Below are 236,085 nucleotides of genomic sequence, written 5' to 3'. Positions count from 1 at the left end.
TCCATAACCCCGCTAACAAACCGACAAATTGCATCGAAAATACAGTATAACCCTCTTTGCGAAGTCAATGATGGGCCCAACTAGGGAGTCCATCCAAACTTTTTTGACACTGTAAGGTGCTGATTATCAAGGACTACATGATTTTACTACAGAAAAATAAGTTCTCACTGAAACACAATGAGATCTGACTTGTGGTGAAGGACAAAAAAACATCCAATCAGAATGCAAAACGGCCTGTCAGTGAGCTCTCTGTGGGCAAAGTAAATAATTTCAGATTCAATTCATTCCTCATGGCCACAGGGACAAAAACAGTTCCTATCAGCCTTTGGTCAATACACCCAGAGAAAAACACTGTTCTTTATGGATCCATATATACTCAACAAAAACATACAAAGATGCTAACTATACTCTGATTATGCCGTGTGCTGTATGTAATAATGTGTGTGTGTGGCAACAGCCTGACAGCGTACACATCAGACTGAGCCCGTCCACACCTTCTCTCACACAGATACAGATGCGATCGGCTCTCTTCCTCTTGTCAAATGCTTCAACCCTCAGTGGCATTGTTTGAATCCAACTCCTTGCTGCCATGGTAACCAGAACAGAGAGAGGATGGGATAAAAATGAGAGGTAGCGAGGGGGCATGACCTGTACTACGTCTGACGGTCTCTCATGATATCCTGTTTAGTATTCTGGCTGAATGGACAATGGTCGATGAGCGGTGATATTGAATGAACAAGTTGGGGTTAATAAGCACTTTTCTACTTATATATCATTGCCTCCATAAAGATTCATTACAATATCAATGGAAGCATGGTGCAGGTATCTTACATCACCTCAAAGACACGGATTTCTACATAGGAAATTAATCTTTTAGAGCTATTTTAATGCAAAGATTGATGACATGACAGACATTTGTTTCTCATATAGATGTAATAAAATCACATGGCACAAGTTTTCCTGTTGCACAGCACTCATAGCAAGCAGTTGAAACATTTGACACTGTAAGAGCTTGGAAAAACTGCTAATACATCCCAGCTCTGTGCGAGATGACCGAACCTGATCCAACCTAACATCTGACTGTAAAGTGAAACTATTTGACTTGTGGCTTTTAGTGGAGAAGGGAAGCCAGTTGTCCCCCAGCTTAATGCCTGACCTGCCGGAGGAGGCTATTAACTGCTGTAAAGGTGCCAAGTTGGCTCATCGAGAAAAGCCAAAATATTGTTGTTCCATGAATTAATGTAACAGATGCATTGTCAAATTTTTAGTTGAAATTAGGCATTTGAATGCTTGTCATGTACATAGCAATGGGTGTAACAGGGGTGGCATTTAAATAGCACTGTTAGGAGTGCCATGGTTTGAAAAAGCTCGGCCCCGTTAAACTTCCTTGTGATTTGTATTCTGATCAAGCACCAACCTCAGGGTTATATTGCTAGGCCAGGTGAATGTTGAAACATGAACCAAAATTAAACCAATGTGGAATTGTCAAAAAATTGCAGTTCCTGGAGGGAACATTCAAACACTGTTGGCTATGCCACTGGGAGCTATTTGGGGTTTGGTGTCTTGCCAAGGACACTTCGACATGCAGAGCGCTGGGGATGTTTATGTTTACAGCCTGGCATAAAAATTGTTTAGTTTTATATAGCTTATTCTGTACCAGGGCTGTTTTCATTATATTAAGCCTTGAATTTAAGGGGTGGGGTCACTTGAGTGGCAGGTAGCTGTCTGCTAGACATCAACACAGCCATACAGTCATTGAACAGTCATTGAATGTCTCCGATATGTTTATGTTGTTTGTGCCTTTTGGATATTTTGCTGCAAAACATCACAAAACATCTTGCTCTGTGATTTATGGAACTATGTGGCAGTCCAAGAAGTCTGTCAAGTTGCAACTACACTGTGCTCGCCATACCTACCTTGTTAGCGTAGTCAGTATTTATCATACATTTTTTTTATTCGTCGGCCAGTGCACAGGAGTGAGGATTGTTGGCTTTTCCCCGCAGAGATTACAGTGGACTGCAGTGATGAGAACACTAGTAATTTTACGTTGCCTGGTATGTGTCTTCACCTGCCACAGCACCACCCTCTTGTCCAAATATGGTAACTAAACCAACATAGTGGCAGCCAAATCCCTAACTCAAGGCTCGATTTACGCAGCCAAGAAACCAATGGGCAATATCACAGTGGCTTCGTCCAATTATTAAACAGTTTATGATTCTGATCTACAGAGTCCACAGGAACACTGACAATTAAATCAACCCAAAAATGGAAGGCAGAATATTATATAAGCTGCTGTATATGAGGAAATCAACTGATAGTTATGGGCTCTATGTCTATTAACCCTCACATTTAACTGTGTGAACAAAGCCCTCATGGCAACGCCATTAAAGCAGTGTGCCCTTTTGTTGTCACAGATTCACGTTCCAACACGCACCTGGCCTATCTTGCTTTCGTGGAGCAGAAAGGAGTTTCTCACTCTTTCAAAACCGTCTATTTGTGTGTTGATGTGTTTGAGATTTAATGTCTCCACACAGCCCAAATCCACAGTGATTTACGATTGAATTGATTATCTACAGACTCAATGTTTTCTCTTTCTGCGCGCTTTGATGTCTAAACTCTGAAGCGTATCTAAAGGACTGGATTTGGAATAAAGCAGTATTTCATCCGTCTGATATGGGAAAATGAACGCTGTGATTGCAGAGTGCCTTTTTATTCAGTGAAGTACCACGGGGGGCATCAGAGTACGGATGTGAGATTAAAGACTAATGTTGCTCGGTAGCTGATGATTTATTAAAGATTCACTTTGAGTCAAATAAGCGCCGGATGTGATGCTCAAACAGCCGACGACACATAAAGGGAAAATTAAACGTAAAGGGGCCAGACAATAATCCGTCTTTGTTCAGTGATAAATACACAAATTGCGGTACAGCTGAACTGTTTTTCCTCATTCTCGGCCTTGGCTTCCTCCGCTGTTTCCACATGAGAGGACTGAAAGCCTCGCTTCTTTGACAAAGCCGTTACCAAAGCAGCCGCACAGAAAAAGAAGAGGACAGTGTTCTGAAGAGGAGTATTGATTTGCAATCAGACCTATAAGCCTGTCAGGCTCTATGGAGCCTGTCATTCTCAGCTGGAGGCTCTTATCTACATGACCCGACATAAAGTACACACATTGCTAACAAATTACTTTCCTATAAAACGTTGCATATAATATTTAAACAGATATATTATTATGAAATGTTTTCTGGAGCATGACATGTGTTTCTTTTGCCAGATGGAGGCCTGGATAGGATCATACCTCGATCGAATTCGCCTGGGGCATTGCAAACTGCCTCAAAGACTCGTCTATTTGAGCTGAAAATTTGTGTACAGAGACAAAAAGGTGAGAGAACGTTGGGAAATATTATGTTCAGACAGTTTTTAGAGATGCTGAACTGAGCACAAACACTCAGCCTCACTGGTGCATACATTGCCAGCTAGCTAATAGCCAACGCACAGTTGGTATATTGGCTGTTGACGTTTGTTTGAAGTTCACGCAAATGACATTAGACAAATATTTATCTCTGCTTTTGTGTGAACTTTAAGGGCGTTTTGACATAAGGTACAACTGCTTCGTACCGTGCCCGAGTATGATTGCCCCCCATCTCCTCTGCCCCGCCTGTCAGCTTTCACATTAATAATTTCGCTCCATACCCGAGTACACTTGCGGTAGGACTCCGAAGCACAAAAAAGTAAGAGTATCATCAACTATGCATATATTTATGTTGTCGTTCCAGTTTAGAAAAGTGTGCGAATTGCACGATCCCAAGTCCATACAAGGGAGTCAACCTTCTCACTACGCCTGCTATTATTCATATTTTGGAGAAAATCTCAAGAACGACCCTCTCACCTACCTTCCTACGGCATCATCCATGGCCGTGCAGTTCAGAGGATTTTGGGGTCAAGTGATCTCGGGATCCGGGCCCGGGTCCCTAATGTGAAAGCCCCCTAAAGGAATAGTTCAACCCTTGGGGAAATTTGCTTATCTGATGGTCTGGGTCTTATCGTCCAATATCAAGCTAGCCATAAATTGGCTTATCTAGGCATCCAGACTGAAGGCAAGTGAAACAACTTGCCTAAAACTGTCTGAAAGTTACAAAATCCACCTACCAGCACCTTTACAGCTCCGAAATGAACATGTTTTCACCTTCATTTTTAAGCTTTGGCCAGAGCTAGTGCTATTCCATTTGTTTCAAGTCTTAATGCTAAGCTAAGCTATCCGACTCTTGACTAGAGCTGAAAGGATGCAGTGTAAAACTTTAAATTCAAAAGTAAAACAGGTAACAGGGGCATTATTTCTGAAAGCAAAGCTTTGAAAATTAAGTCCTGTTGAACTTTCATCAAATTCAATATTTATGCAGCTGCATTCTTTTCTGGGACAGATATCTCAAAATCTGGGCAAATAAAACCAAACCCATCTACATGAATAAATAACAAAGGGATTAGGAAATGTTTCTCTGTAATTTGGCAGAACCCTTTAACAAATGGGGAAATAAAAGTCAATATTTCGACAACCTAATTCAAAACATACATTACTTTATGAGTCATGTCTCCTTATCCAGATGTTGTGTCTTACAGTAAGTCTGATGTCCTGTTTCTCTCCTCTGTCATCCTGCTGTGAAAGAGCTTTGTTCCTTTTGCTCACACAGACACAAACATATTTCTATGAGTGTTTATGTGTCACAAATTTCTCATCTCTGGTCAGAGCAGACAGTTTGTAGTGGAAGAGATGTGTATTTTTTTTTTTGGTTTTCTTACAAGGTCAACAGCTGCTTGTCGTAGAGAATCATCGTCAGACACTTTGACAGCAGCTCAAAGCAGAGCCACTGATAAATGACACTTCCCATGGGAAGTGAGGTAGGGAGGAATACTGAGTGTGGCTCTGCTTTAACTTCTTCATCTTCCTCCTCGTCCTTCTCTTATTACAAACAGGATCTAATTGGGCAAAGACACACAACAACGTACTAGTCAACAAAAAATTAAGTAGGTTAAATAAGGCGTAAATGCCCAGGCCTACGTATTCTGTTACTGCACTGCATCATTAGCTACAAAGCAAGATAACTAGAGAGCTAAGTAATAATGTTATTAGTTCTTTCCCACATGAATAACGGCAGGTTTTGTAGCAGATGTGGCAAAAATACAGTCACATATATGAAAGCTTGGTGCACAGCTGCACAGTTAGACCTCTGTGCAAATCACTGTTAGCTTCCTAGAATGCTCCGGCTAACGTAACATTGTTAGCTCTGAAATTGCTTTCGGAAGCAGTTTGGTGTTATTATAAATACATCAAAAAAAACATTTCAGAGATACAATGTCAACGTGACTTACTGCTTGCAGGCAGTTCTGACTCTTCAACACAACGTTGTTAGCACAAGCTCAACCATAAATGCAGCTTCATACTATAAATCACCGTTAGCTTCCTAGAATGCTCCGGCTAATGTCACATTGTTAGCACTGAAACTGACTTTGGAAGCAGTTTGGTCTTATTATAAATACAAAACAAAACATTTCAGAGATCTAATGTATAAGTTACTTACTGCTTGGGGGTGGTACTGACACTTCAGCACAACATTGTTAGCGCAAGCCTAGCCACAAATGTAGCTTCATGCTTTAAATCATCATTAGCTTCCTAGAATGCTATGGCTAACGTAACATTGTTAGCTCTGAAACTGCTTTTGGAAGCAGTTTGGTCTTATTATAAATACAAGACTAAACATTTCAGAGATATAATGTTAAAATTACTTACTGCTTGCAGACAGTTCTGACCCTTCAACACAATGTTGTTAGCACAAGCCTAACCATAAATGCAGCTTCATACTATAAATCACCGTTAGCTTCCTAAAATGCTCCGGCTAATGTAACATTGTTAGCACTGAAACTGACTTTGGAAGCAGTTTGGTCTTATTATAAATACAAAACAAAACATTTCGGAGATATAATGTTTAAGTTACTTACTGCTTGGGGGTGGTACTGACACTTCAGCACGACGTTGTTAGCGTAAGCCTAGCAACAAATGCAGCTTTGTATCTTTGTAATGTAAATCACCGTTAGCTTCCTAGAATGCTTTCGGAAGCAGTTTGATCTTATCATAAATACAAGCTCAAACATCTTAGAGTTAACGTGACTTACTGCTGGCGGGCAATTTTGATTCTTCAGCACGATGTCATAGCGCAAGCCTAGCTGCAAATGCAGCTTCGTACTGGGCTCTGCTGAGGAAGAGTCCTCCACGAATTGGCGTGAACCAACAGATATCTGAACTCAGTGTTGTCTGGTGCTTTATTTTACAACTAAAAGAGCCCTTTTATGCAAACTCACAGAACAAACTCTTTCTTTACAGGGACAGACTGCGCTGCCAAGTGGGCGTGTCCTTTGAACTCTGTGTTCCATTGTGCCTGCAGTTGATAAACATACAAAGAAATACATGACTTTTTGACGCCATAAAATCTCAAGAGTAGAATAAGCCTTCTGAAACCTAACATTACATTACTTTTACATACATTTACATCATTTTTTTTTAAACTTTGGCCACGTTTACAATGTACAGCCAACATTTGTAACATCAGAAATGGATTTGGGGTACGGAATAAGTCCCTCTTGCCTCTTGTCCCTTGTCTCTTTACATGGCTACATTGTGGTTTGTGAGAGCTTCATGTAAACTTGTAATGATGGTTACATAATTTCAACAGTTTTACAAGAAGTCGCCTGATGTTTTGTTAAACCTAAGCAACTTGGTCTCTGTCGGAACGACACTGAAATATATAGCTAGGTCTGCCCAATAAATTGGCCGAGAAGATTGTCCACTCCTGGACTCAAGTTCATTTTGGATTGGCTGCCAAGTAAAGCAATGTTAGCTGTTCTTGGGTAATTTTTCACTCTTCCCCTCCTTTGTTTCCTGACTAAACATCCCCTCCATCAATTCACATGGTTAGCTTGTAGCCGTCTGGCCAGTGGTCTCGCTGAACCTCAACAAGGAGATATCTCAGAGAAAAGAGGGAGTGGAGGATTGCGAGCCTGAAAATGAATAACCATCTTTCATTCTCACCACTTAAACTGTGACTCACTGGGAAATTGTCAGAGACTTTACAAATGGTTTCACAATCTTTCACAAAGTTACTGATACGCTAGAGGACAGGAAAGTTCTATATGGGCTTGGCTTGGACAGGAAATGAAACTCATCTAATTTCCACAATTTTCACAGCGGTACTTGTGTCCAATCTCAGCGGGGAAACAGTTCCTCTGTGACCCAGAGCCTGAGGCTCGAAGGCTGGATTCTGGTTTCTCCCACTCCCTCTCACTGTTTCCATCCTGTAATACACCTTGAGACAGGGTGTCTATTCATGTATAACCGGCTCCATCAGGAGATTCATTCTTTATGGTGTGCTGTGTTTTACAGGCCGTATAAGCTACCACAGAGGTACATTAACCCTCCTCAACATGCTGTCCAGACAATGTAAAACCCATTGTACAACTTAAAGAGAAAATGAATGAAGTCTTTTTTTCAGTTTTTATTCAGTAGTTTCCCTTAAAATAGACGTATCATGACTTTTATCCACAACTGACAGTGGGGATTTCATCTCTTTGCCAGCGCTCATTCAACAAAAGTCTGCGAGCTGAGAGATGGATTGACTGTGTTGATAGCTGCTGTATATTCCTCTGAGAAGACTACTGAGGAGTAATTACTGTAATTCTAAAAGGCTTACTGAAGTGTTTGGAACTGTATAAACAGCTTCTGTATGTACACATTTTTGAAAGCACAAGGAAAAGAGACAAATCGCTGCGTAATCCGGCATTTCTTCAAGACATTACAAGAACCAAACCACCAATTTTTCATGTGTTATGTCGGGAGGTTTGACAACGCAAGTTTCCCCACTCTCTTATTTACTCATACTCAAGCGCACACACTCTTTGGCTGGAGCTACAGTGCAGGCATAAGTGGAAAATGTCCTTTCTGCTCCTCTTTGGGTAGGGGGAGCTTTTTAAAGGGGAGGCCCCTCTACATGTCTGACATGTTTCTGCAGGACCGCAGGCCACTGGCTGGCGCAGAGAGCAGGCTTGTGGTGGGCTGTTTGTCTGCGTGAAGCTGGCATGGCCTCCCGTTCCCCTGCATCTGGTCCCCATTAGCAGAGCCGAGAGTATAAAGCAGAGAGCTGACAGGGGCTGGGAACACTCGAGTTCCTGCCTGGATCATGGGGTTTACTATCTGGCTGTGCGTGCTGTGCCTGCAGGCGAGCCTGCTGTCACACGCCCTCGACTGCTCAGGATCAACACAGGGAGAGCTGTGTGTCAGCGGACAGACCGCAGACGGACAGGTAAGAGACGCGCTTCTAATGGATGTGATAGTTAGGGATTGACAGGGCTGACCAAGGTGTTCATTATGTATCAGTCATCGTCAGTGTTGATGGGACACTACAGGGGTGTGTGACGCTTGTTTGAGTCTTTTTAAATGTTGTTTTCTGGACTAAACTGCATAACACGTCTGTTGAATGAAAGCGGGAAAAAAATGAATTATCAGCATGTTCTCCATTAAGGGCGCTTCAGTTCAACACTTTATGTAATACAATTAGACTGCTGAAAGCTGGGCTACATCTCCAAGTTATGTCAAGTCTATATGATTCTAATTTCAGTAGAATAGTATGTTACATTTTTGAAAATAACAGTACATTTTTATCAAAATGTTTCTTTACAAACCACATCTCAGATTGCTCAAGCTTGAAGTCTTAGATTTTAGAACGTTTTTTGCCTTAGGGTGAATGATGTGGATTAAGATCCATGCTAATATCAGTATTTTTTAAAAGATTCATAACAATATTTAAGAGTTTGTTTCTTCAGTTTAGGTATAAATGACTAAAAGCACACAGTGTTTTATTTCAGACTCAGCGTTGGTCAGTGTTTCTACATTAGCTCCGGTCAGAGGACGCCAGTGACTCTGCTGGAATGTGACTTCACTCTGACTCCTCGGAAAACAGCCTGCTGTGACGATAATAGTGGTCAAGTGTGCTTCGGGCTGGCTGGAGACGTGTACAGTCTAACTCTGACCTGTGGAGACGTATCATTTATTTTTCTAACAGAAACAAAGTCTCATTGTGATGGTTTTTACAGCCACTCTGAAAATACACCCCTCTGTGGAACAAAAATCTTTCAGCTCCCTTCTTTTGGCTTTTCATGTGGCAGCCGGCTGTTATACTTTAAACTTGCGGTTTAGCATTTTTTTCTGCGGACAGTCCTCGTGTTGTGTCCAAAGCAATCGCCCTCATCTGGACAACGGATTGGACAGCTGCAGGAGCAGAGAGGAGGATTTTCACCCACACATGAAAGAGTTTCATTGAGAATCCTGTTTGTGCCACATATTCTGCAGCAGCTATTTCTATTGTAATTACAGCATGCGCAATTAGAGGCTTCTAATGTGGTGGCGGCTAACTAATACCCGATGCAGCATCTTTTCCGAGGCTGCATTTGCTTTAGTTTACTTGCGTTTTGCCTTTTTCCCACCGAGGTCACTCGTGTTTATAATGGAGTGGAATGCATTCGATGAGTAATTTACGGGACGCAGAGACACATTACGTGCACAACAGCAGAAAGCCAAATGGATTGTGGCAGATTTAGCTTAATAACCCCCCCCCCCACACACACACACACACACACACAACATACAGCTTGGTCTAATTAAGCTTGCAAAACAGCTGTAGCTTCCACACTGAAATGGTGCCATATTTGGTGACTTGAGTGAGGAAGAATTATTTGTTTTGACTAGTTTTTATGTAAATTGGGACATTTTGTTCCACATGGTTTGTCTGGGTCAGTCGACTGTTTTCCCACAGTAAAATTAAACTTACTGCAGTGTGGCAACATCTGTGTTATTATGAATGCGTCCACTTCTATGCTGGATAAAAAAGACTACCTCTTGACTCTGTTCTCTTCCTCTTCACAGTATGATGATGACAAGCAGCAGAGGGCGCTACCCTTACCTGAAGGACTGGTAGGTGCTCTTACTTACTCCCTGCTCAATCCTTTCAGTGCTCTGTGAGAGCGATCTGGATTATAGCAGGTTTAACTCTGAGGGAGTCGGTCCTAGAAATCCGACAGCAGGCCGAGGGCAAGAGTAAAGAGGAGGCAGAAACAAGCATAAACACGGTTATAGTAATCAATGCAGGCTAAATGTCACTGATAAAAATGTAATGCAAGCCTCTAACGCAAATTAGCAATATGTGCATCCCTGCAGTAACATATGCACAGTACAATTATCCTCCGACTCCATCTGTACAGCTGTTGCTGCAATGAATTCTCAAATATACTAAGCTCCAAATGTAGGTCAAAGGCAATCACTGTAAGCCCTTTAAATGGCATAGCAAATTATTGCGAGGCAAATATTTTGTGGCTAATGTAGTCAGGGTTTGTTTTCAACAGAGCGGAAAAAGAGAAGGAGCAGGAAGTTATTATCCAATAATGGAAGCGGTCTTTTTTTATTTCCACTCTTATATAACTCGGGGGTAAAAAAAAATGCAGCATTGATTGGAGTCGAGGCCCGGGGGGTAGAGTTATAAATTCACCACAAAGTCCTAATTGGCAAACGGAAACCTGTTGTTTCTGCGAGTGACAGTCCATTTATTAGGAAAACGAGTGGATCGATGGCAGTGCTTCGTTTATGAGCAGATCAATGAGGAATGCAGGACATGGCGGGGACGCTGGCGATAATAATTTTGCAGTATCCTTCCCCCTATGATGGATTTGAGTGCTATTAAAAGCAGAAAGGAAAACTAGAACATTCCTCTCACATAAGACTCTATGCAAGAGCTGTTGTTTCCCTCTGTGGGTGTGGATGTGGTTGTGACTGTCTCATCCTTGCAGAATTTGTTCAGACGTAAGAGACAGCTGGAGCGGAGGGGTCCCACCCACCTGAGCCACTCCGGCCTGCCTGGGGCCGTCTCTGTCAAAGGCTTCCCTAACACTCTCATCCAGGTAAGCCAATCGCGTTAGTCACACGGGAGTCGGAGTGAGCAGAAGCCACATGTGGGGGAGGTGGTGACTGGTTTACTGCCACAGGTCCAGTGAAGTTTTAGTCACTCTGAATCATCTGAAATACAGAAATCATCCACTTTGTTTGTTCACTGAGTTGATAAAAAGTACCATATAAGAGCATCTTTGTTAGAAGGAGACTAGCCTGGATTCAAATGGCACAAATGTGTGCACATTATTCATCAGTATGTGTGCTAATCCCTGCGTTTTGTCTCTAAGGCTGATAGGTCCAGGCGACACTTGCCTCAAGCTGCCACTAAGAAAAAGAACAAGCGTAAATCCCGTGTCGGCTCCTTCTCCCTCCTGAGCAACGACAAGAAATCCAACCCCCTACAGGTGAGTCTTTATCGACCTCCGTGCTGAAGGAGGCAGAGTTGTCGGGGAACCTTACTTGGTTTTATTGGATCACATTGATCAACTTACCGGTGCGATCCGTCCGTTGAAATGGCTTTTTAACGTCAGGTCCCAAACACAACTTCTTATCTGTTGATTTCACTTCTAGGTGACTCGAGCAAAGAGACAGGTAAAGCTCGACCCACCCAAGAGAGGGAACTCAGGTCGCTCCGGGGCTTTCTCCGTCCTGGTGAGTCTTGACGTCGTGTTTATCCTCCCTAAAACAAGTGTACTAACTTTGATGGATACTTACATGATGTGTTCTTTGCTCTCCAGGGAGATCCGCAGACTGAAAGTCAGACGATCGAAAGACCCAAAAGAAGCATATAGAGTGTACACGGTACAATTGTGTCCACATTTTTGCTCAAAACATTTAAGAAACTGAAGATTGGTTTAAAAATCTGACAAGAACTTCTATGTTTATTTAGTTTAATGTTTGAGTCCATCAATGCTGTTTCAACTGTAAGCAGGCCGGCTTTTATGAGCTCGTCTGCACTTAGGGATACTTTATATATACTATTTTAAGTTTCTAATATATTCCTGCATGTTATAAGAATCAAAAGATCCCATATTAATATTCTAGTTTGCCATTTTGATGTAACCTATTTAATCACAGATTCCTTATGAAGATTGGGGGTATATTTTTGCAGAAATATTTCTTGTGTTGTATCAGATTCAATAAAAGTTCAGTGGAGACACAGTGTAAAAGTCTTTGTTCCGTAAGATCTTTATGCTCCATTGAGACCATCCATCTATTAGCTATACCGCTTATCCTGTTCAGGGTCATGGGACGCCTATCCGAGCTGTCAATGGGCGAGAGGCAGGGTACATCGTAGACTGAACGCCACATATTCACACCTTTTTAAGGTCACCAATGAACCTAACGAGCATGTCTTTGGACTGTGGGAGGAAGCCGGAGTACCTGGAGGGATGCACGGGGAGAACTCAATGCAAAAAGGCCCACATCATCAGAACCTGGACTCGAACTAGAAACCTTCTCGCTGTGAGGCAGCAGCGCTAACCACTGCACCAACGTGCAGCCCCTCCATTGGGACCTTCTCTGAAAAAAAAAAAGCAGTTTTGTGCACTGGGCTCCATTAACAAATTGTGTAACTGTTTTTGCAGCAGCTCAGTCTTTCCCTCTCTCTTTCCCAGAAAAACACAACATAAGTGCCTCAGACTTCAAATTAAGTATCATGGGGTTGAAACGCCACTAAGTCTCCAATTACGGATGGCGAGTGTTACAGGTATTGTGCCTGGTTGGCAGGATAAAGCAGCAGGAAGCTCTCTCCTGTGAAAGACCGTAATCCATTTATATTACAGCAGCCAAGGGCAAATAGGCTGCGGAGGGGGAAAAAAATCTAAATGTAGTCCAGACCATCTGTTTCAGGAGTCAAACTTTGTCTATTTAAATATCTTGTGTCATTTTTAATTCATTTGGCCGGGGATGGAGACACAGCATGGTCTGGGCGAGAGTATTTTTGCAGGACGCTGACGTAAATGTGCGCATCTGCATCTGGGTCTCTACCTATTTTCAGTTTATCCATCTGCACAAATCACCTGCACTGTACTGTGGCGAGAGTTTATTGGGTTCAAAATAAAAGCATGGAAAATAATGGTTCCTAAAATTGTACCAAGGCCCACCCAAAATGATGCCACCAGGAAGTCCAGCGTATGAGGCAATCTGATGAGGCCTGTGAGCCTGTGTAAATGTGTAAGGCAATCTAAGTGAACAGGATGACTCATCCTGCGCTCATTTACTGATCAAAGCCCTCAGCTCATGACGTAAGCATGCAGTGCTCACAGTCTCATTATTATGGTTTTTATAGTCACAAACAGACGGAAAAATAAGATAGGTTATTTTTAATCTTGGCATTTTCCCTGAAGAACATAATTGATGCTGAATATCCTTCAGCTTCTCGTTGCGGGAGAAAACAGACAAGTGGAAGGTCCCGAGCAGCTGACACAGTCATCAGATAACCTGGAAAAGCTGGTTGTGATCTGTCGCGGTGTCGTCGCGATGACGAACAACCCCAGGATGCCATTCTGATTTCTCAGAAAAACATCAATGATAAAGGCCGGGATCAGCCTCACACGAAAACACGCACACACACTGCTGTGACGGCTTCCAGCAGGGTATCACTCATTGACTGTACCCTTGGGCTAATGTATCCTGGGAAACCTCTGGTTGCTGATCTGATGGACCGAGGCGGAAGTGTCCAAGTGTGTGAAAATGCTGCAGACAAATACACACCAACACGTCACAGAAATCAACCATATCAACCCGTTTCCTCTGCTGACGTAAATGTGAAATTAAAGTTCAGACTTCATTCTGAGTATGTGTCACCGTGTGTGGTCAATACAAAGAGAATCCTCACAGTTTTAGCAGTCATTGCGGTTGTGTTGTGGCATGCCGCATTGTTTCCGCTCCACTTTGGGTTCAGTCATCCCCTCAAGAACAAAGCTGGTGATAATAACTTCTAACAGAATAATTAGATAGCCTTCAATCTATAGGATTGCGGTTGGAAATGGCCGAGCATAGCGATATTTCCCATAAAAGCTCAGTCAGGTTCGTATGTAGTTAGTGGCTTTAAACATCCTTTTCAAGTAGTGGGAACCACAAAGTAAGTATTAGTTTCTGTTGACTGGAGGATCTTCGTCCCAAACAACATGCGATGTGGGAAAAGGCAGTCACAAACAAGCTCTACTTTAGCAGGAGGGAGCGAGTTCGTCTATAAGGAGGACAGGATCAACACTCATAGCCCATTTTTCAGGACTTCTAAATCACCAGACACTTCTCCGATTTCGTCAACAATTGAGGATTTATTTTTGTGCCCATCTAGAGAAATCACAGCTAATAAGCCTGTGACACAGATCCCTAACTAAAAGCAGCATGAGAGCAAGATATCAGCCTTTTCAGGTAGTTTCAGTGCTTCCCAATAAAGATGTCCTTGCCTGCTCCATGCGTCAGCAAAAAGGCTAAATGACATGTTGTCAGCTTGTAAATCTATTTTTGTCAAGCTTCACATACTAGCATTTTATTGTAAATGGGTAATCACTAAAACACTTTAAATCCCCTTCTGCAACGTAGCAACACGTGAGGTTTTTGCTCGCTTTAGTTTGCTAGCTTGCAATTTGAAAGAGGTGCCACAACGTGGACACCATCTTCCTAAATAGCTAGCTAGCTAGTTAGCAGGCTACCAAAGGCCCTATTCAGCTTCCTAGCTACGTTCATTGACAATAGCAGAAAATGACAACACCTATGAAAGTGACTGATAGAGCTGTACAGGTAATTGTAAAGCCACTTACAAATAACTTCAATATCTTAAACAAAAAGTTTGACATTTGGCGAGAATAGCTTATCTGCTAATTCTAGCTTATCGAGAAGACTGGAAACAGGGGAAAACAACTAGTTATTAAAAGGTAATACAATTTACCTGTTGTATCTTATTTGTTTAATTCGTTAAGAAATTAAACATTAAAAATCACCATTTCGGGTGGTTGTTGCTCACGAGGCACTATAGCTGCCAAGCTCTGTGTTAGCTGAATGCTGGTGTTAGCTTCCCATTAACATTAAGTGTACAGTAGAAAACCTATAAACCTACTGTATATACAAATAATATCATATCTTCTGACCTAACTCTTGTTTAGAGCTTAGCGTCAGCCGCTAAATTAGCTTATGTGTCGACAGGAAATGATATTAGCAGAACTGATATATCACTCATACTGGAAGGTTTGTGTAGGGAAAAAGGCCCTTCACCACAAATTGGCAAACATGATCCCCATGGCAGGCTCAACAGGCTTAGTTTAACCTATTTTTAAGAGAAAATAAATGGTAAAATGTACATGCACTCAGTTTTCCGGTGTGGACGTGCTAACTTTTCCGTTTACCTCAAAATAAGCTAGCTTGGCCCAGCAAACTAGACTGGGGTCACATGTTCCTTGATCACTGCAATTACTCTGGTCACTAAAATTTTATCACAGCTGATTGAAATGACTGCTAAAACTTCGAAAAGTCAACACAAGGTGTTATCTTTTCACTTACTTGCATCAGGCTGTAAAAGGAAAAAGTGTTGTAGCAACTGCAGACTTTGAGTTAAGCGTGATTTCTTTGTGATTGACAGTCTTGACAAGGTATTCCCTGTTCAGTATTCCTCCAGTGGCTCTCCTCGCCTCCTCTCTGTTCCCACTGACCTGAGACTGTGACCATGCTTTCAGGCTGAATTTGGCTCCTTCTCTTCATCTGCTGCCACCTCCCATCAGATCAGAAACGGGGCGTTGGCTGTCTTCACTCACCTCATGTCAATCGTCTTTGGCCTGACATCACCTCCTCCAAACAGCCTCCCTAACTCCACCTGTCAGAACTTCCTCTGATGGCTGTCCGGCGTCCTGTCACATCACTCCGGCCCTAATGAAGGAAAGGCAGAGAGAGACACAAACAGAGATATATTTATGACGTGTACATCCTCTGTAACAGCTTTGTGATGTCAGCTCAATATATCAGCCTGCTGACCTTTCAGCATGTATGGCAGCAGGAGGGTTATTTATGGGCCAATGCAAATTCATTGGCTTATCTGGCCTCTGTCAAATTCTTATTATTGAAAAAGCCATCGTCTGCGTATCGGGAGGCTGTCGGCCATTTGCAATCCCTGAACAAGTCTCTTGAGATCTTCGGAAGAGATGAAACACCTTTTTTTTCAAATGATATTCCCTGATTTGGTGTTCATAATGCTGTTGGACAGTGCTGTTGAACATGTCAGTCCAAACTATCCTATCGGTGTTCAGCAGGGTCTATATTTGATAACTGCAAAGTTCATAGTGAATGATTCTAAATGTTTTCATACTTATCAAACCACTCAGGGGCAGCTTTTGCTCTTGGAGGCATCCAAAAGAGACTACTCCCATATGGCAAGAATTTTTTCATCCTAGCATAAAGACGATATGGATTTGCAGTGAAGCCATACCATGCTAGCAAAACGTCCCTAACATCATAACAGGTCGCCACATCGTCAGGGTCAACCTTTCAGGTTTGCAAAAGGTTTCTAATGATTATGTCAATCATGAACATAAGCCAGGAGACAATTAGTTTGGTTAAGCTTAGCTTAGCTTAGCATAAAGACTGGATCTAGGGGGAAACTATAGTCTCTGCTGGCCAGGCCAAGTCAAATCCTCCCCCTGCCCCCTTGTGCTATTGGACAGATCCAGGCTTGCTGTTTCCAGTCTTGATGCTAAGCTAAGCTAACAGTCTCCTGATTTTAGCTTCATATTTAACGCACAGTCATGGAGTGGTACCAGTTTTCTATTGTTACTGGTGTTTATCCCAAAATGTCAAACTATTCCTCAAGTGAAATCACATCCAATCAACTGATATGGATTGACCACTGGCTTCAATTGGACATCATTTGAGCTTATAGAAAAAACAGCTTTGACCGCCATGCAGATTTGACATTATCTCATGTATTTGGAAATGTTCTCTAACTCTTTTTAAATGTTTCCTTAATCCAATAAAAGCAAAGACATTACCATGTTAACCGGAATTGGTTTTTTTACGAGGTGTTCACATGCCAACATCAACATGCTGGATACCGATCTCAACAGCCGAGGCACTAGCAGTCCGCACATCCTTCACTTCTTGTAACTCAAAAGCAATAAATGTCTCTTGGTTTGGAGCGAATATTCCCACAAAAAATCTTAAAAAACTGACATAAAAGCCCGTCACTGAGATGAGCAGAGCTGAAAGAAAAATGCAGGATTTTGTCAGTTCCATCTCTGGGTAATTCATGCGCGCAGCTCTCCTTGAAGATGATGGATGCCTGCTGAGTCACTGCCACGGGCCAATCTCTGCGCAGCTCGGTGCATTAAAGCAGAAAATATTGCTGAGTTTGACCCACCGGCCACTATATAGGTTCACAGAAAGCTGATTTATTAAGAAGGGAATTCTGTCAGACAGGGTGAATCAATTTCATATATATAGATTAGAAAGGGATGGCAGGGAGAATTGATGATGAATTGCGAAAGGAGCATTTCTTTAAGATATATATTTTGAGGCTTAAGGAGCCAACGCATTATAAATAAGCTGCTAACAAGGCTTAAGCTACCTCGCTAAATCAGATTCAAATGAAAGACTGGTGTATTTCAATTGCATATACAAGGCAGAGGATTCAGAGTGATTCAGCATGAGCCAAGTGAGCTGAGACGTGAATATTCTCCCTCTCATTCCTCTTTCTCTTTGGTATGACACGAAGGTCGTCGCGGGCTGTGAAGTGGACAGGCCTGTCAGCGGAGAGGGCAGCCCAGGGAGTCGCGCAGGCGGGGGAGGAATTCAAATCAGCTTTGGGTATTTAAGACGCGGCCACATAGCTGAAAACTTCTTCTAAAGACTGAGAGAGATGTCCCCTCTGATTTGAGGAGGGAGGAAAGGATGGGCTGCCTCCTCCAGCCTCCAGCCACCTCATTGACTCTGCAGCCATTTGTGAAAATCACAAAGTCTTTAAATGGCACAATTATGCACTATAGATGAAAACAAGAGTGGAGAGGGAACATTAAATTCCTCACTTACATTCCTCGAGGGCAGCAGAGTAATGGCATCTCTGCGCCAGGAAATATTATGAAGAAGCACCAAAGAGCAGCATAACACATTATGTCATTGTGTCTGAGTTTAACAAACCACTTCAGGGAGCAGAAGAAAGAGAGAAGTACTTTTAGCTTGTGGTCGGAAAAGAAACCTCCTTCCTCTTTCCAAACCAGACTCGCATGTAGAAGTCATTTAAAAAGACCAAAAACGGCACAAAATGACTTGTGATTACTGCGAGTGATTAAGACTTGCAACGTAGCACAGACCGCTGATAGAAATCCTTTTCATTCCTTATCTACATCTCAGTCTGTAACCGCTTCCTTCCCTGTATCGCATTCTTATCTCTCATTATCTGTCATAAAGGTTGCACGGTGAGTGCATCCAAAAGCGTCAGTCAGCGTCCCTGATGTACGATTAAAAAACTAAATATTAAATGTTGTGTGGAGAAGTTGAAATAAAGAGGTCTGAGAGGCGACAGCGAAGGACGCAGGCTGCATGGAAAGAAAAAAGGGAGAAAAATAGACTTTTTGTGGCATTTGTAAAACTTGCCAAAGTTCAAATCCAAGTCCACGAGGCCTGCCCCGGTGCCTGCCGGGGCAAAAACATATTAATATTTCATTTGAGGCTAAGTCTCACTCTGAACATTATGGAGAGAGAGCAGGGAGGCTTGTTGGCCCTGGAGTGTGGTCTCACACTGAATTTTGAAGTCATAAATGGATGTTTCGGAACGGCAGAGCGGGTGGCGCTTTAAAGGGTCCTGTGAGGACCATAAATCATTTGGTCACACGTACGCCTGGGCCTCTGCGGATCAAAGAGCTCTCTCAGCATCTCTGTAAAGCATTCTCTTCATCTCAAGTATGAAGTGCAAGACGGGAGAGAAAAGACATATGATCTCTGTATGTATCAAGCATTTGCAATGCCACTGAGATATCTGTGAACAAGACATCTACACTCTACAAACATGAAATATGATCTGCAATAATGTAGGAAAGTGATATTGCCTTCCTCGGGTGTTATGAACTTATAAAGCAGCAAAGATTCACATTAGCCCTGTAATGCTACTGCCTGTTATTTCTAGTAGCTTATTTTAATCCAAACCCCACGCTGACACTTGGTACCATAGCTGTGGCTGTCAAAGGGAAACATGAGCACTCTTATGAGCAGGAATAACACTGGTGTTTCACTGGTTTATCTTTGAGTGCAGCTCAGCAGATTCCTCTTCCCCGCTGTTCTCTGGACTTACTTGCAGTCAGTTGATGTTGACTGTTAGTGTAACCAAAACTTAGCTAAAGATTGCCCTCTTGTGGTTATGATCTACTATGCAACATGTCTCAACTTCAACAACAGAGCAATGATTCATATATAGGTTAAAAAACAAAAACTCAAACACTGCAGCAAGTTCTTAGAATTTGGGTGCATAATACCCACTTTTATAGATTATTATAGTCATGTTCATGATGACAAAACTTACATCTGACAGGCAAAGTTCATGCAGGGGGTAAATCATAATAGTCTACCATACCTATTTTAGGTTTATTTTCCTATTTGACATGTAGGGCTTTGGTTATTTGATCTAGTAGCTACAGATTAGGTCAACATTTAAATACTTCAGGAAAGTTTGGACATCTCAAAACTGCGCTGTACAATGAAAATATTGTCAGAAAGGTTTATTTCAGCAAACATTTGCCTTCCTGGGACTGGCTCTTTGCGATTTTGCAGATGAAGGAGGTCTTGGTTGCATCACCTGGCCAGTCGTCCCTTTGACCCTTGGCTCTCCTACTGTATTCACTGCTCCTTCTTCACATGAATCCTCACAGTTTGGGATGTTGTGCTGAGCTGATTTTGCCTTGTCCCTCTCCAAGCTCACCAGCATGGTCTGCTTTAAAACTGCTTTGTATTTTTCATTCATGCGCTTTACTTCGGGTTCATAACTGCTGCACTGCACTTTAAGCTTTCTCATGTCCTCTATGATCCTGTTTTTCTCCTGGACGACACGCTTATGCTGCAGCCGGTGAAAGTCTCTGGCTTTCTGGACCCTCCGCAGTGTGTCAGCTGCTGCAGAACCAGCCTGTCTGTACTCCTCGCGCTCCCTCTGTACGTTCTTCAACGCGCTCTCTAGACGCTTGTTTTCAACGTACACTTCCGGTACCACACCGACCCGCTCTGTGTCCACCAGGCCTTTATGTACCAGCTCGGTCCACTCAGTCTGAAAACAGTCTAGAGTTTCTGTCATGCCCATTTGGAAGAGAAAGTTACGTAAAAAGGTATCCACGGCCTCAGGTGGGTGTGATGTGGAGGTTGTGTTGGGTTTAGCAGCAGCACTGGCCTCAGTTCGGTCTCTGATAGCTTTAACTGTTGCCTCCAAATCTTCCTCTCCTTCTGTCAAAGTCCAGTCTTCTTCGAGAGAGACTTCCTCATACTGAAAGTCATCATCAATTTCGTCCTTTTCTTGTTTTTTGTTAACGGCACTCATTTTTACGCTGCTGGAGGAAGCTTGATGTTGCTATGGTGATGAATCGGATGTCAACGCGATATTTCACGAGTTCACGTTTGCCCCATCCATCCCGTCATCAAACAATCATGGCGGACTACCAAGAGGCGCCCTTGGCCACTCGGCCAAAAACACTGGACGCCAATGAGTATTTCAACCTTTCTACGGAGAAGAGACGTGCCGAAGAAGACAGAGCAGCACTACGAGCGAATCTAAAGAGACAATATCAGACGCAGCTCAATAACCCGCACAGGAAAGAGCTCATTGTAAGTGGCTACCTGCTAGCTAGCAATGTCACCCTTGGAAATGGTTCAGACTAGATGCTAACAGTAGCATGTCAGGGCATAAAAGTCGTATGAACCCTTACATTCAAATACATTAGCAAGGCATAAGAGAATGGTGTCGCATATTTTTGTGCATTTTCGGTTTGAGACATTTGAGACTGCATGACATTAATGTTTGCAGGCATTTGCTTTTGACAAACAGTGTGTAACATTAACGTTAGCTAGCTCCAGAAGAAGATGGGTCAACGGTGTTGATGTCCGAGCAAACTATTACGCAGCTAGGTTAAAACTTTACAGACCAGTAGAATGGTCACCCTGAAAATATGTACATTTCGAGAGAATCTTTATTCTATTATCCATGTAAATACGTTTTAGTTGGACTACAGTGTAACAGAAGTGCACATGTTGATTTTGTTTTCGTGGAAGTCCCTCACTTTATAAAGTAGGAGAACAGTATCCTCTTAAATTATTCAATAGCAATAGTCTTGCTACTTTACAGAGAGAGCGAATGCACACCAAATGACATTGTTACTTTAAGCAATCTTAAATGTGAAGTATGAGATGTATATATACCTGTATCTCTTCCGATCTCAGCAAAACTGATATAAAACTGACTGCGTTTCTTCAGTTCGTCTACTGCAATTTATCAGATTTTAACAGTTTACAGTAGGCCACAAAACTCATACAAGATTATGTTTTTCTTTTCCCAGGTATACTTTTTGTGTCATAGGAAATTAAGGACAGAGTGCATTGTTTGTTGTATGGATGAACACCTCTTCCTAACATGGAGCGAGCATGTAACTCTTTAGAATGAAGCTTGAAAAATGTCCAAACATGCTACAAGCCATGTTGCAGCACAAGGAGGTTATTTTATTCAGCTTGTGATTTAAACTCATGAAAGTGCTCAAAGCATTTTTAAATAAATGATTCATTGTTTAGCCACAGAATGGCTTCAATCTGCAGAGGGAAAACTATAACAATCTTCTGATATCAGCTTATTTGCCTGTCGCATAGTTTCCAGTTCAGAATTGATGTAAAGGTGTGAACAGATTTTTGTTTGTGAGCTACATAAATAAAGTAGTCTTGACTTAATTTGATTTGACACTAAAGAACCAGTTTACAGAGCGATCATTAAAATTAAATCGCATCATTCTGTCTTTACAGGAAGACCCCGCCCTGACACGCTGGGTGTATGCACGCACCAACCCCTACCCACACTTCAGACCCACATTCAAGACATCTCTGCTGGGTGCCATGTTTGGAGTCGTTCCTCTCTTCGTCCTCTACTTTGTCTTCAAGACAGACAGGGTAAGAGATGATCTCTTCGCTTGATTATTACTAAGTCTTTTAAGAATAACATGACTCGCATTTGGCTCCATAATTAGTAGCTTCAATTAGTACATCTTTCTTTGCATAACTTAGTCTATATTATACAGATTTAGTGGCACAAGTAAATATCTGTACACCTAAATACAAGCATGAGCACAAATAGACCATTTAGAGAATGTATTTTTCTATGTTTTGACCCACGTAGCTTCTTTAGGCTATATAAAGAGCAGGACTATCGGACTAGAATATATGCCATATTATTTTTGCAGGATGAAATCCTTTTGTTTAAACTAGTGCAAGCTCTACTTCCACCTGTTTTTTTATTTTTATTGAATGCACCTGTACTTATTCAACAACTCTAAGTCAAAATGTCAATGACTTTACTTAATATGAAGCTGTTAACGTCGCTGTATTGGCAGGAAAACACATAGGAGAATCATAATGCCATTTTAAGGAATCATTTTGCCTTAAATAATCCCACACTTCGATGTCCTAAATGGCATCATACACGGCTAAAGAGCTATTTAGTTGAAGATTGTGACTCATTTTTCATTTGCAGGAGCACATTTGATCTAGTTCTCTTTTTTTGTCACAGTTCCATTCACATTAGAAATGGATGCTTCACTTTGAAATGCTGCCTGTATTCAATTCAAGTTTTCAAGCCTTTCATTTTCCTCCCCATTGTCATGGAGATTCCCCCCAGTGAGAATCGGGTTCAATTGTCACACTGCTGGGCTCTCATGTTTGTCTCCCTTTCTTCACCTGGGAGGAAAAAAACTGATCGTGAAACTGTCCTGAAGGTGGAGAGGGTTAGGGTGATGTGATTCTGCTGCTATGGTTACCGTATTAACCCGTCATGTGTTTGTTGTCTGCGTTACAGGACAGAAAGGAGGCCATGATCAAGGCTGGAACCCTGGATCGCAAGTACAGCTTGTCATCATGAGCACCAATGTATAAAGACCTCCTTTATGTTCTAGTGATGCCAGTGCGTGTAATTATTATAAATCAAATAAAATGCTATTGTCAAAAACAGTTATGTGTTTTTTAATGTGTGAGGCAAAAGTGTGAATGACAACATAAACATCCACAGACCAGGATTATGATCCAGACTGGACACGTGTATGCAGAAGTATTGTACATACACAACATAAAGAAGTTTAGTATAATAGTAGTTTGAATACAAAAGAATATTCAGGTCAGACTTTTTGACATCTGTTCTACAGGAACATCTAGACCAGTGGTTCCCAACCTGTGGTCCGGGCCCCCCTTTTTTGCCAATAAAGATTTGGAATTAATCACTTTATTGTTTTGGTGTACTTGTGTGCGGGCTAGGGGGGCTCAGCCTTTCTTAAATACAAGCAGGGGGGGCTCCAAGGGAAAAAGGTTGGGAACCACTGATACAGACAACAGGTATGCTAACATTAGCCACCAGAAGGTATCAGCAAAATCTCTGAATGCACTGGTAAAGGCAGCCTTTCATTGCTCATGGATTAACCATTGTATATGTAAGATGTAGACAATGTTTAATCGTATTAGAAATGTCAAAGTTCCACCTCAGGAATAAGTTTTGTTAGACATCACTGAGCGGGAATAAAAAGTTGCAAGCTAAATTATTCAAACAGTTGATGAAGCCAGTCTTTGTCACACATCTTATATCACTGCATAAAGTCAATGACTTGAACATGTCTGCAAGTGAACAACAAAAAACACATCTTCCGCCAACATTTGATTAAAGGTAGTTACATTTAATAAAGTGAAATTACAATTTTCATCATCTATATTTGGATCTTCAGATGCACCTTTTTACTGTTTGCTGGGCTTCCAGTTGGGATTAAAGTGGCTGCGAAGAGGTTCCCAGCACTGGTAGTAGCTCTTGTCCAGTCTCTGGCATGTTTGCAGACCCCACTTGGTCACTGCCATACTGAAGGAGGACTCGAACATGAAAGACTGAGGGAAGGAAATCAGATGTTACATATAATCACTCAGCTCTTAATAAATTCCACTTCTGTAGTCAATCTTGAAATTTTGTATTTGTATTTTGTTACCATGGTTCCCTCTGCCACCCTCTCAGGTTTGAGCTCTGCCTTGCTGCACTTCTCAAAGCAGTCGGCGTCCGGGCCGTGTGGGGTCATCAAGCTGTGGAGGCTGGCCCCTCCTGGCTGGAAGCCCTCCTCTTTGGCTTCATAGTGGCCTTTGATCAGACCCATGAACTCGCTCATGCAGTTGCCTAAAGTGACAAGCAGGTGGAGCTGTAACACCGCACTGTAGTGGGTACAGTTCGCTGTATGAAAAGCAAGCTGTAACCACTAGATGGCGTTACAGATCTGTCGTGGAAACGGACAAAAGGTGCTGTGGAGGAAAAGGAGTCATACAGCAGGTGGATTGTTTTCACCTCACTGTCATTTACCCAACCGAGTGACAGGTTAGCTTCTGGCTTGCTTGTTTCAGTCCATGTCAGACAAAAATTAGGTTAATTTGACAATCCCATTAAGACATTGATTCTTAAAATTAATTGCTCCTGCTTTTTAAGTCCTCTCCTCTCCTAGAATATGCACACTAGCTACTTTACAGGCATTGTGGTCTTACGGTGATAGTACGGAGGACGGAAGGTGTGGTCAGCTACGCCCCACCGAGGAGGGAAGATGACAAAGTCGGCAATAGCCACACCAGGTCGCGTGGATTTGGCAGTCAGGACGGTAAAGATGGAAGGATCCTGAAGAAAAGTAAAACAATTTGTGACTTCTAAGGGTGTCCATGTAAATGAGGGTAGATGTTAGCTCACTTGAAGGGAAGAAAAAGAAGATAGAGGAATTCATTTGTGCGTCCGTGCCCTCAAACTCTCACCGCATGGTCGAAGGCCACGCAGTTGATCACCATGAAGTTCTCCAGGTTGTATTTGTACGGTGTGTAGTTCCCGTGCCAAGCCACCACATTGAACGGAGAGAAATCCTACATGCAGAGCACAGAAGGAAACAAATAAGACGAGTCTACCCCAGCAACAAACACAAAAGACTTTAAATTGAGCTTTTCACGGGGAAAAAGGAATAATGAATAATGTCTTTGTAATCTTAAATTCCCAGAGAGAGTACTTCTTGACATAAAGAGATAAAAAAAACTGGTAATAATAAAAAGGGTTGATTGTGAAAGGGTGTGCTTCTTTCATTCTTTCTTCTCTTTCATTCCCCCTGTTCTTTGTGAAGCGAGGCTCCAGGTATTATGGGGTAATTGGCTTCACAATCAAACTTTCCCAAACTTTGAGCATTTTGACGCTCGCAGCGGCGCAGTTATGGAGGGGGGGGGGGAGCAGCTGTAACAGTGGGTGCAGAGATATTTCTTTATCTTGATTGTTAAAACCACAGCAATTTTATATAGTTTCTCTGTTCTGATAATGTCACTGCGAAAAAAGACATTCAACAGCAGCTCTAAAATCAATATAGTTCATTACAACTCAAGCTGCCTTCTGAGTGACCTGCGTGCTCCTTACACACATGCTCGGGAACACTTCCACACATGAACAGCTGATACACACAAAGAACAAACCCCTCGCATACATACACATGCTTAACTATATTTAAGAATATAAACACAAAGAATCTTAACCACACGCACAATTGACAGTCGTTACCACACAAAAGGGCCTTCGGGAAACCCAGTGCAGGTAATCTCTTGGACATTCATCCGTGGTAACTCCGCTACATTCGATTAAAATGAAGGAAAAATGGAGGCGAGCGAGCACTTGCACACACATGCACACAAAACACAAACATATTGGCCCAGTCAAGCAAATAATAAGTTAATTTGAGCAATTTCAGCGCTCTGCGGGGGAACAAAACAGCAGGACCAGACGGGAGCAGCAGCATCTTCCCTGAGATGAGGCCCCCGAGTCCCCCCCACCTTATTTTTTTTACCCCTGTTGCCTCACCCTTAAGGCTCTGGGAAGACTGGGCACAAGGGAATAGGGATGTCAGGTGTGTTCAGGAAGCTTTTACCTCTGACCCCCAGCACAAAACAGGGGGCGTGGAGATGGAGATATGTTTGTTTAGCTACAAAAAAGTACGCCCTTGTGTACCTTTGCGATGAATAATAACAGTGTGGTTTGACATGGTTTCCACAGTTACAACCCCCCCAACCCCCTCCCCTGACAAATCTCTCCTCCCACCTCCTCCTGTCTCAGTAAAAAACCTCCTGTCAGACATTATGTGTCGATCCAATTATGCGCCCAACAGGACATTTCGGGAGGGGCAGGATCATTTCCTGAGTGAAATATGGTGAAATTAATGCTTAACTTGTGAAAGGTTTTTATACAAAGCAAAGCTTCACAGGTAGACCGTCTGTACCTCCATTACATGCCTTAACTAATTACGAGTGATTAAGACTCATAAAGGAGTCGAGGCGGAAACCTGCTGCATGGATAACAGCCAACGCGTCCATATTAAATCATCAGGGACGCCAATTCAATCGGCAGGAGCTGCTAATGGATCATATGCTTCACTTGGACATTTTCCTGTTTCCTGTCATTGTTGCGGTTGGATGGGGTTCACTAGAGCGAACACGAACATAAATAGGGTAATAGGGCACATATGGCACATATGTGGGCCTCCGTCATTGATTGTGTGTGTGCACATGTGAAACTGGAATGCCCCCCAAAAAACACCTGTTGGCAGGCGAAGAGCTTTCCTTGGTACTTGTTGATGACCGTGTATCCTGTGGCCACTGTGCGGTCTTCGTACCAGGCAACTGGACACAGGAAATCTCTGGGGTTGGCCAGACCGTTGGCTCCTGCAAAACAAACATACACATATTCATGTATAGGCCTATATGTCGCCTAACAGCTAGAAGGATCCTACTTTCTAGTTCAAGTCCCGGTTCAGACGAAGTGGACCTTTCAGAGTTTGCATGTTCTCTCCGTGCATGAGTGGGTTCCCTGCGGGTACGCCAGCTTCCTCCGTGAGTCTAAAGACATGCTCGTTAGGGTTAATTGGTGACTCTAAATTGCCCGTAGGTGTGCTTGTGAGCGTGATGTGTCAGCCCTGTGATTGACTGCCGATCAGTTCAGGGTGTAACCCTAATCTTGCCAAATGACAGCTGGGATTGGCTCCAGCCCTCCGCGCACTCTAGACATCCACACTAGCAGCTATGTGAGGATGTATTATAATACGGTGGTGCATCAGTACACTGTCTCTTAACTACATACTCAGTGACAATGCTAACAAGCTGATCTTTAGCAGTTATATTTACCTTGTTTACCATTGTAGCTTTTCTCTTTTATGTCCTGACATTTGCTTATTATTACCTATGGACATAAACCCACGTCTTTGACACTCATAATTTTGACCTAATGATGGTGCTAAAGGGTTAAAAGAGCCCAAAAGTTACTACAGTTCTTTCAGAGGAAACATTAAAGGAGGAATTCTCCCCTAGTAAAAGCCACTGTCAGTCAAAGCTGGTGTTCTCTGTAATCGATAGAAGCAATAATATTTGAAATTGGCGCCATAGCTGTGGAGAAAGTTGTACGAACAGCTTTGGATGGACAGGTTTTGTCCATTCTACATTCCTACAACACCCAGCGTGAATTACGCCCCTCCCTCTGAGAGGAACGGCCCAGCGGGAGACGCTGGAGTGAAATACGACCATTTCGCTGCAGGCAATGGCTCAGAGCGGTACAGAATCTGAAATACGACGAGAATATAACGCGGGATCGTCTAATAAATCTTCAGGTCTGCATTCTACATTTCCAACCTGACGATTTTGAACGAGACGTGTCATCGGAGGCGGGTGTACTAGATTGAGGAAGTGTAGTTTAGCGAGCTCCCTGGCCTCCGCCAGATGACCCATTTTACATAGTCTGTTGGAGGTTTTAAAGGGCCCATTGGAGAAGCGGATAACGTGGCATTAGCTCCCCATAATAGCATGATAGGATTGAGGTTGAAAATCGGCGAACTGGCCCTTTAATTTAAAAGTTTCTTTCAGTCAAAGACACAGACGTGAAGCTCATGGTGGCACTAGACAGAAAGTCGGGATATCAGTACAGTCATTAGGATTCAGCCTCTGGGGAGCATGAATTGCAATTGTTGAAATATTTCCGTCTGGACCAGAGTAATTGATCAAACTAAAATGTACATCTCGAGAGGTGCGCAGCTAGCATTGGTAAAATGATCACAGCTTTGGGAGAAGGAGAGAACAAGATCAGTCAATTAAAGGCCATTGCAGAAATTGGTTGCAGAGGTCAAGCTTGGATGAACATAAACGTCATAAATCCACACACACTAACATCATATAAACACACACCTATGGGTCCCAGGTCCGGGAGTTCAAAATGGGCTCCGTACACCTCCAGGATGTATCCTCTGGTTTCTCCAAACACATCCACACTGAAGCGCATCCCTTGCTGGACAAACACATGGAAAGTGGTGGTTAAGGGAAATTCACTGTTGTTATGAGTAAATACAGGGATGCACTGATCCTGAGGGGACTCATGGGTTCATGGACTGATGTGTTCAAAAACACACAAGCTCTGCAATTTGAAATCGTGGTCAGGCTTTCTGTAGCACAAACCTCTTTCTGCTGTCTTTTGTATTGTATGGTCACTTTTGAAAAGTAGCAAACTCTGTTGTCTATATAAGGTAAGTGGGGTGAGTGCGAGGACACAATGAAAGAACAAACATAGAGCTCACCTGGATCACACAGATCTCATTCGGCTCGACCATCATCTTCCCAAACTCTGTGGTGACCAAGATCTCACCCTGCTGCGGGACTACAGAGACAAAGAAGGCAGAAAGAAGTAAGTATGAGGGAGAATAAGGAGCGAGGATGGAGCTATCATTGTTCTTGTGATAGATGACAGTGAAAAACATCAACAGCACTTTTCCTCACCAATCAGGAAGTCTCCGTCTGAGTTGTTGAAGCACCTGGAACAAAAAAAAAAGAAATGTCGTCAAAGCGAGACCAGAGATGTTATAGCTGTTTGATATGTGAAAATGCTTCTATTTGTCACATGATGGGACATATTTGCACACACACGCACCTGTCAACCATGGAGGTGTTGCAGGTGTACATGTGGATGCCGATGCCGTTGCGGGATTTGGCGTCTCCGGCACCGCAGACAGTATGCAGACCCTGAAACGTAAAGATGTACGAAATAGCTCCCATTGAACTGAGCATCTGTTATTACAAACATAATGTGCAAAGAAGGAGAAAAGAACTCACAGCCACAAAGTCCACTTTCTTCTCTGTACGTTTGGGGATGGTGAATGGCAGCCATCGCAGCTGTGAGAGAAACAATCAGAGCCGAATCAATAAACTTACTTTATACAGAGAATTTAAAAGGATTCATTGGTAAAGAGAAGTGTTAAGGCCCTTAAAACATATTCTCTATAAGCAACGTAACCCTACATGAAAGCACATATTTCTGCCAAAGTTAGAGAAGTTTTGGTTGCGTTGGATCCCTCTGGGTACTCCGGCTTCCTCCCACAGTCCAAAGACATGCTCGTTAGGTTCACAGGTGACTCTAAACTGCCCGTAGGTGTAAGTGTGAAAGGTTGTCTGTCTCTATGTGTCAGCCCTGTGATTGAATGGCGATCAGTCCAGGGTGGCTCTTTGCATATGTTGCCAGAGCTGTCAATCAAATCTGATCAAACCACAAACACCAAGTCCTAATTAAGTAGATTAGCAGAGTTTGTTAAAGAATAGTTTTCTTGCTGAGAAGAATTAAAGATCATCCTCAATGTCTCCAGACAGTTAGCGTAGCTTTGCATAAAGACAGGAGACAGTGTGTTAGTCAAAGCTTAATTTATGCTAGGCTAGTTTTTTGTGTCAATCATCCAAACATGGTACAACATTTTAATTTGTGAGCTGGTAGGCAGATTTTGTTGGCTGTTTGGCGGAGCTAGGCTAGCTGTTCCCCCTGTTCCCAGCTAAGCTAAGCTACTCGGCTACTGGCTGTAAAGTATATTTGCTGTGGTTGGTTGCAGCTTTTATATGCTACGCATAAGAAAACGAGCAGGGATTTTTGCATTTGAGCCATTTTCTACCTGGTTGGGATCAGGCTCCACTTCGTTCCAGTTCTCTGTCAGGTTTCCACACGGCTCTGCGGTAAAAGGCTTATGTTTGACGGACGGCAAGATGCGGTAAAACCAGCTGGCAAAGAAAAAGGACCAATGTTAATCAACTCTAGTTCTATTTGGAAGAAGAAGGGAGCTGCTTTAAAAGTCAGAAACAGATGAATACCTCCTCTTATTGGCTGGCCGCGGGCAGGTGAAGGCAGAGCCGGAGATCTGCTCAGCATAGAGGCCATAAGGACAGACCTGAGGGTTGTTCTGTGGAGACAGAGAACGGTGTGTTCAGACAGTGTGTTCATTTCATTTCACCTCCTAACTCTGCAAAATGAGTGAATTATCCACTGGCAAAATGAGCCTAAATCAAAGCATATCTTCTGGTGCATGTGTTACCTGTCCCTCAGGTAAAGACCCCGGACAGCGAGGGTCTTCAGAGGAGAACTCGTTCCCAAACCCGCTCATGTACTGCAAGAAAAGAACAGACACTCCAGTTGAGCCAAGTTGAAGTAAAAAATAACAAATACACATGTAACACCATGCGGCTTCATTGTAATGCAGGATAAATGTGTTCACGCTGGTTATAATTAAATCTGAAGGCTTGTCATTAAGCCTTGTCTTTTTGTTAATTGTTGTCACATTGATTCACATTAGATCTATGATAAAACAAACTGCAGTTATGCCAAATTTCCCCCCTCGCAGTCAGCTATTATTTTTGTGTTACAGAGACGGACTAATTACACCAAACTCCTCTTTGATCGATATTACAACAGAAATTTTACTCTATTAACAGAGTAGAGGGGAGGTAGAAACCATGTCTCTCCTTCCTTAATATACTTGGCAGAATGTAAAGACATTTTGCTGACTCATTGTTAGTCTGCAAAAAGTGCACGCACAGGCTCTGATGGGTTCCATATGTGCGCGTTCGCGAGTGCGCAAAGTTCGTGCGTAAAAACGTTTTTCGAGGCTCCAGAATGATCTATAAAGAATAATTTGCCTGAACTGAGATAATTGTTCTTGTTAGAGCAGCAAAGCGGGAAAAACACATGAGTAAAACACTTTGCACAACTTTAAAATCGCATCAACTGTCACTCATAGAGTCACGTTATTCTTAAAATCCTTGGGTGTTTAAACTTTTGCCAACAAGTTGACACAATTCCACGTGCCCTTACGTCTAATCCTGCAGACATTATTCTCAACTAGTAGCAAGGACACGTGGTTTATTTGGAAATAAAAGGTTTAATGAAAAAACAGTTCAATAATGAACACAGTGAAACCAATAACGGACTAAAAGATTTGGAATTTGGAGAGGCTGGAACCAAGATTTGATGATCCTCGCAAGAAATCATGCCAAATAATGTTTTTCTCTAATGAAATGAGCCTTTTCCACTGAAATATTATTGTTATATGAAACTGTGGACGAGTCTCAGACCACATCTGGGCAGCTGCTGAATGCAGCGCTCTGATTGGTCGGACGCAACACCACCCTTCAGTCAGTCAGCCGGGCTGTTGCAGCTGAAAGTTAATGATGAATCGATGCACAGTTTAACTTTGCATGATTAATGTTCAGTACAGAACCTACTCCTGCTTTCAGTCTCTAAATAATCTCTCAATAAAACAGTATTAGCATTTTTATTCGAACTTTTACTCTGAAACTTTTGCGGAAGCAGAAGCGCAGTTCCTAAGCAGTAGGGAATAAACAATATTGTTGACAATAGTAAACGCAGCCTTACCTTGAGTCCAGCCATCGTTCTGTCTGTTAAAATTTCGCTGTTGAAAGTGTTTCAGTTGTTACAAATTAACTTCCTTGCTTGACTTCTAATGCATCCCCCTTCAGCCAAAATCCCCTACAGGGCGCGAGCATGCAGTTATATGAAGAGTGAGGGAAGGGGGTTGGATTTGTGCTGTTTCTCAATATGGGTTTAATTAGGCCTTGACAGACTCCGTGACGTAACAGCGGCTGGGTTTCATGCTGAGGGGAAGGACGGGACAGGTGGCCGAAATGTGCGCAAACAAGGAGCAGTGTCACTGCCAAGACAAACAAGACTGAAGACAACATTTAAGTTCAACAAACAGGTAACTAATAAAAACCTTAGTTCACAAGGGAAGGAAAGGCTACATGTGATGCTAAGATCACAGACAACTCTAATCCTGACGTTAGCTTTTAGCCAAATATCAATAAGGTGAGAAAAACGATGGATGCCATATGATTAGAAACTAACTATAGCTAGTAACATAAATGATATAAGTATCCTTTTAGACAATAACAAACTAAGACAGAATAAGCAGCCTATAAATGGTGTTGCAACAGACACAAGAAGTCTGAAAAAGGTACTGTCATCATGCTTGGTGACCTCATGTGGAACTGCTTGTGCAAACAATTGTGATCATGCCCATCCTCACGTCCTGCAAAACAAACATGTCCGACAGGACAACTATTAAGTAGAGTTTATAAGCTGCCAAAAGATGCTGGTTCAATCCATAATTTTTTATTTATAGAGCGACAAATCACACAACAAAAGTTATCTCATTGCACTGTACATAGAGCAGATCTCGCCCGTACTTTCTGTAATGTATTATTTACAGACACCCAAGATGAACCCACCACGATTAAGCACTTTGCAACAGAGTCAACAGGCAGAAACCTCGAGCAGAGCCAGACTCATTGGTAGACAGTCATCTGTCGATGGGTCGAGAAAGAGTTCATTGGTTGTCTGTAATTTTGTCATGCTTAACAAAAGCCGAGTAATCTTTATTTAAGGTGAGTTATCATTCCTGTACAGTTGATCATTAATTGACTTTTCTAAAGAGCAGAATAATAAAAGGGCTAGCCTTTGCAGGCTGCAGCAAGCAATTCAATCATCCGTGAACAACAGCAAAAGGCCTCCAAAGGCCTATACATTACTTTACGCCAAATTTATTCAGTTCATTTCTGGAAATAGATGCTCAAACGAGGGGTACCTAATGTCCCCCGTGCAGCATGTATCAAAAAGAATCAATTTCCCCTCTCTCATGCTTGCCTCGCTTCCCCTCTTGTCTATTTCTTTTCTTTTTGGGAGGTGTTGGGGAAGGGTAAATGATGGCAATTCTCATAGCGAGGCGCAAATAAACTCGCCGCGGCAGAAGTAACTGTTCTCCGGCGAGGCGTGCAGTCAGGCCCGGGCCCCCCGCTGGCAGCCAGTCAGGGTGCTGTGCCGAAGACGAGAAAGCCCAATGGCAGGAAAATACCACGTCCCAGTCTCCGGAAATTGATCTGCTCCTTGCATGGAGAAAGAAAATGAGCGATTTTAATTTCATCCCCGAGTCTGATGATAGAATTCTAGAGTATTTGGGTCCAATCCGGATGGTGCCTGTGTGTGTGTTTTAAGAGAAGCAGGAATAGCTGGAGACGGCAGAGAGGAGACTGTTGTTGCCTACTGACGGTTATATCTATGCATGCGTAAGTGGGCCATAAATGCTTTGTTATTAGATGCCTGCTGAACTCAATGGCTTGATGGTAAATGGCACACTCACCTGGCACAGTCTATCCCCGTATGCATAAACAACCAATCTCTCTCCCTACCCCACTCTCTCACACACACACACGCAGGTACGAGCTGATCCTGTGATGGGATCACTCTGGCCTTTCCTTGAACATGCAAGTGCATCAACTTTCATACCTATTTACAATATATTTGCTATACTTTGACCTGCTTTAAAGGGTCAGTTCAACTAAAAAAAACACAAAAAGATAGTATCCCATCTACTTCAGGCACCACGCCGAACAATAGACATGAGTTCATTTTAGTTAGTACTGTCTTGTCACAAACTTTCTGCATTGCTAATCTAAGAAAACATGTTTGTTTTATTTGGTTAAATTGACTATTTTAAAGGTCACCAACACTCGCACAAGTGTTGTCACATATTCTGGGTGATTAAACCTCTGTTCAGGTTAAAGTTGTGTAAATCTAAGAAGGAAAAATTCTCCAAACTCAGTCCATTAATAAGATTCAAAAGCTATAATTTGTGGATCAAGCCCAACCTTTACACCCCCATGCAGTCCTAATGGAGTAAACTGATTTAAATCACCTGTGTAGGTTTAACATGTGTGTGTGTAAGTCCTTTTACAAGACCAAAACAATAGAAGAGCCACATGGATGTGGGATTCTTAATTTAGAGCAGAAAAATTCATACCATTTGTCGCATTGGTGCAAAATTGGTGCACATTCCACGGAAAAAGTTTATTTGCACAACTGAAGAATATGTTATATTATTGGGGAGTCAACCATTTTCAGAGTCGACCATCATCTGCTCAGCTGTGATGCTCTGCTACATGTGCTGCAGACCGTGCTGAGAGTATTGTAACCTACAGAGAGACGGCGCACCCTCTCCTCTCCAAACTACATGATGACACCACTGATTGATTGTTATCACTGGATTGAATAGCAGTGGTCATCAGTCCCACAGATATATGCCAGTTGGGGCCTATACTGCACCTACTTGAAGGATCAGAAGGCCAGTATTAGGCCTTCACATGGTTGATAACCGATACGAATACAACAAGACTCCAGACCCAGTCGAAGAGGAATCCAGCCCACCGCCTTATAGGAGCAAATCACTGTCAGTCAAAGCCGGTGTTCTCTGTAATTGATTGATGCAATTATATTTGAAATTGGTGCCATAGCTGTGGAGAAAGTTGTACAAACAGCTTGTGGTTTGGCCTTTTCTACATTCCTACAACACCCAGCGTGCATTGCGCCCCTCCCTCTGAAAGGATGGAGTGAAATACCACCGTTTCGTTGCAGGCAATGGCTCAGAGTGATACAGAATCTGAAATACAACGAGAATGTACCGGTGGATCGCCTAAAAAAATCTTCAGGTCTGCAGTCTACATTTCAAACCTGACGATTTTGAACGAGACATGACATCAGAGGCGGGCGTCCTAGATTGAGGAAGTGTAGTTTAGCGAGCTCCCTGGCGTACTACTACGTAAAACGTGTCATCTGGCGGAGGTTTTCCAGGGCCTATTAGATTGCATCCATCAAAGGCACAGCGTGAAATAGCATTTTTTCCGACCATAATGGCATTAGCTCTCCATAATAGCATGATAGGACTGAGGTTGAAAATCTGCGAACTGGCCCTCTAACCGGAAAGTCATGCAGATAGCGCATTATTTTCAGGTAAGACCGTTTAAAAGGATAGTATTAAAGGTGATAATTTAGTCAATAAGTAAAAACTCAACAGAAAAGTAGTGTTTACGGTAATGCGACATGAGTGTTGACATGGGCTTATTATAGATATTATTATGTGCTTTATTGGAGAGGCTAGCGTAAAGTTACTGCAGAAGCTAAATCACCCCAAGCATTGTTTTCTAAATTAATTTCTCCATATCAGTTTATCTAAAAAACACACACCACATACAGATAGATTTGTGATTAGCCTCTATTGACTAGATCACCTGCAAACAGATATATCGGTAAGACTTTATACTATAATATTAAATCTTATCAAGTCAGTATTGGAGCTTCTATATTTCACTGTAGCTTTTGCATAATGCTATGCAATGTGTATCACTTAAGAGGTAAAAATGTAATCAGGGATTCTCAAACGAAGTAAACACATGCACAGTTACAGCCATCTTTGAGCAGTGCATTATACTGTATCTGCAAATATGTCATATTTACTGCATCCACGCAGGTAGTTACATAAAGATCAAGTGTACTTTTGATTAAATTAATCAGGCAGTAGCAAGTAGCAACAACTAATTAGTGTGTGCTTACACACATTCCTGCTCTTCTTTCTCTGCAGTAATGAGATTCACTCGTCTTCTCTTTATTCTTCTGTGAGCAGGAAGAAAGCAGCTGTCAGATATCCTTGTTTGCAGTATAGATAGGTCCGTAGGAATCTCCACAACACATGAAATTGAGTCTTTTGTTAGCCTGCTGATGTGACACAAATTCACCTGCTCAATCATTGCAAAACACATCAGCAGTTTAAAGAAGGCAGCGATGCGATTTCTTCTAATGGCTACTTCTTTGTGTTCTTTAAAGCTGTTTCAACAACTGCGGAATAAGTGCTCAAAAACATTTAAAGTTTACTTTGTGAAGGACATAAGGTGCACATGACATCCTCACCGCCTCATCTTGTGTATCACTGCTCGCTAACTGCTGTATTTGGATGTCACTTCTAACGAGAGATAGCTTGGATTCCTTGTATTTTGTAATTACAGAGCTGTTTCACACTATTGCAGCTTAATGTTAAATGACTCCTGACATGAGCCATCCAGCAACACACACACTCACACACGTTTGACAGCTCCATTTAACGCTGATTAGATTTGCAAGGACATGTAGTATACCCTCTCTGTGTGTCCCTGAGTAGGTTGAGTATCTCCTGAATCCTATCCATCGCGCTAATGTTATGCAAATGGTTTAATATGAAGATAAAAGAGTGTTGCAGCGTGCGGCGCTCTCCTGGTTCACAGCCTCGCGTTTCCAGGACGATAGCTCTAACGAGGAGGGCACTATTTGGGAGTCATTAAATGATGGCCTTCCTGACATGCACCCGCTCACCACCGCCGCCACCCGCCCCGCGTTGGCCATTAAAGCTGCTCACACCCACACCGAGACACACACCACAGACGCCTTTTAGCGCCGGCTCCCAGTTTCTTACACATCACAGTGTCACAGAATAGAAAATTACACTCTCCTCCCACAGAGAAAATTGCTTTGGAATTGCTTGGTTATAAAGATGTGCTTTAAAGAGAGGGGGGTGCATGCAATAAAAAAAGGACACACACAAACACAATTACTTAAGCACTCTGAGGACAATTCTTACAAGTTAATCAGAGGATTTACCAATTATTGATGTCAAAAGATTTCGTTGTGTATGTGTTTGTGGCCTGCGTTTGTGTACTTTGTGTTCCAGGTATTTAATATGCATCTTCCTCTCTTGTTGCGTACATGTCCTGCCTACACTGACATTAGCTATCTCTAAATGAGTTGTTGGTTTAACTACACAGCCACACATGAGTTATTAAACTAAACAACGCATGAAAATAGCCACAAACAGCTGGGCAGATGTAAGAAAACTATAATGTAATGCACCGTGGCAGAGATACAATCAGAGAATTGATGACAACAAGGTGAAAGGTGTATCAGCATCAAGAGACAAGAGAGGCGTGACGGAGATCAAAGAGAGAAGTGGAAAACAGTAGAGAAGACAAGAAGGAGAGAGAAGATACAAGATGGTTTATCCAGACGATGCAGGACGGAGCAGATATGTAGATGTATCTAAATCAAGGTGAAATTCGTCTTTTATAATGGACGCTGTATTTTGTCTAAAACCGATAACAAAAGCGACGCAGTTGTGGGTCAGAAAGTCTCTGTGGGAGAAAAAGGTTCATTACAGTACTGTCTGTGATCCCTGTGCTCTACGGCCCGGGCTCCAAGGATTACAGATACAAAACAAAAATGAAACGCTGCTTGGCTCAATATTGCATAAAACTGAGGGAGAAAGTGCAGGTTGCTTATTTGCAAAATGTTTGCTAATCAGCAAGCTACTCACTAGCTTGCAAGTGTTGACATGTCCACTGCGATAAGCAAGAAGTGGCAAAGTTGATGTTGTGTTGTGTATTGGTGAATATCTAGTTTCCGTTCACTTTGGGAAAACAATTGTTCACTTCCTGTTGCAAAGCGAATTAGCATATTTGCTCCACGTTGGTTAGCCTTTTTGTCAAAGACGCAGCATCATTAGCAAAGTCTTTGATTGACCCCCAGATACCAATTTTAGTTCAGAAGGCAGTGATCATACACCCACTAAAGCGCATGGAAGACAAGACCATACCATTAGTAGGTTTAAAGAGAGCAAAATGACACCCACAGCAAAACAATAAAAAACATGTTAAGAGCTCTGTACAGCCAAACCAAGCGTCATAGCAGTAACCAAAGCTATGCTAACAGTCAAGTTAACACCTGAATTAGATTAAAATCATCATAGAAATGTGTAATTCTTATGACAATAGCCTTTTCTTTGCCTTAATAACAAAACACAGCCCAGTTTACTGTTGCAACTGTTCTCTGGTTTATTAATCTGTGGGCTGTAACACCCACTGCTCACAACAACACAGCTAAAGTCTAATGTAGTGAAGTCAAATGGAGCAGAGATAGTGAGAGTTAGCTTGAACTAGCACACATTTTAATAGCTGATATTTCCCCTTGACTTATCTGTAGTTGAAAACATATTCATTTGATTAACCATCATCATGCTAATGTTTGTCATTACACATAAATACATGAGGCACTAGCTAAATCAAGCCATGATGGAGAGCAAAACGTCATGTTAGCTAAACTCCTTCTGAAGCTTAGCTTATTAGCGGAGTGGCAGTGACACCATCTCACCTTTTGAATTTTACATTAGCGGCTTAATTCATGCAATCTAAGTGATTAACTAGCTTCTTATTCAAAGTATTGAACTGCAGATTGATTTAAAAATATTGATCTCAGAGTGTGTTGTAAAGGTTCATGGACAGACAGACACCTAGCAAAACAGAGATAAGCTACATAGCCTACAGGCTAATTCCTGTAGGCTGTGAGGAATCAAATTACAGTTTATTTTCTGAAACAAATGAGCATTAGTGTTCTAATACGTAAGATTTTCAGAACACATGGTGAAGTTTCTGCACTTTAAAGCAGTAGGTTTATGGCAGAAAATGTTGCATGCTGCAGTTAGCATAAAGCGCCCTGTGAGCAGGTAATAAGGCATAGTGAGCCACAAATGTCCAGCTGTAGGAAATTCTGTCACACCGTCTCTGAGCCTAACCCAGCAACACATCAGACACCTCATCACAAATAGAATTAGCTCCCTGCGCAGACCTGAAATGACAGAGGCTGGATGTTTGGCAGGAAGTGTAATGGCATTTGGGTGCTGGTGGTGTTTTCCTTGTAGGGGAACCAAAGGGCAGGAGTGTGTATCAGTCCAGACGCTTAGTGTGGTGCCAGTTATACCATTCACCCCTCCCTCCCCTCTGGAGTGTGTGGACAGGTAGTGAGGATGCCTCTTCTAAATCTGCAGTTTAGCTCGGTAGTTTTGAGGAGGGGGTTTTAGAAGTGAAGAGGCAAACTTGAGGTGAATGGTCTTTGGACAACGAATGAGTGTGTTCAACATCAGAGAACGAGGAGGGTGTGTTTATATCTGTGTGGTTTTCTCGTCCAAGTGTGTGCAAGTGTGTGTCTGATGTTATATCAATCTGGGAATGATTGTGTGTGAGTTTTTGGTGTGTATGATGTGTATGTGTGTCTGTCCCCAGCACCGTCATTAGGTCGTAGGCAGTCCCAGCGTTGGGGGTGTAGCTCGGCTGCCTCTGCGGCCTCTCAGGCCAATTTAGGGGGAGAAAAGCACTTCGATCCTGGCCTGCAAGTCTGAGGGTCCCCAGCGGGAGGCAGCGCAGCCCTGCAATCTATATTGGATTTATTCCTTTCCCATCTACAGGCCCCACACACCCCACCGAGAGGAAGTCTCAACGGCACTCTCTCTGTCCCCTAAGACAATATGTTATGGTACACACATGAGCACACATAATCGTGTAAACACACACATGTAGACACACACTCAGAGTCACACAAACCTAGTCTATCTTCGAGGCACACTCCCACACAGCAAGGAAGTTAGAGCGGCACACTTTGTGTCCCTGTGGGAGCTGCACCGGGGTCAAGATACTCTGAGGTTTGAGAGAGACAGACAGAAAACAGAGAGACTGTCCAAGCTATTGACACAGTGAGTTATCTGAGGCTGACCATTGTTTCTCTCATGGAAAACATTGTTCTGCTTTATAAAGGCCAGGGTGTAAAGTAAAATGCACTTTTATCGCATTAAAGCAAGAAAAAAAGAATTTACATAAAACTCAGACAAGGTCAGGGAGGAACGAGCTTCTTAATTTAGTCTAATCAACTGTCATTTGCATCGCGCCATTTGCGCAAGGTATTGCCACTAACTGAATAAATGGACTTCTTCAGACTCAAGGGGGGGCACTCCGCGTTTGATAAGCTGGCAACATAACTGATTTGCATATATTACTTTGATTATCTCATTACTAGGATGATTCTTGCGGAATTTTTGACACTCGCGCAATCGAATTAAAATTAAGGCACGCAATCAATAAAAGGGCAACGCGGCTGTGAAAACACACGGCACCCCAGGCTTGTATGGTCAACTAGCGGCGATGATGACGCTTATGATGATGATGATGTGGCAGATGATGATGATGACCTCTTCAGCTCACGAGCTCCCGGACTCCGTAGTAGGTTTACGAGAGTCTCTGGCTCTTGATTCCTGTGATCAAAGCAGTAATCAGTGGAGACAATGGGGGCCGTGAAATTGCCGCGCTCGTGTGGGTGACCTATCCACCTGCCATGAATCCAAGAGTGGCCCGCAGGCGGCTCATGCGCTCGCAATCGATAATAGCGCTCACATCTTTCCTCCGACTCTACCCATCTGTGGAATGACGAAATCATGCGTAAAGACGCGCGCGCCAAGGATAATTTTGCAATGCAGTGGCCACAATAACCTGGCGCATTGTGGGGAACAGGTACAGGCGTCAATTCAACTGTGCTTCAAGGTGTGATCATCTGACACCAAAACCCCAAACTTTGTCTGATGGGGGATCTTAAATATCAAATTTGACTCAAATATGGTTTTGAAAAGCTGCATTTCTTTCAAATTCTGCTGCGTTTTATTGTGAAAATCTGCAATAATACATTAGAAGTGGCTCGTTTGCTGCAGGGAAAAGGATTTGGAGACTCCTTCTCTCCTCTCCTAATAGATCCCCACTCATGTGCACACTATCCGCGAGCAAAATCACACGTCCACGTTTTAAATTCATGATGTAAATAATTACAGGCCTCGAAATTGATTTCCTTACGACCTTCTCCAGCGAACGAGGCATCCGAAAGCCCCCCCCCCTCCCCCTCCCCCCAAAAAAGCTACTTCTGTTGAAGCATTAAGTCATTAATTATTTTCCTTACATAAGGACAAATTATCGAGTCAGTTGAACGAAATTAGAACCCTTTGTTTCTGATCAGACCGCATTACCGCTGGAAATTACGGATGATGGCTGCGTGCGCGCTCGCCTTTGTTGTTTCGATCATCGCCTGTCGCTCTGAACCCGCGCTAACAAAGTCATTAAATTGACTCCCTCTCGCTCTCATTATGCGGGCTGTTAATAACCGCTAATTAACTTTGCTTACGCGCGCCTTAAAAGCCTCCCGCCCCTCCCAACACACACACTCTCTCTCTCTCCTTCCTCGCTCGTTTCCTTCTTTTCCTGCTCGGCCTCTTAAGGAGAGGAGCAAGTGTCCAATTATGTCAGAGCGCGAGGATGGATGACGGATGAGGATTGTCACCAAGGCCACGAGACAGTTGGGGCATGATGGGGACCAGTGTTTACGCATGTTGCACCGGTGCCCACTTGTGGGATAACAGAACATTTAAAGCAAAACAGGCCTATCCGCGCATGCGCAGATGTTGAGTATCTGTCCTCTATACATTTGGATGGAGGTTAAGCTTTAAAATAAGTGCATGTATTCCTAAGGATCATGCATACAAATGCTCTTACCTGTGAGTGCAGTTTCCTATTCCGTCCAGCAGATGGCGCCAGTTGAATGACCTGCATGGGCAAAGTACAGTCTGCTGGTCCCAAATGAGGCTTCATTATCACTTCTTGGCCTTCACTGGAGAGGCCGGAAGATGGGCTGCAAAGGAAGCAAAGGCAGTTATGAGAATGTCACTATTTAAGTCGATTTAAATACAAAGGAATCCTCCTTCTGCCTGTAATGTGTTTAAAACAAATGACACCAAAGGCAGAGAAGCCTGTGGACTTTGTGGCACAGCAGCTGTGTGAGCTACAAGCGAAGAGAAAGCATGTAACCCGGTGTTTCCCTGGATATCATCAACCCAGGATGTTATGCAAATACAGAGGAGGCGGTGCAGAAACAGGAAGGCGGCCTCTCTCCGCCATCTCTTCACCTGCACGTCAAACAGACGGAAAATTGAAAATGTGAAAATTACGCTCTGACTACTCCGTCCCCCTCTAATGTATGCGCGTAATTAGTGCATTTAAACAAAGCGCGGATGTCCTGCTGGCTGAAATGGCGGCTGACATCTCTTTTTCCGCAGGGTTAATAACAGTGTGCGGATAAATGAATCAAATTGTGGCCCCCAAATTACAGAGCGACTCTAAATACCCGTCTGTATTACGCACGTCTGTTTGTGACCGCGCAGGAAAAGGCAGAACATTTTATATTGTTATTACACTCATTACATTGATTTGCGTGCAAATAAACAAGCTCGGAAGTTTGTGACACCGAGAAAAGTTGCGGATGGATTGAATCTGACACCAGGGGTGGATGTGCATCTGCTCATAATAATGTGAGGGCATGTTTTATAAATGCACAAGACAACAAAATGATACTAATTATTGCCTCTGACTTAATATAACTTAATTCATCACAGAGAAAATGGGCTTAACAGAAAGGTTAATATGGTCAGAACTGCATTTTTATTCTACTTTAGTGCAACTCCTACAGATACTCCATAGAGCCTGCGTTGGTTACGTTTTTGTGAGGCTGTTCGATTGAAAGAATAGTTGAAAACAGAAGTAAATCTATAAGCGGCCTGCACCTTAACTAAACAGATCAATGCGCTCTTATTCCAGCTCCAATCACAAAAAGGTCACGCAGCTATATCTTTTAAAAAAAGATAAAGAAGAAAAAATAACTTGTGCAATTTTCTGGACATATATTTCATTGTTATTTTACGTTTGCTGCGGGGCTCCAGCCCGGGCCAGATACATAACGGAGGGGGGGGGGAGGAGAGAGAGAGAAAGAGAGGGAGAGATGGAGGGGAAGGAGAGAGTAAATTGCAGCTTGCTGAAGTTTTTGGATTGAATTCTGAAAATGATCCTTTTAACAGTGATGGGCTCTGAGGCGAGGATAAGGGTCATGCCATTCACAGCGGGTTAAATAGACTTTCATTTAAAATTACATTCTCGATCCATCTCTCCATCTCTCCCCCTCTCCACGGAGGAGTCCCCGCGTGCCACCCCGGCTCCCCGCGCGCCGTCTCATCACCGGCGCGCCACCCGCACTTTTTTAAGTCAATCCACAACTCCAGCAGAGAGCAGGCAATAAGAGAGAGAGGATAGATAGATAGATAGATAGATAGATAGATAGATAGATAGATAGATAGATAGATAGATAGATAGATGGATAGATAGATAGATAGATAGATCTTTTTTTCCTTTGTAAAATAAAAAAGACTTTAAATGTTTTAACTTAAAACAGGTTTATCAAAAAATCAGATCCAAATGTTGATGTTTGCATGTGACTCAGTCTGACATGGCTCGCGCAGGTGCCGTCTGAGGTTGAACACAAACTCCGCGACAGATCTTTCAAACTTGGCACTGGGATTCAAGAGAAGGTGTTTTAATGGACCTAAAGAAATTAATAATCAAATAGCTGTATGATGTAGTTATGGTTAGTTGATTAAGACCATCACAAAAATACAAGCCGGTTCTCTTATAACATTATATTTATATTGTTTTCGTTTATTTATGTTTTATTTGTTTTTATTTGTTGGGGGTTTAGCTTTTATTTGTTTTATTATTATTATTATTATTACTATTATTATTATTATTAAGTAAGTATTAATATTAGTAGTTGCAGTATTATTGGTAGCTTTATTTGTATTATTTTGTAGTATTATATTATTATTGTTAGGTTTATGATTATGATAAATAATTCTTGTAATATTAACAGTTATAACAGTTAAAACTGTACTGTAAGAATAATTAAATACTGTATTGTTCTGTTATAAATACCTACATATAGGAGGATTGGTGTAAATGAAAAGAAAAAGCAGATTTTCCTATATTAGGAAAAGCCCATGTTACTTATGTTATTAAATAAAATAACATATGGCTCCACTCTGTTAAAATACCCCAATAAGTCAGGACAGTGTGCAAGCAAGAACAATACCATGACCCTGCTGAAGCAGCTAAATGGAATTCATCCATTATTTACTGCATTATTTACACCTGTAATTTCCCTACTGTCACCTGTCAAAATGTCTCTAAATAAAAGCTTGTTGATATGTACTACCTCCGGGCTCTGTGCTGGTTGTTGGCTGCACTGTTGCACAATTAATGTTACAAAACCAGCTGCCAAAAACATTCGTCATTATCAAATAATTTCAGTGCAGGCTTGATCATATTTGCTCGCAACTCTCGCAGCAAACACGGGCCATAAAGGTCAGTGAGAGTCTAACCCACAAGCGAGAAAACATGATTTAAGGTGCTTTGCTTTACTTTCTCAGCTGAGTTCGTTCCTCAGAGAAAACCCCACTCCATGTCCGGTTTTGTACCTTCCCCTCAAATTAACTTTAATCGTAAAAATATATAAAGCAGCTCCGCGCTGTCTCTCTCCCCACATACACACTTACGAGCCAATCAGGCGGCGCAATAACAGCCTACATGTATGCTGAGCGAGCGCGTGGAGCAGAGAAGCGCCTGGCAGACCGGAGCGCAGCGCGAGGCAGTCAAACCGCTGCCTGTCATTAGCTGAGAGTGTGACAGAGGAGTGAAAGAGGAGAGGGAGAGAGAGAGAGAGAGAGGGAGGAGGAGAGTGGTCACAGCGGCCTGAAGGAAAAGAAGAAGAAGAAGAAAAAGAAGAAGAGAGTACCGGACCCTGCGCGCGAGAGAGAGTGAGAGAGAGAGAGAGAGAGCGCGAGGGAGAGAGTGGGAGACTGACAGGCGTTAACGAAACTAGACGAACCGAAGCGTCGACATGAGCGGTCAGTTTGAGGAAGATATCCACGACCGGGGAGAGAGGAAGAGCAGTAAATCCCCCACGCTGCTCTCTTCTTACTGCATAGACAGCATACTGGGCCGCCGGAGTCCCTGTAAGGTCCGGCTGATAGGGGCGCAAAGTTTGACGGGTCTGCCCGGCAGAGGGGAGCTCGACAAGACGGCTGAGAGTAAGTTTGCTTTGAACTGGAATTAAACAGAGTCTGCGTTTATCTATGCGAGGCATTGTAGGGGATACAAATGTAACAAATTAGCTAGTTTTATGCTAAAAGTCGTGTAGCTAACAACAGGTCTTACGTCGAATAATGTTGTTGTTTTTAGTTGGCTAATAAAGGTTTTTCAAAATAAACAGCTGGCCTAAAGTCTGGCAATTGTTTGTAGTCATTTTAAGAGCCTTGAGCTTTATTTTGAAATAATAAACGTGTTGCTCACTCACCCCATTTTGTTATCCTTTATTTTGACATTTTCGCCACTCTTTCTCCTCAGGGCCAACCAAAGACCCCCTTTCCCTCAGCGCCGACATGCACCTGCCACCTAAGCTCCGCCGGTTGTACGGACCCGGCGGGAAGTACCTCCACGAGCACGCGGAGACGCTGGACAGGGAGCGGCTCCTTATGGAGCAAGCCAGCGAAAGCCTCAAAATCAGCCAGGCGCCGCAGGTGAGCATCAGCCGCAGCAAGTCCTACCGGGAGAATGCGTCTCTGAGCCGGGGAGAGGGCGACCAGAGCCCCGGGGAGGGCTCGGAGGACGGCAGCCTGGGACTGGTGGAGCTCGGCCCGCTGAAGTTCGAGGATGACGCGGGGAAGGAGGAGAGCTGCGGGGACGCGGCGGCTCTGTCCCCGAAGGACGAGGAGAGGGAGAGCTTGAACGCCGGGGATGGGGACGTGAGGGACGGGGAGGACAGCGTGTGTCTGTCGGCGGGCAGTGACTCGGAGGAGGGGATGCTGAAACGGAAGCAGAGAAGATACAGGACTACATTCACCAGTTACCAGCTGGAGGAGCTGGAGAGAGCTTTCCAGAAGACGCACTACCCCGACGTCTTCACCAGGTAAAAACTATTTTAACTGCTAAAATATCTATTATTTAAAGCCTGGAAAAAAACTTTTAAAATTATATTAATTTTGCCTTCTCTAAAATTATTTTAATTGATACAATTGCCTATTTTATTATCATAATTATCATAGACATTTCCTATAACATGCATTTAAAAATTAAAACGACATAAACTAGGCCCAAAATATTTAATTTACATGCATTTAAAACGTTTATAATTACACTGGACTTCATTAATTGTGTCCTACAGTCAAACAATTCTATTATTAATATTATCATTATTTTGAATAATACAGAGGGCTTGTTTACAGTAGCTAAAATCTAAGAAAACAAATAAAGACACAAAACAAAATACATGTTTTCTAATAACTTAACATGATAATTTATTGTACTTATTTCTAAATTAACATATACCGACTGCATGACATTTTTCCAAACACAGTTCCGGTTTATTCCACACATTTTTAACTGGACACGTTGCGGATCACACCTCATAAAAAAAGACACCAGAGCCGATCCCTGCATTACTGAACACAAAAGGCCTGTTAGTGCCAACAATGGGGACGTTTTGTTACCTGTAGCCGCTTGCAGCTGATACAGAAGGCTGCGGTGTTATTCTCAGGAGGAACAATTAACCGCTGCAGCTCAGGTTACGTGTTGGACATGATACTGAAAACAACAAGAAACAACCAATGAGGGCCTGACCTCGAGCCCAAGGGCAGGTGTGCATGCACTAAGAAAATTATGCATGGCTTTATGGTGAAATAAAAATTACACAGGCGTTTTATGTTTGTAGAAATATTTCAAAATAAAAGCCTACATTATAAGGACTTAAAATAACCTCTATGAATAACATGTCCGCCCTATTTTCTTACGCAGTTTAGAGTAAATCCGCATGTTTTGCTGGAAATAAAAGCTTTTTTGACTCTTCCTGACACAAGAACCTACATTTTCAATTTCTTCTCACCATTGACATTATTCATATTTTCCAATCGATTGGCTTTAAAGCGACTTGTAGGTCTAATTTCCACTGCAGACCCATCTTGCAGCCGAAGGCAGCGTCAATTGCTTTGTGGCAGGCTAGTTTAGATGTCATTATTTCCCCCATTATGTTGTTACAGTGACAGGCCTGTGTAAGGAAAAAAATCTAACAATCACTAGGGCCTATTTCTACCCATCCGTGACAGGGACAAATAGAATATGGCTATATGGCGTCTTCCTGCAGCCACTGAAAAAAAAAATCAGCCTATTTTTTTTTTGCTTCTATTGTTGACAGTGAACAACAGGAGGGGACAAAACAGCAATTCTGCTTTGCTGTAACTGTGGCCTGTAACCCTGAATCTTTTCTGTCTCCCTCTCTCTCTTCCTCTTTCTTTTATTATTTGTTCTTTGAAGGGAAGAGCTCGCGATGCGTCTGGATCTCACCGAGGCCCGCGTGCAAGTAAGTGGCTCTCTGTTTATCTACAAGTGGAGAAAAAAAGAAGGAAGGTTGTAAATCAAATTTGGGAGGGGGGAATAAAAGCAAGCACCTTTTAATGTCCTCTATAAAAAACGCCCTGCTGGATAATAACCGGTGATATGCGTCACTGATTGAGGATCAACGATTACGGGCCAATTTGAGGCGGTAATTTATTACAGTAAAAAATGTGTTAAATGGCCTCGCGCGCCGCGCGGGGAAGGTCTTTCCTGTTATTGAATGTTATTACGCGCGGACGGGGGACGTTTTAGTGGCAATTAAGGCGATGCTGGCGATTCATAAAAAGCTCACTTAGTGCAGGAGCAAACACTGTGTATGTTCCCGGTGATGGGGTGGTGTTTGAATTCCCATCAGACACAGAGCGTGTGCGTAAAAAAAAAGCTGTGTGAGAGAGAGAGAGAGAGAGGGAGGGAGCGAGAGAGAACGAGGGGAGGGATAATGCTATTTGATTTCCCATTATGTGATTGCAATAGACCTGCATTGATCCGATGCTTTGCACTTGGGAGCGAATGAGAGACCATTAAAGGTGTTTGCTCCCCCCCTCTCCCTCCCTCCTTCCTTTTGCTCTGAAAGCGTGGCTTGCATGTCGAAAGCCCGGCCTCATAACCAGAGAGACAGTTCAAACACGGTGGAAAGCTCCGGGAGGGTTATGGCCGACGGTAAAACAACAGATGTCTCTTTAAGGGGGCCGTAGGTGAACAAATCACTTAACGGGCGCCATCAGGGAGGTGATAAAAACTCATAAATTCCCGAGGGGCTGTGTAATGCTAAACAGCCCTCTGGGAATAATGTGTGTGTCGCTCAAGCTCGCCCCGTTCAATCACTTTCCTCATGTTGACATTTTGCTCATTGTGCGTCTGCAGAGCAAACTGAGCAACAGAGGATGCGTGGGAAAGTTAAATACTCTCCGGGATGGAAGTCACTTGTTCTACATCTCTTAAGAATTTAATTTAAAGCGCATTAATTGTTATTGGAGCCAGTTCAGCGGTAATTTTCGGGATCTTTTGTTAACACCGCTCTTAATTATCCCCCCCCCCCGCCACACACACACACACACCCTGAAGCCGGAGTACAGGGACATGGATGGTGGAGGAGGTGGAGGGGGGGGGGTGTTAATTAGACAGAAAGTAGATTTAAAGGACCGTGAGCGGCAGGGTTTACCTCGCATGTAATTACCGTTGACTTTCCGCCTGTTGGCCACCACCTGAACCAGACATCTATTAGAGTACACTGACACAACATTCAATAGAGGCTAGTCATGTTAATTACAATGAAACATTCCTGCTCTGTCAGCAGGACAGGGAGTTATACTTTTAATTATTTTAAGTTGTCTCACACTGAGCGTCTTGTCACTTAGAGAGGAAGAAAGGTGGATTATTTATTTATTGATTTAGCTGATTTTAAGCCCTTTATATCAGCAGAACATGTCCTCCTATAACCCAGTTTTCATTTTCCTTCTAACTAAAATCAGAATGAAATTTTCTCCATACTCACCTGTGTCATCCCCTGTTTGCCCTCAGGTGTGGTTCCAGAACCGCAGAGCCAAGTGGAGGAAGCGAGAGAAGGCCGGGGTGCAGGCCCACCCGTCAGGCCTGCCCTTCCCGGGCCCCCTGGCTGCAGGCCACCCTCTCAGCCACTACCTGGACGGAGGGCCCTTCCCTCACCACCCCCACCCCGCCTTAGAGTCGGCATGGACGGCCGCTGCAGCTGCGGCCGCAGCCTTCCCGGGCCTGGCACCACCACCCCACAACGGCTCCGCTCCACCTCTGGCCACCCCTCTCGGCCTGGGCACTTTCCTTGGCACGGCGGCCATGTTTCGCCACCCTGCCTTCATTGGACCCACCTTTGGAAGGTAAGCTGAACTTACGCACAGACCTCCTTTAATCTCTTTACCTGCAGGCCTCCACATCCATCCCTATATTTTACACTAAATTACTACAATTTTACATTCAAGCACATGTACAGAAAAATGTGCAGCAGCAGCCAAGCTTATAATAAACTCCCAACACATGCTGCATCTCTAATGACTGCATTGCATTACACAGTGTGTCGTTACACATATGTGACACTGCTAAGCATTCACAGTGGTGTTATCACTTTGGTTAATGTATTAAAAACGTGTGATCCTGCAAGACAAGCTGTGGGGAGAGGTGACACTCCATATGCCACAATTAGCTCTCATTTGCTTCCACCCTCTCCGCTTTGCAGCAGTATGAACTCCCATCTTGTCCTTTGTATCTCCAAAGTCAGCATGCAATAGATGCCCTCCATCTATTTAAGACAACTGCAGCCAAACTGAGGGGACAGAATACATCAGAGAGACAGTGAGGATATTAACAGGAAGTGGTCAGTTCTACAAAAAGGAGCAACTTAAATAAAAGGAATAATCTAAACTTGGCAAACATGTTTCACATTCATAAATGTGTGTCTTCTTTCAGGCTCTTCTCCAGTATGGGTCCCCTGACCAGTGCTTCCACCGCCGCAGCCCTCCTCCGTCAGCCCGCCCCTCCCGTAGAGAACCCCTCCCACGCGGGCCCGGTCCTCCCCGACCCTTCCTCTTCTTCCTCCTCCTCCACCTCTTCCTCAGCGGACCGCAGGGCCTCCAGCATCGCCGCGCTGCGCCTCAAGGCCAAGGAACACTCGGCTCAGCTCACCCAGCTGAACATCCTGCCCGCCGGAGCCGCAGGGAAGGAGGTGTGCTGAACACTCGACAGCAGCTGTAGGCCTCCCTGTCCCGGGCCCACGTCCCATTCCATGACGCCCCCTTCCCCTCCTCCAAAAACCCACTCATACCTCTGGAGGCTGATGTCCCGATGCCCCCCCTCTGTCCATCCGTCCCTGTTACCTCATGTTTCCCCAACAAGATAGCACGACCAAATTCAAAAGAGCACTGGCTTAAAAAGTGTGTTTGTGTGTGTGTGTCTGGTAATTAGAGCTACTGCCACATTGTTTTACACTACACACACCATCCTGAATGACAGTCCAACAATTTATACATATATATATTTTAAAATTCCTCATATTTCTTTATACTTTGACAGTAAGTTCAACTTATAATCAGGCTCTGTGTCATTTAAATCAAAGTATATTTACTTAAGTGCAAATATGAGGTGCTTTTATTTTGGTATTGCCATTTAATGCCACTACACTTCTACTTTTACTACAATTGAAATGGAAAATATTGTACTTCTCCCTCCACCACATTTATATTCAGTTGTTGTTCACTTTTAATTTTTTCAAAGAGGACTTTTACTTTTAAAGGAATGTTTTGGCTGCTTTTATTTTGGTAACAGATTTACCGCCGCAAACACACCCACACAAAAGCTGAAGAAACCGCAGGGGAACCCCAGACTTTTAGAAAGGATTCTCGTGCTACTTCAAAAATGTGGACAACTCGAGTGCTCGACATTAACTCTGCTTAATCTGTATGCATTGATGTGGGCTGAGCCGGTCTGCGTCTGCCCCCTCCAACCCAACCCCCCCAGAACCAAAGGAAAACTGTCCATAGACCTTCCATAGCCTTCTCTACAAGCCGGAATCCACTGCTCGCCTTGTCCAGCAGTCACACTCAGCAGCACCACTGTTTATATTTTCTATTAAATCTCCGAATCAAACCGGAGTTTGTTCACGTTTCTGTACAGTTGCTGCAATTTGATTCTCCCCTCTTTTATTTTGACAGCGGTGGCATTTCCGCCGAGTGCGACTCCAGGACACGCGAGCAAAGTTGTGATCTGAGCTGCGTCTCTAATGACCTGACTGTGTGAAAGAAAACTGTACATATGTGTAAAAGTAAAAAAAAACAAAAACAAAAAAAAGTACCACAGAAGGATGATTTTCAAAATAAGGTCGTGTATATTTCCGGTGATCATTTGCACTCGGTGTAGTGTTTAATGAATGTCGCCCTGTGTAGAATTTCACCTGTGTTTATGAATTATTAGCTTTTTAGATGATTATTTATGTCAAAACTCCCCCCCCCCTCCCGAGGAACTGAGTGAAGGAACGTTTCTTTTCTTATTAAGTGATTGTAAGTTTCCTGGTTTAATAATGCTAATTTGAATAAATTACACTGTTAAAATGAGTTATCTTTTATTATCATTTCAGATTCCTTTAGGACTGACATAGGCCTAAACCAGGAAAATAAAACAATGTGAAATAGAATATTATAGAACTATTAATAAAAGGTGTTATGAAGAAAGTGTGTTTTCTGTCTTACATTTAAATTGCTATAAGTGTTATTTTATTAAATATAAATATTCATCTAGAATGTAAAATAAATACAACTTCAGTGACAGGTTGTCTGCTGTGGAAAAAGAGGAATTGGAGGCGGACTGCACCTGAATAAGAGAAAGCATTAGGTGCGTAATCCCGCGCGCTGCGTGCGTCTATCCTCTTCAGCGCAGTTGACAAAATACTGACCATATATTCATGAGCTTAATCCCCAACATGTGAAGCGCGCGACAAAGGCGAGGGGTTTTCAATTAGATCGCCCACTTTATCTGGGGGGGTCCGTCACAAAACTTCCTTTAAGACCCTTTAAAGGCGCTAAATTGGTCTTAACATCTGTAATGCCGTGTCGATGGAAGCGAGTCCCCTTTGTCATTAATGAAGTAACAAACCACTTCATCAAACGGCTTTCACAAACACGCGCGCGCGCACACACGCACAATTCGCAGAGTTAAATCCCCTCTGCATTGGATCTCACGACTAATGCAGGACTATTACAGCAATCAATGCTTATTCTCCTCCGTTTGACCCAGCTATGGTGCCAGACCAAATCGCGTGAAATTACCCCGCGGATTAATCTAGTTCCTCTTCTTTTTTGTATTATTGTCTGCATCTGTGAAACCCCCCCCCTCCTCTTGTTTCCTCTTGTTTTACAGGTCTCGCGAGGTCCTACACCTGTTAATCACTCAATTTAGTCCAAACAAGCAGGAATTAGATCCAGATAAGGGACTGATGGAGGGATTTTTCTGCGCATTAATTTATCCAAACACGCTCACAGCCTCGCACAAAGTCACCCAGCTGCTCCTTGGAGCATAATGCAAAAAAAAAAAGCAGAGGGGAAAAAAAGAAGATAAAAAGCAATTTTCTCCTGTGCGCCCATCATCCACAATGTGTGATGTATTTTAAAATTCCTCTTCTTTTGCTCAGGCGCAGTGGAGCGTGTGTGTTTTTTTCCTGCATGGCCCTATAGGGGTTTGATGATATTGTCCGGGGAGTTTTTAATCTTATTGTGAATATAACTAATGAATGGCAAACCAATTTGTCCCTAATATCTGGGGAATGCCGGGAGGCGGGTGACCTGCTGGGCTCGAGGCTTAAACTTTTCTTTGCAGCGCAAAAAGGCGAGAAAATTGAAATGCTGTCGCAGGGCAGCTGTGGATTTATAAAGTCACACTTGTTGGATGTGTGCTCTTTCATTCAAAACAGGCCTGTGCATGGGATTAGGCTTCTTGTTGCATGAATGATCAACATAATGGATGTTGATATAAAGGGAAAAAAAGATTAATTCAGTCCAATCAGGCGGTGCTTTCTTGCAAATTGCAAAATGAAGAATGAGATCTACATGATTTGGCGGATTGTATCAATGCGCCGGGCCTTTAAACCCCCGCCTCCCTACAGGTTAACCCAGGTGTCCAGAAAATGTCCTCCCACTGACTTGTGCCCATTTTCATCACCACCACTCCCCATCCCCCTCCTCCTCCCCCTAAAGCTGCTGGACTTGATTTGGCTCCGTGATTTGGATTCTCCCGGACCTCGTTTCTCCCACCGCGTCCGCGCACTGAGAGAGAATAGACCCAATCACTCCACCGCCTCGGCCGGATCAGTCCCTCACTCAGTCCCCGGGAGAGGCGCTGTAAAAGACGCTTTGATGAACAGTCTCACCCCTCCCTCACCCTCTCTCTCTCTTTCCTCCCCCCTCAGGCGCAGAACCAGCCCCGATGAAAGAGCTGAATAGCCGGGCCATGGCACTCCGCTCCCCTCTCGGATCGCCCCTTAATTCCCCGTCTCTCTCGCTCTCATCCAATTAGCTCAGTGTATTAAGCGGTTTATCGTCTCATAACCGCCCTTTCAGCTCCAACAAGGGAGACACTTTGCAATAGGACCAGCTCTCCTTTTGACACCCTCTCTGCTGCTTGTATGTTCCTCCGCGCCATGAATAACAGGGACAGAATAGGGGACTAATTCCCTCATCAAAGCCTACCTTGTCCATCGCTGGTCAAAACGACAAGCAATAAAGCTTAACACGACAATACAAAGAGACGTGTTCGACCTTATTAGCTTAGCAGGGTCGAATTAATGCAGGGGACTCAATTTGACTGGGTTTAGTCCAAACTGGGAGGACAAAACGGGGCCCTCACTTGAAAACCCTGCAGCCTGGTTTAGTGGGAAAAGCAGGGCCTGCATGTGCTGATTAAACCCCGAGCAAAAACAGGCTGATGTGGGAGAAGAAGTGGAGCTGATATGATTTAATAAATATGTAAAGTTATGAGCAATAGGCTGTAAATGCAGCCAGACACTTTCTCACACACACAGCAGGTTCTATCCATTGCATAGTGAATCATGGTTTAAGTGTTCAGCCCACTTAAGGTTGCCTTCACAAGTCACAGTGGTTTGAAGTGATTTGTGAGGCGTGCAGTGTTTATGGAAATGCACGCGGCAGGATGGAGTAAAAAAAAAAAAAAAAAAAGATCTCACTGTATTAACACAAAAGGAGAATTCTCAGAGGAAAATGGTGAAACACTTCATGGAGCGAGTTACAGACTGAACTTTAACTACAGCAGGAAACATATACAGTGTTTACCGAGGGGGACTATATACACTACGAGAGCGTGTAAAACAGAACATTTCCACTTTGATTTCACAGATTTGTATGTTTATGTTTGTATTAGGTCGATCAGTCATACTACTTCAAGTCAATGATGGTTATTTATACAACTTTATGATGCGTTTAAAGAACCACCTTGAGGCCAGCAGCTAACATCCCTGTGTGAGGTCAGCTCAGGAATCAACAGTTCTGAATGTATTCCCCAAAATGCAATACATTATAAGAGAGGATTTAATCTACATCATTCACTCCTATTTAGAAATGACTAAAACCGACCAATAACAAACAAAATAAGTTATAATTATTTATTAATTAACACCACAAAAAGGCCCAAACCAGAGAGGTCTGTCCACCTCTAAAAATATATCATATGTATACTGCTATACTAAAATGAACGCAAGGCGTTGATTTCAATAGCACAACCAGACAAGTTGGATTTTGTGATGTTAAATGAGGTTTTCTCTTCTCTTAAAATGAACAAATAGATCCTCTGATACTTTTTGGACCTACTTTTTAGGTGAGAAAAATAAACTTGCAAATTATATCTGGACCTTCAGTCGTGTATCTACAGCTTTTTTTTATTTTAATTAGTGAAGCTATGTCCTAAAAAGCTTTAGTAAATTAAGCATTTATGAGGGACTACTTTCAGCTGCGGAATAATAATAAAGAATTTGCGTTTTGAACTATAACGGAACTCTAAAAAATACTTCATTAGGCTTTGGCTACCCAGGCTCCACTTGTTAGCATCTCCAGCATCAGGGGCTAGAGTTGCTAGCTGGTTTAGCTCAGCGGTTAAATCGGCGGCCCATGTACAGAGACTACGGCCCCTGATTCGCCTCCCACTCCCGGGCCTTTGCCGCATTTCATCCCCCATTCTCTCTTCCCCTTCTTCCAACAATATCCACTGTCCTCTCTGTAAATAAAAACATGCAAAACCCTAATAATATATTTTTTTAAAAACCTCTAGCATCACATCATTACTGGTTTTGGTCTTTTCACAGGATTCTTGATATTAATGTGGAAAAACGATCATTTGCAGCATTTTGAGTATTTGAAGCAGGACACTGCATGTGGGAGCAACCCAGGTTCAGTGTCGTACCTTCCAGTGTAGTGCAGTAACTTTCAGTCAGGTAGCGAAGTGTAGCTTTATGTCTTTTTTTTTTTTTTTTTAATTTTTTTAATATTTTCTTTTTCCTTTTTATGCCTTTATTGTGAAAGAGAAGACAGTGCATAGTGAAGGCAGGTAGGAGAAGGTGGGGCAGCAAAGGGCTGAGGCTGGGAGTCGAACCCGTGGCTGCCGTGTAGCCTCTGTATAAAGGTCGCAAGATTTAACTGCTTAGCTAAACCAGCTTTTTGTGTTTTTGAACAATAACGAAATATAGAATAAAATAAACTGTATGTGGTTTTGGCTCGTCAGTGGGATCAATTCATCGTTGTTTTCTGCCTTTTCAAAGGATTTGTTGAGATTAAAAGAAATATATCACACAGCATCCTTTTAATATGATGTCTAATAAAGTTAAGGGAGGCTTGGTGAATATTTACAGGAGGGTGGGATCATGGGAATGTAGGAACAACAAGCAGCAAGTGCAAACTTGTGGCTTATTGGAAGTGTATGGAACATGACTAAAATATACTCTATTATACAGTGTTTAAGGGGAGTGAAGGGATGCTTGGGATGCCCTCACAGTGTGGAAAATGCAGATACTTTTTTTTTTAATTAAAAGGAAAATACACTTAATTTTATGCCATTTTTGTTGTGTTAACAAACATGTCATAAAATTGTAGTGCATCATTAAAAACACAGCACATCCACTCACACACACTTAAAACAACACAGACTAACATTTGATCCATTTATCTTTTTATTAAGGTTTCAGTATCAAACAGCTTCTTATCAATACAAAATATTCTGGTCATTACAAAAAAAAATCATTACATAAACCGACCTGAAGCCGGACACACAGAAAATGACAGGCATTAAAACTGCACAGAGGAGGGAGGGCGGAGGAGAGGAGAGTGAAAGGGATGAAATGACATCAGTTAAACAGAGGCGCTGGAGGAGGAGAAGATCAGCTGTTCGATACGGAGACAAAGGAGTGAGGGAGCTGAACGTGTGGCCTCGCTCGCCCTGCATCCTCTTTTTCCTCCTTTCTTTCACGCTCTGATCTCACACACGCACACAAAACGCGGGCGCACACACTCGGGATGAATGGTGGTAATCAGAACAAGTGTCCGATCGCTGCGGGCATCCAGCGGTCTTAGCGGCCCGGGTCACTATCATTGGCTAATTAGCGGCTTTTGGAGTATACTGGCTGCTCTGAGGAGAAGTCATTTTAGCACACACACATCTGGGCGCAGCTAGCCTCCAGACACACACATACGCACACAATAGGCTGTCATTTAGGTATGATTGCTACTCCCCCTTTTACCATACAGAGTCAGGGTGACGGGGTCAAGTCATGAGTGTGTGTGCGCATGGCGCAAATGGACAGGGGTGAGAAGGTGTGATTGGGTTTTAGGTCGTGTAACGAGCCTATTAGGTTCAGGGGAGATGATGCGATGGCTTAGGAGGTCAAAGCCTGAAAACAGATGTAGTTGAATGTGCAAATCTCCCGATGTTGGAGCATCTCTGCCGTGTCGTCTTTACAGAAGTGTGTGTGTTGTTTTTTTACTTGAGGGAGGAGAAGGCCTGGAAGAGTTTGGCCAGGTTAATCTCCGAGTAGCCGCTGGTGGCCAAAGCTTTGTCGGGCACTTCCTTCAGCTTGCGGTACACTTCTCTTTCTCTGCTCCACACCTTTGCTGTTGCTCGAGCTGGAGGTAAAAGAGGAAAGAGAAGAAGAGTTATCTTTGCCAGAGCTGCACCAGAGTTGATATGTTACTACCACTGCTTAAGACATTGCACATGCTACCTGTTCCTTTGATTCACTTGTGTATAAAGCTTTAAATAATCTTGCTACTCCTCTTGCTCCACCTTCATCCATATGCTTAAGTTCTGCTGAGTCCTACTGTAGGAGGAGCAGAGCGTTCAACTGGAGAGCTAACAGATGCAATGCTATCACTGCGAGGGCAGGGAGAGGGAATCGCAGAATCCGAGGGGTCGATGGCAGCGTGCACACACACACACAACACACACATGATCATAAGATCGATAGGAAAGCCCAATGAGAGCATGAAGTCAATATCTGGTCCCTTTTATCTCTTCAGGTGGGCCGTAATAAGGCCACAGAGACGACTGAGAGCTGCTCTCCTGGGCAGGCCGGGCACCAAAACCAAATCTTCACAATATTATTCGGAGCGTCAAGTGTAGATGAAGTATCATGAAACCAAGTAATAATAACACACTACCGCAGCAACGAGCGCAGAAAGCTAAATGAGGAATAATAATGGGACGACTGGAGCGGTGACTGGGCGAGACGCAGGGACATGGAAGTGAAAGTTTGCAAATGATCTCATTTGACAGCTTTAATCAGAAGGTCTGAGGGCAAACGTAGGATCATCTTTATTCATTCTTATCGGTAATTAGAACTAAACTAGATATGTAAACAGCACAGATACAAAATATATGTAAACACAGCTGAGGGAAAACCCACCAATCAGAGGCTGCCAGCAGCAAACTCAGGTCATTAAGAACATCTACAAAGGTCAAAAGATGAACTACACACATAAAACATCTCAGAGATATTTTCATATGTAGGGCTGAAGATTTTGAAGATTTTGATGTAAATAAACGTCTGTTAAGTCACCGGATGAGGTAACACAATGGTGACTGAGCCTATGGCCCACTGATGAAAGCATTTACAGTAATAAGGACTGGCTGTCTGTGGTGACTTTCACAGACTCATCACAAGCGGCACCCAGTTAGTGACACGTTTTCCATCACCCAGCAGTGGTTGGTCTGCCAGAGAGGGTAGGCGGAGCTAAGTGGCTGCTTTTCCGGTCTCTGCAAGTGTTGCAAGTAAACAGTAATCTACTATGGCTGAACAAACAAAGAAAAGACGGATGACTACAGATACAACTTAAAATAAAAATAAGTGAAAATCCAAAGAAAAAGAAACCAACTCGACGCTCAGATGAAGGCAAACAGTCTGAAAAGGAAAGCGTTACAATCAAGAGGGCCAACCGGAGCCAACCGTGGACGTCACACATGCGACACTGCCTGGATATCTGGGAAGTGTGCTCCCGCAATTACTGTTTATCGCCACAGGTGCCGCCAAAGAGAGCGAAAGTTCACCAATCCACAAAATAACTACAAAAACGATGTTACCACCCAGCTTGGGCTGACACAGTGGATTGATGGGCAGAGCACTTCTGCAACAGCAACTACTTTAATAATCAGTTAATCATTCAGATCATTTTCAAAGCTGAAATGTGAACACTGGCTTCTATGAAGTCAACACATCTCCTTGATTATCGCTAAATTGTAAAGGGGCGTGTCTAAATAATTCAGGACACCTAATATTGAACAACTGAACGATCCATTAATACAGAGAATAATCTACAAATGAATCAAGGGGTTTGCAGCTAGATCACTACTATCAAAGGTGACGTCTTCTAATTGTTAATTTTTCTGACAAACCGCACAAAAGCAAAGATTTTAATTTTGTTTTTGTCAAATAAAATTGTTGCCGATTACTTGTCGTCTCTTTAATCAACCAACTGATCACAACAAAAAGTCATTGAACTAAACAGACAGGAATAGTGACCTGCTTGTTATCTATCAGGATGTGATACTGTATATCTCTCTCTCTCACACACACACACACACACACACACAGTCCATATGGCTGGTTGTCGTGTCTGCATCTCCTGTCTCGTCCTTCCTGCCCGCTGCATTAGTGGCTGCTGGATAAATACCAGCCCACCGACTGCCCAAGGGAACAAAGGTTAGATACACAGAGATCTACAGTGAGACACACACACACTAAAAGAACATACACACTCAGGATTGATGGTAGTTAAACACTTAAAAAGCACACTAACTCAGAGTCATGGCGACTGAAAAACATCCATGTGTCAGTAATCACACGCAGATAGAGGACGGTGTGGTTGACTTGAACGCCAGCAGCAACTATTACCAGATAATCCTCATGTTAGCAAGGACAGGGACGGAGGGAGGAAAGGGGAGAGGAGAGGCAGCGAGAGACAAACTAGTCTATTTATCCGGGGAATAGAAGGGAGGGTGATGATGCATGATCAAGCGAAAGCAATCATGTCATCATTTCTGAAAGGTAGGAGAAAATAATTCTCCCCCCCTTCCTCCTCCTCCTCCTCCTCCTCCTCTCCTCTCCTCTTTCCCCCCTCCTTCCTCACTCCCTTTCTCTTTTCCACCTCAATCACTGTGTGGCGAACAGATAAAAGAATGATTTAAGAGTCACGGAGATGGGAAAGAAAGAGGGAGAGACCTTCGCCGCGAGCCGGAGCGCAGTGGGGAGTGTAGTTCAAATAAATAGCCTCCCTTAAAGAGCGAGTGTGAGGCGGAAGGAGAGGAGAGAGAGAGGGCTGCTGGGAAGGCCCGAGGAAGAGGGAGCGGAAATAACAAGAGGACGGCTGAAAAACTGCAGCTTTAGATCCTTAAAACTTTACCTGATTGACATCTTCTCTGTCCTCACACACACACAAACACACACACATACCAAGGGGAGTGTATCAGGGGTTATCTCTGCTCTAACTAGGTGTTGTCACACACTCGCGCACACTCTGGCGGTGCCGGGCACGAGTAGATCGGGGCTCTGCACGCTCTAACTAGGTGTAAATACAATAACAAGCCTGTAATTAAGTGAGCATGATGAAGTTAATGGAGATCGGCCATTCCGTCGGCCGCCTCCATGAATATTCTATTAGGCTGGTGGCGACGGGCAGCTGGAATAGCAGTTAATTTAATCACCACTCGGAGCACGGGGAAACTTCTTTGTGTGAGTGTAATTGCACAGAATGAATAATTGATTTGACAATCGCACCCGCGGATTTTTGCCACCCCGCTTTGTATCGCCGGAGAAAGGGAGGGGAGAGTGGAGGATGAAGAGAGAAAGGAGGAGAAGAGAGAAGAGAGAAGACGGAGCGAGAGGAAGAGGAGTGGGAGGGTAAGAAGAGGAGCGATGCAGAGTGCTGAGAGGTGGCGGGGAAGCTGTCGGTAAATGGATCATTAGAAAAGCGCAGCTCAAGGACAATTTATATTTTATCAATGCGGCAAAATTACATTATTGCTCACACACGCAATCATACTGCCCACACTCCAGATTGAGACCTGGAGGGGAGGGGGGGACGGAGGGAAGAGGAAGGCAACAGATAGAGAGACGGAGAGGGAGGGAGGAGGGAGAGGAAAAGTGACATGAAATGATTTGAAAGTCATTGATACGGGATGTTCCCAGCTCAGGAACGGACAGCATGTTTTTTTCATCGTGTGTGTCTCTCTCTCTCTCTCTCTCTCTCTTCGTGTGTGTGTGAATAATCTATTAGAGATCTCCTGCAGCGGATGAAATTACCTCCATGTTTTACTCAGTCGCAGCAATCAAGCACAAAAATGCAATGTACATGTAGATAAGACAGGCGCACGCCTGCTAATGTGCACACACGCACAAACGCGCCGCGGCGCACACGCACGTTCAAGCTGATCAAATTACATTCAGCCTCGACTCGGAGCTCTTTTATGTTGGGCTATTTTACATTAATGGGCTTTATTGTGCATTTTGAGCACACATGTAAACACATTCAGACTGCTGAATGGCTGCGGCAGGTATCATCTGAAAAACATGGCTGTAAAAGTGCTGTTCCAGTCTTATATTCTTGATTGTTATCCTCATGTTCCCACTGAATTTAGCACGTTGACGCAGGATTTCTGTCCCGGGAAGACGCGCTAATAAATGTCTCTTTTCTGCTGCATCACCGCCTGACCTCACGAACGCCCCATAAATAGGGCTAGTAAACAATAGTACGCACAAATAACTCATTATACTCTTTGGTAAGCAGCATGGAGGCCAGTGAAGATGTTACAGTGATTAGGTCTTTTTTGTATCTATTACTCGGCGCTGACAAATTTGGAACAGTGTTCGAGCGCTGCTCGGACGGAGACGGACAGAATTTGTAGCTCCGCAGAGCAATGCGCGTCAGGGCGGAGATTAGCGTGTCGACCCGGGTTTTGTGTTCACATTGTTGCCCATCGGAGCCGAGGCGATAATAACCCAGCTCTACTGAAGAGTCATTTGACCCGGGTCTGAATGCCGATTGTAAGCCAAAAAAGCCGGGTGTCAGCGGGTTTTTTGAAGTTGTCATCACATGAAGTTAACAAGCATCTTGTTTTCTAAAAACACCAGGGACCTAAATCATCCATTTCTATCAGTCGCTGTCAGCTCTTCTTTCAGGTTAGCAAACCTCTGATGCAAGGAGTGCAAAGTGGTGTTGGAGGTCAGAGGTCAGAGCAGAATCATGAGATGGGTACGGATGCCAGCGCGTTGCACGGATCACATTTACACTTGCATCAAAACACAAAGCGAGCTAGATGTGTTCAGAGGCAGACCTTGCATTAACATGTGTTCTTCATTATTAGGATACTGTGTTCAGATTGCATTTAACACCAGGTGTAAATACACTTGTTGGGGACTATTTTCCGACGTGGATGAACACACATTTGGGCAAGTATTAACAGTTTGTTACCACGTTGCAACAGAGTGGGGCAGCAGCTTTCGATCGGAAGGTTGGTGGTTCGATCCCCAGTGTCCTTGGGCAACACACTGAATGTGATGTGATTGACAATGGTCGCAAGACTTACAATCACAAACAGTGCTCATAAATCTCAACAGGTATACATGCACACACTCCCACAGGGGCAACACTCACCCCACAGACACACACAACAGAGTGCAGTATGGTGTATAGGACTGTACGTCTCCTCCCTGTAATCGGAGCTGTGTGGCCCCTGGGTGTGTAATGCAGTAATATGGGGTATTACTGCCCCAGGACAGAGCGATAACACCTTCAACCTATACTTTATCGCAGCATGACAGTGTGTATACATGCATCCTCCTGCATTTCAGGAAACTAGTGATATGAATTATATGAAGGTGTCAGACCACACACGTGCTGACACACACAGAGCTGGAGCTGGGTTAAAACATCAGTGGCATCTTCTGGGCACTTTGGGTTATTCGTGCGCTCTCCTGATGTGCAACTCGCTTCAGTCCGATATTACAATGCATTATAGTGGCCGTCACCGTAACAGAGGAAACTTGTTGTGACTGTTAACTGGGCGTCTCGTCGGGATGCGGTCTTTCAAACAGATTCGGGGGATGATGTAGGGATAAGTAAGAAGTGGAGAGGTCTAGTGCAAAGGAAACCAAACCTTTAAATGATGATTTGATGGACTGGCAGCGCACAGGACAAATCGTTTGCTTCTGGACCGATAGATCCAGAAACAAGTAACCATTAAAACCCACAGCAGTGTTCCCCTAATCTAGGGTTGTCATAATCCCAGAAATATAAACTTTTAATAGGCTACTAGTAAAAAAACAATAGTCGATACCTGTTTCGATACCACGGCAACAAAAAGAAAGAACTCTTAGGTTCCAAAAATGTATTATCTTCTTGTTTTAAATGTTTTCTTACACACAGCGCTGGTACAGAAACACTCACAGAACACATACCAGCTCATTTGACACACTGTTAACGGCAATGAAAGGCTTAATGAGCAGGATTTTCCTAAAAAATAATGTTGATTATTTTTCGATATTGTCCCAAGTTGTGTCTGTATCTGCAGAGAACCCGCCCTTTATCTGTATTTTCTCATTTTCGTCTAATTCTGCTTTGTTTGGGACAATTCAGGGTGTCAATAATTGTGCAGTGGTGTTCGGCTCAGAGCCAACAATCCGCAGGTCAGGACTAAAAGAAGACGTAGAGACCAGGTGACATCGCCGTCTCTCTGCTCTGCTCTCTGTCTGTCTGCAACAGACGCTGACGTAACCTGTTCGTCTTTTACAAGACGCTAATCTCTATTTTCAGATTCTGCATAGAAATGTAGAATCTGTAGGCAGGGACGTGGATTTTAGGGACGGGAAGTGTTCTGGTTTTCAGTTTGTAGTACGCTTGTAGTCCGAGTAATGCAGACCAATCACGTATCAGCAGGCTGCGGCGAATGCAGGAAAAACAATCAGCGTGGAGAGCAAAAGCAGGCAGAGCGTAATGCGACGTGATGACATCCCGGCGATTTACCTTCTTATTAATCTCTATAAACAGACATCGGCATGCTAACAGCTAACAACGAACACATCAGAAATGATCGACCTCTGACCTCTGTTCAACAAACGAGCATTTTAAAAATAGCTTTGTTCTCCTCTTGAGGACAAAGCTTCATTTTCACTTTTTTCTAATCTGCATCGTGAGGTCAGACCCGTTAAGGCTGTATTTTTGTTTAAATTATGCTTCTGTATGTTTATTTGTTTATTAATAGACAGTTTGACCTCCTAAGGCCTGAGGAAGGTTGATTGGCTATCTAAACCATATTACCAAGGTTTGTTTTACTCTAAAAATTACTCAACCAACCAAGTTTGGGAAGGTAATACGTTGGAATATCACTCACTGGTCGCATAGTGATAATTGACACTTTATTTTGAAGGGTCTCAAGCCCAAAATGTTGGGAACCTCAGCTCTACGCCGCAAGGTTAACACTTAACATTCAAAGTGTTTGAACATGAAACAGTAAGAGGACACAGAGCACATATGAAACATCCGATCTGGTGTCGGAGGACAACAAAATGCTTTTAGTCGTTAAACAAAATGTTTATACGCTTCACAACCATGCAGCAAGCGTTACACACTGTACTCTCTGCTTTCTATACGTACAGTAAACTGAGCGACACTTTCCCGCACGGTAAAGAATGCATTGTAGAGAGAAGAGATGAAAAAAGAAACACCGCACAGGAACATAAAGAAAGGCGGAGAGTCAGGAATTGATTGGCGATGATTTCTTGCATCTGGGCAAGGACAGAAATAAAAGAAAGCAAAAATGGAGGCTATAATCATGTTAGTACTCCTTCCCTTCCTCCCCCCTCCTCTACATCGGTCCAATCCCTCTATTTCAGCTCCCTCCGTCCTCTGAGTGGTCATCTGTTGATTACACGTTATATTTACCTCTGCTGTCTCACTCCTCGGCTGCCTCGCTCAGGTCCGGGCTGGCACACACACTTTCAGGCATACATACATAAATAACATACATACATAAATATTTAATCAAATAAATAAATCACTCGGCCCGGCAGCCCTTTCTAATCAAGTGACATCAATCAGGGAGAACTATGGGTAAAGAGGCCTCGTGGCTGATGCCTACTGAGCGCGCCCAGAGCGCTGGAGTAGCGTCTATTTGAGTCCAAGGGGGGAAATATACGCTCCATGTCCCATTATAGGAGAAGGGCTATCCTTTCGTCAGCGCGCCCATTACTCCCCCTATCATTTCCCCAAATCTAAAACCTGTTTTCAATCAACACAGCCAAACGAGTGCCTGTCCAAGAGAGGGAGAGGGAGAGAGAGGAAGGAGCGAGAGAGCAAAGGAGAGAAAGCGGCAGAGATGGACAGTGAGGGTAGGGGTAGAGGGAAAGCGATCGAGGGCTCTTTCCTTCTTTCTTCCAGTGATTGGAGCGTTTTGCATTCTGTATGTGTGTGTGATTGAATCCGTCTCCTAAATTAGGGCTGTCGACTCGAGGAGCTGAATGTCCTTAACCCCCCCTCCCCGCATCCAACGCTCCATACTCCCCTGCTTGTGTGTGTATGTGTGTCACATCATTGGTGAATATTGTAAGTGCAGCCCGGGGTAAAAGGTTTACGTTGAGCCATTGATTGCTAATGCTATGTTGTGTATGTGTGTTTGTGAGGACGCATTGTCAGGACATCAAAATTCAAACTTGAAAAGCCGTCGCGGTAACTTGATTTCTGCTGAAAAGGCGGAGCGGCAGAATAATAAAGTCAGAAATGAATAAAATATGATCTCATTTAAAAAAGGACGCCTGTTTTCTGTTTGTGCTAAACTTCAAGAACACTTTTAAAAGTTAGAGCTAACAGCACAGCGACATGTATGCGTGTGTGGTTCTTACGTCTCTCCTCAGGCGGCAGCACTTTGGCACACGCATGTTCCCAGTCGAAGATGAACCTGTAGAAGCAGAGCTGGTTGTAGAGGGCCTTCTCGGAGTACTGCAAAGGAAACACAAGAGTAACAGATTAAAACATTGGCCTGATGAATATTAGATAAAAACTTTAGTGTGCTGTGGCGGAAAGGGAGCTTTAATTATGTCACATTTCGCGTGGCAAACCGCTCATTTGATCTGAAACAGCCGACCTGTCTCCTCTCAGCCTCCGTCCTTTCCATCTATTACTTTGTTCTTTTTCTCCAGTACTAACGCCACATTCACATTGTTCAATACTTTACATAGGGTGCGGGCAACCCCGAGTGAATTAATGAATGAATGTCAATATGACATTAATGGATAATCTGTATCATGTCATGGACGATAGCAAATGTCAGTGTTACAGATTTGTGCATGCCCCAATCAGTGACAACATCCTGGTTGCCAAATGGCTACAAATGCCACCACAAGGAGTCATGAAGTAGTGGCGTGTCGAGTCAAAATCGCAGGGAAATCTGATAAGAGCGCCGTAAATTGTAAGTTAAAATATCGATATTTGGCACCAGCATGTCAATAATTGTACTGCACGCATCAGGATGACGATATATTGCTGTATGGATATTTTGTCCCACCCCGAGTGCACGGTATAAGGAAAATCAAAAAAGATTGACGAGGTGAGAAAGAATAAAAAATAAAGGGTGCATTTCAATTTGTTTTCTCAAGATAAACTCATATAATCTGTTACATCAACAACAACACAAGTGTGCCTATAAGCTTCAAGGTTGTCCGGTCATGTTTTGACAAGCTAACTGTGTTTGTAATGTTTTCACTCCTGATCCAAAATAACACCAACGAGCAGAAGTTTCCAAAAGATCTTTGTCGACTAATATTTCCTCGCTCTTCTCTACTTTCTCAGACATCATGCTAGCTAACCTCACACTCGCCATTAAATCGTGGGAACTATTCGAGTATCTATTTCTGCACGGTATGTCCACGAATACAATGCGAGGCAAACTTACGTTCAAAGATTAATTTAATTAAACATAATCTAACATCAACATCTCTCTACACCTCGCAAAATAAACAAATAAAATAAGACTAAAATAAACTATTAACATATAATAGTATGACAGTGTGACATGTACATTTAAAGACGCTCCGTAACCAAGAGTGTGTGTGAGGACATGCGAGAGCCGCGGTAGCGCTGATTTCTTTCACATAGAATATTAATTTTAATAACCAAATATCTGTTTTTTTATTACAATTCAGTTATAAAGTCAATTTTGTTGTCAGCCCGAGTGGCAGTGACCATGTAAATATAATTTATCCTGCAGCGCTAGATTCAAATTGATCCATATCCGATCCCCTGTTTCTCTGACATCCAGTGTTTGTTCCGTATCAGCCCGACAGAGTTGCAGTGCAGGAATCCAGCCTCCACACTGTCTTTGCATTACACTGCATATACACTAGGTCAGAACCTAGCACGTGGCTGACCGCATCAGGTCAGTGTGCGCTTTTGTGGGCAATGTGTTACACGGACTGTCCTTATGAAGCAGATGGCAACGTGTTGGAAAGCAGGTGCGCGCTGCGGACGTAGGTGAGGACAGCGGACGAGAAGCGGAGGAGCAGCCCCGCCTATAAAGTATCCAGAGCCGTATGGACAGAGAGTCGCGTCAGCGGAGGTGTAATATGCTCCGCCATTGAGATGTTGCAACTCTCTCTCTCTAGGGCTCTAAAAGTACCGTCACTCACTCAGTCAAATACAGACCCGTGTGTATTGCTGACCCCGGCGGTCAGCCAAAAATAAGTGTACCTGAGAGTGTAGAGTGTAAAGAAATTGGTTGCACTGGTGATCGTCACTTTTCTCACAACAGGGTTGGCAACGTGTGCTAAGCTCAGGTGATTTTTGTAGTCAAAACACCTCAAACAGAGTGATACATCGTCTCTCTCGCTGATCGCTTCGGTTAAAGGAGTCAAATTCTCCCACTTTACTCAGATTAATAGTTTTCGCTTATCTGCTCCGTAGTTTTACATGACGCCCTCCAGTATTTGGATGAAGGAAGGTTTGGTAAATTAATCAGTTTATAAAGAGAAATACCCCTCTCTCTTTTCTCTCTTAAGTCACCAACAGAACTACTAATGCATTTTCTTTCTTGTTTGCATGAGTGAGTTATTAATTGTTTTTAGTCTAATAAAAGTGGAGATCATGACAGGGTAAAAAAAACATCCCAAACAGATGAACAAACCTGTTTACCAGTTTGAGAAACAGGCAGACTGAACGTGACTCACTCGACTGTACCTCCCTGAAAACATCTCCCTTCCTCTGTGTGACACACTAAAGCAAGAAAACAAATTTGCTTGCTTTGTTAATCTCCACTGCAATTAACCAGAGCCGCACGACAGCCTGCCAGAGCAGGAGAGAGAGAGAGAGAGAGAGAGACGGGGGAGAGAGACGGAGAGGATGAGCGATGCGGGGAGGCGGGAGGGAAGGAGAGAAGGGAAGAGAAGAGCGAAAGAGAAAGGGTAAAGATACAGAAAGAAGTGAGAGAAAGAGAGAAGCAGAGACAGGGAGGCAGGGAGAGAGAAAGAAAAGAGGGGATCGGGCCTGAAATACCCTCCCTCATAATAGTTTGTTGTGATAAGCCATTGTGAGAGAGGCATGCGAACAGCCGAGGCTGTCAATTTGATTAGCCATTATACTGCATGTTTAATTGCAGTTATTGGCTCGTCATTTCCCCGCTACGCTGGAGAGGGCACGCTAAGCCCCGACCCCACACTGCCATCAGGTGTGCGCCGAGTGCTTTATTATTACCACCAGGAAGAATCCCCCGACAATTCCTGTGTGTCACTGTGTGTGTGTGTGCGTGAGGGGAGTTTGTGTGTGCCCATTATACCTGCCAATCGACGATGTGCGTAATTGTAATTTCAGTTTTTACTGCTGTGGCATAATCAAGTGGCAAGAGTATCTAATGCAACTAAATGCAAACTATGCAAGGTGTGTGTGTGTGTGTGTGTGTGTGTGTGTGTGTGTGTGTGTACATGTGTTTAATGGCTTTCTACGGCTGCCCACATGGCACCCACAGCTGTTGACCGTTGATGCACTGCCTAGTCAACAACCAAACCATGCGCATCCCATAATGGAGCCTCGGTTACCGTTGCCAAGGTTGAACAAGCTCGGTCGGCGCAAACACTGCACGCTACTTCTTCCTCTAGAAAGTAAAACGCACACACACACACACACTGGACGCACAACACACACGTTCAAACAATGCAACGCTGATTGTGGGCGGGCCGGTCGCTGCGTACTGATTGACTGACAGGTGTCAGAAAGGCGTGGCTTAAATGTTACAGGGTTGTTATTGAATTTAGAGCCCCTCAACCCCACCTCACTCTCTCCTCTCTCACACCTCACACACACACACACACGCACGCCTACCTCGTCATTCAGCTCGGCGCTTTGTTCCTGCACTGACACCATTTCAATTTGCTCCACAAATCTGCAGCATTTTCAGCCTGACTGCCTAAGGAGCAAACCAGCTGTGAAATTGCCTCTCTCCCGGGAGCGTAGGACCCCCCAGCCCCCGCCTCGTACCCCTTGCTCCTTTGCCTCCCTCTTCCCCGGCTGACTCCCCCCCTCCACCCCGCACCCGAACCGGCACACGTACACACATCCCAGCCGCATGCACACAAACACGGTTAAGGCAACAGGACGAGGCACATGTGCGCGTGAGGAGAAAAGGAATGATGTAAAGAATAAAGGAAAAAGAAAGAGGCAGAATCATACAAATTGATCCAAATCACAGAGCAACAGTCTGAAATGGCTCGCACAATAAAGCGAGCACTCAAGACTTCCTTTAGGAGTCTTAAAAACACATCTTTTAGGGCGCGCGCACACACATCCGACCTCCAAAGAACTTTAGCGCACCGTGCTGTCGCTCAAGCACACCTGTGAGGCAGTTAATGAAAAGGTAGCCCGGTCAGACGATAGATCTCTGTGTGCATGTGAGGAAAGACAAAAACAGCTTACACCGAAAGGAAAGTGTGCAGCAACAGAGACACAAACAAGGCCTCGGCGTCACACACTTTTCCCTCCTCAGCCCCTGCAAACACGCGCCGTAAATACCGAAGCCACAACATCCCCGGCTCTCGCACAGCTGCAGAAGGAGAGAGGGAGTGAGAAAGGGAGGAGAGACGGGAGAGAAACAAACATACATTTTTCCCTCAGCTGCGAGGCCACGAGGCTTTAAAACTCTTGAGCTTTTTAGATGCGATGAGCGTTATTGCCGGTTGTGGTAGTCACGCCGATCAGCTTCACAAGACACCATAATGAGTCAATATATGTAAATCTTTACTAGGCAAACACGGCGGGAAACAAAGGCATTTAACTGGTGCTCTCGCCCGCAAGCCTCCAACGATTCAGCACCGGTAATTTCTCCCCATTGAAAGGCATAATTGCCTGCTATTTGAAGATATTCATGCTCAATTTTTGAAATTAATTTCAATTGGAGGGAAATGTAGAAATGTCAGCTCCAGTGAAAGGGATTTGATTTCAATTATCCTCGCTCAAAGGACTGTGATTTCCAAATACACTTAAGCAAAATTATGACAAGAATTTTTGTTCGGCAAAATTCAGTGTTTAAAGAGCGATTAGGCGATAATGGGGCAGCTTTGAGCCGGCAGTGAATGCAGCCGTCTCCCTCTGAAAGGCACTCAATTATCTCTGATTGCTCCCGCTATAATGTATCAAATAGAGATACCTGCTATTGCCGTAATTTGTGTGAAAATTAACATGCTGCAATTTCCACTAGAGGGAAAAAGGGAGCTCTAATGGGCGCCTGAGCGTACATCAATAAAATGAGGGGAGAGAAAGAGAGAGGCAGGGAGGGAGGGCGAGGAGGAGGAGAGAAAGAGCAAGCGGGGAGAGGAGAGAATGAGTGCGAGAGCTAAAGAGGGAGGGGAGGGAAAGAAAATGAAAAGAACGGAGAAAGGGGAAGAAAGCGTCGGATAAAAAGGGGGAAGAAAAGGAAAGTCAGGACAGAGATTTGAGACACTGTGAGAAAAAATAGACCATTTGAGTTAAGCGCTTTGGAGGGAGGGAGAGAGAGGGTGAGATGAAGAGAGGAAGAGAAAGAAATTTAATTTACTGAAAATATTACAAATTGCACCTGTGCATAACTCCCCCAAATTACCAACCAATCAAGGCAGAGTGCCTATTACTCTCCCATTACATGGAGATCAGATCACGCTCTGAATCTGTGTCCAGAGAGGGAGGGAGAGGGAGGGAGGAAGAGGCAGAGCGAGAGAGGAGAGAGGAGGGAGGAGAGGAGAGGAGAGGAGAGGCAGCGCCCACAGAGACGGTAAACGTAGCATGATGCAAGAGAGGGAAGGGAGCGCAGAGTCGCAAAACGAGACGCTGCTTCATGCATTTTGTTTGCTACAGAAAGAGGAATATGAACCTTATAATCTGATATCATCTTAATGATGTTGGATAATTGAGGGAGGCAAAGCGCAATAAATAGGAAGGTAACTCAAGTGATCCAGCAGGACAGCCGCGCAGATCTGATGGAGCTTCACACAAGACAAAAATGCTCGTCTTCTTCCCCCGGTTGTCTGAGGAGAGTCCGTCCACCAGCAGCTCAAACAGCCATGAATGGCCTCGAGTGCTTTGCATAATTGGCAGCAATTTAAGCAGTAAGCTGCGGGGCTATTAATCTCAATGCACCGGCCTGATTCAGATAACCGTGTTACCTAATAGTGAGCAGTCAGTGAAAGCCGGCCATGAATCGTGTTGGACACGTTTCCTGTGAGAAAAAAAGCCCCGAAACATGCATCAGCTTTGAGTAGTAGTTGCTTAACGGCACTACGGCAGGGTATTTAAACAGGCTACAGTGTGCTATGTAAATATTACATTATCTTTTCAACAGCTGAGTCAGTGTGATATATTCAACACTTAAAATTTTACTTTGTTTCTTTCCTGCAACATACAGTCTTTTATTTTGAAAATCCATAGATGTAGCGAAGGTACACAAATTCTATCTTCAACTATAAGTTCAAATACTCGTGTAAAAACACTCTGGTAGAAGTACAAGTGTTGATTGAACTTGTTAACACAAGTAAAAGTGTTAAAGTCCATGCTGTGGAAGTCGCCCCTCTGAAGGACATTTCTACCTGCTGTTTCTGTGGGAAGCAAACTGACCTTCATGTCAGATCTGTCAGCCTGTAAAACTTCCATCATTCTTACACTGGGAGATGTTGGTTGGTTCACTTTTATTTAAGTTCTCTCAGGTGGGATTTTCCTCATGATACATCTGTTGTGCGCGATATGCACTGATGGATGATTCTCTATGTGTTACAGTCTGATCCGTTTAGGTTTTAATGGGTGTTGATGTTGGAAAAGGCAGCACGGAACATTTCCCTCAAATGTAATGAAGTTTAAGAAAGCAGCCGGGTTCGATGTCAGGAGAAGTAAGTAGAGGATATTTGTGCTGAAAGGGGGTTGAAGTAAACACCTTATATCTTAAAACTCTAATAAAGTGCAGTAATGAGTGATTTGTATTTGTATCATCTGTCCACGCATTTTGTGAAAAGATGCTTATTTTGGGGGGATATTCACTCTCGAGTCTCAGGACCTAGAGCATCCCACGTTGTACAGATGTAAAGCCAGCAAATGGAAATGTGTAGTTTTTGAATACATGAATAAAATTGTCCGAAGTTTAACCTGCAGCTGGTATTCAACACAGGAAATATGAAGTAAATCCTTTTTACACTTAGAAGCCTCAACATGAAGTGTTGAGAATCGTGGTTTTCCGTTGTTCTCACGTCTTATTGATTCAGGTTTGTTATTTATTTGTTTAGCCTTTTATGCCTCTATTGACGGAGCGAGGACCGAGGATAGTGTTGGAAACAGGGAAAGAGAGAGGTGGGGACAACAGGCGGCAAAGAACCGAGGATGGCAGTTGAATCCAGGGGCCGCCGCATCGAGGACTACAGCCTCTGTTTTAGCCGCTGAGCTAAACCGGCGGACAGGTCTCTTCCCTTTCGACATGAACAGATGTGATAAAGATTTAGTCAGGCCTTCGTGTACTGGAGGGGAACGGCCTCAACCAGGGAAGTCAGGACACCACAGAAGAATCTTTACTCCCTTGAGTGGCCACATCTAATTCAAAGCTTTTTGATTAATGCCACAGAATCTCAAGTCATGATGTCCCATGTTGATGAAGACTTTGTTTTCTAATTTTCAAAGGTTTTCACTTTTTTGGGGGCATTTTCCCTTTATTAGATACGGCAGCTGAAGACAGAAATATGGGGAGAGGAGAGTGGGGAATGACCTGCAGGAAAAGGGCAGAGGGCGGGAGTCCAACTGGCAGACGCTGCGTCGAGGACTGTGGCCTCGGTACATGGGGGAACACACAGTCCTTACAAAACGTTTTGAATCGAATTCATAGGTCATTTTAATGTTGTAAAAGGTAAATAGGAGGTTTAAAATGATTCAATTAATAACATTGTGATGCATGTTATCAATCAGATCAGCCAGAAGAGGCTTATATATGTGTGTTAGCAAAGCAGAATTCACTAAAGCTTCCTCTCCATGCTTAGCTCGCTCCTTTAACCTTTAAGGGTCCTGCTGGAAGACTAAACTTTGCCTCTTTATATTACAGATTTGTCAGTGTTTGATTTTTCTGTACTCGTCTTTTTCTTTGTGTTTTTATATCCAGAAAAAATTTCCGGCAACTTCATGTAAAGCACCTTCTGATCTAAGTTGTTTTAGATTGTCCTCATCATCAGTCGTCATTAAAAGAATATATAATGAAGCATAGGGAACAGACATTGCGCTTTAGGAGGAGCAGGTAAAGCAGAAAGGGTGCGCGAGTGACCACCGAGAGTTAAATGTTTTATTCAGCCTGCAGTTTAAAGTGCCACGGCCCTCAGGCACAGCAATGGCCGCCCTAAGTGGCTACAGTGACAGCAGAAATTGGCCTTCTGGTTTACAACCTGTCGCCACAGAGTCAGACAGAGCAAAGCAGCCGCAGAGGGGACAGATGGGAGCAGATAAAAAAGTGACAAGAGAGTTAAGGTTGAGACGGGAACGTTGAGAACGGGACGGAGAAAGAGAGGACAAAAAAAAAAATAGATTGAACCGTCACGCTCAAATTGAAAGGAAGAGTGTTTCTTTTAAATCCAGTGGTCAAGCTAACAAAGCGTTCAGCAGAGCCGGACAGACTGACGCTCCTAATGGTTTAACTAGCAGCCGGCTCTTAGTGCCTACACACGTACAGGACGGTATGTGAGTGCACGGACACACTGTCACACTAACACTCAGACACAAGGGAGGATTACTTTTATCATAGTGTGTGTATATAAGGTGAAATGTGATACTAATGAGTTAAGATGTACAGCACATATGTGGGGAGAGAATTCAGCTCCATAGCACCATCACCTGGACAAAATGTACAGAATCCAACAGGGTGCTTTGGTGTGTGAATCTCAAGCTCAGGCCACAGTGTGTGCGTACATGTTTGTTACTCCCTCTGTATGTTAAAATTCAGAGTCATGCGTGCGTTTAGGTGTGAATTCAGATGTTTGCGGTCGTGTTACCTCGGGTCTGAGGGTCGCTCTGGTGCAGGCGGGGCAGATGGGTCCGTGACGGGAGAAGGCGATGGGCAGACGTCTGATCCTGTTCTGGCAGGCCTGGTCCTCGCACACCAGCCAGCCCTACGAGAGACACATCAGGAGAAATGAGTTCAAAAACTGTGAAACTTTAGCAGACGTGCAACAGTAAGACTTATAAATTATAAAACTGTTTGAGAATTGATTTAGTCGTTGTATTTTCAGCAAACAGTCTCTGGTAGCAGCTTCTCAAAAGTAAGAATTTGCTGCTTTTATATCTATCATTTCACTGTACTGAATATTTTGGGAATAGTATTTTCTCTTCTTCTCTTCACTTTTTTTGGCCTTTTATTCCTTTATTTACAGAGAGGACAGTGGATAGCGTTGGAGACAGGGTAGGAGAGAGAGTGGGGATGACACGCAGCAAAGGGCTGAGGACAGGAGCCAAACCCGGGGCCGTCACATCGATGACTGTAGCTTCTGTACGTGGTACGCCGATTTAAACGCTGAGCAAAACTGACGCTCATTTATTTTTCTTAAAGATTATTTATTTAAAGGAAAGCTGAAGAGAGACAGGAAATGTGGGGAGCAGAGAGCGGGGAATGACATGCACCAAATGAATGAACATGCGGTCAGTGCGACGAGGACTGTAACCTCTGTACACGCGCCGCCGATTTAACTGCTGAGCTAAACCGACGCCGCAAAACTAAACATTTTAAAGACATTCATTTGACACTAAATGATAAATTCATGAAAAGATAATAAACAGATAAATAGCCAATGAGACAAATTTTAGTTTTGTAAAGGTGATATTTTTGCCCTTTTTGTCGTCTATGATAGGACAGTGGATAGAGTCAGGAAGTATATAAAAGAGTGGGGCTGACATGCACCAAAGTAGTGCTAATCAAGGTGACAGGTTGTCCCAAGTGTTTGAATCTGCATCATTTCCCTCTCTTTACATTTTTACTTGTGTAATGTCCGGATTCTCTACCTTGGATAATCTAGCCTGGACTCTCCCACCAATTCTCCCCACCTTTGTAGCCACAGCGACTCTTTGTCTCCGGTAAAAGTGTGTTCATACATCTGTCCTAACCCGCTTTGCGATAATGCAGTCGTGTTGTTGTCAAGCTGCCGCTTCAGGACATCGTCACCTGTACGGCTGGGTCAGATTCAGGGGGATCTGCACACGTCTCTCAACCAGAACCAGGAATGCACTGCTTGTATTTGACGGAGAGATTAAACGCACATTTAGGGAACATATCATGGATTTTGATTGTCAGACAGCATACTCTCCAGTCTTGTCGCATTAACGACAGCAAAACATACGCGTCAGCAGAGTTTTTATGATCAAAGATCTGTTTTTAGCTCATCAACGTCCCGTCGTCATCATGTAAACGAAATTAACACTGCTCCAACAGACCTGTACCTGGGACTTTGCGCTTTAACCACCGAGCGTAACCTGCTCCCTAAAGTTGAATTTCTATACTTGAGGTGACCACAGAGGACTGTGACGGGCAAAAACAGACCTCGACCAGTCTGGTTTTTGCTGCTCAGAAGAAGAAACTAAACAATATCACACAATAAAGTAAAAAAACAACACTTTTAAGCAAAATCCCTGTATTTAAATTACTGCAAAATCTGTCTATTTGACTCAAAATTATCCTTTCAAGTCCATACATATATGTATAGGGTACATTTCCATCAGACGAGAGCTTGCCTCTAGTTTCCAATGTGATAACTTTTTAAGATGTGCTCGTGTCGACATTTTCTTTGTTGATAAAGCTGTTCTTAAAAATTGCCTGAAAAAAAAAAAACAACCCGTTTCAGGTAATGAGGAAATTTCGCTGAAAATTGTAGCTCCGATTAAGGTGCTCTAATTCTGCTCGACAGAGGTGACAAGAAAAGTAGTGCGAGCAGGAAAATAGAGGGGTTGTAAAACAGAAAAAAACAAGCGACACGAGACAGGTGAAGAAAAGGAGCAGAGGTTTACATCTGACTTACTTCCACCCCGCTGTCTCTCTCTCTCTTTACATTTGAGTATCTTCAGCTGCCGTGTGTCGGGGTCCTGCTCTGTGAGTACTTGTCAGACAGGCAGAGCAGTGGACAGCCAAAACGGCAGTAGTTAGGACCCCCTGCGGTGAGGTAGTGACCCTGGGCAGGTGCGGTGGTCTAACCCTCTCAATCTCGCTGTATTCTTCCAGACCCCTCCTCCCCCTCCGCTTCTTATGCCCCGTCATTACTAAGGGAGGCTTAAAGGGGAGGGGGTTAATGCCCAACTAATGACAGAGCATAAGACCCACCACCATCAACGCCTTTTGCTGCTTTCCTCCGTCTTTCTATCTACGCTTCCTTTCATTCACTCAAAATAAACCCCCTCCAAACCGCCGCACCTGTCCGTCTCTCCACATCCCCCTCACGCAAACACTTTGTGTCTGATTGATTTTTATGTTCGTCTTTGTCTCCGCTCCTGATCACTTTTTAGCAGCAGCAGCTACAAAAGAAATGGTAAAGATTTTTTTTCCCTTTATAGCCGACTGTACAGCATATATATATATATATATATATATATATAAACCCTTCCCCACTGTTCAGCTACGTTCAATAACCTTTCAAGGTAAGAACCGGCTAGAACAAAGTGAGGCTGGTTACTTGCATCTCCGCGTGACTCTTTGAAGTGACTCTTAAACATCGCACAGATGAAGCTCTATAAAGTTTGTTGTAAGAAAAAATATATTCTACAAGTCAATATTTAGTGAAAGGTCGCTTTAGGAGCACAAGCCTGGGCTGTAACACCTGGAATATGCAACTTTCCCTATAACGTGCAGAGCTGCTCAAACTTTGTGAACTCACCTGAGGACACAGGGAGAGCGAGCTGCAGCTTTAGTTCATTCAGTCAGAGCTCAGGTCTGAAGTGTTTGCCACTGAGGGACATGAACACACCTTTTTAGGCCTTCACATGTAACGTTCGCTTTAAGTTTGCATTCATTGTCTGAAAAGGAACATTTGGTCATGTATAATTTGCTAGCCCTATTAGCACAAGTCGTTGTGATGATACCAGAGCGGAGATTAGCCTGCTAATCCTTTAGTTGAACGCATTATTCACGGCTCATCACTGTGTGATGTTATTTCTTTTAGTTATCAAGGGAAACTGCAGCTAAAACTGCTGTAAAATAAGTTGATTTAATATTTACTTTAACTTGGAATGTATGACGGGGCTGTTGTCCATACAGTCCGCTACCGCTGTGGCGTTTGACAACGTTAATTGAAGGTTGTTCAATAAATGCATTTGAAATTGCACTTGCTTTCCATTGTTGGTTATTTGTTTACAATAATGTAAAAGTGTTAGATAGTAATGTTCTCTTACAGACTATTTCTGGGCTTACTGCTGGCGATTACTTGTTCATAAGGTTATTCCATGACTCAAATATTGAGATTACTAGAAATGCCCATCCCTAATAGATACATAGAGATAGACAGATATAAAGTTATAGAGATAGATACATAGAGATATAGTAAGAGAGAGATAGAGAGAGAACTTTAGAGATAGATATACATGCATAGAGATATAGATACTTATATATAGATAGAGAGAGAGATATAGAGACATATAGAGAGAGATAGATGGATAAAGATAATACTTTATTGTCACACCAAGTCTAAAATATTTCTTGCATTGCAGCAGCTCCATTTGCAGCATTAAAGTTAATGACAGGATACAAAATACAAACATTTGCTATCACTGGAGACTATTCACCGTCCTTTAATGTACTTTTGATCTGGGATTTAGCTCCATATTGAATTTTAGGATGGATTAGTGAACAAAGAGTGCTTCAGTCTAACCTTATTAGAACACTGTATCTCCAGTGTGATGTAATCAGAGCGCGGTTTGGGTCAGACACAATGCTGTGTGTCAGTCTTAACATGTTCTTATTGTTGGCTGATTCATGATGTAATTATGTTACCTTATATGAAACAGGCTGCTATCATTTAGTATTTTATACTGTGAAGACTTTTATTTTGAAATTTAAGTCTAGAGTTAAACAGTAACACTAACTTTTCTTTTATTATTACAACCATGCAACTATACAGAAAATGTAAGACGAGGCGGTGGGAGGAGAGCTTAAGGCAGCCACACCCACACGCATACCCACACGCATATTCTCTCCGAAAGACCAATCTCCTCTAAATTGCAACCAAAAACACACGCTTACACACACACACACACACACACACACACACACACACACACACACACACACACACACACACACACACACACACACACACACACACACACACACACACACACACACACACATATGTCCCAAATCAATTAGAAAGTCCCAGAGTTCACAGCTTTACCCACAAACCCCAGCGCCAGGACTAATTATCCAAACACCTCTGCCAGTCTTGAACAAAAAGCCGAGCATCATGGGAAAAGAGATCGCTTCGGCCTCTCTGGTAAAGACATACACAGTATAATGGTTCCAAATAAAAATAAGACACACGAGAGCGACACAGAGAGGACTAAACACAAGGAGCACACAAGGGAAGAGGAAGGAGAGGGAAAAAAAGTCTAATTGAGGCATTTCGCCGGAGCGAGGGTGGGTGAGGGGGGGGGGGGGGGTGTACAGTCGGACGTGAGAGAATAAAGGCTCATAATTGCATAATTATAGCAGTGGATACCTGACACACTGAATGCAGACGTCAAATGAGTTCCACATAATTTAACCAAACAGAGGCGAGACCAGGCCGCGACAGGGCCCACCGCGAAATCTACCCTCTCTCTGCTGCCTCTTCTTTGTCTGCTCGCTCAGTTTAAACACCCTCATCTCTTCATAAACCTCTCACACTTACTGTACGAGGCTGGACACTCTGTGGACACTAATTTACAAGTAGTTTAAAATATTCTGTAGTCTGTGTGGCTGTTTTTTGACACTTAAACTCCTCACTACGACAGTTTGTTTAAAGGTTGGTCGATATTTATTATAATCAACCGATAAATTAGATTAAGTATGCGTTATTTAAGTCATTTTTCAAGCAAAATAATCCAGAAATGTTGATCAAATACAATTTTTTTAACCAATTTCTCCACATTTTCTTCAGTTGTCGTGGCCTTTTTTTCCATATTAAATACCTATTTTTGTACTAATTGTTTTTCCATTAAGTGTCAGGAAATACTGATAAATTCTCCTCCCAATATCCACGAGCACATGGTGACATCACTAAATGTCTTCTTTCAACCAACAATCGTCTAACCCGTATAAATATTAATTTCAATATCATACAGGTCGAAAAAAGCCTGCAACTTTTTACATGAGACAACCTGGAATCCTTTACTGGAAACATGACTTCAATAGTTAATCAACAGCAAAAAAAACAGCCGATTCCTTTTGATTGACCGATGAATAATCGACTTATCTCTGCAGCTTTGCTTTAGACATAACATTTAACTCTGGAGAAATGGAGATTATAATTTTTCTTACTATCTAAATAATAATAATAAACTGAACTGGGCAAAAAGATATTTTAGTTTGCTGCCCCCTTTACTTGGAACCAATTAAAAAAACACCTGGAACTTAAAGAATGTGTCTCATGATGCTTTTAAGGGGATCTTGAATAATTTAGAGGCGTTGACGCAGGTTTTTCAGACCTGGGAAGACCCACTTACAAATGCCGATTGTCTTTTTTCCCATTGCCAGTGGAATATACTCCTGTTGGTCTCTTTTCTGCTGCGTCACCGTCTGACGTCACAAACGTGCACATTACAGGGTTAGTAAACGGAAGATGTTACGGTGGTTAGGTCTCATTCAGTCTGTTTAACAAACTCTGCGCCGACAAATGTGGAACGATGTTCGAGCGCTGCTCGGACGGAGATGGATGGAATTTGTAGCCGAGATGACGAGGAGTTGCAGAAGTTACCGAAAGAGCATAGCATCGCGCCTGAAAGGGTGTGAGATTAGCATGTCGACACGGGTTTTGTGTTCCCATCAATCCCGGGTCTACTGCAGAGTCATGTGACCCGGGTCTGAATGCTGATTGTAGCCTTTCCCAGTAAGCAAAAAAGCCGGGTGTTAGCGGGTCTCTGCCCAGTGGGAAAGCGGTAAATTTGTAGCTGAGATGACGAGGAGTCGCAGAAGTTACCGACGGAGCATAACATTGCGCCAGAAACGGTGTGAGATTAGCGTGTTGACACAGGTTTTGTGTTCCCATCAATGCCGATTGGAGACGAGGCGATTAATTACCCGGGTCTACTGCAGAGTCATGTGACCCGGGTCTGAATGCCGATTGTAGCCTTTCCCAGTAAGCAAAAAAAGCCGGGTGTTAGCGGGTCTCTGCCCAGTGGGAAAGCGGTTAAAGTTTGACTGGTTGCACTTGTTATTTTGCTCCTTTCTTGTATTACAGTCATGTATCCTGTGTTATGTTTGTATGTATGGCTGCTCATTGCTTGTTAGAAACGTTGTTAAATGTGCTGCTGCCTGTCTTTGCCAGGACACTCTTAGCTTTTTTCCTGGTTAAATAAAGGTTTAATAAAAACGATGATTGATTAAATGAAATTGATTGTATAAACGATCAATAGTGGCCACCTTGGTGTGAACTTTTCCCATCTTGTCCGAGTCAGGCTATGTAAAAAATGCAACAACCAACATTCATTTAAAGAGCATCAACACTGAAAACAACTTGAAATGAAATTGATAGTTTTAAAGTTCAGAAATCTTCACTTCACTTTCAGGACCTTAAAAAATAACATAAAAAAACAAGCAAATTACTAAATTATCAAAACAGTTTCTGATTAATGTTCTCTTAACCAACTTATCTGTTCATTGACTCAGCTCTATTGTTACTGTTAACAATGTGGAGAAGCCTCTTTGACATGACTCCTGTAGCAGAGGAATCCACCTGCCACACACACACACACAAACACACACAGAAGCACCAGAGAGAGCTCTAACTGGTTTTTGTGTTTCGACACTTCCAGCTCTAAAGTGAAAAGACCTAAAATCGGTCTACGCACGCACACTCGCACACACACGCACACACACACACAATGAATAGAGCTCAAACGGTTCCACTTTGTACCTCCTCCGCTTAATCAAAGCTTCTCTATTCAACAATTTGACCTTTTGTTCAAAACAGGATTATCACCTTCTCCGGTCTTCATTCACCCTTTTCTCTCCCTCCATCCCCCTTTCTTCTCTTGCCCCTCAGCCCGTTTCCAGGGGCGACCCACATGACGAGGGTAATTGCAATAATTTGTTAAATGCCATGGCAACGGTGGTTAGACGGGAGGGGTTAAAAAAAAAAGAAAAAAAGAAAAGGAAGAATTGGGTGGTTCAGGAAACAAGCGAATCTCTCATTTTGCCAGAGACAGCAGCGGGACGAGAGGAAAGGATGACAGCAGAGTGTGTGTGTGTGTTTATGTGTGTGCGTGTGTGTGTGTGTGTGAGAGAGAGTGAGGAGTGAACAAGTGTTTGCCCATTCTCAGGGTGCTTTATTGATAATGGTCGGGATGAGAGGGGGGGGGGCAGGAGGTAATTTCACTAATGATTAATGTCTCTGTGGTCCTGGCTTAAGACAGCGACACACATACACATATATTGGTGTACACACACACACACACACACACACACACAGAGGTGCAGAGCTTTCAGTCTATCTGGCCGGACAAACAGCTCTGTTTGAACTCTCCCTCGGCCTGAAAGGAATCCTTAATTACACAATATTACCCCTCTTCATTGCCTCGCTGTGTGTGCTGTGTCCACCGCTGTTCACTGTGTGTGTGTGTGTGTGTGTTGCTGTGTGAGGTGTAAGTATTCAGTGGTAGCAGCTGTTTCACACATCGTGACAAAGGGGTTGAGGGGGACTCGCTCCGCACACATTCACCAAACTAATTGATTTCTGTTCAGCACTGTGGGAGAGTAACTCACACACACACACACACACACACTCACACACTTTTACAGACAGTGCATTCCACTCACTGAAGCTCAAGGTGTTTGAAGCGACCAGGAGAGAGAGAGAGAGACCCTTACAAAAACAACACCATCCAGTTTTCTTCACTCTCAGGATACCGCACTGTAACAACTTGCTCTGTAAACTGATTCTAATCGCTCTAAAAGGAATTTAAAAGTTTGCAAATAATAAATCAAACATAAATAAGATTTGAGCCTGATTTAAACTTGGGTTAAATCTATGCCGAACCTGCTGGTGCTTCTGTGTCGTGCTGCATTTACAACGCATGAATCCTACTTGCCTTGGGGTTTCTATGCTGCTGTGTTGAGATTTTTTCGGGCTTGTTGGTGAGTATTTAAGAACTGTAATTAAGAGCCTCTTTAAGGTGATAATCTCGAAGATTGTTATTTAAATAAATGTCTGTTAAGTCACTATCTATCGCCGAATGAGGTAACACAATGGTGATTGAGCCTTTGCATTTACAGTAATACAGACTGGGTGTCTGGCAGAGGCCAGTTAGTAACGCATTTTCCATCACCTTCCATAGGCGGAGCTATGTGGCTGCTTCTGGTCTCTGCGAGTAAACAGTAATCTACTATGGCTGAACAAACAAAGAAAAGATGGATGACTACAGATACAACTTCAAAAATAAGTGAAAATCCAAAGAAAAAGAAAGAAATTCGACGCTCAGATGAAGGCAAACAGTCTAAGAAGGAAAGCGACCATCAAAGAGAACATCACTCTTGAGATCTTGAAGATTAAAACTTTAAGTAGGAGTTTATAATGTGCACACTTTTTTTCTGAAATGAGTGCATGGGCAATATAGCTGTAAACATTAGAGCATCAAGCACAGAGTCCTCCGCAATTTAGTTGAGATGCGACTGTAGTTGCATTTTCTGGGGAGGGTATCGTCGGGCTCGGGTCTGCAGCTTCAACGCAGATGTATAAATGAGTTTTTACACTGGATGGGAAACTTTTCAACATATCAGATGAAGGCCATTTTTTCTGAGATTTTAGCTAAAAAAATTAGGCAGGATTAGATTAAAACATGCATCAATCTTCTGGGACAAAGAGCAAACGTTCATGACGTGTGACTAGTGATAAGATCAATGTGTTAGTTTAACTGATTACAAGATAAGATGGGACAGGATCCAGGATCAAGGATCTCAAGTCCTGCTAGCAGCTTTATCAGGGCTGAATGCTAATGTTAGCATGCTAACATGTTGATGTGCCGTCGATCATGAATAATACTTTCAGCAGAGTTCTAAATGACTACAAACATTTATTGATGACACTGATTAGCTTTTCTGGGATCTGGTCAAAAGACAATGTTTTGAATAAGGCTTTTAAGAGTTACAGAATCACCTGTACCTGTGGTTGGACCAAAACTAACTACAAACGTGAAACTGATGTGACGATAGAGGAAACATTGTGATATTTGACTGAATAAATGAAGCTGTTGTTGCTCCTAGAGTCACTGACTGCCCAGTCATTAGGATCATCCTCTAGGAAGAATAAACTAATTTTGATGGCTGAATTTGTCTGGCAAGGTAGTAGCAGTTTGCAATGCATTGTTGGGGGTGGGCAGGTGCATTATGGGTAATGGTATCGGTTTGATGGCAGCCTGTGATACTCCACCCAACTTATTATTCTAATCAATAAGTGTTGATGTGACGTCTGAATGATGTGTTCAAATGTGTCGTAGTGTTTTTGCTAATTTAGCTAAAGATTTAATCAATTGCTCGACAAAAACAACAAAGATTTAGTTGTAGCATCTCTGGATTTATGTGTATTAAACATGAACTTGTCATATAGCAGTGTGCTTTTGCCTTTCTTGATATATATGTGGTCTTCAGCTCTGTAGATCTATAGATTTGAAAATGTAGCAATGAAGATAGCTAATGATACATATCTTCACATTTTAGATCAGAAGTAACTGACCCTGTAAGGCTAATAAGTGTTCTTTAAAGCCCTAAAGAGAAGCCCTGTATTAATGAGACAAATCTGCTCCATCTTTGAGCGGAAACACGTCTGACTGGATTTATTTTTAGCTTCTCAAATGAGCCATTTTTCCACTTAAATTCCTCCCTACCATCTAAAAAAAAAGTGCACGTTAAACTTGGTATTCAAACTAAAAATGGCCTATAAGTGTTTTTTCATGGATCATGCTCCCTCAAATCTCTCTGCTGCTTTTTCCATGTTGCGCTCTTTGGTTGTAAATGTCAGCACAGTGTCCTGCTGAGGTTTCCTTCATCTCTTGTTCCACATCTTTTCCACGGCTTCTCCCACCACAGCTGCATCTGTTGCATCCCATGTTGTGTTAAATACAGTCAAACCCAATTACAGCTGCTTTGCGGGACTATTTCATGCTATACGCCTCAGTTTCTCTCGAGCTTGTAATAAGATCGACACTGTGTGTGTATTTTCAATCAAATAAACACGTTAAACTTTGTGCAAGTTTAACTGAACTGTACACGCGGAGAAAGGGTTAAAAAACAAGTGGAGAGGGTAAAATATGAGAGACTCGAAAGCTGTCCAGCTGTGCTACTCTCACAAGTTGCTGCATTAGACACTGAATGAAAACTAAATTAAGTCCATTTGTGGCCCTGCAGGTGGTGAAGAAGTAAAGACATGAATGTTAGCGTGCTTGTGTTTTTAAGTGTGTGTGCAGCAGAGTTTTATGGAAGAATCAGCAGTTTGATTCTCACACACACACGAGTGTGCACACTGGGAATCTGGAAGTACTTACAGAGTAGTATTTTTTGATATGGCGACGGATGTCAAGAAGCAGTTTGTTGCTGATGTTGACAGGGTAGTCGATGGGGCGGCTCCCACAGGGGACGTGACAGCATTGCAGCAGGCTGGGCTCCATCTTTAATCCCTGAGGAGGAGAACATGTGCAATGACAATGGATTAATTTATATTTTATTTATATTCACACATAATCATTCGCCGTAGGGATGGGCATTTCAAGCTAAAGTACTATCAAATTTCACTGGGACAATTCTTAGAAGATCACCCCTGAAGAGCGGCTTAAAGTTAATTCAGGATCTAATAAACACTTTTCTTGTCTAGAAACGATACAAGTGAAAAGCTTAAAGTGTTTTATATTTACGGGGACAGTTGCAAAAACATCAGATGGACTGATTTTAATGACTCTGCCTCACTGGTATTTACGTCGCTTGTATTATTTGTGTGACATGAAACCACGCTTACACACATTTCCTGTCTCTGCTGGAGTGAGGGGAGTTCGTCTCAAAGCTCGGCGCTGTATTCAATCCATTCGCCTTAACGAAGGGCGCACCTTTCAGCTGTGAGTGTGACATCAGACCGAGTTCACTCCGCCACGGAGTGTGAGAAAGGCCCTCTGCATATACCTCTGTTTCCGAATCTCACAGCACCACGCCCGCTTTACCGTCACCTCGTATTAATGCTTTCTTCTTCTTTTGTTATTTGATGGCGGTTAGCAAACAGCTTTCAGATGCGCTACAGCCACTGTCTGGTGGTAGCACAAACTCACAACCAGGCGCTGGTAAAAACAATGGTATATGACTGTATATCTTCAAGATGAGACGATAGTCGCTTTTATTTTTTATAAATTGACTATTCAAATTTTCTAAATTCATGACCCACCCCTTGTAGCCGTCGATTAAAAAACTCTTTTCAAAAAATGTACATATATACATAAAAACATTTGTCTATCGTAAGGGTTTCAAACATCTTCACTTGAATGCAGTTTAAGTGCTGTTTGATAAGAAAGTCTTAAAAAACGGCAGGCATGTGAGGCTGACTCATTGGTATTAGAGAAATGACCCTCTCCTTGGAGGAAGGACTTCTGGTTGCAACGAGTTAAGAGATAAATAAGCTGTCTTCCTAGCTTGTAATGCATTTTCGCAAATCTGAAACTGCAGATTTTCTTAAGAGCACAATCTATGGGACCAGTATACGCACATTTACGATGTCAGATTGGGATGGAGGATGCTCTGACCATCTCCGTGGATCAGATTAAACCCCACCTCACCATCAGTCAGCTGAGTGTAGGTTAGGGAGGAGCAACTGGTTTGAACCGTGAGAGACTGTGTACAAGATCAATCAATATTGTGTCTCCACCCTCTGCGACAGTCTGCTCTCGTGTGATACACCCTAACCTTAACCATTGTTTAGAAGCACAGGTAACATGTTCTGTGATTAGCTGTTTCTAAGAGAAATGCACCTTGGGAGTTGTAGTTACAGGTTATTGCAGTTTATATATAATAAATCTAATTTAAGGACATAAAAAGGGTTTAAAATGGGAGAGTATGTGGGTCTTATGGATGTAAAGTGGAGCATTTATTCTACTCAGTGAGACCAGATTGCACAAACGGGTGGATTTTTAACCCTGTAATTACAAAAGCAGCTCCATAAATTAGCACCTAGACCAGTACATTTAAACCTGCACAGAGCACATGTCACAAGCGTAAAAGGGTTAGTGGTACGGGCTTAAAGCTCCCCTGGGTCCAGTCAATTTGAACAATATTGTAGCCTGAAGAAAACAGGTCAACGTGACCCCAGTAGCCCTGAATTGTCCACCTGACAGCAAGGCTTATAGTTAATGCAATAAAAAAGTAGCCGCAGTACATAACAATTACACTAAATATAACAGCTTTAAACACTCACTCCTTTAAACCTGAACTCCATTTAAGTGTCACATTGACAGCAGAAAAAAAAAAGGTTTCTGCAGAGAAGTCAGCGACACACAAGTAAGCTTGTGACACCCCCCCACCCAGCCACACAGGCTCTTTTTGTTTGCCTACATTGTTCCCGTTTCTGGAAAAAAAGAAAGCACCATTTTCTGCAAGTTCAAGTCATTTAACTTCTCTTATATGCAGCTAAACATATTAACCCTCTCTGTCCCAGTCCATCCTGCTCGGCCCTTCAGAGTTCCAGTACCTCTACCAGTGTCACAAATGCCTCTGATAGCGCCTGTAATGTAATACTGCCATCAGAGAGTTCAACCAGCGTAACTTATTAGCCCCCCAACATATTGAGTTGTTTCTTTTTCTCCAAACAGTAGCCTGGCTACACAGCAATAATGTAATAAAGCACTATAAAGACACAGTTTTAAACAATTTTCAAGTTGATATTAACAAAATAAAGTCAGGGTTTCTCCTGCACTCAAATCTAAACTTATCTAAAAAATAAAGCAAATTTGTTTACAGTGGTATTGGAAGGTTAACAGGTATCAGCCAATACTCCCATCTAGAGCTCCTTTTACACTGCTAGCATAAACGGCCAGTTCGCTGATTTCCAACCTCAGTCCTATCATGCTATTATGGGGAGCTAATGCAAGTATGGTAGGAAAAAAAAGTCGCCTCCGATGTCATGTCTCGTTCAAAATCGTCAGGTTTGAAATGTAGACTTCACTGAAGATTTTTTAGATGATCCACCCGTATGTTCGTCGTATTTCAGATTCTGTCCCGCTCTGAGCCATTGCCTGCAGTGAAATGGTAGTATTTAACTCCAGCGTCTGGGCCGCTCCTTTCAGAGGGAGGGGCGCAATGCACGCTGGGTGTTGTAGGAATGTAGAATGGGCGAAACCATGAGCTGTTTGTACAACTTTCTCCACAGCTTTGGCGCCAATTTCAAATATTATTGCTTCTATCGATTACAGAGAACACCAGCTTTGACTGACAGTGGCTTTTTCCAGGAGAGAACTGCTCCTTTAAGACACCTTGTCTTTATTGCAAAACTCCCAAAGGCGGTATGGTGGGGCGAAGTTGTCCCGCCTTTGAGCCGACATCGGAGGTAGTAACAGAGGTGAAAAAACAGAGGCAAAATGGTGCAAGTATAAACGGCGGAGCCCCGTCCCATATTTTGCTTCAGCAAGCTGGAACGGAATGTAAAAACACACACTGGGGCAGCTTCACGCCGGCATTGCTTGGTTTGCGTAGGAGCCACGTTATAGCGCTGTTGAGGAATCGCAATGTAAAAGGGGCTTAGGTTGCATTTGCAGGTTTTACTTTGTGTTTCTTTTATCTATGCATGAGACACTTTGTAACCAAGATTGTTTCGTATTAGAATGAAACTCAGACACCGGACACTGGACGGATCCTTGGTTAATTGTGCATAAAGCTAAGACTCCAGGCGATTGTAGCCGGGTGTGGGAATGGAAGCAAAGAGTTTTTTACCATGTGACAAAGTGGACAACATGTTTGTGAATTTAAGTTAAGTTGATCTGTTTTATGTTTATCTTATGGTCTGAATAATGGGTTGTTTATTACAAAGACAATGCTGGATAAATGGACCACAGCATCCGACATGGAAATACTCATGAGGACACTGGTTTTGTTGCTTCGGCCGGAAACACTGTCTTCCTTGGATACAAATTTGTCTTGTTTAAATTTAGGCACTACAATCGTTAAGAAAAATGTCATTGGAACATCTCTACTTCCTTTCCTCTTCTTATTGCTCGTCTGTTCTGGATGAAAGCATCCTCCCTTCTTCGCTCTACGAGATCTCTCCTCCCCTCCTGCTCTTTTATCACATGTGTTTCATTCCAAACTTCATTTGATAACAGACCTCTCCCTCCCAAACAAGTTCTAACTGGATTATAATTAAACAACACTAAGTTATTTTATTGCTAAACTATTTCATGAAACTACAAAAAGAGACAAAGTGTTTTTTGTGTTTGTTTTGAGTTGTGAGGAAAAAGATATCTCGCAGCTTCATCACTCCTCGACCGACTGTCGTCTGTTACCACCTCATGTCTGCACTTTTGAGCCTTTCAACAAAACAGCTTTATAAACATTTGAAATGTCAAGTGTCCACCTGAGCAGCTTAACAGCGCTTTGATTGAACTGCCTGATGTGGGATATTAAACGCTCTGTTACAACTCAGGAAAACCCCTGCAGCTCCGTCCAGCTTTTTTATCCCTCCACATTTAATCTTTTCATTCCCTTCTGCTGCTGCCCCCGTCAAACAACTTTCCTCCTCTGTCTGTCCTCCATCATCCATCACCGCCTCCTCCTACCATCTCTGGCTCGGTGTCAGTGGCGGAGTCAAGGCCCATCTGTCCTCCCCTCTCACTGAGCTGTTAGACCATGTTCACCACCCTAATTAACTTCCTGTCTTATCTGTGTGTGTGTGCGTGCAAGGCTCTGACGCATGGTGGGAAATTAACACCAGTTAACACCAATAATCAGCCGAAAGTTTTGAATCACTCTGATAGATCCAACATTTCCTGTTTGAACATCAAAGTAAGGGTTTTCTTTCCTGTGCGAGTGCGTCTACCTCCTTATAAAGCATGTCAGCGTATCTGCTGAAGTATGTAATGTTATCAACCGTTCGAAGGATGTGTGTAAAACACTCCTTTTTTAATTTAATGTAAGTTCTCTCCGCCAGCAGAGGACAGACGGTTGTCAGTTTTATTGGCGTCTTTCAGACAAGAAAAGGCTGCGTGCCCTGCTCCTCATTAGAAGCCGATAACACACACACACACACACACACAAGCACACTCGACCTTGGCCTGACAAATGGCAGGAGCTCAGTGTGTGTGTGTGTGTGGGTCCACAGAGCAGCAGGGGTTAAGGGAAGGCTTTTCAAGTTGTGGAGTCCAAACTATGCCAATGAAAACAGAGTCCGTATTGGAGCCAGGCAGCTGTCTAAAAATACAGGCAGAGACACAATATGGAGGATGACTAAAGCATGAATCCTTCACAGGAAGTTTGACTCTCAGGGTCTTTATCCACGTCTCCACTGATTAATCCAATGAAAGACTAGTTTTCTTTTTCATTTTAGTCTTTCTTGGCACATCTGCGATTTTAACACATCAATTTGTTCTTTTGCTTCAGCCTAAGATACATAGGTTTGATATAAACCGACTTTATTATGTACACTCTGCTAACAGTAACACAGCTTCTTATGCAGATGATCAGCTGGTGCCGTTTTAAAAGCGTTTCCCTTTAGATGGTGTAGATGATTATTCCTCTTGGACAAAAAAGCTCTTTGCAGAGATCAAAATAAAAAAAACCTTTCAAACTTCTAAAAGGCCCAAGAATAAGTCTTTTAGATCAATGACTGTATATAAAGACAGCGCCTCTCCTTTTACTCTAATTTTACTTATTTGAAGCCGAAATACCCCCGAGACAGGCGCTGCCATCTTGTGCGCCACTCTGCTAATCTGGAACAGATCGGCTGCAGGAGCCGTATTAGAGCTGTCAATCATCCTTTTTACAGCATCAAATAACTAATTAAAAATAACACTTGGATGTAAATCAGCATGATAATAACTAGCTATACTGACAGAAACCATGTTTGAGAAAAATGTATTTAGTGTGTATTTTGATTTTATAGTTTGACTGATGTCCCATCTGTTAACATGGAGGAGGCGGGCTTTATGACCTATAGCCAGTCAGCAGGGGGCGATAGAGAGGGTTTGTCTTCACTTTTAGGGAGCTGTCATGTCGTCTATCTTTTTATGCAGTCTGTGTTTTAGACTATCTATGAGAATGAGAATCATATATAAACACAGCAGAATATTGATAAAGGACTTTTGTGTTCATCTACTCACAGCTCCTTCAAAGACGCTGTCGTAGATGTTGTCGGTGCCACACTGAGGGCAGGGGAAGGTGAACCTCTCACAGTCTTTGTAGCGTTCCTCGTCGGTCAGCTGGACTGGAGCTCCCAGCGTGCTGTCGGCTTCTTCCTCCCTCTGGTACTGCTGGTGAGCCCGGAACTGACCCGGGTCCAGACCTGACGAGGGCAAAAGATTGCTTTATTGTGTTTCATTTCTCTTTTCAGCATTAATCTAGAATAATAAGAACAAATATTTAAACTAGACTTGGCAAAGCAGGCTAAACACTTAATTTTACGACTATTAGCCAACAATGAAACGTCTATTTTGTGCTTTTATACGTCTGTTGTGATATTAGGTGTGACAGCTTTTCTATGTTTGGCTGCCTCAGCTGTCAACAGACCATAAAACAGGACTAACATGACTGATGCTAACACATACATAAAGAGGGATTAGTGCCATCACTCAAAGTAAGCTGTGTCCCACAAATACCTCAAGGCCGGTGTGTATTTATAAAACCGTTCGTCCTTAAACTGCAATTGAGAATTCTTATACGTCACTTAATGCAGACGATTAATCAAGTTAATGTCGACAACACCAATTAAATTAATTAAAGCTACTTTCAGTTTGTGTTGATCTTGAGTCGAGTCTTCTACAGTCTTTCATTAACTTACCCAGCCACGTGGCTATGAGCACGCTGTCGATGCCCTCGATGGGGTCACAGATTCGGGACACCACAGGGTGGACCTGCTGGGCGAGGTAGTATTGAGTGTCCAGGCTGAGGTTCTCCTGCTTCTGGAGCTGCTCGAGAGCGTAGGCTCTCTGACTGGCTGCCAGCGTGGAGCCGTCCTGCGGTAGTCAGAAAAGAGGTTCAGTCGTTTGAGTACTTTAGATGATGTAGCCAAAAATATAGAAAAGCATAAGATGTTTTTGTTTCCATCATATGCACACCTTGCAGATGATGTAAGAGACTGTATCACCAGCTTTGACCCGGTGACCGCCCTGGGTGTTGATCCACAGAGCCACGTGGACGTGAGGGAGGCTCTTCTTGTCTGGATAGTCCTGAGGGTCTTTAGTCAGAGCCTGGAGGAAAGAGGGTAACCATGAACACACAGGTAATAGCAAATACAAACTGTGAACCGCAGGTGCAAGTGAAGGCAACTGAGGATGAACACAACCCAGCCAACTACAATTCAGGGCTTTTCTTTTGAGGAGTAAAAACACAGGCTTGTCCTCACCTTGTGTATCTCATACTGGTTGAGCGGTATGTCTCCAGCTGCTACTTTCTCTCCCACCTCCACCAGGTGTTTCTGGATGTTCTCCACAATGACGTCACGATTCTGGTCCGACAAGATTTGACCGATCACGTAGCTGCAAGATCAGAGGAGAGGAATTGTAAGACATTGATGTGGTAACACTAGCAAGGGAAAATAAATCTCACTGAAGCTTTCAGTCAAAAGTGCGCTTGGTTAAACTAACATACTTTCCGCACTCCTTGGCCAGGCCACACCAATCTCTGCGGACGATGTCCAAGCCTTTAAGCTCCTGCTTGACGCTGTATCGTCCTTCGCCGTGGTTCTCCACCACCAAGGCAGCGTACTTCTTCTTTTTTAGCAGCAACAGTGACTTAAACACTCCGTCGATGTCGATCTCCAGCAGTTTGTAGAGCTTGTTTACTTCTGCCTTCACCTGGGAATCATGAACACATGTGCATTAAGTTAAACATGTATGAATTAACTAAAGAGAAGGATGACATTAATTCTCTTCACCAACCTTGTTGCCCAGTTTGAAGACTTCCTCCAGAGCCCTGCTGTTGGTGTTGATCATGATGGAGTCGGTGTCTCCGTAGATGACTTCCAGGTTCATCTGAATCACACAAGAGGAAAATAAAACAACAAATATTGTTATGGAAGTCAGCAAAGACAATTGTTATCTTCAATTAGGCCCGAAAAAGGAATCAATTGCACAGGAATTTTTTTTGTTTTTTTGTCAATTTCTAATAAAAAATAATGGTCTCAATACAGTTTGCTTTAACTGAAATCATCAACCACCTAAGCAGAAGTTCAACAAATCAAATAACCCACAGTTCAGGACGATGATATTTTGTCCCACCCCTATTACAAGCTGCCATGCGTTTTACCCTTTTTTTTTTCTTTTTTTTTATCACTATGGAATCACATTTCTATTTGTCGTCTTTCAATAGCAGTATTTTTATCATTCTCTTCCTATTGTTCTAATTATTTCATGGCATTGCAATACTACTTTACATTACTGTATAATGTGTGCATATTATCTGATTGACAGTTGGGCACTTTACGTAGCAGCCTCTGCCATCAGTGTATGAATGGGTGAATGTGATATGTAGTGTAAAAGCAGCTTTGAGTGGTTGCAAAGACTAGAAAAGCGCTATATAAGTACAGTCCATTTACCATTACACATACATTACATACAAACACAAAATTATGAACCCTAATATTATCTGTATATAAATCATTTTATTTTCCTTAAAACAGGATCTCTCTCTATGAATAGTAAAACCAGAGAAAAACATATTATTACAGTGGTCTCTGAATGTTTTCCAGAGCTGTAAACAGTTCATATAACATTATGGCTGCTAGAGTGTCACTACTGGAGTCTTTGTTATACACCAAACTTTACGGTAAATGAAATTAACCACATTTTTATAAGACGAACTTTTAACACATTTTGTTTTTCATCTAAAAAGTGGGCTGCGTCTTATATACCATCGCGACCAATATACAGTATAAAGAGAAGCGTAAGAGAGGTATGTTATTGTGTTACGGTATTTTACCCAGGTGATGGCGCTATTCGGCTGTTAAGTGGCGAGGTCACGTCTCCGCTTTAAACGCTTTCTGGGTGCGAGCCGCTACAACGTCTAATATATACAACATGCCGCAGTGCTGTTTTTTTGCTGTTTTAAGCGTTGGCTGCCAGCGAACGCTAGCTACAACACTGGTAGCTAGCAGGATTGCAAACTTGACATGGCGAAAACAGATGGTTGGCTGTAATTTGTTTGTTTTGTCGTAAGTCTTATATTCTGGATTTTACAGTAAAGTTGTCTCTTGTGTTGTATGCAGCTCTCTTTTTCTTATTCTATTCTTTGTTTATTTCGTCTAAATAGCTTTTGTCTTGCCTGTTAGTAACCGTGCTACCTGAAATTGTTCATGTCCCCCAAATCATTAATAACATCTCATCTGAAATAATTTATGGATAATGAGTGGTTATTGTCATATTTACCTACATAGAGATACCTGACAAATTATCCTGATATAATAATTTATTCTTATTTTTTCTTGACTATATCTAGATAACATTGAATGGTCAGTACAAACAGAGACTTTTTAGTTACCCACCTTCTGCACCATGTCTTTGGTGTGCATCAGAATCTGAAGGAGAAGCAGACACAACAGTATGAATGAGACGGACACAAACAACTGAAAGCTTTACAACACGCAGCATTTCAGCACAGTAAACAAACATATCAGTCAGGAACAAACAACCATTTAACATTAAGTTTCTCTGTTATTTATTCGGTGCAAGTCTGTGTGTGTGTGCATTTGTGTGGACATGGAGCAGAGCAGGTGACTTGCTTTTAAATGGGGGATAATTGGCTAAGAGGGCAATTATGAGAGCGTGCTGTGACAGGCGTCTTTTCAACCCACACACATCCCAGCCGGGCAACACACACGCACCTTAATGACTCGTAATGGCCTTCATCGCCCGCAGAGTGAGTGACGGACAAATAAGAGAATTCTGTTAACGCAGGTTGTCCACTGTGTGTGCGTGTGTGCGTGTGTGTGTGTGTGTGTGAGGGAGAGAGCTGAGCAGCAGAGGGATCCCAACAGGTGGGGGCCCAGAGGAGGGGAGGGCAGGGTGAGGGAGGGGAGGGCTCCGGGTGGCTAATCTGGGGGGTCGGAGGGACGGAACGCAGTGTGACCTGTCACCAGCAATCTGCTCCTCAATCAACCACGGCTGCATATATACACACCCCCGACTCACACCGCGCTCCGTGTGGGGACAAGGACGTGGCTATTTCAGAGTGTGAGGAAGGGGCGGGGTCGGGCTGCGGCACGGCGAGTGGGAGGGGGCTGTTCCACTCCCTGAAACCAGAGCGGGACTTAAGCATGCTTTATGGGCTGCTACATACCGGTGTACCGCGGGGGGAGTTTGAGTCTTTCACAGAACAGCCTCCTCCATTAGGGACTGCAGTCAAGGTCAAGGTCTTACCACAAACACACACATAAACACACATCTCGGACGAAGCACACACACGCACGCTAAATGTTGCTGCTGAGCTTTAATGCAGACGAAATGACTAAAATGAAGAGAAGATGAAATACGCCTTTAGATTGAGCGTACAGGTAGATACATCCTCAGAGCACCTCTGCTTCTAGAGCGTCTTCAATTCAAGTTTTTCTTCTAGGTTAAAATGTTCATCAGAGAAGCCTTCAGTGAGTGAAGAGTTATTATGTAACAAAGGAAAAGAAGTTCAAGAATTGCCCAAAAGTAGACATGTACTTGGTCAGTACGCACCGAGTCAAATATTGAAAACACATCGGAAAACATTTTGTCCATGAGACGTATTAGGGCTGAACAACTGATTCAAATTTGATTGAAATCGCAATATGGCCTACTACCATTTTCAAATCACAGGAGGTGCTGAATTTCTTAAAGGTACAGTGTGCGTCAAAATACAGTTTTAATTTAAGTAGTGTGCTGCAGAGATGTCCTGGCCTACACATCACATACACAGATCTAAGTATCAAATACAGATGGTACCGATCCCCGCAAAAATCACGTTTTTTTTATGAAAATGAGAATAATGATTCTTCAATCATTCCCTTCAGTATGGCATCATATTGAAATTGAAGTACAAGTCAAAACAATCGCAATTAGATATTTTTTCCTAAACCGTATTAAATGCTACAAGTACTTAAACTTATACCCCTTTCCCACCAAAATGAGCGCGTTGACGCAGGTTTTTCAGACTCGGGAAGACCCGCTCATAGATGCAGATTGTCTGTTTTCCCATTGCCAGTGAAGCATACTCCTTTCGGTTTCTTTTCTGCTGTGTCACCGTCTGACGTCGCAAACGCGCCCGAAACAAGGTTAGTAAACAGATGTTACAGTGGTTAGGTCTTTACTGTATCGATTACTCATTCAATCTGTTTATCAAATGTGCTGCCAACAAATTTGCAACGATGTTCGAGCGCTGCTCGGACGGAGACGGGCGGATTTTGTAGTTGAGTTGACAAAAAGTCGCAGAAGTAACAGACGGAGCATAGCATCGTGCTGGAAAGGGGGCGGAGATTAGCGTGTCGACCTGGGTTTTGTGTTCCCATCACTGCCGATCGGAGCCGAGGTGACAATCACCCGGGTCTACTGCAGAGTCATTTGACCCCCGTCTGAATGCCTTTCACACTTAGCAAAAAAGCCGTGTGTTAGTGGGTTTTTTGACAAGTGGGAAAGCGGCTTAAGAGTTGCTGCTGTCTAAAGTAGAGCAGGATGTACCACACAAAGGTTGCAGAAATGTCAGGGTTGGGAATCTGGGCATAGATACAGAGGTCAGGATGATTGGGTAAGGGGACGTCTTCTTTGTGGCGGGTAAAGAGATATACTTTCAGCTACTGAGATTTCAGCTACATGTTATCACAGTCAAGTACAACAACCAGGATACAACTAATTGCCAATATCAAGGTTGTTTTTGAGCTGTTAGCCTTAAAATAATAGGCGCCGGTTTAGCTCAGCGGTTGAATCGCGCGTCACACGTAGAGGCTTCCATTGACTTTGATAGCTCTGAATAAATAATGCAGCAGAGTGCGGCTAAAAAGCTCTCAACATTTGCCACATTGTAATGTCAAACAGGAAGTAGTGATTGCCTCTTGATCACCACAATAAAAGACAATTTTCCCGTGGGAATTTTCCAGATTTAGAAAATAAAACCAGACTTTCTACATTTTATTGTCTGATCATCAACAACAGGTTTCCACCAACACAGCCACTTGTGTTGTTTAGACGCAAGACTGCTTCCATCTTATACATGTAATAAAAGGAGAGCTACCTTAGTAGACAGTTGACAAACTCATATCATTAATAGCCTGTATTAGAAGCTCTTCAGTAACACTTTGCAACAGGTTAAAACAGCAGAAGAGAAGCCCTGGACGTGGAGAGAGCCAGAAGCGGACTCTTGATTGATCGCAGAACAGACAGAAGGAAAGGGCAGAGAAGTGATGAAGAGAGAGATGTGGGAACGACAGACACGGAGCTAAAGCAAAGTGAGGCGAGAGTAGGGGGGGGAGAGAGGGGGGGAGACGGGCGAGGTGAGAATGTGTTGATGTAATTGATGTGCGGACTCATTTAGACGGGTTTTCCATATGCTGTCACTTCCAGCAGGACAGGCTGCTTTAAGGAATGAACCGTGTGAAAGACAAGTCGTTTGACCATGATGCAATGTGTGCAACTGACGGCTGTGTGTGTGTGAGCACATATCTGCACACACATACTATAGGGGCCAATGCAAACACACGGCGGCAGGGGGTAAAAAAGAGTGTGTATGTCTTCCCTCTGATGAGTGCACTCGTCAGCACCGTGCATGCCGCTCATACTGGGGCAAACAACTGAAAAAGCTCGTCGGAGGACTCGGATTACTTTCACATCAAGCAGATTCTGTGAAGGGATTCATGTAGAGCTGCAGCTACAGTGACTAGTTTAGTGACCTCAAATTAATCCTGAACCTTTCTGATAATTGTTTTCTCAGGCTATTAATGATATTTTAGCCAAAACAGCCTCTATGATACCAAACTGAACACCTATAAACATCACCATAACAGACCAAACGATCCACTGATTTCCAATCATCTTAAAGTTTTGAAGCTTCTTCATTACGGGGAGGCAAGAGTCAGAGTAATCTCGTCTTCTCTTCTTCTTTTGCTCATCCAGTTTCGACGTCTACATAATCTGATGAAATCTTACAATAACCTCTTTTTTCACATCGTTAAACGTCAGTCAACTTTCCAGGGTCCTCGCCTCGTTTTCCTCTCAGCTCCATGTTGTTAATAAAGTGTAATTAGACTGGACAGTAATTGAGCAGCTTACTGGCAAGAGCATAATGAAGGAGCAGAAATTAGAAAGGACATTTTTTTTTTTTTTTTTTTTTTTTTTTACAGTGGTGATCTCAAAGAGGCACCTATGGCGATAAACGGTAACTGTGGGAGCACGCTTCCCAGATATCTAAACAGTGTCGCATGTGTGACGACCACGGTTGGCTCCGGTTGATTTTCCTCACTGACGGTCGGGTTCCTTTTTAGGCTGTTTGCCTTCATCTGAGCGTCGAATTTGTTTCATGAGGGCCCGAGCACCAACAGGTGCGACCAATATACCAGTATAAAATGCTGAGAGAGGTATGTTAGGCTGCCAGATACGGCTAGCTACAGCACTGGTAGCTAGCAGGATTGCAAGCTCGACACGGTGAAAACAGATGGAATAGATTTTAAATAATTAAATAAATTGAAAGAGTGTTGAAATAACTTGAATACACACCTTTAATAATATATAGCTATAGAAAACCTTTTCCCCTCTGAGAAATAGACAGACTGCGACTTATATTTCGGATTTTATGGTTTGTACGCACATAGCTGAATTAAATCTTTTGTAGAAGGGAGGGATGAAGTTTGCACCTTCTCTACAAGTTTAATTTGCTAACTAATCTTTGAAAACAAGTTGCAACAACTAAGGTCAAGACAGGGGCAAACATTCTCCAAGGCTGCCTTACAGTTCAGTTACGAACACACTAAAAGCTGTGAGCGCAAAGTCGAACTGTCCGACATTCAGCATCATTATTTTCAGGATGATCCCACGTGAAGAAGCTTCTTAGACAGTTTGAATTCATGCTGAAATAACAGATCTACAAATGTAAAACCGGACTGTTTTGCCGAGCTTGTTTCACACCAGCTTAAACATAAAACCTGAAACAAGTTGTAGTTTGTGAAGTTTGTCAAAATGGGCGTTAAGTAGGTCGACTAAATTATAAAGACTTTTTAGATTTTAAATAAACTTGCACCTTTTTCAGACCGACAGTGTGAATCTGGCAGCGGCACATTCGAGCGCCGAAAATGTGTTGCTGTAACTTTCCCATCTTTCACAGGTGACATTCTTCCCTTTGTGCTCCCCGTTTTTTAAAGACATAATGTACCCAACAATCCGCCTCGGGACTGGAGGAAGCAGACTCGGGGGCACCTGACCCTGCCAATGTTGCTAAAAGATGTAGTTGGGTTAAGTGGTGCAACAGAAGTCTGTAACACTCAGAGCTGCCACAAAGCGACCGAGGGAGACAACTACAGCGGCAAGATAAATAACAAGTCTGGTCCAGCTGACAAGTGCAGTTAAATCAATCAAGATTCAGCTTTTTAATACCCAGTCCTGCAAAATGCACCCTCGCCCACTCATATGTCAAACTAATACCTTTTAATTTACTAACTCTGCCTCGTGTCTTTGCATGTGCACCGGCGTCCCTGCAGATCAGTTGTACCCATTAGCTTGCAGCCTGTCATGCTAATGGATGAGTGGCTCAGCCTTGTTGTGATACCTGCCTTTTCCCAGCTGTTGCTCTGCCACTTGTTGGCCTGATCTATTAGGGATTTATGACTCTTGTTGTCATGTTGCTCTCATTAATACCTTTAATCCACCTCCCCCTCCTATTCCACCCCTAAAGATAAAGAGTCTTAACTGGTCTGCATTGGTTGAGTGACAAATAAGTGAAAGGAAGCAATGAAAATAAAACAGACAGATAATTAGACAAAAGAGCAAGACGTTTAGAGGAATATAAAGAGCACACACACATGTGTCACACAGCCCTGCACTGATACGAAGATCAGAGGCATCATGTTAAAGCTCAGAGCGGCAGAGGGCCCTTGTAAAAAGAGCCTGGGGCACCAGTGACGATTGTTTTGAAAAGCACTCAGCTGAAAAGCATTTTGGGATGACAGTCGACCGACTGAAATAGCACCTGTGGAGGAACACACCACTGTCAGAGCTTGGGGGGTGGTGGTGGTGGTGGCAGGAGTAACACGTGCACACACACACAAACACGTAGACCCTCACACACAAAGATGCATTAAAGATTTATAGCCTCTCTTCTGCTGGTGTGAGCGCTCATGTGCACACACCTCCACACACACACCCACAGAGACTGAAAATCTGTCTTTCACCAAAATGATTTCACTTGCATGCAAGAATGCATGAGTAAAGGCACACACACACACACACACACACACACACACACACACACACACACACACACACACACACACACACACACACACACACACACACACACACACACACACACACACACACACACACACACACACACACACACACACACACACACACACACACCTGTCCTGGCAGATGCCATAGTTGTGTTCTCATGTCTGCTGCTGGGAGGGTCAATCTGCTGTAAAGCTGCGTCTGATTTAATACAACCGGCTGAGATCACAAACGCCGGCGTTCACCGAAAATAACTCGACAATGACAACAATCCTCCCACCGTCCGGTCAATTAAAAATATGTACTTTAATAGCTGGAAAGGACTCATCCTGATGTGTCACTTCACCCCTGGCACAGTCGACTGGAATCAGCCATGAATATCTCAAATGTTGTGGGCAGATAAGTGACGTACGACGTGTAAATAGTCAAAGTGGCTTATTAAAATGTGATATAGCAGGCTATATGTAGTTCAGGAAGAGATAATAATAGTTTGTTACTACACATGGGCTTTAATCTGATAAACAGACACAGGTGTAGATTTTATTAATATGTTTTAACTGAACTATAAAGTGTCTTCAATTAATAACTTATAATAACAGGCATCCATCGGGTGCACGATTAAACTGTAAGACTTTGGGCTCAAACAGGATCTTTAAGGCTTTTCCTTTTTATGTTTTATCTATTTATTCATATATAAAGTTGATTTATTAAACTCCATTCATTAATTCATTTTTTGGGTTTGTTTCTCTGTGAGTATTGTTTGTTCCGTTTACACTATTGGTTTTCAATTTACATTTATTTCAGAGCATTTATATATTATACACTTTTATATTTACTACAGTAACTTAGAGCGACTCTACACTGTATGTGTATGTATGGTTTTGTGGCCCCGTCTCATTTATGTTACACATTACTGGCCAGACCTTGATTGTATATCTACCGTATTATCCGTAATATGAGACGCAGTCTGTTTTTATCACAGAGGGAAAAAGGCTTTCTGTAGCTATTTATTAATACAAATGTGTATACAAGTTATTTCAACAATATTTCAATATATTTTTGTTTAAAACAAACACAAATTACAGCCTACCATCTGTTTTCACCGTGTCGAGTTTGCTATCCTGTTAGCTAATGGGGCGGGAGCTAGCGTCCTACGTTAACGCCGATTGTTGTGAGGGTAGCGGCTGCACCGGCGGTCATGACGGTGCATGTCCGTGACGAAGCGTTAGCTAGATTATAAAGCGCCATCGTCTGGGTAACACAATGAAATACCTCTCTCTGCATTTTATACTGAGATATTAGTCACACTGGTATATATGACGCAGCAACCTTTTTAGTTGAGAAAAAAAAGAAAACTGAATCTTCTCATTTTAAAAATAAAGTTTTAAACAAAAAAGTGCTTTTAAATCAATGTATCAAATGAAATGTGACAATGAGACAGCAAACACTTGTAGTGGTGAGTCTACAGATAATTAATACCCGAATCTGGAACTCCTCTCAGCTTTACAGAGCTTTTACATTAGCTTAATCTCATTGTTAATCTGTCCTGGCAGCTACTTTACTTTTTGTTCCCCGCTCTCATAGCATCAATTTTTGTTCGACATGAAAGAAACATTTAGCGGTTTAAAAGTGGGATATTTCCCTGCAGCAGTTGGTGGAGACCAAAAACAGAGCTTAAAGAGAATTAATAATGCACTAACATTCACCAGATGGCAACAAACAAGACTGCAAACGAATGCTAATGAGAGTAACATAAACATCAGTGCAAAACTAACTTAGATATTCAGGGACGCACACACCATGAAAAGAGTCCTTCTGCGATCACTGATGTTTCCGTAGTAGGTGCAGTAAACAAGTCCGGGCGTGTTTCAGGGGGATGCGCTGAGTCGGGCTGCGTTCAGGAGCGCTCAGAAACGTTAGTGATCAGACACGTTTTTACAAATATTATTAAAGATCAATCTCAGGATTTATTAATTGATATTGGGTCATTCAAATGAGAATTGATTCGAATTTGAAATATATTTTGTTTTTTTAGACCCAGCCCTACGTAAAACATTGTCAAAATGACGTAAAAATTGCCGTAAAGCAGTTCATCTGCTTGTTTAGTGACATCACGATGGAGTTGATATAGAAAAACACATACGATACATTTTCATATCTTTTTAACGATATATATTGTCATATTGCACAGCCCTAGCTAATGCAACTCTATGACTTTTGTATTGAAAAAATAAAACAGCTGCACTCGAGTTTTTAATATCCCAACAAGAGAGGCTGCAGACTACAATTATTTATTTTTACTTAGAAAATTAATGAATACACGTTTGAACTGTTTATGAATCATGGCACAAGAAATTAATCGACAGCTGACAGCTGGTGTCATTTTGCTGTTGCCTCTATCGTGCCTACATTGCAGTGAAACGGAATAACAGATCACGTTCCTCAGGTAGTCACCTACTTTCCAGTTCATCTTAAACCATCTGCTAATCATCCTCTCATTTACAGCTCCATCAGAAGCCCTGATAATGTCGCCATATGTCAAATCAGTCCATAATAGATTATAATCCCTGCCATTAGCCCCGGACTCACATGGCCTCATCAGTAGGTGTTACCAAAGTCGCTGTTTGGGTTGTGAAACTTTGTCCCGTCCACTGTCAGCCTGCACAGACAAGCTAATGAAGCCAAAATAGCCGCGCTGCTCCCATGTGACTATTTGTTAAGTCCACTTCTATCAGGAGTAAAGCCGCCTCTTTAGGAGGACTGCAGGACCCTGGAAACATGCAGCCGGATATGTAAGCATACATGCAACCACGCGCACACACATCAGCATAAACAGGCTTATGTGTTCTTACGTCTAATTCGGGGAAATGTAAAAACGAGCCCTGTGATTCTCAGATTGCGGCAGCGATCGAGACCCTGAATGAAAGAACAAGGGGGCGACAATATCTGCTCATCACAGCCCGACAGAAGCACACACCGACGAGACATGATAGGGTGCTTTTGGTATTCCTGCGTCTAATTCTGGGAAATGATTTGTTATTCCCGAGACAAGAGGAATGATCCAGAACCTGAACGAGGGACACCGGGTGCAACAACATTTACTTAGACTTCATTACAAGCACACGCAGCCTCGCACACACGGAGGTTTAACCTAAGCCAAACTCTGACCTCTCCACACCCTCGGCTCTGTTACTTCCATCCTTCACTCCGCATGCCATCCAATAATGTCAACTACAAGCTCCTGTCAGGCTGTTTTTAAACACAAGGACGGAGACTCAATTACAGCGGAACGGCTCTCAGGAGTCGAGCTCCAGCCGCAGACACACACACCTGCTAATGGTTGTCAGATTTGCTGGCAAAAGCGGTCAAAGGTCAAACCAATCTGCGTTCCGCAACAATCAGCGGCTTCCACGGGCCTGTGTTGTTAACATCACTCGATTAGGAGGACGTACACACACACAAGAACGGGTTTAAATGCTTCACTCTGTGTGCTTCCTTACATTTAGAGACACCAAAGTGAAAGATGAACTACGCTCATCTTCGCGCTGCCCTTCACGGTTAACAGATACTTTATTTGCTATGACTCTGACTAGCAACATTAACACCAGCACGGGAAATTAACACCAACGAGCGGCCAAATGCTGCAGAGTTTTTCCAGCAACTGATCTCTAACCACAAAAGAGTCTGCATTAAAAAAGAAAACACCTCCTTTATTGAATTTTCAGCAGAAGTTGGGGGATCAGGCGGTCAGAGGGCAGTGCACAATAAAAGTCATCCTTGCATGACAAATGCTTTTATCAGCCTATTATAAACACACGCATGTAAGCCGTCTGTGTTTCGTATATATCTGTTTCTCTGGCGAACATACAAAAGAACCCAAAATAACGCTGAGGGGTTGAGGGGGACATCAATCTGTTGCTGTGTAATCCTAAACCTTCACCTTCCTCTTAATACCCATCATCCCCCCCTTAATACCCTCACATACCAGGACAGAGTAGGGCCACAACAAATGGTCCCCCCGACAAAGGGCAGAGTTCGGCCAGTAGCACTTGTGCGGACAGACACATGTACGTTGACGCATAAAAGGCAGACGCAAAAGATGCAAGACATAAGTCAAGAAACGCAGGAGGGGAGCCAAGTGGGGGGCTTTCCCCTCTTAACTTGGCAGCTCTGATCAGAAGAGCCACCGCCGAGGGTCTGTCATCCCCCTCTAAGACCCCTCATCCGAACCGAGAAACCACGGTGACCCCCCCAGCCTGACCCTGTCCTGCCACAGGGGGGGTAAGACCCCCAATTTAAAACGAGAGTGAGAGAAAGATGAGAGCTAAGCCAATCAATAAATACGCAGAACACATGCACATTCGCCCGTCCCAACAGATGAAGGGATGAAGGGGGCTTGGATTTACCCTGCGGAAGAGAGGGAGGGAGGGAGGGAGTAGTGGTCGGTGTACGTGTTACAATTACAAAAATAAAAAGCCTCCTAAATCATGATATGAAAGTAGAGTGCAAATGTGACGATTAAAATGGGGGCGGGGGTGCAAACGGCAATACCCACAAATACACTAGAAACCCCGCCATCAATGCCAGCTGGCCTTTCTGGCTCGCTGCAGTCGGAAACTACCAAGAACTACTTGGCTTACGGCCGATTAACTTTAGGGCTCCACACAAATTCAATAAAAGGGCTTCGTTCTGCTTAAACTGCTGCGTGAAGCAAACCACTCTGTCACGCTTTGCTCTGGTCAGACAGTATATACACATGGCCGGTCTACTCACATACTCTATTTACAGGTCCTGCATGAAAATGTAGAATCTGTAGGCGCGTGACCGGATCTTAGCATGTGCTAAGTGCTCGGGTTTGCGTTTGTAGGCTGAGTAGTATTGACCAATAACATATCAGCAGGATTTGGTCGCATGCAGGACAAACAGTCCATGTGGAGAGCAAAAGTACTCAGAACGCCATCCCGGCCCCCATCAGAGGACGATTTACCTTTTTATTCATCTCTGCAGGCAAACGTCTGTTTTACTACTAATCTGTTTTTAGACATCGTATCTCAACTCTAACTACAGTCTCGCTTTTCATATAGCGTGACAGACGGTAAACAATGCAGCGTATGGAAAAGTAAGTCTTGGCCGAACCTCCTTTATCGCTAACCGCTGGCTACATCAGAAGCCCTGAAGAGTTGGCCTTCTCTCGAGAGGCTATATCATCGTATGCATCATCATCGTGTCATACTATGTAGAATCTGTTTGAACTACACTTGTAGTCCGAGTAATATCGACCAATCACGTATCAGCAGGCTGCGGCATATGCAGGAAAAACAGTCCATGTGGAGAGCAAAAGCAGGCGGAACGTAATCCGCTGTAATGACATCCCAGCTCCCATCAGCGGCTATCTGATGATGATTTAGCTTCTTATTGATCTCTATAAACAGACATCTGAAGTAAGTTCAGCTAACAATCCGTTCAACATTTAACTTCAGATGAATTCCCTTGATGCTGTGTCACGAAAGCCGCTCAGGGTTCAGATTTCCCGACCTCCTCGAATGCATCAGATATTGAAATTCGATATATCGTTGGTGAAATATAAATAGTTGGAACTGTAATGATGTGATGGAATTCAAAACTGAAGCACAGCAGATAACGGTAGCCCACAAACAAATCCGTAATCTGCTGTCCCAGAATGCATCACGTTTAAAGTAGTGTGCCTTGTGTTCCAACAGACGGCGCTAACACGCTGCCTGCTACAAACCAATGGATCGTTGTTGAGGTCACTTTTTGATATAATTCGAATGAATTCAATATCACGTTGACTTTGTTCAAACTTGATTTTTGGGGAAGTGACAGCCCCAGTATGTTGTACCTGGTTCCTCTCTGTCAGGCAACAGATATTAAAGTCATAACATTTCATATTCTAACATGCAGATATTGAAGCTTTTTGTATAAAACATATAACGCAAAAAACAATGTTCCTCTCTCAGCACTGTCTGCAGCCAATGTTTCCCCCCTGAAATCTCCCCACATTGGTCAGGCTCTGCCAGATGATCCTCAACAGCATTATTTACAGTATCTTATTTACAGTAGGACTCCCTGGTTGCCCAAACACACAACCTGCTGTATAAATAGCCGTGTGTCTCGGATCATGGATACAAAATAAACAAAACACTAAGATTGTGCAAAGTGGGACCCCCTGCTTCATCAGCAGCTTCAGGTCCATGATATGCGCTGAGCACGCTGTGGCTTCAGATCTAACTGATGACCTTTTGATGGCCGTCTGTCATATCAGCCCCCCACTGTATTCAATGTACGAACAGAGTAAAGTCCAAATAAAACATAATCCGTTCAGCTCTCGGGGTAACTTCAGACGGCTGAGAAATCTCTGGAGGCAAAATGGGTCATTAACATGTTTCAAGAGGAGCGAGTAATGAGCTGAACCCTTTTAAATGTAATCAAATCTATCAGGAGGATACGCGTCAACATAATAGTTGTTATTCCTGAACAGATATTGGTACATAAATAGAACGAAATATGATTGCCTTTTATTTAAAACTAATAATACAAACTTTATTTATACAGCACTTTTCTTAACAAGGTTACAAAGTGCTTGGTGTCCTATAGAACAGTGATTATATGTGACACTAATTCAGGCAGACACTTTAATTCAAGGACATTGATCTTTGATCTGTGGCACTGAGGCCTCTGGAGGAGCCGCTTATTCCGGCTGTGAAGTGACTCTGGATGTTTGTTTGTATTTTAACTTCATTATTTTCTATTCAAACTTTTTCCTCCTTGGTGCAAGATCACTAATTTACTGCATCATGTAAATCATTGCAATGCATTTTCTACAAAGGATGTATACATATATATTATAATGTAGATAAATGTATATTTTTATGTGTATATACAGCTCCGGTAAAAAGAGACCCCTCCAAATGTACCTTAAAGGAGAAGCTCGATATTTTTAAACCTGGGCACTATTTTTTTTTTTACAAATTTGGGTGTCGAAATGACTCGTAGGAAGAAAAACTTTTGTAATCGGTCCAGTAGATAGCCTCCGCCGTAGCAATGGCAACATAATCCCCTGGGGCAATTGTACGTCCACTAAAACTGCTTGTTTTTGCTCAGATTGTTACAGCAGGTGTCCGACAACATTACGGAAATTATCCCTCCAAAGATCGTCCTTTTTTTTTAAAGAGTAAGATCCTTTTTGTGTAACCACAAACAGTTAAAGTTTTGTTTAAAACTGAACATGAATGGGGTTTGGCTCAGCAGTTAAATTGGCGACCATATACAGAGGCTACAGGACTCGATGAGGCGGCCCCGGGTTCAACTCCCGCCCTCGGCCCTTTGCCGCGTGTCATCCCCACTCTCTCTTCCCCCATATCCACTGTCCTCTCTCTAAAAAATAAAGTGATCTTAACCAGTCGTCATTTTCTGCAAATGAAAGACCTAAATGAGAAGAAGTTAATTTAACAGAAAAACAAACCTATAAATAGAAGAACCAGAGAACTTGTGGTCTCTTATTTTTTCCAGAGCAATGTGACACTCAAACAAAATGTTATTTAATATTATGAGTGAGTGCCACTATATCAATTTTTCAACTGTGGATCCAAACAGGACTTTTGTCTTTGTTACCTGCTTAATTTTCCGCAGTGACAACAAACTGCTTAGCTGTGCACCTTCCAGCTCTGTGGCAGAATGCTTTAGTTACTCGTGTGTGCTGTGAGCCAGAAAACTGCATGACATACTAAGGTCAATGTTAAGAAGATTTTGACCCCAGACTGCCACAAAAAGAGATTTTTGTACTAGTTTGAGTAGTGTTTTGTCTAATGACGGATGGTTAAAACGTAGTAAAGGTAACTCACTACATGTTTGGAGAATCCTCCAGCCAAGGAGAAAATTGGATTAGAAGACGATTACTTTACTGTAATGTAAGGTTTTATATTTAAGGCTTCCGTCAGGGAAAACAATAGGAATTAAACACAACATATATTCAGTTTGACAGATCAGCAAACACCTTTCAAACAGCAGCACTGTCACCATTTTACACAGCGGAGACGTAGCAGATATCTTAAGAGAAAACAGTGACTCTTCCTGGATGAAGTAAATCCAGAAGGAGGTAAAATGTAATTAACCCGTCCACCTCCGGCTGTTGACAAAGAGACAAGCAGCAAGTCTGCAGGGAGAGAAACTCCCACCTGTTCCAAGGAATCAAATGTTCACCTTTTACAATGTAGCCATGTCAGCCGAACAACGAGCGTGACTGGAAGCACACAGGGACTGACAAAACAACACACACACACTCTGAGTTACTGCCCTGCCCTCTATTAGGGAGCACAATGCCTGTGTAAGGGGATCTTAATGAAGGAGTCCCCTGAGGCAAAGCTCGACGCCTCTGCTGAGGATGTGTACTGTTAGAGCTCATTAAACGAACATGAGTACTACCACTGGCATGGTGGGAGCGAGCGTGTGTGCGCGGCGTTCAGTTACAATTCCAGGTTTAGACGTTTATCTCATGCGGCACACATGCCTCTGCGCACTGATTCACTGAGCCATGTTGTTCCATTTGTGTGCGTTGAAAGAAGTCAGGACACAATCAGACGTTACATGGACAGTATGTAAGCTTCATGTGTGTGCCTGCGGTGTTTTGTTACTGGAAAATACTTACATGGAGCTATTGATATCACAGTCACAAGTCTCTTATTTTGACAGACTTTAAGGATTAATCATATTTAGAGCGGGGAAGGCCACAGTGTTCGGGAGGATAGAGAGGATAGATGACAAATGTGGGACAGCAGGAAACAAAAAAAAGGAATAAAAGATGAGGTAAAAGTCAGAAAGAAAAATAGAAGAGTGGAAGGAGTGTTGCATGATGTGGAAAGTGATGTAGCAGTGCCCTCTTGTGGATAAAAATGGAAGTTTGTCTATTGGCAGCTGGGTAACTTTGAAGACCAGAAGCTAAACACAAAATAAGTGTCATCCCCTTTGTTACTTTCTAAATGTACCACATCAGTATAGCTCTGTATTAGCCATAAGCTGCAATACAAGTTACACAAGGCTGCAGATGTGCTCATGTACGTTGTGTGGGTTCGACTCACCTCTCTCCCCTTGTGTGTGACCAGCGCAGCGAGCGGTTTGGCGTAGAATCTGCTGTAGCTGAAGCCCAGGCAGCCGTACATGCTGTTAGCGGTTAGCTTCAGAGCCTTCTGACGGATGTCGTACTGAAGGACAGACAGACTCAAGTTAGATCAAACATGGTCTGTTTCAATAATTCTGAGGTTCTGAGGGTGCAGGCCAAAATGGTCAACAACAGACCAATTGTGTTATTTTTACATGAATTCAGACAACATTAAATCACAGGAGAAAACTTTTTATAACATCCTTAAAAACAAGCAGTTTAGCAGTTTAGCATCACTTTAAACTGGCTCAACATTAACAGACCCAGTTTAAACTACAACTTACTTTAAAGAGGAAAGACTATTTCTTTCACTACAAACAAAAGGGAAGTATCCATACCAGGTCAAATTCACTAGCAACGTTGGAAATACTTCACAGTACTGTGTGTTTACCTGCAGGTAGAGGTCTGGGTTGATGTCTTGCTGTTTCATCAGCTGCTTCACTTGTCTACGTCGCTCGACAAGCTTCCTGATTTCCTTGGGCAGGATTCCCATCTCCAGGTCTGAATCTGGAATTTCAGGAATCTCCTCTGACTCATCCTCCTGTTACCGTGGAAACAAGAGTTCAAAGTGAGCTAGAACTTTGCTCTGGGGAAAAAAAGTCACGTTAGGTAGCAGGACGATGTCTTTACACCTCTGAATCTCAGACTTCAGACTCCTATTCTAAACATATGAACAAAGAGCGCGCGCACACCTCACTCTTCTTCTTTGCATTTTGAGCCTCCCTCTGCACTGTGGTGAAGCAGATGTTGAACTCCTGGATGATGGAGGGATACAGGCTGTTGAAGTCAAGCAGCAGCACAAACTTGTCGTAGAAACCTGCAAAGAGAGAGAGGAGGGGGGGTTATGGAAATATGTGCACAGACAAACATAATAAGGATTTCAAAGTAAAACACAGACTTACCAACTTTAGGATCCAGCACCAGACCTCCAGCATACGCTGCCTTCTTCTTCCGCTTGTTCTTCCCCGCATCCACATCTTCTTCTCCCTCGACCTGAGACACAGAAACAAAAAAGATCAGGAAACATCTGTCAAAGGGGCGCACACTACCGAAAAATAAGCTGCGTGTGATTCTGTGTGGCGCTACCGTTTCCAGCTGGGCCTTCTTAAAGGAGGGCTTGTCGGGGACGATGAAGTTTTTGTCATGGAAGGCATGAAGCAGCAGGAACTCGTTCCTCTCAGAGCGACCGCCCATCAGAGTGCGAGACTGCAGAGGAGAAATCAGATGATTGAGCGGGAGGAGAATAGCATTAGCAAAAGGAAAGAACAGAGGTTATCTGAAGTAATCAACCCCACTGCATTTTATATTGGAATTCTCCCTGAAACACACGAGTTGATCAACGTGTGTTTAAATTATTCTTTTCAAGAAGATGTTCGTGCGAGCATCTTTATTTCTGAACTCCAGATCATATTCTAGAAAGAGTTATTTGGATGCTAAAATCAGTGCAATCAGCAAACTGTGTGTTTTGTTTTAACATTTAAAAGACCTTTTTGCAGCTGTGGGTTAATGAAGGTACAGGTAAAAACATAGTTGTGTTACCATGACATTGCCAGCAATGTTGGTGATCTGCAGAGCCAGCGGCAGCACGTTGAGCTCACACATCATCTGCAGGATCAGCTTAGCGTCTGTCCATGTCAACTCCAACAGGTAGAGCAGGTGAGGAGAGTCACTGACACGCAAGAACACACATTTTAGGATACCCGCATCCATAGGTCCGGAAGCATTCAGTCATTTACAGACTCACACATCTGTTCTATTTTTGTTGGACTTTCCCTTTAAGTAAAAACAAACCTGTAGAGGTTCTTGATGTCTTCCTGTGGGACTGTGACTCTTTCCGTCTTCAGCACCTGTGCAGCCAGTTCAGTCAGATGGTAGCTTTTACAGCGAATCAGCTCCTTTGCCGAGATCTCCACGTCGCACACCAGGCGGCCGCAGGTTGCGCTCTTCTCTGCAAACAAACCACGACCCTGCCAAGGACAACAACTTTAGTGTGGTATAATATGGTACAAAAACAAAACAAGCACGCACTGTGAAGAAGTTGTATCTTCTTACCCCTAGTTTAGGCATATTGGCCCTCCTGAGGCGGCCCATCTTAGACCAGTGGGGAACCTTGCAGATATTGATCCTCTGCAGGATCACTTCCAGGTCAAAGCCAAAGATGTCATGACCCTACAGGAAAAGAATAATACTCATTGTTACCACATTTAAACACTGATGTAATGCACTTGCTCAAATAGTTTAAGATAAATATACTCACCACCAGCACATCGGGGTCTATTTTGTGCATCTTGGCCAGGAAGAAGCCGAGCAGAGTCCGCTCTGTGGCAGCTATCTCCACTTTCCCATTCTACCAGAGGAAGAGAGAGACACACGACTAAAATATACCTCCATCAATGCATTTAAATTCTACTTTCTAAGCTACCTTTCCATAAAGGACTGCATTAAGTGTGACATGAATGTAGTTTAACCTTACTTCGTTCTTGGTCCCTATCAGGCTATTTCCTGACCCAGCTACATTAATAACAAACCTGCAACAAGCGCACAGCTACTCACCTTCTTCCTCACAGCCTCTTTGAAGTCGTAGGGGAAAATACAGTCGGCCGGTTTACTGACCACTGCAAGGACAGATAGATGATAAGTTTGTCTTTTAACCTTCCTTACTAACATCTCTTTTCAACATGCTATGTGCTCATGGTCAAACAACAGGTTACATTATTGCTCAGTTTGATTCTAAAGAGCAACATGTGAAAATGAGGTCTGTAACATACAGAGTGTGTATATACAGAGAATGTGTGCACATTTTTCCATACATATCCATCGAATTACATCTAACAATTCATTATACAAGTATAAATAACTTGCCACAGAAATGTGTCTGGTATGGAGGCTGAGGTGGAGCTTTATCCATATGGAAGTCATGGTGGACGAGTGCAGCCAGGGACACAATCTGCAGAAGAACAATGATCATCAGGTCCTTTCTCGCTAAATGTTTCAGTCTGTCTTAAAACATCAAACAAGACTAGAAATAACGACGAGCAACAACAGTGTTTGTCACCTCATTGTGGTGCGTCTTGGGGTTCTGGATGGTCTTAAGGCTGATGGACATGACGGTGATGGGTGGAGGTGGGACGTCCTTGACCACAGTGACCAGGTCTGTCCTCAGTGCCAGAGCCTCCACCTTGCACCAGCTGGCCGGCTGGCTCATGAGCTCTAACACAGACACAGAGGGTACATGTGAGTGTTTGAGGTGAGTGCAGAATCAAAACATCACAGGAACAAATCAAGTTAAACTAAATGCAGGGATTCAATCTTCCTTACGTGGTGTTTTGATGTCCAGCCAGCAAGGCCCTTTAATCTTCCTACTGAGGAGAAAGTGTTCCAGACTGGAAGTGTTGGTTCCAAAAATGTGGGAAAAGGTCACCCCTTTAAGGTCTGAAGGCAGCGCAGGGAACTCAGCCTGCAAAATAAAACATATTAAATCTATATGCCTGGAGCACTTTTACCAAACACCCACATACGGTGCATGTGTGCACGTAAACTCACAGAATATCTGACTTCCAGGTACTCGCACTGACTGGGCACGTCAGGGATTTCAAACGCGTAGTTCCTCTCCACTTTCTGCAGAGACAGAAAGCACCCGTTACAGACGTGCCAGAAAATTACAATCATGTTGCACAACGTGAATCAAAGGTTCGCACTGACCTTTGACTTGAACTTCATGATCTTGAACTTCTCAGACAGCTCGTTGAACTCCTGGTAGACGTCCATCATTCCTACAGGAGTGTCCGACACCTGTCCGGTTTTGGTGTTCACTTTCTGCTCATGGAAATAAAGATGCAAAAGAATGAAATTATTCCTATAAAGTAACAGGTCCAGAGCTTTGTGTTTTCCTATTGCTTTACGGGCTCATCACAGTGTAAGAAACAAATATATGAAGTAAGAGAAGGATTTCCTTTCTCATGTGCTCATAATACGACTAAGAGTAGTTCTATTTACAATTTAAAGCATGAAGGGAAGGAAAACACTTTTCAAGAGTACTGGCAGGAAAGCATGACACTTACATATTCGCGCGGCAGGAAGTACATGGTCCTCTCAATGTTCTTCACAGAGACACAGCAGCTGACGTGAGACTTTGCAGACTCAATCCACACTTTTCCAAACAAGTACACAACACCTAAACCAGAAGTGAAACATCCAGATGAGTTCTTTTAAACTGGCCAGGATCTTTAGATTGATTTACACGATAGAAACCACTATTTAATTACTCCATGGCTGACTTCGGCGTACCTGGTTGGCTGTAGGGGTCTTCAAAGGCATCCAACCAATAGAAGCGGAAGACCTGCTCCCCGTCTGGCCCCTCCGCCAGCGGGAGTCTACTGGAGTCGACCTGTACCTCAGCTGGAGCCTCGCTGGCTCCACCCTCCTCCTCCTGTCCCCAAGAGCCCATCCTGCTAGACCTGAAAAAGGAAAGGACAGAGGTGAACTAAGTGTCAACAATGCATGTACAACATTTTCAGATTAAGCCAGCAAACGCATCAATAGTTCCTAATTAAGTAGAAGGAAATAAAAGAAAGACTTGCAACAAGATAGGGTCCTTTGGCTCTGCTTTGGGCTCCACTTTAACCGCAGCAACCATTGCTGCTGCTTTAGGTTCAGCCTTAGCTTCTTCTTTGATCTCAGGCTTCTCCTCCTCAAGCCCGACCTCCATCGGCTCGTCGAAGTCCACCCCATCAAAAGCCAGAGCGTCATTTGCTGAGAAAGCCATAAAAGTGAAAATGTGGAAAAGGAAAAAAATAAGACAAAAGCGAGCACTCATGTAGCCATCTTCCTTACCTTCCTCTTCATGTCGCTCCTCCACTTTCACCCTTTGCTTCTCCACAGGAAGAGCAGGTGTGGACGAAGGGGGGCGGGCTGATGACCTGGGGGTCAGGTTTGAAGGTGGCGGCCTGATGACTTTGGCCTTTAACCCTGTAGCTGAAGGCGACTCCTGGTATTATAGAAGTGATGTACAATAATTTAAAATTATTGGATTAAAAATGTCAAATGATGTGGTAGTTCGATACATATTTCAGAAAGTGGTAACAGAATTAAAACGCTACTTTTGGCATCTGGGGTTTGATAGAAAAGGGATTCATAGGTGATCCAAGAGACTTCTTTTTCTTCAGAGTCACGACTGGTGGAGGAGTCAGGAGAGTCGGCTTCTGCGATGACAAAGGAAGAGGCGGATTTTAAAAGCAAATATCGCAAAATATAAATGATGTGACTCTGAATTGGTTTAATTTATGAAGTTCCGCATTGTGTAGATGCTATTGTACTGACCTCAGAGTGCAGGTCCTGTAAGATATCTCCTAATAGTTCATCCTTTGACAGGTCCACATCTTTCTGCAAGAGAAAAAAAATCATGTTTTTAGTTGTACTTTTATTTCTATGTAACATCTGTAAAATACACATTTAAGGAATTTATAATAGAAGCCAACAAATGAGTAAACAGCAAAAACATACCTCAGCAGGCCTCTTGACATTACTGTTCATGAAGAGGCTCTTAATGGTGTTTGGCTTCGCTACAGCAGATTTCTTCACATTTTTCTTTGAGTCTGCTCCTTTAGCACCGGCTTTTCCTGCAAACACAGAACATTTTTAACAAAATCCGAACTTTGTACAAAACTATTTACTCAACATTATCCCACATTCACGTGTGAAATACAGTGTAACACTGAACGAATGTTTACCTTTTTTGTTTTCAACTACATCATCATCCAAATCGTCGTCAAAGATTTCTCTTCCATCCTCCACATATCCCGTTCCATCTGAGAGAGGGAAGAAGAGGTATTCCTATAAGACCCTACAATCAAACATATTACCATAGTAGATACAGGAGACTGATACTCACCATCATCAATAATCCAGTCGTCCTCTTGTCTTTCTCGTACCATCTTGGAGTACTGCTGCTCGTCCACCTCCTCATACACACTTGTAAACTCCTCCACCTGGAAAACATGAGCGATGATTGAGAAAAACCAAATACGTCCAGGCACAGTGGAATATATAGGAGGCTACTTGGTAGATCCAAAGTCAAATTACAAACTGTGCTGCTGGATCCTAATAAGTAAGGCTCTGAGATGTACTCTTCCGTTTATTAAGCTTTCAAATTGAGTCAAATCATCAAACACAGATTGTCTGGTACATACTTTTAAGCCACAACTGTCAGGGTCCTCACCTCATATTTGATCTTCTCCCCCATCTTTGCTTTCTTGAGCTGCTCCAGTGCAGACTTCCTCCCCACCTTCTCCCTCTTCTCCCGTCTGGAGCGAGACTTTGCCAGACCACAAGCATCACCTCCATCGTCTATAGAGAGGGACACACTTACATGATGGACACGCAGCAGCAGGTATAGACATGAACATTTGAGAGGCATAGATCAAGCTCCAATAGTGTCACAATTGCAGGGAATCACTTGAAAGGTCATAACTAGTTAGTCGCAAAGGAGACAACGTCAAACAGGATAATAACAGACGCCAATAGCAAACCACTGTAGTTATATGTAGTTTTTAGTTCATACCAAGCTCAAAATACAATCGTATGTCAAATTGATAGCTTACCTAGTTAACCAACTTATTTTACAGAAACGGTAAAAAAGCCCTTAGCCTGTCCCTTGTTTTCGTTCCAGTGTAAGCTAGCTACAGTGTTAGCTAACTTCTTTGCTTTCCCTGTGCAAGTCCGCTAAAGTCAGCTAGCAAACAACGCGAAACACAAACTCACCACCGTCCGGGCCGTCCATGTCCTTCTCTGGGTTTGATACCGGAGCCATTACCTTCACCTTTTGTCGTTAACCTTTCCTCAGTGACAGCTCCTCAAAGCGGCAGCGGCGGTAGGTCAATACAACAACAGGTCACTCCGCGCCAAATAGTCTTCCCGGGGAAAGTCATATGCAGGAAGTGACGGCATAGCACTGTTAGCCAATTAAAACATCCGCGTTTGTTTCCACTCTTGTCCGCACGGCGGCAGTGTTGTTCAATGAAATGTCTTGTTTACTAGACTGGATCTCGTCCACAATAATACAGTACGTGAGACATTTTTATTGTTTTTAATTGTTATATCTCACTGAAAGTTATTCCGAAGATTCGGATCTTACTTTTTTATTTGATACTGTAAGCTTTTTGCACTTGCCAATATCCTGCACACCTTTACAGTTTTTAATTACACCCGTTGTACATATTTTTGTTTTGTTTTTTGTTTTTTTTACATTTTGTTTTATTTAAGTATTTTACTTATTTCTATCTTTTACTTATTTTTATTTTTATCCTAGTTCTATAATAATTGTTCTGCACCAAAACACCAAAACAAATTTCTTGTAGTGTGTAAACCTACTTGGCAATAAACCCCGATTCTGATTCTGAAAATTCATGATACGATAACAAATAAGAGCCCACCTACAACTTTCACAAAAGCATTACATGTTTAGACAAAGACAATATTTTCCATCTACTTCAGACATAAAAAGCACCGTCAGAAATGATCACTTATGTATTCTAAAAGTAAATGCAATTTTTTTAAAAAGAAGGCAAAGACATCTCAATTAAAAAATACAAATAAACGAACACATAACGACAAAACTGGTCCATATAGGCTAGTCCTTCCTTCAAAACAAATCAAATTAAAATGTTTAGGTATCCTCCAAAGAATCGATATTCTAAGAGATAGTTTATGGTGTCTGCATTATTGAATTAGGACTTTATTGGACTGTTTGTCCCCCCTCTTTTTCAAAGTTAAAGTCTACGCATGTGTATCCCGTTGAAGTCTGTTTCCATGGCGACCAGGCGGGACACAATGGGTTCCTGTCCCAGATTGGGGCCACAGACACACTACAGTGCGTCCAACAATGGTAAACACAAAGCGAGTTTTGTCCTTTATCCCTACAGCACTATATTTGTGTACAGTGCCACCTGTTAACAGGGTAAATATTTGTTGTGATCCTTCTTTATTTTTTGGCAATAACTGTGTATTATCATTTTCGTTTTGAGAGTGACACATTTATCACTTTTAAAATTAGGCTACGAGTTGCAGAATGCAAGAGTGAGGTCCTCCACAGACGCTCTACAATAGGAAGAGGGGTCCTGAATGTATAGCTTGTTACGCATGTGGTCTACTGTACGGTCTGCTAAATGGACCGTGGCCCACAGTTGTCGCAGCTCATCAGCGGTGAGCAGCTGATCTGTCCTGCACATACGGGCTCTCGTCGCTCCGCTGCACTTGTGCTGGAGCAAAGTGTCACTGCTGCCTTTAGTTTAAACACAAATCAGGACGAGAAGGGAGTGTAACGAATCACAGTCGTACTTTAGTTTGTTTTGGACGCCATGGTGAAACAGCGACGTATCAGAGCTCACTCCTGTTGCGCAGCTGTTGCGCCCCTTTGTTGCAGAAGAGGACCACTGAAGGTAAGATAGCATCCTTGCTCAGACATTTAAAGTTTTAGTGTCACTAAATTCTCAAGTTGTTCTTGTCGTTGCGTGATAAATTACCAGAGAACGTAAAGTTTGCCAATTATCCTGTTGGCCGAGAAAACAAAGAGGTTTGTGTAGTTTAATGCATCGCTAACGCCCACGTTGGTGGTGCCACATTTTAGTCCAAAAGGCAGACCAGTCTAATCAAAAAATGGTGGCAGCAAAAGCGATGGATAGGTTGGGCTATGTAGCATTTCCTCAACAAAACGAGATGTTAAAGATGTCCTTAGGTTATTGTAGTGTCACTTTTATTTATTACTACTAATTTAACGTTCATTTTTGCAAGGTTTGCATATTTTCCCCTCCAGGTCAGTTATCTAATTAACAGCTTAGCATGTCTTTAAAAGTACAATTAGCTATTAGGCTAATTGTGCGTTTTTGTACTGTAGTGTGACACCTCAAATTCAAACCAGTGTAGTGATACTCTGTACCATCTCACTGATGGCGTTATTGTCCCCTCCACCAATCCTCACAGCCTACACTGCAGTTGCTTGGCTCTGATTGGTCCTTTCCTGGAGCTCTCTCCTCTTTTCCGTCGCCATGGCGAGAGCTCAGTCGCTCTGTCGACCAAGATCGTTTATTGAAGCGGAGACTCACTCACAGCTTTTAAAAAATGTTCAACATAATTCTATACCTACTGATTAATTACATTTCCCTTTTCCCTGAATATGTTAATGATTGACTACTCATCAGTTGTATTGTCTTGCCACTTATACATAATTACAATATACAGGAGAAAACTGGTATCAACAATAAGGTATTCTTCTTTAGGTGTCTACTTCCCTTGTTTTTGCACATCCATCACTTTTACGGAACATCTGTGTAATTGATGCCACATGTCAAAACAAAAGAAGTTTTTTACAAAGGTCAAATGTAACAACAAATCTAGCAAAATCAAATTAAGGGTGTAATCTCCCTCCCTTTTGTGGCACTAAGAACTGTTACAGAGTAAGACCTCCTTACTGCCTCCTCCCCTCTGCAGCAGGGGATCAGAGAGGATGAAGAGGAGGAGGAGGAGAGGGGAGGACAGACAGACAGTATGAGCAGAGAGTGGGCGGGGGCACAGAGGAAGGAGAAAGAGACAGAGCGGTGAGGAGAGGAGAGAGGCATCGTCTCACTGATGCTGAGTCACATAACAGAGGGACCACAGACACATCCCATGAGTCTTTGGGAATCATGGAGGAGCTTGAACACACCTGCCCCCATCCTCGGACGGTAGGGCACTGAAGTGCTTGTGTTTTTATAGAGTCTTGTGTTGAGTGTGTGTGTGTGACAAGGAGAGAGAGGAAGACAAAGGGTCCTGCTTCCTCCCCTGTTACGAAACAGATCCCCTATAGCATGTGGCTGCTCAGAATGCTGAGTGGACACGTTTGAATGAAGGAGACGCTTCACTCAGTGGATAATTTAGCATGAATGTCCTGCTGGAGGGACACTGCGGCAGCAAGGACAGAGATCCTCCTCTGTTTGGATTCTCACTCCTTTCTTTTTGGTGTTTGTCCTCATCCTGGCATTCACGTCTGCCTCCTCCAATCGCTCCATCTTTCCCTTTTCATCTCCTCTCGTTATCTGAGGCTTCACTGCTGATGTTTCCCCGTGCCCGCCGTCCCTGTTGGCCTTTAATCCTGCTTATGCCAGATGTTCTTAGCTCGTGCCAAAGAGGGCTTTACTGACCGCTCATCCTGATAGGCCTGTGTGGTTCCCTGGTCAGCCAGTTTAAGCTTTGCCATCTGCTCTGTGCTAACTGTTTGGATGCTACCCCTCTGCTCTCACCAGGGAATCATGGGAGATGAGGTTGCTCCCTTGGCACAACCCCTGTGCTGCTTTTTTGGCTGTAGCCCTGATTGCTAGCATAGAATTTCAAAATCACCAGATGTAATAGGACGTAATAGAAAAGGGGTCCTACATATTTAATGTCTTCCTTCTATTCTTCTTCGAGCTCTTTACCTGGCATGGATTTATATGCTTTCAGATAAGCTGTTACTTTTGACAGACAGCTGCATGCATGGTAATTACAATCCACTAGTCCAAGCTAATTAGCTTGATTCCAGACCTCTAAATCTCGGCCCACATGTCTGGCTTTTCAGCAATTCATATAATGAGATGAAAGTGAAACAGCAATTCATCAAGTAAAGCCGACTGTAGGCACTGTGAGACATGAGCTCCTGTACATTGTGTGTTTTAGTGCAGATATGTGGAAGTGCAACATAACCTTACAAAATCTTACAAAATGAGCTACTAGTGGATAAAGCTTTATTTTGTAAAAATGAAACACACTTTGGCTGCAGTAGTACTCCAACCCACAAGTAACATTCAGATTTTATAGTGCCAAATCCTTGGGATTTTTAACACCCTCTGTTTTAGTTTTTCTGATGATTGTTCGGCGTCCCACACACTCAATTGTCGCATGTGTAAAACAAGTTAAAATGACAAAATCAACCAATATTTACCTTTATGTTAAAAAAGCAACAATCCTTCCTTTTGCCACAAACTGAGCTTGCACTTTTCAAGAAGGTGAGAAAAATGATAATAAAGCATTATCATAGGACATATTAGATGTTTTTTAAGTTATATGAGCTATGCAGGAATAGATATATATATATATATTATGTTTACCAAAAACTAATTTCCAGTCAGAGAAACGTGCAGTCTGTTGACCTTTATAGTAATGTCACTTTATTTCAATGTGTTATGAGCAATCACAGATATTATCCCTTATATTTAACCTTGTTTACAGCTAGGGACATTTTGTGCAGTAAACTTAAGCAACATGTCATTAGTTGAACATCATGTTTTATTAAATACGGTAAAGTCATGAAGTATTAAGGTGAGAAAAAAATGGTCCCCAGGGCCCCAAAAACAACCTGCATGAGGGTTAAACAAGCTGCTGCAAGGACACAGCGCCTCAACATGTGGAGCTCTTTGTGAATGCAACATTAATTCTCACCTTTTAATGAACCCGAGGAAGTCACCTGTACATAGCTCATGTTGTCGCCTCTCGGGCGTAGATGATGACACAATGGTGATAATTCATCTCTGCATTATAATTATGCTAAGAGTTTCTTACAATCATTTATATCTGAGAATCTTTTATAGACTTAATTGAATGACCTTCAGCTGAAGAAATAGTCCCTTTGAAAGTGAAGAATTTGTAATATCCAGATTAATGGGAACACTACTTGGGGAAAAAGTATCATTTTTCAATACTGTTCGCTCCACAAATTAAATTTCACTCATCTCCACTCTATTTGGGGCCGAGTGAATCATCTCAAATATCCTAAAACCTTTGCAAAACTAAGAAAACTTTAATTATCTTCATTGATTGACACTACTGGGAAACAGTTATACATAATTCCCCTCAAACCTGCTTTGTTAAACATGTTGAACCATAGTTATCAGTCTGTCCCTACCTGTAAGCATAGAGCATGTTGTAAGGCCAGGCTCTGGCTTTGTCTCTGTGCTTTTAGGATGTACTGACGTCACTTTTCAGTCTCGTCCACAGAGACCGAATCTGTTTCCATTTTATCATCCTCCTCTCACACACCCACAGCTTACCGCTCTGTGCAGACTGTGCTTCTCTTTTATCGGTGTGAATGAGACTAGGTGAATATTCCCTGCAGTCAACAGATGGCATACAAAGACAAAATTTCAGACAGGCTCACACTGCAACATTTTAACCTTGATGTGCCTCCAACACAGAGAGCAGTGATTAGTATCTTACTTGTCCTTTTATCCTCCGTCTGCCTTTGTTTCCATGTGTCCCACTGCCTAGTTTCTTTTTCTTTCTGCTTCATTTACATCTAATTATCTAAGAATCATCACCTTTTCGTCCTTTTCCTGCATCTTGACCTTCCATCTTTTCCTTCCCTTTAAATTTTGGCTAATTCCCGAGAGGACTTCGACAGCAGATCGATAGCTCTGTCCTTGTTTTCTGCCAAATGTTAATACACACATACAAATGCCTGCTCACGCGCCCACACAGAGTGATCAATAACACTGAGTGCAGCTCTCTCAGCCTCTCAATCCACAGGCCCAATATGGAGCAGGCGTCAGCTGTGGTCAATAACCTAATGGAGGTTACTGTAACAGGAATGAGTGTGGAAAGGGAGACATATTGTGTGAAAGTGAAGGGAAGGTGGATGTGTTTCTGTTTATTGGGTGTTTTTGCTTATGTAGGTGTTTTAAGTGTAGTGAAAACTTAACACAAGTCTCCTCCATAACAAGACATTTGTGTTGTATTTTATCTGTAACTCAGTCTCTTTCTCCTCCTCTCAGACTCTGACAGAACCTGCCATTTTTGCCCGGGAGACGAGTTGTGAATGTCGCGCCCCTCATGAGAAACTCACCATCGCTCAGGCCCGCAGAGGCACCCCAGGTACAGAAGAGCCCCTCCTGCTTTGTTTCCTTCTCTTTCTTCTTCCTCCATCTTTCATTTTTATCTTCATCTTATTCCTTAATCTTTCCTTTCTCAATTAACCACTTATATTGCTACTATTGCAGCTCCTGCTACTACTACTACTTTTTCTAACACATTACAATTGCTACTGCTACTCCTACAGTATCACTATCACCACAATACGGCCTACTACAACTAGGCTACTGACTCACTTTACAACAGATGTTAATGCTACTACTGCTGCTTTTTCTAATGTTATAATACTACAACTGCTGCAAAGGCCAAGTTACTGCTTTGACTATTACTTCTAAAGCTACGTCTACTACCTATTGCCTCTGCTTCTAATGTTGCTACTCCTAAAACCTTCTACTACTGATTCACTACTGATGCTAATGCTACTGGTACAACTGCTGCTTTTTCTACCACTATACTGTACAACAACTAACATTACTACTGGTGCAGCTGCTATTATTTGTACTACAATGTCTGAAGCTACAAGTTGTTATTGCCCTGTCGTCACAACTGCGAAAGCAGATACCTTATATGCTAAGGCTACTTCTACTACTGCTTCTTTTACTGCAGCTACTTCTACTAATAGTACTATTGCTACTCCTACATCACTGACACCACTGTTACTTCTACTACTGCTACTAATGTTTTTCTACTACCGATACACTTTACTATTGATGCTAATGCTACAGCCACTACTGCTAAAGTTACCCTTTCTATCACACTGTGCTAAAACTACTAGTTTACACTGCTAATATTAGTACTATTGCTACTGTTACTACTACTGCCACTCCTATAGTATCAACAACCTCAACTACTAACATTTTTACTGACTCTACTATGCTAAAGCTAGTGGTAGGCCTACTACAGCTACTGTTAGCTTAATTCCTCTATTAGATCTGTAACTATAGTATAACTATCAAGTGCTATAACTCTCCAGCACCACTACTGTCCTGCTGGTCATTGTTTTTGCCAGTTTCCCTTAATTTATCCTAACAGTGCAACAAATAATAGCTGTATGGTGGTAATAGGGGTATAACCTTTGAGAGGTGATGTTGTTGCTCAAAGCTAATGGCTTTATGCTACGTTTGGTGTTGCTTTGTTGGTTATGTAAATGGCCTGTACTTATATAGCACTTTTCTAGTCTTGCGACCACTCAAAGCTGCTTTCATACTACATGTCACATTCCCTAATTCACACACTGATGGCAAAGGCCGAAGTGCCAATCTCAAATCAGATTTACGCCATTCATACACAGTGACTATGCCACTTGAAGCAATTTGGGGTTAAGTGTCTTGCCCAAGGGCACTTTGATAGACGACCGGTCGAGAGACGACCGACTCTACCGCTGAGCCACAGCTGCCCCATGTGGGCTCCAGGATTTGATAAGGACCAAACATTTTCAACATTTCAGTCTCTGCTTCATCAATTTTAATACACACTGTCCACTGTAAGTCTGATAATGTAAAAGGAATGCGTTATATAGTAATTTACATGGTAACAATGTCCAGGCATATGTAATAAGGAGCCATTCATGTCTCAATGATTAGTTTTCACAGCAGATAGTTCTGATGTATGTGTTGTTGTATCCTTGTGTTTTCAGTGGACCGGCCCGTCAGAGTTTATGCAGATGGCATCTTCGACCTGTTCCACTCTGGTCACGCTCGTGCTCTCATGCAGGCCAAGAACCTCTTCCCCAACACCTACCTCATAGTAGGAGGTAGGAGATTCCCACTGAGAAAACACACATGCAACATACACATAGAAATCCCACTGGCCAAAAGTAACCCATACACATTTGTAAATTGAAGATTGATAGTGATATATATGTTTCTGTGTTTTGTGGGGTTTCCCTCTCATGTGCTCTAAACAGTGTGCAGTGACGAGCTGACCCATAAGTACAAGGGGTTCACAGTCATGACGGAGACTGAACGTTATGAGGCGCTGAGACACTGCCGCTATGTCGACGAGATCTTGAGAGACGCACCCTGGACTCTCACACCCGAGTTCCTAGAGACACATAAGGTGTGTGTGTGGTTTTCCTGAATGAGGCCTGATTGGTGGTAGTATGAGACATAGGTAGACCATTTTTGGACACCTGTGCTTGTGTGTGCGTGAGTGTATTTTTTCATCATGTCTGTGTGCCTGTACAGTGTTTTCTGCCATACAGTGCGTGACCTTTGATTGTTTCTCAGATCGATTTTGTGGCTCATGATGATATCCCATACTCCTCAGCAGGAAGTGAGGACGTCTATAAACACATCAAGGAGGCAGGTCAGTGTGTGATACCACCACCATAACTTCACCCTGTGTATTTTGGTCTTTAAACATATGTTGCCGCATTTTTTTAATTTTTGTGTTTTTATGTGTATACCAGGGATGTTTGTGCCCACACAACGGACAGAAGGAATCTCAACATCTGACTTAATAACCAGAATAGTCAGAGACTACGACGTCTACGCCCGGCGCAACCTCCAGCGTGGCTACACGGCCAAGGAGCTGAACGTCAGCTACATCAACGTAATGCAACATCATTCCAATAACTCCTATTGTCTAGCTTTATTACACACTTTCTAGGCACATTTGTTTATCTACCCTGGTTTCAACTGAAAAAGATGAGTCCTTATCGGCATAAAATGTGGATTAAATCAAAATAAGGTCCTGCATAAAACATGTCTGTATGCAATACATATGAAACTAGGTGTTGGAACATTGATAAGATATGCAAGTTCCTCCTGAACACTCGCATAATTGCTTTCCCTCAACATCCAATCCCCTCAGGAGAAGAAGTACCGGCTGCAGAACCAGGTGGACCGAATGAAGGAGAAGGTTCGAACAGTCGAGGAGAAAAGTAAGCATTTTGTTTACCGCGTGGAGGAGAAGAGCCACGACCTCATTCAGAAGTGGGAAGAGAAATCGAGAGAGTTTATCGGCAACTTCCTAGAATTGTTTGGACCTGATGGAACTTGGGTAAGCAACTCTTAGCTAAAAAATATCATCGTTACTTTATTTCTTTGGTGCTATATACTGTAGGTCTATTGGAACTTTGTGAGAAAAACTTTGTGTTGCTAAGTCGTAGCTTTCTGATGCGTGGACCTTTGATCTGTAATGTTCACTGTGTCTCTCCCCTCTGTCCGATACAGAAACAAGTGTTTCAGGAGCGCAGTGGACGAATGCTATCATACGCACTGTCTCCCCGAGAGTCGCCCTGCAACAGTCCTCCCCGCGAACTATCCCCGCTGCGCTCTCCCTCCCCCCCTTCTCCCCCCGCTCGCTGGCACAATGCACGGCCATCGCCCCCGGCCTCCCCCAAAGGAGCATCTGCCTCCATGAGCAGCATGAGTGAAGGTGATGAAGACGAGAAATAGAAGGACACACACATACACACTCACGCACACACTTCACTCACTGCCTGGGAACTGCTCACACACACACACACACACACACACACACACACACACACACACACATATAATCCTACAAACACTGTCTAGATATGGAAACAGTTCTCCTCAAGGAAGTTGCAAATATGCAAAGCAGAAGTGATCATGGGAAATGTAGTTCTGTGCTGCAAAGCTAAGAAGCCATCGCTGTCTCTGATGTCTGCGCAACCGAGCCGACAGAAGAAAGACTAAAGATTAAAGAGGGAGAATTTATGTACACAATGTCACATATCATAAGACGGACCAGAATGCTTTGCAGCATCATTCGGGAGGACTTGCTTTGGATTGTCCAGCGCTGATAGAGACTTTCCTACAGCCTGCTCATATATCACCTTATTGTTTTTGTCCTCGTCTGTTTTGTTGAGCTTACGTCAAGATTTCTTGTAACTACTGTGACAACTAGATGTGAAGTTACACAACAAAGTGTGCGACATTCAGTTCCAACAGGCCATGTGTATGGACAGGAACTGGACTCATTGATCACTGTGTCACTTTGTGTGGAGGGAGAAACTGAAGAAAGGACACTGCACACGCTAGTTCAGCAGAGGTGGATTGTTGGACACTCACAGTCAGCACTAGTTAGCACCATTTTAGCCTGAATGAGCAGTGAACCACAATCTTTGATCAATGGTTCCCACGCTACAGTTAACCACTAAAACGGATTAAAACTAATCCCTAAGAAAATCATATGAAATTAAAAAAATACCAGGGGGAAAAGCAGGGGGAGTAAGCCCCCTTGAGATCAGAGACTTTGGCTGCATTTAATCTGTAAAATGCCTGTTAGATAGCCCCAAAAACTTGATTGTGATTATGAGCTTATTGAATGTAAAATGAGCCTTTAAAACCACCCTTATTTCTGCTCAAATGCCATACAAACACACAAATCCTTCACCATTAAGTACGCCACACAAACACCACATCTCACCATGAATAATAAGTAGAATCATTAGTGGGTTTTCATCACAAAAAGCCATGTATTATTTTGACTATTTTCCATGTTTAATCTATCAATGTTTAGCAGACACTTTTGCTCTTTGGACTATGATGTCAGCTGTTAATCAAACCCGGCAAACTTGGGAGATGAAGCCTTCCTCTAGGACTCTGATGATACTTGAAATATTGAATAAACAATAACTGAAGCCCTCCAGGTGAACTGTCAGGTCCTCAAATAGCTGGAACATCACCCTAACGTTTTATTTGCTGTTATTGGAAATGTATGTAATAATGACTTCTGTGCTCAGGTCTGCTCGCTCACTCAAGATTCGAGCAGGCTTCTCTTCCACCCCAACAATACAATAAACACCCAAATGCAACGTAGAGACCTTAATGTCCTGTACGCACTACATGTTAACCTGCACTATATGTACAAACTTTGTGTGTCTTTTTTTATTTTTAACGTTCAAACCGGCTGATGTGTAAATAAATCTAAATTCTATAACTGAAAACAGACGGGTTGCACACAACAGCAATTTTCTTTATTGTCAGGTTCGACAATGTAAGTTGATCTCATGCTGAAACATTAGACTGCTCTCCTTTTGGTATATGTTGATGTTCAATGTCTCATTCGCTCCTTCGTTCATGCATACAAATACATTTGTTGAAGCTGGAGGGAACACAGTTAACACTCCACACTGGCTGCATATACAGCAAATACATTATAGTTATGTACATATATCTTCTGAAATGCCATACTGCAGGTACAGAAACAGTCTTTAACAGTGAAGGTTGACAACTAGCCTCTAAATCACACAGCTGGGAACACAGTTCAAAGGAGGCGTCTAAGTGAGGCGGACTGTTGTGTGTAGCGTACAACACAGCACTTCCTTTACAGCAGGTTCGTCACCGAGCATCGCTCAGAGACTGGCAGGACACGAAGGCATCGGCAGTGATGAACTCTTACAGTGAGGCTGAAAAAGATGAGGAACCTTTCCTTTCTGATTTCTTCAGCTACACTTCATTCTTTTCACATCAGACTTGAGCTAAAGGAGACGAGAAAAGGAAGTCACTTCAGATGATTAAATTCCCCATCTTGTGGTTTTAATAACTGGGGGCAGGTTTGGTCTTATTTCAGTAGGGGTGACCAGAGAATCATTTCTCCAAGTATAAAATCTTGATACAGGAAATAAGTGTAGGAAAAATACACATAGGGTAGGGTAAGTAAAGTGCACGAAAAAAGTTCCCGGAAAAACTTGTGTACGCATCAATAAGCAGCTCCTTTAACTACATTTTCACCAACCAGCTTTCCTACACACTTGAGTTCCTATTATTTAATAACAGGAAAAACTAGTTGGACCATCCACACATTTTAAAAATCAGAGAAAGTAATAAATCATCAAAATAATGTTGTTCTAAAGTTAAATAAGGAAAGTGAAGGATAACAGTGCAAAAGCCTGAAAAAAACAGCTCACAATTGTTTCTTTGTTCCCAGATAATCATATCATCTATCATGTATTTTATGTCTATTTTCCTTTTTACTTATGGTTAAAATAAAAACTAAGAACATTTTTAAAAGCACACAAGCTTGTTCAAACACACTCAGGATTATTATTACTACACACACGGCTGATTGGATGAAGCATTGTTAGCGTAGAAGCATTGTTAGCATGTCGTCTATCAAGCACGGCAGGTGTCAAATGTTACATGATGATGTATTCCCACTTTTTACGTCCTGGTTAGATGCAACACGTCCATTTCTCTCTGTTAGGGTTTGTACAATACATCATGCTGGTGTGGTTGAAGCTACTTGAATGGCATGGCGGTGTTCGGTGAGCATCCTGCAGACGCTCCTTTGGTCCTTTAGCAGTTGTTAAATCGTGGTAGAGAGCTGGCTTGCATGAGAAACGGCTGATGAGGATGGGTACTGCGGGGCAACTGTCTGGAAATGGGTGTTACGTTGACTCCTATGAGCAGAGTTTTGAGATAAAACTCTTCATTTATTACATTCTGCAATAATTAAAAGAACTTCCTGTTCCTGTAGCGCCTTAAAGGCAGATTTATAAAACATCAAATATGCTATAATTTTTTTTTCAGCAGTAAGGCTTTCTCTCTTTGACTTCTAGAGGTTTAAAAATAAGATTCTTGATACAATGCTTCCTATAATTATTCCAAAATAGCTTTCTGTCATCTCCAGGCAATCCTCTCCCAGGCTTAAATAGAGTGTAACCAAAACAAGTCTTTACTATGCCGGTGGCACACTGGCCTAATTGTGAGTTCAGTCAAAAGTGTCTCCCAAAGGAAGGAAATGAAACCTCCTCTTAGTCCAGTTTGCACTGAAACTCAACCCTCCCCCCCCCCCCCCCGACTCAGCTTGTGTTTGTGAGGGAGAAACAGAATACAAGCCTTCAGTAACGGTGAGAAAGACACTCAATCAGCAGTGTATGGCTTATTCAGCCACAGGGAGCTGCGGCCTCATCAGCAAAGACAGGCCAGGCCAAACTGTGCATGAGACAGAGGGAGGGATAATAGTGATGCAGTGAAGTTAGCTTAAACAGAGGGGGGAATGAAGTCATCTGATGACATGACAGTAAGGATCTATAATTTGGAGAAAACTCCTTCTCAGGGGAGCCAGTAATGCCACAACACTGAAAGCTACACTGATGAATGTTATTGCCATTGGGTACAGATACAGGTCAAGGTCATGCACCTTTTTCAAACCTTTAACCACTGAAATGTAAAAGCAAGTCTGTTCCTAAACCAACCATTTACCCAAAGGCAACACTTCATCGTACATGCTCTTGGCGAGAGTGCGAGCACTTTTCGGGTCCCAGCGGAGGGCATGACTAGCGGGTCAGGCAGAGTTATCTGTTGGCTTTGTATTTGGACTTGCTGGCATCTCGTGGCTCTTTGCTGGGGTTGCTCCAGTCGTCTGCCTCGGGGCTGGTCTTGTAGTGCCGCCACGCTGACTTGTTGAAGACAGGCAGCCGCTCGAAGGACTCACTGGACAGGGCCTTTGAATAGAGGAAAAAGACACGACAAGAAGAGTCGATAAGAAGATGCAGTTAAAAATAAGACGATGCTTAATATAACACCGTTGTCAGAGATAATAAGCTAAGTTAGCGTAAACTCTTAAAGCAATGGCCGACAATGACACTTTTATCTTTTTGCTGATTAAACAAAAAAGGCATAAATTGTTATGTTGTAAGCATAAGAGTTGCTCTTAGGCAAACATTATTTTTAGATTTTCAGGCATCTGTCCTTTATTGCTTGGATTTTTTATGCTAAGCTAAGCTATTCTTCTCCTGTCGCTCTGGCATTTTGGTAAATTTGCTTATTCACAATATAACTGGGAGTTAGTTGAGAAGATTGCTGTCACTGTCATGTCTGTTACTTAAGAAGCCACCGCAAGCAGCCAGTTAGCGTAGCCGCGTTTATGCTAACCTACTAAGTTAGCATAAACAAACGGTCCAAAACAGCTACCCTGGATCTACTCAAAGTTTTGCCTACCAGAAACTCGAAAGGCTCATTAAATAACATAAAATATCCTGTCTTATCCATACAAAAACTGAAGGGTAGAAAACATCAAGTTTTGTATGTAGGTAAATGCACAGAACTATTTCTTGGCTGTGAGTGTACTGCTAGCTAACCAAGCTGCTAGCATGTTAACTGCCTGCTAACCGCTTTTTACAACATTATACTTTACCGTGGATTTAAAATACTGTTTTCTATGTTTTTCTTTTAATTAGTAAGTATAGTTAATCAGTAACTGATCATTGAACATGATTTGTGTATTTATATTACAACACTGAGTTGTGCCCTTTCCATCAGCTGATATGTCACCAAACAGCCATTCTGAACAAAGCTAATGAAAGCCTTTAGCTTAAATAATTTGAAACTCTAATTAATAAGTAACCTGGATTTAATAGGATTTATGTCCAAATTAGAGTTTATTTTTCTATTTAAGTACGGTAATAATGTCATATTTTGGAGGAGGGTAAGCTTGCTGCAAGTCTTCAGTTTATTTCTCTCATTACAATTTGAAAATAATTGCATAGATAGCATTTTAATCTTACACAAACTGCTTTGTCAAAACTAAAAAGAGTTGATAGACAAGGGCAGTTTAGTTAACAAGCTTTGCCACCAAGTTGGACAGAGCGAGACTAGATGCTTCCCCTTACTGCTAGTCTTCATGCCTGGCTAAGCTAACCAACTCTATACTTAGAAGACAGATGAGAGTCGAATCAAACTTTCCATCAAACTCTTGGCAAAAATGGAAAAAGGCGTACTTCCCCTAACGTGAAGCTCTTCTTATAAACTCGGAGCTAACTGAGCACCATGTCTTTGAGAGCCAGACCAGACCAGCTCACTTTACCTTCAGATAGATGACAGCATCGGTGCCCACGCCCTCCATGGAGTAGAGTTTCAGATCCCCTTGGAAGTATCGGGCATAGAGCCTAGAAATGGGCAAACCGTAGCCAAAACCAGCCTGGGTGGGGGAAGGAGAGTGGCAGAATTTAATTTCCAAGATGTCACGTCATACATAAATAACGTGTGCGCCAAAAAGGGTTTGATATTTTTTACCAGGGTTATTTCATTTTTGTGTGTGTGTGTGCGTGTGTTTGTGTGTACCAAAGGGACAGCTCCTGGCTCCAGGCTGGGTGTAGGGGCAGTGGAGTACATGTAGTTAAACAGACGGTCTATCTTCCTCAGGGGAACTCCTCCTCCTCTGTCACTGATCTGGGGACGGATGAAGAAAGAAAAAACTCAATATTTACGTAAAACACTAATATTTGTTTGTGTGTGTACTTGTGTCTTGTTTACCTTTACTGAGAGATCCTCTTTACCCAGAGTGACTTTAGCCTTTACTGGTGGCAATCCCTCTTTGCTGTTCTCATGAAGCTCCACTGTGGCTCTCATTGAGTTCTACAAACAGTTAATTAACTCAGCTTAGCACAAGTCCTTAAAGAATTACAGCCACATTAAGGGTTAATTACATTCAAAGAGAGCGGAAGTAGTTAGGAGTCCAACACCGATGCTCACCTTGAAGAGCTCAAACAGCATGTGGAAGAGATGAGAGGGCACATACACGGCCTGGATGGGCTTTTTAGGGGCCTTCACTAGAAGGTAGGAAAAGAAGAGGTATAAAAAGGAGACAGTAAGCTGGTTCTTTTGAGGTTAATGAGATGGTGAACATTGTAATCAGAGGACTAAATGTGGCACCCACAAGCTCGAAAAAGACTTGGATTAAAGGGAAGAAAGAAACAGTCAAATGCATGGATGCAGCATGAGCAGAAACTTACTGTTGAACTCTTCAATCTTCAGCGCTGGAGCTGCCAAGTAGTACTTCTCACACAGCATCTTGGCCGTGTCATAGGCATCTGAAAGAAGAGGGAAAACAGCGCGAGTCAGAGCACAGAATATGTTGATTGTTTGTGTTTGGATTCTTGTAACAGGTCATCACGAAGCTTCAGTTCCTCGCTGGGTCATTGAGCGTGCAGCTTGGGATCCACGCTGCAGGAATTCTTTTAAACTATGTAAACACACATGAACAGCGAAAAAATCTAACAGTATAAAAAATTTAAAAAATAATTTCACGTGTGACCTTCTTTAACTCACCACTGACGACTTCAGCCACGCTGCAGGTGGGATCAATGCTGCCAATGTGTTTTGGAAGGGCAGGGTTGGTGTCGTTCCCGAACAGGAGAGCTGCACAGAAAGGCATGGAAAAAACCAGTGAGACGTAAGCGGCAGGAGAGACCGTTTGTTTGTGATCCAAATAGTTTTGTTTTGACTCACTGTGCTGGTTGATGAGCATGCGGAAAGAGATGCGGTTGGTGTAGAAGCGGTCAAGGAAATACTGGATGTTGCTGCTGATGAAGGGGTCAAAGCCGAACTTCTCCTTGTACTCGATGACTCCCTGAGCCATGGTGGGAACCACATCGTTGTGACGGTTACGGATCTCAATCAAAAGCTCCAGGAAACTAAAAAGGAAATTTTCAAATTAAGAGTCTATTTTCCTTGATCTGTCTATAATCTCTTGTATGTTTTTTGCTGTTTGAGAGGCTAAATAAGGTGAATCAGGATGAGTACAAAGTTTAATATCACTGCTCTTTCATTTCCTGTGAAATGAACCATTCTTGGAACGGTGCTGTGGAAACAGACGGACTTATCAAGATTCCTTTCTGTGGTTATACTTCATGTTGGCTGTCACACGGGCATTGTTATAGTATAAATACACACGGTTACCTGTACAGTCAGAAGAGATCTATGTGTACTAAGGGGATTAGCTGCAGTGGAAGATGGACTATAAAAACACTGGGTGGCTGACATAGCTGTTCTTACTGTACATTTATTGTACTTCTTTTATGAGGCAATAGTCACTCACTCATTCAGAGCATGAGAGTCCTCCGGCTTTCTGTTCTCATAATCCAGCAGCTCCACAAAGCTCTGCATGTACCTGATAAAGAAAGCAGAGGTCAAAGGGCAACTTTTACACACGCTTCTGAACAATGCCACTATTATAACTGCTATCTCCCGACAGCAATAAAGTGTCTCACCATTTCTGCACCAGTCTGATGGAGGGCTGGCTGAGCAGGTTGTCAGGTAGCAGGTTGACCTCCCTCATGGTGTTGGCCAGCCGCACCGGCAGCTCCTTGCGCAGGAACATGTAGGAAGTTTTCTCGCAAGCATTGTCCCTGCCTGAAAGAAAAAAGTGGTGTGAGTTGGGGCTGCAACGGTCACAGTATTAGAAAGGTGTTCTTCTGAGGCATTTTGTGCATGACAAACCCTTCTAAAACTTATGGAATAACCCCAAAGTAGTTTTTAATTCCCCATTAAAAGAGTATGTGTCCAATAAAAATGATTTATATGTGCAAAGGGACGAGTAAAGAAGGTAAACATACTAGTAGCAACAGCTTAAATTGAAGTCTGTCGTTGGGAGCTGTAATCAGTTTCAACCTTTAATATGATACCTCAAACTTTGCTGACTGGCGGGGACTGTGTTTACTGTTTGCCAACATTAGCTCATAAAAGGATATCATAAATCTCACGACCCAGTAGTGAAGAGGAGTAATGGAGGATGTATGTTTTCAAATCTAAACAGAGAAAACACAGAATTACTGCTGTGTGATCATTTCTGTCTCGTGAGTGACTTTGCATTTTTACCCTCGACCAAAATGTAGCTTACACAGTCTGCAAATACACCAGCCTCATGAGAACGTGAGGACTCACTTGGAAGCCTAATCAACCTCAGCAGATAAAACCAGTGGAAATCTATTCAGGGGGAAATGCTTTCATGTTATTTCAGCTGTTAAAAAGGCAACAAAGGTAACGTCTCATACAGTGCAGATGAACTTTTGCACTAAAATGACAGGAAATGTCCCATCACCTCCGCTCAACGAACAGGCTTCCCCTGATTCAGCAAAATAAAGAGACTGTGCATTAGCCATAAAACTGGGTAGTGAAACCAGCAAATACTGAGTCAGCCCCTGAAGGCCACACACAGTCTGCAGCTTTCCCTCCATGATGTCTCATTTGTTCCCTTTGGAATATGGTTTGTCCTACTGCTCTAATGACACAAACAATTACTGCTGACAAGATCCCCCCTTTGTTTCTTCATGCAAGCCAAGAAGTGTTGCACGCTCCCTGTGCCTCACATCCAATCCACAGCTGTGACAACAAATTACGTAACAGAGATGACTCGTGTTTTAATCAGAGATGGATTAGGAAAGACTTGAGTGTGGCGAACAACACTGTCATCTTACATTTCAACTACAGACATGTCTGACAGTCTAGCACAGTTATTGGTTGTACGCAGGAAAAAACACTGACTCACCAACCATTCATTTGTCTGATGCTAAACTACAATGATCCATGCCGTGGAATCACATAAATAAACCATGAGAGATGAACTTGTTGAACATTAAAAAACTTGTGTAACATGATCTGGGGAGTTCATCCTTCATTGCTTATGTGCTGTTGCTCCAGTTTAAATCAAAATACCTGCAGGCAGGAGCAAGCACATGGTAAACAAACCTGCAACAGAAAGCTGCCATGCAGGAGCCACCAGCATGCATTGTACAGTTTGTGCTGTTATGGCTGGGTTATTAAGGGTAAACACCAAATTCAAATGCCACATCTGACCATAACAAGGTCTAATGTTTCATCGCAGCTAAAAGAAGACTTTATCATTAGTAAAAACTCAGAGATTAAATTTCTGACTGAAAATAGTGACTAAAATGTAAGTCAATAAAAAAGGCCCTCCTTTATTACTAGCATATCACTCCTTTAAGATGACAGCACAAATTGCTTCTTACCAAAATCCAGAAACTGCTTAATTGAGAGCGGAGACGGTGAAAATCTGGAGTAATACTCGATTTTTGGGTTCGTGTTTTTCAGCAAAGACGTGAGGATCCTCATTTTGAAAGTTTAATAGCGATGTCTGGACCTGAACGTGAGAATGAGACTCAGTGGAAACACGACCAATTCATCCCCCGGTTATGTTGACAGTCACACGGACAGTCCTTCTCTCTCCTCGGTGGACACATCTGTCCCAGCGCGCGCGGGCCTCCGGTGGATACGAGACGAAGAGAAAAATAAATATCCATAAGTTCACATGATAATAGGTGGACAATTTGCTCTCAATAAGTCTTCCTGTATCTACATTGTTGGAAGCTCAGGGCACCTCAACGGTGTCAAAGTAGCCCGAATGATAACGTCGACTTCCGGTTGTATTTTTCAAAATAAAACACAATTTTTTTTATTTCTTTTAAGAAAGCGCCTCAAGAGATTGTTTATGATGGCTTTGTTGTAGTTAATACAGTATTTAATACTTTTAAAAGATATAACTTATAATGCATTATTGAAGAATAGAACGTTTGGGTGTTTGCCATGTCTTGAAAATCTCTGGAGACCTAATCTTTTTTAAAAAGTTATTTCTCCAAGCTTAATTTACAACGAATAAAGGCAAATCGTCCAATCTTTCTATATAAACATGGCAATAGTTAAAACACGAGTGAAATAAAATAATAAAAAATATATAATACATTTATAAAATAATAAAATCAGATGTAATAAACAAAATAGGAAGAGGGGTTGTGTGCTTTTTCTGGTTTTCATTAATTTCACAATTTCAAGAAAGCCCATATAAAATTAGGATAAACATAAAGCTGCAATGCAGCAGAGCCCCACCAGATATTATATAATTTGTTTGAATAGTGGGGGTAAAAAAAGGGGGGGCAAGAATCAATTAATTGACAATGTAATAACGTTTACAATTGCTGGCTTGATGGATTATTATAGGAGGCCTTTTGATGACTCCCAAACATTCACAGCTTCTTGAAAGTAATAAGCTCATAACATTTTATTAAGGAAGACTGTTCTGTAAAGCTTTGATAAATCATGAATCATTCAGAAAGTTCAATATACTTGATACATTTTATATGAAACAAAGCTAAGCCTAAGCGACATGCAATGATGTCTATTTGAACGAAGTTGCTTTCACACACTGGACTAGTGTCCAGTAAGTCAGCTACAACTACAGCAGTTTTACAATTTTTGTACAGCTGAATAACAATTTATTTTGAACTTTAATACTCTAGACTTCCGGTCTATTTGGACTGTATTGACGTTTTGGACAGCACGTACATTCGAAAGTCTCGACAACCGCACTTGGCTAAAGCTTGTTGATGCGCTACGCTGATTGGCTTCAAACCAGGAAGTTAAAATACCAACAACCCGATTGGTTGGAGGTGTGTCAATCAACAGCGTTTCCTTTGCCTTGTTTATGTACAGCCGCAGACTGTAATACATGCAGTATTACATTTATAGACAGTCAGTGGGTAAACATAAGACGCTTAGATCAACAAAAACTACCATTTAGCTAGAACAATGTGTAAAATGAAACCCTGAACACAATTTGGAGCTTAATGTGTAAATTTCGAGCTAGACTATTGTAATGTCAACTACCTTTAAAACAGGCAAGTGTAAATGCAAAAAAGTAGCCCACGCAATTTTACGGAGGTTATCGAGTTTCTACTGACACCTAGCGGCATAAGATAATAAAGAACGGTGTGAAGGGGCAGCTAAATGGTGAAATCCTTGAACAAATGACACATAGAGAGTCATTCAATGTTTGAACTTTCATCATAGAAAGTTTTACAGATGGTAATTCTGACAGTAAGTATTTTGGTGTTAACACAAGACAACATGTTGCAAAATAATGTGCAATCAAGCCTCACAAAGAGACAGCTGTTATTAAAGGGTTTAGTGGTGATCGATCATTTCCTGTTTTTCTTTTTAACTCATAAAACTGAACTGATATGCTCTATAAACTCTACAGTGATTCAGCACAACTTCAACTTAATTGCTGTCTTTTAGTCACGCTCGACAGGAAGGCCCTAAATGGGAAAGCGCGTAATTTGTCAACCAGCAGACAGGCAATTCATCATACACAGAAAATAAAATTCTAGTAATAAAGTATTTAAAAAATTGTTTATTTGAGTTTTATTTGAGCAGTTCCTTGACAGAAACAACAACAACCGGACATAAAGTTAAGTATCACCAACATTTTTACTTGTTTTTTGTGTAATAAAATCACAGTGTTTCCAAGACATAATGTGGAAATTTCAGACCTTCTTCTTTCAGACCTTATATATAATCAATAAAATCAAACACACTCTGGGAATAAAAACACTCACGCACATACACTCACACATACGCACACACACAGTTTTCAAGCAGTCTCATGGCATGGGAGCCAACTTGTCTTCGCACTCCTCATTTTCTTCCTCAGGTAACGGATCGTACTGTCGACGATACAGCAGACGTGTAACCAGCGTGATGATGAACATTTCCAGGATCAAGAGCTGCTGACTAATCACTGTGGAGACAAGTGAAAACAAAGGTCAGCTATATAAGGAGCTGCAATTTAAAGGGAACTTCAAGGAGTTATTCCCTGGTATCGGGATGGACTGCTTCATTGTTGATCGAAAAGGTAATAAAATTGAAGGATTGTTTGTAAGGATGGATGTTGACTCACTGTATCCTCTGGCTGTGGCGGAAAAGGGCGGAGTGCAGGGAATGGCTCCATTTAAAGCCAAGATGTTGATGATGGCAGTCTGCAGCTGGCTCAGGATCAGCACCAGCTATAAATGCACAAACACACACACACACACACACACACACACACACACACATGTACACTATTTAACCTGACAAACAGAATACTGGAAAATCCTGTAAAAATGCTTTGACAGCCCAATAACCTGACACGTTATTAGAAATGTATGTTTACCCCACAGCCAGCCATATAGAGTCTCATCATGGAGTGTGTGTACAGCTGTTTATGAGTGTAGAAGTTTCCAGCATGTGTTTAAAGCATCCCTCTTGTCTTACCTGGTACATGGCGTACTTGGGGATGATCTTGATTGTGCGCAGGGCCGTCCTCAGGTGCATGAACATGATCGCTACAGGCCACAGGGCAATGATCGTCAAGATGCCCACAAATGGGCCGATCCATATAGAAGCTCCGGTAATGTTCAACTGAAACGCAATCACACACACAGGTTGAGTCAGGAAGTTAACAAAGACAACAAGAGAGAATAATTCTGAGATAAGGGGGACAGAACAATTATAGTCACATTTTTAGCAATAATGCTTGCAGTGTAGTGTAGTTGGCTTTCTTCCTCTATTGTCCTCTACACTAAGTACAATTAATTTCCCTTCCAATTTTAAATTTTACTGTCTGTACAACAAAGAAGAAAACACATGCTGAAGTAATGTGCACCTCATAAATCTGGATTATTCTATCCATGAATGAATACAGGATGTGTCATAAATTCCCATTGCTTGGTACTAAGGAATAATCTAGTCATTATGAGTGTAAGTAAACACTTAGTAGATTATTTAAGAGGCTGTCATGGCAGCAACTGAATTAAAAGACCAAAGACCAGAGAGGGTGGGAGGCTTTCGTTGATGACTTTTGTACCTTAGGTTATAAATTACCTAGGTTACAACACTCATTTATATGCCACAAATGAACCCTAATAAGAATGTTCTGTAAGTAGTCATTTAACAAAGAGTTGATAATCTTTTCTATGTTACCAGATTTCAGGTAGTTTAAGCACTTAAGAAAATCAGTACTTCAAGATCCATTAAGCATTAACTAACTTTACTTAAAGCTCATTAATGTCTTGATCATTTCTTAACAATTTAAGTAATAATCTGAAAGATTTGCATTTAAATAAATGTCTGTTTAGTCACCATCTATCGCAAAATGAGGTAACACAATGGTGATTGAGCCTATGGCCCACTGATGACAGCCTTTGCATTTGCAGTATTACAAGACTGGGTGTCTGTGGCGACTTTCTAGGAAATAAATCAAAAGCGCCGTTAGTGTCGCGTTTTCCATCACCCAGCAGTGGTTGGTCTGCCAGAGAGGGTAGGCGGAGCTAAGCAATTGCTTTTCCGGTCTCTGCAAGTGTTGCAAGTAAACAGTAATCTATTACGGCTGAACAAACAAAGAAAAGATTGATGACTACAGAAACAACTTCAAAAATAAGTGAAAATCCAAATAACAAGCAACAAACTCGACGCTCAGATGAAGGCAAACAGTCTAAAAAGGAAAGCGACCATCAGCGAGGAAAATCCTTGGATGTCACACATGTCTGGATATCTGGGAAGTGTGCTCCGCAATAATCACCATAGGTGCCACCAAAGAAAGCGAAACTGAATTATAGTATAGTATAGTATTTACAAGGTAAACATGTACATACTGCTCCCTGTACTTTGGTCTATTTTCATTACTTGAGTACTTAATTTAATTTGCCTATTTTGTGAGCTGCTGTTACGAGTACATTATCCCTGGGGGGGATCCATAAAGCTTATCTTATCTTAAACATTAATTCAGCATGTTTTTAAGTAAATAAAATAAGCAAACAATGCTTAATGACTCATCTTTTAAGAGCATGAGGACAGGAAAACTACTGGTACAAACAGAAATTACATATACAATAGCATGGGGAATTGTCAATCAGCATTTCCATGTCAGTGACTCACATCGGCCAGGTCAAAGGTCCCGTTGGTCGAGAGGACAATTGAAATGATGGTGAAGAGGGTCTTCAGGAGAGCAAACTGGAAGGAGCCGAGTTTGAGGAGGAAGAGCGAGCGCCTGAAGGTTGGAACAAAGTAAAAATATTTAACAGGAGGTGATGATGGTCTCAAGTGGCATTTTTAAAAACAATAGAATAGGTAGAACTTCCCTGAATTCCCCTTTCTTGATTATTACCACAGGAAGTTTTGAACAATTCAGAGTGGCCTTGAGCATACCTTTATTGACTTTCAGCATGTCTGTCTCTTGCGTGTGCTGCAATAACATAAAAGTTCCCATGGGATGGATTCTGGTTTATTATAAAGCGAAGTGTTTTCTAACAAACCACATGTGATCCTGAAAGTTGTTGACAGGAAAGTGGGCTCTGCATCAGAGAACAAAAAGGCTGAGATTATCTTGGCTTGACTATCACCCTCATTGCATTGAACAGGAAGGTTAAACATAAAAGGATTTTCTGTGTATTTCCACTGAGTGAAAGCATGTTAAGCAGTGCAGAGCGTAAGACGTAATCACATCTGTTTGTCGTTGACTGACGCCAGCATGCAGATCCTTTTATAGAGACTTGCACTTATTCTAGACAGAGTGTACGAGCTTGAGACGAACAGTCACAACAAGTGGTTTGCGGAAAAATGTGACTTTAGCCTTACTTTCATCTGGATGGATTTATCAATAAACTATGACTCATTATGAAAATACAGCCAATCCTCACCCAGCCAGAAAGGGGAATGTTGGGACGTCAGTCTATACTAAGATGTGATACGCATTTAGCTAAAAGTTGAACGGCCAGCAGTGTCCTCACCCTGCATTCAGAGTACAAAATAGCAGTCCTCATCCTATGTTGTGTGTACAGACGATCTGTGAGGTTACACAATCTTCAAACAGGCCAAAGACCTTTGTGCTAAAGCTGGCACCTAGACCACCATGTGATTGTTACCATATTAGAAGCTGTGAGAATCTGTGCTTCATATGCATCAGTAATCACGACAACCACAACACTCACTAAAGATGGCTGAAGTATCCACAGTCGAAAAACAAATGAACCTCATGTTTCTATATCAATATTTACACGACTGACTGCAAAGCTGTTGGAAAATTCAATCTGATAAAAAACATTCTCTGTCTTGCCAACAATAACAGGATGAAGTTTCTAAATCCACATTCAGACAGTTTCTCCTGTTATCAAACTAAACCTATGCCTCAGACGAGTGCTCCTCAGAGGCTGCTCAAACCAACAGTGTTATTAGAAATGATAAGCCTTAACTGCAGAAGTTGTATCGATTATTAAAACCACAGAGTGTATATTTCAGGTTTGTTTACCGCGTGATGGCGACGTATGGAAGGCAGGGGCAGCAGCAGCAGCAAGGACCCGTGCTGATCCTTAGTTTATGTTTCCCTGCTCGCTTCAGGAAGGCCTCGTCACCTCCCACCTCCTCCAGCATCAGGATCAGGAACTTGAACACCACGATGGAGAAGTAACTTCAGAGAGATAAAAGGGGAGATTAGCAAATGGAGGAGAGTTACAAGGAAAGATCAGTAGAGAAGTAAAGATAATTATAACCATTAGTTCCACACAGATTACACAACTGTCTGAATGGTTTCTGTAAAACATTTGGTAGGGTATAAACTTCAAGTTTCCCCTCTGATCTTTTCCTGTGGGGCTCTGTTGGTAACAAAACACACAGCACATTAAGAGATGAAAAGTGAGAAAAGAGAAGCAGACAGAGAGAGACCCACCAGGCAGAGAACATATCAGTAAACATGGTGGCTCTGGGGATCCACATCCCTAGACACGACATGGCGCCAATCACCTGAAAACAAAAGGAGGGAGAGAGAATCATCATGTGAAGAGACAGAATATTAAGACCACCTCAGTAAAGGGTGTGAAAAAAGTATTTTCTTAATGCTATCCTCAGTTTCTCACAGTGTTTTTCTTACCGGTGCTGCCCCATTCACCCAGATGATTACACTCTTCTTATGGTTAGGCACTTTCCTATAGATGTAGATACACTCCTCTATGTAGATCAGCAAGGACACTGCAGCCATGAAGGTAAGCACGGAGTACAGGATGATGCTGAAGATGTCCAACTCTGGAGAGAGAGAGGGGAAATCATGAGAAATTAGCTTTTTAGCTGTGATTCTTGACCAACATGTTGTTCTCCAGCATTGATTTGACTAAAAAGAAGCTAATGGGCGTTTATGTCGTCAACGCATTTATCAAGTACTTTAAATTGTTATTCAGGATGAATAAATTACTGCCAAAAATAAAAGAATAGCCTCAAGTAATGACAGGTAAAAGTACAGCTTTAGCCATGCTAACAACTCTGTGAGACTGTACTCAGGCTCAACAGTTCATTAACCTAAATGGCAACATAAGCATGCTAACGTGCTCACCATGACCATATATTTGAGAAACATTTTAATGGTTAGCATATTAATTTTTACCAAATTCACCACTAGCATGTTTAGCATGTTGAATAATAAATTATTACCAGAAAACAACAACAACTGACCTTATAATTCCTAATAAGGAAAAGAGTCTACAGTCATGCTAGCAGCTCTGTGTGACTTGGCTTAGTGCATTGAACTCAATGTCAGCATTAGCATGCTTACATGCTCATTGCTCCCAATAACAATGCTAACATGCTCATAGCTAGAATAATGTTTACAATATTAACCCTTATATATAATCCTAAAAAAAATACTGACTGAAAATAACAAGTAGCCTCAAAGACATTTCTCAGTAAAGTAAAGTGTCTACCACCATGCTAGCAGCTCTGTGAGACTTAAACTGTGCACAGCAGTTCTTTCTTTTTTTGCTAATATGCTCACATAGAAAATGCTAACAGACTAATGGTTAGCACAGTCAATTGTTTATCATATTCATCACTGTAGTTTATGTTCATGTTAGCATGCTAAATAACCAATTTACTGCCAGACAATAACAAGTAACCTTAAAGCAAAGATTATAACAAGTTGTAACAAGAATAAGAGTCTACAGCAATGCTAGCACTTCTGTCTGAATTAACTACAGCAATGCTTTTAGCTAAATGTCAGCATTAGCATGCTAAATTGAACCGGATGGGAGTGGACCCCCACCTGGTGGCCTGGATCTCCAACTACCTCACCGACAGGCCACAGTACGTCAGGCTGAAGGACACCACGTCTGACACTGTGGTCAGCAGCACTGGAGCCCCCCAGGGCACAGTGCTGGCCCCTCTTCTCTTCACCCTGTACACCTCGGACTTCTGTCACAACTCAGAGCTGTGTCACATACAGAAGTACGCCGATGACACAGCCATCGTTGGATGCATCAGGGACGACAGAGAGGAGGAGTATCGGAGTCTGGTGGGGGACTTTGCTGCTTGGTGCCACACAAACCACCTAGAGCTCAACACCTCTAAGACAAAGGAGCTGGTCATAGACTTTGGGAGGTCCAGACCGAAGCCGAGACCAGTCCTACTAGAGGGAGCTGAGGTGGAGAGTGTGGACTCCTACAAATACCTCGGGCTGTGTCTGGACAACAAACTGGACTGGTCAACACACACCAGCCACCTGTACGGGAAGACACAAGGCAGGATGTACTTCCTAAGGAAACTGCGGTCTTTTAACATCTGCAGCAAACTGCTGCGGATGTTTTACCAGTCTGTGGTTGCCAGTGTCCTCTTTTACACTGTAGTGTGCTGGGGAGGCAGCACATCCAAGAAGGACACATCCAGACTGGATAAACTGATCAGGCGAGCCGGCTCTGTGATCGGCATGAAGCTGGACCCTCTGGTGACGGTGGCAGAGACAAGGACACTAAACAAACTGTTGGACATTATGGACAATGCCAGCCACCCTCTGCACACCGTCATCAGCAACCAGAGGAGCCTGTTCAGTGAGAGACTGCTCCTTCCAAAGTGCAGGACTAACCGACTGAAGAACTCCTTTGTCCCTCATGCCATCAGGCTGTACAACTCCTCACTTAGGGGGAGGAGGTAACAGGGACAGACTCTCTCACAAGCGGTAGCCACTAATTCACCTCACAAAGTTAATAGTAGTTATCCTCCTTTATTCAATAGTAATATTTATTTATTTCTCAAAGGGTCATATGTGCAATAAAAATCTGTCAATGTGCAATAATCTCTCACCACAGTGCAATAACCTAATACCACAGTGCAATAACCTAATTTAGTTTAATTGAACTATTACCCACTGTTTACTTGTACATTTTCTAAGAGTGTATATTTTATATATTTTGTTATCTAATTTTGTACTTTTTTATATATATATATATATATCGATAGATATATATATTTTGATCTTTATTTTTTACCCTCTGTGTGCTGATTCTTTCCTATTGTATTGTACTGTATAAGCTGCTGGACACTGAATTTCCCAGAGGGAGTCATCCCAAAGGGATCAATAAAGTTGAGTCTAAGTCTAAGTCTAAGTCTAAGTCTAAAATACTCAAAAACAAAGTGCTAAAGTACTGACGGCTAGCAGAGTTTATAGTGTTAGCATATTCACCATTGTAGTTTAGCATGTTAACATGTTAAATAAATAAATTACTGCCAGAAATAACAAAGGGATTTACAGCAAAGATTATAACAAATCATAACAAGAATAAGAGTCTATGTTACCGCTATGTTAGCGCTTCTGTGTGACTTAACCACAGCAGCACAGAAGTTACAGGATCACCAAATAAAAATAATCCAATATAATTTAATTGATTTAAATGTGTGTACCAAATCTCATTAAAATTCATTCAATAGATGTTTTACTAAAAGCCAGTACTTGAGGTTCAATCGCTGGCATTCATGCTTTGGGCCTAATGAAAAATGCAAAAATGATTATTGTTGGCAGTACATAGGGTCACAGGGCTTGCAAGAATTGTTGAATGAGAAAATGTGACTACACTGGAAACAGCATGCTACAGGGCAAGTTACGAAAGCCCTATTTAAAGTAAAACAGAGCCTCATACATAAACGAATACAGAATGTGTGCGTTTCTTTGAGGTATGCAGAGTCAACAATGATTTAAAGTTGATCTTCAAGTAATTGAAAAGTAAAGTGACAACTGCAACACGGGAAACCAAATTCAGACTGTTGGCCCAGCTCACAAGTTGACAAAATTGGTTGTACAACAGGAAACAGCATTAGTTGTTCTACAAAACCCGGGCTCTATTCTGACAGCAAATAAACACGATCAGTGCACAGTGAGCAAGAGTAGCCGGGAGCAGGAAATTTCCAGTAATAAAGTAAAGGACACATGTGGCCCCAACTAAATTAGTCAAACACATGTTTCAGAAGAAACACAACAGAAAGTGGGAGGAAAGGTTGAGTAAATTGCTTCAGCCTGCTGCCTGTAATTGCAAGTATTTTTATCTGATTCATTTACTCACTGGTATCTCAAGTCATTAGTGATAATGGTGGCAGCACAAAAACAAACAAGCAACCACACAGACATTTATTTCTATTTTGAGGATTTCTTTGCACAAGAGGTCACTATGTCCTCCGATTGGATTTGTCAAGAAGGCTTCATTTTGGATAATAATGTAATAATGTTTTATTGTTTCCTTTTTTCTCCTGAAACTATTTCTGTCCTTCTGTGTTCTGTCAGTTCTACCCTTGATCATCTGACAGCTTATGCAACCACAGATGTGCAAAGCATCTTCAGCTTTATGCCGTTTAAAGATCGTTTCTCCTACTGACAAACTGATCCAGATGGTACTTGGTACTATAGCCCCCAAATAAAAAGGTTTAAAACATTTGAGAAAAACAGATGTTTTTTAGAAACACATTTTTAATAATGATCCCTTATATTTGATTTTTTTAAAAAGAAAACACTACATCTGTGACAGCAATAATAAGAAGTAATATCTGAAGACAGTGTTGGGGAAGCTTCTTTGGAATCATATCTTTGCAGGAGACCAATCACTTCACTCTGGAAGAAGTTAAACTACAGCAAAGCTCCTTGAGGGAGAAATATAATTGGTAAAAAAAAAAGATCACATAGACATTTTAAATGTGTATTAAAATGTTAAAAAAAAGTACATTGGGCAGGTCCCCCATATACAGAGGCTACAGTCCTCGACGCAACGGCAACAGGCTCGACTTCTGCCCTTGGCCCTTTTCTACATGTCATCCCCCACTCTCCTCTCATAATGTTTACTGTCTCTCTTCAGCTGTCTGATCAATTAAGGCAAAACATTAATTAATAAATATAACAAAATGTAATACAAAAAGTCCCATATTCAGATGAGTTTAATGCAAAATAAAAATATTCTATTAAAAAATATTCTATTATGGGGTTCTGGTTTAGCTCAGTTGGTAGAGCAGGCGCCCCATGTATAGAGGCTTCAGTCCACAACGCACTGATCACAGGTTAGACTCCCTTTCTGACGATCATTTGGTTAGGGATGCACCGATACCACTGCTTTTCATACCAAGTACAAGTACAAGTTCTTACATTTGGGTACTTGCCGATAGCGAGTACCAATATGAGTGCTTAAAAATATCATTACAGTTCTCATAATGACTTTAAAAGCATTTTTCATCAGATGTTCCTCACTTTCTGACTGTAACAAAGTAAATCGACATAATGATGCAACTGTTGCTGACATTTTATCGCTCAACTTTGTTTTACTTAACAAACAAACATGGCACTGCCATACATTTTACTTTTGTGTAACCTATAACACATTCAGTGGATTTCAGTATTACACAATATAACAATATAGTAACCATATGTTAGTGCTGTCTGTGAGGACTAAGCCTTTTTCTGAAAAGTGACATTGCTCCTTCTCTGCCTACCTGCTTAACTAACGGGAGGCTAGGGTCAAGCCGTAAAGTGGTATTCAGGTGCGGTACTCGTCCTAGTTTTACAAGTATGAGTACTTCAGCTCTGATACCGCCCGATACCCGATACTGGTATCGGTGCATCCCTACATATGGTACATGTCATCCCCCACTCTCTACTCCCCAAGTTTCCTGTCTCTCTTCAGCTGCCCAATAAAAAAAGGCAAAAGCCAAAAAACAAGGATTCTTTAAAAATATATTTTAAAAAGTCTATGTTTTTAGATTGCACCCAACAGGAATAATCACTGCAGCAAGGTTACTTCTAAAAGCAAGCAACAACTTCTCCAAACGTTTGTTAACAAATAGCGATTATGAATACTAATCTGTTGGCTGGGCTTGCCTTCACAGGGGTCAAAAGAAAAAGAAAATTGCAGAGATGGTCAAAGGAGGCCCTGGTACAGTGGCGACACAATATCAAAATACAAATTTAAATATATTCTTTAATTTTATGGCCCAACAACTACACAAAAAATAACAGAAAAAGCAAATGAACGACTTGAATTGCTGTGTAGTTTTACTGTAGTTGATCTACCAGCAAGCTACTGAAATATGTAGCTAACATTTACTATTACACTAATTTCCCATAGTGTTCCACCAACCAAACGCTGTCTGCAGATATACTATCCCAGTGAATACATGGATCAAGTCCTATCAGGTCTATATATTGTAGTATACAGTGTATTCAGCATTCTAGTTGACACACATTACTCAATAAACTGACTTTACCCAGCTTCATTTGGTCGTTACCATATTGTACAATTTTGGTTTGTTCAATAAACAGAAATTATAATAAAAGTCAAATCTGTAAAGGAGACAAAAAGAAGCTTACTTGGCTTTCATATAAGCACACTTTTATGATTTATTCAGCTATTTACTACTTACGGATTTAAGTCATAAATATTGCTTAGCCCCCCCCCGTCTAAGTGGATTTTCTCTGTATGGTGCTGCAGGCTGAGGAGGGTTATGAGGAGTGAAATGGATAATCCAAAAAATTTAACATCTCCAATACCTTGGTGAAGTGGATTATTGGATAATCTGTAGAAAAAGAGCCACTGAGACTGGAATTGTGACTTTAATTTGGCTATTTATATGGATACACAACAGCCTAATGTTAAGGGAATATTTCACAACTTTGGATCTGGAAGATCCTTTGAGGAGGATCCGGGAGTCCCCATAGGAATAATATTACATCTTTTCGTTCTTCAAAAAGTGGCAGCTTCAGCCCACCAAGAAGCAAAATATGCTACAGATTAGAGACAATCGTCCAACAGCATCCCAGCAGATCCCTAACTGAGTCAAGGGACCATCAAGACCCAATTAATCAACACCAGATCGGGTTAGAAGAGAAGACATTATCTGGGGGATAAAACTTAGAGATGTTAGGTCTACTCACTGAGGATGATGTCGATGGCGAGAGGAGGCTTCTCCCTGCAGCTCGGGTCAATAACTACGGTGGATTCATTACTCATGTTTGCTGATTGTCGGAGGATTTTCCACAAATAAAACTTTCGATTATCTCTCCTGCCGCTTACATTCACAGACACTCGGTGGGTAAAAGTGAGGAGCAGCGCTGACTCTCCTCTCGACAGATCCAAAGGACGTACTGTAAGTTTCTAGAGGGATATTAAGTGCCTGCAGGGCACCCCAAACACTTGTTGCAATCCGTGGACACGCCTCCTTCCCTCTGTCAGAGGACGGTGATTGCTTGTACAATCACCACAAGCGGTGTAATTGACGTAAAAACGTGGGGTTGTGGGATGTCACGCTTTTTTTTCCCCAATGAAAGGAGAAATGAAAGCATTTGACTTGCCTTCCTTTCCTTCACTTTGACTTCATGTTGTTTTTGTTTTGTGTCTGTTTCTTTTTTTCTTCTTTTTTTTTTACAATTTTTTTTTTTTCAAATGTTTAATTTGTGGTCTGGGTTTTGGTTGTCAACTTCTGAGAGCTTTCTGTAGTTAGTTTGTGGCCATAAGTACACCATCTTTGGTATTTGCTTGCTTAATAGCTCTAAAGGGAGCTCAGAAAAACACACATCCTGCATCTGATTAAAATAGACACAGAATTTTGTCTTCTAAGGAAAATATCCTGATTAAATCTGGAATGTTTACTGCAGTAGGTGTGTGTGTGTGTGTGTGTGTTGCCTGTGGACAAGCACTCTAATCACATGCCCCCCTGTTCCCATAGCGATGTGTGCAGGGGCATCGTCATGTGAGGTATTTGTTAAGAATCTTTTTCGCTCCATTTGAATAATTTCCCACATCAATGAGAGGCCACTATGGAGACCCTAAACATCACTGAATTAAAGCGACTATTATACTGACTAGACATGATCCAATGGGCACAAAAATCTCCTCTTCTCTACTCCAGCTTTTACTTTCTTTGCTTCTTCTTCTTTGTTTTTACTTCTGAACAGCATCTGTGACCCACGCTTTATACCCAGGTTTTATTGTGTTTCATATGTGCCTGTCTGTTCAGGCAAACCTTGGCTCCAGGAGGTTAAAACAACTTGAAGGCACTGTTATTTATTTGCTCTCAGTACCCTTGATCGGCATGTGCTAACACATTTGCGCCATGGTTGCGAGAGATGGATTAGGGGCATGATAACAGGCACACACATCCTAACTAAGGTGTGTTGATGCGTTTACCTTTCTTACAAAATGTACTGTGAGTCCCACCTCTGTCTCACTTTCATCATCATCGAATCACTCAAATCAAGTCTGAGCAACTTTCCTTCCTGCTGGTTCTGGCTGCATCATGGCACACCTTAGCTTATGTTTCTGTTCCACATCATCAGGAAGGATTTGTCCAGACTGGCCTGAGTTTAGGAAATTATAGAAAGTTTCAGAGTGATCGTCAGCAACAACACAGTTTTATAAAGAGGACATTTAGGGAAAGATTGCCTATAGTAAATCCATATTTTGCTCCACTTTTTGATACAGACTGGAGATGATGTCATCTATGGAAATCTTGAGGAAGTGATTCATGGAACATCTGTAAGACAGACGTTCATGTAAATCTGTCTTCAAAGTCAGTGGACCAGCTCCAAAAACTGCCGGGTGGTTGCATAAATTTGCTGTCAAGAGACACTTTGTTTGTGGGTTTTGTCTAAAATCAATGTTTAATGGTGGATTTCCCTTTAATGTTTAAACCATTCAAAGGTCTTTATTGAAACTGCGGCTGCTGTGGCCTTGCAGGGGTAGGAGTCATGGTTTACTCTGTGTAACAACTTGACACCGAGGTCATTAACTCTGCAGCTTTTATCTCACATGTACGTGGACAAACACTTTACACTTTCACAAAGCAGGTAAACCGTAGTTCTTTTAATCTTTTAGTGTTTATACTACTATATTGTTATTAATATTTCTGTGCAGGGCTCTTGTTCAGACTATTTTATAAAGATAAGCTTGATTTTATACATTTTTTATATGAAGTAGTTGTGTACTGTAAAATTGTTGAAGACATTTGAAACAATGATTTCCTAATTCTATCAAATGCAGCATTTTGGGGGGCTTTAACATTACACTATAAAGTATGTCATGCTATTATAACCTTGGTCAGTATGCTGCACAGATCTGCAGAACATATGTGATTCACAAAAGGCCTAAAATAAGATTTACAAACGGAACTGTCAGGCGATTTAGTAAAGAAATGAAGAGGGAGGGATTTGAGAGGATGAGGAGAGGTCAACACTCTCACCAGCAGAAGTCAAGAGCCTGCGTGTTAGACTGATACCAAAGGTCAAAGTTCATTTTGGTTCCTGAATCCCAGTCCTCAAAGTTTGTATACTGCCTTCAAATACTGAGAGCGAGAACAATTTGGCTGTTTTAGTTTTGTTTCTGGGGATATCAACATCAGTGTTTATTTGTTAAATTATCTGTCTTTCCTCGACAGCTCGAGGTGATACACAACTTCCTATCAGCCTGCATACTGTGTTTGCATCATTGCAAAACCTAGGCCTACATCAGATTACATTGCAGTCCAAGAATAGCACCAACGGATGAAATACTGAGCATTCTTTATGCACAAATTGACATTGTGAAAAACCTTTTCTTATTCTCCTGTAATACAAAATGTTGGTGATGGAAATACATTTCTCACATTTTAAACAAATAAAGGGAAATGCAACTTAAAGGCTTTGTGAAGTACTGCTGAGTAAAAAAAGTTGTTGTTGCTGTTGTGGTAAGCTGTGGTGTAGCTGTGCGAAGTCTAATTACCTGACTCAAGTGATGTCATTAGAGTCAGCCTTTGGAAATATAAAAAAAAAACTGGAGGGGGTGGAGTTGGAAGGAAGTGAAGAACATAGCCCACTAATTTCTGCTCTAGCAGCTCCAGGCTACATTAGCCGCTATTAGCATATCACACCCTATTCTCCAGCCTGTAAAAATGATGGGTTGCATTGTGGGTAATGTAGGCAGCGGGTTTTCACAATAAATAAGAATGTCTGGAAGTAGAAGGCTCTTGTTTTGAATCACGGTTCGGGACAGGAGGCCTTTCTGTCTGGAGTTTGCCTGTTCTCCTTGTGCATGTGTTGCTTCCCTCCGGGTACTCCGGCTTCCTCCCACAGTCCAAAGACATGCTCGTTAGTTTAACTGTTGATTCTAAAATTGCATGTAGGCATGAAAGCGTGAAAGGTCTCTATGTGTCAGCCCTGTGATTGACTGGCTATCAGGCCAGGGTGTACCCCGCCTCTCGCCCAATGACAGCTGGGATAGGCTCCAGCCCCCCCACGACCCTGAACAGGATACGCAGTATAGATAATGGATGGATGGATAGAAAAACTTACAAGAGCAAATTTAGATTGGAGTTTTAAAAAAACATTTATTGTTATTTTCACGTTAATTGTGTGGAGGCATGTACTTCATTCACAAAATAGGAACAGTAAAATTAATCAGACAAGAAAAATATATGTAGTCTTTTTCTTACATTATCAATATATATATACACACGTTGTAAAATAGGACATTGTAACAAAAAGAAACCAAAGGTAGCAATAAGCAAGTTATGAGTCATCTGAGTGAGTACAGACGTCAAATATATTTTCAGTCTAAAGAAAAAAACTGAAATCAGGCTGAGACTCCTCAGTTTGGAGTTTTTATGGCTTCATTTATAAAGTTGAGACAGACCAGAGTAAAGCTGATTTAAAATATGACGCACCTAGCGATAGTTGAAAAAACCCCAATGTCTGCTTCAACACCAAACTCCCGGTTATCATGGTAAAACACGTTTTTACAGAAGTTAGGCGCCATGCTTTTGAGCATTAGTCAGACGTTATATATGTACACGGATATGTAAAAATCTCATGGCTGCACAGAAGCATTTCTGCCAAGACGACAATATTACAAAAGAACACTCGATTAAGCGTTACAAAATACACACGCGCACTTTAGTCTCCAGGCCAAACAGCCTAGAGAGAGAATATAGGCAATTTGTAAAACAAGACGACAGGTCCGATGTTTCAGAATCAGTGGCCGTAAGATGACAGTATTTTTTTTTTGTCTTTTTCTCTAACCAAAAGTTTAACTGTGACGTTAGGAAAATTTTTTAACATGATCGGAACATAACCTTGGCTTGGATCGCTCATTGCTCTCTGCCACTCGAATACTTAGCCACCATGAGCACGCAATAAACATCCTCCAATCGCTGTTTGGTAATTAGAAATACACTCGGGCTCAAAAAGGTCAAACATGATTGGGAGGATGAAACGTAAACATAAACGCTCTGTCATTACCTAATACCCTCACTGTTTCGTGTGTGGTACATTCAGCACAATTGTGACAATAATCACCAATAAACACACCGTACAACATCACTAACCCACGAGAGAAACAGCTGTAAACTTGTACTTCACCAGAGTCTCGTGGGGTTAAAGTCAGAAGGAGGCTCGTCCAGCAACAATCAGGGATCAGACATCAGGAATTTGTCATTTCCGCCTCCAGTGTGAAACACAAAGTTGCACATAAAAAGGATGCCACTCATTCCTGAACAATTGTTATTTGGTTTTCTGTGAACATATCGTGAAATACATGAGATTAGGGATGCACGATATTGGATTTCTTGCCGATGTCCGATATTTTCCAACCCTTTTTGCTGATTTCGATACCTAACTGCACCTAATAACATCAAGTCTCCCCTGTAGTGGAATTGATATCATGCCTACTCTTATTGTAGTGGCCAAAAACTGCCACACTGCAGACATCTTGCACCCTTCTTCATGCATACGGAAGAGGTGTTGTACAAAAGGTCACATGTCTGATAACTCACATTTCTGAGCGCACCTGAATGCAGCATCCCCCCCGAAACACGGCAGTGAGGGAGACATGCCCGGACTCGTTTACTGCACCTCCTACTGAGACATCAGTGATCCATGACAGACTCTTTTCATCATGTGTGCAACCATAAATATATGCAGGTTAGTTGCACTGATGTTTATGTTACACTCTGTTAGCGTTGGCATGGGCCGCGAGTGTATTTTGGGCGTGTTTGATGTTATCAAGTCCGGTAAAAAGACTTGAATGTGAGCTAACTGTTAGTTAAGAGTTATTAGTTGATCATAACCTTGCCAAGGCAGTGCGCGCGCACACTCACGCCGAGTTACGTCAAGCTTTTTTAAGGAATCATCGAGCATTTCGGCATAATTAAAGCGTTGTTTTATTTGCGAAAAATACCGCCAGAAAAAATGACATATATGCTGATATGTCATTTTCAAGCCATTATCTGCAGATGCCGATGTGCCGTTAATATCGTGCATCCCTATATGAGATAAAATCTGATTCACTGCAACTTTATAAATGCTTTCTCACAGAGTTTGTCCGTCACATGCCAGATGTTCAACACCGACACAACACATCTCACTGTCAAGTTTTACACTAGCTCTTTTAACAAGTAAAGTCACAACACTGAGTCGACTCCTGGGTGCACACAAGAGGAGCAGAAGCTACGGGACACCTGTCATTTTAGAGTGGATCAGTTGGGTTCAATTCACTTTCATTTCAAATTAAATGTTAGAGTTATTTCAAGAAAAGATTGCAGATTAAGTAAATAATAAGTCTCAAGAACCTGCAAATTAGACTGAAAGTGAATTAAACCCTGAGCCACATGTTGATGAAGGTCAGAAGAACGAGGGCAGATCACATGTCGCCACCTGCTGGCCAACGCTGACAATGAAAGGACATCATGGCCCACGACAGGCAGGAGGGACTTGTATAAAATCTTGTGCCACAATGACTCGTAAGTAGAATTTGGTTATGATGACATTTGCCAGTGAAGATAAAGCTACGATGTTGTAAACACTTCAGGTTCAGAGGTCAGAGCCCTTATTTGGCAATGAGTGTTGTAGTCTTAGTAAAGGTCGAAGCGCTGAGCTGTAGAAAAAACAGGATGTGGACACAGGGCTTTGAATCACTGATCGGCGGATGACACAAGAAGAACAGGTAGTGATGGATGCTGCACATTGCACCGTGTGAAATACATCTCTCAGGTCAAACTGTCCGTTTATAAGCAGCATGTTTGAACACAAGTTGGCCACGAAAACACATAAAGCTGATTCTTTTAGTTAAAAAGAAAAAAGACTGCCACTTTAACTGTTAAACACATTCACACAAACATCACGCCATAAATCACATGCTCATCCAACATCCGCTATACCTGCGATGCTTTTTGGACATGATTCAAATAAAAGAAGCAGCAGCACGTTGTTTGATGGACATTGATAATCGACAAAGTGCAAATGTGCCATCTTGTGCTCTGATATCCAAAAAACGCCGTCCAAAACCCGGCTACAGTCTTCCCTGCGGTAGAGTCCTCTGTAAGATAGTCCGGGTTTTGGCGTGGGGAAACATCCATCTGGAAAAAGGTGCGGACCACGGATACACCCCAACATTAGGAGTTAAAAATAAAATCACAAAAGGTAAACCGATCCATCTTCACGGGATGTACTGCCTTTCTTTTAAAAACACCAGAGAGAAATGTTCAAAACAAAAAACACGCGCTGCTCCAGCTCTAGATCTTCACTGCAGCTTTGTGCCGAGAAAATTCTGCTTTTGGCACATTAAACGCCGAAAGTAGCTCATATTCTTCAAGGATTCTTCATTATTCTTAACATCGATAAATGCTCCATTTGTGAAAAAGAGTAAAAAAAACACAAGGAATATGCATAAATGTTAGCGTATGTGTGTGAGAGGGAACCAGCTTGTACCACATGTCCTGTGGGGGAAGTTGTGAGGTTTTGCTAAATGACACTGCATGCGAAAAATGCCAACGCCATGGATGAAAAATGCATTTCCATAGTTACTCTGAAAGGGTCTGACTGTTGCCATCGTGACACACTAAACTGTTGGGTTTCTTAAGGCATCGTATTAGATGACTGAGGAGATTCTCCTGCGGCAGAGAAGGAACAAAACAAGGTTGATTAGGTACATTACTGTTGATTACACTGATCATTTACATAATTGTGAATTAGCAACACTTTAATTCAGAAAATCTGACGAGCGTTTTATTCCCATTCACCTGGTTAGGACTCGCTCTCCATGGAGATTGTGATGGTTTCACTCTCAGCTGTGAACACAAAAAGGCAATAAGGTGACACATTCCACATAGCGAGCTGTTAATGTTAATTCTGCCTGTGATATAACACCATCCCTGGTAGCGCTCACCTGATTTGAGGGTGTTATTAGCCAGATGGTCTCCGACGTTGTTAGCGTGCTGGTCGTTGCTCAGGAGGCGGTTCTGTGAGTCGCTGAGGGGGCTCGCAGGGGCTTCAGCAGCACTGCAAACACAAATAAAAAAGCGAAAATGAGCCAATCCCTTCCAAAGCATAAATCCTTTTCAGAGCCTCTTGTCAGATAATGCAGCTTTTATTGCGCAGATTTATCACCTTTTATTGGGCTCGGGGTGCAGGGTGACCGTCGCCTGCTCTACGTCAGCATTGACCAGCCGTGTGGGGAACGTCAGACCGTCTCCCTGACTGCGGGTAACAGGAGGACAGGAGAAAGATGAGTGAGGTGTGTTCAGCCTGCAGGGCAACACACACACTGGGGTCGGGTTAGATTTCAACTGGAGCAACAATAAAGCTAAGCTGATATTTAGAAGAAGCAAGAGATTGTTTTTCTTCCCCTTTTGGTGCCAATTTAAATGCACTGTGCTAAAATGTGAGCGCACAGGCTTTAATTATGTTCTAACACTTTCCTTTTAGATTTTCAGTCTACAGAATTAAGGCTCCTATTCAAAACAAATCTCAGTACTGCATTACCGGATCGAGCAGGCCACCTTATGTCTAGGTATGTAAGATAAACAGTTATCAAGTGAAGGGTACGCTCTGTGAGATTCAATAAACAGGGCCCAGGTTTTAATAAATCTATCCCAAGAGCTACTCTGATATATCTCAACTTCTCTAATAGATTCATAGAGAGCACTCGCTTGACCCAGCGTTTAAGTGAGGCAGGAAAGGACAGCAATTATCGTGCTGTTTCAGTTACACAGTAAATGTAGGGAATTGCTTCAGAAATCTTCACCCAGTAGTTCCCCAGTAAATTGCATGACCAGATCATCAAGTCACATGATCAAGTCACCGATGATATCTTGGGAACTCGATGCCAGTGCCAGGGAATTTCTCTAGAAATTTGTGCCACTTCAAATTAGTTGAGGCCAGCACGTATTTAGAGAGAAGTGTTATACATAATGTGTTTTAAACCTTGCTGCCATCAGAGAGTATAACATCCAAGTTCTCCTCCCATGACAGTTTAGTTAAATCCCATAAGGAGGGTGTGATTTCTTGTATTGGTTCTTGAGATTCTGGACCCCCTCCCTGTCTCATAAGGGTCTTACCAAATTACATCAGCACCTTTTTATAAGCTTTATAAACAGCGACAATCAATGTTTTTACAATAGGGACAGACAGAGAAACACAATAGGATTTATTACATTGTGTAACAGAACTGCATATGATTGTGTGTGGACAGAGAGCGTCCGATGTTGGACCCTCTTTTGCTGTTAGTAAGAGTAAACTGGTCCCGCTGTTTATTTGGTTGCCATGACTTCACATGTGATTGATGTCCTGTGATTCCTGTCACTTTTTCAGAGCTCTTTCTTAACATTCACTTGGAGTGGACACCTTCGCGGAGTTGTTTAATTGCAACTTCAGGAATCTGAAGGAATAATTTTGCCACGGCGGGCCGCAGAGTATTGAGGCATCTAATCTGAGCAGGCTCGTGTGATTTGCAGGGCAGAGTTGCTCCAGAACTTGATTAATGAAACAGTGATGACATGAACATATTTTTCTTCACTGGCCTTTTGAAATGACGGTAGTTTTGTAACCTTGACTGTGTTTACCCAACCTGCTGTAAAAAGAAGGCACCAACCATCTTCCTCGTTCTAGTAGGAGTTTGAATTTTAAATCCTTTTACAGTCTGTACAGCTCCATCTTTAATTCTATATTCGTCTACTTTACCTGGTGAAGATGGGCAGCAGCCAGTACTTCTTCTGGTCTCCAAAGACCTGAGCGATATTCTTCCGGAAACCCAGAGAGAAGCCATTCTTATCAGAGCCTGTCCTAAAGACCGGTGCTCTGAACGCCTCTGCAGGAAGAGAGCGACATGGAAAGAGGAACAAATAACTGCTGAAACCGGTTGAAACCGCTTTAAAATGTGTTAATACATTGAAAATCAATGCTGGATGAATACGTACAGAGACAAGTTTTAAATGACAGAAACATCTTTTGAACGTGTGCGTGTTTGTTACCTATAGTGGACCTGTTCTTCCCTACAAGCCACAGGTGGTAGCTGAAGAGGGACAAAATACTGATGCAGAACATGGCCGCCACAAAAAAGAGAAATAAGACATGGAATTTGGCGTGAGTGTCTGGCAGCTCATTCTGGGGGAGAGATGGGAGAAGAGGAGAATAATACAGGAATCAATAACCAAGTCACATTAAGGATATTCACGGAAAGACGGAGAAATAAGAGAGACAGTACAAAGAAGGGAAAGAGGCTGAGTAATAGAGGAATGAGAAAAGATGACAAGTGAGCCACGTCACTGCACGCACATCACAACAAAAATGGCCGATAGTGAGGCACGGCAACACTAAAGGCTTTGGAGGACAGCTGGTTACCTTTGGGCAGTTCTCTGCCGATTTCCTCCGGCAAAGCTTTAGTACAAACAGAAACGAGACTGGTTAGCAACACCAGGAGAGAAAAAGGTGGGAGGGGGAGGAGGCACTTGGAAGTGAGCAGGCAACTACAAGTCAAGGCCAAGTGTGGTGAAAGGGGGGGAAAAAATGAAAGAAAGAGAGTGGGTGAGTGTACAAAGTGTGCCCAGAATGGAGTGAACAAAGGGATGAAAGAGGAGAGAGATGAGAGGAAATCAAAGAGGGGAAACAGAAAAGAAGAGAGGAGGTGTTTGCGACCACATGGGTGAGTGGTGTGACTGATTGTTTGGATAGCGGAGAGGGGAGACAGAAAAGAGAGAGATCAGAGAACAATGGGCCAGTGTGCGAGAACTGGGGATAACAGAAGAGAGAGTGAGGGGTCGGAGGGCGCGGGGTCAGAGAGGACAGAGGGAAACAGAGGAGCGGTCAGCACCATGCACTCAGAGGATGCTCGCATGCGACCCGGTCTGCATCCCCTGCAACATCGCACACTTTCACTTTCACTGCATTACTCACTGTCCAGAACTTTATGAAATACTGCAGTACGGTGGCTGCAATGAACAAACAGTACACCAGCGAGTAGGCCAAGAAGAGGATGAAGAACTTGTAGTTGGAGAATCCGACGCAGTTGTTCACCCTGGAGACACACACACAGAGAAAAGGTCAGGTTAGACGTCACTTCCTGTGAGAGGAAATCTTATCAACCTGAACTTTGGAAAGAGAGGAGGCTTTGTGTTACTCTGAGGGCTACATGAGGCCATCAGTTAGACTAAAGTGAGGAGTTTTAACAGGTTATGAAACTGACTCAGTGTAATACCGATACCAGTTGCATATGAAAAGATGCTGGGAAAACTGAAGCTGGAAAAATGATATGGTAAAGGCACAACGTCAAAACAAGTTAAACTACAGTGGATTAATGTCAACCCTGTGGTTAATATGATTGTTCGAAAGTGATACCCCTTTCCCACCAAAATTAGCACGTTGACGCAGGTTTTATAGATGCCGATTGTCTGTTTTCCCATTGCCAGTGAAGTATACTGATTTCCGTCTCTTTTCTGCTGTGTGACCGTCTGACGTCACAAGCACGCCGCAAACAGGGTTAGTAAACAGTGAAGATGTTACGGTGGTTAGGTCTTTATTTTATCTATTACTCATTCAGTCTGTGTATCAAACTCGACGCCGACACATTTGGAACGATGTTCGAGCACTACTGGGACGGAGACGAGCGGAATTTGTAGCTGAGATGACACGGAGAAGCAGAAGTTACAGACGGAGCATAGCATGTGGTTGTCGTAGTTACAGCAGCTGTTGAAAATGGGAAACGAACTACGACAACGACAGACGCATTCGGCTGAAGGTCGCCAGTTAACATAGCCACTAGTTAAACCGAAACACCAGAAATGGGTAGAAGATTAGCATGTTGACCCGGGTTTTGTGTTCCCATCATTTCCAATCGGAGCCGAGGTGATAATTACCCGGGTCTACTGCAGAGTCATTTGACCCGGGTCTGAATGCCTTTCCCACTATGCAAAAAAGCCGGGTGTTAGCGGGTTTTTTTACCAGTGGGAAAGGGGCTATAGAGACAGACAACCTTTCACTCTCACATCCACACCTACGGGCAATTTTAGAGTCATCAATGAACCAAACGAGCCAACAGGGAAAACATGCAAACTCCACACAGAAAGGCCCCCTACGTCCCAACTAGGAATCTTCAAGCTGTGCTGCAACAGCGCTAACCACTGCACCACCGTGCATCCCACTAATGAAATTAAAGGGGATTGATGTCAACAGCTTGCAGGTGTTACTTACCAGGGACAATGGTGGTCCATCTTCAACACACACCTGTGCAAACACACACATAGCAAGAGAATCCACAAAGGAGAGAAAACATTAACAACAACAACAACAACAACAAAAAAAAGTTGATATTGTTTTAAAAGTGTGTGATTTTCTTACATGTCACACGCAGAGCAGTGATGACACCGGTCTGGCTTGATGACTTGACAGCGGTCACAGTAACGGATTGCTGCATCATGTCAACACAACAGTATCTTGTTATTACTCTAACTCAATTCATTACCTCTGGCTCGTTTACAGTTGGAAACACACAGGCGTACCTCCGGCTCCTGTGCGGGTGTACAGAGGCAGGCTGGTGGCAGCTCTCCACAGGATCTCTTGCTGGGACTCTGGCCTCTCTTCCTTCTCATAGCGCTCCTTCTCAGCCTTGGGCAGGCAAAACTGGAGGAGGAAATGCAGCAATTAGAATATTCTATAATTCATATGACTTTGTGTCAAGGTGAGGATAGCAGACATGCAGACAGAGTGAATTGTGATGGGGAATTTGGGTTGTTGTACCTCTTTGGAGGGGTTGGCAGGCTGGGTGAAGATGGTCTTCCAGTAAGACCATACGAACATGATGAAGGAGAGGTGGAAGAAGATCAGGTAGACGACTGGAGGGGAAACAAAGATCAAAGCATCAGCACCAAGTGTATACAGTCTGATATGTAGGAGATATCCTGCTGCCAATATGTAGAACGGCTGATCTTCTACATAATTTAATTAATGAGAGAGGAAAGCTAATGCTGAATGAGGAGCTGCTCTGCTTCGAGCAGACTGACCTCAGCACTTTGAGAGATCACGTTTTCTGTCTGTGCCAGCCGTTTTTTTTTTTAGCTAAGTGTACAGAGCATATTTCACCGGACTTGAGCGAGATTATCCCAATAAGTAGCAAACTGGCTCAGTCCAGAAAAAATACACCAATCGTGTATTAAATAAACATTTCCAAAAACACTTACTCTGCTCTCCTATACTGGGGATGGTGACTGTAGGAGAAAAAGGAAAAGCAAAAGTGTTAGACAAGTAAAAAAAACAAAAGGATAAATTCACATAATCTAAAATATGGTCCATTGAAGCTGTCGTATCAGACAAACTTTCTCTGCAGATGACGTTAACCCATTTCTTTTTTTCTGAGCACTTTTAAAGACTTGTTGTTCATTTTGTAAGCAGATTTCTATTTCTTACACCTTGAATGACCTTTCAGTCTCCTTTTGTGCCAATTTGGGAGAAAAACAATCCTCAATGGGCTCAAAAATGGGAATTTGGACATGCAGAATTAAATCAGAGGCGGGTCAACTTTTTAAGCTGAGGAACATATAAAACACTGCATACTAAGTTCGGAATCTTATTTAGATATTGTCTAATTTTAAAGCTCCTGTGAGGAGTTTTTCACTGGTTATGAAACAGACTGAAATGTATTCTGATGTCTCTATATGAGCTACAAAAGCAAACCAGACCTTCAGTGACAAGATTGATTATTTCTTTATAGTTATTTTAAATGACTGAAACCGCTGGTGGGGGGTAGGTGTCAGTGATTAACTGCACACTACCTTTATTTACATTTTCCAGGGCAAATATTTAAAGTGAGTGATACATATGACAGTTAAAGAAAGACTGAGATTTTTTGTTAAAAACCACCACTTAAGCATGCACAGGACAAAATCAGCAAAGAGATCAGAGGTACGGCTTTGTCCACAGGGTGTGCCAAGCGAAAAAGTTCCGCACAGTCGCTTTAAGTAAAACTACATAAAGTTAATCCTTAGAACTCAATCTTAGAAAATGGGGTTATCTGAAAAGGTTTTTATACATTATGCAAAATTAAAACATAAAATAAATTGTGTTCCTATGTTAAGCTATAATATTTCAACATTTTCTATACTTTAAATAAAAACACTCTCCTTGCCAAATCCACACTTTACCCGTGTTCATTACTGAATTTAATTAGCTTATTACAGGGAGGTTGGTTAGAGGGTAAGTATTAATGTGGATAGCCAGCCAAACACCGTTTAGTTAGCTGTTTAATTCTCCATCCAGACTCCATTCACCTCCACACAGAACAACAAGAGAAAGACGGGCAGCAACATTAACAGCACTGTGAAAGTTTTTCTTTGTCCAAAACAAATTTTCCATAAAAACGGGTCGACCCAAATCGATGGCAGCGAACAGATAATTAGCAGTATCTAGATTTGGACAGGCTTCAACACCATTGTTGAGCTGCAGTCCATTCACTTCCTGCTGGCCAGCAGCAGCTGTATGTTTGTGTGGACAGCGGCACAATGAAAACATCTGCGGGTTAACGGATTTAATGAGGTAACAGACTGCGGCAAGACGTCTACTTACATATACAAAGCTCCACCACGTAAGCATAATACGACCAGCAGACGACCAGGGCGATAAAAATCACAGGTATCCATGCTAAACCCCGTTGACAGCATCTCAGTACGTGTGTGGGCGCCATCTTTCTCCCTCTACTGGGGGAAAGGGAGTGTCGATGTGTGACGTCACGTGAGCAAAATGAGACTGGAGGAGGTCTGATATATATATTTTTCGATTGATTATTGTATAAAGATATTGATTGAAATAAAGCGTCGTCATTACCAGTAAACATTACATACATCTCACTAATTTGTGTACATCTTTTGGAAGCTTGTTGTTTCAGCTTTATATACGCAAATGGACATGTCAATATACATTTCAAACCCTATAGATATATAGAGCCATGATGGTTTTCTTTTGTTTTATAAAATACGTTTTCAGAAAGTTAGAACTTCAGTAGATAAAAATCTATGAAAATGTCATGTTTGTATGGATAAATATGTCAAGTTATCATTTATCTGGGAACTTACCGTAGGCTACTAAAAACTGAAATTTGAAAAATGAAAGAGATGAAAGCATGACTTTATATACTTCATATCTAACGAACTACATGAAAGTACACACAAATGTGATGGTCTTATCTTAAATAAAACTAATTTCAATTTCGGGATACTTTCAATAATTAAAAAAAAGTTGAATTGGCCTCGATTTAAATCCATTGAATTACATTATTATTAGTCTTTAATCTCCGTCCTTCCCATTATTTATTTTTGCCCCGTCAAATTTTTATGGAAAATGTATAAACTAAAGCAGGAGTGGGCATTTTTGGAGAGAACAATAAAGTTTTAACCAAAGAAAAAATGTTGGAATAACGCAAAAGGAATTTCGATCGGTGAAATCCATTTCACAACACTTGTACAGTATAAGGCGTAACTAACCTTAATCACAGAAATCAATACCTCATCACTTCCTTATAGCCTAATTAAGTCAACATTACTTTGTTATGAAGTAGGAGCTGACTTCAGGGAGTTGAACTTTGAACCTGCCTTCAAAGCAACATAAAAGTGATTCAGCACCAGGAAGAAAACGAGAAAGGAAAGACGGGAAGTTTTGCAATCAGACTGATGTGCACTCGGTAGTGACCAACGTTTATAGGTGTAAATATTAGTCACGGGACCGAAATAAACCAGGAAGTAGATGAAAAAAGTACTGACGCTTTATCCCGAAAAAAGTGAAAATGACTTCCGTTGAAATGGACGTGAAGAGGTATTTGTGTCGCATTGGGTATTCTGGCTCTGTCGAGCCCAGCCTGCACGTGCTGCACTCGGTCCACCTCTGTCACCAAAGGTATGTCCCGTTCGAAAACCTCACGGTGCACAGCGGCGGGCGAGTTAATCTAGACCCCCCTCTTTTGTACGACAAGATTGTGAACCAGCGCAGAGGGGGTTTCTGCTTTGAGAATAACAGCCTCTTCTCGTGGCTGCTGCATGAACTGGGCTTCCAGGTGACTCTGCTCTCAGGTCAGGTGAGGAGTCTAAAGACAGGTTTCTACGGGCCCCCTTTTGACCATTTGGTCCTCATGGTGAGCCTGGATGGGAAGCGCTGGCTCTGCGATGTAGGGTTTGGTGGCCCGGGATTCAGTGTCCCCCTTTCATTGGAAACCAGCGGCCTCCAGGAGCTGGGACACCGAGTGTACAGGATCAGAAAGGATCTGGGGATGCATTTCCTGGAGTGGCAGTGCGAGGAGAACAGAGGGCCTGATGGAGAGTGGACAGAGATCTACAAGTTCACCCTTGAACCTCGCTGTCTGGAGGATTATGCAGAGATGTGCCAGTACCACCAGAGCTCTCCCTGCTCCATCTTCTTCTGCAAGTCCGTCTGCACTATGTTGAAGCCAGGAGGGAGGCTCACCTACATCGGCCGCAGACTGATCAGCACAACATTTCCAACAGAGGGAACAGAGCTGGAAACCACAACCAGGGAACTTGAAGATGAGGAGATCCCGGGTGTTCTAGCAGAGGAATTTGGAGTTGTGCTAAAATCTCCACTCATACCAAAGGATGAGGTTATAACACCACCACCTGTCATGTACTGATCATGCATGGGATAAATACAAGATCAATCGACTCAAGTATAGGCAAATCAATGTGCAACATATTCTCATTACGATAACTGCAGGCTTTGATTCCTGCAACACTCATGTTGATTTGGTTGTAGTAGTGTTGTTGCAAAGGTTGTAATTATGTTGTTAGACAAACGATAAATTGTCAGTTTGATTTAATAAATTATACATACACTTTTAAGATGTACAATGGTCATTGCATTAATCCACATCTGTCTCTTTTTTTAAGACAAAGTCTGCGTTCAAAGTATTTACACATGTACAATTATCAGGCAGCACTTTACAAAGCAAGGCATGAACGACAATACAGATGTTGAGCTTCAAATCAAACCTCTGACCCTCACCCTCCTGCCTACTCCGTCTGTCTTTAGGGGGGGTTGATGACTCAGCTGTCCCATGATTATAATACATTTTCCCTATCCCACCAATGATGGGCACGAAAAGGGAATTCAAGAAATTGAACGACATCCATCAAATCCACTGAGTTCCAGGGGAGATTTAAAAGGATTACGGTCCAGGGACTGAGTTGAAAATCAAAAAAGGGTTGGGGGGCAGGGTGTACGCAGGGTAACAGGTGAAAAAAATGTGGCAAATGTGTGACATAAAAATCTATTCTGCCACAGGGTTGGGAGGCGGGACCGAGCTCGCTCTTCCAGCTTTCCGTTCGTAGTTGACGAGCCTCTGTCCAACCAGGTACCTGGGAAGAGAGAGATCACCATTAATACTGTGATTTTTATTGTTTTCAGACCTTCAAGCACTCAAGTTAAAAAAATTTTCTACTTAAAATACCAAAAACATTTACACCAATAAGCAACAAACTTTAAAATACACATTAGCCCCTTATACACTGCCAGTTCAAGGCAGGATTATTTTTCCTGTTACGTTCCGTCGTCTATGTAAAATGCATGGAGGCGGAATGGTGGGGCGAAGTCGTTCCTCCTCTGAGCCGGCATCAGAGGTAGTAACAGGGGCAAACTGCAGAGCCGGCAGCGCCATGTTTGTGTATTTGAAGCAATTCCAGCATTCTGCAACGCTGGAATGCTACATAAAAACACACTGGGGCGGCTTTAGGCCAGTGTTGCTGGTTCAATGTAAAATGGCAAAGGCTGCATGAGGGTGGAGCTTTGTTACGGCACTAGGCGGAACTGCAGTGTAAAAAGGGCTACTGATTTTTACAGGTGTGTCTTAGCTAACAATCCTTACTTGTCGTTCTTGATGTGTTCGTAAAGGCGTTTAAACTGTCGTATCTGGAACGACAGGATGCCGATGAGCGAGACCACCATCAGGAGGAAAGGGTAGATTCTCCTCTGCATTAGAATCTCCATCTCTGGGGTGACTCCTGCAAAAGTAAAGCATTTCAGTTAGAAATTGTGGCAGTGAACGTCCCAGTCACCGCACCAGCTATCTGAGACAAGAAGGAACATGATATCTTGGGGACACCTTGTTATAATAATTTAATGGAAGCTTCAGTGCTCCAAGTGGGCGAGGCCAGCGCTTTTACAGCCCTTATTGGAAGCTTACTCAGCACTAAAAATGTATTTACTGATACTTGTCTCTGCAGTGCTGTAGTTTTGGCTTGAAAGATCTTAAGCTGAGTGGGTGAAATTAACAACCCATAAGAAAACGAAGAACAAATATGAACTAATAATCCTTAGAACTGATGTACACATGCTCAGACACTCACCTACAGCAGGAACAACCCCTGCAGCGATCACATACGGCACACACAGGGACAGCAGCAGGACTGAGATGACCGGAGCTGCCAGTTTGCGAATGATGAACTGGAGATCAATGTTGCGAATGCCATTTGCATAAACCTAAAGAAGAAAAGATACATTTACTCCACATGACATTTAGAAACGGGAGCATTAACTCTGCTTCTCCGACAGATATACAAACCCAAATCTCCATATTAAACCCACCTGTTCAATCACAGTCTTCAGCCACCACTGAGGGCCCATGAGAGTGATGGCAGCAATGATTTTGGCATGGAGCACTCCCAGAGCCCAGTCCTGTAGAGAGAGTAATGGATGGATATAAGAGCTGGGAATTATGGGACAACTCTAAGGAACACAAACAGGGTAAACAAACAAAAACAACACAACACCTGCAAGAATTATCCACTATATTTAAAGCATTTTAGACAGGGGAGAGACAGAGAGACGACCCAGACCCATAATCATACCTGCCAAGGGTAGAAGAGGGGTGTTTGGTCGAGGGGTACCCTCAGTGGAGCCACAATAACCAGTTCAAACAGCAAGCCCAGTAGCAGCGGGATGACTCCAGCGACCAGTAGAGCGACAACCAGGGTCTTCAGAATCTGCAAAGAGAGGGAATAAAATAAAAACAACTTATCATTGAATTATCAAAACCACTCTGCTTCAAAGTTTAGCCAGACAACAATAGAGGCTGCTCATAGATACCCACCATGAGCGTCCACTCCTGGACTTTGTGGAGGATAACGGTGCGGCCCTGGGGCATCCAGGCCAGCAACACAGTGACCCCGCGGATAGACAGCCAGCAGACATACAGGCCGCAGGCTGCTGTGTACAGCTCGTGGATTTTGGAGCTTCCTGTCCAGAAGGACATCAGCCAGCGCCCGGTGAACACTGAAGCACACCAAGACAAAACAAACACGACCACTTTTGAACTATTTTTATAGAGATCCTCCCTTTTAGAGATCCTGAGCTCTGGTTGACAAAGAAGTGAATAACTATTTCAGCTTGGACTTAAAAAGAAACCACTTAAACAGCAGAGACATGCATATAAATAGATTCACCCTTTAATTATGGTTTGGGTGTGAGTCTGGGAAGTTAAAAAACAAATTGCTGGTTGTACTTCAGGCTGTCACATCTCACCTGGTAGGGTTAGACACACCAGACTGGCCACAAGCAGCGTGATGCACATGAACGCTATGAGCAGCACAATCTAGGGAAAAAAGGACACAAGGTTAAGAATACAAGTACATGTAGTAAATTTAGCAGGCTGATTCTGATTCTTCATTGTTTGCAGTGCTGTACAGATGTTTCTATCATGTATTTTACAGTGCACGTGTAGATCAAAGCCTTTAACAGGGAGGAGGAGGATTGTAATGACCGGTTGAGTTAAGTTGTAGGCCTCAGATGTCAGAAAGTGGTACCTACGGTGTATCTAAGTTTGCAGAGGAAACCACAAATAATAGGTGGCTGTAGTATCTCTTCTTTTACAAGCAAAGGACTTAAAGGAAAAAAACTACTTTGTTTTAACATTTAACAAATATTTCGACTAAATGGAACTTAGTTTTGTGCATTATCAACCAGTTTGTGGCACCGATTACAGTACTTTTTCACTGCCTTCTATAAGCCAATCGTAATAATGCATACTGCAGAAACTTTACCAATAAAAAACAACAGTTATAGAAAATGCAGTGACTAATGTTTTGACTCCCCCACCCTGAAAGGGAAGCGGAGGGGTCTGTGGTACGGTTGGAATCCCACTGGTCCCCCTTGCTGCAGAATGGCCTGGTGGGCTGCATGCAGCCCCTCGCCGACAGCTGGGGCAGGGTTGTTGTTGTTGTTATGGTGACCGGGAGGAGGGTTGTTATTGTTGTTGTTGTTGACAGGCTGGTTGGCATCGTTGTCCTCCTGCTCCCCGAGGAGGTAGGAGTGGAGGTCACTGTGGAGGTAAAGATGAGTTATTGACAATTACTCTGAGAAAGGATATCAAGATCACAAATTAAAATACAAGTTATATTAAGACCGTGTTTTGTATGACTTAAGGAAAACAATCACAGTATCAAGAACAAATCACCATATATATATATAAAGTCTTTAAGAGTTAACTTTTCTAATTTGAGGACAAAGGGATGTGTGTTTAAGCGATATCACATGAGAAGGAGAGATGTTCTGATTATCATCACAGCTGTGATTCAGTCAAATAAGCATAGCCGTGAAGATATTCACTATAACATCCTGACCTCGAGTGTGACATTGCTTTAATACAAATAGTTGTAAAAAGCAATAATCAACAAAAGACAATTTTTTGCTCCAGCAACTGAAATAGTTCCACAACTTAACTTAAACTGGACTTTTGTTGCTAAGCAACCCAAACATTCTCCTGCACTCTGTGTCTACAGGTTACCACAGATCAGCTGCTTTTCATCATGTACATTTATCTGTTTGTTTTAATTGATCATGAACCAGTGAATAAGAGTCTGCTGTGTGATTCAGAGGTACCAGCTTGATCAATGTAGACTCACACACGGTGTGTCCGAAACCGCATACTATCATACTAATCATACTAATCATACTAATCATACTAACCATGACGTCAAAGAGAGTAATTCATGCATTCCCATCTCATAGTATGCAATTTTGTGTATGCGAGAAATGCCTGGATGTATACTAGACCGGCCCAGATATATGAGTATGAGACAGGAGCTCACTGGTTGTAACTCAACCGCCCCAAAATGCATTGCGGCTATTCAGCTTCTACTATGGCGGAGATGGACCGGAGATCAGACCGGACATACGTAAACGATTAAGTCACGTGATACGGAGAAGACGGCTCTGAGTACGATTCGAACGGCATCCTAATAGTCAGGTTAGTAGGCAGTATGCAGTACATACTGTTTGAGTATGTAGTAGGCAGTATGTTAGTATGCGGTTCGGACACAGCCACTGCTGTAATGTTAATTAACAGTATTCAGAACACCTGGCTGAGGCGGAGTGATACAAAGTGAAAAGTCCCAGTGATGTTGTTCTCTCTATCAGCACTCATGGAATGCCTCTTGTCCAATCAGATTACTTGGTCGAAACTAAGTGTTGTGTAATTGTATTCATCACAGTCCCTGTAACAGCCAACATCATTTAACGCTTCATGCAATTTGAGTAATGAAGATGGAGAAGAAAGAAAACAAATCATGCATTAAAAATTAAAAATGTTCTAGAGAAGTCAGCATTTCAAAGCTTAATATCATGATATTCAAGTGCATCACTATTTTCTTACACCTCTTATGTGTATATGTATTAAAATATTGACTTACAGTAAATATCCAGCGCTGACTGTCCAGGCTCTGACCAGGCCTTTGAGCCACTGGCGAGTGTGTCCCTGCTCCAACAGAGCCGGCAGCACAACCTGAAGTAATAATAGCTCCAGAGACAGCTCGCTGACTGGAGCGTCGCTGAGGGGAGAGAGGTGGATAGTTTAATAAAGCTGTTTGAACAATGTGCGCCAGGTCATGTACCACATGTTTACACAGAACAAGACTTCTGATCTCGGCTGGTTTGAGAGACTTCTGGGCATCTGTTTTCTCTTGTGTTATACGTCTTCTGTTAGCGTTACCTGTAGAGCATGACGTTGTATGGGAGGAAGGTGGGCAGCAGTAGTTTGATCAGCCTGATGGGAAGCCACAGCATGAGCAACACGATGGAGCCGAACACCACCACAGACAGGATGAAGCGCCGCAGGTGTCTGTAGATGGGAAGGTGAATCATCTCCTGCACCGGGTTAAAATCTGGGTCATTGAGGTTTCTCAGAAACCACAGCACCCCCGGCCTCAGCACCTGAAGGACAAACATGAATAAGAGTTAGCAGAATGTATAAACATTTCCCGACAGTAAAACCCTCAGGAACTTACCTCTCTGAGTAGAAGGATGAAAGAAGCAAAGTAGAAGACGTAAACCATTCCCACCAGCCAGTGCAGGAACATGGTGGTACCGGGGGCTGATTTAAAACTCAACTCTCTGTCTTTCAGGGAGGCGTCAAACATCTCCTGCAGGATGGGGAAAAACAAATGTTCAGTATTAAGATTGATTCAAATTTGAAGATGCCATTTACAACTTCTACAAACAGATTTGTAGAAGAGACAAAACTAGAAGCTCAATAAATGTGGGACAAACTGAAATGCATCACACAGTGTATTCCACACAGTCCATTTTAAGCCCAATTAGACTCCTTTCACGGCTGAACAGCTGCAGAGAAGGAGGAACATGGCTCCCTTCTGCTGCGTAAGCTCCCCCACCTGTTCAGAGGCAGGCTGACGGGCTTGTGAAAACATACCCACTCGCTTAGAAAAGAGCAGCATAGGTGGAGAAGCTAAGGTAGCCGCTGGAGGTGGAGGGGGGCTTTGTGCCTGTGCCAGCTAGCATCAAAGAGAGAACGCGCCGACACAGACTTACACATAAGGAGAGTGAGAGCAGCAACACAGAGGCATATGTGACTCTCCCAAATTGTCCAGGACAGTTTGTTTTCTGTTTTCCTGTGATATTAAATGTATGAACTGTGTCATCAGCAGCAGCTGGTCTGTGTTTATGCCGGACAACCCTGTTAAAAGCCACTTTAACAGACGCCTCTAAAGGGTAGAGGCTAATTCAGAAAATCTGCCACTGACATCATAGAGAACATGCATGCTATTTTAGGAAACGCTCCAAAAATATTCATCAGCATCTACTAGGGTTATCAAAATGTTCGCTACTTTTCGATACCATGTGTTTTAAAATGATACAATCTCCGTTATTTTTACGTTCGAATGCACAGAAAGGTACTGAAGCTGTAAAATCAACAACAGATCTACAGTCAGGGCTGCTGCCAGCAAAAGAAAGAGAGCGAGAGAGAGCAGCTGTGGTCGAGTGACATAGACAGGAAGTGAGGAGAGCGAGCGCTCTAAACAACAATTCAACACGCCTACACCTCCGTACAACCCCGCCGTACAACCCTGCACATGCGCGCAGGACGGTACAGGGTTTTGTTTTTACAGGCTGAAGTCGCGCTTCATCCTGACGGCATCTTGAGCTCTTTACAGCAACGACACAGCGAACTGTCCGGCAAATTAAAACGTGTTGTGAAGTCCCTTTTGATAGGATTGGTTTACCGAGATGTTGAGATAATGCACATTGCACTTTCTGCAAATTAATCTTGCCTGCCCATCTAGTCAATCAATAAATTCAATAGGAAACTGAAGTTGAAGTTATTAAATAAAGAAAAGTAAAATAAAGGGATCACAATGTTTAACATGGTTGTGGGCTTGTATTTACATAGCAGTCAAAGGCTTTCTACGCTTCACTGACGCGCAGCAGAAAAATAGATTTGACGTGTAAAATGAACGGAGCAGCAGAAAATTACTCGCGTATTACGCCCACCTCCCGTGCAGCATACACGGCTGGTGGAGATCGCAGCATTGAATAACATTGGAGCGTTTCTGTCCCGGCAAGCGCGTGTAAGAAATACGCTTCAAATACATTGCCTGTGTAGATTCCGCGTGAGCTCCACTGCCCAGCGATGGACGTCCAGAAATGTCCCAAAAACAGCAGGATAATATGAACAATAGAAATACAGATGAAAGGCAGATGCTCTGCAGATACAGACACCATCTCCCACTTCTTCTGGATTATGAGTGATGATTAAGTATTATTTTAATGTGGGTATTGGCGGGGAAAGTCCTGCTTATTAAGCACAAAACAGTATGTCGAATGAGCTGGTATGTGTGTAGTGACTTTATCTGTACCAGCACTGTGTGAACGTGGGAAATTAAAAAACGCCTTCTATTTTTGTTGCCATGGTATCGAAACAGGTGTCGAGTATTATTTTTTTAATTACTCGTATCGTAGTTGAAATTCTGGTATCGTGACAACCCTAGCATCTACATCAGCCAAGGACAAGAAATAAAATCCTCCTATTACCATGATGCCAATTTAAGGTTGGTTCTAAATCTCAACATAACCGAATAAAAATACATGTAGACATGGTGAAGGATGAGCTTTAAAAATACAACAATGAAAATGTCTGAGAGTAAAACAGACGACAAGAAGGGCAGGAGTCTTACTAGGGAGCAGATGTCGAGCCACCAGCCACAGATGAGTGGAAAAACACCGATCTCCACGACAACCAGCAGAGAGACCTGCAATAAAAGCAGAGAGTAAAATTTAACACCACATGTAGACAAATCAAAATCCATTAAATGTCCTGTTAGATGGACAAATCCATCTCTAGCCTGGGTGTGATTTCATTATTTCTATCCTCCAGCTTTGGGCTATAGGTTCAGCGTTAGGTTCAGGTCTTAAATCTCAGTTAAGTGAATCTTGCTGTTTCCACATCTTAAAGGTGTTACCTTGACAACAATGTAGCAGACTCCCAGGAGACGCCTGGAGCGCTGGAACCTGACCAGAGCAGCCAGTCCCTGAGACAGCCATTAAGGATCAACACAGCCTACACACACTGACACGTAACAGAATAAATTACACATGCTTGATCTCTCCTGTCCTAAAAATCTCTGAATCACAGGGGGATTGAGGGTGTTATAAAAAGGATACATGACAGAGGATGAGCGTCATGGCCAGAAGTATGTAGCCCACAATGGTTGTGATTAAGCCTTCAAAGTGGGAGGCCTGGACCTGAAGAACAAAGTTGTAGTCAAGCCATTGATTATGGTTGAAGAGGCACAAATCACATAATAACTATGATGGTGACAGAAGTTTCTTACATATTCCTCAAAGCCGAGACCCACAACAGAGAAGTGTCCGATGTGGTAGGGACAGAATGCTAAACGAGGAAAACAAATGCACAAAAACAAGGAAAAAACAGATTAAACAAACCGCACCTTTTACATAATAAACAAGAGTACACAAAAGATGAGATATTGGTATTTCATCAACTTACCAAAAACCAGGATGAAGAGTGTGTTGAGAGACACCACCCAAAACACGTGCTCCTACAAGACAAAGACACAAGTAAAGTAAAACTGGTAGGATTTTAGCGTTCAAATTTATCATTCTTGAAAATTGTAGTGTAAAAAACACAACAAAATGATTATTACTGATATAAAAACTTACCAAAAATACCAGAGAACCATCCAGGCCGAGCATCTAAAAAGGGAAAATGAGAGATATTTTCATGTGCATAGTAAATCCTCTATTATAGGGAGCTAATGCCATTAAGGTAGGAAAAAAATGCAATTTCACTCTGTGTGTTTGGAGGACGCTATCCTCTATTCAATGGGCCCTGTAAAACCATAAAACGCGTCATCTGGCGGAGGCAAGGGAGCTCGCTAAACTACACTTCCTCAATCTAGGATGCCCGCCTGTCATGCCATGTCTCTTTCAAAATCGTCAGGTTTGAAATGTAGACTGCAGACCCGAAGATTTTTTTGACGATCCGGTATGTTCGTCGTATTTCGGATTCTATACCGCTCAGAGCCATTGCCTGCAGCAAAACAGAAGCATTCAACTAGGGATGCACCGATACCTCATTTTTCCAGAACAAGTACAAGTACTTACATTTGGGAACTTGCCGACACCGAGTACCAATATGAGTACTAGGTCTGTCCCAACTACATTTATATTCATATACAAGGAGCCTCATTTACCTTCATTAGACTTTAAAAAACATCATATAATAAGAAACTGTGATGTAGACTTGCAGTGCTGAGAGGGGGAGAGCACAAGCACAGAGGGAGGGAGGGAGCGGATAATCACAGACTGAAGCGATGTAGCTTTTTGTATGACCATGAAGCCTGATGCTCCTCCACAGCTCTGTGTTTATCCGTGAAATATATGTATATAACTACACAGCAGACTGGAATCTGTTAACAGTGACAGACAGACAGAAAGATCTGCGTGATTAACACAGATTGACGTTATTAAATGTCTGTGTCCTCCCGGGCGCTGCATTATTATCAAATATGATTATGCATCGTTTGCAGTCCGCCCTCCTTTCATCATTATCGTTTATTTTTAAATATCTCCAAACTGCTGACATGCTCCTACTCCGCCTACCTGCTAAACTAACGGGAGGCTAACGTCAAGTACTTAAGCTCAGTATCCGTCCGAAACCCGATACTGGTATCGGTGCATCCCTATATTTAACTCCAGCGTCTCTTGCTCGCGAGGGAGGGAAGCAATGCATGTTGGGTGTTGTAGGAATGTAGAATGGGCGAAACCACGAGCTGTTTGTGCAACTTTCTCCACAGTTATGGCGCCAATTTCAAATATTATTGCTTCTATTGATTACAGAGAACAGTAGCTTTGACTTTTTCCAGGGGTATTTTGCTCCTTTAATGTCATGTAGAATTACCCTTTCCCAGGTGAGCTCCTCTGCTGCTCTGTCCCACTCCAAAGCATTCCAGTTCATGTCATCTATAAAGAGAGATATTTACTTGAGATACAATGATCTATACTTGTACAACAAAATACAGTATCTGTATGTACAGCACAAGGGGGGTCACATCCATTTCCTAATCGCTGTCAAAATAGAACCACATGTATCTAGTTGGTCAGACATTGCCCCGGCATCACAGTACACTAGGCAGAGACAGGTCAGCACTGATAGTGTGTTTGAGTTGGCTTTTAGCAAAAGAAAAAATACTTAAGTTGGCTGTTGTTGTTACATTATTAATTCTGTTCTGGGAAAATATATTAGCCACGAAGTGCAGAGCCAACCTATTTTGAGTTTTCCTCTGCAGTCAATTAGCTGTCATGACGCCCCACGGCGAGAATAATGGATGATACAATCACAATTCATTATTTGCCCCCCTTTTTTTAACCAAGCCTGCTGCAAAAATTAGCCCATAAATAAAGGTATGACAATACAAATGAGTGTGGTATGAGTGCCTCTCGGTAGCATTTGGAGACAAGGTTGTATCATCCTCGAATGTATAAATCATTACGATGCAAACTCAACATCTCATACATTGTGGGTATTTTACATCAACACTAAACTAAATAACAGTTTCTTATCATATTCCAACCTTGTGCTCCATTGTTGGGATCTGCATCTTCAGCTGCTGCTCCCTCCTCTTCTTCCAGCTCGGGGTCATCACCCTGGTCTGGAGGGACATCAGGGGGCTCTGGCTCTGCTTCATTCTGTGCTGGTGGATCAGCGGGAGCTGGCTGGGCTGCAGGGGGCTCATCAGCTGCTCCCTGGCCTGCAGCCTGAGGGTGAGGCAAGAGGGAGAGGACAGTGAGTGTGTATGTGTGGGATTATGATTGGTTTGTCAGGGAAGGATACTGCCCAGTCGAGGTATGGGTTCAGGTAGGATATGTTATCTTAATTATGCACACAGTGATACAAGACACAAAACCACAATCGATATCTTCATTCTACACGTGGTGTGTTTAATGTTTTGCTAAAAGAACTGACCAACATGAAGATAATCCTAAAAGGCAGTGTAGCAAAACAATTCTTCCCTTCAAATGTTTTTTATTGTCATTTTTTCAAACAAAAAATATCTCTTTGCCTCACTGATCACCACTCAAGCAAAGTACCTCATTGGCCTGACCGGCTGCGTTCGGCGGAGGCGGCTGGTGCTGCTCTAACCACTGCGGAGCTCCACCGTGGACGATCTGTTCTCTGAGCCACACCAGGCTGATAAACGCACACAGCGTGCAGGTGACCACGAAGCAACCCTGTAGACAATCTGCAAGCAGGTTTTCTCTGAAGGAGCACAAAATAAACAAATATAAACAAACAGAAACAATTAAATTATTATTAATTTAAGCATAATTTTCCATGCTTGTGTGTTGTGCTGGAGAATGCAGGTATCATCACTCACGTGGAGAGCATGTCCAACGGCAGTGTCAAAAGAGAGCTCACAGAGCCTGTAAACAGACACTTGTATATGCGACCTGAGGCAGACAGACAAGATGAATGAGTGTGGTTTTGCTCTTAAATAGTTAAAACATGCATAAAATGCTGCATTGCAACAACTTACATAACATGTGAAACGTAAATAGACCTGGCTTACATTGTTTACATTGAGTACTGAGGGGGATTTACATATCCTGGACTTCACACATTATCGCCTGTCGTGTAGCATTCCTAAGCTGTAATTCTCTTGATCGTGTTAAACCATGAATATGGGCTAATGTGTAAGGCTTACATTGTAGATACCTCATATAAAACTGTGTTATGTGCTTCATGTGTGCACATACTAGGACTGAACAGGACATGTGAATTTACACAGTCAAACAACAGTATAATGACTTTTAAATCTACTGAACAAACTTGTCAGATAAAATTAGGTAAAACTAATTAGCCCTCATTGCTTTGATGAATCCATTTATAAAGGGAGGACTTATTTAAATCACATGTTAAAGGTAAACAGCTAATTGGGAGTGTAAGAAAGGTGTAATCCAGTATTTAGGAGGACGTCACTTTGGCACTACTTACATGCAGTGAGAGGAACCACCCCGAGCCATGCGAAGGCCACCAGTGTGTAATGGAACCAGTAGCGGATGGCTGTGCCCACACTGGTCAGCAGGCCGGCACATATGTCCTGGATGGGCAGACGTGAGGGCATGTCTGGGGAGTAGACTTAGAAGAAAGAGGGACAAAAGTGAACTCGACACATTGAAACATTAATTATGAGTCATAATTTTGTGTGTCAACAAAACAATTTACTTTGAATTAACAAATAATCGTGCATTAAAGGACTACAAAAAAGACCCACATGGCTCCGTCTGCAAGGTTTCTTTAGGACGCTTGAGGCTGTTTAATATGTTTAAGTGGATAATCCATCAATGTCACGAGTACTTACTCGGTGTGAAAGCAAATCTGTGCTTGCATAATTCGCAGTACTCCTTCCTGCTGTGCTTCAGCCACTGGACCAAACTGTAAAGCAAAACATGTGGACTGTCAAAAGTAGTGCAAAAATGTGACAGCAGAAAACATGAGCTGGTGAAGAATGTATATGTTTGCATCATGTCATTTTGCAGGTGCGAACTTGGGGAGAGATATTGGAAAATGTGGACATCAGTTGTGATTAAGATCAATTAAACACCCACATTTAAAATACTAAAATATTAAAGAGCAGATAAATATTTGTATGTGGTCAAATTCGAAATGTCAAAAGCTGATTTCAACAGATATTATTGGCCCCTACTTCGGGCATTTACACACATGTACCCTCTATGTGCAACAACTTAGTTTGAACTGGATTCATCTGCATACTGTCAATAGAAACAACCGATTTAAACCAGTGTGGGATGCTTATTTCAAAGATAAAGGTCATACATAATCTTCTTCACAAATACCATGCTTAAACTACAAGGATATGATGTGATGAAGACGGAGGCTCAGCTACCATGACCTCGCAAGGACCCAACAGACACCGTCTTATCATGCATTTCTGCAAACCATATTTTATTCATGTTAAAAAACTCTGGGCATATCTGTAATTTCTGAGCTGATTTGTGCTCGCATGCTGACATAATAACATCCCAGATCGCTGTTACATAGAATAGACTCTGGGATTAACAGCACGGTTATGTAAGGAAGCCGTTTCACCAGCCGATTCCAACACATATGACAGCATTAAAGAACTGTCATGAGACCGACACACGTAACAGGTCTGTACTTGAGTTTTAGATTCATCTTGCATCACTCCAGGTTCCCACTGATGAAAAATGTACAAGGTCTGATGTACCATAACTCAACAGGACATTGATTCCCCTCTGTGACGGAACAAATTTTACACCTTGTTCAGTTCAGATGAGCTGTGCTGAGACTGTAAACTTATCTGAAATGGCCTGTTTTACGCAAAGAAATGCTAATCTCTGACGCAACACTGAACAATGACATTCCAGCAATCTATAGTACTTAGTGGACCTGCTACTTGAGTGGGGGTAAGTCTGTATTTAAAGTTTTAAATCAAGAGAAAATACGATAGAAATAGTCTAGAATTTTGCTGCAGCCTATATACGCTAACTCCAACTACGCTATCCAAACACAAATGGCTACTATTCTAATCTTTGTGCGAGTGACTCTGATCTAAAATGAATACACAGAGTGGTTCAACAATTGCCACAGAACAATCCAGGCCTCCTGCCGGGGGATTTCCATGCACCTGACCCTTTTGTAACCCATGTTGGTCAAACACAGGGCAGATGAGAGAGCAGCACAATCCCAAAACTACCTGCAGGGCCTGTTATTGTTCACCTTTGCCACCTATCGAAATAATAACAGGCAATGCCGATGACACACCTTGTTATCCAATTACTTAGCAATCACCTTGAAGTACAACATATCACCTAACTGCAACAATCCTATTATAATGTACGCATGTACACACAGATCCAGGTTTCTTTTTTTAGACAATTAGACTAAAAACAACCTCTGTGACACAGACTTAAAAAAAACAAACACATTGAATTTTCCTGGCTGTATTTCCTGAGGACACTGTGCTAGAGTACATACCACCAGTATAGCAGAAACCATGTGGATTGAAAGAAATATAAATAAGTCAAATATTCAACCGTTCTTTTAAAAAACGCAAAAACATGGTTGAATAAAACCTACAAAATCAGTTGACCACAATTTTTGCAGCGTGTGTGAGGGAGGTAAATATAAACTACGGTTTAGAAAGACTAAATTAACAGCGTCCAACCTAAACCTTTAATTATATTAGTGTCAATAGTTTTCTGAGCAATTATTGTATGAATGTTTAATCAAATGCTAAGTGTTGTGGGGGGAAGGGAGGTCACAGTAATGACAACAGAAGAGCCAAACACACTTACCATTCTTGGTGAATAAACTTGATACTGCCAGTGCAGACACAGGGATGGTACAGGGGTTTGTCTGGGGTCCCCTCTGAGCGGCACACACGACAAATATCCGCTGCACACACAAATAACAAGTCAATAAGGATATGACACCCATTGCAAAAGCAAAACAAGCCAGGGATATGCAGACAGACAGTAGGGTGGCAGGTGGTAGTTGACAGGTGTCTTTTTGGATGGAGAAATCTAACGCATGAGCATAAAGTCGGTCACGTTAGATACTTAGATAAGTTAGAGGAAGTAGGGTTCTGGAGACTTATGCTTATCTATATGACCATATATCAGGAGACTGATGACATCACAGGTAACCCTTTCCTCGCTCGTTACTTCACATTAGCTCTTACATTGAGCTCGGCTGCATTAAAACAACGTTTGCAAGTCAACCTGCATATTCCTGAATTGTCCTCGCGTTGCACTGACAACATATGAAGCTATGCTATGAAGCTAAGTTAACGACTAGCAGGCCAGCTCAGCAGCAGACGTAGCTCTCTGCGTGATGCTCACGAGCTAACGCTGATTATTAAACTCAAGCGACACCTTTGGTTATTTACCTTCTTCAGCAGTATCCATGTTGTTCGCTAAGCACCAGTCACCGTTTCTTCCAGGAATACTTCGCGCAGCGGACCCATCCACGGCACAGACGATGTATCGTTTGGCTAGCTGCTTTAAGCTAGCGAGACGAGTATATCCTTATGTGTCGGATGCATTAAAATCATAAAATGGTTCCCCCACAGACTGAAAACTATCGCTTCATTTGTTTTGTCCTCTAACATCCAGCGTATGCTCAACACTAAACATCGGATTATATATTAACGGTGTATTTCTCATGTAAAACAATAAACTTGAAAAACGTTACATCCTCCGTGTTGCTGAAATGACAGTTTAACCTGGGAGACAAATGGCTAGCTGAGCTAACGCATGCGCCGACGTCACTGCTATCTCCTGTCACAACAGTTTCACTTTACAGCAGCGGTTCTGGATTTACGGCAGGGGAAAGTTCCGTAACAACCGTCACGTGGGACGTGAAGGGAAGGCCAGAAAATCAATATCTTTTTTATATATATTATTAAATATAAAATGATGTGAAATAACATATTCACACAATAAATGTGTCCTGTCACAACAGTTTTACTTTACCACAGCAGTTCTGGTTTTACGGCAGGGAAAGTTCCATAACAACCGTCACGTGGGACGTGAAGGGAAGGCTAGAAGATCAATTATATCTTTTAATATATATTATTAAATATAACATATTGTACTATAACATATTCATAAAATAAATGTGTACAATTGTATCTACATTAGTATTTGTTTCGGATTTATATGAATCTATCTAAATAACTACTTCATTTCGAACAGTGACATCTGCAGGACGTTACGTGGAGCAACAACTTTGATATCACACTTTCATCTATGATCATGTAATGAGAAATTCTTATACTTGGGCCCATTTTCCACACATTTCGTTCCTCGTTTTGTTAACTTTCTCCAAAAAGTAATGATTTTTAAAATATCATTCCTCCTTTTGGAACTTTACGTTCTCCTTAATTAACCACAGTTTATTTTTCCACTATTGTATTGTTTTGTCAATTTTGGTGGTTTAATTGTTACGACCCCTTCAGCACGTTTTCCATCTTCATCTAAATTAGGCTGTTTGTACTAATTGCTACGTTATTTTATTTGCAATAATTGTTTTGGTTTCACCACCCTTTCTTAACACTTCTTTAACATGTACTGTTTTTTTAAAGAATGAACGGATAAAGATACAGATATGTTCCGATTTATGTTCTGTTTTCCTGCTTTTTAATTAAATGCTTTACTCGATAACCAAACATGCACTCTTTTTATATTTTGACCTGATCTATTTAGCCACAGGAGATATTTTGACATGATAGAATGGTAAGCGACAGGTCCAGAAAACGATGGGTAAATGGGACTTAATTGAAAAACCAGTTAATAAAATGAGTTTTTAAATTGAATTATTATGACTTTATTGGTCATAAGATGTTGCTTGCCGCGAAATTGTATTGTGCTGTCCATGCACCGTACATCGGCGTCGTGGCTTAGATGGTTAAAGCGCCTGTCTAGTAAACAGGAGATCCTGGGTTCGAATCCCAGCGGTGCCTTTTCAGAGATTGTACGTAAGAGTAAACAGGAAAAATACACTGCGAAAGCATGGGGTTAGGAGATGCTCAAAACTGGTTAAGCTAGTTAAGTTGCCCGAGTTAACCAGAGAGAAAGAAGTTACCTTGTATGCTGAACGTATCCCCGTATACAGAAGAATAAATGGTTGTCAGATAAGATGTTAAAATACAATGTACAAAAGCTGCAGTATAAGTGTAAGGCAAATCACAGAGCAAAACCTTAACATCTAATTTAATGAATCATTAACAATTTGTTTAGTCATACAGAAAACAGAGTTATCTAATCTTTATGTGACGTTCTATGTCAGTCTTTCCTGAAACACAGATAGAGGCAGTTGCAACATATAAGATAAATAATACAATTAGTTAATTATCTTAATAAAAAGCAGAGGTTTCTAAAATGTTTTGCAGCATTATAATATGATTTATCCTCGCAATATAGTTATAGTCTTATTTAATAAGTATCAAATTACTTTTTACAATTTTTGGTATATTCAGAACATAGGCCTACCTCAAGCCAATGTGCAGATGATACACTCACAAAGCAAGTATTTAAGCTTAATTTATAATTAATCACTGATTTAGGACAGTATGACATAAATACCTTCATACCTCCAAACCCTTTTTCTTTTCAATAAATGCAGCAGCATGTTTTGAATGTGTATTTTGCCTTCCTGGTTGATGCAAGTACTGAGCATGTTAAGTCTGAAAGCCATTTCTCTAGTATGTTTCTGATTAGAAGTCCCATCATGCCTACATTACAGAAACACTGATAACGTGCTTTAAAAAGCATAACACATTAAAAGACTATTATGGTTAAAAGAAAACAACAGGTTTTCATATAACCTACAGTGAATATTTTCTGCTATTTTCATACAGTGCTGTTTGTCCAGACTTTTGTTGGGAATGACTGGTCCACATTAGACCAAAGAACTGTGACTTTGTGAATTTTAATTGAAGAGCAAAAACAGCCAAGTTTTGCCAAATCAGTATGGATGCAGTATACCATTTTTTATTGGAAGATGGCATGTAACATTTATAAGATGAGGTGATTTACACTTCAAATTGAATAAACAAATAAGGATGTTTTTATCAGCTTCAGTATTGGGGGCTTGAATAAAAAAAGAACAGTCAGGAAATTTCAATGGACCTACATTTTAATGGTGACTTCGATACGACAACAGCTTGAACACTTTGTATCAAATGATAAATAGCAGTATGCAGTGCGGGTTGGACACAGTGCTCGGGGAAGTGCCTAAAACCTCTAGAACAGCTCTGAAATCTCAACTCGTTCCAGGAGGCCTTCAGTCCTCGATCTCTCCCGGGCATCGGATGTCGTCAATCTTTAGGATCATCTTGACCACTTGAGTTGCCAGCAGGATCTGCTGCTTCTTGCCGATCAGGGTCTCGACGACATGTTGCTGCTTCATGTCTGTGTTGGAGCAAAAGAAAGATTAAATATACATTCAATCATTACTCTTGGGTTATATTGCAGAGTCGTCCATGTCTGAGGTTCCTTACCATTGGTGTTGTTATGCAGACAGTCGATGCCGAGGAAGGAGTTGGTCTCTTTGACCTGTCTGGCTCTGACCTCTGTCATGGTCTGAATAGGGTTCAGCCCACTGTTCTCAGCAAGCGCCATTGGAATCACCTCCAGAGCATCAGCGAACGACCTCATAGCGTACTGCTCCAATGATGGGCACTAAATAGGAAAAGGTGCCGGAATACAGAGAATCAGAGCAGAAAAAACAGCAGACTTTTAATGGTGGAAAGGAGAAAAGGAGCTTGCATAAGAAGTATCTGCAGGTTTCAGTGCTTCTCACCTTATCTGCAGCCTGGTTAACAGCCAGAGCACAAGCAATCTCTGAAGCTCCTCCTCCATACACAATACGGTTGTCTTTGACCAGATTGCGGATGACACACAGGGCATCATGGAGAGCACGCTTGGCCTCCTCAATGATCTGATGAGACAGATACAATAAAAGGTGAAATATGAGGCACAGTTTAACACATGAATAGCTTGGCTTAAAGTAAAAGTCACATTTGTGCTTACCATTTTGTTGCCTCCACGGATGAAAATGGTTACAGCCCTGGTGTTTTTGCACTCCTGGATTACCAACATGTGGTCCTTTGTGGTACCGAAGGAGATCTCCTTCACCACACCAGCTGTGCCAAGCTTCTCTGGTGTCAACTCGCAGAACCTCGGCACGATGCGCCCTCCTGTGGCAATTGCTATCAACTGCAGAGAAAACAAGTAATAACGAACTTAACACTCTTTTATCATCAAATGATAATAAAATGTGAATACAGCAATTCTAAAAGCGATAAAGGATGTGAAAATATTTGCTTCTCTTACCTCGATCTCTGGCCCTCCAACCCAGCGTATGGCCGGCAGCTCATTCTGCAGCAGGAGGTGGTTTGCTTCGTCATCAAAGCCCCACTGGCAGATGGCCAAGTTAGCACCGTTGCTTTTGACCTAAAATACAAATAGGATTTTACATTGTAAGATTAACCACATGAGCCTATGTAGATGTTTAGTATCAAGTGTTTTGTGCTATAGATGCTGCAGTACTGACCTGTTGGATCATCTCCTCAAACTTCTCCTTTTCATACTTTTGAAGGGCTTTGTAGTCCTCCACAGATGTAATGTCCAACTTATGCTTGGTCTTGGGCTTAGGGGGCTCAAATGGGCAGGTGAGGATGGCGATTTTAACATCTCTCAGAACCTAAATGTTGAGAGGGAAGAATCTGAAGTCAGCATCAAGTATTTTATGGTCACATTGTAACCTGTGGTTCTAGATTCAGCGAAATTTTTGCTGTTAGCTTCTAATACTATTCACATTAACCATTTGATTCCACACAGATTCAGAGACAGAGCTGATGACTTCATCTGATAGTGATATCATTTGTACCTTGGGCATCTGAGGGTGGCTGAACTCCTTGTCAACGATGACTCCCTTGACGAGCTGTGTGTCCTCCAGCTTGCCTCCCACTTTGCCCTCCATCTTGATGAGCTCAAAGTCTACATCCTTCCTCTCCATGTCGGCCACAGTGAGGATGGCGTTCACAGCGATCTCTGCCATCTGTCTGTGGCACCGGTTGATGCTGAAAGACAACAGTATAATTTGAGGATGCGTTGGTGTCACCTTAAAACTTCGACAGTAAAAATGTCCCGTGTAATGTAAAAATGTACATGTTTATGAAGAACACACAGCTAAAACTAAAATAGATTATCATGACTTAGAGCATTACTGTTATTTAGGTGTTCCCTTTTATGATAATAGGAAAACAGCACTTTTGTGGCTATAGCACTCACATTTTGGATCCCAGTGTTGTCATGGCGGTTTCAATGAGTGGTTCTGTGTTGTTTGGGTCGCAGGGGAGAGTTTCTGCAATTTTGTCCAGCTGATCAATGGCAATGCGTGCGGCCTGGTCGTAACCGTCAGAGATCCTGATGGGGTGGATCCCACGGTCCAGCAGCTGCTCAGCCTGCTCAAGCAGAGCCCCAGCTAGCACTAATGAGGAAGAGGGAAATAAAGTAAGACAATGATGCCAACAATAGCTGGAAAGTGGCTGAAATGCGTCAGGTCATCTGGATCAGGGGTGCAACAATTTTCTACTGTCAAACATCATATGTAAATTTTATTTAAACATATGGCTGCAAGATGTCTATAAGTTTGGGTGCTTTTATGAGAAAGGCGTCACCCTCAATGCATTTAGTCTATGAGAGGGTGTTCAGAGAAACTCAAGTATAACAAGAGTTCTTTCTAATTAAGAACACAACTGTTGTTTGGTAATAACTTAAGATAAATTACCTGGATTAAATGCATTAGTACAAAATCGGTTCAGTTTTTTTCTCCTGTACAAGAACATGTTAACATTTGGTATTTTATGATCTAGCAGAGCCATCTCAAGTGTAGGCTTGAAACAATTATCACCCTGTCCCAAATCAGACTAGAGGAAAGATACAAATCCAGTTTTACTGCTCATTAAAATAATTTATCTTTCCTTCACGTACCAACAACTCCAGTGGTTCCATCACCAATCTCATCATCCTGTGACTTGGAGAGCTCCACCATGAGCTTAGCAATCTGGTGGTCGACATCCATCATGCTGAGAATGGTGGCCCCATCGTTGGTTACAGTCACCTCTCCATCCCTGTCAACCATCATCTTGTCAAGACCTGGATGCAAAGATGGGGGGAAAGTGGTTTAGGAGAATTGATGTGTAATCTGGGCTAAAATAATAAAGCTGGCAAAAAATAAATGAAGAATCTAATTAAATGAGTTACTGTTTTAGCAATAAGCCTGATGTGATTGCAGTTAATTAAATAATACTTACCATTAGGTCCCAATGATGTTTTGAGTGTTGACGCAACAGCCTTAGCTGCCATAATATGAGACTGCAAAACAAAAACATTCCCATATCAGTTAACATTTTAAGGCAGATTTTCTTCATGGTCTCAAACCCGAAAAATGTGTTCCATCATTTAAAAACGACATGCTTCCATAATGACCATTTTGGGAACAGCCCTGTGTAGCAACACCCACCGGCTAAACGCCTTACGGAAAGCACATGGGCCTCACTGTTAGCGTGACTAGCTAATCCTTGGGCTAAGGCTATCCTGTTTGATTGCACCAGAATCTTATTATGACAGTAAGGTATATGCTTATAGACCACTTCCTTACATATTAAAACATGCAGTGACTGCCTAACTTGTCCAACGTCATGCAACGGATAGCAAATAAGTAGCATGCTAAACAACGTGCCACAAGCTAGCTAGCCCATTGTACCTTCAATGCGTCAATGCCGGATAACCGTGTCTTCTTGTCCTGGTCTTTAATGATGATGAAAGGTCTTCCATACTCATCGAAAGCGAGCGTCCCCAAGGAGGACATGTTGATTGAGATATTAGGACACTCAGTGAGTGTTCAACGAATTAAATGATGAGATTTAATGGTGAAAACTTGGAGTGTGGCTAAACTGCAAGCCGCACGGGTCTGCCGGCGACTTCTGGAAGGCTCCACGGGCGGGGAGGGCGGAACCAAGTAGCCTCCAGTATGTCTTATTAAATATTTGAACATCCTTTTAACCATAATGACAATACAAAAGTAACTGAACTCTTACGAAATTATTTTTAAATAAAAAAAAACATGCATTCATATACAATATATTAAGGTCAGAGCTGAAAAGATATTGTTTTATAACATGGTTTCTTCCGATCACGTTCAATCTCAGACTGTGTCATTATCTCGCGAGAATGATGACAGAATCCATGGGAAGGACTGCAATGTGTGAATTTCCACAGCTGTTTTGAAAGGTAGAAAATGTTATATCTTCCGAGAAATACGCACAGTCTCTTTATCTGCTCTTAATTATTTTGATGTAGCTGTAATTCATTTTAAGTGGGTTAATTTAAACTCGAAAAGACAACACCCGGGGGGCAGAACTGACCGTTCAAAGTTGTCAGTCATTCATCTACTTAGACTAGTGTGGGCTATGAACATCTTTGGTGTAGCTCCTTTTGATTAAGAGTTAGATAAGACAAGATAAATTACACGCTAGAATCCACGTGCACTGTGGGTGATGTTGTCAAACGTAAGAACTTACGCAACGTCCGGGTACTTTATGGTTGTGTTGAGGGTTGTCACGGTTCACAATGTTGCGAGGGCTGTCCTGTGGCCGTCTGTTTGTTACCTGTCAAAATTTGCAGTATGTAGGTAAGCTGAGTTGAAGACACAACTGCTCAACGGAAAATAATGGTTTCAAACTGACAACATTGTTTTTGTTGACTCTCTAGGATGCCCTGTGAGTTGAAGCCAAGGTTTGTGGTTCTGTACGGATCTCAGAAGGGACAAGCCCAATCCCTTGCAGAGGGGATAGCAGAGGAGGCCGAGGAGCACGGACTGGTTGCTGAGTTGAGCTGCTTGGACCAAAATGAAAAGGTAGCTATTGCACATGATAACCATTTTACTTGAAAACAGCTGTTCTGTTTAAATCTGTTTGAAGCCCTAACCTACTGCATGGCTGCTTAGACACAATAACAAATTAATACATCTTAGTAGAAGTGATCTGACTGATTATTATGTACTTTCACATTGATAAGTGGAAACACAAGTCATTGATTAACCTTATAACTGGTTCCAGTACAATTTGGAGAAGGAGAGTGCCCCAGTGGTGTTTATTGTGTCTACTACTGGAGATGGGGAACCGCCAGACAATGCCCTGCAATTTGTAAAACGCATCAAGAAGAAGACCCTCCCCTCTGACCACTATAAACACCTATGCTATGCACTTTTAGGTAAATTATTTTGTAAAAATCTTAGGTAGCTCTATGTCTGTATACGTGTGTGTGTGTGTGTGTGTGTGTGTGTGTGTGTGTGTGTGTGTGTGTGTGTGTGTGTGAGAGAATTATTACGATTCTGAGCGCAGCACAATGTTTACTTTCTGAACAGTTGTTGCCATCTGTTTTCCTCTGTCTGCTCCAGCTTTAGGAGACACAAATTATGCAAATTTCTGCAACTGCGGGAAGACAATTGAGCGTCGTCTACAGGAACTTAGAGCCAAACAATTCTATGCGACAGGATATGCAGATGATGGTGTAGGGTAAGTTTAGACAAGTAACTTCCAGGATTTTTGTTACGCAGTTGCTTTCTCCTCTTTGTACCTGTGTAAAATCTTGTGAACTTTAATCTCTCCAGGCTGGAGTTGGTCGTAGACCCCTGGCTTGAAGGTCTGTGGAAAGCAATCAAAGCTGCCTTATCGAAAATGGCTTCTGATAGGACTGGTTACTTGAAAGAAGAAGCAGGGGATTCACCAAAGGAAACTCCCGATTCATCCACGCCAGATGTCCAACTAAACCTCTTAAGCATCACTGACAACCAGAACTGCAATTCAGTCAAAGCATCCCAAGAAACTGTTTCCAAATTTGCGTCTGCTGCTTCATCTTCTGCTGTTTCTGATCCGGGGCCAGCTTCTACTGCAGGAAGTGACGGGTTGGCATCCCAGTTTGGCGATGCTGCCAGCGTTTCTACCTCAACACCCGAGACACAGACAGAGGATGCTGGAGTTCCCCATGTTGAACTGGCAGCCTCACTGACACGCTCCCTGCCGCCGCTGTCCGAGTCCTCTCTTAATGTTCCAGCTCTGCCTCCTCCGTACCTGGATGTCTCTCTTCAGGAGGTGGACATCATGGAACAGGTAAGGAAGGACACCGCTGATTAAACCAATATTTGTGCCATGTTCTACCCTTTATCTTACAAATGTTTCCCTTCAGAGTGTTGGACTGCTTAACAAAGAGGCTCTTCATGAGGTTCCCATATCCAAGGCAGTTCAGCTGACCCGAGGAGATTCAGTTAAAAAGGCCCTTCTGTTAGAGCTGGACATCTCTGTAAGCTTGACAGATTAATGCAAATTTTTGACATATTTGTAAAAATGCAGTATGATGGATTTTGAGCTATAGATGCGTCTGTTTCATTCGTAGGCTTACCCGACGATGACCTATCAGCCAGGGGATTCGTTTGATGTGTTCTGCCCAAACAGGGCCGCTGAGGTGGAGGACTTGCTTCACAGATTGGGCCTTCATGACCAGAGGAACCACCGAGTACACATATCTCTGCGTAAAGACACTAAGAAAAAAGGTAAATATGTAGTAAAGGTACTCTTGAAAAGCAGTGGTGAAAGTAACGAATTACAAGTACTCACGTTACTGTAATTGAGTAGCTTTTTCGTGTACAAAGTCAGTCATTTTCCTTTTACTTAGGTCTGTTTTAAATGAAGGAAAGTGATACACTACATTTGTACATCCATCCGTTACTGAGTATAACATCTATCCATGGGTATTGCGAGCTAGAGAGAACACTGACTTGGACCAGACACCAATCAAATGCATCACATCAAAAACAGGCCAAGCAGATCAAAGTGTCATGCATCGCAGCAAAACAGAGGTGCCGGTTATTTTTAACCGAGTCCAAAGCGAAGAAGGAGAGCTGGGCTGCAACTACTAGCCCAAAAACATTAGTGAACCATGATTGGGACAGAAGAACACCACAGTTTGACACAGACTGAAGGAAGTTTTTTGTATAACCAGAAATAGCCGTTCGACCGCTCTCTACAAAGCCACCAGACTCCATCAACAAAAACAGTAATTTTACCTCACAGAACACAGGACTTGCTGGTCTACCGCTGCCTCGTTACACGTCGTTACACACGTTAGTTTGGAACTGAACTATCACTATAAAACACCACACAATAACACAAACAAACTAACCGATCGAGGCAGCGGTATACCATCAGCAAGTCCTGTGTTCCGCGAGGTAAAATTACTGTTTTTGTCAGTGGAGTCTGGTGGCTCTGAGGAGAGCTATATAACTGCTGTTTCTGGTTCAACAAAGGATCTTACTCTGTCATTTTGACACCAAAACATGTAAACATATGGCCCAGGTTTGAAAATAACAAAGTTTCATTTTATTTCATTTGCATAGCATGTGTAAGGTAACCATGGCAACATTTGTTTGGGAAAGTAACTAAGTAACTTTTACTTTAAGTACTTTTGTACATTTGTACAATTTCAGTCAACTAACAGTATTCTTATGTTTTGATTCTTCTATCTACCTTAATATTACCATTTAAAAATGCTCTCTCCTCTCTGGTTATAGGTGCCCAGGTTCCACCCTTCATCCCTCAGGACATTTCTCTGCTGTACCTGCTCACACGGTGTCTAGAGATCAGAAGCGTTCCTAAGAAGGTACTATATTGCCAACACATGCCGCAGCAAATTACTCTAATTACACTATCTAAGCCATTTTTCAGTGTGATATCCAACCTGTTGTTTTCAGCTTCATAAGATGGAAGATATTTTATTAGATGTCATGTTTTTCTCTCCAGAGCACGATGCTTTCATCTGAGCTGTCAAAGCTATGAGAGAAGTTTCCCATTTATTTTACTTTGCTTAACTTACTGAACAGGCATATGGACACACTAATTGTCTGTCAGGAGAAGGTATGGTCCTAAGATTTGAACAGGTTTATAGTTTGGTTTGATATGCACAGGCAGGAATGAATTACCTAAGTGTAGGACCTAAGCGAAAGTTATCATTAAACTCGCCTTTATCATCACTTGCCTGGTCCTCTGTGGCAGAGGAGATTAACACATATGGTGTGTGGAAATTTCAAATGGCCACAATTTTGAGCTCGGGTGGGCCCAATCTCGGAACCCATCGGCTATTATTCTGACGGTGAAATAGCCTCTGGGAGCAACGGTTAACATTGAAGGCGTTCTGGACAAGAACTTTCAGCCAAGGCTTCCTTCTCCGTGCGCTGCATTGTTTACAGTTCAATTAGCAACTTGAGAAGTGATCGTGTGTTCAGATCCAAAGTGAGGCGAACTTCACCCTCCAGATATGTCAGAAAAATAAACGCCATAATTTCTTAGTTCATTAAATTCCCCAGAGGAGCACTCGTTCATCTGTTTCTGGTGAGTCTCAGTTTCACTGTAAATAGTAAGTTAGACAGAGGCTTCACTCTGGCTAACTTCAGCGGTTTGAACCCGAAAAATAAACAGTTTTTCTTGTAATTTACTTTAATTAACGGGTCTTAAGTTTGCCGAAAATATCATGATGCAGATTTATAAAAAGTAAAAATGAAGCTTTGTCAGGTCTGCCCTCATCAGGAGAAGAAAACTACTTTTAAAATGCTGGTTTGTTGAACGGAGGTCGGATCGATCATTTCTGATGCATTTAAGGAAGTCGGGGAAATCTAAACGCTTAACGGCATTCGCAACACAGCGTCAAAGGAATTTATCTCAAGTTGAATTTTTGATCTCGAGCAGATTGTTAGCTGTTAGCATGCAGATGTCAGTTTATAGAGATTAATAAGGTAAATCGTTTATTTGCTTTTGCTCTCCATATATACAGTTTTTCCTGCATACGCCGCAGCCTCCTGATACATGATTGGTCAATACTACTCGGACTACAAACGGAAACCAGAACACTTCCTGTACTAAAATCCTGTCGCACGCCTAAAATAGAGATTAGGCTGGGCCTAGTTTTACCTTATTCTCTAACAATTGCAGTATTCTTTAAAATACTATAACTCCAGCGACAGAAGCTAACTAAGTATCTCTACCCCTAAAGTTCATATTTCCAGAAAATGAAACCCTCATTTTTTACTTTGCAAGTTAAACTCCTCGTTTAATAAAAACATTACAGTCCAACCTAAATGAAAACCATTAATTTGCCTCCAGCGCCGGCTTAATCATTAGCTCACTGCTCTGTGTAAACAGCACGCTGAATGACAAGAGGAAGACAATTTGTTTAATGTCAAAATATGGCGGCAATCCAATTGCCTTTTTAATAACACAATCTCTTAAGTACAGCTCGCTCAGCATGCAGAGTCGCTTACATTTAGTTTCTAAATATGTGAAAAAGTGAAGATAACTTGGTCAGGAGGATGAATTAAGAGACATTATGGAAACATAACTCCTGATTTCTGCACTGATTTTATTAGAGCAGCTTTTCAGCTATCCATATTAAATTGATTATGTGTCTGAAAACTTTATGACATCATAATTAAAACAGCTACAGCTTCAGTGGAAGACTTGTGCAGCCTCCTTTTTTCCCCTCTGCTGTTAAATTCCTGCATAAATAAGAGTTTTCGGGTCAAACAGTTGTCCACAGACTCACAAGGCAGTTAAATTTTTATATTACAACACCTGTCTGTGTAACACAAGCAGTTAATCTGTTCTACTAAAGCATTTACGACCTCTATAATCTTTATCCTCCATGATTTTTAGGAGTGAAAGAAAATGACCTCAGCCTTTTACCGAGTACAATTCCCAATAATACAATATACATAATCATTAAATACGTAACGAGATACTTGGCATATACCTGGCTCGCCTTTTCTACTGAGACAAATATGAATGTTATTACTGAAAGACTGCACCTAATACAGGCACTATTTTTTGACGCTAGTGGTGGAGTTGTCCGTAAAGGACTGAGTGGAGGATTGGGCGGATAAGTCTTCCAGTGTTAGCTACGAGTACATGCCACTAATTTCTCCTTACATGCACTCATAAACTCTAATTAATCACTGAAATTATACCGAACACTTATGCATGACAAATATTCAGGACTTGTGATTACTATATCAGCGAAATGGATGATTGCGGGCTGAAGTAAAATCAATCCAAGAGTTGATTTTCAATATTCCTTCACGAGGCTTTTAATCCTGTTAATCTCCATCAAAGCCAACAAAAAGATTAACAGTAATTGAAGCCACGGTAGTTAAACAGCAGCAGCTTTTGTATATTTATCTCAGTAATTGATTGCATTAATTGATTTTGATCGTTTATAAGGATGCCTCTTTGCCTCTGCTAGTCTATCAGTGTCTTTAAGAGCTTTTAAAACTAAATGGCGATTTTATGGGGGCAGAAAGTGCGTAATAAAACGGCTGCGATCCATATCTAGGCTGGTGTTTAAAATCCTTTACCTTTACAGTTTTACTGTACCTAGAAGTCTTTCATATTATACACCAATCAGCCATAACATTGTGGCCAATGACAAGTGGTCCATGGAAGGAATACAGGTGAACCAGCGACCAGGTCAGCCAAGGCTCATTGAGGCACGTGGGGAGCGAAAGCTGGCCCGTGTGGTCCGATCCAACAGAAGAGCTACTGTAGCTCAAACTGCTGAAACAGCTAAAGCTGGTTCTGCAGTTTGCTTCATATCGCTCAGGGTGCCCATGCTGACCCCTGTCCACCGCAGAAAGCAGCGCCAATGGACACGTGAGCATCAGACCTGGACCACGGCGCGACAGAAGAAGGTGGCCTGGTCTGACGAATCACGTTTTCTTTTACATGATGTGGACAGCCGGGTGCGTGTGCGTCTCTCACCTGGCATGACACCAGGATGTACTATGGGAAGAAGGTGAGCCGGCGGAGGCAGTGTGATGCTTTGGGAAATGTTCTGCTGGGATACCTTGGGTCCTGCCATTAATGCGGATGTTACTTTGACTCGTACCACCTACCTAAACATTGATGCAGACCATGTATACCCCTTTATGGACACAGTATTCCCTAACGGCAGTGGCCTCTTTCAGCAGGATAAAGCGCCCTGCCACACTGCAAACATGGCTCAGGAATGGTTTGAGGAACACGACAACGAGTTCAAGGTGTTGACTTGGCCTCCTAACTCCCTAGATCTCGATCCAATCGAGCATCTGTGGGATGTGCTGGACAAACAAGTCCGATCCATGGAGGCCCCACCTCGCAACTTACAGGACTTAAAGGATCTGCTGCTAACGTCTTGGTGCCAGATACCTCAGCACACCTTCAGAGGTCTAGTGGAGTCCATGCCTCGATGGGTCAGGGCTGTTTGACGGCAAAAGGGGGACATACACAATATTAGGCAGGTGGTCATAATGTTATGGCTGATCCTGAAGTGTGAGAAAATGTATTAAACGTCTCTAATGATGGGAACTTAAGTCACTAAAGTTGGAAAAATTAATGACTATTGCCGCTGACAGATGTTTGAACAGCTTTAAACCATGTAACATTCGCTTCCTGTCTCTCCATCAGGCCTTTGTCCGAGCGCTGGTGGAGCATACTGGGGACAGCGCGCAGAGGCGGCGACTGCAGGAGCTCTGCAGCAAACAAGGCGCAGCAGACTACAACCTGCATGTGAGGGACCCGAGCCTCAGCGTGTTGGAGCTACTCGCGGCCTTCCCATCATGCTCGCCTCCTCTCAGCCTCCTCATAGGTCAGAATGCCAACTTGTTATTATCTAACTCACTCACTCAGTCAGTTCTACTGCCAAAAAGACTCCCCGAGTTCATCGTAAAAGGCTATCCTTGTAGGATGTGTTGCATAACAGGCAGCTTGAAGAAAATCTGACAGTAACAAACATCTCAATTAATTTTTCATCTTTTGTACTTCTTTATTTTGTGCATCACATTTATCCAGTGGCAAAGCAGGCTTCTTTTTAAGATCAGGTTGTTTTTAAAAGCACATTTAATATTATAATTGATGCACATTTAATTAAATCTAATTTATTGTGGCTTGAGGCAAGTTGGGAATTACAGTGATTGGCATGACATTGGGATTTAGACTTCACCTGACCTCTTATCAGTGGAATAAATAACTTCTGATCACTTTAAATAACCGGAGGTCTTTTATAAAGTCTGTTTGTTATGCAGGCAGGTGCTTCTGTGTGAGCCTGTGTCGTCCAATAGGGGTCACTGTAGCCCCAGAAAAGGCAGCTTTGTGAGCCCGGTCTGGAGGCTGATTTAGTCGGAGCATTTAATTATCCTGAATGGTCAGACGGTTTACACCAGAAGGCTCCCCAAAGGATCAAAACTAATTTCCCTGTCTCAAATTTAAGTACATGTTGCCCCACTCCGTCACACTATCTGTGGATGTAAAGCAATATTGTAGCTGCAAGTCCAGAGAAACTTTCACTGTTCATTCATTATTTCTCTCCCTGCTAATAATATTGATCATTTTTTCGCTGCTGTCGGCCATCTCCGCCATCTCTCCCTTGACCCCTTGAGCCAACCGTCTGCAGAAAAACTAACATTTTCTCTCAGCTCATTAAGATAGTTGGCCGGCCATTCAGTATGGATCTAATAAGCTTTGACTGAAACTTAACAGACAGTGAAATTAGTTGGCTACAGCTTAACATGCAAGTTGAGTTGTCCTCTAAAACAGCTGCGTCACAGCTCTCGGCCTACCCCAGCGTCGCTTATTTTTGGTCGACTTGCCAACCGCAGCACCTTTTTCGTGGTGAACTGATGCAGAAATTGGGGAATCGGGCGACCGTGCCCTCGTGAATAATGTGCCGCCGGAGGCCCTGCGGGGGCAACAGCTGTTGTTTGAGGGACAGTGAGGTCCGTTTGTTGGTGAGCCACCAAGCTTTGCAAGGACACAAGCATGCGAGGTCAGTTTGGAGCGTAGGTTAATGGTCAACTCTGACTCAGAGAGTTAAAGCGCACTGCTGCATTTTTGCACCTTACGTGGTTCATTACCCCGAGCGAAGGGAAGGGGACGTGTTTGCTGATCAGAGTTTATGTTGTTATACACTAACTATAAATAATGAGGAGAGATGTGTGTAAGCCCAGGTGTCTTTGGACAAGTGCAGGCGGGGTACAAAAGTTAATGCTGGGCATAAATTGAGAAAGATACCTTCCTCCTAGAGTCAGCTCTCTTGTTATATGGACCATTGTTTCAGATGAAAAGTTTGGGGTCACAGCCCCGGGGAGCTGAATGCTGTCCATGAGCATCTTTTTCAATTTTACTTTACCGCAGGGCTCAGATGAAACTGTAGCAGGGTGCAGTTTTATTCTTTATTTCTTCTTAAGCACAATCGCGACCTGTGGAAGAAAGCAAACGACAGTAAGGCTAATGCGTCCCTGTGCTCTCTCCCTCCAGACGAGCTCTGCACATCACGTATAATTCCATCTTTAGTCGTTGGAGATCTTATAAAACGCCGTGGAAAACTTTCCTTAAATGATTGTGAGAAGCCGTGAGCTTGCAAGCCCCTTTTAACAGAAGTAATGTGAAATCAGCTATTTGCAGGCTTTAAAAAGAAACCTTCCCGGGGAGAGTTCATCTTTAATGCTTACAACCTCCCTAATTCTCTCTTTACACCGTCTGCACCAAAGAAACTATCCATATATCTTTTAGAAGTAAAACTTTTATGTTCACCCACATTGCTATCTCATTTTGTTCCACTAAAACGGTACCTATGCATATAAATTGCAGCACAGAGAGACTTCTGAGATGGAATAGATGATATTGTTGTGCGGTATGATCGATGATACCCCCGAAAATGCTCATTTCTGAAAAACATATCGGGGACCCTGAGACTGTATTTGTTGGAACAGAGACCTTCTTTTGCAATACATATTTTACGATGTGTCCTGAATCCACTCACTGCAACAATAAAAAAAAAAAGCACTCAGAGGTTTTAAAAGTGATATATCCGTTGTATCCACCCGCAGTATCATCATGGCGCAGCGATGTGAGATGATGGATTGATCGTCCTCTGTTTCGGACATGTGCTGTCACTCTGAGATAGAAAAGCAGCAGCTCGAGCAGCGTGCAGCTGCAGAGGATCGCGTTAGCGTACATGATACACCCTCTGATGGAGAGGTGTGTGTTTCCTCTGATGGAAAGGATTCCTGGATGTGATGATTTAGCCCTCTGGGGTTACTTCTCCTCCTTTTTATAAGAAACATGAATAATGTTTTTCACCCATTGCGGCTTCTTCCTAATTATTTCTGAAGATTTATTTACAAATGTGTTACTGTGAGTTGCATCTACAGCACGAGCATATTGATTATATCAGAGCAAGGCCGACGTGTAATCTTGGCTCTCCTTGTAAATCTGCCTGCCCTCCGGTCATTAATACATTTGGGGATCCATGTTTAATAATTTGAGCTTCTTTTTCCGTATTAAAGTTCTCCTCATAAAAGTTAGTTTTCATTTTCCATGCCAGGCCAAACATCTGGCCCAATGTGCTGCAAACATCAAACTTAAAAATAGATCTGCAAAAATGCGATCAGTTAGTGGATTGACAGAAAATGAATCAGCAACTATTTTGTTAACAGATGAATCGTTGTAATTCTGCTTCAAGATACAGTGCCAACTATTCTCTGAGGCTAGCTTCTCAAATGTGAAGAATCACAGTTTTTACTCTCATATGATAGTAAGCTTTGCATCTTTGGTTGTGTTATTTGAATATACAGCATCCCAATACATTCCGTTGGGATTTTAATGTATTATCTATTATAATGGGCATAATGGGCAATACAAAATGATTGAGTAAAAATCTAACAAAATACAGTTAAAACATAACATCAACTTCTATAGCCCTGTGTACATTGCAATTCCGCCACAGCGCTGTAATGAAGTTCCGTCGTTATGCCGCCTCTGCCATTTTACACTAAGCAACATCGGCGTAAAGCCGCCCTAGTGTGTGTTTTTATTGTGGAAGCAAAACGTGCGCGAGGTGTAAACAAACCTGCCAACTCCGCTGTTTACGCTGACTCCGTTTGGCCTCTGTATTACACGGCTGTGTTAAATACTTGATTTTGATTGGTTAATCACAGGTCTGTTATTTCTCGATAACAGACCATTGCTATGAAGAACAGACTGTTGCTAGGGATGTAGCTCTAATCACACAATCCAGAGGACCAACTGTAGTCATATCAATCCGACAAAAGAAGTCCGGTAAATCTGACGTTGGTCTGTTTACAGAGGGAAAAAAAGAAAAGAGACAAAACGGCAGAGAAAAAGAAATACATTTTAAAAGATGCAAACACTGAAGGCTACGACAGAGAGATCTACAAAACTGAAGACGGCACATGAAGTAAACACTTTAACAGAACACAGTACGGGATACGGCGGTGTTTAAAGACGGTGAATGGAAAAGAAAATGTCAACAGACTCTGACGGTGACGAGACAGAAAACCTCAGACAGGTCAGTGGTGTGTTTCCATTTAATGTGAGTAATAACAGCTTGGTTAGCTAATTTTAAGAAGGCTAGAGTTAACAGTTGCTATGGATGCGGCTCTAACTGTGAGTATAACGGACTATTTTTAAATCAATAAAATATTTTCCAAATCAGGTAAAAAGCCGTAGGTGTTTTATTATGCGATAACAACCTGCTCACTATACATTATCCTTTACTTACTGCCTCCGATGCCAGCTCGGAGGCGGAACGACTTCATCCCACCTTTCCGCCTCCCTGCGTTTTACATAGAAGACAAAACATAAAAGGGGCTTAAATTATTTTGAATATTCTGTTTTTGTGTTGTTGTACACTGAACATCAGAAAAGGAATATAACTGATAAATGCCATAAGTGTACGAGACACTTTCTCCCCCATCTACCAAGCGTTCTTGAAGCACCTCATTACCTCATGTTTTCTGTGAATGGCTGAAAACACCAACATTTTCTCTATCACTGATATGACACATTGAACAAATCATGTCTCTTCTTTCAGACTTAAGTACGATCTAAATTCAAAATGAAGTATGGAAGTACAGACTTTTATCTGGGTGCATAAAAATCCTCACTAAAACAGATTCAACATAATTTATAACTCCTTATATTTCCAAAGGTATCATCTTGGATTCATGCAGTTTCGGTTGCCATTAGCCTGCTCTTCTTTAATGCTTGGTCTTCTAGTATCTTGAGGAATGTGGGTGAAATCTTAAATCGACAACTTCACTTTACTTTTGTTCAAAACCCTCTCTAAAACTCGCTTTCAAGTGTGCTGTGCATCACCACTTAAAAAACCCAAACATCCCAGCTCAAGGAGATGAAATGGATGTCAAAGTGCCGAGCTGTCTTGCTAACACCCTGAGCTGTTTGGATGTCAGAGAAATCCAGAAAGAGAGGAGAGAGCAGATTAAGTCCAGCTGTTTGTCTTTCCAAGCAATTTAGCAGAAAAATGTGTTGTTGTACGGCCTCATCTGGTGCATATGGTGCAGCTTTATTTCTCCAGGTTCATCTATCACCGAGATACAAACAAAGTGTAAGAAAGTACATCACAGAATTCTCAATCACTCATTTTGCCCTCATCTAAAAGTTGGTGGTGGTCTCAGCGTAGCAAATCGCAAATCCGGCTGCTACGGGGTGAAAAGTTATCTCCAACTCTAATAAGTTTTCCCTGATTTCTCTGACACATCCTCGCGGAGGTAATTCACGCTACATATTACCCAAAAGAGGGCACCTTCATGGCTGGCATTGAAATAAGGTCTGCATAAGCAATCTGTTTCCTACTGGCTCCACATCTGGACACTTGGGATTTCATAACCCTGAGTTAGTAATTTCACAAATATAGAAGTATGTCCCAGAAACAAGACTGTTACCTGGGTGGGGGTTACTGAGGATAGATTGGTAGAAGGAAAGTCTCAATGGACCGAGATGACTTTCACTTATTTTGTCTCGTCTCAGTCATGGATGTCTCTGTAACACAACCTTCGCAATACAGCGGAGTGATTGACAGTTGTGCTTGCCTTTCAGAGCATTTGCCGAAACTGCAGCCGAGGCCTTATTCAGCAGCCAGGTAAGATGACAGAAAAAAAACCCTGCATGAAACTTTGCAACAGCAGTGTTGAGGGATTAACAAGTATCGATGACTACTCATGGTTGTCTAATTTTCCCAACATGATCGTGGAGGCTTACTATTTCTCCAGTTTTTTTCTCGCTGCACAATAGGTAAACCTTAAGAAAATATGGGAAGTCATTGATAATTATTGATTTCTGTTTAAATTTAAACATCTACCTTGTTTTGTAGGAAAAATACATGACGGTTTCAGCTGGCTCGTGCATCGGGAAAGTGGTTGCCATAGGTTGCACATAATGATATACATAGTGTCACCCCGTCCATTAACTTGATTGGATCCTTAGGTTTGTGACGTCTCAAATCTGCTAATCTGGAAACGTGTTGTTCAGCCTGTCCTTGGTACACTGCAGTTTAAAAGCAGACAGGCCCAGCCATGGAGATGACTGCTCATGTTGTCCCTGATCTCTGGTCTTTGTAGCACATGAAAAACACCACATGAAGATGTTTACAAGGTTACAACACTTGATTTTCACTGGAGGGGGTCTTTAAATCTTTTTGTGAGGGTGATGATGAATTATGGCGCGCTAAGAGAATAATTGATACATCTCATTTATTCGGAGATGGAGCTCTTTCATCATTTACTCATCTGCAACAGAAATATTACCTCCTTCAGCTCGTTTGTTTACATGTTTTTAAATTACCCTGATTAATTCCAATCAGAGGTCTCTCTCACTAAGCTTTCTTCCTCCAAACCTGATTGCATTCATAATAAAATATTTCTGAAAATCATACAGCATTTAATTATTACAAATAAACGTGAAAGTCCAAGGCAATGTTAGCCTAGATTGGCAGGCGTGAGACGTCACAGCCTAAGGAACCAATCCCGTTAACGGACAGGGTGACGCTATGCATATCATTATGTGTAACCTATGGCAACCACTTCGACGACGCACGAGCCAGCTGTAACCGTCATCGTCATTTTTGCAAACTCACTACTGATTACCAACGTTAACGTCATGCAAATTAAATATTACACTATGAAGAAAATAAACAAAGAAGTTTAATTTTTATGTTGGCATTGTAACATATTTTTGTCTTTGATGCCTCTATCCTCATTTAGTTGATATTTTATCCCCCTGACTTCATCACGATAGATCAATACATTCTCCACATTGTTTTTTTTTTTGGTGCTGCTTGGCGAGACACAGAGTTCCTATAATGATATTTAAATTTTGCTGCTATTGGCAGCAAGTAAATGCATTGCTTTCCACTAGAGATGTGCTATTTTGCCATCTCCTTCACAGTGGAGGATTGAGCTTTCAAATTATCTGACATTTGACAGGGTTTATTATAACATCAAAGGGAGGCTCCATGAATAATATAAAGTGTGGCAGATGAATTCAAAGTTTTTGGAGACATGTGGAAACTACTTTAGAAATGAAATGATCTGTCTGGCGTTTTATATACTGTAGATGTTATAGCTATAGTTGCAAGAACCTATTTTTGTCTATGTTAAATGTGCTTTTATTTTGGTGGATATTTGTAGTTTGTAATAAGCTTAAGAATGGGTGAAAAACATGGCCAAATGATGGGAAGTAAATATTATGTAGTGTTTAGCAAGTTGTGCTTATTTTAAATAGGCTCAAGTGTTCCATCTTTTTGCCCACTTAGCCTGTCATTGATTTGCTCTTCCTGTTAAGCTAGTGCCCATTAGCTTTGCTTTAAAGCACATGTGGAACAGCAACATCTAACGCAATGTCAAAACTTCTCCTCTCCTCTCATTAGTCCCTCACTTAGCTGCCTGTGTGTGTGTGTTTGTGTTTGTGTGTGCAGAGAGATAGGGAGTGGACAGGAGAGACGGTGGCTGTAGTTTATCAGATGGTGCAGAGACATTAGAGGCCTGCATTATTGATGCTGTGGTCAATAGAGGTCTCCAGTGGCCCACAGGAACTGGAGAGTGAAGGATGAGAGAGCGTGAGAGTTCCTCAGCCAACAGTGAGACTAGAATATAGAGGAGGGAGAGGCAGTTTTATTGAAGCAAGACAGACAGGAAGATATTTTTTTTCTCTCTCCTGGCAGTGTTTTTTAGTCTAGAATGAGGCTGAAATCATGTGTGGATGAGTAATTTCCAATCAGAGCTACAACACACATAAAATTACAAATTGGTGAGCTGTGATGATTATCTTTGTAAGGCATGATACTATGATAAGCTAATGGATGATACCGCCCACAAACCAGTTCAGTTTTAACACCTGTTAATAGTAAGCTTATAGTAATGAATAAACAGTTGGAATATGTTGTTTAAAGGTATGACTAGGCAGTTTAGGTAGTACGCTTAAAGTTATACAGTAGATGAATGACTGAAATAGTTAGCTTAAAGTGGTGAACAGATGAAAGAGTGGGCTCAAAGTAATGGCTAAACCTTTTATTAGCATGCATGGATTAGACAGTTGACATACTTAGCAAGTAATGTAAAAACAGCTGAAATTGTGAGCTTAAAGTAAACGCAAAACAGTTGGCTTGTAAGTAGTTAGCTTGAAGTAGTGGCAGTTAAGTAGCAGTTAAAGACGTTAGCTTAGCTGAGCATGAAGAAGTTAGCTTAAAGGAATGAATAATGTTAAACTATTGAGGTAGCTTAAAGTTATAGATAAAGGGTTACAATAGCTCGCGTAAAGTAATGGGTTAACATTCAAAATAGTTAGCTAAAAATCATGGGTAAACAGTTGAAATACCGATAGTAGCTTGAAGTAGATCAATAGCTGAAAAAAGTTAACCAAAGTGAATTGATAAATTATTAGAATAGTAAGCTAAAGCTAATTGAAAACTACCAGTAGTTAAAATGGTTAGCTTCAGGTCATGGCTTAGCAGTTGAAGTAGTTAGCTTAAAGTAATGAATAAGTGGTTGAAATTATGAGTTAAAAGTAATGGCCAAAGAGTTGATGTAGTTAGCTAAAAGGGAAATATTCAACTTCTGTTACTGGTGATGGTGGGAATTAAAAAGCAAAACGTACCAGACCAGCCTAAAAAATGATGATTGTATGAAAATATAAAATGAATATAAATATTTTTGACTAGAAGTGCTTAATAACACCCAATTTATTTGATGGGTGGTGTATGAGTTCAACTGACAGGGCTGTGGGGCCCTTTACAGACAGAAAATCAATGGTAGCCACTGGTTTAGATCTTTCTTAAGCACATTTCAATGTCACGTCCATATTTGCGATCGGCATTGGATTAAATGTCAATAAATTCTTGTCACTTTGAGCAGCTATCCAAAAGGTGTTTGTAAAGGTGGTTTGAGTTAATCATTTGTTCGAGCTGTGTTGTATATTCTTGATGATTGACCCTCCCTTGTAATGTTTGTGCCTCTCTGTACTCTTCTGTATTCCCTCTGCTTCTCTCTGTATTTCACTCTATTTTTCACTTCATCTCCCTGCGTGTCACTGTCTATGTTCTTTGCACTCTCACTCTGACACACTGTTGTTTTCCTCTATCTCTGTCTACCTCCATCTCAAACTCTCTGTGGTACCATCTCTACAGCTCCTTTCTCAGACACCCAGGCAAGCTGCATTTTGTCTTCAACACAGTCGAGTTCCCAGCATGCTCTGTGCGGCCTGCGGGAAGGCAAGGCTTGTGTACCGGTTGGCTGTTTGACCTCATCAGTCCTGTCCTGGTTTTCCCTGAGAAGGATGAATCCTTTTGCAGCCCGGACCTGCCAAAGGTAATGAGTACACTGTAAAATGGAGAGCTGAAACTAGATTGTGCAGAGTTGTGAACTTTTGGCAGATATATTTTTAAATCTGTGGTGATGCTCATTTTATCTAGTACTAGTCCTCAGGTGCTATGAAAGTTGTAACCTCCTTCTCAAAGGAAGAAAAGAATACCTGTGCACCTCCTGGCTAGGTTGAAATCCTGCTTAGCATTATTTAACCATCCCTTCTTTGTCTTAGTTTTGTTTCTATAAAAATGCCAGGAGAGGTGGACTGCCTGTTCTCCTTCAAATGTTACAGTTCAAGAGGTTCTCGATAGCAGGCAAGGGGTGGAGAGGAATACCTGAAAACTGTGCAGCTTTTCCATGAAGTTGCAGATCTCAGCAACTCAACCTATTTCTACTACATGTTTCAGACTTCTCAGGAAAATCTATTTCAATGCGTTAGACACAGAAAAGAACAAGCTTTAGGCTAGTTGTGTGTGATTAATGAAGGAATTAATTTAAATTAAAGCAAGTAAATCCTCTCTACCGAAGACTCTATGGATTCCAGCTGGAGCTCATGAGTTTTCCTTTTAGTATGTCTAAGAATATTAAGTAGATCAATTAATAGATTGGTAAGCCCAGAGCGGCTTCTCAGCGTTGTTGTAATTACTCTCATTATTTTAAATGCTTGCTAATGGCCTCTGACCTTAGATCCATGTGAATTTGAGACCCAACTGCTCCTTTCGACCTCCTTCTGACCCGTCTGTGCCCTTCATAATGGTCGGACCAGGAACAGGAGTCGCCCCCTTCATTGGCTTCCTCCAGCAAAGGTATGGGAAATGTGGTTATATATTATATATTGTTTTTCCCCATGACATTTTTACTATAAAACCAGACATGCTGTATATTGAAATTCCCCATTTTTACAAACCAAGATGAATCAAGCGCATCCTGATCCTAAAATGTAATATTATGCTGAAGTAGGTCAGCTTAATGCTCATGTCAAGCATCAGAAACATCCAGGTTATATGCCGCTTGCAGCACTGTGTGACACAGGCTACTTCAGCTAAAATTCTGCGCCCAGTGATGAATATTCACAATGTTGAAGTGATGTTAAGTGCACATCATCTCTGCTTATTTTTGAGTAATCTGCAGAGACAATTAAATGAGACCCCGCTCGAAGGCGATAAAAGTCAACGTCATGTACGTCTCATAAGGCGTAATAAATCTAGCGGCGAGGGCTGCGGTCACGTCAGGGATTATTTCAGATGCCTTGCTCGTCTGAAGAGGAATAAATTAGGCCCTCTACCAAGCACAAGTTTATGACTCTGCCTGTAATGAAGAGCCAGGAGTCAAAGCAGCACATGGAGCGTTATTGATTTGAAAGTAAAAAAGTCCAGTAGGTGGTGGCGATTTTGTTGGAGTAAATTATGTCTTGTAATTGCCGGCGAGGTGGTGCGAGGATATTGACCGTTGGCGGAGTACATCGTAGTTCTCTCTGGCTTGTTAAACCATTGCTGTCCGTCTAAATGCTTGAGGAGAGCTATCATTTGGTAGAAAACGTGACATTTTGTTTAATGTACTGAGGTTCTGATTTGACGGCTACATCAGGATTGCAAAACGATGACCTGTCAGAAGGATTTAACATGAAGCTTCTCCATCCAGGCCGAAGCCCACAGCCCACCATGACTTGTTAGAAAGCGGAGTGAGCCTTTTTACTCAGACTGACATGTCTAACTCTTCGGTGGCTTTATATAAATGAGGTTGCGCCCCAGTCAGGTCCAATTGTCTCTAAATCCCCCGGACGTCTGCTCTGCTGTGGCGGCTGGCGTCAGCAGATGATAGCTCTGAGAGGTGACACGGCACCGGCTGACACGGTGGCGCTGGTGGATTGTCTGCAGCAGACTCGGGCGAGGAAAGGGTGGTCATGTGGGGTGAGGAGGTGTTTGCGCCTTTGGGATGCAGGAGCACTGAAGATAGCACACGTTTTTAGCCTGACCTGGTTACACCACTCGCAGACAGACTCCTCTTCTTAATGATCAAGGTGGAGCCAGAGGGACTGTTCTCTGGTAGAGAGCAGTGATATGAACATATCAATCTTACTTTGATCCGTTCAGTGCCATCCAAACATTGCTCTGTTTAATGTGAGATATCAAAATACTGATTTAAGTGTTTTATTAATGGTATGCCCTCGGCGGTGAAAGCAAAACACTCGCACTTTGATTGATTTTGGAAGGCTTTGTTTCATTATACAACAATTACAATGCTGCATCAACCTTGAGACTTCAATGTTCTTCTATTTTTTTAATTATAGTTTATTACATTTCAAATATCTTTTTAATTTCTAAAGCTCTTTAGTGTTAAACTCACATGAACCGACTCATCAGCTCGGCCTTCCCACTCCCTCCTCCCTCCCCGCTCCGCGTCTCTCATCCTCTCTCCTGCCAGCTGCGTATTGTGCTGGAGGATTGTAAAATCCTGTCATGGTGCGCCGCATTATACAGGATCTAACTTGAGATTCAAAACAAAGCCTCGACGGCTGACGCTGCACTCTGATAGGAGATCACAATCACCAGTTTGTCAACGGGACACCGTATCTGCCTCCAGGCCTAAGAAGGGTCCTGTTAGCAACAAAACAACATGGGGACACTTCGATCTGCCTACCTCTCCCACCCCCCGCTGTTAATCGATGGCTGTTTTCAAAAGTACTTTGTATGAGTTTGTAGCGCTGGTAACAAGTGGAAGAAGAGTCTTTAAAGGTCAGAGGCTCACTCTGTGGTACCAGGAGATTTTAATAAGGCCCCCCAGTACTCTGCTATTGATTGCTAGGGTTTTGAGTGGAAGGAATTCATAGATAATGTGATTTCAGCGTATTCCTCTTTAGCCCAGAGCAGTGACAGTTAAACAAATATTGTTTTTTAACTCAGTGGTTAGCCTTAAATAATCTTTTCATAGCTCTAACAAGCTTTTCTTTTTGGAAAAAGAACCAGTTTGCTCTGTTGAATACTAAGGCGCACTGCGCCCATTCAAAATGACAACTTTTATTAAAGTTTGTGTGAACAAATATTGAGCTTTTATTATGAAGCTAATTCAGCTGATTACAATTAGGCTGCAGCATCTTGATTCCCAGCACCTTCCTGTGTTATGAACATATTCAGCATTCAGCACGTTGTGTGTATATATGGATGTAATCCTGCAAAGTAATTTTACTGATTAAGCCTCGAGCTGTTGTTTTATTTAAGCATTTCTTTTTGTCTCGTTGTATTTTCACGCCGAAAAAAAGGCGCTCTGAACCTCGCGCACCGAGCTGCAAAGAAAACAGATGATAGATATGAGATAATTGGGATGTTTACCAAGTCTTTCACCTCAGCTTTCCTCACATTTTCCCCCTCCTGCTGATCATCTGAATGGCGCTGAAAGGCAACCGCTTCTGATTTCGACCCCAAATGGAGTGCTCTGTGGATGCTGCCTTCCCCCTGGGATTGTATTGCAGGCTGTTATAGCGTGGGCATGTGATGTGATGTGATTTGTATTCAGAGAAAGGCGCCGGTGTGGTCTACTCAGAATGGAATCCAGGTTTTTCATATTGGTATTGATCCCTTTAGGGCAGGCGGAGAGGAGAGAGACGAGTCCACTAAAATGAGTTTACTTGAGGCTGTTTGCAGATCAGAAGAATCTGGTCCAGGATGCTAATGGATGGGATCTGAGCGTTCGGACCGAGTCAGGCAGACAGCTGTGTTAGAGAGCACCAGACACTGACAAAGTTCAAACAAACTTTATTTTTATACACCGGCCAACTTCTCATTTCATTAATGAGGACAAAGCTTTGTTCTGGTAGTCACAGATATTTGCAGAGGAGAGCTGCAAGTACAGACACAACTGTTCATTACTTAGAAAAATATATGTTAATGCTTTAGTCTATAAAATATCTGATCTTTCCATACCATCCTTGTTCATTTCATCACTCTGTCAGATAAATATCTTGCTAAAATGAATTTTGACATCTTTGCCAGTTGAAAAGCAAACTGAAACTTGAATAACACGCATTTTACTTCAGTTTTCTCTTAAGTTTCTAATGTTTGCTGAAGAAAAGAGTATCTCCATACTTACCGTGAAGTTGCTTTGAAATTAAAAAACCCGTAGTTGTCCCAACAATAAATAAACTATTTTATTTTCAGTGATATTTTAGAGTTTGTCATTTCCTGGAAAACATAAAAAACATGTTAACAATTCACCCTACACTTAGTGGCATATACAGATTTTGCGTCCAATTAAACGACTTCTCCAAGTTTTAAGTCCCTCCCCCATGACACACAGGAACTACGAGCTAGTTGGCAATAATAAGTCATCACTGTGTTTTTGATGCGACTTTCACTAAAAAGCGCCCACTTAGTGACACGTTTTCCATCGCCCAGCAGTGGTTGGTTTGCCAGAGAGGGTAGGCGGAGCTAAGCAGCTGCTTTTCTGGTCTCCGCGAGTGTTGCAGGTAAACGGTAATCTACATGGTTGAACAAACAAAGAAAAGATTGATGACTACAGATACAACTTCAGAAATAAGTGAAAATCCAAAGAAAAAGAAACAAATTTGACGCGCAGATGAAGGCAAACATTCTAAGAAGGAAAGTGACCGTCAGCGAGGAAAATCAAGAGTTACAACCGGAGCCAACTGTGTTCATCACACATGCAACACTGTCTGGATATCTGGGAAGTGTCTCCCGCAATTACTGTTTATCACCATAGGAGCCGCCAAAGAGAACGAAACTGAAATTTAATCAGATATTGTGATGTATCATTATATAATTGTCTTGCAATATACCAATTATCGCAGAATCGCTGTATCATGATATTATGGTTATTGTGGACCACATATCACGTATCGTATTGTGACTTACCCTGCGCTTCCCACCCCTACTTGAAATGGCAATCAACACATGCAAGTCCCTCCCTAGCTTCCTGATTTCAAAGGGGAGATATTGTGCTAATTTAAAGCTTCATATTTCACTCTGTGATGCCCGTGGAGTAGCTTAGCATAATTTACAGTTCTCTGTGCAGGCCTTCATACAGCCTCTGCCTGAAAGGACTCAGTCAGCTCTGTCCCTTTAAGAAACCCCGCCCTTACAAGCCCGCTTTCTTCTGATTGGCCAGCTCTCCGAAGCCTGCTGAGGCTGCACTTTGTAATGTCGAAAAGTGCAGTGTGTAGAAAAAACTGTGTGAAACCTGGCGTTCACAGCAGCCTGCAGACTGAGCTGAAACTGTTGGTGATTCATTTTCTGTCACTCAAAGACCAGAAAATAATTGAGCTATCATTGCAGCAGTAAATTAGCATGGTCGTACTGCCCCAAACAACTTCCTACGACATGGCTGCCATTTTAAATTTGTAACTGCTTGACACACAAAGCCGGATTTAGTCTGTTTGTGAATATCAAAGGTTTGGGTTTAGCGGGTCGAGCACCTTATCCTGCGAGTGCAGCAGCGCAGCACAAAGGGCCAATGCATCTCTGTGGCATTCCTCAGCCCCCTCATCGTGGTTGGTCACTTTAACGGCCCTGTCTCCTCTCTCATCCACCATCCCCCCTCCTCCCTCCAGACGGGGTAACAGATAACATGGGGCTCCTTAGAGAGTCAACTGACTGATGGCATCATGAAAGGTTGGGGGTCAACTGTTGTTATCAGGGAGAGAGCTGTCACCTTTGCAGCAGGTGTGCGGCACAGATACGGGCATCCTCAGAGCTGCTTTGTGCGCGGTGTGTTGCCATCGCATGCTAAGGATTCTGGGAGCTTTGCCAAACTTCTGAGCCACAAGAGGAATCTCTTTTGCAGGAGCATTTTTTTTCCTTGCATGCAAGCACAGTTGGACACACAAACATTGAGTGTATGCGAAACACACACACACACACAGACAGAGCGCAAGCCGGAGTTTCATTTTCAGTAACTGTTTATTGTGATGGCCTCTATCCTTCTGTTTGGGTGAAATTTGATAATACATATAATGTCCTCGCTGCGGCACACACAGTCGTTTCCGTGCATTAGGCAATTGTGGCACTCAGTGTACTGTCATTGCAGACAGTGCTTAATGGTGTCACTACTCTTCTTTAACCTCTGCTGGGAGGAAGGACTCGCTCTCCTCCATCTGGCCTGGTCGTCTGCGAGTATTGATTGACCGCTAACATCCGCTGTTTGACTTTCAGAGAGAAGGAGAAGCGGGAGAAGCCTGAGGCCACGTTTGGCGAGACCTGGCTGTTCTTCGGTTGTCGCCACAGGGACAGAGACTTCCTGTTCAGGTGAGATGTGTTTTTCTGTTCTTTTTCTGCATCATACATTAATATAGTCACAACCACCAAACATCCTTTTATTAACCCTTTCAGAGTCAGGCGTACTGTTCTCTAGACCAGCTCCCTCTTCACCTTGCCACTGCATATTCCATGTTTTGTCATCTGTGACCTGCATAATGTCGCTGTCTGTACACATGACGTGTTCTTGAGCATTGTGTACAATATTAAGCAAAAGGCTTAAGATGTTTTGAAAGACATATAGGAAGAAAACATACGAAGCCACGGCAACAAGGTCGAGTGAACAGGGAGCTACTTCTTGCTGCATTTGCATGTAATTGTGACCCAAGGCAAGAATTTGTATAGAGGTTATATGACTTTTATTATTGTCGGCAGTTCCTTTATGAAGCCACTTCCAGTCTATGAAATATCCTGATTTGCCCAGCTCCCTAAAGAACTTTAATATTCCTCCTCTTGTATTAATTTTTTAGCATAGAGTAATGCTCATCTTAGGAGGCCATTTAGCTAAACGGCAAATATGTAATGTTAAAGGTGCGCTTATAAATATTTCAATATTAAAAACGGATTAAATATTATGCAGCTTGTAGTGAAAACTCACAGAGAATTATTATTATCATTTGCCTCAGAAGTTCTCCAGCACTTCGGAGCATGTTAGCATCTTTCAGCTCGTTTCAGTTTCACTCGCTGCGACTTTACTGCTTTGTTTTCCTCTCACTGCTCCCATGAGCGTACGTTCAGGGTGCAGCAGGCAGCTGTTTCAACTAAAAAAAGGTTAGGGACTAGAAGGTGAACATAGGCCCTACTCAGACCTGGTATTATCATGTGTCCTGAGTCATCCAATCACAAGTGGACAGCTCTAAGCCCAGCTGTTCACACGATCTAATTTTCCCACTCTGTTCGCAAATATGTGGATACGGGGAGAGTTGGCGGTGCTTGATGTGGCCCAGGACACGTGCGCACACACTGCCAGAGTTTGTGGTTAAATGCATCCCGGATCGGAGTGATCGGATCTTATTGCGTCCTCAATCTGTCCTGGGTGTGTTCACACCAATGGCTGTATATATAGATGGACGATGCATCGCCATCTGCTCTCATTGTACGAAATTGAAGCTGAAATAGCCCTGTGGCGGGCGCTGCCATCTTGCTATGGTGACATCATTTAGAGCCAGAGTTGTGGTGTAGTGATTGGCGGGTGCCGTAGCCACTAGCCACGCTAACCAAAACACACACTTAACTTAAAAGATTGTCAAAGATCCCGCACGCCAACACCACAGCTTCTTTGTGTTGGTCTGAAGCAGACGTTCACGGATATGGAAACTTCAATGATTGTAGTGCTTTGGTTACGTTTACTCTCGCCGTTCTTCCTCTACTCTGCTAATCAGGAACAGATCGGCTGCAGGAGCCGTATTGGTCAACAGAGCTGTCAATCATCCTTTTTACAGCATCAAATAACTAATTAACAATAAACTTGTTGGAAAAATGAAGTTTGAGATTTTTTGAAAAATTTGACGTGTGTTTTGATTTTATAATTCGACTCATGTACCATCTGTTAACATGGAGGAGGCGGGCTTTATGGCCTATACTGCAGCCAGTCAGCAGGGGGCGATATAGATGTTTTGGCTTCACCTTTAGGGAGCTGTCATGTCGTCCATCATTTTATACAGTCAATGGTTCACACCTGTACTCAAGGCTGTCCACTTGTGATCCAATCATAAAAAACCACATGTTGATACCAGGTGTGACCGGGTCAGAGTTTAGCAATTAGCATTTAGCTTCTTTGGATCGGTGGAGACCAAACAGAGCTGAAAGGAGACTGAATATTCTCCGTGTTATGACTTAGAGTGAATGGAAGTGTTGCTGCGTGTCCCTGGATATGCAAAAAATCTACTGTTTGCCAATACACCTATCAAGATGATCCTTTAATTCAGTGCTCAAAACTTTCCTCAGTCAATGCAGCTGTAAAGTTATAGAAGGCGAAACCCTATAGAGATCTGATAAGGGATTAAATGTGTCCACTGCAGAGAGAGAGGATTTAGAACTGACAAGCAGACTCACTACCAGATGCAGATTTGATAAATTGTAACTGAACCAGCCCTATTGTTTATTACCTGGAGGGGATTCTCACTGTATATTATAGTATATTTATTTGTTTAGTGCTCAACACTGACACAAAGCTATATTATAGACAGGACTGACTGTGTTTTGAGGAGAGTTGTGGTCTTGTTTTCCATCTCTACAACGTATTAGGAGTCTGTGAAATTAAATCCAACAGATTTTAGCAACTACTTGAGTTGACCTTTTTGTCTCGTTAAAGCGCTGTAGATTGACATCCACCTGAGAGTAGATCACTCCTCTGATCTCTCCTCCTCTGCTTTACTCTCTTAAATACACACTAATTGATCGTCTCCTGCCAGTATCAGCGGCACGCGTGCACTAGATGCCGGTGCACCGATCGAGTTCTGCTGCAGGATTAAGTACTGTGTGAATGGATTAGCATCCTTAAACACACACGAATAGATCACAGAGGATGTTGTTTGTTCCCCTTTGTTTCCTCTATCCCTTAGTTAAATACCGACCCACCGGCAGGTAGAAGGCTGTGTTTGTTCACAGTGTGGGCTTCCTCTGATGAACACCCCCACAGTGTTGACCAAAGCGATTAGTCTGTGTTTTTATGAGCCACCCGTGAAGAGTTGTACTCGATTTAAATAGGTTAGCAGAATGAGAGCAACATACCTGCAGTTGAATTGGCTGCCCGCGTTCATCGCTGTTGGATTTCTATCAAAGGAAATGCAGTTTGATGTCTGGCGTTGCCTTTTGAATGCAGAGACCTGCTTAGCATAGTTTGTAGCATTTCAGATAAAGTCATAATGCCATGCCTTCAGGACTGCCTTAATTCTTCGTGGCGTAGATTCAACAAGATTTTGGTCCATATCGACAGGATAGCATCACGCAGTTGCTGCAGATTTGTCGGCTGCACATCAATGATGCGGATCTCCCGTTCCACCGCACCCCAAAGGTGCTCTATTGGATTGAGATCTGGTGACTGTGGAGGCCGTTTGAGTACAGTGGACTAAACGGTCATGTTCAAGAAACCAGTTTGAGATGAGCTTTGTGACGTGGCGTGTTATCCTGCTGGAAGTAGCCATCAGAAGTTGGTCATAAAAGGATGGACATGGTTAACAACAATACTCAGGTAGGCTGTGGCGTTTAAACGATTCTCAATTGGAACTAAGGGACCCTAAATGTCCATTACACCACCACCATTGTGACCATACCGTCCGAATGTGGCAGCAGAAATTGAGACTCATCAGACCAGGCAATGTTTTTCCAATCTTCTATTGTCCAGTTTTGATGAGGCTGTGCGAACTGTAGCCTCAGTTTCCTGTTCTTAGCTGACAGGAGTGTCACCCAGTGAGGTCTTCTGCTGCTGTAGCCCATCTGCTTCAAGGTTCGACATGTTGTGCGTTCAGAGGTGCTCTTCTACATACCTCAGTTGTTATGAGTGGTTATCCGGGCATTTTCGCCCGGAGACCTGCAGCTCATTGGATATTTTCGCTCGGTTTCAACTTTAGCATGCCTACGTGCCTAAATGCATTGAGTTGCTGCCATGCGATTGGCTGATGAGATATTTGCGTTAACGAGCAGTTGAACAGGTGTAACTAATAAAGTGGCCGGTCAGTGTTTAGAATTAACAGCTTTTTATTCTATACAACAGAATGTTGCGCCAAGATTTGACCCAATCTCTGATCTGATTGTGTTCTGAATTATTCCCACATACAAAAGCCAAACAAGGCGAGCGATGCGGCTGAACGTCCCCTCTGAGAGGTTGATGCCAATCTGCCTTCTCATCAAACTCTCCTCCCTCCTCTCCTACACTTATCCTTTCCCCCCTTTCCTCTGACTCCCCTCTTCATGGATCATAATTTCATGCAGTAAGGGAAACATATCCGAAGGCCTGCTGAGATCACGTCAGGGTCCGGGATATCGCCACAGGCTGTTATTTGTATAAACACGCTGAGGAGTCTGGGGGCGTCCCGGCTCGACTGTTTTCTAAGAAGTCAGCCGTCTTTTGTCATCCGCCTGTTCCTGCTCACACGGTTATCAATCTCTCATGATGCATATTCAGATGTCGAGCAGAAAAGACTCCGCCATCCTTCTTCTTGTTGCTTTCTTGTTCAAACAGACTTTTTAATCACATATCTCAAAAGAGCACGGTTTCTTTAATAATGACTCTTTCTCCTGTCAGAGGTGAGATTGTAAACAACAGCAGGAGAAGCTCAATTTCGGATGATTCACATTAAAGAAAGACAATAAAACTCATCTCCACCTTTAACATTTGCACCACAGCGCCTGTGCGTTATTGGAAATTGCCTTATTTTAGTCTCGGGGTTACTGCAAAACACAGACCCCCGAGGCAGTGACCTTCACCCATGCTCTCCGAGCCGCAGCTTCTTATGAGTGTGCGTTTGCCCGTCCCGCGTCTGTTCGTGTGTCTCTGCTCATTCCGACTGCTTAACTTTAACCGTGATGCTCCGAGCCTCTGTAAACCCTCGCTCCCTCTCCACCTTTCTCTTTCCTTTCCGTCCGATAGCACCCCAGGCCCTGTAAAAACACCGAGGCAGAAGAAGGAGTATTAGTTGGCAAGCAGACCACATAGAGCGAGCAAGGTTACACCAAACTGCAAGGCTGCGAGGATTGTAAAAAAAGATGCTTTAACAGAAAGTCAACCTTGCTTATGAAATCCAGATTTTTCTGCACTTCTCTCGTTAAACATGAAAAAAATTGGTTGTTTATCCGTCAGTTTTCTGTTTTATTGAAGTGGACAGGTTTTTTGTTCTTAGGAAATGTTTTGCTGGGGGGTTCATATGTCTTGTTAGGTGGTTAAATTTCTTGTTAAATCTTAAGGGAGCGTTGGCTGTAAGAGGGTAAACAGTCAGTATGAAAACTGTGTTGAATTCTTGGCATCAATACGCCTGCACTTTCTACATATTTCTCAGTTAGAATAAAAACATGAACAGGTGCTATCTCACAAGGTTGGTCTCTCGCTTTGGAAAACTTTCTTCATAAATCAGGAACAACCTGTCCAGGATTACTGTAATCACCTCGGAAGGAAATTGGATTTATAATTACCTAAAATGTTTGGATGTGTCTCTGCAACCCTTTTCTCCTTTCGCGCAGAGAGGAGCTGGAGGGATTTGTGTCCAGCGGTACCCTGAGCCACCTCAAGGTGTGTTTCTCCCGAGACGACCGGGAGGAGGAGGAGGGACGACCCAGATACGTCCAGCACAACCTGCTAATTAACAGGCGACATGTCACCGACATCCTGCTCAAACAGAACGGTTACCTCTATGTCTGCGGGTAAGATGATAATAACAATAATAGATTCAACTCTGTCTTCACCTCGCGTGGAGGCGTCATGTTGTTGCACTTCTGTGTGAAAAGACTGCTGAGCATCTGACTCGCAGCACTTCTCATAATCTGCATGTCTGGTCTATTTTTGTGATGTGTCAGTGAGGCCTCGATTGAATGTGAGTTTCACATTTTTTGGTGTGAAAAAGTGAAAACTGCATAATTCTGTGTTTTTCCAGAATGACATGTTTAAAAAGGTCTCCTCTGAAATGGGCTGTTCAGAACAGCTGCAGGTTTCTATATAGACCATTGCTTTTGCTGAAATCGACCAATCGTCATTCACCGTCATTCACCTCAGGCTGCCTTCTTGCACTAGCTTGAAGTCTAGTCGCCAAGATTTCAGTTTACCATTCTGGCGATTCTGGCTTGTACATATAAGGCCGAATAACCGATCCTAGAGCGGCCATGTGTTCTACAACTTTGGAGTGACAGTGCAGTGCAGCCCCTCCCCCACGTTTGCGACTCCACGAGAGGGAGGGGCTACATGGTCACTCCAAGTACTGTCAGCCAATCATGTCTTACGGCTTGTTTGTTTCAGAAGAAAGGAGAGGCACTCCAGCGTCTTTCGCTGGGCCGTTCCTTTCAGAGGGAGGGGCGCAATGCACGCTGGGTGTTGTAGGATTGTAGAATGGGCCAAACCACGAGCTGTTTGTACAACTTTCTCCACAGCTATGGAGTCAATTTCAAATATTATTGCTTCTATCGATTACAGGGAACACCAGCTTTGACTGACAGTGGCTTTTTCCAGGGGCCAATTGCTCCTTCAAGACTGAATCTAAAATTGCTGCCAAATTTAGCACTGCATGATAAGATGCATATGGATCTTCCTCCATACTTTAAATAAGGTCTGCCTGTTAACATTTACAGATCACGGTAAAGGCAGTGAAGGCACTCTCACAGTATTTCACAATGTACAAAAGTAGGTGATGAAACTATGTGACATGGATATATAATGTTTATTTCTGCTATTATTGTTCTGTCTATGAAAACAAACTCCTGTTAGCATAGCAATCTTTCCCCCCTGTGTAAAAGCTCAGCAGAGAGAGCGAGACAAAAACAACACACTCCTGGAGACATGGTGCCTTTGAGATGCCGCAGTAGACATTGGAATTGTGTCAGAGACATGACGTAGCCGTGAAGCAATTCAGCGCCAAGTGCAGCTGCAGACTTCACCTGTCGGCCGATGACAAGTTCTGCTTCCAGCAAAGCAGATATTTCATAAAAAATTAACAAAAGGTGCTGAAGTGCCACGCATGAAAGCAAGTTGCTCACAAACTCCCGTCTCTAACTCCCTTTGCTGCTGCTGACCTCACGCTGATGCAACAACTTGTACAGTTTGGAGCATTCACCGTGTATACATGCCTTCTTTTCCCTACTTCTCATGTCTAAACATATTGTTTCTGTCAGTGTAAAGAAAAGAAAAGATGCCAAACACACCTAAGCAAGTCAAATCAGGCCAACATTCGTATAGCTGTATATCACTTCGTCTATCCAGAGGTGTCATCTCTCATCACTGCCAGGCCCCTCAGTTCACCTTTTGAGTAAATGATCTTTGAAACATCAGAGCTGCTTGAATTCCTCAGAGTCAAAAACTTCACTTTAGGTCCACAGGATGATGAATCTCACACAATATGCTGCCACAGCACGATAGAGATTTCAGCAATTTCCTTCCAGGATGCACTCCTGGACTGGCAACACTTGCTGGTTCCACAAAAAAAATGTGCTTTCCACTGTGCTTAGGACTGTGATTTTTCTAACACTCTTTTCTTCTCCACCAGAGATGCTAAGAACATGGCTAAAGACGTGAACGACACCCTGATGGAGATGATCAAAACAGAGCTTCAGGTGGACCAACTGGATGCAATGAAGACGCTGGCGGGGCTGAGGGAGGAGAAGCGATACTTACAGGACATCTGGGGTTGACAGCGGATGAAGAGATAAGCTCATTCTGCAGAATCCAGTTAAAAAAAAAAAATCAGCACGCTCAGCTGTAACCCCAAGAACCGTAAAATTGCGGATGCTGAAGCCCGGACTTAGTTTTACACCACCCTGTGCTCTTAAGATGGACTGTAGCATGCTGACCCTGGGATATCAGTCCACTACATCATTTTGGTCTTTGCTGTTTGAACAGAAATGACCTTGGTCAGGGCAGTGGTGCTGGAGATTGGTCCCGCAGTGTGAAAATGCTTTTAGTGTTGACAAGCCTCTTTCCTCCCTTCGTCCTGTCGAGGGGGGGGAAAGGCATTTACTTCCGTCGGCTCTGATGGAGTGACTTTGATGAGGCTGAGAGCGGGATGTAGCTGCAACCTAGATGGAAACAACAGAGCAATCTTAAACAACACACACACCGTAAATTGTTTATTGTCGATCAGGAGTTCAAGTTATGAAGTTTCATTTTTTGGGGATTTTTTTAAACCACCTGAATGCACCATTGTTAACCTCTGATATCACAATGACTTTAAATTCTTTATCTTTTAAATAAATTAGTATTTCAAAGTAGTTTTGATTGATTGGTTTGCTGTACTCTTAAATGGTATCATATTTTTATCCAAAATGTCCTGGATATAATAAAGTTTTTATGCTATTTTGGAGACAGTTTTTAATAAGTGTTAGCCTGAAAAAGTCCTTGGAGTTGAGGGCATTTTTAAGTGATTTATAATTCAGTTGCTTATTAGAGAAGTGTGAATCCCACTGCTCTAAATTTATCTAACTAACTTTGTCTGTCTGCTCCAGCCGACTGCCAGTTTGGAGAGGATGAACTCCAACTTTTCTAAGTCCTGCAAACCCAACTGAAATCTCTCAAACTGTGGTCCCTCAAACAAACACAACTGTGCCTTGTGTGATCAGGAATTAAAACCAATTCAGCGTAAACTATTGTCGTCTCCTGCTTTTCTTTTACTGTGCACACAGGTGTGTTTGTAGATGACCTTAGTACTGCGTATTTCGAGTGTGTGACTGTGAACAAGTGGTGCATGTTCAAGAGGCAATGGCAATAATTTGGGAGCTAATGAACTGTGATTGATTGGGAGTGATTGTTTTATTTAAATTTGGAGATAATTTGATTGTTCAAGGTGACTTTGGTCAGAAGATGAAGGCGTACTCTGTTAATTGAAGGCTTTTCGCGATGGGCTTCTTAGCACAGCGCAGAGCCCCAGAGAGAGAGGCTTCACAGAATTAAATCTTCTAACAGCAGTCTTTTTATTTATAGTCTTGTAGGAAGGGGAGAGAAAAACATGTTTACAATCTCTGCCGCCTGTGCCGTAGATGACACCCCATTCGCTGAATCTCTGAGCCGAGTAAACAAAACATGCACTGTCGCAGAAAACAATCCCTGATGGTGAATAATTGGTTTAATACATTGTGGTCGACGGTGGAGCTGTCCTTGTGTTTGTCCAGGCGGAGCCTAGTGCACCTCATCGTCCTCATCTTTCAGTGTCCTGCTGCTTCGCCCAAGTCACAGGAGTGGAGGACAAAATCAAAATAATGATGCTGTGTGCGCCTAACAGCACCACCAATCTCATCTCACGCACACATGCACACTCATGATGATACATAGCCTCCATTTAAACCAATTTGTTTTTAGAAAAATGACACCAACTTGCATCAATGCCGCAACAAGAAGGAAAGTTTCATCAAAGTGGCACGAGCCTGATCGTTATGGTGAATAATTTTAGAACCACTAAGTACACTTGAAGCAGCACTGCCCTTATTTACCCATCTTATTAACATACCCTCATCTCTATTTAAAAAATGACCCCAGCTGTAAGACAGCGAACCTGCCGGCTGCTCGTGTCACCCTGTCCCGCACCCACCTAGGACTGATGAAGTTTTAAATTATGTCTTCATAATTAAAAAGGTTCACAGTGGCGCTTTTTGTCCTGCAGCGTGAGCGAAAGACGAAGCTGTGGAGACGGTCAGGAATAAATCAAAGTGCTGGAGGTCAGTGCGACCGCAGAACAGTAGCACCTCCATGATAGATACCCCCTTGTTAAGACGGGCTTAAATGAAGCAGAAAGATGTGTGCGGAAGATAATGACTGTTATTATGGAAGTGTTGAGTGAGCCAAGTGGGGAGATGCACTTGATGTCAATGAGCTGAGAGATTTTAGAAAGACCTGCTTAACATGCGGCTTCCTGGTGCAGAAAGTACAAGGCGTGATGATGGGGGAGAGTAAGTGGAACCTCCCACTCTTTCCCTCCCTGAGCTCTGTTCAGAAGTGTGCCTTAATTAGGCCAGTGACAATATGTCCAATTCATTTGGCTTAGGTCTGACTTTCAGAAGTAAATACCAAGTAAAAGTTTTGTCCCTTAAGACAAAACTTAAGGAGATTGAACTTTAAAAACCTGTGCAACTCTGTGTGTGGGCATGTTGAAGGTCATTTAACCAACATTTAACCACAAACAGACGTTTCCATAACAAAGGTTGCTCAGTTTCCATGAACAACTTAGCTACTTTAATGATGACAACATGACCATATTCACACAGCCGCCATATTTCTCTTCCTTCCTTGTAGCCTACTGCATAGTTCCAGGTTTTAAGTTGTGTATAATGAGGGTATCTGACAAATCATTATCTTTTCACTGCTTCTTGATTGATCATCAACTGAAAATCCAAAGGGAAATCATGCCATATCACAAGTTAAAACAGCATATTTGATAACCAAATAGCGACAGGTAGAAAACAGCTAATGCTAACATTCAGCCACTTACTACAGCCGTGGCCAAAAGTATTGAGAATGATAGGTATTGGTTTTCACAAAGTTTGCTGCTTCAGTGTTTTTACATCTTTATGTCAAATGTTACTATGGTATACTGAAGCATTTCATAAGTGTCAAAGGCTTTTATTGACAATTACATTAAGTTTATGCAAAGAATCAATATTTGCAGTGTTGACCCTTCTTTTTCAAGACCTCTGCAATTCGCCCTGGCATGCTGTCAATCAACCTCTGGCCAACATACTGATGGCAGCCCATTCTTGCATAATCAATGCTTGGAGTTTGTCAGAATTTGTGGGGTTTTGTTTGTCCTCCCGCCTCTTGAGAATGGACCACAAGTTTTCAATGGGATTAAGGTCTGGGGAGTTTCCTGGCCATGGACCCAAAATTTCGATTTTTTTGTTCCCTGAGACACTTAGTTATCACTTTTGCCTTATGGCAAGGTGCTCCATCATGCTGGAAAAGGCATTGTTCGTCACCAAACTGTTCTTGGATGGTTGGGAGAAGTTGCTCTCGGAGGATGTTTTGGTACCATTCTTTATTCATGGCTGTGTTCTTAGGCAAAATTGTGAGTGAGCCCACTCCCTTGGCTGAGAAGCAACCCCACACATGAGTGGTCTCAGGATGTTTTACTGTTGGCATGACACAGGACTGATGGTAGCGCTCACCTTTTCGTCCGGTAGCCGGTCCTGGCGCTTGCTGGACTTTCTTGGGTGCCCTGAAGCCTTCTTCACAACAATTGAACCTCTCTCTTTGAAGTTCTTGATGATCCGATAAATGGTTGATTTAGGTGCAATCTTACTAGCAGCAATATCCTTGCCTGTGAAGCCCTTTTTGTGCAAAGCAATGATGACTGCACGTGTTTCCTTGCAGGTAACCATGGTTAACAGAGGAGGAACAATGATTTCAAGCACCACCCTCATTTTAAAGCTTCCAGTCTGTTATTCTAACTCAATCAGCATGACAGAGTGATCTCCAGCCTTGTCCTCGTCAACAGTCTCACCTGTGTTAACGAGAGCATCACTAAAATAATGTCAGCTGGTCCTTTTGTGGCAGGGCTGAAATGCAGTGGAAATGTTTTTTGGGGGATTAAGATCATTTCCATGGCAAAGAGGGACTTTGCAATTAATTGCAATTCATCTGATCACTCTTCATAACATTCTGGAGTATATGCAACTTACCATCATAAAAACTGAGGCAGCAGAATTTGTGAAAATGTATATTTGTGTCATTCTCAAAACTTTTGGCCATGGCTGTAGCTTATATTACCATGAGCTAGGAACAGGCTAAAGGTAAATGTAACTGTTTGGTTGTGTTACGAGATACCAAACTTCCTAACCAGGAAGTAGCTAAATGCTACAATAAGCTGTTGTCTAACAGTAGCTCATATCACATGTTGGTAAAACTACTAAAAAATATTTTCAACTATATTTTACTCTTTAGCTTCACTTAGAGACAAGCAAACATGAGTATTCAACCACTTATTAGCATAATTTGCAGTGACCTACAGAGTGGCAGAACCGTTTTGTAGTGTAACGGATATTATAGAAAAGGCGTAAATTCGTAGCTTATGTAATATTAGTTAGCTAGTACCTCTAGCAAGGGTAATATTACCTGGAAGCGGTTGAACGCTAACATAATTTGTTGTCTAAAGATAGCTAATATTGATGATGGTACGATGTTGCCTCTAGGCAACATACCCATTTTTGGCCTTTTACACTCACACAATACATCCCCAGTTACGATGCAATACTTTGAAAAAGAGCTAGGACCATAAGGAACCGATAGCACTCCTTAAATTTGGTTTGACACTCTGGAGGCCAGCCTGAATCCCTTTTTTGCAGACTTTCTCACAAGGATCAGCTCAGCCATTTCTCTCCACAAAAATGGTCTGAAAATGTCTTTTCTTGGCCTTTTTCAGTCTGGAAAAAAATTGATTCACAATAATAGATGAGTAAAGCTTAATTTCTAATAGTTTAATGTACTATATTTGCTAATTAAGTAATGGAAACTTGTTAAAATGCAAATGTTGCCTTGAGGTGGATTCACCATGACCTTTTAATATTGCGTATTTAGGTATATATACTGTTCAAAAGCATACCAGTTATCATCATTTTCTCTTTATCTCTACAATTTAACCTAGATAAATTTGATGTAGTAAAGTAAAGTTCAGGCTATTACTGTACACTGTAGGCTATAGTCTACTATTACAGAGAACTTTTTGAGTCTTTTTTGCAGAGCACAAGCTTATATTTTGTATATTTCTTTATACTCAGGAGACTGGCAGACACAGATGAAATTGAAAACAAGCATTCAAATGGCATGCATTGTAACCTGTTGAGGCTACTTAGTATTTTCCATGTCTTTTTAAATACATTTTGTTCAAATTTGAAACAATAACTTTTTTCATTACTTACCATTATGATACAGTGTTGCCTCAAGGCAACGCACCCCAAAAAGTACTCCCAAAAAATATTTTCTTGAAAATTTCTTCAGATTATTTTTATTTGGTCTATTTTATGACAAAAAAGCACTCCAAAATGTTTTTTCCCAACTGGCATCATAATGCGTACCATAGGAGGATATGATTTTCAGCTTTTTAGCTTAACCCAGAGAACTGCTCATACTAGCATTTAACCACTTACTAGTGTATTTTTCCGTGAGCTAAAAAGTGCCTGAAGGTTAATATTGCAGTTTTGTAGTGTTACTGATACTATAGAAGTAAATTCCTTGCCAACATTAAATGTAGGTAACATGTTCCTAGGCAACGAAATATTGGCCAAGAAGTGGCTGAATGCTAACATCTATAGGTTGATTTAACTTGAAATAAAGCCCAATGTCCCTTCAGATTTCCTCTATCAATTGTCTTTTCAGTTGCCTTTAAGAAGCAGTGAAATTATGACAAATAGCACAGAAGCTACATTTATACAACTTACAACCCAGAATACAGTGGTACAATACGCCTGCATTTGAGCTGTCAGAAGAAAGAGGCAGCTGTGAATACAGTGAATTTATCTTTGCTCAAGCCCTGTTTCTGTCTGTTGGAGGGATGGCGTTTTTATTTAGTTTGGAGGCTGTGCTGCTGTAGAGAAGTCTTTTTTGCATAAGTGCAGTCAACAGAAAGCTTCATCTTCTCAAACTTCTTCCCTCACCTGTGTTTTACCATTAAAGGAGACACTTCCACTCTGTCTCTGCTGTTCTCAGTCTGCAGTCAATGACCCAGGAATGTCAACTCAGCTCTTTGATGTGGCATCAATGACACATACACACACATACACACACACACACACACACACACACACACACAGGTACACACTGAGAGCCACAGTCAGTCTCCTCTCCTGGGTCCCAGCTGTGCACAAACACTTAAACTTCAGCATCTGTCAGGAGTACTGCAGGAAATCTATGTTTTTATAAAGAGGCCGCACCGCTTCTATTGAGTTTCCTGTTTTCTCTGTGAGATGCCAGTGTTGTTCTGGTCTCTGTTTATTGATGGAGCAGCAGAGATACTACTGCTTCCGAATTGGAGGAAGAAACATTTGCTATAATTGATGCTGGCAGGAGGAGAAAGTATTCAATAAGAAAGTGTTGCTCTCCCTGAGGCTTCATAGAAATATTTTTTGCTAGAACCAACTGGCCATAATCTGAATAACTAAAATTTCTTGTGAGCAAAATTTTACGTCACCAGTTTAAGAATGATTGCACACACCAGTCAGGTAGGCTAAATGAGAATATTTGATTTGGAAGGAAATTGTCCATAGTAGGTGTGAATTTGAGTTTTTGACAGGATCCAGGGCTGTTATTTCTATCTATGAACATTCTAACAGATCAATACATAAAAAACACACATCTTAGTAGCTGCTGAGAATGGTCAGACATGACTGGATCTAACATGACAGGCAGAATGATAACCAGCAGTGATATGTGGAAGTATTTTTATGAAGTAAAGAAAGAAGAAAGACCAGTAAAAGCAAGGTAAGGTAAACTTTCACAACATAAAGTGATTAAATGATTAACCATTTATTAAAGTTCCCATGAAATCAAGTGAGGTGTAAATACAGGTTGTAGAATCAAGTACCACCCTGCTAGCTGATTCATGGGGACTTTTAAGCACAAGTAGAAAACAGCAGAGACACAGGCAATCTTTTGGATGGAGACAGGCAGAATTTGTAGCTGAGATGACAAGGAGTCGCAGAAGTTACCGACGGAGCATATCGCGCCAGAAAGGGGGCAGAGATTAATGTGTCGACACTGCATACTGCAGAGTCATTTGACCCTGGTCTGAATGCTGGTTATAACCTTTCCCATTAACCAAAAAAAACGGGTGTTAGCGGGTGTTTGTAGGTTTTCGTGTTAGTGGGTAAGTGGAGGAAAATGGATGGATGGGTGGATGGATGGAAGAACACCAGTTTGGAAATTACTAAATCATTTCTATCGCTATTTTCCTGTTGTCTCATTTTGCGTTGTAACAAGACGGGAAGAAGTATTATAACACTGCTGTCCAGCACTCGGGGGTTTAAACACACATGTTTGCTTGGAAACTGTAAATAACAATTCAACACAGTGCTTTTACAGATCAATACAGTATCACAAAACAAATTATCACAAGTGAATACATTTTATCTAACACTATGAATGGAAACAACTGAATAACTACATTTGAAAAACTACATATAGTTTACATTATGAACCATTATGTGAGACAGAGAGTTTAAACTGTTTATCAATGAGCTTTGGCATTCATGTATTTAATCAATAAATGACTGACAATTGATGTATTAATGTGAACTAATGACTTTTATTCACACGTGCGTGTGTACGTGCACACACACACACACACACACACACACACACACACACACAGCAGAATTCTAGAATCTGTCTAATACAGTACAGTGTTCTATCGCTTTGCTCCTTTATTCCTTTATTCCTTTGATCCTTTGTTCCTTTGTTCCTTTCTGTTAAAAGTTTATAAGGTTCAGACTCGACTCACCAAGTCACAAGTGTTTCTTCACCTACAAGTCAAGTCACTTTCTTTAAACCACCTTCAAACCACCAAAATTGTCATGGATTGTAACACAAACCATCAAAACTCCAGCCAGACCTTTCACGGTAATTTCCCTGCTCAGACCAGTGGAGGAAACAGCACCACTGGTTCTGACAGAAATGTACCCGCAAAGAGGAAGAGGACCTGTGAGACTGGCTCTGCAGGGGCCAGAAAGACAAGAGCCTCAGAAGATCCAGAGCACACCTGGAAAAGGCAGAGGACCTCCGATCCTGAACTCTCAGTGGACAACGCGAGACTGAAGAGGAAACTCTCAGAGCAGGAAGCCACACCCAGAAAGAGGCAGAGGGTCAGCTCAGACGCCGTAGATAAAGCCAGCAGACGTGAATTCGAGGCCAAATACAAACAGCTAAGCCAGCTGGGCGAGGGAGGCTACGGGTCCGTCTACGCTGGCGTAAGGAGGGCAGACAACTTACCTGTGGCCATTAAACACATTCCCAGGGACAGTGTGACCGGTGTCACCCTACAGAGGAGGACACTCCCTCTGGAGGTGGGCATCATGCTGAAGATCTCCAGTGGAGCAGCAGAAGGAAAATCCAGATCCATTTCCCTGCTGGATTATTATTTTCTGGACCAGGAACTCATCCTGGTCCTGGAGCGTCCATTCCCTGTGGTCGACCTCTTCGACCACATTGTCAACAGTGGAGGGTCCCTGCAGGAGGAGGAGACCAGCATGATCATCAAGCAGCTGGTTGAAGCAGCCCGGGAGCTTCAGACAAAGAATGTTTTCCACCGCGACATCAAGCTGGAGAACATCTTGATTGACACCAGCACTGAAGCCCCGCGAGCGAAGCTGATCGACTTCGGCCTCAGCTGCTTCACCAAGAAGAGCTCCACATTTAAAGTCTTCTGCGGCACCGTGGACCACATCCCACCTGAGTGGTACCGGAGCAAGACCTACAGGGCCGGTCCCACCACAGTGTGGCAGCTGGGTGTGGCCCTGTATGAAGTGCTGCACGGGTGCAGATTTGGAACAAAAAACTTCCTCAGCGGCGAACTAAAGATCAGCGATAAACTGTCTGAAAGCTGCCTGGAAGTTCTGCACTTCTGCTTACACGAAGACCCTCAGGAGCGTCCCTCCTTGGAGCAGCTCCAGCTCCATCCCTGGCTCACATAAGCCTACCCCCCAACCCCCCCCCACCCCAAAACCCTCTTTACCCTCACCCAAACCCCTATCCCTTATCCTAACCCCTATACTCCCTAACATTCCTACCTCAAACCTGCCTCCTTTGAAATGACATTAAGGAACACTTAACTGCGTCCTAATGGAGGTTTGTTTGAAACTATCCCTTTAATGTTGTAATGCTTTCTTTAAAATGTTGCATTATTGACATATAGGGCATAGGGCATAGGGCTCATCCTGGTCCTGGAGCGTCCAGTCCCTGTGGTCGACCTCTTCGATCCCATTTTCAACAGTGGAGGGTCCCTGCAGGAGGAGGAGACCAGCGATATTTTATCAAGCAGCTGGTTGAAGCAGCCCGGAAGCTTCAGTCAAAGAATGTTTTCCACGGCGACATCAAGCTGGAGAACATCTTGATTGACACCAGCGCTGAAGCCCCGCGAGCGAAGCTGATTGACTTCGGCCTCAGCTGCTTCACCAAGAAGAGCTCCACATATGAAGTCTTCTGCAGCACCTTGGAGCACATCCCACCTGAGTGGTTCCAGAGCAAGACCTACAGGGCCGGTCCCACCACAGTGTGGCAGCTGGGCGTGGCCCTGTATGAAGTGCTGCACGGGTGCAGATTTGGAACAAAAAACTTCCTCAGCGGCGAACTAAAGATCAGCGATAAACTGTCTGAAAGCTGCCTGGAAGTTCTGCACTTCTGCTTACACGAAGACCCTCAGGAGCGTCCCTCCTTGGAGCAGCTCCAGCTCCATCCCTGGCTCACATAAGCCTACCCCCCAACCCCCCCCCACCCCAAAACCCTCTTTACCCTCACCCAAACCCCTATCCCTTATCCTAACCCCTATACTCCCTAACATTCCTACCTCAAACCTGCCTCCTTTGAAATAACATTAAGGAACACTTAATTGCGTCCTAATGGAGGTTTGTTTGAAACTATCCCTTTCATGTTGTAATGCTTTCTTTAAAATGTTGCATTATTGAGATATTCCCAAGTAAATAAAATGATTCGAGCAAATAATACTTTGAAGTCTCTGAAGCTGTGTTAGAGCGAAAAAACAAAAACACAACATAACTGAACATCAATATGTTTTGTGTCTATTGAAATCTGATGACAGGTGTTTATTCATTTGTGCCAATATTTCAAGACTATGATCATTATCATGGATTATTCACTGAGATAACTTTTTAGCTTTGGTTGTAGAGAAGAAAAAAGGCATGAAAAGAATAGAGCAAAATACATTTGACAGTTGTTTATTACATGCAGTTACTTAAGGACGTCTTCACTGCGGCAGAAATTGGAATCCAATTTGAACGTCTTTTTTTTTAATCTGAGACGTATTCACAACCTGAACATTTTCATAAATTGTTTGAAAACATCGTTTTAAATGATATTCATCAATATTGTGCCAGTTTTTAAAATCTTTTCAACAGGAGCCATAGTCGTCTTTAAGGGATGTTGAGCCTCAGTTGTTCCTTCTTTTGTAGCTCCTTGGCATGATAGCTTTTTCTAAAATGTTTAACATATGATAAACCAAACCAGGTGTGTCATTCTTCATTGACATACAGTTTTATGCTTTAGAGACTTGACTTAACTTCAGTGCATGGTGCAGGTAAGTTGAACCACTGGCTCGATTTACCCCACAGCATTTGTCTCACTTTGCCACATTGACACCATTTTGGAAAAAGCTTAGCAATTCAGGCTAATCTTTAGCTAAATGCGTCACTTTGTTTTATACGTTGGCACATCACCAACATGTGTAATACGCATTTTTAGACCTGTATACATTTGCTTTAAAATAATATTAATTATAGCTGACATGCAAAACATTTACTCTGATGAGTAAAAACATGTTTTTTTCGTGTGCAGAAATACTAACCACTTGTCCCATGTGCTTTTCACGAACAGGGGAAGGTACAAATGATGGGTGCTTCCTGAATTTATGTTCACGTGACAATAAATATGCACAGTTGTCTAGAAACAGTGGGTGGGTCAACTTACCCACCGGCTCGTCTTACCCCACTCTCCCCTACTGTGTGTCCAAATAAATTAAGTAGGAACTGCTTGGCTCATCAAATGTATGAATGATGTCGCAGTGATGGATGCTCTTTCTGTCTCCATTAGTCAGAGAAATGTAAAAATTGGTTGGGCATTTTTAAACTTACAACGACGGATGAACACTTAGCAGAATTTATAGCCTCCGCCGTCCTCGCAGCCATAATGACTTATGCAAATTGGAGGTTAAGTGCTGAGATGAGACTGTTCAGCAAAAAAAGGGATGCATGTAAAATCAAGGATGGATGGAGGAGTAATATAAAGTTGTGTGCACTTGACATTTATCTGTATATGTGGTTCAGGATAGTCTGATCATGTGTTACCATTGAAATCAATATGTACTTGACTTTACATTCTCCCCATGCCTTGCCTGTCAAAGTGCATCTGTACCATATCTTTGAAGGTAGATATAAAAAGGATGAAGGTTTAAACTGTCTCTTTATAGTTCCTTTGATATCAGTGTTTTTTTTTGCACAGAGACACTTAAATGACTAAATAAAGGTCCAAGAAAGAAGAAAACCAAGAGATTTAGAGGGTCAATGCAGCGACGCTTCTTTTTAAAGGAATTTAGCTCACGAATCATTGCGCTATCAGCAGAAAAAATGACATTTCAGTCATTGTTTTCAATGTGAATGGGCTTCTAAAAAGATAATGACAATGCCTTAACGCAGTCTTTTCACCGTCCTCTTGCTAAAACTCCACCGTGGCAGCGCTGACTGTCTTAATCTTACCCAGCACCTGATAAGCAGCCATGAGCCGTCTGGAGAGTGGGGCTCATCAGCGGCAGATTAATGTCCAGCTGTACTCTCTTCACTAGCTGTGAAAGGAAGGCAGAAAGTAGAATGACATTGTGAAGAGGGAACGATTAACTGTTCGGACTGTAAAATTGGGTAAAATACAGAAGAGGAGCAGAGATTGAGAGGTGTAAGAAAACAATTTTCCCGTGAGGAAAGAGCAATGAGGAGATAAAAGTGGTGAGGATAAAATACTGAATGACAACAGGTACAGGTAGGAGTTGCAGAGAGAAATGTAAGAGGTCTCTGACTTTGAATTTATTACAGTGCTTTTGTGCAGCGGGAGGTGAAACCTGGGTGAGTTACAACATAACCTGACCCTTTTTCTGATTTGACTCCTGCAGAGATGGCCTCAGAGTCACCCCGCAACACACACACACACACACTTTTAGACATTAATAAAAAAGTACACTGCAAACTGCTGGGTTTCTTGCGTAACAAGGGTCCAAGAGCAATGTAAAAAGTTTACACCTTCATCACTGCACCGAACGTGGAAAAGAAGTGATATACAGCCCCTGAGGCGAGAGAATGCATTAAGGATGTATTTAAAAATGAGCGACGGTATGTGTGATTAATCATCTTCCCACAACGCGACAGCCCATGTGCATGTAATGGGACGGCTGGGATTTCGCTCAGTAATTACTGTTTTATTGAAAAATCTATATGTAAGAAGAGCAATTACACAGGTTACAGCATAAACTTTGTATTGCAGTAAATATCAGCTTTCAAGGCAAAGCATGCATCAGCAAAGGAATTATGTCTTCTGTTCATGTGAGAGATTGGGCATTAAGTGAACGTGATATGAAGAGATATACATATTAGAGTGGAGATTAAAAACTGCATATTGCCACAGGGAAACAGACTACTGTAAAAAGTAATATTTAAAAACAGACTTAAAGTCCACTTAATATTAAGTCTTAAACTGCTTGAATAAAGTTTCTTAGTGAAATCCAAAGTATTTAATTTCTGCTTCTATGGGTCTTTTAATCCATTACATCATGAAGACGCGTTGAATTTTGGACTTGTTGTCTTCATCGTTAAACAACCACCATTGCTGATGAACACATATTATATGTACACTACCTTGGCGTCATGTTCACGGGTGAGGTAATGAATTGTAGTTTTATTCGTGTAAGTTAAATCTGGTTTAGTCATTATGTAAATTCATTCCAATGAAATACACGCAAGTAATTTTAGCTAATGTAAACACTCCTTTCAGGCCCAGATGTGGTGTGACCCATGTTTCCCAAAAGAAAGGAGAACAAATGAAACGCACCAATAGGCCTACCTTGAATAAAATTAAGATAAGATAAGATAGTACTTTATTATTCGGTTGTTGCAACAGCACAGAGACAAGCAAGCACGAAGTAGCAAGAAGCGTCATGAGTCATTCTAGTTTAGTTATGGTTTTGTCTTGTATTTCGGTGTTCAGTTATTATTCCTTGTTTTACCTTGTCACTTTGTCTCCCTGTCATGAGTTCTCATTGTTTAGTTTTGTGTTTAGTGTATTCCATGTTCGGTTCACTTGTGTCTTTTTGATTAGATCATTTCCTGTTTTATGTTGTCATTTTGTCTCTCGTGTTGGTCCACTTCCTGCCCTTGTGTTTCCCGCTTGTTTGATTATGTGCCCTGCCCTGATTGTTTTCACCTGCCCCTTGATTGTCTCACCTGTGTCTGATTAGCCTCACCTCCTAAGTTTATTTAGTCTTTGTGCTCCCCTGTCTCGTGGCCTGTTCATTGTCGTCCTTCTCTGAGGTTTTTTCTATGTCCATGATGGATATTCTTCGTGCTTCCCCTGACCCCGCGATTCCCTTGGATTACCTGTTCCTGGTTATGTTGTAAGTTTTTTGCTCCGCCTTTTGATTTTCCTTTTTGTCTTTTGTTGGAGTTAGATTTTGTATTTGCATTTTTTGCCTTCTGTTTATAAAACCTAAGTATAAGTCTGCATCTGGGTCCTCGCCTTTTTGGTTTTACCACAAACCCTGACACCAAATACAAATAGAAATAGGAATAGATACAAATTAAATTAAATTAGATCAAATTAAATTAAATGAGGTATATACAACTGGTATACAAAAGTGACAATCTAAAGTGACATGATACGGGATAAAGTGACATATGGGTCATAGCAGCAACATTTAGTGTCAAATAAATACAGTATGTTATATTACAGTATGTCTTCGTAGAGTATAATGCAGTTTGACATGGAATATGAAGTCAATTACAGTGCATGTTACAGCAGCAGAAACAACATATCAGGTGTAATGATAACTTTATATAGTTCAGTAGTATAGAGGTAAGTAGTAGTAGTATGAAGACATAACAGTATATGGCAAGTGTATAATTAAAGTCAGATCAGTGGAGGGACACTGAGGAGTGAAGGTGATGAGTCACTGTCTGTTGGAGGGCTGTTCAGCAGGATGACAGTCTGTAGCTTCCACTGCTGTTGTACAGTCTGATGGCAGCACAAAGAAAAACCTGAAGCGCTCAGTTCTGCACCTCGGCGGGATGAGGTGCTGGCTGAATGAGCTGTCCAAGATGGCTTTAATTTTGTCCCTCATCCTCCTTTCAGCCACTGACTCCAGAGTGTCCAGTTCAAGCCAAACCAACTTTTATGCAATTATTCTTTAGACAAGTACACAAATCAACAAAACGAATATTGTTGTGACAGTTTAATGTTGAAATGTTCCATTAAACCTTTGAACTATATTTTATTTCTGGACCTTGTAGCCTTTTTCTTATTCCTTACATCTAACTCCTCCGCAAGAAAGCAAAGGGCAGTAAGCTGCTAGCTAGGACCATAAACCATATTACCTCAACGGCCATTTTCCTCTGATGTCACTCTCAGGGCGGGAAGCTCAAATGCTGTTTAAATGTTGTACTGCTGTGTTTCAGGTTGTCAGTTGTATGAATGTTGGGATTAACTAAGGGTGATTAATAAGTAACTGTCATGGTTTGGAGTTTTTGTGTTTGTATTTTTTCCTGTGTTCTCCTTTTCCTCCTCCCCTTTGTGTTTCAGGGTGTGCGGCAGGAGGCGTGGCTGACCTGCTTTCTGTTTCGTGGGCTGCAGCTGAGGCACACCTGATTCTTGTTAGACAACTAATCATCTCTCCATATAAACCTGGTCTTCACTCCAACACCTCCTGTTCGGTAGTGCGTCACAGAGTACTCTTGTGTTTCTCGTTCAAATTATTCCCAGTGTGTCTCCCGTGTAAGTCTGCCTCAACATTTTTCTTCTCTCGTTTTTTCTAGTGTGTGCCTCGCTGTGGTTTTGGTCAGCACGTCTTCTGCCACCTCCTCTGGAGTTTTTTTGTTCTGTGTTCACCAGTTAACTCTGCTAGTTTTTTTATTAAAACACTTGAACTGAGCCTTGTGTTCTCTCTCTGCTACTTCTGGTCCTTCCAAACTGAAAACGTGTCAAACTGCTTGACAATCAATAGTGGAAACACATTGGGCTATATTTCATATAAAACAAAAGCTAATGCTAGTCTTAAACCACATAACATTACGTTAGCTACGAAGTAAATACCTAGCTAACAGAACATAAGCTAGGAATTTTATCTTTCCTATTATGTCGTGTAACACTACCAGAAAGTAATATTGGCCTTCAGCTAGTTAGTCATATAATTCAGTAAGTGGCTCGATGCTAGCGTTAGGGGTTAGTAGCTGTAGCCACTGTTAATTGTCTATTCAGTGACTTATCAACCAAGAAGCTGTGTGGCAATGTTTATTAGATACCCTAAATTGTACGCGACAGAACCTGGTATACAGCAGTATGACATTAGCATTTGAGCTTCCGATCCTTAGCATGAATTCATAAGAAAATGGCCACTGTGTGACTATGGTCAGTTGACAACAAACATTTAAAGACCGTGTTCAAAGGCCTTTAGGCTATACAAGATTTAAAAGTGAAAAAAAAACCCTAGTAAAGTAGAGCGGTAAAGCCAAAACAGTTAGCTGAAAGATGCTAACAGGTGGAGCTAAGTGGAAAAGTTGCGTTTTAATATTTGTAGATTCAACACTGCAAGCTTCTTCTTTCCCCTTATGCATTACTTATTAACCATAGTTAATACAAAAAATAATCATTAGTGCATAAACTAAATTCAACCCACTTGATATTTAACTCACGTAGGCTACACTAGGGACAAGATCAAATTGAGCAAGAAAGAAACACTATGAGAAACCCATTTGAGTATCATATTACAGAATGCATTACATCAAAGGACCAAACTATTGCACACCCACACACTCAGTTATGGATCTCATTTTTTTCCAGAGAGCCATTATACTTGAGTTTGATCCAGAGCTAGTGATTAAAAAGAGCTTAAACATGACAGATATTTTTTGGAGAAGTGATGTTGCAACAATACACTACCACGACTGTTGCTTAGTAACTGGTGAGGCACCTGATCTTTCATCATTGCAGTAATATTAGAAAACAAACTTTATTATTTGCAGTCAGCACATCTTAGTTTTTAAGTATTAGCAACAATACAACAAGCAAGCATGATTTGATTTTAAAGACAGTAATAATAGAAGAAGAATTGAAGGACAAGAAGCACTTCAGTGACGAGTGGCACAAACTTGATCACATTTTCTAAAAGGAACAGTTTTTGCAGGAATAAGGATGATGAGCAGAAATATTACTCACCTCATTTACATCTTTGTCGATCACTTCCTGCTTTCTCGGAGACGATTCTCACAGCAGACATTTTCTCATTCTATGGAAGGCACAAGTGTTACTAATAACTTGGCTAACAATGGCTTTGTTCTGTTCAAGTGTCTCCCTAAGTCATGACAGTGTAACAGGGGGGCAGCATGCACAATAACAGGACTCTGGAATTGGAAATATAACATCCTAATTTCTGTCGTGTTTAAACGCATCTTGTGCCTATGAAGTAAAAAAAGTAACATAGTGCTTTGACAGCAGACCACTTTGAATCAATTTGAAGCCAAAGTGCTTTTTAGAGTAACCAGGAGAGCTTCTGTTTAAAGCTGTGAGGAACTTTCGTTTTGTGTCGGTCTTGGTGACCCATATGGACAAAGTGTAACATCTTACCTCTTTGCTGGTTCTGTCCTGCGACAAAAGAATGTCATCCTGCTTTGTTTTAACAGTCAAACGTAAAGGTCAACATATCACTCACCTTAGAAGATGTGAACAAAAGCTTTTGGTAGTGTGCTGTTAATGGCCATCCTGTCAACGGCAGGAAAAGACATTATACAACAATTAGACCAAGTAATCTGATTGGATAAGAGGCATTCCATGAGTCGTCATATACAGGACAACATCACTGGGACTTTTAACTCTGTGTATCACTCCGTCTCAGCCAGGTGTTTTGAATACTGCAGATTACAGCAGACCATGTATGTCTACATTAATCAAGCTGGTACCTCTGAATCACACAGCAGACTCTTATTTCACTGGATGATGATAAATTAAAACAAACAGATAAATGTACATGATAAAAACCAGATGATCTGTGGTAACCTGGAGACAGAATGTTTGGGTTGCTTAGCAACAAAAGTTCAGTTTCTTTTAAGTTGTGGAACTAGTTGAGTTGGTAGAACAAAAAATAATCTGTTGTTAGAGGCACCAGTATTGATTTCAATCCTTTTCATAACTTAAAGTTACTTTTCTTTTTTGGTCCTGAAACTTCTGGTCTCTCATAAAGTTAGAATCTCAAAGATCTCAGTTTTGTTCTCTTTGGCGGCACCTATGGCGATAAACAGTAATTGCAGGAGCACACTTCCCAGCTATCCAGACAGTGTTGCATGTGTGACATCCACGCTTGGCTCTGATTGTAACTCTTGATTTTCCTCGCTTGATGGTCTCTTTCTTTTTTAGACTGTTTGCCTTCATCTCAGTGAATTTGTTTCTTTTTCTTTGGATTTTCAATTATTTTTAAAGTTGTATCTGTAGTCATTGATCTTTTCTTTGTTCAGCCACAGTAGATTTCTGTTTACTCACAACATTTACAGAAACCGGAAATGCATCCGCTTAGCGCCGCCTACCCTCTCTGGCAGACCAACCACTGCTGGGTGATGGAAACGCGTCACTAACTGGGCGCCGCTTGTGATTTTTCCCGTGAATGTCACCACAGACACCCAGTCCATAATAATATTATATACTGCAAATGCAAAGGCTTTCATCAGTAGGCCATAGACTCAATCACCATTGTGTTACCTCATTCAGTAATAGATAGTGACTTAACATTTATTTAAATTAAAATCTTCAAGATTATTACTTCAATATTGGAGTCAGTTGGGCAGTCGGATGACATTCCTGTCAATTTGAGTGCAAAATGTGTAAGTCAGTGTGCTTAGGAAGTTCCATTGATTAAAGAGTGCATGTTTCTTACAGTTTGATACAATACGTCTGAAGAGGTCACATTTAGAGAAAGTCGTAGCTGAATGTAACAGCTTAAACCCACTCTTTGCTTTGCTTTCCATTCTTACATTCAAGTGAAAAAATCCCTTATGAAGTTGAAACCCTCTGAAAGTGTAAGCTGTCCTACCATAACAGGTTCAATATAGCAGCAGATTCCCTTTGCCGGTGTAGTTAGTGATGATATATTTAGTTCATACATGAATGCAACAACATGCAAGCAGCAATGTGAAACCCATTATGATGAGTGATTTCTCTAGTCAGGACTGATTTCTCCGGTAAACATGCCCACAAGCGAACATTATAAGGAGCAGCCACAACTCCCCGCAGATAAATCACTTCTAGCGCTGCTTTGTTCTCAGTCCACTTGTTCATGTCGGGTTCTTGTGTTCTATAATAACTTCAATACACTGACGCTTTCTGCAAATCTGAACTGTCGTACTCACACTCCTGCTGATTCTGAACTGTAAGTTAAATGCAGTTAATTGAGATCGCTCATATCCCCAGGCGTAAATCAGTCCCTGAGTGTTTAGCTAGATTATAAAGCAGCAGGCTCTGCATGAGTCCCGAGGACTAGGATCCAAGGTTATTGCTGTAGTCACACTCCTGTCTGTACCTCATATCCAAACGAATAAATTGAATGTGCTTGTCTTCCCTCCTTTAAAAAAACCTTATCACAATAATGAAAAGTCAGTCGCTGTACGAGTCGGCCATACATTTCCCTGGAGAGCTGCAGCACATGCTTATGTATGCATGTTTACATGTCATGCACAGCCACACCTCGACACAACAGCTGAAGCCTAAATTTTGCTGTTTATCTGCAGGCTCGCCGCGGTTCTGTGATAAATCACTGCCTCTGACAGATATCTGTGGCTTTCATGCAAGCTCATGAACCTCTGAGAAAAGGAGAGACTGAGTGAGACATTAGAGTGCAGAGAATATATTCGGTAAACCTCAGGAGGAGGCCGGGAAACAAGGATAGAAAAAGTTGGAGTGATTTGTGTAGTAAGAGGGTGTAGTCTAGTGTTAGATGACAAATGTACAACATCTACTCATAAACTTGAGTGTAAAATGATGAGAAATAGGTTTTTGCTGCTGAATGCTGTAGTTAAAGACAAGATGAAGTGCGGCTTGAATTGTTCAGACAGTTGCAATTAAGTACAGTACCTTATTATTCTGATCAAATACCAAAGTAGCAGAGGTGTCACAGCAGTGCTATGCAAATGTTTGCATACTAATTTTGGACATTAATAAAACAAACCACCTTGCAGCAGTCATCAGATAAAAATGCAAAGCACTGCACACATACACGATAAAGACAAAGAACATTCCTCATCAAGGTCTTGACTCCCTCTCTGTTCCAATTTAATTACAGAGTACGTATCCAGAATCTTGTCCTCCCCTGGTGGTAACAGCAGCGTCCTTCAGGTCCTTTCTGTTTTATTTGGACAATACACTATGTGTAATGAAATTATTAATGCGCCTTTGAAGCAAACTTGAAGGAGAGAGGGGAGCTTGTCCTTACCTACAGGAGCAGCAGTGGAGGAAAAAATTCAGGTTTCATAAAAGTTGTGACAGTGGCACTTCAAGCCTCTAGAAACTCAAATCCACAATAACCTTCTTACGATGTTATTTTAGGTTTAAGTACATCAAAGTGCGCATCAAAAAAGTATAAAAATAAATTTAAATCCAAACTCAAAATAATGTCTCCTAAGTTTCTGTAAACGTTTCTGATATTGGGTTTGAATTGGGTGAGGCTAACAGTTGGGTATCCATCCATTATTTAATGCCCCTTTTACACTGCCAGTTCAAAGCAGTGTTATGCCCCTGGAAGATTAGTCAATGCGTACGTTTTGCTTCCGCAACGCCCGAAAGCTGTGTAAAAACACACTGGCTTTACGCCGGCATTGCTTGGTCCAATGTAAAACGACAAAGGCGGCATAACGGCGGAGCTTCGTCATTGCGGAATTGCAATGTAAAAAGGACTTACCGCTTATCCTGTTCAGGGTTGCAGGAGCCAATCCCAGCTGTCATAGGGCGAGAGGCGGTGTACACCCTGGACTGATCATCAGTCAGTCACAGGGCTGACACACAGAGACAGACAACCTCTCACGCTCACTTTCAC

The 236,085-nt window shown here is 42.3% G+C and overlaps 14 protein-coding genes and 1 non-coding gene across 17 annotated transcripts; 8 read left to right on the top strand and 7 right to left on the bottom strand.

Annotated features, from left to right (window-relative positions):
- Nucleotides 1–8,105: 8,105 nt before the first annotated feature.
- Nucleotides 8,106–12,137, top strand: LOC138596128 (uncharacterized). Its single transcript, XM_069667735.1, has 6 exons — nt 8,106–8,345; nt 9,965–10,012; nt 10,882–10,992; nt 11,269–11,385; nt 11,552–11,632; nt 11,719–12,137. The coding sequence occupies exons 1-6, from the start codon at nt 8,223–8,225 to the stop codon at nt 11,770–11,772; spliced, it is 534 nt and encodes a 177-aa protein (XP_069523836.1). The 5' UTR covers nt 8,106–8,222; the 3' UTR covers nt 11,773–12,137.
- Nucleotides 12,138–20,563: 8,426 nt separating this feature from the next.
- ndufb4 (NADH:ubiquinone oxidoreductase subunit B4) lies at nt 20,564–23,152 on the top strand. The gene is made up of 3 exons (XM_069667627.1): nt 20,564–20,773; nt 21,956–22,099; nt 23,001–23,152. Exons 1-3 carry the CDS (start codon nt 20,597–20,599, stop codon nt 23,061–23,063), a joined length of 384 nt encoding a protein of 127 aa, XP_069523728.1. The 5' UTR covers nt 20,564–20,596; the 3' UTR covers nt 23,064–23,152.
- A 753-nt stretch (nt 23,153–23,905) lies between these two features.
- hgd (homogentisate 1,2-dioxygenase) lies at nt 23,906–31,993 on the bottom strand. Its single transcript, XM_069667682.1, has 14 exons — nt 31,905–31,993; nt 30,568–30,639; nt 30,347–30,435; nt 30,151–30,256; nt 29,327–29,386; nt 29,145–29,236; nt 28,994–29,028; nt 28,795–28,874; nt 28,409–28,508; nt 26,775–26,899; nt 24,965–25,069; nt 24,707–24,833; nt 24,166–24,347; nt 23,906–24,067 (listed from the first exon to the last, which is right to left on the bottom strand). Exons 1-14 carry the CDS (start codon nt 31,917–31,919, stop codon nt 23,924–23,926), a joined length of 1,332 nt encoding a protein of 443 aa, XP_069523783.1. The 5' UTR covers nt 31,920–31,993; the 3' UTR covers nt 23,906–23,923.
- A 12,672-nt stretch (nt 31,994–44,665) lies between these two features.
- On the top strand, nt 44,666–51,723 carry arxa (aristaless related homeobox a). Its single transcript, XM_069667336.1, has 5 exons — nt 44,666–45,177; nt 45,494–46,055; nt 47,456–47,501; nt 49,058–49,389; nt 49,976–51,723. Exons 1-5 carry the CDS (start codon nt 44,988–44,990, stop codon nt 50,238–50,240), a joined length of 1,395 nt encoding a protein of 464 aa, XP_069523437.1. The 5' UTR covers nt 44,666–44,987; the 3' UTR covers nt 50,241–51,723.
- A 4,507-nt stretch (nt 51,724–56,230) lies between these two features.
- pola1 (polymerase (DNA directed), alpha 1) lies at nt 56,231–115,900 on the bottom strand. Its single transcript, XM_069667280.1, has 37 exons — nt 115,805–115,900; nt 115,263–115,390; nt 114,936–115,032; nt 114,775–114,852; nt 114,548–114,663; nt 114,365–114,427; nt 114,145–114,246; nt 113,879–114,032; nt 113,626–113,797; nt 113,333–113,502; nt 113,107–113,219; nt 112,748–112,861; nt 112,589–112,663; nt 112,364–112,502; nt 112,101–112,255; nt 111,908–111,992; nt 111,599–111,660; nt 111,303–111,392; nt 111,098–111,214; nt 110,837–111,012; nt 110,585–110,714; nt 110,132–110,251; nt 109,948–110,038; nt 109,738–109,862; nt 109,437–109,586; nt 108,966–109,088; nt 93,957–93,989; nt 92,356–92,448; nt 92,066–92,271; nt 91,821–91,953; nt 91,534–91,665; nt 91,257–91,431; nt 90,580–90,761; nt 84,781–84,912; nt 74,067–74,183; nt 65,442–65,538; nt 56,231–57,177 (listed from the first exon to the last, which is right to left on the bottom strand). The coding sequence occupies exons 1-37, from the start codon at nt 115,851–115,853 to the stop codon at nt 57,035–57,037; spliced, it is 4,437 nt and encodes a 1,478-aa protein (XP_069523381.1). The 5' UTR covers nt 115,854–115,900; the 3' UTR covers nt 56,231–57,034.
- Nucleotides 115,901–117,399: 1,499 nt separating this feature from the next.
- On the top strand, nt 117,400–126,838 carry pcyt1ba (phosphate cytidylyltransferase 1B, choline a). Of its 2 annotated transcripts, none has more exons than XM_069666932.1 (8): nt 117,400–117,480; nt 121,819–121,918; nt 123,552–123,668; nt 123,822–123,973; nt 124,144–124,222; nt 124,326–124,468; nt 124,730–124,918; nt 125,092–126,838. In XM_069666932.1, the coding sequence occupies exons 1-8, from the start codon at nt 117,400–117,402 to the stop codon at nt 125,314–125,316; spliced, it is 1,086 nt and encodes a 361-aa protein (XP_069523033.1). In that variant the 3' UTR covers nt 125,317–126,838. The 2 variants fall into 2 exon arrangements, with proteins under 2 accessions (XP_069523033.1, XP_069523032.1); XM_069666931.1 differs by lacking the exon at nt 117,400–117,480 and adding an exon at nt 118,645–118,761.
- An 11-nt stretch (nt 126,839–126,849) lies between these two features.
- On the bottom strand, nt 126,850–135,020 carry pdk3a (pyruvate dehydrogenase kinase, isozyme 3a). Its single transcript, XM_069666930.1, has 11 exons — nt 134,643–135,020; nt 132,885–133,026; nt 132,713–132,784; nt 132,124–132,308; nt 131,944–132,033; nt 131,628–131,705; nt 131,368–131,444; nt 131,149–131,250; nt 130,957–131,064; nt 130,700–130,813; nt 126,850–129,338 (listed from the first exon to the last, which is right to left on the bottom strand). The coding sequence occupies exons 1-11, from the start codon at nt 134,743–134,745 to the stop codon at nt 129,189–129,191; spliced, it is 1,221 nt and encodes a 406-aa protein (XP_069523031.1). The 5' UTR covers nt 134,746–135,020; the 3' UTR covers nt 126,850–129,188.
- Nucleotides 135,021–136,823: 1,803 nt separating this feature from the next.
- slc51a (solute carrier family 51 member A) lies at nt 136,824–147,923 on the bottom strand. The gene is made up of 8 exons (XM_069667602.1): nt 147,668–147,923; nt 141,371–141,522; nt 141,170–141,243; nt 140,753–140,911; nt 139,384–139,495; nt 137,722–137,868; nt 137,366–137,471; nt 136,824–137,206 (listed from the first exon to the last, which is right to left on the bottom strand). Exons 1-8 carry the CDS (start codon nt 147,741–147,743, stop codon nt 137,070–137,072), a joined length of 963 nt encoding a protein of 320 aa, XP_069523703.1. The 5' UTR covers nt 147,744–147,923; the 3' UTR covers nt 136,824–137,069.
- A 3,157-nt stretch (nt 147,924–151,080) lies between these two features.
- Nucleotides 151,081–161,714, bottom strand: zdhhc20b (zinc finger DHHC-type palmitoyltransferase 20b). 2 transcript variants are annotated; one of them, XM_069667425.1, is made up of 14 exons: nt 161,591–161,708; nt 160,210–160,236; nt 159,770–159,864; nt 159,532–159,652; nt 159,371–159,440; nt 159,224–159,256; nt 157,931–158,051; nt 157,379–157,414; nt 157,009–157,141; nt 156,719–156,845; nt 155,147–155,236; nt 154,926–155,038; nt 154,780–154,827; nt 151,081–154,650 (listed from the first exon to the last, which is right to left on the bottom strand). In XM_069667425.1, the coding sequence occupies exons 1-13, from the start codon at nt 161,706–161,708 to the stop codon at nt 154,784–154,786; spliced, it is 1,128 nt and encodes a 375-aa protein (XP_069523526.1). In that variant the 3' UTR covers nt 151,081–154,650; nt 154,780–154,783. The 2 variants fall into 2 exon arrangements, with proteins under 2 accessions (XP_069523526.1, XP_069523527.1); XM_069667426.1 differs by lacking the exon at nt 157,379–157,414 and having other exon boundaries at nt 161,591–161,714.
- A 1,089-nt stretch (nt 161,715–162,803) lies between these two features.
- Nucleotides 162,804–163,844, top strand: LOC138595957 (arylamine N-acetyltransferase, pineal gland isozyme NAT-3-like). The gene has a single exon (XM_069667501.1). The coding sequence runs from the start codon at nt 162,804–162,806 to the stop codon at nt 163,659–163,661; it is 858 nt and encodes a 285-aa protein (XP_069523602.1). The 3' UTR covers nt 163,662–163,844.
- Nucleotides 163,831–179,111, bottom strand: LOC138595956 (E3 ubiquitin-protein ligase MARCHF6). Its single transcript, XM_069667500.1, has 25 exons — nt 178,768–179,111; nt 178,175–178,274; nt 176,197–176,270; nt 175,830–175,973; nt 175,213–175,285; nt 174,926–175,094; nt 174,409–174,592; nt 173,736–173,797; nt 172,496–172,528; nt 172,323–172,374; nt 172,147–172,205; nt 171,977–172,057; nt 171,775–171,843; nt 171,490–171,564; nt 169,306–169,440; nt 169,011–169,231; nt 168,712–168,849; nt 167,120–167,342; nt 166,547–166,616; nt 166,116–166,297; nt 165,874–166,008; nt 165,611–165,700; nt 165,373–165,505; nt 164,892–165,027; nt 163,831–164,385 (listed from the first exon to the last, which is right to left on the bottom strand). The coding sequence occupies exons 1-25, from the start codon at nt 178,784–178,786 to the stop codon at nt 164,298–164,300; spliced, it is 2,745 nt and encodes a 914-aa protein (XP_069523601.1). The 5' UTR covers nt 178,787–179,111; the 3' UTR covers nt 163,831–164,297.
- A 1,157-nt stretch (nt 179,112–180,268) lies between these two features.
- On the top strand, nt 180,269–180,342 carry trnat-agu (transfer RNA threonine (anticodon AGU)). Its single transcript has one exon. It is a non-coding gene; the product is annotated as a tRNA-Thr (tRNA).
- Nucleotides 180,343–181,499: 1,157 nt separating this feature from the next.
- cct5 (chaperonin containing TCP1, subunit 5 (epsilon)) lies at nt 181,500–185,374 on the bottom strand. Its single transcript, XM_069667756.1, has 11 exons — nt 185,154–185,374; nt 184,702–184,762; nt 184,379–184,543; nt 183,677–183,875; nt 183,273–183,465; nt 182,937–183,086; nt 182,717–182,836; nt 182,414–182,599; nt 182,184–182,321; nt 181,882–182,062; nt 181,500–181,792 (listed from the first exon to the last, which is right to left on the bottom strand). The coding sequence occupies exons 1-11, from the start codon at nt 185,256–185,258 to the stop codon at nt 181,665–181,667; spliced, it is 1,626 nt and encodes a 541-aa protein (XP_069523857.1). The 5' UTR covers nt 185,259–185,374; the 3' UTR covers nt 181,500–181,664.
- A 269-nt stretch (nt 185,375–185,643) lies between these two features.
- Nucleotides 185,644–216,684, top strand: mtrr (5-methyltetrahydrofolate-homocysteine methyltransferase reductase). The gene is made up of 15 exons (XM_069667346.1): nt 185,644–185,680; nt 186,161–186,305; nt 186,508–186,661; nt 186,849–186,966; nt 187,062–187,560; nt 187,637–187,750; nt 187,844–188,000; nt 189,018–189,106; nt 192,937–193,117; nt 198,388–198,430; nt 201,971–202,151; nt 202,836–202,954; nt 208,313–208,405; nt 213,593–213,772; nt 215,602–216,684. The coding sequence occupies exons 2-15, from the start codon at nt 186,162–186,164 to the stop codon at nt 215,744–215,746; spliced, it is 2,217 nt and encodes a 738-aa protein (XP_069523447.1). The 5' UTR covers nt 185,644–185,680; nt 186,161; the 3' UTR covers nt 215,747–216,684.
- A 6,919-nt stretch (nt 216,685–223,603) lies between these two features.
- Nucleotides 223,604–224,719, top strand: LOC138596227 (serine/threonine-protein kinase pim-1-like). Its single transcript, XM_069667849.1, has one exon. It carries the CDS (start codon nt 223,604–223,606, stop codon nt 224,717–224,719), a length of 1,116 nt encoding a protein of 371 aa, XP_069523950.1.
- The last annotated feature ends 11,366 nt before the right edge of the window (nt 224,720–236,085 follow it).

Source organism: Semicossyphus pulcher, unplaced genomic scaffold (genome assembly GCF_022749685.1).
Source record: "Semicossyphus pulcher isolate SPU_LCO1_2020_fin unplaced genomic scaffold, fSemPul1.0.p SCAF_18, whole genome shotgun sequence".
Classification (NCBI taxonomy): domain Eukaryota; kingdom Metazoa; phylum Chordata; class Actinopteri; order Labriformes; family Labridae; genus Semicossyphus; species Semicossyphus pulcher.
The sequence above is the reverse complement of the archived record's forward strand: the minus strand, read 5'-3'. Positions and strand labels throughout refer to the sequence as shown.

What these genes read in the sequence shown, in the direction of transcription:
- LOC138596128 (XM_069667735.1), top strand. Translation starts at nt 8,223, where the DNA reads ATGGGGTTTACTATCTGGCTGTGCGTGCTGTGCCTGCAGGCGAGCCTG. An exon ending in TACCCTTACCTGAAGGACTG is followed by an intron (nt 10,013 to 10,881) that starts GTAGGTGCTCTT and finishes TCATCCTTGCAG; the next exon opens with AATTTGTTCAGACGTAAGAG. An exon ending in TCCCTAACACTCTCATCCAG is followed by an intron (nt 10,993 to 11,268) that starts GTAAGCCAATCG and finishes TTTGTCTCTAAG; the next exon opens with GCTGATAGGTCCAGGCGACA.
- ndufb4 (XM_069667627.1), top strand. Translation starts at nt 20,597, where the DNA reads ATGGCGGACTACCAAGAGGCGCCCTTGGCCACTCGGCCAAAAACACTG. An exon ending in CGCACAGGAAAGAGCTCATT is followed by an intron (nt 20,774 to 21,955) that starts GTAAGTGGCTAC and finishes CTGTCTTTACAG; the next exon opens with GAAGACCCCGCCCTGACACG. An exon ending in TTGTCTTCAAGACAGACAGG is followed by an intron (nt 22,100 to 23,000) that starts GTAAGAGATGAT and finishes TCTGCGTTACAG; the next exon opens with GACAGAAAGGAGGCCATGAT.
- hgd (XM_069667682.1), bottom strand. An exon ending in GGTCTTTACCTGAGGGACAG is followed by an intron (nt 30,436 to 30,567) that starts GTAACACATGCA and finishes CTGTCTCCACAG; the next exon opens with AACAACCCTCAGGTCTGTCC. An exon ending in ATGAGATCTGTGTGATCCAG is followed by an intron (nt 28,509 to 28,794) that starts GTGAGCTCTATG and finishes GTGTTTGTCCAG; the next exon opens with CAAGGGATGCGCTTCAGTGT.
- arxa (XM_069667336.1), top strand. Translation starts at nt 44,988, where the DNA reads ATGAGCGGTCAGTTTGAGGAAGATATCCACGACCGGGGAGAGAGGAAG. An exon ending in TACCCCGACGTCTTCACCAG is followed by an intron (nt 46,056 to 47,455) that starts GTAAAAACTATT and finishes TGTTCTTTGAAG; the next exon opens with GGAAGAGCTCGCGATGCGTC. An exon ending in ATTGGACCCACCTTTGGAAG is followed by an intron (nt 49,390 to 49,975) that starts GTAAGCTGAACT and finishes GTCTTCTTTCAG; the next exon opens with GCTCTTCTCCAGTATGGGTC.
- pola1 (XM_069667280.1), bottom strand. Translation starts at nt 115,853, where the DNA reads ATGGCTCCGGTATCAAACCCAGAGAAGGACATGGACGGCCCGGACGGT. An exon ending in CATGGACGGCCCGGACGGTG is followed by an intron (nt 115,391 to 115,804) that starts GTGAGTTTGTGT and finishes CCCTCTCTATAG; the next exon opens with ACGATGGAGGTGATGCTTGT. An exon ending in CCAAAGGACCCTATCTTGTT is followed by an intron (nt 113,503 to 113,625) that starts GCAAGTCTTTCT and finishes TTCCTTTTTCAG; the next exon opens with GTCTAGCAGGATGGGCTCTT.
- pcyt1ba (XM_069666932.1), top strand. Translation starts at nt 117,400, where the DNA reads ATGGTGAAACAGCGACGTATCAGAGCTCACTCCTGTTGCGCAGCTGTT. An exon ending in GCAGAAGAGGACCACTGAAG is followed by an intron (nt 117,481 to 121,818) that starts GTAAGATAGCAT and finishes TCCTCCTCTCAG; the next exon opens with ACTCTGACAGAACCTGCCAT. An exon ending in CACCTACCTCATAGTAGGAG is followed by an intron (nt 123,669 to 123,821) that starts GTAGGAGATTCC and finishes TGCTCTAAACAG; the next exon opens with TGTGCAGTGACGAGCTGACC.
- pdk3a (XM_069666930.1), bottom strand. Translation starts at nt 134,745, where the DNA reads ATGAGGATCCTCACGTCTTTGCTGAAAAACACGAACCCAAAAATCGAG. An exon ending in TAAGCAGTTTCTGGATTTTG is followed by an intron (nt 133,027 to 134,642) that starts GTAAGAAGCAAT and finishes TTTTTCTTTCAG; the next exon opens with GCAGGGACAATGCTTGCGAG. An exon ending in ATGCTGTCATCTATCTGAAG is followed by an intron (nt 129,339 to 130,699) that starts GTAAAGTGAGCT and finishes CTCTATTCAAAG; the next exon opens with GCCCTGTCCAGTGAGTCCTT.
- slc51a (XM_069667602.1), bottom strand. Translation starts at nt 147,743, where the DNA reads ATGAGTAATGAATCCACCGTAGTTATTGACCCGAGCTGCAGGGAGAAG. An exon ending in GGGTGAATGGGGCAGCACCG is followed by an intron (nt 141,244 to 141,370) that starts GTAAGAAAAACA and finishes TTTTGTTTTCAG; the next exon opens with GTGATTGGCGCCATGTCGTG. An exon ending in GGACCTTTGACCTGGCCGAT is followed by an intron (nt 137,869 to 139,383) that starts GTGAGTCACTGA and finishes ATTGCGTTTCAG; the next exon opens with TTGAACATTACCGGAGCTTC.
- zdhhc20b (XM_069667425.1), bottom strand. Translation starts at nt 161,708, where the DNA reads ATGGCGCCCACACACGTACTGAGATGCTGTCAACGGGGTTTAGCATGG. An exon ending in CACCCGCACAGGAGCCGGAG is followed by an intron (nt 159,441 to 159,531) that starts GTACGCCTGTGT and finishes GACATGATGCAG; the next exon opens with CAATCCGTTACTGTGACCGC. An exon ending in CTGCTGCCCATCTTCACCAG is followed by an intron (nt 155,237 to 156,718) that starts GTAAAGTAGACG and finishes TGTTACCCGCAG; the next exon opens with TCAGGGAGACGGTCTGACGT.
- LOC138595957 (XM_069667501.1), top strand. Translation starts at nt 162,804, where the DNA reads ATGACTTCCGTTGAAATGGACGTGAAGAGGTATTTGTGTCGCATTGGG.
- LOC138595956 (XM_069667500.1), bottom strand. An exon ending in TCTGCTACATTGTTGTCAAG is followed by an intron (nt 171,565 to 171,774) that starts GTAACACCTTTA and finishes CTTTTATTGCAG; the next exon opens with GTCTCTCTGCTGGTTGTCGT. An exon ending in TCCAGGAGTGGACGCTCATG is followed by an intron (nt 166,009 to 166,115) that starts GTGGGTATCTAT and finishes CTCTCTTTGCAG; the next exon opens with ATTCTGAAGACCCTGGTTGT.
- cct5 (XM_069667756.1), bottom strand. Translation starts at nt 185,258, where the DNA reads ATGTCCTCCTTGGGGACGCTCGCTTTCGATGAGTATGGAAGACCTTTC. An exon ending in TGGAACCACTGGAGTTGTTG is followed by an intron (nt 183,876 to 184,378) that starts GTACGTGAAGGA and finishes CTTCCTCATTAG; the next exon opens with TGCTAGCTGGGGCTCTGCTT. An exon ending in TTGGAGGGCCAGAGATCGAG is followed by an intron (nt 182,600 to 182,716) that starts GTAAGAGAAGCA and finishes TTTTCTCTGCAG; the next exon opens with TTGATAGCAATTGCCACAGG.
- mtrr (XM_069667346.1), top strand. Translation starts at nt 186,162, where the DNA reads ATGCCCTGTGAGTTGAAGCCAAGGTTTGTGGTTCTGTACGGATCTCAG. An exon ending in ATTGGCTTCCTCCAGCAAAG is followed by an intron (nt 202,955 to 208,312) that starts GTATGGGAAATG and finishes TTTGACTTTCAG; the next exon opens with AGAGAAGGAGAAGCGGGAGA. An exon ending in GACAGAGACTTCCTGTTCAG is followed by an intron (nt 208,406 to 213,592) that starts GTGAGATGTGTT and finishes CCTTTCGCGCAG; the next exon opens with AGAGGAGCTGGAGGGATTTG.
- LOC138596227 (XM_069667849.1), top strand. Translation starts at nt 223,604, where the DNA reads ATGGATTGTAACACAAACCATCAAAACTCCAGCCAGACCTTTCACGGT.